At 45.3% G+C, this 263,063-nt stretch overlaps 4 protein-coding genes and 2 pseudogenes across 4 annotated transcripts; 3 read left to right on the top strand and 3 right to left on the bottom strand.

Moving 5' to 3' along the window:
• Window positions 1-10,792: 10,792 nt before the first annotated feature.
• On the bottom strand, window positions 10,793-11,649 carry LOC118025502 (nuclear transport factor 2-like). The gene has a single exon (XM_035027903.1). It carries the CDS (start codon window positions 11,585-11,587, stop codon window positions 11,204-11,206), a length of 384 nt encoding a protein of 127 aa, XP_034883794.1. The 5' UTR covers window positions 11,588-11,649; the 3' UTR covers window positions 10,793-11,203.
• A 73,261-nt stretch (window positions 11,650-84,910) lies between these two features.
• NINJ2 (ninjurin 2) lies at window positions 84,911-121,237 on the top strand. The gene is made up of 4 exons (XM_035028499.1): window positions 84,911-85,262; window positions 119,423-119,654; window positions 120,168-120,352; window positions 120,882-121,237. The coding sequence occupies exons 1-3, from the start codon at window positions 85,218-85,220 to the stop codon at window positions 120,332-120,334; spliced, it is 444 nt and encodes a 147-aa protein (XP_034884390.1). The 5' UTR covers window positions 84,911-85,217; the 3' UTR covers window positions 120,335-120,352; window positions 120,882-121,237.
• On the top strand, window positions 115,680-115,833 carry LOC118025836 (annotated as a pseudogene).
• A 2,884-nt stretch (window positions 121,238-124,121) lies between the features above and the next one.
• B4GALNT3 (beta-1,4-N-acetyl-galactosaminyltransferase 3) lies at window positions 124,122-212,661 on the bottom strand. The gene is made up of 20 exons (XM_035027855.1): window positions 212,493-212,661; window positions 147,595-147,698; window positions 146,491-146,568; window positions 139,646-139,741; window positions 139,080-139,170; window positions 138,564-138,664; window positions 137,949-138,016; window positions 136,022-136,100; window positions 135,830-135,896; window positions 134,023-134,166; window positions 132,919-133,028; window positions 131,864-131,964; window positions 131,548-131,609; window positions 130,086-130,881; window positions 128,088-128,407; window positions 127,277-127,430; window positions 126,952-127,024; window positions 126,392-126,545; window positions 125,664-125,790; window positions 124,122-124,230 (listed from the first exon to the last, which is right to left on the bottom strand). Exons 1-20 carry the CDS (start codon window positions 212,659-212,661, stop codon window positions 124,122-124,124), a joined length of 3,003 nt encoding a protein of 1,000 aa, XP_034883746.1.
• A 7,089-nt stretch (window positions 212,662-219,750) lies between these two features.
• On the top strand, window positions 219,751-220,220 carry LOC118025501 (annotated as a pseudogene).
• A 3,822-nt stretch (window positions 220,221-224,042) lies between these two features.
• Window positions 224,043-251,778, bottom strand: CCDC77 (coiled-coil domain containing 77). Its single transcript, XM_035028498.1, has 13 exons — window positions 251,695-251,778; window positions 250,338-250,392; window positions 247,418-247,471; window positions 245,151-245,394; window positions 242,182-242,324; window positions 235,752-235,848; window positions 234,781-234,856; window positions 233,744-233,835; window positions 232,170-232,318; window positions 227,320-227,539; window positions 225,494-225,619; window positions 225,241-225,393; window positions 224,043-224,457 (listed from the first exon to the last, which is right to left on the bottom strand). The coding sequence occupies exons 3-13, from the start codon at window positions 247,453-247,455 to the stop codon at window positions 224,311-224,313; spliced, it is 1,485 nt and encodes a 494-aa protein (XP_034884389.1). The 5' UTR covers window positions 247,456-247,471; window positions 250,338-250,392; window positions 251,695-251,778; the 3' UTR covers window positions 224,043-224,310.
• Between the last annotated feature and the right edge of the window lie 11,285 nt (window positions 251,779-263,063).

Here is a 263,063-nt window from a genome sequence, read left to right as displayed (position 1 = left end):
TTCTTTCTTTCTTTCTTTCTTTCTTTCTTTCTTTCTTTCTTTCTTTCCTTTCTTTTCTTTCTCCTGTGGTGTCCTTGTCTGGTTTTAGTATCAGGGTGATGTTGCCCTCATAAAATGAGTTTGGAAGCATTCCTTCTCTTCAGTTTTTTGGGAGAGTTTTTTTTTAAAAGGCTGGGTGTTAAATCTTCTTTGAATGTTTTGTAGAATTCACCAGGGAAGCCTTCTGATCCTGGACTTCTGTTTGTTGGAAGGTTTTTGATTACTGATTGAATCTCCTCACTAGTAATTGATCTATTCAGATTTTTTACATCTTTATGATTCAGTCTTGGAAGATTGTATGTTTCTAGAAATTTATCCACTTCTTCTAGGTTGTTCAGTTTATTGGCATACAATTGTTCATAGTAGTCTCTTGTGATCCTTTGTATTTCTTCGGTATCAGTTGTAATTTCTCCTCTTTTAATCTGTTTCTGGGGAGGCTTACTGAAGATGTAGGTGGCTGAAATATCTCTTAAGTAATCTTCCAGATTTTTAGGACAAACTTCTAGCTTTGTTGAGATTGGCTTTTTCTGTTGCTTGGGAAGAATGTGGCCTGAACTGCCTTTTTCCTGACAGATGGGGCAAACTTCATCAAAGCGGGAGACTGAGCAGTTTCTGGAATGTGAGAGGACTTCCTAGGCTTGGTTGCATTAAGTGGGATGACCAGACTGGCAGGTGCCTGCAATTAATCTTCCTATTCCTCAGTAAAATGCAGATGACCCAATGAGATACATAGATCTTTAAATACCCTTGGGCTAATCCAATCCTGGCCAACAAAATAGTCACTCATTATAGTGAAGGAATACCAAGAACCAATTTCACCCTCTGCTAGGAATAATTACTTCCTCTTTCTTCCAGCAGGCCTCTCACTTATCCCTCTCCTCACCAACTTTTCTTGCAAGACTAAAAGTTGCTCTTTGGAATCTTGGGAGTGGACCTTGACACCTCTGATTCACAGCCATTTAATCCTGTGGAATTTGACTAACATCTCTCTTATGGCCAGCTGTCATCCATTCATCTCTCCTTTGGCTTTGTGCCTTCTTTCAGCTTAGCTGCAAAGTGGGAAACGAGAGCAGAGCAGAAGGTAGAGCTTATATGCGTGGAGTTCTATGTACTAAGCACTATATTGGGTACTTCACATTACCTCATTAAACCTCACAGTAATGGTAGAAGATGATAGATAAATAGATAGACAGAAGATAGATAGATAGATAGATAGATAGATAGATAGATAGATAGACAGACAGATGGATCTTGTAAGCCAGTGAGTACTATCTGAAGTTTAAAATAATACCAAATAGCAGACTCCTGGTGCAAAGTCCTAGAATATAGCATTATGAGGCTGGGTGCCCATTGAGCATGATAATGTGCCTAGGAGATCAGTATAGGATAATACATATCTAACGCACAGATTCTGTTTTTCAGATGGATCCTCAAGAATCATTCTGACCCAGGCAAGACTTATTCTGCCTACATGACTTTAATCAAGACTAGTTCTGGAAAAGACTCCATATTAATGACTATCAGCCACAGTTTAAGTGTCTATCATGAGCCCTAAAATATAGGTATGGGAAAAGATTTGAAAAAATGTGTCCCTCTTTCAGAGAATTTATATAGTCTAGTTAGGAAGATAAGGTTAACATAGAATACGCTTTTATGACATTTATTGTTCTTTCTCCTGTTATAAAAGCAATACTAGTTCACAGTATAAAATATAAAAAAATTAAATAGAAGAAAATAAAAATCATCCCAAATCTCCCTACCCAAATTAACCATAGTTAAAGTTCTAGATTATAAATCTTTACACACATACATCCCCTTCCCCGGCCCTCCACAAACAGGCATACTACCTCTACTCTCGCCTCACACTTAGTCATAGGAGGAGGTTCTTATGCAAGTGGGTCAGAAATTCTGCCATTTCTTCTTTCCCTTCTAGAGATGTCTGCCTGGGAATGTGATTTGGCTTAAAGTACAGAGAGAGCTTTTTTTAAAAGCTACTTTATGTTCTCAGTGTATCCATCAATCAACTGTCAGCTCTGTAGAGGCTCCTGTTTCTTGTGCAGGTAGGCCTCTTAGGCTTATATTACCATTTAAGGTGAGGGGGAAAGGAAGTGACTGACATAGTTCTGCACCAACAACATAAAGCTATTCCCATTTGGGCAGAGAAGGTCAGTAAATACTATGTCGCATATGGGGAAATGGTTTTCTTCCATAAAGTAGCTACAAACTACATTTGAGAGTTAATATGAGTCAGGTATGCATGCATGCATGTATGTGAGGCAGAGAGAGAGAGAGATATTCTGGATGACTAAGAAGAAATCCTCATTCTGTATTTCTCAATGGTGGTGAGATCTTTAAAAAATCTCACAGCCCACTTTGGACTCATCTGCTGAAGGGAAGGCCCCCTGTGGTGGTAATCTAGGCTAGAGGGCCTAAACTAGGAGCCCCATACGGTGTTGGCTTATGCAGTGTTTAAAGTTTAAATTAGTAGTCAGTGTGAAACCACCAGAAGATATCCATAAAATGTAGGATTTCCAGCTTTTTTTGAAAGAAAGAGAAGTAAATAAATAAAAAAAGATCTGGCAATCTTGGGCTCTTTTTTTTTTTTTTTCTTTTTAATTAAGGAGATTAGCCCTTCAGGGTATCGTACTTTTTCCCCAGATTATTGTCTTTTTAATTTTTTTTTTAAAGATTTTATTTATTTCTTTGACACAGAGGGAGAAAGTACAAGCAGGGGGAGCGGCAGAGGGAGAGGGAGAACCAGGCTCCCACAGAGCAGAGAGCCCGATGTGGGGCTCGATCCCAGGACCCCGGGATCGTGACCTGAGCCGAAGGCAGATGCTTAACTGACTGAGCCACCCAGGTGCTCCTTGGGGTTTTTTTTAATTGTTGCATGTTTTTATTTCTGTGCAGAAATTTTAAGTGGTTATCTAGTCAAACTTACCAATCATTTCTTTTATGGCTTCTGAATTTCATATCTTGATGAGAAAGAATTTAGTTTCCTGTATTAATTTGCTAGGGCTGTCATAACAAAGTACCACATAGACTATGTGGCTTAACCAACAGAAATTTATTTCCTCTCAGGTCTGGAGGCCAGAAATCTAAGATCGAGGGGTCAGCACGGTTGGTTTTTTCTGAGGCCTCTCTCCTTGGCTTGTAGATGGCGGCCCCCTCCCTGTGTCTTCACATAGTCTTTCTTATCTCTGGGTCCTGACCTCCTTTCTTCTATGGACAGCACTCAGATTGGATTAGGGCCCACTACAATGACCTTATTTTAACTTCATTACCTTTATGAAGACCGTAGCCCCCCAAATAGGATCTGATTTTATTTTATTTTCTAGATAGTAACTTAATGTCCCAACTCTATTTATTAATCATATTTTCCCCCAAATTTTGAAATTCTTTCCTCTTACAGTCAATTTGCATGTATACTTGGGTCTATTTCTGGATACTATTTTATACCACCAATCTGTCTATTCCTGTGCCACTACCAAACTTTTAATTACAGTAATTTTATAATATATTTTAATTTCCTAGGGCAAATTTTACCCTGTTATTTTTCTCTTCCAGAATTTTCATCACTATTTTTGTATATTTGCTTTCAACAATTACTTTAGCATTGCTTTGCCTTATAAAAAAAAAAAATCTGACGGCATTTTTATTGTGATAGGGTCAAATATGTAGATGAATTTAGGAAACACCTTACATGTTCATATTATTGAGACTTTACATGTCTATATTATTTCTTAGCATTGTATACTTTTTTGTACTGCTTAAATTTTTAACCATGTACATGTATTCTTTTTTATAACCAGAAAAAAGTTCATTTCCATTCTAAAAAAATTTTAAAAATAAAAGACTACAACAGGGGTAAACAATAATTAGCAGAGATAAATTTATCTAGACAAGCATTTGGGAGCTCCTTAAATCCTAAACCCCACAATTATATCTTCCTTTCTGTTTATGGATGTCTTGCTTTCTCACGGTTGGCACAGAATAGATTCAGCAACACAATTGACATAGTCGGCTTGTTATACTAATGAGAAATGTGAGTTCTCCCTTCTGCTCTCATTTCTTCAAATTCAAAAGATATGCTACTCTCTTGAACGTTGTCTAGGCTGAGAGAGGCAGACTGTAAACTTGGCAGGCATCCCTAACATTCCCCAGCCAAGGCCGTCATTGTCTGACTAAACTGAAAAGGGTCAGGTTTCTAGTGACAAAGGGGCAGCTTTGGGTCCAGCTCCAGCCTCACCAGCAACCAGCTGCTTTTCTCTGGTGAGCTCAAGTGTCTTCCCCGCCCCTCCTGAACACACGCATGCCCAAGGAGAGACCTGTAGTGAGCAATCAAGCACCTTAAGTGGATCATATGCCTTTTTAATGTAGTGAGAAAGTGATTAGGTGTTACGCTTCTTTTTAAGAGATCTTTTCTAGCGTTGTTTCTTGGTTTCCAGGTTAAGTGAAGGCTTCCTAGTTCTATTTTCTTTCTTGCCCCGTTTCCTTTCATTCATTCGTTCATCATTCATTCACTCATTTCAGCACATAGGTGAGAGTAATCATTCTAAAATATAAGTCAGAACCGTGTCACAACTCTGCTCATAACCCTCCACTGATTTTGTACCTCACCCGGAGTAAAAACCGAAGTCCTTACAGTGGCCTACTTTGGGCTCTCCCGGATCTATTCACGGATTGCCAACATCTATGACCTCCTCGCCACCTTTTCTCCCTATCATTCACTCTACTCCAGTCACACTGGCCTCCTTGCTGTTCCCTTAATGCTGGAACTCTCTTATCTCAGCTGGCTACCTGGGTCACTCCCTCACCTCCAGTGCTTTATGCAAATGTTACCATATGGGTGAGGCATTGTCTGGTCACCCTACCTAAAATTGTAAGCACTGTACTCCCAGCCCCCCTCCTGGCTTAATTTTCCTTCCTTGAGCTTACCACTATCTAACATAGTATAAACTCAGTTTCTTATTTATTATCTATCTCCCCTTACTAGAATATAAGGTCCATGAGGACAGGATTTTTTGCCTGTTAGTTCTATTGTATCCCCAGAGCCTAGAACAATGCCTGCTATAAAGGCATTCACAAACATTCACAGAATGAGTGAACAACTTAGTAATCACGCTAGGTTGGGATCAGGGCATTCATCCATCTTCCAGCTGCCTTTCCCCAAAGCCACAGAGGTTTTGGGGTCTCTGGTTCTGTCTCATAGAGCAAGAGTTCAACTTTCATGGAGCCATTATATTAAGATGTGGGGATTCCCAGAGGCACCACTGACCTTAGAATTTTTTTCAGCGAAATTGCTTTATTTGCAGAGTAAATAATTAAGATCGCCTAAAAACAAAAGAAAGATAATAAACAGAATCTAACTTTGCCTACATTCGAACCTTTCTTTGGTTAATGGGAAAGAATCTCTTCTAGTAAGGATGTATTTACTTATCATGCATTCATTGTCATCTGATACACAGCACTATGAAATCAATTTGCTTCTTAGTTCCCTTAATGAGGATGTGGGGGACGGTGCTCAGAGACTCATTTATTCAACAAATATTTGAGTGTCCACTAGAGCAGAATCAGTCTACAGTGCTGGAGATAATTCTTTCCTTCATAAAATTTACAGTCTAATAGGGGAGATAGACAGTAAGCAGATTAATAAATATATAATCACAAACTGAAGAAAGCACACTGAAGGTAACAAGCAGAGTACTGTGATAAATGATAACTAGATGGACCTTCTTTGATACAGGTAGGGAAGGCTTGTCTGAGGAGATACTATTTGAGCGGCAATTTGAAGATAAGGAGCCAGCCAAGATGTACATGGAGACAGAGAGCTGATGTGTTCTCAGAACTGAAAGGGAGCCAAGGTGGCTGAAGCAAAATGAACAAAAAGAAAAAGGACCCAAGGATGTTGAAAAGATATGGCTAGATCATGCTGAGCAGCTTAGTTTTTTTTTTTTTTTTTAAGATTTTATTTCTTTCTTTGTCAGAATGAGAGAGAGAGAGAGCGCGCACAAGCAGGGTAAGCGGCAGGCAGAGCGAGAGGGAGAAGCAGACTCCCCACTGAGCAGGGAGCCCGACGGGCTCGATTCCAGGACCCTGAGATCATGACCTGAGCTGAAGGCAGACGCTTAACCAATTGAACCGCCCAGGCATCCTTGAAGAGCTTAGATTTTATTCCAAGTGCATTGTGAAGCCATTGAGGAGTTATTAAGCAGGTGATGACCTAAACCAACTTACTTTAAAAAGATCACTCTTGAGGTGCCTGGTGGCTTAGTCGGTTAAGTATCTGCCTTCTGCTCAAGTCATGGTCTCAGGGTCCTGGGATCAAGCCCCTTGTAGGCCTCCCTGCTCAGCATGGACCCTGCTTCTCCCTCTCCCTCTGCTGCTCCCCCACTTGTGCTCGCTCTTTCTCTGTCAAATAAATAAATAAAATCTAAAAAAAAAAAAAAATCACTGTGGCTCCTTGGAGTATGATAGCCACTAACCACATGTGGCTACTGAGCACTTGAATTACGGTGAGTCCAAATTGAGATGGACTATAAGTGCAGAATATACGTTATTTTGTGTACTTGAAATTTTTCACTTAAAATCACATTAAAATGTAAAATATTTCACTAATATTTATATTGATTACATGTTGATATATTTGAATATGTTTGGCTAATTGTCAAAATTAATTTCACCTGTTTCTTTTTAGTTTAATGTAGCTACTAGAAAATTTGAAATTACATATGTGGTCACATTATATTTTTATGAGACAGTGTTGCTCTGGTTATTTATGAAAAACAGGTTGGAGGGAGAGCAACAGAGGAAGCGAGAAGACCAGGGCTGAGGCTATATTGTTGGCATTTAGAACTGATGGACTAGTTGGGTTAGGGTGTTATCGTGGGAAATGGGGAGAAGCAAATACATCTGAGATATGGTGGGGGTTTCCATAGAATTTACTGATGGATCAAGGATGATTTCCACATTTCTGAATTGAGCAACAGGTTACATGATGGTGCTAAATACTGAGATGAGGAAAACGAGGGAAGGACTGGCTTTGGGGTGGTAAAGTCATGTCAAGCCCAGTTTTGGACATACTAAGTTTGAGCTACCTGTGAGCCATTCCAGTGGAGATGCCAAGCTGGCAGATAGTGATCTGGGACTGGAGCTCAAAGGAGAGGTTTGGACAGGACTAAAGAGAAAATTCTGAGTTCTCAGCACATACATGGTATGGAGGGTTAAGAAGATAGTGTCAACAGAGAAGAGAAGAGGGCCCAAGGACTGAGCCCTGTGTGGCTTACTTAGCTCATGTGCCACAGCGACTGTTGGGGGCTGAGTAGGAGAAAAGGGGCCTGCAAAGGAGAACAAAAGAAACAGAGACCTATGATCAACACGAGGGCAAGATGGTGTCATTGAACCAAGAGAGGAGCTTGAAGAAAGAATAGTTCTCTGCTATGGCAAATGTTGCTGAAAGGTCAGAGAGACAAGCACTGAGCAGTACTCACAGGTTCAAGCCACAAGGAAGCCATATACTAGGAATAAGCACGACAAAAGCCATTCATCCGTGGCAGGTGGGAAAGGAAGCAAGGTATTAAATGGAAGGTGAAGTAGCAGTGTGTGAAGACTTCACTCTTTAAAGAAATTTGGCTCTGAAGAGAGAAGAGACAAGGAAGTCACCCAGAGAGAGATGAGGAATCAAAGGGGAGACAGGAGTGTGGGAATGATAATAGATGGAGTGAGTTTAATGATGAAGGACAAGAAAGGTATAACTAGAGGAGCAAAGTCCTTGAGAGCTGAGAGGAGTTGAGAGCTGGGACAGGGGTGCAGGGAGAGAAAGATTTACCCCAGAGCTAATGAAGCTGAAGCCTCAGGGCTCCTTACTTGCATGGGCCTCTTTCAAGACCTAGTTTGTATTTGTAATTTTGTATTTTATTTTCTTAAAAAGGGGCTTCAGAACCAACCCCCCCGCAAACCTGGTTTTGCTCTGGCAAGGAAGGAGTGACTTTGGTTAGGAGGAGAGATGGCCCAGTGTTTCCCAAACTTGAGTGATGACAGTAAAGTAAAACAATGAAACAAAGTCTCAATATACCAAAAAATTTATCAGAGGAACCCCAGGAACTTGTGTTCCCAGCTTGAGAATCACTGTTCTGCTGGAGACATTCACATAGGAAAATAAGAATCTGAACTCTGTGTCTGGCTTCATCTCTGCCATGTGTGGGGCTGGCTTCTTAAGTAGGTGTTATGACAATGAATGCAAAGTTCTGTGAGTTCCTCCAATGAGGTGAATCTTTCCGTTAGGAGAACTGTCATACTTGTTTTTTTTTTTTTTTTAAAGATTTTATTTATTTATTTGACAGAGAAAGACACAGCGAGAGAGGGAACACAAATGGGGAGTGGGAGAGGGAGAAGCAGACTCCCCGCCGAGCAGGGAGCCCGATGCGGGGCTCGATCCCGGGACTCTAGGATCATGACCTGAGCCGAAGGCAGTCGCTGAACCAACTGAGCCACCCAGGCGCCCCCTGTCATACTTGTTTTGCATCCCACTACTTACCGCGCCTTGGTTTCTTGCAGCTGCAGCTGAGACTTTCTGTCTTTAACCCATACCGACAGGACTTTTTTTTCTTCCATTTCACACCAACGACGTTTTCCAAATGAGATTTAAAGACATTGATCACAGCATCCTCTTTCTGAAGCTCTCTCTGCTTGGTGGGGTTTGGATCTATCAATGATTGTTCTCTGTGGAAGGTATAAGCAGATACAAATGCAACACTTGGTTAGGCAAAGACAGTGCTTTTATCCCCATCTTACGAGGGTGCTCAAGATAGCAGATCAGCAAAATTAGTGAGAAAAGGGAAAAAAAGAGGCTGGTCTGTTTCTGACATTTGCTGGGCCCGAGGCACAAATACAGACAAGGAAACACACTATAGATTGAATATTTAAAATTTACAATTTATAGTAACAAACTTAAAAATCGTATATCCTTCTACCTTGACAAATATATTTTTATAATGTTGGCTTGGTTTAAATAGAAAATTTGGACTCCTTGGATTTCTTGCTGGAACACAACAGTGTGAGGTGAGCCAGCTGCCAGTCCTCCCCATGTTTTCTTCCTATTTCTGGCTCAGAAAGTTTTAGGGGCTGATGGAGCAGTAGCTACAGAGGGACTGGAGGTAGAGGATATAGAGAACTTCCCAATCTCACCCTTGAGCTGAGTTGAGCATGTGAGGAGATCCTAGTTTTTATTATCATTATAGGGATTCATTTCTCAGAATTGGAAAAGATGCAGGGATGCTGGGGTCAACTGAGGAAAGAGCTCAGGTTGTGTGTCCTAGCCAATGCCCTGCACACCATTGGGTTTAACCTCACCTACCACTTGAGGTCCTCTCCCACGAATGGCTGTCCAGCAGTACCAGGCCCCTTTCCATTGGGCTTGACAAGATCAAATCAAAGGTACAAGCAGAGATAAAAAGGCATGGCAAGAAGTTTTAAAGAATGGGTCCTGAGACACGGTATTTTCTAGTCATCCTACAGCATATGTCCCTTTACAAGCACAGGATTAGGTACTTGCAATCTGAACATGTGGTGCAGGTTGGGTGCACCAAGAATATCTAGAGGAAGTGGTGGTGGGGAGAAGTAGTCTAGATATCTAGACTCCGAGAGTATCTCCAGAGTTTCCATCCAGATAAGAAAATAAGCTTCAGCCTGATGTTAGGCTCCTTTGTCACCACTAGGATGGTAAATTGAATTTATCCAATCCTGGTAGCTGCCTTGCTTTCTAGTATTTATGTCAAAGAAATAATGAGAAGCAAAGGGAGCTGCCAGGGGACATGGTACTGCCGGGTAGAGAGAGTCTTTTTGAAAATAAAGTCAAAACATGGGGTGCCTGGGTAGTTCAGTCAGTTGAGTGTCTGCCTTTGACTCAGGTCGTGGTCTTGGGGTCCTGGGATGGAGTCCCACGTCAGGCTCTCTGCTCAGCAGGGAGTGTGCTTCTCCCTCGCACTCCCTCTGTGTTCTCTCTCTCTCTCTCAAATAAATAAATAAAATCTTAAAAAAAAGAAAAGAAAAGAAAGTCAAAACAGATAAAACAGAGCCAACAGACTCAGGAAGACAGTGAGCATGAGCAAACAATGTGATGACCATGGACTCAGCCTTGCCCAAAGCTTAGGAACTAACATTTACAGCTGATAAATTCCTCCTCCTTTTTTCTTTCCTTTCCTTTCCTCTTCTTTTCTTTTTCTTTTTTCTTTTTTTTTTTTTTGCATGAGTTACTTTAAGTTGGTTTTCTGTTATTCACAACTGGAAGAGTCCTGACTAACCCCCAGAGTAAGGCCCTATATTCATGAATGGAGAGTTGAGATGAGTTGATTAGTACAGGGAAAATATTTCCAAATTATTGCCAGTCCGTAAGTATGGTTTAAATTGGATACATTACTTTGAATAAGAACTGATAAACATTCTCTGGGAATCGGTATAAGCACTTGACCAGAAGGATTGGGTAAGCCATTCTCTGTAACCCCACTCCTTACATACAACAACAGTTGCCTGAATTTTTCCTGAGTGGAAAGCAAAGAAAACAAAAAAGCTAGATATATCTATAAATATCCACCAACCAGCTGACAATAAGACAGTTTTTTCTACTGACTCCCATGATAAAGGCCATATTGTCTTAATTATGTGATCACACACAAATACTTGAGTTCCTACTAGGTGCAGAGCATTAGGATCAATATGGTGGCAGATACAGGGAAGTAGAAAACATTGGTCCTTCTTTTTTTTTTTTTTTTTTTTTTGTTAAGAAAATTTTGTGGTTTTATTGTATCATGAGGCATTATTGAAACATCCGAACAAATCAATATCTGGGCGGTGAGGCAGCTGCTTTCTCCTTCACTTCTTTGGGTTACTAGAGCAACTTGTCAGTAGATTAAAAAAAAAAAGACAACCTTTTGCATTACTTAAGTCTTTCCAAGGCATGCGCTGGTACAACACAAACTTCTCCTGTCAGAAGCAACTAGTCTAGCGTCCAAACATCATGCACAATACCTCGGTAGCAGCGCACTGCGCCCGCTCCCGCCGCGGCCCTGCTCGTTTGTGTATGATATTTGGGGCATCTGGAGGAGTGTGAATAGTATCAGGAAGAGGAGGGAGGAGGAAACAGCATGAGTGCCTGGCTGGGAGGAGGTCAGCCAAAGTTGTGCAGGGCAAGCCTGAACATGTCATTGGTGCAAACCCAAGCATCGTTGATGTTCTTTAATAGGAACATCTGGTGGAACCCCATGATGGGGTCTTCATCAGCCTTGAGCTGGCCCACAACCATGCTGATGATGCAGCTATCTGGCGTGGGCTGATGGTCCTGTGCCGTGATGCTGTGCTGGATTTTCTGGAACGGAAGGCTAGACAACTTCTCCACAATGGCAGCTTTCCCCTGGAACTGCTGTCCTTCCCACGTAAGGCATGATGCGTCAATATAAATTGCGCCTAGTTGGGTTCTGTCGTTATCAAATAACTGGTAGTAATGTTGAACGAAGCTGGATCCAATATGCTCCCAAATTGGCTTGTCTCCCATTCTGGAGCGTCACCCGGCCTCGTTGAGACCCGAGGGGCTGGCACGATGGCGGCAGCGGTGGCGGCGGCCAACATTGGTCCTTCTTTCAAGGAGTTTATAAAGTTAATTGGGGGATAAAACCTAAATAGTGTACATATAAAGTTAAAAAAATATGAGTGTTTGGAAAAGAGTTTGGCAGTTTGGCAGTTCCTCAAAAAGTTAAACATGGAGTTACCATTTGATTCAGAGTTCAATTTCTAGGTATTTACCCAAGGGGAAAGAAAACGTATGTCCACACAAAAACTGTACACGAATGTTCGCCGCAGTACTATTCATAATAACCAGAGGTGGAAACAACCCAAATGTCCATCAGTAGAGGAATAGATAAACATAAGTGGTATATCCATAAACTGGAATATTATTCCGTCATAAAAAGGAATAAAGTATTATGGTACAAAAAGAAATGTAGATATGGTCTTTTTTCCAGGTTCCTGGCACAGAGCTCCTAATACCCTTGGATTTTCCTATGTGATGGGGTGATCGGAGAGTCTTTTGTTATTCATAACAAACCCCTTTCAACTAACCATACCTGAGTTCATACTAATGGGGTGACTCTTGGTGGGCCCCTAGATAGCTTCATGATGGGAGCTGGTTGCAACCAAGATCAGCCATGATTAGAGTTGGAAGTTTCTGTCCCACTCCCAACATCCAGGGAAGAGAAAGAGACAGAAGCTTGAGTTCAATCACCAATCCCTAATGGTTTAATCAATTAGTAATGAAATGTCCATAAAAGAACCCTAAACAGCGAGGTTCAGAGGGCTTCCAAGTTAGTGAACACATCAAAGTGCTGGCATGGAAATTCTGTACCTCCTCTCGCCGTACTTTCCCCATGCATCTCTTCCATTTGGCTATTCCTGAGTTGTATCCTTTATAATAAACTGGTAACAATAAGTAAAGTGCTTTTGTGAGTTGGAGTTATTCTAGTGAATTATCAAACCTAAGATGTGGGTTCATGGAAACCCCTGAATTTGTAGTTGGCTGGGCAGAAATATGGATAGCCTGGGCACCCCATTAGCAGGTGGTGTCTGAAGTGGGGTTTAGTCCCACAGGACTGACCCCTTAACCTTGTAAGGTCTGATGTTAACTCCAGGGGTTAGAGTCAGAATTGAGCTGAATTGTAGGACACCCAGCTGGTAGCAAGGAACTGGTCCATGTCAAGAAAGAACCCCAGAAGCACTGACGCATGCTACAACATGAATGAACCTTGAAAACATTATAGTAAGTAAAAGAATCCAGACAGAAAAGGCTACATACTGGGGTGCTTGGGTGGCTCAGTCATTAAGTGTCTGCCTTCTGCTCAGGTCATGATCCCAGGGTCCTGGGATCGAGCCCCGCATCGGGCTCCCTGGTCGGCAGGAAGCCTGCTTCTCCCTCTCCCACTCCCCCTGCTTGTGTTCCCTCTCTCGCTGTGTTGCTCTCTGTCAGATAAATAAAATCTTAAAAAAAAAAAAGGCCACATATTCTATAATTCCATTAATATTAAATGTCAAGAATAGACCAGTTATATAATCGGAAAGTAGATTCATGGCTGGCAGGGACTTGAAGGAAAGGGAGAACTGGAAGTGGCTGTTAATCAATATGGGCTTCTGTTTGGAATGATAAAAAATGTTTGGGAATTAGATAGTGGTGATGAGGGCATAACTTGGTGGATATACTGAAAACCACCAGATTGTATGCTTTAAAAATAAACAAATAAATAAACTTTTTGTTTAAAAGAGCAAGGGGAAGGACACGGTTATACGTGAGAACTTATCACACCAGTTCTCCCTGCATAGAGCAATGCATTGTGAAGGAAGCACTATAATGACACACAGGACAAATTATAGCCTCCAGTCAACTGACGGTGCCTTCAAATAGCTGATTCCATAATGGCTATTTTCAGGCTATTGCCTTAGCTTAGCCTGATACAGAAACCAAGAGTTTCTATCTTAATCACATAGCCAAATCTTTGCTGACTCCCAACATCTACTTTCCTCTTAGTCTTTTTTAACTGGTTATAAGAAATCATTTGTTATTTTCACCTAAAAATAGATACAAGAGATATCAAAAGACTAAGGTTGATGTATTAGCCCATGTTCCTCCTGGAAAGCAAGGATTGAGACCAAGCCTCGAGTAAAAGTATTTGGGGCTCGGGGACAGTAATCCCATAGAGGTAGGGAGAGTAAAACAGGAAAGGAGAGAAAACCAATACAAAGGTGTAATCTCAAAATGGTTGTTATAAGAAACTGCATCTCTATCTCTTTAGGGCTTTTTGAGGAGCTCTGTGGAATGGCCTCAGAATTATCCACCTTAGATCAGGAGGGGTTGGTTCTTGATCACATTGGTCAAGGTTTGCTTTGTGGGGCACAGATTCCCCTGCACTTCGAGGTGGTGTGTGCATGAGTGCTGGGTGGATTTGGTAGGAATTCCCTGACCTCAGTCTGAGTTCTGGGGCAGAACATAAGAATTACGCCGGAGAGAAGTTGGTTGCTTCTCCATGGGACTTACACCATTGGTTTTCCTGGTTTTTAGGCCTTTGGATTTGGACTGGATCTATACCACCAGCTTTCCTGGGCCCCCATCCGGCGCAGTAGATCATGAGACTTCTCAGCCTCCATAATCATATACTCCCTTTGATGACACTGTACTAGAGGACATCAAATGCATGTGACCTCATGCCTAACATGGATCCTTAACTTGAAGTTAAGAGAATAACAATAAACTGTTCAGCTACTGAGAGATCGTAGGAACCTCTTTCTTGGTCTCTTAGATTACTCCCTCTCAGGATAGCTGACTACCATATTGTGAGGATATTCAAGCAGCCCTATGGGGTAAAGAAGACCCTATGGGGAAGAGCTGATGTTTCCTGCAAACAACCAGCATCAATCTGTTAGCTATGGATAAGGTGCAGTCTAGGAAGCAGGCCCTCACTGAACACTGAAAATGCTAGCACCATGATCTTGAACTTTCCAGCCTCCAAAACTGTGAAAAATAAGTTTCTGTTGTTCATAAGCTAAAAAAAAAAAAAAAAAAATCGGGGCTAAAGTAAGAGGTGAACCAATTAATAATTTTAAAAATATTACAACACCTTAAATTTACACAATGTTAATGCCAAATATATTTCTGTAAAAGAATTGATGCAAAATTTAAAAAATATTATAGACAATGAAGGCTAAGAGATCAATAAAAGAAAGAATCTTTTCAGGCTGCTGACATATGGATTATAACAGGTGAAACTTGGATTTGTAACATGAACATAGTTCTGTATCATAGTTATCGGGTTTTATTACCATATACTTAAATATATTTTACTTATATATCGCTTACAATGTAAGTAGTTCTCACTTTCCTTACAATGCAGGGAGTCTAAAATCATGTAAACATAAAAGAAAATAAGATGGGGGAAGGAAGTCTTTTAAACAAATGGTGCTGGAAAAACGAAATATACACAAGCAAAAGAATGAAGTTGGACCTTTATCTTACACCGTATATAAAAACTGAAAAAAATGGACCAAAGACCCACATATAAGTGCTAAAACAAAAAGTGCTTAGAGGGTGCCTGGGTGGCGCAGTTGGTTAAGCGACTGCTTTCGGCTCAGGTCATGATCCTGGAGTCCCGGGATCGAGTCCCGCATCGGGCTCCCTGCTCGGCAGGGAGTCTGCTTCTCCCTCTGACCCTCCCCCCTCTCATGCTCTCTCTATCTCATTGTCTCTCTCAAATAAATAAATAAAATCTTTAAAAAAAAAAAAAGTGCTTAGAAAAGACTTTTGAGAAATTTCCATGACATTGGATTTAGCAATGCTTTCTTGCATTTGACACCAAAAGCACAGACAGCAAAAGAAAAAGCAAATAAATTGTACTTCATTAAAATTAAAACACCTATGCATCAAAGAACACAATCCAGAGAGTGAAAAGACAGCCCACAGAATGGCAGAAAATATTTGCAAATTGTTTTTTAAAAGGGTTTAGTATCCAGAATATACAAAGAACTCCTACAATTCAGCAACAACAAAAGACACTGCCCGATACAAAAATGGGCAAAAGACTTGAATAGATATTACTCCAAGACGGATAACTAGATGGCCAGTAAGCACATGAAAAAATGATCAATATCACTAGTCATTACAAAAATACAAACCATATTAAGATACCACTTCATACCCATTAGGAAAGCTACTATTTAAAAAAACCAAAACAGCTGAGAATAACAAAAGTTGGTAAGGATGTAGAGAAATTGGAACCATTGTACTTTGCTGATGTGAATGTAAAATAGTGCAGCCGCTATGAAAAACAGTTTGAAACAAAACAAAACAAAACACAGTTTGACAGTTCCTCAAAAGCTAAACATAGAATTACCGTATGATCCAGCAATTCCACTTCTGGGTATACACCCAAAGAATGGAAAGCAACAACTCAAATAGATATTTTGCATCCATGTTATAGCAGAATTATGCACAATAGCCAAAAGATAGAAAGAACCATGTGTTCAAAATATGAATGGACAAACAAAATATGATTTACCTATGATGCAATATTATTCAGCCTTATAAAGAAAGGAAGTCGGTACAAAAAGAATGAACCTTAAAGATATACTATGTGAAGACAGATATTGTATGAATTCACTTTTATGACGTACCTACAGTAGGCAAATTCGTGGAGACAGAAAATAGATAAGAGGTTACCAAGGTCTGAGGAGGGAGGTATGTGGAGTTATTGTTTAACAGGTACAGAGATTCTGTGTGGGGTCACAAAAACATTTTGGAAATAGATAACAGTAATAGTTACACAACACTGTGAATGTAATTAGTGTCACTGAATTGCACACTTTAAAATGATGAATTTTATATTACATGTACTTCGCCATAATAAAAAAGAACAAGAAAGAAGGAAGGAAGGGAGGAGGGAAGGGAGGAAGGAGGGAAGGGAGGAAGGGAAGGAGGGAGGGAGGGAGGAAAGGAAGGAAGGAAGGAAGGAAGGAAGGAAGGAAGCAAGGAAGGAAGCAAGGAAGGAGGGAAGGAAGGAAGGAGGGAAGGAAATAATACAAAAAGTTCTTCAAAGGGACTTCTTCGGTAACATCCAGGGCAAATCTGTACCATCTTAAATTAACAAGACCATTTTCAGGGGTCTCTGGGAAAGACAAGCAGATGGATTTGAGCAGGACAGGTAATTCTCACTTGCGTGTCAAATAGGGCACCTACAGCTGCAGAGCCGGATAGCGACAACGCTTTGAGAAAAATAGTTGCAGGCTGGGCAGTTGGCTAGGGTTACTCAGAAATTGAACCCCTACAAGGTTTAGCTTTCCTTTCCACCTGTTTGTTTGGCTCCTCTTTCTTTGTCATGAGCCAAGGTCATGAGCCAAGGCCAAGACCAAGTCCAGATAACCACCTGGCACCCAAGGATTCAAGGGAGACTGATGCGCTATCACAGCGTCTCCTCAGCTCCTGCCACGGGCTGCCAGAATCCTCCGTCTGATGCCCTATCTGTCCTGCACTGCCATCTTTGCTTTTAAAATGTCAGTCTTTGAATCCTTCCAGGCATTTATCCCCAGCGTTGCTGAATGGGGCTCAAGAACTGTTTTTCTGGTTCTTCCTGCTTAGCACCTGCCATTACGATTGTCCTCTGAGATTCACAACAAAAGGTTCTTCCGAGCAGTTTCCTCAGGCTGTGGTATGCGACCAGCTCCAGCTGGTTTGGAGCCATGAACCCCGGCCCTCTCTCCACTCTCTTCCTTTATTCTGCCTTCAGATCTTCTTTGTGGGACCCAACAAGTGCCTGTCCCTGCCGCCGCCACGTGTCAAAGCTTGTGGCAGGCACTCCTGTATTTGGCACCCTTTCCCCTAAGAACTTCCTGCTTGTTCTTTTCCATGATTCTTCAAGGCTTTGTCCTTCTCTGCTTGACTATACTTCCAGGGATCATTTCTATGGTTCGTCCTTCTCTGCTTGTATCCTGTGGGGAAAGATTTACCTCTCTCCCTCGAAGGCTTACGCTGGGCAGGATCTCAGATCTATGATCATTTTCAGAGAACTGTGTACACAGGAAAAGTTTGAGCAATGTTCTCTTCAATGCTGCCCTGCCAAAACTTAATTTTGACATCTTGCCACATAAAAGTTTTCTTTAACTGACATAAAATTTACCATAAAAATTACCATCTTTGGGGCGCCTGGGGGGCACAGTCAGTTAAGCGTCCAACTATTCATTTCGGCTCAGGTCATGATCTCAGGGGTGTGCGATCAAGCCCCGTAGCCGCTCCTCACTCAGCGCAGAGTCTGCTTAAGATTCTCTCTCCCTGGGCGCCTGGGTGGCTCAGTCGGTTAAGCGTCTGCCTTCGGCGGCGCGAGTCATGATCCCAGAGTCCTGGGATCGAGTCCCACATCCGGCTCCCTGCTCAATGGGGAGTCTGCTTCTCCCTCTACCCTCCCCCTCGACTCATGATATCTCTCTCTCTCACTCTCTGTCTCTCAAATAAATAAAATCTTAAAAAAAAAGAATATTCTCCCTCTCCCTCTGCCCCCCTCCTCTCTTTAAAATACATCTTTTTAAAAAAATTACCATCTCAGCCATTTTTTAGGGTACAGTTCAGTAGTGTTGAGGACATTCACATTGTTGCGCAATCTCCAGAACTCATTTCATTTTGTAAAACTGAAACTCTACCCATTAAACAGCAACTCCCCTGTGTCCTCCCCACCACCAGCCCCTGACAGCCACTGGTCTACTTGCAGTCTTTATGAATTTGACAACCCTAAGTACCTCATATAACTGGAGTCACACAATAGTTGTCTTTTTGTCATTGGCCTCTTTTGCTTAGCATAATGTTTTCAGGGTTCATCCTTTTTCTAGCATGTGTCAGAATTTCCTTCCTTTCTAAGGCTGAATAATATTCCACTGTATGCATGTATTTCATTTTGTTTATTTATTCATCCATCAGTTTTGGCTCTTGTGAATAATACCGCTATGAACATGGATGTGTAAATGCCTCTTTGAGACCCTGTTTTCACTTCTTTTGGATATATACCCAGAAGCTGGATTGCTGGATCATATGGTAATTCCATTTTTTAATTTTTTGAGGAATTGCCATATTGTTACATAAAAGTTTTAGAGGATAACAAAATCACTCAGAAATGATGAATGGAAACTGGGCTAAAGTGATGCAAGATGAGGAGCGCCTGGGTGGCTCACTCAATTAAGTGTCTGACTCTTGATTTCGGCTCAGGTCATGATCTCAGGGTTGTGGGCTCGAGCCCCACATCAGGCTCCACTCTAGGCACGGTGCCTGCCTGGGATTCTCTCTCTCCCTCTGCCCCTCCCCGCCGACTTGCATGCACATGTGCTCTCTCTCTCTCTCTCAAAAAAAAAAAAAAAAATCATGCAAGATGATAAGTCTGGAATCTTTAAAATTTATCATCAATATTTTCTTTGTTCTTAGATTTTCCATAAGTCTGCCTCTTTCCTTTCATTTCAGTCTACAGAGTGAAGATTATGCTCTTTTTTATGTGCCTGAAGCCTATGGTAATGATCTCAGTTTATTAGAGAGTGTCTTTGGGATCAACAACTGAGGAAGAAAGGGGAAGGAAGTAAAATTGAGTAGAAGGAGAAGCTGAGTTGCCATGCAGGCCTGATGACAGCCACATCCCAATCCACAGGGAAGTGTAGAACTAAGATGGCTCATCAAGTAATTCGATGTTTGACCAAAACAGCAGTCTTTATACCCTTCTTGGTCATTGGATATGGGCTGCCTGAGAAGAACATGACCTTGAGCTAGGCTCAAGAGTTAGGCTCTCTGCAGTTGAGATAATCTCTGAAACATGTAGCTGTCGGTCACATTTCCAATAGCTGGGGCCATAAATCATTCTTTGAAGGGAGGTCTGGGCAGCGTACCACCATATCCATCACAGTAGTTTTTGTGAAAGCCTGCTGAGGGAAGTTTCAGAAGCACAGAAAATCATGGGCCACAGACACCAGTAAGAATGTGGCTGTGCAGTGCTAATAGAAGCTATATCATTCACTGTAAGAGAGTCTGTGTGGTGGTGAAGAGCGTGGACTCTAGAGCCAGAATAGCTGGTTTGAATCCTTGGTCCTATACTTCCCAGAGAGGTGACCTTGGTCAGGTTACTTGTCCTCCCTGTGCTTCAGTTTCCTCCTGGGACTAGGGGTCCTACTTAGAATCTATCTCATATACGTATTATAAGAATTAAATGAGTTAATGTGTATAAAGTGCTTAGGATAATGTCATGCCCAGAACAACCGTTATTATAACATATTATAGATATACAAAGTCTTATAAAAAGCTTTGAGTGACCACAGGGTTTTAGAACCAACAGGAACAGTGGGAAAGGAAGTTGAGAGATTCAGAGGGCTGGTAAAAAGAATAACAAAAATGAGCAAGGAAGAACAAGAGGTTGAGAAATGAGATACACCAAGAAAATTAAAAAATGGGAAAAAATTGTCCAATTGAATATTAAATCAAAGGGCAAAAAAATAAACAGTTTGAGAACATGACCGGGGAGTTGGTTCTCTGAGTACTCTGAATATTTAAAGGATCTTACTTTCAGCAAAATTGCTTCTGATTCCCACTCCCTCTTTCCAATCATCCCACCATAACCTTCCTTCTAGTCACTTTTCAAGTCCCAACCCCCTCCTGACCAATTATGAGGAATAGTCATTGTAGGAATATTTCTAATGCAAACATAGTACACTCTATTAATAGAATGTGAATGTTGCCATGAAGCAGGTCAAGCAAAAGATGAGACAAGATCAACACACGAAAGATGAGTATAAGCACATCATTCCATCAAGTGGTGGCTAAAGGCAAAACACATGTACTGTAAGAGAAAATGGAATTTGAACCCATGATCATAGGGGCACCTGGCTGGCTCAGTCAGTGGAGCATGCAACACATGATCTCAGGGTTGTGAGTTTGAGCCTCATGTTGGGTGTAGAGATTACTCAAAAATAAAATCTTAATGGGTACCTAAGTGTCTGCCTTCGGCTCAGGTCATGATCCCAGGGTCCTGGGATCAAGTCCCATGTCGGGTTCCCTGCTTGGCGGAGAGTCTGCTTCTCCCTCTCCCTCTGCCCCTCATCCTGCTTGTGCTCTCTATGTCTCTCTCTCTCCCTCTCTATCTCTCAAATAAACAAAATTTAAAATAATAAAATAATAAAATAAAATCTTAAAATAAAAATAAACCCACGAGCATAATGTTAAGGAAATAGACACTCCAATCCCTTTCACACTGGGCCATCAAGTAATCCAGAGGAGAAGCTGTACCTAGTAGGAGCATAATAGAACTGCCAATAGCACACAGAATCTCTCTTGATTCTGTGACAAACCGAAGACTGATGAAGTATATAAAAACCACACATTTTTCAAGCTAGAACATATAAAAAAAGAGTATCTTGTATACTTAACTGAAAATGATCTTTAATTGTTCTGACTCAGTGATAGTCCTGTCACTGTCTCATCCATGTGGCTGGAACTCTCCTCCCCAAACATTTTGGTCCTACTATGCTTATGCAGAGGACTGTGGGATTACATAGAGCTAACCCCACCCAAACCTCTGAGAAGAGTTCTCTTTGTTAAGTATGGTCTGAGTTTTAGGCCAATTATTTGCATTTTTTTTGTGTGTATGATTCTGTGTTGTATTGGATACTAGATTTCTCTCCTGACTTCCCAGCATAACAGCACATCTTTGAAAAGTGGCTAAGCTCCTGAGAAAACTCAGAATCAAAAGACAGGAGCAGGAGCGGATCCCCAAGTTCAGAGCTCCACCTTCAGCTGCTCTGCCAACAATGGAAGTATTATTCTCATCCCTCCATCAGCAGGATCCATTGTTCCCTGGTTACAACAGGAGTGAGATAAATAGCAGCTGTGAGCCCCTGCCCTTCCTCCTCCAGCCCTGGGTACTGAATGTGAGAAGCCTGGCATTAGTGCAAAGTGTTCTGACAGTTCTCGAAAGACAGAGCTGATGAAGATGTGGGCATAAGATCCACTCTTTAAACACCATATATTATCTGCAAGGAGACAGTAGGAGAAGGCTGAGATGTTACAAAACTATCATCACTAATATTTTCCTATATGCTGCATATGAAATAACTAGAGAAACAACATAGTTTTGCCTGTAATTTCATTTACATATATTTGCATTTGCCAAGCCTTACATAGTCTTCAAGCCAATTTTCAAGCTTTTCTCCTTCTTTTCTTTTCTTGATTTTTATGGTTCCTTCCTGCACCTTACCACCTCAGATTCCTTACAATACACACTCAATACTCAGTTTTCATGGTAGTTATGTTCTATGAAGTCACTGTGAATGCTGAATTAGTGAATACTGAACCATCGCTCCCAGGGGAAATACAGGGTTCAGTTCCTACAAGTCTCTAGTCACAACATTTGCACTAACTGATCATTCATGTGTGTTTCTGTTTAAAGACATCTTATCTAATATATATTATTGATTCATTAACATTGAGCTTACAGCCAACAGCCACTATAACTCTTGCCTGAATAAAGCATATCTAACACATTTTTTCTCTGTAAGGCAAGTCATATTCTTCTTGCACTTAAAAACACTAGACAGGGCGCCTGGGTGGCTCAGTTGGTTGGGCGACAGCCTTCGGCTCAGGTCATGATCCTGGAATCCCAGGATCGAGTCCTGCATCGGGCTCCCTGCTCAGCGGGGAGTCTGCTTTTCCCTCTGACTCTCCCCCCTCTCATGTGCTCTCTCTCTCTCATTCTCTCTCTCAAATAAATAAAATCTTAAAAAATAATAATAATAAAATAAAATAAAAACACTAGACAGCACTTGAGCACTATACTTGGAGGTCTTTTAAAACAACAAAATCACCAACAAAGAGTACAGAATTGTGAAAAACATGGCACTACATGGACCTTGAATAGGACATTTATTTACAGAATGAGAGCTGAAACAAGAAGGCGGAACTTCATATCGTTTGACAGCTGGGAACACGCATGTGCTTCAGGCAGCTCACATTTTTCACAGCTCTACATATGTGTACATATGAACTCAAAAGCATTGCTAGAGGGGCACCTGGCTGGCTCAGTCAGTAGAGCATGCAACTCTTGATTGCAAGGTCATGAGTTCAAGCCCCATGTTGGGTGTGGAGCCTATTTTAAAAAAAGGCATTGCTAGATTGATTTTGGGACTACAGATCAATTTTAGCAGATAAACAAATTCACAAAGACACAATCCTGTAACTGTACACATTAGTGAATGAGAATGTTTTGTTGGTGAAATCTTGCCATGGAATCAGATATCAAGAAAACATGGTTCTATAAGCTTTCCGAATATGGAGAATTCTAAGTCCACTTTGGGATGTGTCAGCCTTCCTATAGAAGAATGACACCGGCACATTCCCTAACTCCTGTCATGAAAACATATACTGGGAGATGTTTTTCCACTATTGGACATGTATTAGCTCTAAGCCCATGATTCTCAAGTACTGCCCCGGATGGACTGGCAGCAGCAGCATCTCCTGGGAATTGGTTAGAAATGAAAATTCTTGGGCCCCACTCCAGATGTGCAAAATTGGAATCCCTGGGGGAGAGGTCTAGCAATCAGGGTTTTAAAAGTCCCTCCAGGAGACTCAGCTGCACCCTCAAGTTTGAGAGCGCTGCTCTAAGTCTTGCAGTTTATATGGTCTGCCCACCGCCCCCGACGAGCTAATGGCCCATTGTCCTTTGGTGTAGGAAGAGCCAGGGCTTGATAGTCAGAAGAACTGGGGTCAAATACCACTTCTGTCTTTTATTGTGGGGAAACCTGAAGTAACTTAAATACTCTGCCCCTCTAGTTTCCTCATCTGTAAAAATGTGGAGATTAAAAGAAACAGTAGTAGATGAAAAAGTGCTTAGCACACAAAAGGCCCTCAGTAGACAACAGCATTCTTTTATTTCACTCCCTTTATTATTCTTTCCTGAATAAGACAAGAATGGTGAAGAAAAAAAAATCCCAGAGAGACAGTTTTCTTTCTTTAGAATAGAATAGAGCTTGGGGTTTTATCTCAGAGAAAACAATGATCATTTTCACCATGCTCTGTCCTCCATCTCTCTGCCCTCCCTCCCCGCTAAAAGCTGGTACTCTGGTCTCAGTGTAGCCACAGGGGGGAAAACTCGCTAAAGTCCTTCAAAGAGAACCCAGACTATTTCACTGAGTTCCTGTACCTTGATATACATTTAAAAAGTAAGTCATCTGGACTCATTCCTATTTCACTTCTATCTTCTACTTCTACCTGGAGACTTTTTGTTCTACTCTTCCGTTAGACTAAGACACGAAGGTTTCCACTCAGTTGGCTTGGTAGGATCCCTTGAAGACTTTCTTTGAAAAACAGATGAGTATGGGCTACTGCCAACTAGCCCCCCGACTCTCCCCAGATACAGCTGAGGACCACTCGTGGTTCAACCTACCAACGCTTCATCTTGAATCATGCAGTCATTAAAATCAAAACAGAGCCCAGCAAATTGTTGTGTTCAGAGATTGTAATTCTGCATATTGGAAGAATCTTTTCTTTGAAATTGCCTGTTTCGCTTCCTCCCTAGAATTGTAGTTCATCTTTTTGGCTGCCGGCAGTGACATTATCTTCCTGTCCTTAAGGTCTACTGGGGTCATCTTGTAGACCTGCAGTTGTTGCCAATGCATAAAAGAGTTGTCCCAATCTTGATTCCTTTCCCCTGAGCAATTGGTAATGTTCAATGTGTTCATCAACATTTACGATGAGGAAGAGAGGGCACCAATCCTGGAATTTTAATGGGAAAAACCAAGGAGAATTTAATGGGAAAAACCAATTGCTCTGTTCTATGTCAGGGAAATTCCTTAATATGGGTTTCAAGACACCTCATCAGCCTTCCTCCACTCCAACCCACCTTAACTTTTTTAATACTCAACTCAGACTCTGTTTCAGCTAGACAAACGTGAATGCCATTTCCTTCCCTGTGAAATTTTCTTCTTTGAAAAACAGAGCTGGGAGAAGCTGAGACCCAGAAAAGAGAAATGATTTATCCAGATCATATTTGGTCCAGGCCTTTTTATCCAGCATTATACTTCCCATTCCTACTCCTAAGCCATTATCTTAGTCATTCCTTGTTACCATAAACCTTGCTTTTTCCTTTCTACCAAAACCTGTGTTCAAACTTTTCAACTCTTTCTGAAAATTTATCTTGTCTAAGAACCTAAATCTTTCTCGTGTTCATCTGGCTCTAGTCACACCATTTACTCCAAGAATTTTTTTCTCCTCCAGGTATAGGATTATAGACTGTAGGGCCGTAGAAATTTCTGACTTAGAGGGCCCTCCCAGTTTTTATAGATAAGGACCCAAACTAGCTCAGTCATTAGTCTGAGATTACTAAGCTAGTTAAAGAACAAAGCCAAGTCTTTGAGTCCTTAGTTCAAAAGTCTTCTTTACTACATAATAATATCTATTTGTGCTTCTTTTCTCTATCCATATTCTTATGTCTTTTCATGAGGTTCATACTTCTGATTTCTTTTGTCACCATTACTATCACCATAATCATAATCATCATCACTCAACAGGCCCCCAGAACTCCTTGCACAGTGCCAGTGGGTACTCTATACGAATTACTGATTGTCCAGCTCCTTAACTCCTTTTCCTTATATCCCAGATGATCACAGCTTTATCACCCTGTAAGTGTCCATCACCCACAAGCCTCAAGGATACCAGAGTTGGTACAATGAAAGAAACATTGCTACTGATGCAGGAAATCCACTTGTTTCTTGGAAACACCAAGTATCAAAATAGAACTAGCTGAACTAAAAGAGTAGCAAGGATGGGGACCACAGGAAATATAATTTCATGGACGTTGACCCAAGTCTTGTTTATTAGAATTCACAGGACCCAATGCCAACTAGTGCAGAGATGCTGGATTTCAGAAGAGCCCCTTATACCTTGGCAGCAATGAATACACTGGACACAGTGGACGACAATGAGTTCCTGACTCAAGCTGAGCCGACCCGATTCTCTTATGGCAATTTTTAAAAAAGATTTTATTTATTTATTTGAGAGAGAGGAAGAAAGTGAAAGAGATCACAGAGGGAGAAGGAGAAGCAGGCTCCCCACTGAGCAGAGAGTCCGATGCAGGGCTCAATTCCAGCACCCTGAGATCATGATCTGAGCCAAAGGCAGACACTTAACTGACTGAGCCACCCAGGTGCCCTTCTTGTAGCAATTTATAATTAAGACCTTGAATTACTGGTACTTGTCCTTTAGGAGCCAGAATTGTGAAGGATATAAGGCTAGAGCCCAGATGGTCATGGCTGATGATGCTCTGAAAGAGAGAGGATGCAGCAGAATCTCAGGGAAGCAGAGATGAGACCCTCAAAGAAACAGATAGCAATCTTGGGTCCTGATCATCATTCCTGCTTCCATTTCTTTGTGATCTCTAAGAAACCCAGTCAATCCACCAAACCCCTTCTGCTTATACTTCTTCCTCTTTTTCCCCTTGGCTTGAACCAGTTGAGTGGGTTTCTTTTGCAACCAAGAAGTGTTAACTAAAGGCTTCTTCATAGAGACAACTGCACATAGTTGGGAGACCTGCCAGGCACCTGCACGTAGTTGGGAGGTCAGGGAGAGGGTTGCCAAGGATTTGAAGGCATTGTTTCCTTCTCTGTAGGAGGTAGTAGTTGTCAGTGTGTGATTTTCTGTGATTCAGATCACACAATCATGGATATTTTCCTTGAACCCACCCCCACCCCCACCCAGGTAAACACAGCAACCGTCGCCATCCTTCAGCATTCATGGAACATCATTCCCTTGCTTGCACTTCCTTCTGAAGAACCTCCAGGACACTTTTGTTTGAGTGGAGACAGAAACAAGCTCAAAGCCCTGTTGCAGTGAATCCAACTGATTTTTGGCTTTTTGCCTCTAATGTCTCTGTTGGGAGGGAGAAGGGGATATTGCAGAGATTCTCCAACTTCAGTCAGTAGAACACTACCCTTATGATTTCTGACATTTCCACATACCACCTATCATTTGCTTAATATTTTAAAAAATATACTTTTTAAACTTTTTTGCTTATCCTCACCTATAATATTCATTAAAGATACCATGGGTTTGCTATGCATATTGTATTTTTCTAATATATATTAAAATGCAAAACTATTGCAATAAAAAATATCTTTTAGTACCCAAGATCATCTCATGTGTGCCACTTAAGGAGACATGAGTGGAGCATGGGCTCTGGAGTCAGACAGGCTTGTGTCAGGTCTTAGCTGGGCCGCTTAATGCGTGTATGACCTTGGACAAGTCACTTAATCTTTCTAAACTTAAATTTTATCATAATGAATATGTCATCATCAGGATTTTGGTATGGATTAAATGGGATGTTTAAGTATAGTTGGTTTCAACTGCGTAGCACAATACCTAGCACGTGGTTAAGTACTCAACAGATGTTGTTGCCGTACCCTCTATTTCTTGACTTTATCTACCCCCCTTTATTTCCCCCTTCTTCTCTTCTCCACATGTGTTTGAAACAGGCACCAGCATAAAATGGGTTTGCCTGCTGAAGTGTATGGAATTTCTATAAATCCTTTCAGAGACCAGGATGGAAAGCTAAGTGTGAAGCATCTGCTAGGTCCAGATTTGTTGTATCTAATGATCTGACTCATTATCCTATTGTGCTGATGTGGCTGAGATAATGGCATTGTTTCTATAGAACCTAGTTTCCAGGGTGTTCAAAGCCCTCATGGACATTATCTAACTTTTCCCTGTTAAATGTGGACAAGTGTTATCTTCCTCAATTTTCAGGTGGTGGACTCAAGACCCCAACAGGCCTGGCCCAGTTACTCAGCAACACTGACAGACCACACAGCAGAGGCCAAGATATTGCTTTAATGCAGCATTCCCCATCTGACATGGAAGGGGTAAGCACAGAAAGTGTTCCGTTCTCAAATAAGATTTGTACAATGAATCCAGTGTTGAACAAATCAAACCACTTTCTTTTCTGCAAGACTTGTCACCCTTTAATGCCCTAAAATGCATTATGATTCTCCACCAGAGATGCAGAGAATACTTACTTTTTCAGATCGACTACTACGTATACGTGCTTAGCAATTCTTAAGATCGTTTTCTTCGGAGGACTAGTTTGGAAACAGGGCCTTCGTTGATCCTATTGGCATAAATTCTATTCCACTAATTCCTTTCCGTTATAAAATCAAGCTGCTCTTGGAATGCTGAAAAATAACCATTTCTGAAATTATTCTGCCCCCACATCACCCTTGTCCCACCCTGGAGACTGAGATTTCATTCCTGTATCACAGGCCATTACATGCCTGAGGAACCAATTTCCTCCACAGCCTGTCTTCGATCACGTGCTTGCTCATGTGTCATATTTTAACTCTTTATTTGGTTCCTTGTTTCTTTCTGAAATGTGTATCATTTTTTAAATTTTGAGACCTTAAAATAATATAAGAAAATAATTATTTCTAATTTTTTAAAATAAGATCCCGAGAGAAAGTAAGAGTTAGAATTATACAGGAATGAAGCCAAATCCTACTGCAGCCAAGTCACACAGCAAGAGCATCGCAGTCCTAGAAATAGAAGTGAGGTACCCTGTGTCCTGACACTAGGCTGTTTTTCACTGATGTGATTCCTTTGCTTACATTGACGGGTTAGGTGTCTTACTGAGCCCTTCAAATTATCTTGATTCTGTGTTTCCCATTTGGATGTTTAGTATAAACTACTGTGTGGGAAGGAGAGGAAGAGATAGTAGTAGAAACATCTGCTTTAAAAATATGAAGTAGACCCAAAAATATCTATCTGCAGAGAGAACCCCCTTATTATACCCAAGTGGGAGATCAGAACTAATCCCAGGTGATAGACTCATCTTGGTTATACTGGGCTTTTACTTAGCATAGTAGTTGTGTAAGGATTGATGAGGAGACTTCTCCTGCAGTTGGGGTTCCCTTGCTGTGGGAGAAATAAAGCACAGTCAACAGAAAGAGCCCGAAAAGGAGGAAATCTGACAAAGAGAAGATTCGTGCTTTAATCACTTTTGTTTTCTGAAGAGGTTTGAGATAGCTTACACAAAGTATATGCATACAATAAAGTTAGTATCAGCATTGTTTAAAGTAAAAGGAAGGTTTACTTTAAAAAACCCGGAAGGCAACCATGCATACTGAGGATACATTTGTCTCTGAGCTTCCTGGCAACCATAACAAAAAGGGAAACAAGTTAAAAAGAAAGGTGGATGCCTACCAATTATCCACAATAGAAAAAGATTTTCCTGGAACCAAACTTTAAAAAATTCTTTTTCTCATATAGGACCTTATTTTAGGGGCTATTACACAATCTAATGGGTGATGTCTTGGATGGTAGCTTTATAACAAATGCAGAAAATCTTCATAGGACTATTTCGTGTAATAAGCTTGGATTGGAGTCAAGATTATTATAGCAAGACCTAATGGCTATGGCATTAGATGGGTCTTTTTTTTAAATTTCAAGTTTTTTATTTAAATTCCAGTTAACATAGAGTGTAATCTTAGTTTCAGGTATAGGATTTAGTGATTCAACACTTACAACACCCAGTGCTCATCAAAGTGCACTCCTTAATCCTCATCACCCATTTAACCCATGTCCCCCACCCCAACCCCCCAGTAACCATGAGTGTGTTCTCTATAGTTAAGTACTTCTTTCCCTTTGCACCCCCATGTTCATCCGTTTTGTTTCTTAAATTACACAAATGTGTGAAATCATATGGTATTTGTCTTTCTCTGACTGACTAATTTTGCTTAGCATAATACTCTCTAGCTCCATCCATGTCATTTCCAAATGGCAAGATTTCATTCTTTTTGATGGCTGAGTAATATTCCATTGTGTATATATGTGTATTTTCTTTATCTACTCATCAATCCATGGACATTGGGGCTCTTTCCGTAATTTGGCTATTGTTGATAACACTGTGAAGAGCAAGACACTTATTATTTCTAGGCCTCAGTTTCCCCTTCTTTAAAAGGGAGGAACAGACTTATACATCAGAGGAGAGGTTAGGGAAGCATTATCAAATTCATCTGGAGTTTTTTCTTTTCTTTTTTTTGAAGATTTTATTAATGGGGCATCCAGGTGGCTTAGTTGGTTAAGCGTCTGCTTTCAGCTCATTGTCTCAGAGTCCTGGGATGGAGCCCCCCGGCAGGCTCCCTGGTTGGCAGGGAGTCTGCTCCTCCCTCTCCCTCTGCCACACCCCTGTTTGTGCTCTCTCACTCTTTCGTGCTCTCTCTCTCAAATAGATAAATATAATATTTTAAATATTTTATTCATCCATTTGAGAGAGAGAGCACACAAGCTGCACACACTCATACTCAAAGTGAAGAGCTGTTAACATTCAGCTATATGTTCTTTAGACCTTCAAAGTAAAAAGAAGAAAGAAAACATTACAGGTAAAGATGAAGTCCCTGTATCAGTTAGGATGGGCTAAGCTACATTGCAGTAACATACAATCCCACACTTTTAGTGACTGAAAACAATGAAGCTTTATTTCTCAATTGTGCCTCATGTTCACTGTGGGTCATTCGGGAACTCTGCTATGCATTGTCCTCACTCCAGGACCCCGGCTGAGGAAGTAGCCTGAAACAGTGAAATCTGAAACATCGCTGGTCATCTTAGCAAAAGGAAAAAGAACAAAGCAAATTCTACATTTGGTTCTTAAATCTTCTGTAGTTCAGATGAAGGCTCTCATTTGAGAAAGGATGCTTGGAGTATAACCTAGAAGTAGATTGCAAGGTTTTAAAATATAGACATTTTCAACTTTTCTAGATATTGCCGAATTATTCTCCAAAACATATCTTGAAATTTCCATCAGATGTGTATGAGAGTTCTCTTTTCCTTACATCTTCACAGCACTTGCTATTGTCAAACATTTTACTTTTGGCCAATCCCGTGGGTGTGAAATAGTATCTTATTTTTGTTTCAAGTCGCATGTTCCTGATTATCAGTGAAATGGACTGTTTTTTTTTTTCATAGGTAGCAACTGACTTTTTTTTTTTTTAAGATTTTATTTATTTATTTGAGAGAGAGAGAGAGAACAAGAACAGAGGGAGAGTGACAGCAAGAAGCAGAATCCCCACTGAGCAGAAAGCCTGGCATGGGACTTGATCCCAGGACCCCTGGTATCAATACCTGAACCAAAGGCAGATGCTTAACCGACTGAGCCACCGAGGTGCCCCAGCTACTGCCTTTCTTTTCCTGTGTATCATCTATTGAAATTCTTGGTCTATATACTTTCTGGGTTGTTTGTGTTTTTCCTGTTCATTTATAGCAGTTCTTTATACGTTTTGAATCTAATGATCTGGGGCGCCTGGGTGGCTCAGTCGTTAAGCATCTGCCGTCTGCTCAGGTCATGATCCCAGGGTCCTGGGATCGAGCCCCGCATCAGGCTCCCTGCTCAGCGGGAAGCCTGCTTCTCCCTCTCCCACTCCCCCTGCTTGTATTCCCTCTCTCGCTGTGTCTCCCTCTGTCAAATAAATAAATAAAACCTTTTAAAAAAATGAATCTAATGATCTATCTGTTACATAGCCATATGTAATCCAGATAATCCTGGTATATCTTCCACCTACATATCCCTCCCACCCACCACCACCACTAATGTCTATCTCTAACATTTTATGTATCCATGTCATGACTCCACACAAATACAAATATACATCCAAGCCTAGGAAATTTTAAACCAAGCTAGGAAGAGTTCTACTAAATATATAGATGCATTTTATATAGTCTTCTACCCCTAAGTAACCTCTTCCTTGAACAAAGGACATATTCTGAATTAGCCTAAATTGCAAAGAACTTTTGCATGGTAAGATCTGGACAACGCTAGTTTTGGATAAACACAGTTACTGTTACCCAAAGATCAGCCAGTTCAAATGGTCTCCTCAGAGAGGCCTTCTTTGACCTAGTGGGCAACAGAACTGTTTAAAATAAGCTGGCCAGGGACGCCTGGGTGGCTTAGTCATTAAGCATCTGCCTTCGGCTCTGGTCATGATCCCAGGGTCCTGGGATCGAGCCCCGCATTGGGCTCCCTGCTCCGCGGGAGGCCTGCTTCTCCCTCTCCCACTCCCCCTGCTTGTGTTCCCTCTCTCGCTGTGTCTCTGTCAAATAAATAAATAAAATCTTTAAAAAAAAAAAAAACTTAAAAAATAAAATAAAATAAATAAAATAAGTTGACCAGTCCTTTAAATGAAACTGGCCTTGTGGTTACTGTCTGACAGATCAAGGCGGAGCGGTCAACGGTGCCCTGTGCTCACGAATTGGCAGTGGTGTCTTGAAAAGCGAACATTAGTTTAAAAGACATTCTTTTATTTTTTTTTAAGATTTTATTTATTTATCTGACAAAGAGAGAGACAGCGAGAGAGCGAGAGCACACACAGGGGGAGGGGCAGAGGGAGAGGGAGAAGCAGGCTTCCCGCGGAGCAGGGAGCCCAATGTGGGGCTCCATCCCAGGACCCCGGGATCATGACCTGAGCCGAAGGCAGACGCTTAACGACTGAGCCTCCCAGGCGTCCTTAAAAGACATTCTAACTGCAAAAATAGTGTAGTAATTACAGGAGTAAATGGAGAGTCAAATTTTTCCTAAAACATCATCATTTTTAAATTGCCTATGTGCAGGAGTGTGTTAAGATCGTGAAGTTATGGGGCTCCTGGGTGGCTCAGATGGTTAAGCATCTGCCTTCGGCTCAGGTCATGATCCCAGGGTCCTGGGATCGAGTCCCACATCCGGCTCCCTGCTCGGCAGAGAGCCTGCTTCTCTCTCTCCCTCTGCAACTCCCCCTGCTCATGCTCTCTCTCTCTGTATCAAATGAATAAATTAAAAAAAATCGTTAAAAAAAAAAAGATCGTGAAGTTATTTATGGTATTTTCCCCCTTCTTTCTAGTGCCTAAATATTCTATAATAGAATTATACTATATTAATAATTACAAAATCATAATGAGAACCAAAACCAAAATGTAACCACTGTGATTAGGATTCTCAGTTTCTCAAGTAGGCGTTCACCTCGAGCGGGGGGAGACATCAAAGGCAGAAAAGTTTAAGGGTCTTTCCTATCTGCAAGCTTTTCAGAGTAAATTTGAAAGTGCTAGCAAACTGCAGACTTATCTAGGATCAGGGGAGGAAGTGGCCAAATGCTTTGACTGACTAATGTAGAGAGAAATAACTGGTGATGGAGTGGGGAACAGAATGGAGTGAGGAAGTAAAATGGTGGCTCAGCCAAGTTCAGAGGGTCCCGCACATGGTCTTCCTTTTAACTACAGTTCACACGTGGGAAGAAGTGTGTACAGTGCTAGGCCTTACCCCTTCCCCAGTTCTTGATCCCGGGGACCACACACATGATTGAAGTTTCCATTGAGGAATTAAGGCCTCCAAAGAAAATTTAACTTGCAGTAACTGAAGGTTGGCTCTTGGCTTAGAAATCCCTGGCTCCGAGAAAGACCTACCTACTATGCCCTTTCTTCGTTACACTACTGAAGTAGCTCTTGAGCTCCAGGTTACAGATGTGGCTACTGAGACTTAGTGAAATTAAGTAAATTTCCCAGAATATGGAGTGGCATATAGTAAGGTTGTTAATATTAAGTTCAGAACTGGCTCTTTTTACATGTAACTCCATTGATTGTTGAGGGGGAGAGGGGGAATGCACACTCTCTGGAGTGTGTGTGTATGTGTGTGTATGAGTGTGTGTGTCTAAGAGGGAGGTTGAAATATGCAAAGAAATCTTCTTTAAGGTGGAGGACATTCAGAGCAGTGGGGGGTGAGGTGTTTATATTCCATTTATCAGATGGGGGATATGGGTTAAGTCTCTATGGCCACACGTTCCTGCTCTGGCCCATTGGTGCTTTATATTTAATATAATCTTGCAATGAAATTATTCTCAGTTCTTTGTCATCTGGAGCTTCACTATTTCTCACAAGTAGCCACTATTTTTCTTCTGTATTTAACGTCGTAGTCTATGATCTGAATGTTTGTGTCCCCCACCAAATTCATGTGTTGAAATCCTAACCCCCAAAGGTGATAGTATTAGTAGATGGGGCCTTTGTGGGGTGATCAGTCCATGATGATGGAGTCCTTATGGATGGGATTATTGCTCTTATAAAAGCACAAAGCTCCCTAGCCCCTTCTGCCATGTGAGGATACAAAGAGAACTCCGTGGCCCAGAAGAAAGGCCCTCACCCAACCCTGCTGGCACCCTGATCTCAGACTTCCTGCCTCCACAACTGTGTGCAAGAAATTTCTGTTGTTCGTAAGCTACCCCAGTCTGTGGTGTTTCCTTATAGCAACCCAAATAGACTAAGACGCAGAAGGGAAAAAGGCATTCATGATATAAAATGGAAAATAATGCAATATAAGATTTTATATATATTATAATCTCGATTTTATTAAAATTTTTTTGCTAGTTCATGTTAGTACCAGAAGCAGTGCCCTGTAGTTGGAGACAGCAAGGGCTTGCAATCAGAAAAACTAAGGTGTGAGTATGATCTCTGCTACTCACTAGCTATATAAATTCAGCAAGTTTTATCTGCAAAATGGAGGGGGGTGGGGAAAAGAATTACATTTATTTTAGGGAAGCTGAATTAAATTAGCACTAATTCAAGTAAAATACTTGACACATGGAAAGCACTCAATAAATGATTTGATTACTATTTTGAGGAGGGAGTATAACGAGCCAGCTTCATGGTTGTATGACTGTGTAGTCACGTAGGATATAAAGCAATTGCCTGCCTGGTCCTTGGAAGGGCTCTGTACCTTGCTTGAATGCTCAGCTGTTGCCACCTTAAAATTCGTAATAACTTTTGAACAAGGGGATCTACATTTTCATTTTGCAATGGGCCCTGCAAATTATGTAGCTGGCTCAGGGAAAAGGCACACACACACACACACACACACACGCGTGCACGTGCGCGCACACACACAGAAGAGATTGAAAAGCAATAAAGCAGAATGTTAATAGTGTTTATTTTGAGTGATTTTACAGGTTCTTTTTATTTCATCCTTTATTCTTCTGTATATTCTACATTTTTCATACTTTAATCAGAAAAAAAGTGAATACATGTTCCTTTAGAAACTTCTCCCCATTTTGCAGATGAGTGAAACCAGGGTAACAGATAGGAAATGAGTCACCAAAGATCACAAAGCAGTCGATGTCGCATTACGACCAGGGCTCAGGAAACTGCACTTCCAGTTCTGCACCCCACTGACGTGGGTCTGAGTTACCCAAAGTTTTTCTAACAAGAATCTCTTTGGGCGTCTGGGAACCCAACAACAAGCACACTCTGCAGAGAGGGGGCCCCCTCCGAAGCCCGGGGTCACCCACTCTGTGCTCATCTGCACGGGCTGACCTCCATGGGAGGTTCAGAAGTAGAAACCCCCATCCCTGTTCTCAAAGGGCTTATAGACTAGCTGTATAGGAAATAGTGGTATCAATACACTTGTGCGAACTCCAAATGTAAGAAGTGGTGGGGGCGGGGCAGGAACTGGCTGTCAGAGGAGAAACAGATCATTTTGCACAAAATCTTTTCAGTAGTCTATTTGTTCGCAAAGCAAACATGAGGCGTGCTGGAGTTTTGCTCCTTTTGATTTCCCCCAGTTACTCTCTGCAGGGGTTTCCAAAGGCGAACAGTGTGAGAAGAGGATCTAAATGCACAGGATAATTCGGTTCATGTGTTTCATAGTTCACGGAATTAAAGGTCTCTTTGACAAACTCCCACTGAAAAGGACTCTTCATGTCCCCTTCACAGTAGCTCAAGCGACAGCTCACCCTGCACGTTGAGCTGATTTTTCCCTTCTGCGCTTTCTCTTGCCCTTCTGCTTCTCCCAATCAGAGCCTTTTTGTTCTGCGGCCCACCTTGAGGCTTCTGTGAACATCCCTGCGTTTTATCCCCACTTCACCTATCCCTTCCTCCTCCAAGAACCAGACTTAGCATTTAAGTTCCTCTCAGCAGCACAGAACATCTTCATAGCTGAATGCCTTTTACCAACCTCTAGAACTCACCTCTGGCAGAATTATGTAGTCCCAGACTAGAGGTTCTGGGCTGAGATAAAGGAAGTCAAGAGAAAGACTCAGACGTGTCATTCAGCCAGGCTTATAATGACGATATTCATAGGAAATTTAATATTAGCTCCATTTTTTAAAAAAATTTTTCTTTTTAAGTAATCTCTCCATCCAACGTGGGGCTCAAACTCACAACTCCAAGATCAAGAGTCGCATACTATACCAACTAAGCCAGCCAGGCACCCCGATATTAGCTTCATTTAATAAGTGCTTCTTACTCTGCGCCAGACAAGCAATTTGCTTTACATCCATGATTTGATTTATTTTACTCCTCACATGATCTTTATTTATTTATTTATTTATTTTAAGATTTTATTTATTTATTTGACAGAGAGACAGACACAGCGAGAGAGGGGACACAAGCAGGGGGAGTGGGAGAGGGAGAAGCAGGCTTCCCACTGAGCAGGGAGCCCGATGCAGGGCTCGATCCCAGGACCCTGGGATCATGACCTGAGCCGAAGGCAGACGCTTGATGACTGAACCACCCAGGCGCCCTCCTCACATGATCTTTATAAATGAGATACTTAAGATCCCTGTTTTTACAGGGGGAAAGGAGGCCAAGTGACTTGCTCAAAAACACAGCTCGTCAAAAGCCATAGGGCAAATCCTAATGTACACTCTGGACTTGGGGTGATTGTGATGTATCCATGTAAGTTCCTGAATTATAACAAACGTACCATTCTGGGCCCCCACGTTGATAGTGGGGGAAACTGTGCGTGTGGAGGGGCATGGGGCATTTGGGAACTCTCTGTATTATCTCCTCAATTTTGCTGTGAACCTAAAACTCCTCTATAAAATAAAGTCTATATTATAAAACACACACAACTAGTAAATAGCAAGGCTGGGGGTAAAAACTAGATCTGTCTCCTTGGGTTGATGATGAATTTCTGTCATCAACAACCTACTCAGCCCCACGGCATAGGCAGCAATAGCAATCGGGTGCGCACATGCGTGCGTGCGTGTGACGCCTATCGTACATCCCGCTGGTGTATCTCTGTGGGTGGCAGGGTTGGGGGTGTGTGTTAAGTAGTACCATGTGGAGGAACAAGAAAGGATTGGAAAGAAGAAATCTTGAATTGAGTCTTCACTCCATCACGTGGTGGCTGAGTGATCTTGGGCAAGTCACTTTGGTTTTAGTTTCGTCAATTGTAAATTGCAACTGGGTCATTGTGAGGGATAAATGAAATCAAATACATACAGAGTTCCTTGAAATTCTAAGCCACTATTCCCATGTTAGTTGTCATTCACACACTCACACACTCACATGTACGGACCGCTGTGATTAAAAGGGTAACCAAGAAATTCAGTTTCTATTTCTCTAATTTCACCTTCACCACTAAGCTGCCTCTGTCATCGGTCAGATGAAGTGCTGGGACTGCGACCTCCATCTCAGAGGGTTTGTTCCGTCTCTGAGCTCTGATTTTCACACCACTCAGAATCCCACTGCTGTGCGCCTGAGCCTCCTGCCCCCGCCCTCTCCCCCAGTCTTCAGAGCTGTATGCCGTCCTCGTGCCCCTTCCCCCATGGCACCTTCCAGCCTTCATCCTCCCCACACACCCAAGCCAAAGTCCTTTGTGCTCTTGGGAAATGGCGCAACAGCGACTCTCACTTCGTAGAACACTGTCGGCTGAAAAGGCCCCATGGGCCAGCATCCCATCTGCTGCTGGGGTAAGTGGCCATAATTTTGACGGTGCTTGTTAAATCTTCTTCCTATTCTTTTATTTTTTTAATATGTCATTTCATGTGACTTATGAATGCCTAGCCCTAATACACCCAAAGGCCTTTAGAGGCTTATAAACTATGCCACCTGCCCAAGAATACCAGTGGTGCCCAAGAGGTCCCTTAAGGGATAACTTGAGAAATAGTGGGTGGGACAAGAGTGAATATGACTCCAGGATCTGAGCAGCTTCACTTTAACCTGCCCCCCCTTTTTTTAGGGGTGGGGAGGAGTAGAGGGAGAGAGAGAATCTTAGGCAGACTCCACACTTGATATCACAGCACTGAGATCATGACCTGAGCCGAAATTGAGAGTTGGACGCTTAAACGACTGAGCCACCTAGGCACCCCTAACTTGCTTTATATTAACTTCTGCATAAGATTTCATTTTAAAAAATGAAAAAAGGGTTCCTTGCTTTAAAAAGTTTGAAAACCATCGGTGTCTCTCTCCTGTTACTAAGCAGAGATCAGTTAATACCCTCCCTTAAGCCACCAAGAAAGTGCCAGGCACCTTTTAACTTCATCACAGAGGTGAGAGGTGGCCAGTGTTCCATATCAACACGAAGAGGCTCCGTTCTTAATCATTCATCGAAGAGTGAGTCACAGTTAAAATCCCCCTACCCTGAATGCAAAAGAACAAAGGGAAATTTTACTCACCACAACCAAGAGCATCCCCGGGGCTCGTGGGGGCATTCCCATGAGACCTGTGTGTCCTGAGTTCCTATTTATGTCAAATCAAGCTTTTGCTTAATGAGCATCTATCAAGAGATGAGTGGCCAGAATGGGAGCATTAAATATGTTATGGCCAGTGTTAAGCAATGTGTTAAATATACCATATTTTGGCCTCAAGCTCCATTGTCCAATATGGGAGCTGTTAGCTATTTAAATGTAAATCTATTAAAATTAAATGAAAGTTAAACTTTAGATCTTCAGCCACACCACCACATTTCACGTGCTCCATACCTACATATGGTTGGCGGCTTCCAGGCTGAACAGTGAAGGTGAAAATGTTCTTAACATTTGGGTCATAGCAGAAAGTTCCAGTAGGCAGGGCTAACATCACCCAATCTAATTCTGAATTACCATTTGGCCAACCTGGGCCCCTCATCAATCCCTGAACTGGTAGCTCCCCAAAAGTTTCCCTTTCCATCCATCCTGGCCCTAGGGTTTCTGGAACTGAGTCTGGAAGTGGGTGAATGACTGTGTGAATGAGCATAAAGGATTTTGTAAGCATATTCTGAAGTGTGCCTTTAGTCTCAGTTCTGTATTTTGTTTGTTCTATGTCTGCCCTGCCTGGTCTCATTAGCAGAGATAACAGATAGGGATCATTTTTCCTAATAATTTTCTTTTCTTTTTCTCCTAATAATTTTCTAATTATATAAGTACTCCATTAGTGATCTTTAACTTTTACATATCAAAATTCAGACCAGGATCTGAGATGTTACATTGTCGCACAGGAAGTGACTAATAGTGTTAATAGAAACAGACTTTTAAGAGCTAAAGGCATCTTAGGACGCATCTTTTTTGACAGCTTCACTTTTCACAGAGGAGAATATAAGACCCAGAGAAGTTGAGTGACTTACCTAAGAACACACAGTACCTCAGAGCACACAGAGGAACCTACATCACCTGGTTTTCACCCTGGGGTTTTCCTCACTGTTCACCATTGAGGATCTTCTTTTTTTTTTTTTTAAGATTTTATTTATTTATTTGAGAGAGAGAGAGAATGAGAGAGAGAGCACATGAAAGGGGGGAGGGTCAGAGGGAGAAGCAGGCTCCCTGCCAAGCAGGGAGCCCGATGCGGGACTCGATCCCGGGACTCCAGGATCATGACCTGAGCCGAAGGCAGTCGCTTAACCAACGGAGCCACCCAGGCGCCCCATTGAGGATCTTCTTATTGCTGGTGTCTTCACTACACTGCCACTCTTTGCTCCCCCTACCTAGCAAGACACCCCTAGGGTCTCACTGTAGGCCACGCATTCCATGACTACTTTCTGAGTCGCTCTGCTCTGAGTGTTTGTGCCTCTATCACTTCAAGCATATTCTAAAAAATATCCTCCCCAAGAGGCCGCTTCCCTAAAAATGTCCCCTGGGCTTCACACTGCAAAAGTCACCCTAGCAGTAAAGAACAAGAGAAACCTTTCCTATCGAGATTGGGTAACGTCCAGGTAGGGAGAGTTTCAGTACCACAGCCAAATGTCAGAGCACACTTCACAAAGGTTAACTTTCCATGCCTGTGTCTCAGAAGGGTAGGCATTTTGTGATTTTTATATCCCCATAGTTAGTGTTTAACATACTCTCCTTACAGTAGTGGCTCAGCTGTGACCTCTCAAGTGGGAATCAGGTTTAAAAGACATGGTCTGAAAGACTGGACATGGTTGTGATAATTAGACCTCCAGATTCTCTTTCTGTTTATATTCTAGAACAGAAGTCAGCAGACTGTGACCTGTGGGGCCAAATCTTGTCCACTATCTGTTTTTGTAAATAAACTTTTATTGGAACACGGCCATACTCATTTGTTTATATACTGTCTATGGCTGCTTTCATGCTACAATAGCAGAGCTGAGAAGTGGCAACAGAAACCATTTGGCCACTGAGGCTAAAAAATATTTGCTCTCTGTCCCTTTTCAGAAAAACATATTTGCTGACCCCTCCTCCAGAGTCACAGTAGATAAACCACTTTCCAAATCCAAATTTCCTTCCAAACGATGCTTATGAGGTAGGGGAAGGTCCAAATCTGGAAAGGCCTTACCAAACCAAAACCAAGCTGTTTCCTTTTAAAATCAATAGGAAATTGGGGCGTGGGGGTGGGATGGGACTATGTTCAGATGCTTTTCTGTTTGGTTTTCTTGTTCTGATTTCCTCTCTATTTAGCCAGATGCATCCCTATTATCTAAAGGATGATTGAGATTATCACAACAGGAATGCAAAGAGAAAGAAAGAGTTGGTATTTTGCTTCTGACATCCAAAATGAGGTTTTCCAGCAAGATGATATTTTGGTTGTGTTTTGTCAAGAATGAGAATTTTGTCAGGTTTTGCTGAGAATGGGGATTTTCTAAATTTCTTTATTTCCTCTTAGAATTATTACCATAACGTTCCATATAAGGCATGTCCCAACCAAACAGGAAGGGAAAGAAGACAAAGCCCGCCTTTTCTGATTCTGGATTATGGGAATTATGGGAAGAACTAAAGTAGAGAAAGAGAAAGCACGTATTCAGACATGTGTCTCAGTCTTTCTTCTCTGAGCCAAAATCCTGGATAAGAGCATGGACTCTGAATCCTAATTACCTGGGTTTGAATCTCGGTTCAACCTCAGGCAACTTAACCTCTTCGTGCTACTGTTTCCTCATCTATAAAACAGGGGTAATAATATTACCTATCTCGCAGAATTGTTATGGGAACTAAGTAAGTGATGTGTGTTAAAGTGCTTAGAATAGCATTTACCACATGCTGTAGTTTTGGGGGATGGGAGTGACGGCTATTACCCGTAGATCTTTGAAGGAATGCTGACAAGAGAGTTGGCTCCGTCTGTCACTCCTATTTTGGAGTCTAGAAAGAGATCACCTTAAAGGCTACCCTTGCACTAGCTGGAGCAGCCACATTAAAGCAAATCCTTTACCAGAAATGGGGCTGAGCTTGCCTCTCTCCAGTGTCAGTCCGCAGCTCTCTGTTCCCGTGTACCTAAGGGAGAAGAGCTGTAGCCCAGTGTCTGGTAGGAGAGTGTAGAGGGGATCGTCTTAGAGGGGTGGGCCACTGAGCTGGTACCACGGGGACGGGAACACGTATGAGTCTTAGCAGGTCTCAGGATGGTCCACATCTCGGGAGCTGAGATAGGGCCAAGTCAACAAGGGAGCCCACAGGGTCCTGATGAGCAGAGAGAGAATGGACCATGAGTTATCCTGGCCACAGACATCAGCCACCAACAGGAGTGGGAGGCCCAGGAACAGGCCCAGGAACAGTCTCTCCCCAGCAGTCACCAGCTCAGGGGGCAGCTCAGCCCCACCCAGCAGCTCCATCGCAGAAATTAGCAGAGGCTCCAGGGTACATCGAAAAGCCATCACCCCTCCACCTCCAAGTCTATATAAACCATACCCCTGTTCCACACACCCTAGATGCCTTCTTTGGGGGAGAGGAGTGGAAATTGGAAAGGCTAAGCATTCTCTCTAAACTGGACTGTTTACCGTTTAAATTAAATCCAACTGTGTTTATTAGACTAGACTGAAATGTGATCCTCATCCCGTTGACCAACCCTCCCACTCACCACATGTCTAGCAGTGCGGGGACATTACATCATTTAATAGAAACAAAGAATTGCCCCCCCCCCAAAACACACACCTTGGGCAGCACATTTAAGTGTGGTGAGAGTAAATTTGTGACTCTGCTACTCTCCTCGCTCCCTTGAAACTCTGAATTGGATTATTCCCATTTAACACTGTCCCCATCCTGCGCACTCGCAGACATACCCACGCCCACACGAACACAAGCCGGTGTCTAAAACTAACTTCAGGGACCAGCCAGAAGAGTTTTAGGCTCTAAGGTAAACAAGAGAAAGAAAACCTTTCCAAAAAAAGACTCACTCCTGGTAGCTTTATTTTAAAAGTAGGGAAGAATGCAACGACTTGCATAAACAGAATTTGAAGGTATAACTTTTTCCTACTCTCTTTCTGTTGAATCAAGGGAGAAAATGAGGACATCAAGTAACCTGTCAATAAAAGTGTATTGCTTACTCTATAGAATAAGGCTTATGCTTCAGAGCCTATTAAGTCAACTACAGTTTTTTTTGTTTTTTTTTTTTAACTTTCAGGGATAAGGGGAACAAGAGGAAGAAGTCTCTAAGCCTCGGTCTTGGGAATATGCTGTAGTCCACCCAGCCTTGGAGACTGGCAACCTCATTCAGCTCCACCAGTGTGAAGTCAGCCAGCATCCTCAGGCTGTTTTTCAATTTCCTTGATAAATCCACAGGGTTTCTATGCCATTAAGTAAAACTACTAACTCAAAGCAGGCTGAGTGACCTCGGCTGGCCCCTCTGGGGCTGGAGGGGCATTGGCGCCACTAAAGAAAACAATGCTGTCACTACAACTCAAAAGGCCACCTATCAATGTATCCCATGCCACCCCCAGGAGTGCATATGTGTGCACGCGTGCGCACACACACACGCACACGAGCACACAAGTGTATGCATGTGTACGCTTCCCGCAGGGGCTGAGGCCGGGACAGGCATCCCACATCCGATGGATGAATAGCAGGTCTGTCCCGCCCGCCGTGTGCTCTCTCCCACCCAAAGAGAGCAGTCGGGACTCAGACAGCAAAGCCGGGAGCAGCCCACGCAGTCTTTTAGCAGCACTGGTGCGTGTGAAGGCACTTGAGGGCAGCAAGATGGAATCAGAAAGAGAAATCATCGACCTCCAAGTAAGTTCTCTGTGGGAGAGAGCAAGGAGAGGGTGGAGATGGGGAGCAGCGGTAACGCTGAAGGAAGGAAGGATTAGCGTTTTGGTCACTTGATATTCTCCCCCTACCCCCCCTTTCTTTCTTTCTTACTCACCCCCTTCTCCAAATGTTCCCTAGGCTTTGTCTCTTTATTCTCTTTCCGTTTCCCTGTCTGGTTCTTTGCTTGTTTTGAAATATGTGAGAAAGGGATTGTTTAAATCCCTCTTGGCCTCTGCTTCCTCTTGTCAGTCAAAGAGCTAATTAGATTCGCGTTACCAGAAGATGATTTCACATTCGGCACAGATCTTTCCTCCAAACCCAGCACAGTAGAGACTTATTTGGGAGCTGCCGGGCCGTTCTCTGGAGACAAGGAAAGATAGGAGTTTTAGAGTTAAGAAGAGAGGCAGCTGGCCAACTTTGCGTCTTACAGGTTGGAAAAAACTGGAACCACTCCTCGGCTCTCTCCACAAAGCTCTGCTGTGTAGGACAGAGTGTCTTACTCGGCCAGGGCAAAAAAAGGGAAGCCAGTATAATCGGCTAGGAGGAAGCAGAGATGTGTGTCCCTGGCCACCTGGGACAGGCTGGGAGGGCATCAGATGTTCCGATCCATCATTGTAGGGGAAGGCAATGGGTGGTTGTGGTGTGAGGAGAGCCAGGTCCCTGGAACTGGCATTCCCTGACTCTGTCTAGTGGATGAAGTCAACCCTTCTGTGGGGATCACAGAAGTTGTATGGTAAAGTTTCATAGAGTTGGACAATTACAGAGTAGAGAAGGACTTCTGAGACCAAGGTTTTTGATCATGGCATCTGTCCTTCAGGCAAAAGCTTCAACAACACCCTGGTGTATGCTTCAGGTAGAAAAGGAGCTGCTGTGTGTGTTGGGCAGGGTGATGCGGGCCTGGCAGAGCCTCCGCCCCCAGCCCCACCACCCCTGAGACAAGACCAGGGAAGTCCTAAGATCACCCGGAGTACTGTGTCAAAACCATTGGTCCAGGACAACAGCAACACAGGGTCGTTTTCCCTGATTGTCATATAGCCCCAAACGTGGTCCCAACTCAGGGCTTGCTGATTCTGCCGCCCAGAATACTCTTTTCCTTGGCTGGCTCCTTCTAGTACATTCAGATCCCAGCTCAAATGTTACTGCCTCAGGGAGACCTTCCCTTCACCCTCTGTAGAGGAACCCTCCTTTCAATTTGTCTTTATCGTTTGCTTTGTTTCTTCCATAGCCCTGCTCACTATTTGAAGTTACATTGTTTGATTACTTATCCAATCTCATCAATCTCAGAACAGAAATGCAATTAGAGCAGGACCTCCTGTTTTTTCCATTGCTGTATCCCTAGTGCCCAGGGCGATGCTTGGTACACAGTAGTTGCTCAGACAATAAGTGTAAGTGGTTGACTTAAGGAAACCATGAGTTAGAGGGGATCCCCTGACTCAGAACCTCAACCCAGGTCTTCTGACCCTGAGGTGTATTTTTTTTTTTTTTTAAGATTTTATTTATTTATTTGAGAGAAAGAAAGTGTGTGAGCGCACAAGCAGGGTGAGGGGCTGAGGGAGAGGGAGAAGCAGATTCCCCACTGAGCGGGGAGCCTGATGCCGGCTTGGGCTTGCTCCACAATCCCAAGGTCATGACCTGGGCCGAAGTCAGACGCTTAACTGACTGAATGACCCAGGCGCCCCCCTGGGGTGTATTTTCTTTTTATTTCCTCTAGTTCTTGCCTCCACTGGATCCTTAGTAGCTAAGGAAACAGTATTGCTCATTTTCAGTCTCTGAAGAACAAGTTTCTTATGCTCTGATGAGTTAAACAATCCCGAGCTATGGGCTAAAGACTCTACATTTGAAAGAACGATTCAGAAAGAAAGAGATAGGCGGACCTAAGGAAGAGAAAATTACTGGCCAGGCCTTGATAAATGTCTCTATTTCTAGCAGGTAACTGAAGTGTTAGGGTGCCCTTCTCTTCTTTGCTAGAGTTATGCTCTCTTCTCTTATTACACTCTTTTATTATATTCTGGTATCTTATTCCCACCTTCCTTTGGTCATTTATTTCTTTGGTTGGCCAGAAAGTCATCCATGAGTTTCCACATCTTCCTGTCCAGCTCTCTGGATCCGATTAGGTCTTGGACCCTTTTCAGGAACAGTCACTGCGATCTTCTGGGAAGAAGGCAAGTGAGGATTAAGGAGAGGCGGCAGTACCTGTCCCCTGGTAGTATGATTTTACCCTCTCCTCACGTGGCAGCTACCACAGGAAATCCAGAGGAAACACATATATAAAGACCCTAGAATATTATGTACAGAGTAAGTACTAGTCCCTCTGTTTCTGAGAAATGTTTTCCAGGGATGGTAAAGATATATTGACTGTAGCTAAGCCATTTCATTAACAGATATTTACTAATCAATGACTCTCTATTTCCCTCTGTGCTTGCTAGGTATGGAAAAGTGTTCTTATTTTATGAGGTCATTATGGTGGGTTGAATTCTGCTTGAGCTAAATAGTGCTACTCTGTTTTAAAGCCCTGAGACTAATTCTTTTTTTTTTTTTTTAAGATTTTATTTATTTATTCATGAGAGACAGAGAGAGAGAGAGAGAGAGAGAGGCAGAGGGAGAACAGGCTCCCAAGGAGCAGGGAGCCCGATGTGGGACTCGATCCCAGGACCCTGGGATCATGACCTGAGCCGAAGGCAGACGCTTAACCATCTGAGCCACCCAGGCGCCCCCTGAGACTAATTCTTAAACTTGCAAATGTATTATTTACCCCAGGAAAAACAGCTAGAAAGTATGTGAATGATTTATTGTTTTCCACCCTGAACACCTCAAAACCCAAGTCCAAATAATGATGGCACAGTATTTAAACCAGGGCAACTCTCTTTACCGTATAAATATCGATCTCCCCCTTATAATCCTGATCTTGGAGACTTCATTTATGTTCAGTATATAGATTAATTCCTATTCCTCACTATCCCATTACCAAAACAAACCAAACCAAAGGGAGAACAAATATTTATTGAGCTTCAACACTATACGAAGCACCCAATAAACCGTGATACCTGACCTTTGAAAGCTTATAATTAAGTGGAAGAAATATACACAACTTTAATATAGAGAAACTGTTCAGATAAAACAGTATTTCCCAAAAATGTGGTACAATACCACCAATGGGTAGTAAAGGGACTACCACTCGCTGAGAATTTTTTATTGGAATGGCCATCTTTATAGTTTTAGTGTGTATTACAAAAAAGGTAACGAATTAATCAAACCTGTGATTTCAAAATTTTTATTGCTCAGGATGAGGCTAAAATAAGTGGCATGATAGGTTTTAAGACCTTATTCAGACCTTGTGAATGTCACGGGCACACCCTGAACATTTTAATAATTATATCTGCCTTAACTGTTCAGAAGTGTGGCTGGCCTGCATGATATGAATCCCAGGTGTGTGTGTGTGTGTGTGTGTGCGCACATTGCCTCTTTCTTTTCATTGAAAGATTGCAAACAAGGTACAACTGACATTTGGGAAACTCTAATCTAAAAAAAAATAGCAATTGAACCCTTTATAATCAGTGTTGGAGGTGTTTCCGAGGTCCAAACCTGTGTGACTGGGATGGGTTCCTCTCCTTCCTCACCCTGAGGCTGTGGCATCCAAACTTCTGCCCTCTCTCTACCCTGAGTGCCAGCCCCGCCAGGGGGCTAAGGTGGCTCCTCTTCTAGGCTCTATACTTGACTAGCTTTCCATCTTTCCCCCACTCCCAGAGTCTGGATGTATAAAGGGTGGAAGACAATTGCTTTCCTCTCCTTCAACCAGTGTTGTAAGCCCACCCCAAAGTACAGAGTTCAAGCCACTCTCCTTGCTCCTTCCCAAAATGGAGCTCTTCTTCTGCTGACAGATTTACCTAAGTGGATGCAGTCCGCTGGCCCCTTTCTTCCACCTGTGCTGGATATTGAGGGTCACATGAAGATGGTCAAAGATGGTCTCTTAGGAAGGGAACGAAGACTTGTACACACTGAATGCAAATTCAAGGTGGAAAGGGTTAAGTACAGCAAGAGACAGAATGCAATGGGAGTGGAGGTAAAAATTACTTATGAGTAGGAGGGTGATAGAAAAAGTACTCTGGAGGTATTTCCAAATGGAAATTCCAGAAAACAGTTTGGTAGTGTATATCAAGAGACTTAAAAATGACCCAGAATGGGGCACCTGTCTGGCTCAGTTGGTGGAGCATGTGACTCTTGATCTCAGGGTTGTGAGTTCAAGCCCCGCGTCAGGTGTAGAGATTACTTAAAAAAATACAATCTTTAAAAAAGAAAAATGACCCAGTAATCCCACTTCTAGAATGGGCCTAGTAATCAGACATGTGTTCAGATATATAAGGATGTTCACTGAAATATTGTTTATAGCAAAAAGGAGTATCCAACAATGAGGGAATGATTAAATAAATTTTGGTACATCTGTAAGTGGATATCATGAAATAATTTTTTCCAGTGTTTGGCAATAATATTTAAAGGAATACCAAAATGCTAATCATATGTAAATCAAAAAAGTAGGATACAGAAGTGTATAAACCTTTTATCCCAATTTCCTTTAAAAATCATATAGAGTAAATAATGTTCAGGAAAACTAGTCACAAGAAATACACCAAAATGTTAATACTGGTTATTTTGGGGTTATAAATGACTTACTTTCTTCTTTTACTTCACTTTTATTTTTACTTTTCTTTCCTTTACACATTTGCACCAATGCATATATTTAGAATAGGAAAAAAAACCTGTAGTTTAAAAAAGAAAATTAGAGAAGCAGATGTGCCTATATGCAAATGAGTAAATCTGTGAATATGAGCAGATATATACACACATATATATTTATTCCCGACTCTGATTACCATAGAAAATAAACAGCTGACTAGTCTTTTGTGTAAGTAGGCATCTCTTTGTAAGTGGCTGTCCCTCCTTTTAAAAGTTTTACATGGTATCTCCACTCTTGTTTTTTATGTCTCAGTATGCTTCAAGAACAGACTTTAGGGATGTGAAATCCAGGGACAGACCTGCAGACCACTGAGTTTCTGTGCAGCCCCTTCAGAGGGACAACATCAGATACAAGTAGGAGGGGGTGAGGTGGTTGCATCCTGATTTAAGTAGATCTTATACCTGACAACTGCAGTAACTTGTCCTTCTATCACCTAAAGAAAAATATAAAATCATTTGTATTCAGTAGAGAGACAGATACAACGGTGATAGCTAGCTAGCTAGACAGATGACAGAAGGATTTGGGATGACTTCTTTTAGTCATCACTTAAACTTTGAATAAGACTTTGACCAGTAGAAGGTATTCCGGTGGTGAGAACAGCGACAACAAAGGCTGGAAGCAGAGCATCACAGGGTGTATTTGGGGAAGAACGAGTAGTCCAATTTGTTTAGGCTCTATGGTGAATGGGGGAAAAACAGTGGGAAATATGATTATAAAGGTAGGTTGGAACCAGATCATGATGGACGGTGAAGGCCACGTTACTCTCCTCAAGGATGAGCTGACCGGTGACTCTGGTGACTGATGTTCTTTGCTCCGCCAAAGCACCTGAGCTTGCAGGTGGGGATCCTGGAAAGGGGTGGGCAAGGAAAAGGAATGAGGCTATGCCTCCCAAGACCTAAGGTCCCTCCCAGAGTTGAGTTTCTTCCTATATGGGACCTGGAGGGGCCATTAGTCTAGTAGACCAAAGGACTTGTTTTATGGAAGAAAAAACCGAGTCCGGAGTCGTGATGTTTAACTAGGTCTTAGAATCCTCACATACAATCTGCTCAAAGTCAGCCATGACATTGGGCAGAGTATCCAATGGACAACAAAATACTCAATATATACCATATTTGTTGACTAATTCATAATTCAGTTTGCCATGCACAATGAGAGGCTCTTCCAAATACATGATGGAATCTAATCCTCCTAACAACCATCCAGTGGTCCTTACTCCACCTTTAATGGAAGAGGAAATGAAGCTCAGAAAGGTCAAGTATAAGATAGCAGAGCAAGAAAGTGGCAGGGCGAGGACTCAGACCTAGTTTTTCCATTTGCTATACTCTAGCTCAGTGGTTTTCTTTTCTTTCTTTCTTTTTTTTTTTTTTGAATTCTTGAATCTTTATTTTTTTTTCAATTCAATTAGACAACATATAGTATATCATTAGTTTCAGATGTAGCGTTCAGTGATTCATCAGTTGCGTGTAACACCCAGTGCTCATCACATCACGTGCCCTCCTTCATGCCCATCACCCTCCGTGGTTTTCAAATATGGTCGCTGGAGCAGCAGTACCCCGTCACATGGGAACGGGTTAGAAATGCAGATTCTCAGTTCCCACTCCGGACCTACTAAATCAGGAACCCTGGCGACCGGGCCCCAGCAATCTGTATTTTAACCAGTCCCTTGGTAATTTTGATACACTCTGAAGTTTCAGAATCACTGCCCAGATACATTGCTGACTGGGTGTGGGGCGGTTGGGGTGGAGGCTCCAAGCCTGGGCCTCCTTCCTCCCAGGCAATCCCAGATAAGCCAGCGGGTAGCACTTGTGCTGGACCTGGAGTAAAGGCAGGGATCAGAATCAGGCAGGGTTGCCGGCAAAGCAAGAGGCCCAGGCTGGATGGGATGCCAGGCAAGAGGAGCTCCCTGTCACTTTCTGAGAGCACAAAGGATCTGAGTCCCTTGTTTCAATATGGGGGCACCGCCGCCCTGCTATATACCTGTGGGGATTTCTACCCATTCGATGAGAGATGGTGTGGGCTGACTCCAGCCTGGGGAAGAGCATGTTAGACAAGCCTCGGGAGAGGAAGCGGAATGAAGGGCCCAGGTGAAGAGGGATGTCTCTGTCCTGTCACCTGGCCTTGCCTCACACGGAGGGAGAAGAGCAACCGTGGGCAAGGGTGGGATTTGCCCATAGGGCACAGACACCCGGGGTGGAGGTGAGGGAGGACTCCCTTCCTGTAGGGGTGGAGCAAAGAGAGCACAGGAATGGGGTGGGGGGGGGGAGGAAGCCGGGCCGGGGCAGCCGCCAGGTGGGAGTGAGCTGCATCCTGCAATCTGGAGCATCCGGACGCGAAGGCTAACCCGAATCCTAAAGCCAGCCGTGAGCCTCAGTGCTGGCCGCCCCACCGCCAAGGGAACGGAAAACCCTGGGCCTCTGCAGAGGTGAACTCCGTTTCCAAAGCCCCGTGCAGGGAACCGGGACTGCTTAGCCCCAGGCGCAAGACTCTGGCCTTGGTCTTTGTGTGTGTGAGCTGGCCTTGTCTCCCAGGCACCGAGCCCAGGGACTCATCTTCTGCCTGGGCACCCATTTTCCGTCCTCATCTGTACACAGCTGGGCTGGTGTCATTCCCGCGGCCAAGATTTCCACACCCACCGCCCTTCAGCGGCAGTTTCCTAGAGATGTGACCGCCCCGTGGTAGGATTCAAACAGGGCTGCTTCCGGTCCGAGGGAGAGCAGGGCAGGGCGAGGCGGGGCGGGCAGTGTTGGGCCTTTAATGCCGAGTCCTGTCTGTGTCTCCCACTTTTCACAGCCGTCTATATCCTTTAGTGCTCATCCACATGCCTTGCGCTGAACTGCCTTCGACAGGGTTTGGGGTGGGAGTGGGGAGCAGCTATCCTGCAAGGCCTGGGACTTGTCCTGGTTGCCACAGCAGAACCTCTGGGAACCGGATCCCAGGCTGCTCCCAGCAATCGCTGCCAAGCCAGCTCCTTCCCAGCCCCGTGGAACCTTCAAGCTGCAAAGCTTGGTGCTTTCAGGCCCTCGAGGAGCAAGAATTGGACAGGAGCTCCAAATCCTCTGTCCAAGCTGAGATCGCACGCGTAGGGAAACATATCCCGCTGGTTGTGGGGGTACCTGAAGAGGAGGCAGGATGGGACGGAGGAGAACTAAGGGTGAGATGCGGTTTCCAGTGGCGTCCCAAACCCCAAGAGTTCAGTGTGGCCTGTAGGGTCCCCACGTGCTTTTCCCAAGAGTAGCCACTGAGACCTGAAGATGGAGAGAGAGAGAGAAGCAGAGAGACAGAGAGCAGCCCTGTTATTTTGTTTTCCATTCTCCACGTGATCTGCAGTACTTTTCCTCCTTCCCATTAGAAGTCGGCCTCCTCCCCTACCATCCTGATGTGACCTACTTATCTACTCCCTTTAAAGGGAGGTACTCTGGAAGGCATCCCAGTCTAGGGCGGTTCTGTCTGATTCTCAAAGAGACAAGCTGTCTCTTTAATGAGGGAAATCCAGAGGCGGTAAACTGGGGGTGGGGGCGGGGGGGCAGGGCAAGGTAGCAGGGAGGTTAGGGAAGGTTGGGGAAGAAAGGCAATGGTGGAGAGCCAGGAGAGTGGGTCCGCGGTGTGGCTTTGACATCATGATGGATTTGTGCCATGACTAAGGGAAATGGGTTCTGGACCGGCTAAAGACTGGTGGAAGCAGCAGATGTTGACGGCTGGAGAGAGTGCGCACAAAGAAGTAAAAATAAAACAAAATTCCAGCTCTTGCAGGTTTCCCACTTTCTGCTGCTAGTTCACTGAGCTATCTAATCTCTGAGCCCCAGTTTCCTTATCTGCAAAATGGGGATAATAATTTCTACCACAGAAAATGGATGAAAAGATGAAATTATTTATCCCAGCCTCTGTTCCTGCCTCAAGAAAACCCAACCAGGTCTCAGAATAATGGCACATATATAATAACAGCTGCCTCTTGTTTAAAAGTACCTATTCTGTGGGAGGCACTGTATATAAAGTTTAAATTCCAGGAGGAATGTATTATGCCCAATAAGGAATCTGAGGCTCAGAGAAGTTAAAGCACTTAACGCAAGGTCACACAGCCAGCAAGTCGCAGAGCCGAGGCAGTCTGCTTCAAGTGTGTGCTCTTAACACACCTCCCCGAGACTGTAAAAACCCCAGCCTTCTTGAGAAAGGATTTGTCCCCAGATCTTAAGTAAATCTGGAATGCTGAGTCAGATAGTGGCTGGAGGAATCAAACAATAATTGGGTTGTATAAAGCTATCATTTTATGCTAATCTTGGCACCAAGGAGAGATTGTCTTGCAGTCTGGAAGTCTATAAATGCCTATCTGGTCTCCAGCCACTGGCCCTCCAGCCTGGCCTCCCTCCAGTCCATTCTCTTCACTGTAGCCCCAGAGAACATTTTCCTGCTTCTATCAGTGGTTCCCAGCTGCCCCCAGGATTACATCCAAACCCAGTGTGGCCAGGGCTATCTTGTCCTTGGTAGGCCCTAGGCTTGGGAGGCCCTACTCCATTTTTATCAAATATATTAAAGTATACCCCTATCGTTCACTAAATATGAATTTTTTAATGTAAAAATTTTGAAAGGGTTTTTAATGATTTGAATGTTGAAATGACTCAAACGCTCAGTTTTCGCATGTAGGTGCCACTACATTTTTTTCAGTTCTCAAATAATTGGGGCCTTTGGAAAGCTCATGAGTACTACTTACACACATGGTGTCTAATAGGTGAAGCAGCCCTCGCTGCAGCCCCTTGCCACTTTCCCTGCATGCCAGGCGTTTGTAAATACTGTTTTCCTTGGCTTAGAATTGGGTTTCTTCTTCCACAACTATACCTGATCACACCATTCCCCCCTCCCTCATTGCCCTGCAGTTTATTTGACCTTAGTTCATAAGTGCTTAACCTCTCAGCTTCCTTGTCTATAAAATAGGAATGTGATACCTACTTTATAATGCCTTTAAGAGGGTAAAATCAACTAACACACCAAAGCCTTGCTATACAAAGTATGATTCCTGCACCATCACAGGGGAGCTGGTTAGAAATGCAGAATCTCAGGCCCCACCCAGATGTACTGATCAGAATTCTCCAGGTGACTGGAATGCACATTTAAGGTTGGGGAGCACTAGACTACAGCACTTAGAACAATGCCTGCTACATGATAAACAATACATACTAGCCATTGTTATTATTATTGTTGTGCTTCTTAAAGGTCAATTTTTCATAGTTGTCTCCAGTTTCCCTTCTGACCCTACTTTTAATAACCTCCAAACTCTAGTTCAGTGCTTTTCAAATGGAGCCCCTGCTCCACACTTGCATCCTGGGAGCTGGACCATGCCTGGCATTTCAGCCAAATGCTGAGGTTACAGTCAAGATCTCTTTCCTACTACATTCAGGTAGCTTCCCGCCATCTACAGAGGGAGATAGCTAAGGAAATTGCAACAGGCTGTGTCACGAGGACTACCAAAAAAGGGATACAGGGGTGCTGTCAGGGGCAGCTGACCTACACTTATCTAAGACCTAAAAGGGGAGTTGGCCAGTGGTCTCCACAGTGGACTGACTGCTCCTACGGGGTAAAAGGGCCTGAAAAAGTTATCTTTGCTCTAAGGGATATCTACGGCCCTTGCTGTTTGCTCCCCCAAACAAACAAGGGAACCCATGGGGGTTTGAGTCTAGACACTACTTGGCGTCCTGGTATGAAGCCCAGTCACGTAGAAAAAACTATGGCTTCGTTGCAAACCGGGCCTTCAGAAGTTGTACAATCTCTCTCTCAGAAACTTGGTTTCCCCGTTTCCAGAACTAGAATAATGATACCACCCCCTCTAAGGGGCGGGGGGGGGGGCGGTGGAGATTGTGAGGATTAGGCGAGAGGACAAAAGTCAAGTTGCGGGCACGTGGTAGGGGCGGGATCAAGTGTTCCTTCTCGAGGAGAAGGCGGATTTAGGCCTGAGGGCCGGAGCTTCTGAAACCGTAAACAGTCCTGATACTTGCAAATCCCCACCCTCCCTTCCCCTCCTCCAGCCCGGGCCTGGAGGCTGAGGTCCGCTGCGGGCGTGCTCGGTCTCTCGACTGCGGAGTCGGCCCGCAGCTGGAGGGGACGGGGTCAGTTAGGGTCACAGGTGGGCTGGTTTGGGACGGAAGAAAAGGCGCAGTGTTTGGGGGCAGCCCTCGGTGGATGCTCTGAAAGCTCCAGAACAGAGCCGGCAGTGTGGCCACGGCGAGCCTCGGGCAGCCGGCCTGCCCTTAGGAGGTGCGCTCACTGGCAGAGGCCGCCCTGGGAATGTGAATATTCCTTTCATGAGGAGACCGCGTCCGTGAAGGGCCCCCGGGGGAGCGCGCCGTCCCCTGCCCCAACTGGCCCGGGCGCCTGGGGGGGACGGCTGAAGAGGCCGCGGGGGAGGCTCGCGCCGCGCGGACCCCTCACACCCCCAACCCGGGCCCGCGGGGCCGCGGGGCCGCGGGGCCGAGGGGCGGGGCCGCGGGGGCGGAGGGCGGGGCCGCGGGGGCGGAGGGCGGGGCGAGCTGGCGGCGGCGACCGCAGGTCAGCTGACTCCCGCCGCGCGGGCGGAGAAGGGGGAAGCCGGCCGAAGGGCTCGCTTCCCCGTCCGGCCCCGGGGCGTGCTGTCGGGGGACTTTTGGCCTTGAGCTTTTGTTTCGCGGCTGTCCCTCTTCCTTCCCCTGCAGAAGGCCGAGGGTCGTCCTCACCCTTTGCTGAAGCAAAACACCCCCTGCCCACCCCGGCTCGGCCCAGCCTCCGGCTCCGGTCCTGACCGTCCGGCTGGCTTCGGGTCCGGGGAAGGCCGAGGGGCCCCTTCCTGCTTCTCCCCCTCCCCGAGCGCACTTGCGGATCGCGGTGGGTGGAGCCGGGTCGCGGCTATTTCGGTTCCTCCTTCGCCTGGAGTCCTCGGTTTCCTGCTGAGTTTCCCTTAGGCATCCCTTCGTTGTTAATAATAATAGCTACCATTTTCTGAGCACTTTATATCAAGCAGGCACTTCACATATTTACTTTTCTATTTCAGAGCAACTTTGTAGTTATCGTTAACCCCAATTTACAGATGAAAAAACTTGAAGTTCAGAGAAGTTAATTTGCTGAAAGTCACAGCAAGCAAAGAGTTCAACGGGGATTCACATCCTAGGCTGTCTGACTCCATCGCTGGGCACTTTCCCCCCTGTCATGCTCTCCGGGTGAGGCCTTTGCCAGGAGCATGTTGAAGACTGATGGTGGGCAGCCAAATTCTACCCTAAAGCCACATTGTCTTCAGAAACACTTTTGGGGGCTAGACTAGGAAATAACCTAGCTCTGGGGCAATATTAGAAAAGATTCCCCGAGCGCCTGTTTGTTCAGCACAGAGATCTAATCAAAACTAGTGATCTGGAACCGTGAGAGGCATCCTGGCTTAGGGCACATTCCTCCTCCCTTGCGCATACCCCTTCTTCTCCCCTTCATCCTGCCGAGAAAGAACAAGCCATTGCCTTTGTCCAAAGCCTCTCCAATTGGAACTCACCTGTAAACCAAGCATAAACAAAAACAATCTTGAGAAGGGGAAAGTGAGGCACCGGGAGCAAATCAATACAATCGCTTTCTGGTGCTCGGAGTGCTTGAGAAGGACAACAGTCTCCCAGGTCCCATCCTCCTTGTGCTCCTCAGAGTAGACACATCTCATGTCCTCAGAACAACTCCTTCTCAGTGAGAGGGTAGGACTGTTTGAGAAGCAGCTCTGAAAGCCAGAGAGCATTATGAAAGACAAGGATTTTTGTTTTGATGAGACATCAGTAAAGGCAGGGGCTGGTGTTTAGTATTTTAAGATAGAACAAGCAAATTGTCAAATAATTCCACCTCGTAAACATAATTACATAAGAGGGAAGCCTGAAACCCACCTGGAGGACCTATATCAGAAGATCCCTGGACACAGGGCATGCAAACAATTTATGATCACTTCTCACCCCCATTTCCAACCTACAGCCCTCCATTCCTCTGCTACTGAAATTAGAACAAGTCTGCAGCAGTGAAGTGGCGGCGGGGGGGATGTTTTTTTTTTTACATATGAGTAAACACAAACAGGTCATTTAAAAATAAGGAATACCATTGAAAAGGGAGGAAACGTTACTGACTAGCTGAGCACAGAAGGTTCTGGAACCATGAAAAGGGAGGTCTGAGCCAGCCAGCAGGGCTGTTTCTCTATAGTGTATTGTACTAGAAGAAATACATTTTAACTTTTCTCTGGCCAGGAGCCCTGATATTTACCCTTTCTTTAAAGCTTCAGTTTCCACATTTGGAAAATAAGGACTTTGGATGTGAGGGTTCCTAAGCTGCCCCCAAGTTTGGAAACTCCTGATTCTGCAATACCCATATTTTCATTAAGTGATGCTCAACTCCTCCATCTCAATAACATGTTAATCATCTGACTAACTGCTCAGCTTTCCGGCTTTATGAGATCATCACTGCCCGTTCCAAGTGCATTTGGCTGCCAGAGAGCAAACATTCCATGTGTGAACTGGGGATACATATTGCTGTGATAATAGCTGGCAAATTTGAAGCATGCTGATTTAATCTGAAACAGCACTAAGCTCCAACACACTATTGGGGACCTGGGCCTGGAGCAAAGCGTCCTAATTTGCTTTCAGGTAGCATCCGTCAGAATGCCTCAGGGCTTTGAGAAGGTAAAATATGCCTACCTACGATCCTCAAAAAGTTCTCTGGTCCACGCCCCACCTTCCATCAGGTAGGATTCGTTACACCTGGACCATCATCAGCCTTGCCTATGAGGCGGAGGTTCCACCTGTGATGATCCAAAGTTGGGACTACCACCGTCCTCAGGAGGCACTTGCCAAGGAAATCTATGTATATCGCATGACTAAATACAGACATGGCAAATGGTCATGATCTCTCAGTAACAGCCCACACATACTTTCCAGAAGGCATCAGTAGCTCCTTATAGGTACCTCGGAACTTCAAATCCATAGATGAGGCCATAGGTTAAGGTGGGGAACAGGATTTTTTTTTCCCTTTCCAGTTAATTCTCACACAGTGATCTGAGTGCCATCGTTGAGGCATACCAAAGATGTAGAAACACAGAGACGGTAGGAGAGGGGTGGGGAAAGAGGCCATTGATTGGACACCTTTAGCATAGTGGTTAAGAATAGAGGCTCTAGAGCTGGACTGCTTGGGTTTGAATCCTGGGTCTTCCACTTCCTTGGTGTGCTGTCTAACCTAAGGTAAATTACTTAACCTCTCTGTGCCTCACGTTCTTACAGGACTATTAATTTCCGTAGAACACTAAGAACAATGTCTGCTTCATGTCAGTGCTACATAAATATAACATTATTGCAGGAAGTCCCATGTTAACTGCCTTATTACTTAACATTAACAGCAGTTCTTTTTGAAAAGGAAATTACTGAATTCTACTCCACTAGTTATAACAATGTCTGTGGCCAGGGGAAAAAACGAGGAAGGAAATAAACAGATATATAAACCAAACCCTTGTTTCTTCTACTAGTCCCTTCTGCATAAAGGGTTTCATACTGTACCTGATAGCTTTTTCTCTTTTTGACACATTAATATGAATTGGAAGTCTCTCCATGTCGGAGAGATTCTTTTTAACTTCATTCTTTTTCACTGCTGTGTGGTAATATGGGTATAGAATAGATTATTTACACAGTCCCGTATATTTCTTGTGTATCTCATGTTTACTGTGTGCAGTACCAAATGTGGGAGGGAAGCATAGGTGGTAAAGTAGCCTAGACCATAGTTCTCCAAGAAGCTGGTGGGGAAATTCGGGACTTAGACGAAATAATCACAGACCAATACAAGAGGTTATGTAATAAAATATTAAATGGAATTCAAAACTAAGTGTCATGCTTGTGATTTAATAGGAAATAACAATACATTGTGTATCACAATGGAGCCTAGAGCCTGCCACCTGGCTGGGATAGAGAGGAAATTCACCCATTAGTTCTCATTCTTCCAGCCTCATTGAAAAATGACTCAAGACAAGAAAGACAAGTCTACACTCCCTTAACAAGCCGAAACACAGCGGAACACTGGTGTCTCAGCTAGAGGTGGAATGCGGCAGGCCTACACATTCTCTTGCAACTCGTTGGGCATGTGGGCAGTGCCTCCCTAGAGCAGTGCAGGGGTTTGTTCTCACCTCAGCCTCTGGTAGAGGCTCCTATTGTTCTCCTTGAATCCCAAGTGGTGCAGGTAAGCTCTTTAAGGCACAGCGACTCTGCTCAAGGAACCCATGTGAGAACTTTTTTTTTTTAAAGTAGGCGCCACGCCTGGTGTGGAGCCCAATGTGGGGCTTGAACTCATAACCCTGAGATCAAGACCTGAGCTGAGATAAAGGGTCAGATGCTTAACCGACTGAGCCACGCCGGTGCCCCGAGAACTCCCTTTCTTGAGATCCTCAGTCCTTTGTTTGGCTCTGCTTCCTTTGGAAGAATTCACAGGGTTGTGAGAGCAGTTGCCCCATGGGGCCTAGTTAGGGACATTCTGTGCTTAGGTATTCATAAGCTTTAGCCAAGGCTGTATTTCTTTTACCCCACCCCTAAGCACAAATCACTACCTAAACCAGTAACACCTGGTTGCCACAGAGAATTAGATTGTGTCAAAGCCTATACTTGATATTCCTTCTGCAAGGCCCTACCCGGCATCATCTCAAGACCTTGGTTGGGGTAAACCTTTTGCCTCTATCCTTGACCACCTGTACTTCCATGCTTGCCTTTCTGTCTATATTGATGGGATAGTTGATAGTCAGTTAATAGAAAAATATTTATTAGGCATTTTGGCTCTGTACAAAGCATGGGGTTGGGGATGCTGGCAGAGGGAGAGTTCTAAGAAAAGTGAGACGGGACGCCTGGGTGGCTCAGTCCATTAAGCATTCAACTCATGATCTCAGCTCAGGTCTTGATCGCAGGGTCAGGAGTTCAAGCCCTGCACCGGCTTCCACACCAGGCGTGGAGCCTGCTAGGAAAAAAAAAAAGAAAGTGAGACATGGCCCGGGCTTTGGGGGCTTAAAACACAAGAATGCCACACAGTAGATCCTGAAATGGTCAAGGAAGACAGAGCAGATGCTATGTGCTTTGGGAGGGCAGAGAAGCAAGCCCGGAAGGGAATGGGGGGCCCAGTCAAGAGTCACTGTTGTTGGGGCGCCTGGGTGGTGCAGTCAGTTAAGCATCTGCCTTTTGGCTCAGGTCATGATCCCAGGGTCCTGGGATCGAGTCCTGCATCGGGCTCCCTCACCGGTGGGGAGCCTGCTTCTCCCTCTGCCTGCCATTCCCCCTGCTTGTGCGATCTCTCTGTCAAATAAATAAATAAAATCTTTAAAAAAAAAAAAAAAAAGAGTTGCTGTTGCCAGGAGCATCTAGTCTCACCTCCCAAATACTCCATGCCAGCTTCTTCTGGCAACCCTGGGGAGTCAGTGCAGTAAAACGGAATAATCCACTGTGGCAAACAGATCAATATTTTGCTCACGGATTCACAGAAAGTCAGTGTTTCCCTGATCATTTGGGCACCAACATGACTAGACTATATTTTTCCTGTAATATTTTATTTTCCAATAAAGAAAAGTAGAAAAACTGGATCAATGAATATTTGTAAACTCTTCCCCTTCATTCAACAATTTTGCTATATTTACTTTATCTCTTTTTATAGATGAACCCTCTTCCCCATTAGGAAGGAAGTTGCAGACATCATCCCTAAATACTTTAGCACGTATCTTCCAAGAAGGGTATTCTTCCACCTAAGCCCAATGTTAACTATCACTGGAGAAATTTCACATTCATATACCGTTCATATTCACTTTTCCCAATTGCCACACAACAATGACCTCTAGAGCTCTTATACAATCAAGGATTAGTCATTGCATTGGGCGTCTTTAATCTGCACAGCACCCTACTCCCTTTTTTTGTCCTCTCATCATCTTGACATTTCTGAAGAGTGCAGCTGAGTCGTTTTGTAGAATGACCCACATTTTTTTTTCTTTTCAAATTTTTTATTTAAATTCTAGTTAGTACCCATCTTTCATCTAGCCCATCCCCCACCCACCTCCCTCCATCAACCCTCAGTTTGTTCTGTCATTAAGAGTCTCTAATGCTGGGCGCCTGGGTGGCTCAGTTGGTTAAACGACTGCCTTCGGCTCAGGTCATGATCCTGGAGTCCTGGGATCGAGTCCCGCATCGGGCTCCCTGCTCAGCAGGGAGTCTGCTTCTCCCTCTGACCCTCCCCCCTCTCATGCTCTATCTCATTCTCTCTCTCAAATAAATAAATAAAATCTTAAAAAAAAAAAGAGTCTCTAATGCTTTGTTTCCGTCTCTCCTTTTTCTTTTCTCCCCCTTCCCATATGTTCATCTGTTTTGTTTCTTAAATTCCACATATAAGTGAAATCATACAGTATTTGTCTTTCTCTGACTGACCCTATTTCATTTAGCATAATACACTAGCTTCATCATGGCGTTGCAAATGGCAAGATATCATTCATTGCCTTTCTGTCTATATTGATGGGATAGTTGATAGTCAATAGAAAAATATTTATTAGGCATTTGGCTCTGTACAAAGCATGGGGTTGGGGATGCTGGCAGAGGGAGAGTTCTAAGAAAAGTGAGACGGGACGCCTGGGTGGCTCAGTCCATTAAGCATCCAACTCATGATCTCAGCTCAGGTCTTGATCGCAGGGTCAGGAGTTCAAGCCCTGCACCGGCCTCCACACCAGGCGTGGAGCCCGCTAGGAAAAAAAAAAAGAAAGTGAGACATGGCCTGGGCTTTGGGGGCTTAAAACACAAGAATGCCACACAGTAGATCCTGAAATGGTCAAGGAAGACAGAGCAGATGCTATGTGCTTTGGGAGGGCAGAGAAGCAAGCCCGGAAGGGAATGGGGGGCCCAGTCAAGAGTCACTGTTGTTGGGGCGCCTGGGTGGTGCGGTCCGTTAAGCATCTGCCTCTTGGCTGAGTAATATTCCATTGTATATACATCACATCTTCTTTATCCATTCATCAGCTGATGGACATTTGGGCTCTTTCCATCGTTTGGCTATTGTTGATAATGTTGCTATAAACATTGGGGTGCATGTACCCCTTTGAATCTGTATTTTTGTATTCTTTGAGTAAATACCTAGTAGTGCAATTGCTGGGTCATAGGGTAGCTCTATTTTTAACTTTCTGAGGAACCTCCATACTGTCTTCCAGAGTGATTGTACCAGTTTGCATTCCCACCAACAGTGTGAGGGGTTCACCTTTCTGTCACTCTTCGTTCTTGCCAACACCTGTTGTTTCTTGTGTTGTTAATTTTAGCCATTCTGACAGGTGTGAGATGGTATCTCATGGTTTTGATTTGTATTTTTCTGACAATGAGTGATGTTGAGTATCTTTTCATGTGTAAAGATTTTTTTAAAAGTATTTTTATTTATTTTATTTTATTTTTTAAAGATTTTATTTATTTATTTGACAGAGAGACAGCGAGAGCAGGAACACAAGCAGGGGGAGTGGGAGAGGGAGAAGCAGGCTTCCCGCTGAGCAGGGAGCCCGATGCGGGGCTCGATCCCAGGACCCTGGGATCATGACCTGAGCCGAAGGCAGATGCTTAACGACTGAGCCACCCAGGCGCCCTAAAAAGTATTTTTAAATAATCTCTACACCCAACGCGGAACTTGCACTTACAACTCCAAGATCAGGAGTTGCATGTTCTACCGACTGAGCCAGCCAGGTGCTCCTGGGCTGATTATTTCCTCATGATTGGATTCAGGTGCTATTTCTTTCTTTTTAAAAATTATTGTGGTAAAATATCTGTACCACAAAAGTTATCATTTTAACCACATTTAAGCATACAATTCAGTGGCATTGAATACATTCATAATATGTACAATCATCACTACTACCTATTTCCAGAATGTTTTCATCATCCCAAACAGAAATTCCATACCCATTAAACAATAACTTCGCGTGTCCCCTACTCTCAGCTCCTGGCAACTTTCTATCATTCTACTTTCTATCTCTATGAATTTGCCTATTCGAGGTATCCCATATAGTAACATACAATACTTGTCCTTTTGTGACTGGCTTATTTCACTTAGTATACTGTCTTCAAGGTTCATCCATGTTGTAGCCTGTATCAGAATTTCCTTCATTTCTAAGGCTGATTAAGATTCCTTTGTATGTATATACCACATTTTGTTTACCCACTCATCTGTTGACAGACAAATGGGCTTCCTCTAACCTTTGGTTGTTGTGAATTTTGAATACTATGAACATTTGTGTACAATTATCTGTTTGAGTCCCTGCTTCCAATTATTTTGGGCATATACCTAGGACTGGAATTGCTGGATTATATGGTAACTCTATGTTTAACTTTTTGAAGAACCACCATACTGTTTTCCATAGCGGCTGCATCATTTTACATTTTTACCAGCTTCCAGTTCTCATGAGGTTTCCCATTTCTCCACCTCCTCACCAATATTTTTTCTTTTTTTTTTAAAATAATAGTCATCCTAATGGGTGAGAAGTGGTAGCTCAATGTGATTTTGTTTGTTTTTAAAGATTTATTCATTCATTTATTTATTTATTTTTAATTTTTTTTTTAAAAGATTTTATTTATTTATTTGACAGAGAGAGACACAGTGAGAGAGGGAACACAAGCAGGGGGAGTAGGAGAGGGAGAAGCAGGCTTCCCGTGGAGCAGGGAGCCTGATGCGGGGCTCGATCCCAGGACCTGGGATCATGACCTGAGCCAAAGGCAGACGCTTAATGGCTGAGCCACCCAGGCGCCCCTTATTCATTTATTTATTTGAGAGAGAGAGAGAAAGAGGGAGCATGAGCATGAGGAGGGGGGAGATGGAGAAGGAGAAGCAGGCTCCCCGCTGATCAGGGAGCCTCACATGGGGCTCAATCCCAGGACCCCAAGATCATGAGTCAAGCCAAAGGCAGATGCTTAACCTGCTGAGCCACTCAGGTGCCCCCAATGTGATTTTGATTTGCATTTCCCTAATGACTAATAATGTTGAGTATCTTTTTATGTGCTTCTTGGCCATTTGTGTATCTTCTTTGGAGAAATGTCTGTTCAAGTTGTTTGTCTGCATTTTAATTGTTTTTTTGTTGTTGTTATTGTTCTTTAAGTTCTAGAAGTTCTTTCATGTTTTATGTATTAATTCCATATTAGATATATGATTTGCAAATATTTTCTCCCATTCTGTGGATTCTTTTTCACTCCCTTGATAGTATCCTTTGTACAGAAGTTTTAATTTTGGTGACGTCCAAATTACGTGTTTTTCTTTTGTTGTCTGTGCTTTTGGTGTCATATCCTAAAAGTCATTGCCAAATTCAATGTCATGAAGATTTTCCCTTATGTTTTCTTCTAAGAATTAGATAGTTTTAGCTCTTTTTAGGTCTTTGATTCATTCTGCCTTAATTTTTGTATATGATGTAGATAAGGGTCCCATTTCATTCTTTTGCATGTGGGAATATCCTGTTTTTCTAGCACCATTTTTTTTTTAAAGATTTTATTTATTTATTTGACAGAGAGAGACAGCGAGAGAGGGAACACAAGCTGGCAGAGTGGGAGAGGGAGAAGCAGGCTCCCTTTTGAACAGAGAGCCTGATGCGGGGCTCGATCCCAGGACCCTGGGATCATGACTTGAGCCGAAGACAGACGCTTAACGACTGAGCCACCCAGGCGCCCCTCTAGCACCATTTGTTGAAAAGACTGCCCTTCCCCCATTGAATAGTTTTGGTACCCTTGTCAAAAATCAATTATTTCCGGCTTATTATTTCTGACTCTGTTCCATTGGTCTATATGTCTGCTCTATTCCATTTTAAGAAATATATGGTTTCTTCCAAACTCTTTCTTATCCTAGTACCCACTCCATCAAGGAGGGAATAAGGAGGAAAAGTCTTTTTTTTCTTTTAAAGATTTTGTTTATTTACAGAGAGAGACACAGTGAGAAAGAAGACAAGCAGGGGGAGTGGGAGAGGGAGAAGCAAGCTGCAGGGAGCCCGATGCGGGGCTCGATCCCAGGACCCTGGGATCATGACCTGAGCCAAAGGCAGACGCTTAATGACTGAGCCACCCAGGAGCCACCAGGAGGAAAAGTCTTAAACGCAAAAGAATTAATTAATTAATGTTATGGTGCCCTGGATTTGAATGCTAGGAAGAATGCAGCATTCTGGAGGTGCCCAATTTTCAGACTAGCATTCAAATTGTCAGTGTTGAGCAAGCATTTTATTCTATTTTGAACCCATCCCTTGCTATCTTAGGCACAACCATTCTTTACATTTTTTCCCTGTGTTACCAAACTTAGAGGACCCAAATATGCTTGCAAGTTATGCTGTCTTGAAATCCCATGTGATGGGAATGAGAGTGAGTCTGTATGTGCATTCAGCCTTTAATTCATGAAAGAAGAATTGCTATTAGTCAACAGTTATTCATTGAGCACAATTTATGTGGGACACTGTAACATAAAATTTATATCCATTGTGGCTTTCAGTGTAATTGGGGAGGCAAAGAAGGTATATATATGGGTAATTACCTAGAGATGGAAAAGCTGAAAAAGGAAATAGCTGGCAAAATCTCCAAAAGTGGGGTCTTTCCGGGATATTTAAAGAGGAAGAGTAAGTTCAGGTTCAGAGGTTGAAGGGGAAGAATACAGGGCATTAGAACGAAGGCAGGAATGAATAAGCTATCTGGGGACAGTGAGAAGGCCAGCCCAACTAGATCAGAGGGTGTGTGGGAGAGAGCACTAGTGGATAGGTGCGGTGGGGCTAAATTATGTAGGATTTTTAAATAATCAGGCAGAGGAGTGTGCACTGGATTTAGTAAGACAAGAGGATACCCTTAAAAGTTCTTAAATGACATGATTAATTTTTAAAATAAAGGATGGTGGTACTATTTTAGGTAGATTTGTCCAGGAGGGAATGTTTTTAGAGAAGAGGAATTGATTCAGTTATCATAAGACTTCCCTGGAAAGAAAAGTAGATCTTTGCCCCAAGTCCAATGTCAGATTGAGGTGTGTTTCAGAACCCTTGTTAATTGAAATCCACTGTTAGAAAATGCACTGGAGGGGGTGCCTGGGTGGCTCAGTTGTTAAGCGTCTGCCTTCGGCTCAGGTCATGATCCCAGGGTCCTGGGATCGAGCCCCGCATCGGGCTCTCTGCTCCGCGGGAAGCCTGCTTCTCTCCCACTCCCCCTGCTTGTGTTCCTGCTCTCGCTAACTCTCTCTCTGTGTCAAATAAATAAATAAAATCTTTAAAAAAAAGGAAAGAAAATGCACTGGATCTAAAATCCTGTAAGGTCTTGCTTGCCCAAGTTCAAGTAGACCCACTAATCTTTCATGTTAATGGCTTAAAATTTCCACTCTTGGTTCTGGTTTGGTTTGGCGCTCTCCCCAGATTGCCTCACTGTGGTGCCATGTTTCCAAAGCTACCAAGCTACGGGCAGGGCTGTAATTTTAGTTTCCTCGTTTTTTACAAAAGGTCAAGTTTTCTAAAGCTATTAGTGGATCAACTAGAATTTGTGTTGAAAAGGCACACAAAAACTGGGGACCACTGCGGTTGACCTTTAGAGCTTTTGCCCCACCTCCATTCCCCTAGATGCTCAGCAGGACCTAGCACTTTCTCTTCACTCAGTGCTCTCCCACAGCAGCTGAAGATTACCTGTGATGCACACAAGTGGTTCAAGCTGCTCAGTCCCAGACAGGAATGCCGAGCCTTGCCAGTTGACACATTGGGGGTCACAGGAAAAGAGAGGATAAGCAGGAAGTGTTTCATGGGCTAGAATCATGGGATATGAAAGGACACCCCGTGAACATTCCAGAGCTCAGGGCTAGACAATGGCATATGAGAAACCATTATAGGCTGATTTCCCCTGTGGTCAGAGGTTGGCTGCATTTTTATCCTCCCTTCCCTGCCTGAACACTCCCGACACTGGAATTTCTTCAGATGGCTACTGTGTGTGGTTTTCAACCAGGACAAACAAACAAACAAACAAAAGGAGAGAGAGAGAGAATTTGTTTTCCTGTCTGCTTTTGCTGAATGGAATCTCTGATTCTACTTACTGGTCATGCCTTGGATACCCTGGGGCTGGTTAGGACTTTAAACCCTGAGCACATAGAACTAGCTTTACTTACTCCTTTACCACAGCCTGAGCCTGAACACAAATTTCATCCTCCTCCTCCCCCACAGCGTCCTGTCAAACTATGGCTAATTCTGCAGCCAATTCCCGGCTAATGTTCCACCCACAAATTGCTATTTCAGCTGAACTTCCCCAACTTGAGCATCCTTACCAAATATTTTGGGCTTTCTCACAATCTAGTTACTTTCTCAACTGCACACCTTTCTGGTATAATTTTGAAGTGGTGAAAAATTTCCCCTCATTTTAAAGGGCATATAGCGGGCACCTGGGTGGCTCAGTCGGTTAAGCAGCTGCCTTCGGCTCAGGTCAGGATCTCAGGGTCCTGGGATCGAGCCCCGCATCGGGCCCCCTGCTCAGCAGGGAGTCTGCTTCTCCCTCTGCCTCTGCCGCTCCCCCTGCTTGTGCTCTCTCTCTCAAATAAATAAATAAAATATTTTAATAAATAAACAAATACATAAATAAAGGGCATATAGTAAGTTCAGCACCGTCCCCCCCACCAAGAGATGTTGCAGAAATCTGGAGTTCTACCCTCTTTATATCTAATTCCAGCCTTCCAGGAGTTTCAGTATAGGATTTCTCAAAACCTTTGTGCTTTGGTGTTTTGTTTTTCACCTTCTTTTTCCCCTAACTGAAAATGGGGTGAGGAGCAGGAGAAGGGATTGTGGATCACTGTGATTAAAAAACAAAACACAGAGAAACTCAAGGAGAGTCTTGGCACTTCCCGTTTCTAATCCCAGGGAGCAGGAGGTAGAAGCAACTCTCAGGTGAGTAAATTTGCAGATGCCCATGCATGTCCGGAACATTCCCCAAGGGTCATTAGAGACTGTCCAGCGGGGGCGTGGAGGCTAGTCTTCCGTTTTGATTTTCTTTCAGAACTTTTGTCCAGAGAGCATCCTGTTCTGTTATATACATACCCACTACTGCCCTCCAAATTGCTGGGTGGAGTACAAGACTCAAGTGCCTGGCATTGGGTTAGAAATAGAAAATGAGCTGGCAAGACCCTGGTCCCAAACCTGTGATGGGCTGTTGCTGAGTCCTCCCCGACAAGCCCTCTGTACTTCGCCTTTCCTTCTTCCCCTCCAGAGCCCCAGGGCTCAACCCCTTCCTTGCTCAACAGTTGAAGGCATTTTACAATGTTTTCAAATACACCCTTGATCCCTGCACACATTTAAGAAGCAGCTGCTTCCCCTCCAGAACATTAAGCAGAAAGCTGACCCTCTTCCTTCTCCCTGTCTTCCCCAGGAGGGGACATGCCTGAGCTGGGGCCTCTCAGAGGGGAGCCTGTGGCCCAAGATGCACACACCAGCCTTTGAGCAGGAAAAGCCAATGGGGAGTGGGGGCTGTACCCAATGGGGATTTGCATTTTGCAGGCGATATTTTATTTATTTATTTATTTACTTATTTACGTATTTATTTATTTTTAAGTGAACTCTACCCCCAACATGGGGCTCGAACTCACAACCCTTAGATCTGCAAGAGTTGCATTGCAGGCTATGCTTAGAAGCAGCTGTCCTGCTTGTAGAAAGCAGTGGCCCACTCTGGCTATACTTATCTTTTCTTCTTTCTTTCGTTTTTTCTTCAGCCACTTTCTTTCAGGAACTCGATTTTCAGGTGTTTACCATTTCCTGTAAAATGGAAAGAAAAATGTTGCCTTACAGGCATGTGGCCCCCAGTGCCTTCTCAGTGTCCTGAAGAAGGAATGGGGAGCAGTTTGGTAAAATTTCACTCGATCTTAGAGTTACCGGAGAATAGGAACTGACGTGAGGCTTTCGGGACGGCAGGGACTCAAGTTCTCGTTTTCATCACCTAGACATTGGTGGACCGATTTAGAAGACAGGATTCCTGGGTTGTGTTCCCACTTTCAGCTTATCAGACCCATGCTACTTCCATCCAGGTAACAGCATGGTGGTCAATGGAGCCAGACTGCCAATCCCACATTACTGGTTGTAGGACCTGCTTACTAGTTATGTGAACTTGGACAAGTTCCTTAATAACAGGATCTGCTTCATAGGATTTTTTTTTTTTTAAGATTTTATTTATTTATTTATTTGACAGAAAGAGAGACAGTGAGAGAGGGAACACAGCAGGGGGAGTGGGAGAGGGAGAAGCAGGCCTCCCACTGAGCAGGGGAGCCCGATGTGGGGCTCGATCCCAGGACCCTGGGATCATGACCCGAGCCGAAGGTTTTTTTTTTTTGACAGAGAGAGACATTTATTTGACAGAGAGAGACACAGCGAGAGGGAACATAAGCAGGGGGAGTGGGAGAGGGAGAAGCAGGCTCCCTGCTGAGCAGGGAGCCAGACTGGGGAGGGGGACTTGATCCCAGGACCCTGGGATCATGACCTGAGCTGAAGGCAGACGCCCAACGACTGAGCCACCCAGGCGCCCCCCGCCTCATAGGATTATCGTGAGCATTAAGTGCAAAGTGTGTAGGCTAAGGACTGGCATATATCGTGGAAGCATTCCTGTGATTATGGGCTTTCTCCTCTCCTTGGCTATAAAATGAGGAAGTGCTCAAAACTGTCGTGTCAGTCGTTCTGCAGTCAGACAGGAAGAATATCCATTGTGTGTGAACACCCACTGTAAGTACCATTCTGAGCACAGAACCATTTGGCTCCTACCCTCTGGGAGGGGAAGAGAGTCCTCAGAGAGTTTCTCAAAGAACACTCAAAAAGGGAAAAATCTGCACCCTGCTTTCCCTGTGGAAAATGTCATGACACAGAGGCCTGTCAGAGGCTCGGGGACAGTGGTCACTTCTTCTGGCAAAGCGGTTTGTCAGCTGCGCCTGGGGATCGAAGGAAGCTGTGGAGGGATCATGCAGGCCGCTACAGGCTCAGCCTCGATCCTTGGACTGCAGCTCCCTGTCTTAGTGCCTCGCCTGTCTCTGTGGACGTCTTCACACCCTGAGGCCTCGTTCTGGAACAGGATGTGAAAAAGGAGCCGGAAGGACAGACAGGACTGCGATTTTGGCAAGGATCCCTTGAGCAGCTGATGAGTTCCGCCACTAGGCCCCAAATCCACCCCCAGGGGATTCTGGCTCCCCCTCTGGGCCTAGCCCCACACTCAGAGCCCAGGTTCTAGGCACACCGATGTCCTCCCTCATGTGTGTGTGGCATGCCATGGCTATGCTCTCCCAGTCTTCCCGGCCTCTCCTGAGCCCCCAGCCCATTCTAGGCTTTTATAATCAGAGTCCTCTTCACTCTGCTCCGTCCATCCAAAGCCTACCCAATCTGTTAAGGTCCACTTCAATCTCACCTCCTCCATGACGCTTTCCCTGACCTCACTGTCCTAGGTTTCCTTGTAGTGGAAAATAGAAATGTGGTTAATTCTATTTGCCCCAAATATTTGAGCACCTGTTGGATTGCAAGGCACTGGGCGTGGATGTTGGGGGCATCTATAAAAGTAAAGGACAGGATCTTCTTTTATCAAGAAGGTTAAACTCTAGGGCGCCTGGGTGACTCAGTCGTTAAGCGTCTGCCTTCAGCTCAGGTCATGATCCCAGGGTCCTGGGATCAAGTCCCCCTCCCCAGTCTGGCTCCCTGCTCAGCAGGGAGCCTGCTTCTCCCTCTCCCACTCCCCCTGCTTATGTTCCCTCTCGCTGTGTCTCTCTCTGTCAAATAAATAAATAAAATCTTAAAAAAAAAAACAAAAAAGAAGGTTAAACTCTAAGAGAATGGCCTGGAAAATCCCCTATTGCCATGTTGCTTTTCAGGTCTGTTGTTATTATTTAACTTAATAACAATAATAATAATAAACCATTGGGGGAACAATTGTTATGTGCCAGTACTGTGCCAAGAAGTTTACATGAACTATTTGACCCTTGATAGTACTCCTGTAAGGGAAATGCTATTATTTGAACCAGGCAGCTCAACTCCACTGTTCATACTCTTAGCCACGCTGCCATGTTTTTCCCGAGGTTTACCTTTTCTGCCCAACAAGCGTGAAACTCTTTTGAAGCCAGGCGCCTTGTCCCACCCTTCCTCAGCCCCTGCAGCCCTTAGCGCGTTGCTGCCTTTGGAGGTAGGTCGCACACAGGGGTGGTGAGTCGTCAGTCAGGATTCAGGGACGCCTCGGTGAACAGGCCCTGTGGCCAAGAGAAGACATTGCCCCAGGTTTCTTAGTTCAACAGAGCCAGACAAAGAGATGAGGAATCCAGGGCACCTGGGTGGCTCCGTCGTGAAGCGTCTGCCTTCGGCTCAGGTCATGATCCCAGGGTCCTGGGATCGAGTCCCGCATGAGGCTCCTTGCTCGGCCGGAAGCCTGCTCTCCCTCTCCCACTCCCACTGCTTGTGTTCCTGCTCTCGCTATCTCTCTCTCTGTCAAATAAATAAATAAAAAATTAAAAAAAAAAAAAAAGAGATGAGGAATCCAGGGTCCACATCTGCAGTGTACGAACTCTCAGCTCACTCGCGGCCTCCAGGCCTAGACCAACATTACCCGCGAGGCAGGCAGCTAGGTACTAGGTGGGCTTTATCTGAAGACCCCTGTAGAGCATGCATGTAGGTCCATTAGGAACAGGCCCAGAGGTTAACAGTTAATGTTTACCAAGACCAGGAAGTCCCCAACATTGCCTAGAACTAAGAATGTCCTGTCTTGAGGACAAACTCATCTCATCTTCAAATCTACAAGCCTTCGGCCAACCTTACGATTTCTTACCGCATCTGCCAAGGTAGAGTGATTGTAGGTCTGAGAGCAGGGGCACTCGGAGCAAGAGAATATCTGTCCTCATTCAAGGGGACAGATTCTCTGATGTTTAATGAAAATCTCACTCCCGTTCTAGTTACTCATCTATCATGTTATCTATTTCTTTCAGAGTCATTGATGGCCTAGTTAGTACAAGAAGCTATGCAGGGGGCGCCTGGGTGGCTCAGTCGGTTAAGCAGCTGCCTTTGGCTCAGGTCATGATCCCAGGGTCCTGGGATCGGGTCCCCTTCCCCCCACCGCCCCCCCCTCCCCGGCTCCGGCTCCCTGCTCAGCGGGGAGCCTGTTCTCCTCCCTCTGCTGCTCTCTCCCTGCTGTGCTCTCTCTGTCAGATAAATGAATAAAATCTGAAAAAAAAAAGAAGCAGCAGCAGCTATGTAAGCACTGAGGGCACACACCACAAAACTGGTTTCCAGCCCTCCAGCAGCTAATAATCTCATGAAGGAGATGATTCTAGCTCTACACACACACGTATCTACAACACAAGTCATATGATAATGATTATCATATCAACCATTTATTAATTGCTTACCCTTTGCTTCTAAGCTAATAATGTTTTAGCAGATGTAATCACATTTAATCTTTATAACAAATCTAGATGTAATTATTCCCATTTTATGTATGATGGATAAAGCTCTGAGAAGTTGATTTGTAACAGAGCTATCATTCAAGCCTAGGTTTGTTGGACCCCAAAGTCGTCTTCTAACAACTCCACTGTAACGCTCCCCTTGAAAGTTCCAGACGGTGAGTACCAGTGAAAACAGAGATCAAGGTCATTTTTGGCTCAGTTAACCAGAAGTCTCCTCCTCTAAATGATACTTCCCACTGCCACTGTTCAATCCTTTTTTTCCCTTCACTTTTTCCCCTATCTAGCCTCCACAGTACTACCAAATTAACTTTTCTCTCTTTCTCTTCCTTCCTTCCTTTTTTTATTTCTTTCCTTTTTTTAGAGGGGTGGGGGCAGAGGGAGAGGGAGAGAGAGAATCTTAAGCAGACTCCACTCTCAGTGTGGACCCCGACACGGGGCTCGACGCGGGGCTCGACACGGGGCTCACAACCCTGAGATCATGACCTGAGCCAAAATCAAGAGTTGGACGCTTAACTGACTGAGCCACCCAAACACCCCCCAAATTAATCTTTCTGAGATACAGCTATGATCATCATGAACTCTTCCACTTAGAAACCTTTAGCGATGCTCCTAAAATCCCAACCTATGCTTAAGCCTGACATGCAAGGTCTTCCACTGGCCAAGTGTATCCTGGCTTTCTAGCCTTCGCTCTTTCTACTTCCGTTCCCTATATTCTTGCCAAATAGAACTATTTGCTATTCTGCATGTAGGTCCATCACTATTGCTTCCAAGTTTCTTTCCATGCCTTCTATCTAGAATGCCTTTTCCTCAGTTCGTCTCTCCAACTCTTACCCATTCTTCAATGTCCAACTTAAATGTCACTTGTTATGTGACAGTTACTAAGCTAGGGCTTAATATATATATATATATATATACACCTCCATGTATTGTGGCTTATTTTTGAGTCTTATTTCCTCTACTAGACAGCAGGTTCTTTGAAAGCAGAATCCAAATTTCCTTCTTATATTTTCCCATATGCCAGTGCCTAGTATCCTAGTACTTCTTTATGTACCTAGAACATCTTTATGGTCCCTCATAGCCTCCATATCCTAATTAAATACATTCTCCCATATCCTCCATGTCTTAACCCAACTAGAGGTCTATAACTATTTATTGGATAAATTAATTTTTAAAATCACAGGATAAAATAATTAAGTGGAAGGATTTGAATGTATAGCGCCTTCCTCTGCCAATCTTCCTTCGAAGTGGTCATACCCTTACACAAGCTGTGAGGATAGTTAGACAGCTATAGGTTTAGAGTCCTAGAAAGCCGAGATAGAATTGAACCCAACAGGGTAAGATTATAGAGAACAATGGATCATTTGCATAGTATATTTTAGAGGAAAAGGACAGGACATAGAGTTCAGGGTGGCGGGTAGAGGAAGGGCTGTAATAGCAATGAATTTCATTCTTTGAAATATTGCCCAACATCCTGGTATTTGGGGAATTTACCTCCCTTGCCTGGTGCACACTGTGGTATCCTAGCCAAGCCTGGCAGCCTGGACTCTCATTGGTGGTACCTGTTGCTTCCCCACCCCCAACCCCCACCCAGCACCCCCAGATGTATTGCCTTCTCTGTCTTCCCAGAGCAAGTGTTAGATGCAAACTAAGGTTAAGGATGGATGCTCTTGGGCTAACTGAGCTTGGGCTCAAGTTGGTTAAAAACCACTGGACTTTGAGAATCAGAATGATGTTCTACGTGGCTGGAAAAATCTTCCTCGATTTTGGCTTGTTCATTCAGGGACTCATAGGACTGAGCAGGCTGGGCAGGTGGCCTCAGCAGGAGGATGAGCCCTCAGACAAGGCGTCTGCACACAGGATGAGAAGGTGGAAGAACAGTGGATAGTGGGCAAGAGGAGTGGAAGCTGGGAGATTCTTCCCAGAGATGAGAACAGCTTTCCATTTCAAGGACTACAAGTCTGCTGGTCCAGAGTTCCTAGATAGACGCTTGTAAAAAGGGCCCTGTCAGGAGGCATTCTTGACTCTTAGGTGGCCTCTGTTCCTAAGCCCCTTTTGTGCTTCCATTCACCTTATTCCAGCTATCCAGGGGAGCTAGCGTCGAGATGAGGTCTCCGTGTGCGATGCTCTGCCTTAGAGCATGCAGCTTTTCTCTGAACCTGTCTTCCCAAGTCTAGGGAGCCTGGAATAGCAGCTGGGAAGTGGGACACTCAGAGGTCCCGTTAAAAGTTTTAGAGCTTCGATCTATAGAACACTAAGAGAAGGTAAAATCAAATTTATTGAAAACAACCCACACAAGAGCAGGATTTCCTGAAGTCTAGAAATGCCCAAGGAGGTCCGTGGTGACTTCAGGGGGTGGGCAACCTGCTGAAATAAAAATTAGATATGCCTGTGTCCGAGCGGGTACCTTTTTTTCTGGTCGAATGAGGGCCTGTCACCTTTATCACATTCTTCAAGGGTCTGTGACCTCCTGAAGTTAAACAAAACAAAACAGTGCATTTTTCTAGAGGACAAAGGTGGGGACTGGGTGTCAGGGGAATTTGGAGGACATTCCAACTCCTCCCACTTCCCACGTGCTGCAAACATGTGTGCAGTGGGAAACAGTGACAAATATAGGGAAGTGACAGGTCACTTTGGTGAAAAAGCCCTTCAAGCTGCTGGAGTCCTGAGGATTTCCCAGATTTTCTTACAAAGGTCGTCTTTCTCTTACATGACACAACTTGCTTACCCGTCCCTCTTTCTTCCATTGTCTTCACTGTTACAAGAGCTCCTGTTCTAGTGGCTGCATTTGTTCAAGGGGATTGAGGCTAGAAGGGGAGGCCTCGTTTGTCAGGCTGGAATGAAGAGCCACAGTCCAGGGAAGGTGGAGTGTCCTTCACCTGATCCAGCAGGAGCTGAACTTGTCAAGCTTGTACCTCTTCAAAACTTCTAAAACACTTTTGGATTCCTCCAAGTTAAGTGTAATTGTACTTTTAGGATCCCTGAATGAAAAACTGCATGCTAATAAAAAGCAACAGTATATGCGATACTCCTTCAAATATGTATTTTTAAGAATGACAGCAGCATCTCTGTGTGTTCGAAAAATAGCACAGCACCTACATGCGAGATGAATTATTTATTGCACCCATAGGCAATGATCGGTGAGCCTCTGGATTCAGGAACCCTATACTGTAACCGAGGACCTTCTCCTCTTCCCACAAAGTGGGAGTCACTGGTCTAATTTAAGGTCTTCACTTTATAGATGAGGAGACCAGGGGTGCCTGGGTGGCTCAGATGGTTAAGTGTCTGCCTTCGGCTCAGGTCATGATCCCAGGGTCCTGGGATCGAACCCCACATCGGGCTCCTGGCTCAGCGGGGAGCCTGCTTCTCCCTCTCCCTCTGCCTCTCTCCCTGCTCATGCTCTCTCTCTCTCTGTATCTCTGTGTCTCAAATGAATAAATAAAATCTTAAAAAAAAAAAAAAATAGGGGCACCTGGGTGGCTCAGTTGGTTAAGCGACTGCCTTCGGCTCAGGTCATGATCCTGGAGTCCCGGGATCGAGTCCCACATCGGGCTCCCTGCTCGGCAGGGAGTCTGCTTCTCCCTCTGACCCTCCTCCCTCTCATGCTCTCTGTCTCTCATTCTCTCTGTCTCAAATAAATAAATAAAATCTTAAAAAAAAAATACATATAGATGAGGAGACTGGTCTAGAAACATGAGTCTCCTAGCGAGGTGGGTGGAGCACCTTCCAGAACCCAGTGGGCTTCCTTACTGTTTCCGTGGCTCTTTGTAGGACTCCTATGCGGCTGCAGAATGCTCTCAGAGCCTCCAGTCTCCCAGTGGCCCTGGAACTTTCCTCTCCCACACCCACACCCCCCACACCTCCCCTCCACTAAGAGGGCCACCTCTCCAAAGGGCACCTGAGGGAAGAAAGGACCCTGGCCCTCTGACAGGACCGTGTTGTTGCCATCCAGCACCTGAGCAAAATCTGAAGGGGTTCGGATTACCAGACCTGGGAAACCATCAGACAAGAGAGTCAACCAAGCCACACCAGGCCTTGACAACAACTCAGAACACAATGGCTGCTATGGGCAGAGGGGCGGGCCAGGGGCTAAGCCCTGCCTCACGTGATCCTTACCACACCCCTGTATTAGTCTCATCCTCATTTTACAGATGAGGAGACTGAGGCTCGGAGAGGTTAATGGCAATGCCACACGCTTACTAAGGGCTTTAGGGATGGGCTTCAATGCCAAGCTTAAAGCCAGAGCCTACAGGGGTAACCTCCATGCAGTACTCTGTTATGCAAGGCTGACTGGGCCCAGGATTCTTAGGTCCTTATTAGGACTAAATGATTTTGCGACCCCTTTACTCAAGGAATCATTCTAAAGCCAGCCATAGTTAACCAGTAATGTGGAGGTCCTTCTCTTCCAAGAGACTGGAAACCTCTTTGCCACATCTTCCAGGGACCCAGGCGGACTCCACAAACAATGCTCATCCGTGAGGACAGAGGCACTTAATCTTTAAAATTCTGATTCTAGCTCACAGCTCATGCACAGAGAAGGTCAGAAAAGGTGAGTTCCTGTGCTCATTCCCACCTCTGCCCAGGCTGTGCTCCACCCTGAAATGCCCCCTCCCTAGTCCACTCACCAACTAAAGCTTCTAGGCTTACACAAAGATTTCCCTATTCCATGAAGCTCTTCAGAACTATATGAATCCACGCTGATTTGTCTCATTCTTTTTTTTTTTCCAAAGATTTTATTTATTCGATAGAGAGAGACACAGCAAGAGAGGAACCCAAGCAGGGGGAGTGGGAGAGGGAGAAGCAGGCTTCCCGCGGAACAGGGAGCCTGATGTGGGGCTCGATCCCAGGACCCTGGGATCACGACCTGAGCAGAAGACAGACGCTTAACGACTGAGCCACCCAGGCGCCCCTGATTTGTCTCATTCTTTCTGGAGTATTTTCTTTTTGGCCTAAACACAACTTCTGCCTTTTGTCTCTTTTGACTCATGTGAGAGGCTTTTGTCTCTTTTGACTCATGTCTCTTTTGACCCAGCAAGCTCCTTGAAAGCAGAGGCCAAATGTATTCTGGGTCCCCTGCCCCAAGCACCCAGCACATGGCAGACTGCTAGTCAGTACTTACTAAACTGAATGCAATGGTCCTGAGAACAAACTTCCTCCTTCCTGGACCATTCATGCTGGCTACTTCTCCCCTCCAAAGACATTGCTGGCCCCCCCACCCCTTACCTAATTCCCCTGAGGCTCATGACCTTTGAAAGTGCTGGGATTTGTTTTTCCTGCCTTGTCAGAAAGAAGCCTTGACCTTTCTGAGAATCTTTTGTCTGTGGGGCCCAAATGGCGGGGCCTGGAAGACGTGAGACCAGTTTTTCTGCACCTGAGCAGGGCTCTCATTGAGCTCTAAGAGGCCATTCAAGGCTTTGGCAGCTCAGACTTTTAAAACCACCTCTGTCCAGACAGTGGGTTAAAGGCAAGATTCAGAGAAAGGTGTGTGAGTTTTCTTCTCCAATCGTGTCTCTTTCTCAAGGGCTCTTCTCAACCAAGTGTGTTTGCCTTTCGCTATTCTGGGAGGCTGAGAGCCTCTTTTCCTCCGCAGACTGAGATAGAAGTTCTGGAGCAAGAAACAATGGGTCAGCCAGGACTGCTCACTGAAGCCTGCTGGGAGCCTTGAGCCAGCTATACCCCTCTCTGAACCTCAGTTTCTTTATCTGTAAAATGGGGGAGGGGGCTGGGCATTGATCACTGAATCCCTTCCTGCACTAAAACAGCATGGCCTTCTCAATGCTTTCCCCGCCTCCACCCCCACCCTGCCACTGACTTCCCATAGGATTTTGAACCACACTGTGGTCAGGGTTGCACCTTGGCCTTGCCCAGCTTGCAGTTCCTATAGGTTGGGAGAGTCCTATGGACAGAACAGGGCTCCTGCCATCCAGCGTCCTGGCAAACTGCCGAAGGGAACAGAGGGGTCTTTTATGCAGTTTGACATTAAATCAAGAAATCCTAGTCTCCCCTACTTACCTTTGCTTTGTCCCTTTCAGATTACCAGCATAACATCTTTCACTGAATAATTTAATAACAATAATAATATCTGAGATTTTTACCTGTTCTTTACAGTTTATAAAATGGTTTTACATCTATGATCTCTCTCTCTTTTTTTAAGATTTTATTTATTTATTTTTTTTTTTTGAGAGAGAGAGAGAGAGAGAGACGGAGAGCAGGAGGAGTGGCAGAGGGAGAAGGAGCAGCCAACTCCACACTGAGCACAGAGCCTGATGTGGGGCTCGATCCCAGGACCCTGAGATCATGACCTAAGCCGAAATCAAGCGTCAGATGCCCAACTGACTGAACCACCCAGGCGCCCCAACAATCGCTCTCTTTTTTTTTAAGATTTTACTTTTAAGTAGTCTATACACCTAACATGCGGCTCAAACTCACAACCCCAAGATCAAGAGTCTGCACGCTCCACTTACTGAGCCAGCCAGGCGTCCCCGTACAACCCCATGTAAAAGACAGGGATTATTATTCCCATTTTGCAGACCAGGTAAATGGAATGATCTACCTAAATTATCCAACAAGAATGATAAAGCTGAGAATGAGTGTACTGTGTCCCGCAGAGAAATCACAGGGACCTAGAAGCCAGGAGCAAATGCAGACCTGTTTAAGGATGTTTACCTTACCATGATAGGACTCAGTGTGAACATTTGAAGGAACAATCTCTGTAATATATGCAAATAATATGTAATTCTGCCCCTGGAGATTTTGAACCAAGAGCTTGCTTAGTGCTTTGCAAAGGAACACAACAGAACTCATTCGATTCCTTCCCACGAGCAAGAGCCCGAGAAACCAGAGGAGATCGTGAAGGCAGAGGATATTGGGTGATTTCCAGCCTGCTTTGTTCTTCTGATAATTTTTGTGGGGGAGACAGGGGGTGGGAAAGGAGGTAGGGAAAAGAGTAAAGAACTCCCCATGTTTGGCTCCATTCCCTTTTCATGCCACAGCTCTTGCTCAGAGCTAGGCAGGGTGAGAGAACCCTCTTGAGACCCAAGCTCCCTTCCTGCAGCTCCAGGGCCTCCCCCTTGGGAAGGGCAGTGATGAAAGCGCACAGTGGGAGGGAGACGCAGGCTGTAATCTCTCCCACACGTCCCAGCTCTCTGATTCATGTAGGTCATGCCCTGCTGCGGTCTGAGGCTCCTGGTAGAAAGTGGCAGAGTGTAATTCTTCTCTCCAGAAAGGAGAGGCTTTGAAAATGGTACCCAAGTTCAATTAGATCATCATCGCTCAACTGGGCACAGGAAAACGAGGTAATCCTTAAGAAGGTGAAGCGAGAGCTTCGTACCCACGGCATGGTCCTGTCTGGAGAGGTCAAACCGTTGCGCCTCAGACACTTCTCCTGTGGCTTTGTAGCCTGTCCCCTGGGCTCGGTCAGAAAGTGCAGCTACCCTGAAGCAGGAAAGGCACCGGGTCAGGCAGGAAAAGCCATTCGTTTGGGCTATCCAAGGAAGACTTACAGATCAGAATCCAGGGCCACTGTGGACAGTGTTTCTCAGAAAAGGACACCACTTGGTTTGCACTTACCAAAGCCGAGGCACTTTGAACAAATTCTCTCATTTGATCCTCACATCGTCTCTGTAGGGGAGGAACTATTCTGAACCTCATTTTATGTGGGATGAAGGTCAAGGTCACACAGCAAGCCAGTGGCAGGTCCAGGATTCATGCACAGGGAGGGTGACCCCAGAGTCTGCACCCCTGACCAGAGCACGACACTGTACCGGGGTGCCGGGTGTGGACAGGGGTGTATGAGACCTCTGAACGGCAATGCCCGGAGAAGGAGTGACCAGAATGCCAGGGAGGGGAAGCTCTGGAGAACAAGTGACTTCAGACCACCTTGTGAAGGAGCAGCCCTTTCCTGGGAAGCTGGGCCCTGGGCCTAGGCCCCACAGTCATTGCCTAACCTCCGTGGCTAAACAAAGAGAGCTGAGGTGAGGAAATCAGAACATCCTGGGGAAGGAGCAGAGAACAGAAAACACACTGACGCCGCGGGGCCGGGGGTGCCCAGGGACAGGGCACCCTGCGAGCCTGGCTGAGGGCTCTGGGGTGGGAGCCACCTCGCTCGGCCGGCCGTGTGAGCCTCCACCGGCAATAACCACGTCGGAGAGCTCAGGGAACCGTGAGAAAAAGCACAGGAGCCAGACAGGTCCTTTTATCCCAAGGAGCTTGAGAGCCTCACAGACACCCCTTAATTACAAGCCCAGGAAGAAAGGGAGGGAAACGGTGCTTTGGCCGGGACACTTGCCTCATCAGCTATTGTGGAGACAGGTCTGGGAGGCCGGAGGAGGTGGATGCAGAGAGGCGGGCATCCGCAAGAGTGTGTCTCAACCCAGGGCCAGAGGTTTCATCGGAGGCAAGAAGCCCGCAAAGCCTCAGCCAGACACACCGCGCTCCAGCTGCGGCATGCTCTCCCTGCCCATGTGCTCTTAGTCGGCACCGTCCTCTACTACGACGGCCTTGCTCGAGCGAGGGCAGGGGGCGCCGTCCAACAGCCTGACTACGGCCTTGTAATGAAATGCGGCCAATCTCAGCATCGCGTGTGCCAGACACTTGCAGCATTTATTCTGGAAGGTGAAGTAAGGGTTAGTAATCCTTTACCGGCACAACTGGGGACTCTTGTCTCCAGAATCAGGTCACCTAAGGGCTGCCGTATGGAAGGGTGTTCCATTTCAGACAAAGCTTAAAGGTATGAGAAAGCAGATCGCTATGCAGTTTCCTTGTACCACACAGAAGTCTGGCTTCTAATTTATGAATTGGTAGAGAGACCCGTTTCATAAGTCCCTGCTCTTGGTGTCTTGGCCTCCTGCCTATTTGGAGAGGGGGTGGGAGTGCCATTCCTGGTGAAAACCCCTAACACTGTCCTTGTCATTGTCCCTGGGACTGGAGCGATCACATGTTTCACTGTAATGACACACAGATGTTTTCTGGCCTTCCAACCCTTGAAAACCTTAGGCTGCTATGACCCTCAGCACAATGCAAACAATCTTGAGGGATAAACCATAGAGCGCTGAGTAATTTATAGGTATGCAGTCTGGTTACTCTGTGCATGTTGACAGCTAATCCCAATGACCAGGTTATTAGCATTGCCTCGTTCCCTTTCCTCCTCTACCTTCCATTCCTGGTGAGGTCCACGTCTGCTCTTGCAGCTTTTTGTCTGTAGGCCTTTGTCTTCAACCTAGGCCAGGCAACTAATCAGAATAGCAGGGTGGTCCTGATTTCCTACCCTCAGAAATTTCCAGGGGTACCTGCATGGCTCAGTCGGTTTAGTGTCTGCCCAGGGTCCTGGGATTGAGCCCCGCATTGGGCTCCCTGCTCAGCGAGGAGCCTGCTTCTCCCTCTCCCTCTGCTCCTCCCCCCTGCTTGGGCTCTCTCTCTCTCCACCTCCTTCAAATAAATAAATAAAATCTTAAAAAAAAAAAAAAAAAGGAAAGAAACTTCCTTGAACCAGTCCTTTACCCTCCCAGGACCTTCCTCTGCCCCCAACAAATTCTCACTAGTTCTTTCTAACCAATTGACCTTTAGCCCATTAAAAGTCCTCCTCTCTGAAGCCCTTCAGAGTAGATAAAAATCCCCTGTAACGTAGACCCTATCTCTCAGAGAATATTCCTCACTTTTCTCTTCCGTCCTTTCTTCCCACATGTTTCCTACACCAGCACCACCTCTCTGCCAGTTAACAGGATCTTCTCTTGCCTGTCAGTCGACCCTGAAATGGGTACAGGAAGTCATGTGAGGTGCATTTCCCGTGCTCGCAGGGGAGCACGCACCCCTGGGGTGACAGTGTCTCACATAGCCCTCGGTAATAGCCCATGGTACACACTGTACTAGTGGGATGAACCAAATGCTTTGGGAGAACTGAGAAAGAGCGATCAATTTAGCCTATGGGGCTGAGGAAGGCTTCCCAGGGCTTTAAAGAGTAAGTAGAATTTCTTCAAGCAGAGAAAAGAATGGGAAGCAGTATGTCCTTTGTATGGGCGGAGTCTGTCCTTTTAAAAAATCATGCTCCTTTGGATAAATGTAAAATGTTCCCATTGATTACTCTGGTCCCTGAGATTTGATGAAACTTCCTAGTGGGGCCTGCACTTTTCCTTTGAGAATCAGTCATTTACCGGAAGTGAGAGGTAACTATAGATTATTGTTTCTACAATCCCCAACGAACCAGAGGTTTCCCTGCACGCACCCTTGTACACATTCACATGTTGAATTCACCCTTGATTCCTCAGAGAGACCATGGAGTGCGGAATCTTTCTGGAGTCCCGGCGGGGCCTCTGTGGACGCTGTCAGGGACATGAGTTTGTGTGCTCAATGGAGGAGGTCGACACGTCAGGCTTACGTACGTCTTCCGCAGCCTCCCCAGGCCTGGCAGCTTCCTCGTCTTTGCACGACAGCTGTTTGTTTTCTAGAGGGTGCTCACAATGCTGACAGTGTATGCCACCCGGCGTGTGAAGACACAGTCCTGCCCTCAGGCCTCTGGGAGCCTGAGCTAGAGACTCGGCTCTGGGTGCAAACACAGCTTGAAAAGCAGGCAGGCTGAGCCCGAAGGTGTGAGGCCTTTGTTTCCTTCTCTGAGGAGAAAAAGAATGAGCTGGCTAGATGAATTCTCTGAAGAAGGGAGCACACAGGAGTACCCAAGACCTCCCTTTGTGGAGGGTAAGAGGGGAGGCTGGGGTCGTCTCAGTGCCCAGGCACTAAAGACTGCCTAGGGATGGAGAAGGGAAACACAAGCCTGAGGCAAGTGGGAAAGAGATGGAGGCCAGCAGTGAGGGATGACAGGCCCCAGAGGGGAAATGAGAGGCCACCCTGTGAGAGGAGTGCCATCTGCTGAGCCTCCCATGGCCCCACAGTTCTCACCCGGCACGCCGCCCCTCCCCCACTAGGGCCTGGGGCTCATGGCCCCACACCCACTGACCTAAATCAAGCCCTGCTGAGCAGGTGCCCATGGAGAAAGCTGGAAAGTAAAGGCCAAAAGGACTGCTAAAGATGGAACTTCAGGAGGCAGTGCGACATCGTGTCAAAGACACAGGGTTTCGAGCCAGACCAGCCAGGGTTCCTTCCCTAGTACCATTCCTACCAGCTGTGTGTCTTGGGCAAGTTGATTATTCCTTCTCAACTTCACTTCCCTCTCCTGGAAAACAGCTTCTTAGAGGGTTTAAATGCAATAGCAATAACGTGCCATGCACAAGTCCCTGGTACACGGTAGGCGTACACCCGTTACTCCTTCCATGGAAGAGAAGATGTTTATTCTTTAAAATCCACAGTGAGATTTAGAATTAGAAAGAATGACCCAGAAAAAAGAGAAGAGTATCATTTTGCATTTTTCCTTAGGAGCCACAGAAAGGGCAGGTCTGACACAGCTGTCCTAGGGAGTTTGCTCACAGCACGCAGGAGCTATTTCTGGTGTGTCAGAGCACCCCCCAGATCAATCAGCCTGATGGCAGGGGAGGTGGAGTAAGCCTGTGGGGTTCAGGGCCCGGCAGGGTTCCAGTCCAGGCCCTGCCATTAAACTTCCATAGCCACACTTTGCTTGATGCTTTTGGCCCCCTTCACTCCTAACTCTGTGATTCCACGAGGCCTGCTTAGAGTCCCTTGGCAGGTCCATGGATTGACCTGCTAACCTATCAACCAGGCAATCGATCTATCCATCCATTTATTTCACCTCAGATCCATCTATTATAATGATTGAAGGATCCAGTATGCCATGGAGTGGGCCGCAGAAGCGTGGGCTCCCTGGCTTGCAAGGATACACAGGTCTTTACAAGGATCCGAAGACGCTTAGACACTTTTGGTTAGAGGTAACAGAAATGAACCTAAAGTATCTAAGACCAAAAGGGAGAATTTATTATAAGATGTCAGAGTCTTTCCTAGGAACCATGGGGAAAATGATCAGGGAGGCCATACAAAGGCCTGGAACCAGAAACTAGGAAGCCAGTACTCCAACCTCGGCAACTTCTTTCACTCTGCTTTTCCAAGGATGACTGACCGTTCATTTCTGCTTCTCCTTGTGTGTCTTAGTTCATGTCATCATCAGTGGATGGATAGCAATAGTGAATCTCATTTGCAATTTTATGGGAGACAGAATCTGATGGGCCCTGCTTGGATGGGATGCCTATGCTTGGTCCCCTCAGCCAACAGCCAGATGAGCCAGGCATTCATAGATCACCATGATAAGCTCTCATAAATAGAACTCACTAGGCTGCTCCTGGCTGAGTAGAGTGGGGGAATTTCAGAGAAGGGGAGGTTGTGACTGCCCTTGTACCCCGAAGGGTGTTTGTTGTGTTAGTCAGGATACAAGTTTGGCAGCCCTGTCAAGACCCAATATGATAAGGGCTTAGACAAGATGGAAGTTTATTTCTCTCCTGTGGGTAACAGTCTGAGAGCAAACACTGCAGGGATAATATGGTGGCTCCCCAATGTTAGAAACCCAGGCTTCTTCTAACTTGTTACTATGCTCTTAGGGTATTTGTCTTATGCACATTGTTGAGGATGGCTCACTGTAATGTCCAGTCCAACTGGACTGGCCTTCCTTTTAAGTTCATGATTGTTCCTGCTCACTTCTTTTTTTAAGATTTTATTTATTTATTTATTGGGTGGGGGGCAGAGGGAGAGGGAGAGAGAATCTCAAGCAAACTCCTCGCTGAGCGCAGAGCCCAACTCGGGGCTCCATCTCATGACCCTGAGATCATGACCTGAGCTGAAATCAAGAGTCAGACGCTTAGCCAACTGAGCCACCCTGATGCCCCTCTTGAAAATTCCTGTTAGCTAGGACTTGATCACGTGGACATACCGTAAGAGAGATTACGGAAGGTTGGCTTTAGCTAGGTGTTCATGTGTCTGGTCAAAAATCCTACCACTCTGTAAGAAGGTCAAATATATATTGGGGGATGACCTCCTACAACAAGCAGTAGTGGCCTTGGTTCCTGGAAGTTCACGGAAGTTTTTGTCCCTCCTGACTCTGGCCTGGGGAGGAGGTTCTTGCCCGGGAAGAGATATGGCAGGCATGGAAGCATGGACACGGGAATGGCGAGGAGGATGCAACAGGACGAGTTTAGACCAAGCGATGTCTAAAGCCCTTTGCACTCTTACGCCACTTGGAGAAAGCATGAAGATGATGTGCCTCTTCCTCTATCCTAACTTAGGGGATAGAAACGGAAGTTCTTGGGACAGATTGCGGAAGTGAATTGTATAACATGGAGTTCTTTAAAGAACACATCTTCAGGGCTGCGGTTCTCCTGGTCATAGCTCAGCTGTGTTAACCAAGAGGGAGTTGAAATCATTTCCTTTAGGCACTAGACCCACATATTATGCTCCTGCCTAGCAACCCCATCCTGCAGCTGTGCTGGGCTGAGCAGTTCAGAAGAGCTAATCCACCAGTAACGCTGCACTGGGCACCTACTGCTTGCAGGGCACTGTGCTGGCTGCCGCAGGAGAGCCCAGGGCAGGGGAAGGTGTGTTTAACAGAAGCTTGCGCTCCCTGGCCCCTTCCTCTCAGCCACCAGACTGACCTTATCTTTAGCTGAGGACTTCCTGCGCACCGTAATTACTTGATGGGGCAAGAGGCTTCAGTTCCGAGTCAGCGGATGGGCTCATGAGTCATGATGCATATGGTAGCGGCGGCTTTGCTGACTGTGCACTCACCCTCTCAGCTCTGCGCTTTGGGCTCTGCACGAGAAACGAGGGCTGCCAGAGGGGGCTGATGGTCAGCTACTCCATAGCATTGACCTTGCGTCTTTCGGGGGTCCAGCCTTGTGTGTGGGGGCGCGCGCGCACGCACGTGTGTCTGCGCTTGTCAGGATGGGGAAGGCAGGACGGAGGTACAAAATGACTGGGGGAAGTGAGGAACTCAAAGTGGACTTTGTAGCTTTTAGTCGCAGTGATGTCAGGATGAAGTGGGAGGGTCGGGAGCAGAGAGGGCCCCGAGCTAAGAGTCACCCTGCGGTCACACTCTGTTTGGCTACAACTGAACTGAGTGTTCAAATATCATTTCCCCCATTTTAAAAAAAACAGGGTTAATGATGGCCTTGCTCAACTCCAAAGGAATTCTAAAATGAAAGACAATTGGCCCGTGAACCTTGCAAAGATAAGGTCTCTACTTCATTTGTCTGTGCCCTTCAGCACCGGGCATAGCGCTTTGTGCACCTAGTACATCTCGAGTGAGTATTGTCTAGACCAATCACTGAAGTCACCTGTTCCACCCGACGTGTAAGGAAACCGAAACCCAAGGAGGGACAGCGACACGGGGAGATCAAACATGGAAAGTGCCCAGTACCTGACCTGTGTTGAGCATTCAGTCAACGTAAGTGTCCTTCCTTTTGAAATGGCAGCTTCAGGAGTAGAATCCAGATGTTTGACCTCTGACAGCTCTGCTCTTGCCCCTCACCGTGTTGCTCTGAGTTGTCTGGCTAACATCAGATGGCTTGTTTAAGGGGGAGGAGGGCTCAGCTCGCAGGAGAGCTGATGCAGGCACCTGCGCCCGGGGTCTAAGTCCGACGCGTGGTTAATGAACAAGGGGCCCTGGAGCTGGACGGCCTTGGGTTTGAATCCCAATTCTGCCATTGACTGCGTGACCTCATTTACTCTCTTTCTGCCTCAGCTTTCTCATCTGTACAATGGGGACTGACATTGTATTTAAGCTCGCAAGGTTGTGGTGAGGATCAAATGAATTAAAATAGAGTGCTTGGAAAAGTGCCTGGCACATCGTAAGCGCGTTATTGCCGCTTCTCACCGGCAATGTTAGGCTTTTGTCACTGAGATGGTGCCTGCAAGGGCGGCGCCTACCCTCAGCCTTCACAAAGACAGCCGTCTGATGGCGGTGGAGTGTGCTATTTCTGAGTAGGGTAAGATTCCCATAGATGTTCTAAAGGACTGGACACCCTATTGCGTAATTTCTTTGAGGGCTGCGGTGCTTCTGCGGTAAGGACTCTCAAGGACTGAGTTCGGTGCCATTCAGTTGGTGGGCAGTTAGGAAGCAATGATCAGTAAGAACTCTTGGGGACGTGTGGATCTGGGGTCATCGTGCTCTAGCCACAGCACACTGATGGCTGAGTTAGGACACAGGTTTTCTACAAGCACATCTCCTTCCCTTCAAATCTTTCCAATCCCAGGCTTCATTGAGATTTGCTCAGCATTAAAAAGTCACTGGAACACACACCCCCCCCCCCCCCCCCCCGCACAGAGAAGGTGGCTGAATGCCAAAGGACTGGAGCCAGGAAAACTATGTGAGAGGCAGTCTTGCTCCTGCCAAGAATGGGATGCAATTTCCTACCCTTACCCCCGCAGTGGGCCCCCCAACCTCCTGTCATTCCCATTTCCCATCCACCCCCAGTCTATGAGCCACAGATTTCTGCCTGAAAAAGCAATTCAGCGCTGCTCACTTAGGATATTTCCTCCTGACCTACTTCCTGAGTGCTGGGGCAGAACGCTTGCCCTGCTGAGAAAGGCAACGTTAGCTCAGCATTTCCCCTGCCAAACGTCACCCAGATGATGAGTGTCTGTCACTCACTCCCAGCCAATTACCACACCTGAGAGGTGGCTTTTCTTACTGATTTCCCATGTCGACACCTGGACTGACTAACCTGACAGGTTCCCTGATCAGAGCTGAAAACTGTTTCCTGGTAGAAACGTACTTTTGCCTTTTCTGTTGTGGGCCTGTTTTTGTAATTTGGTTCAGAACCACCATTTACCATGGACCCAGGGACTGAGATTGTCATTCCTGAGTGTTTCTAGTTCCTTCTTCTTCTTCTGCCTCTCCTCCCCCTCCTCCTCCTCCCTCTTCTTCTTCTTCTTCACATTCAATACCTTACAGAGTGCCTACTACATGGTCAGGTATTTCTACATATTACCTTTAATATGCCCAGTAGAATATTCTCATAATTCTACATATTACCTCCTAATATGCCCAGTACTCAACTTTGTGAGGTAGATATATTAGGACAGTGCTTCTCAGACTTTAATGTGCGGAGAGAATCTTGTTATAATGCGATTCTGTTGAGTAGGTCTGGGAGACAGCCTGAGATTCTGCATTTCTAACAAGCTCCCATGAGATATTGATGCTGCTGGTTCTAACTCCTTGAGTATCAAAGGAATCCTTGCACACACTTCATTGCTTCATTCTCCCTCCATCCCTTCCTTCTTTCCTATCCCCTCCATCCTGTTTAGGGCCAAGGCAACTTTACCCACAGTCCTGTGGACCCTACGTCTTCTGGTTCCTTGATTTACTACCTTGGTTTGGTGGTGCATATCTTCCAGGAACTTCCTGGGAAAGTGAGCAAAGAAAGTAAAATGTTACTTACTAACATAACTGAAAATGTCTTTACACTGGATTGATAGTTTCCCCATGTATAGAATTCTAACTTCCAGAGTGGCTGTTGTAATATCCAATACCACATCAAACCTCTGTCCTTTCTATCTCACTTCTGAAGGTTTTTAGATTCTTCTCTCTGACCTCCAGTGTTCTGGAAGTTCACAATGCTGTGCCTTGGGATGGTTCCTTCTTCATTCATTATACTGGGCATTTGATGGGTCCTTTTGACCTGGAAACTTATATCCTTCTGTGGTGGGGGAAAAAAAAATTCCTTTGATTATTTCTTTAATTATTTCTTCCTCTCTCTCTCTCTCTTTTTTTTTTTTTTTTGTTCAGTCCATCTGGAGCTCCTGTTATCAAGATGTTGGATCTTCTGACCTGATCCTTTGATCTTCCTAGCTTCTGTATCTAATTTCCCATCTCTTTATCTCTGTTTTACTTTCTGGAAGATTTTCTAAACTACTTTTTCTAACTTTTCTAGTTGAATTTTAAATATTTATATTTTTAAATTCTCAGAGTTCTCTTTTGTTGTTCAGTGAATATTCCTTTTTCTTTTTTTTTTTTTAAAGATTTTATTTATTTATTTGAGAGAGAGAGAGTGAGAGAGAGAAAGAGCACAAGAGGGGGGAGCAGGAGAGGGAGAAGCAGACTCCCCGCTGAGCAGGGAGCCCGATGCGGGACTCGATCCCGGGACTCCAGGATCATGACCTGAGCCGAAGGCAGTCGCTTAACCAACTGAGCCACCCAGGCGCCCCTGAATATTCCTTTTTCTAATAGGCCACGGTTCTTTCACAGGTGTAACAGCCTCTCTTCTGTCTCCAGGGCATGATTCTTTTCCTTTTTTTGAACTTTCTTCTCTCTACATTCTTTTCTTTTCTTTTTTTTTTTTAAGATTTTCTTTATTTATTTGAGAGAGAGAGAATGAGAGAGAGCACATGAGAGAGGGGGGAGGGTCAGAGGGAGAAGCAGACTCCCCGCCAAGCAGGGAGCCTGATGTGGTATTCGATCCAGGGACTCCAGGATCATGACCTGAGCTGAAGGCAGTCGCTTAACTGACTGAGCCACCCAGGTGCCCTCTCTACATTCTTTTCTCTGCACTTCTTATTTCTTTAATTTGTTTTCTGTCTTTCATGTAGACTTTCTATTTATATTAAAGGCACTAAACAGTTTACCAGAAGGAAACGAAGAAGTAACTGACAGAAGACTCTTCATTGTACCCTTTTGAATCTTTTGAATTCTGAACCATATTAGTATAAAGCCTATTTGAAAAACAAAATAAACCTTTTAGAAGTTTATTTTAAGCTTTAGGTGCATGGGTATAGCTTATCCATTGAAGAGCTTTACTGTAGTATGGTGACTAACATAACATAATAAAATTAAATTAAATTAAAAAAAAAAAGAAGAGCTTTACTGTAGAGATATTGAGATGGGGTGTCAAGCAGCTTTTTACCTGAAGGGACTTCTAAGTGTCAGCATTTAAAAGTCTCTCTGGGCCATTAAGTCTTTTCTGATAAGAATCTTCTAGACTCCTGTCTGGGGAGAGGTGTTGGGGGAGGATATAAGCCTACTGGCCAATTTTCTTGAATGAGTGTGGGAGGAAGGCTGGATAGCCTATCGTTGAAAATGAAGCCTTTTAACCAGGACCCTCAACCGCCTCCTAACTATACATACCATGGAGTCTGTCAGCCTCCAGAGCATGCTTCTCAAGCTGTCTGTGGTGAAGGACCAGTTTTTAAAATTTCCGATCTGTCAGGGACCCACATGCAGTTCTAACGCACATGGCTAGTCCATATCTCCTATCACACATGACTCCCAATAGGAGTTCAAACATCCAAACTGGTCTATATCCTGTTCAGCAAGAAGAATCCACTGAGAACTCACTTGAATGTTGAGGCAATTTCAAATTTCTATAAAAATTCTAAACACTTATTCTTACTTTCTGTACTTATCTTATTAGGGCCAGTAACAAAGTTTGTGGGCCTAAACCAGGTCATGAACCACGATTTAAGAGCACTGCTCTAGAAAAGAGCAGATCTCTGATCTCTTGCCTTGAGGAGAAGCTGTCACCAGGCTTTGAGGGGATGTGTGGGGACTCCTGGAGTGTTGGACTTCTCTGCAAATAGACTTTTAGCTCATCCCCCATCTCCACTCTGCACTTCACTCCACATTCCTTGGTACCCTATGTTTCCAAACCCAGTGCCTTCCTGAACTTCTCATGTCCCATTATTGGTTCCTTTCTGCAGGCATCAGACCACAGCTTCTACTGCTTGGTCAAATCATTTACCCCTCCTTACTCTACTTTCTTCTCCCGTTCTCTTTGCCCTTGCAATTTATACTTTAAAAGATCCCTTTCAAGGGTGCCTGGGCGGCTCAGTTGGTTAGGTGTCTGCCTTTGGCTCAGGTCATGATCCCAGGGTCCTGGGATCGAGTCCCGAGTTGGGCTTCCTGCTCAGTGAGGAGTCTGCTTCTCCCTCTCCCCAACCCCTACACCGCTACTCATGCTCTCACTCGTTCACTCTCTCTCTCAAATAAATAAATAAAATCTTTTTTAAAAATGCTTTTCACTGGCTTTTCAGGGCACCTGGGTGGCTCAGTTGGATAAACATCAGACTCTTGATCTCAGCTCAGGTCTTGATCTCAGGGTTGTGAGTTCAAGCCCTGCATTGGGCTCCACATTGGGTGTGGAGCCTACTTAAAAGAAAAAAAAAGTCCTGCTGACTTCTTTGCAGAGTTGATCCTAAAAGTATGGGATTTCAAGGGACCCAGAATAGCCAAAACAATCTTGAAAAAGAACAAGTTTGGAGGACTTACATAGCCCAATTTTTAAACTTACGGCAAATCTATGGTAATCAAGTAATCAAGTGTGATACTGGCATAAAGATAGACTTACAGATGGATGAAATAGATTTGAGAGTCCATAAATAAACCTTCAGATTTGTTTGATCTTTGATAAGAATGCCAAGACAACTCAGTGGGGCAAAGAATAATCATTTCAGTAGGTGGTGCCAAGACACCTGGAGATCCACACACAAAAGAATGAAGCTGAACCCCTACCTCACACCACACACAAAAATTAACTCAAAATGGATCATAGACCTAAATGTAGGGAGCTAAAAATTTAAAACTCTAGAAGAAAATATAAGAGTAAATCTTCATGAGGGAAAGCTTTCTTAGGTGTAATACCAAAAACAAAAGTAACAAAGGAAAAAATAAACTGGACTCATGAAAATTAAGAACTTTTTTTTTTTAAGATTTTATTTATTTATTTGAGAGAGAGAGAATGAGAGACAGAGAGCATGAGAGAGAGGAGGGTCAGAGGGAGAAGCAGACTCCCCGCTGAGCAGGGAGCCCGATGCGGGACTCGATCCCGGGACTCCAGGATCATGACCTGAGCCGAAGGCAGTCGCTCAACCAACTGAGCCACCCAGGCGCCCCAAAATTAAGAACTTTTGTGTTCCAAATGACACCATCAAGAAAGCGAGAAGAGAACCTTCACAAGAGAAAATATTTTCAAAGCATATATCTGATAAGGGACTTGTATTCAGAATATATAAAGAACTTTTACAATTTATAATAAAAAGGCAAATAACCCAATTTTTAAATGGGCAAAGGATCCAAATAACATTTTTCCAAAGAAGATACACCAATGACCAATAAGCTACATGAAAAGATGTTCAACATCATTAGCCATCAGAGAAAGACAAATTCAAAACTACAATGAGATACCACTTGATACTCACTAGGAGGCTATTATCACAAAGACAGATAGTAACAAATGCTCTTAAGGATGTGGAGAAATTGGAACCTCACATTGTACTCATCGGAATGTAAAATGGTGCAGCCGCTTTGGCAAACAGTCTTGCAGTTCCTCAAAAAGATAAACATAGACAATAGGACCCAGCAATCCCACTCTTAGGTGTATATGTTCACACAATGAATGAATGTTCAAAGCAACATTATTCATGATAGTCAAAAAGTGGAAACAACTCAAATGGTCATCAGCTGAAGATGGATAAATAAAATGTGGTATATCCATATAGTGGAATTTTATTTAATGATAAAAAGAAATGAAGTACCGATACACACTACAACATGAATGAATTTTGAAAACATTATGCCTAGCGAAAGTCACAAAGTCACAAATGCTTCCATTTACATAAAATGTCCAGAATAGGGGAATCTACACAGAGAGAAAATAGATCAGTGGTTGCCTAAGATGGAGTCCAGGGGATGGGGAGAAAATGGGTATGGAGTTGTTTTTTTCAGGGTGATAAAAATGTTCTGAAATCGATTGTGGTAATGGCTGCACAACTCCGCGAATATACTAAAAGCCACTGAATTTTGCACTTTGGATAGGTGAATTGTATGGTATGTGAGTTACATCTCAATAAAGCTGTTACAATGGGATTTCTAGAGTCAACCCAGCATGTCTAACTGCAAGTCTCCAGCATCATCACTCTTGAATGTGGAAGTCTCCAGCTTATCTTATGCACAGTGCTCTCAATTTATCAACACATTAGATCAAATCTGAGGTGACACATTTGCTCTCAATCTGATGGTGACTTAAGGGATTGCTGTTGGCTTCATTAGGGGATGTATCAATATTGAGTCAGATAACTTAATAAACTGTGCCTAACTTGACACTCTCATTCCATAGAAAATAATTTCTTTGCTTTTTAAAAAGATATCTCCTGGGGCACCTGGGTGGCTCAGTTGGTTAAGCGTCTCCTTCGGCTTGGGTCATGATCTCAGGGTCCTGGAATCGAGCCCCGTGTCAGGCTCTCTGCTCGGCAGGGAGCCTGCTTTTCCCTATGCCTCTCGCTCCCCCTACTTGTGCTCTCTCTCTCTCACTGTCAAATAAATAAATAAATAAAATCTTAAAAATAAATAAATAATAAAAAAATTAAAATAAAAAGATATCTCCTTTTATTAACAGCAAATAATACAAAAAGCACCTCCCTACTCGCAAGCCTCAGAATGTGTTCTGAGGGGCACCTGGGTGGCTCAGCCGTTAAGCGTCTGCCTTCAGCTCAGGTCATGATCCCAGGGTCCTGGGATGGAGCCCTGCATCGGGCTCTCCCTGCTCTGCGGGAGGCCTGCTTCTCCTCCCACTCCCCCTGCTTGTGTTCCCTCTCTCACTGTGTCTCTTTTTGTCAAATAAATAAAATCTTAAAAAAAAAAAAAAAGAATGTGTTGTGAATGAGGATGCAAACCCAGTTTGTCCATTTATTCAACAAATATTTATAGAGCATTCACCATGTGCGGGCTGCTCTGGCAGGTTCTGCAAATGCAATAAATGGCGGATGAATTACAGAGAGGAGAGAGCTGAATAGGTGGCCCTAAACCAGTCTATCTTGAATCTCAAAGGACAGAGGAATTGGTGGTGGTTAACTATTGAGGGATTCAGGGAAATGTCTACAAATCTTTTTTTCTCTTGGAGAACTCAGGGTGGGGTTTTTAAAATTACATAAATATTAGAACAACACTAACAGAAATGGGGAACAAAAGAAAAGAAGTTTAATAACAGTTCTGCCCCCCACCCTTCCCCCCATTGATCTCATCTCAAACCATGTCTCTGCTCCCACCCAGTTTTGAAGATTCTAGCTTCATCTCTCCCTAACTTTGGCCACCTCCATTCCATGCCTCTCAGAGGACCTAGTTCAAAGGACCGTCCAAGACTCACTTGGAGAAAGTCAGACCTGAGGTGTTGAAGCTTGGTGGCAGCCAAGACCCCCCAGTTGCTCAGGAAGTTGGGGGAGGAAAGGAGTAGATGTGAATCCCAGTGCCAATTTGCTTCAGGACACATTTCTTGAGACTCAGAAGCCAGGCAGGGGAGGGCTGCTGAACATCAGGGCTCTGCTGGTTGGGCCGAAGGAGGGGGGACCACTGCCTCAAGTGTGTAAATCTTGGCATTGGAGGTGTCCCGTGTTCAGAGACCGGCCGTGTGAAAAGTGTCACCAGCAAGTCAGTGGGGGACATCTTAGGGAGGAATGTGAGCCCCTACTCAGGCACGCTGGGCTGCAAGTCTGACCTCGCTGAGGAGGAGAGGCAGCAGGCCAGTCACCCCCCTGGGGGGGGCACTTTTCCACACTCTAGGGGTGCTGGGGGTTCCTAGTGCCCAACCCTACTGCGGAGAGTTGGGTCCAAATGCCAGCAAAGCCGGAACATGCTGTGAGATCTTGATGTGTCTCTTCACCTCTCTGAGCCCATTTATTCATCTGTAAATGGGGATAATAATCCTCACCTCGGGGAATGTTGTGAGTGTTAGAGATGGTGAGAAGCTTAGCACAGCCTCTTCCTCTCAGTGCATGACTTGCCATTGTGTCTAGGACACATACCTATTCTTGTGGGCTACGAGCCCCCCTAAATTTCTAGGATTTAGCTTTGTTATTCTCCTCTCTCAATAAATAGAATTTTTTTAATATTAAAAGGCTTATTGTACAACATGACTACAATGTAATACATGTTTATTATAGAATCTTTGAAAATTTCAGAAAGACAACCCCAAATCAAAATAAGCCAATAATCCGACCCCTCAGAAATAACCACAGTTAACATTTTCATTTTAACACTCAGTCTTTTTTTTTTTAAAGCTTATAATTTTAATAGTGGTTCCAATGTAGTAATTACTTCACTACAAAGGTACAGCAATATAAGATATATCAATATCCGCTTATTCTTTTTTTTTTTTTTTTTAAGATTTTATTTATTTGCGAGAGAGAGAATGAGAGACAGAGAGCACGAGAGGGGGGAGGGTCAGAGGGAGAAGCAGGCTCCCCGCCGAGCAGGGAGCCCGATGTGGGACTCGATCCCGGGACTCCAGGATCATGACCTGAGCCGAAGGCAGTCGCTTAACCGACTGAGCCACCCAGGCGCCCCTGCTTATTCTTAAAATGAAGCCATCAGGGGCACCTGGGTGGCTCAGTCAGTTAAGCGTCTGCCTTCGGCTCTGGTCCTGATCCCGGGTTCTGGGATCAAGTCTGAGTCAGGCTCCCTGCTCGGCAGGGAGTCTGCTGCTCCCTCTGCCTCTGCCCCTGCTCCAACTCTCTCTCTAATAAATAAATAAAATCGACAAAAATTTTAAAAATGTTAAAAACGAAGCAAATTCAGAATTTGGACCTTTTTTTTTTTAGTTTCAGAGGTAGAATTTAGTGATTCATCAGTTGCATATAACACCCAGTGCTCATTCCATCAAGTGCCCTCCTTAATGCCCACCCCCCACCTCCCTCCCCTCCAGCAACCCTCAGTGTGCTTCCTAGAGTTCAGTGTCTCTTACGGTTTGCCTCCTTCTCAGTTTTCATCTTATTTTATTTGTCCTTCCCTTTCCCTATGTTCACCTGTTTTGTTTCTTAAATTCCACATATGAGTAATCATACGGTATTTGTCTTTCTCTCACTGACTTATTTTGCTTAGCATAAGACCCTCTAGTTCCTTCCACGTTGTTGCAAATGGCAAGATTTCATTTTCTGATGGCTGAGTAATATTCCATTGTGTGTGTGTATATATATATATATATATATATATCCCACATCTTTGTCCATTCATCTGTCGGTGGACTTCTAGGCTCTTAAGAGTCTCCCAGTCTTTTGATTTATCTAGTAGTGTCATGAAGTACACACATTTAGTTACTGATTTGTGTTCTACTCTAAGTATCTGTCATCATAATTCTCATATAATAACATTTAAAGTAATTAGCATTTAAAATACTAATACCCCATAGTATGATTATATCATAATTCTTTAGCCAACCCCCTATTGTTAGTTATGTCCTGTTCTCACTGTTTTAAATGGTACCATAGTGAGTATTCTTAAAGTAGTTCCATTTTACCTCAAACAGGAAGCACATTTTTAAGGCTTTTGAGACCCACTGACAAATTAACTAGACAGGAAAGACCTTTTAATTTTGTGTTTTATCTATTTATTTTAATATTTCTCTTTTTCTGCTTATAAAACAAATACAGTCTTGTCAAAAAAATCAAACATTGTAGAAATATATATTAAAAAGGATTTTAAATTTCCCTTAATTCTATTGTCCAGAGATCATTGCTATTAAGTTTGGTGTACATTAGGAGTACCTCGAATGACTCCAGTTAGATGCTTAGGTTCAATTGATGACCACGTTTTAATCATCTGCCTCTCTCTTCATTTCTTACAAGCCCAGGCTGAGTCATGAGTGAGCTCCTTCTTTGAAGGTGGCCTGTGGCCAGGTCTACACCATTCACACCCTTGGCACAGCCCAGTCTGGTTATCACGGGCAAGCTCAGGCAGCCACCCCAGCCTCTCTCCGGAATCCACTGTGGGTCCCCTCTCCCTCGAGAGGAAAAGCGGGAAGGGGGCACCAGAATGCGGCTGTAAACCTAGGTTCTGGCACTCACCCTCTGGATGCCCAGGGGGATGTGAGTGAAAACACCTGTGATGCAGCCAAGTCTAGAATCATCCCTGGGCATTCTAGAAACAGGTCATTGGCAAAGTACTATCTGTACATATCTACACACACAGGGAACAAACATCTATGGGCTCACACACAATTCAGTGCCTAAATTCTGTATGTCAGCAGCTGTCTCTGTACCCATGAATAAGCTCAGTTCTCTACCCAAGCCTTATCTGCAGATGTTTGTGAGATGCGTTTACATGTGAGAGATCAAGTTGTCTCTGGAGGGGACCTCCCACCTCCACAAGAGCCCAGAATTACAAAGAAAATCCTATTGGTGAGAGCAGAAAGTCCCTTATAATAGAAGGGTTCAATGGTATACTAGGGGGGTACAACAAGGCAGAGGCCTTGGGCCCTCTGGCCCTTAAGAGTGCAGCATTTCTCCCAAACTGACCACACCCCAATCCATCCACACCTTCCATTCAGATTTAGCTCTGTTCTCAGAGCTACAAGCTCCCATGACACTTCTTAAGGCTGTTAATGGTAACTCCAACCAATAATTCTCTTCTGTGGCTGCTAAGATCCTTAAAAGAAGATCCATGAAATCTTCTTGGCCAATGGCAAGAGAAGTAGGAATTTCACTTGGCCTTATTTCATCTCAAGATACATTTTTTTTTTTTTGAGACTTCAATGCATCACATGTGTATAATAACTCTTTGGCTTTATGTAATGTGAATAGTATGCATTATCTTTATTCTTTGACTTGTCAGACCTATTTTCACTTATCTGATCCTTATAACATTTAAGTCTGTTGGTGTCAGACAATGTTCTCATGCGTTACAATCCTTAATATCCTGGGTCACAGAATGGAATCTCCAAAAGCCCATCTGTAAGGAAATATATGATAATAATAGCAATACTGGGATTTATTGAATGCTGACTACGTGCCAGTCAATGTTGTAAGCTCTTTGCATGCATCAATTCATTTAGTCCTCACAACAATTCTGTCAGGAAGACACTATTGTTATTTTCATTTTACATATGAGGAACTTGAGGCACAGAGAGGTTAATGACTTGCCCAAGGTCACTCAGGTAGTAGAACCCAGACAGTACTCATAAGCTCACAGCCTGTAGCTGCCAGCATTTTGGTGTTTAGCATTCTGGTTTCTTCCCTGTGTATATAAAGGCACTTTGTTTTACTTTAGAAAACTGAGATCATGGATATACTTAACGCGCATTAAGTGTGTCTTTGTTCAGGATATAAATTTGTGGCATACCTTTAGATTTTATTGATTTATTTATTTATTGAGAGAGAGAGTGCACGAGCGCATAAGTGGAGAGACGGGCAGAGGGAGAGAGAGAATCCCAAGTGGACTCCACACTGAGCCCAGAGCCCCACTTGGGGCTCCATCCCACCACACAGAGATTACGACCTGAGCTGAAATCAAGAGTCAGATGCCCAACCGATTGAGCAACCCAGGTGCCCCATGTACCTTTTAAGAAGTTTTTCAAGTGGCAAAAGTTTAACATTTGTGATGGCTATTAATCTTTTCCTTTGTGATTTCTGTCACTTTTTAAAAGATTTTATTTATTTATTTATTTATTTATTTATTTGAGAGCGAGCGAGAGAGAGAGAGCACGCAAGCAGGGGGAGGCACAAAGGGAGATGGAGAGAGAGAACCTCAGGCAGACTCTGCACTGAGCTCGGAGCCCAACTCAGGCTCGATCTCACCACTATGTGATCATGACTTGAGCCAAAATCAAGAGTCAGATGCTTAACCAACTGAGCCACCAGGCGCCCCCACATTTTTTATGTTTGGAAAATCCTTCCCCATTACAAGATCACTATCTTGTCTTCTGGTTTTATTATTTCTTTTTTTACCTTTAATTATTATTTAAGTTATTTGAAATTTATTTGATGAATAATGTATCCCTTTCCCTTATAAGTCTGATATTTCCTTAACATTCATTACGTTCTTATTTATTCTAAGATCTGTTTCAAAGTTGACTGATCTGTTTATTTAATAGATGTTATTTTCTAGAGCAAGTCTTCCCCCTCATTCTTTTTTTATTAACAATCATGCCTTAATATTTTGCCAAATAAACAATAGAATTATTGCATCAAGCAATATTATTGGTTAACCTAACAACTTAATTTGAGAAGTTGATAAATATATTTAAGATATTCAGATTTCTAATTTTTTCCATTTTATTTATTTTTTTTAAGATTTTATTTATTTATTTATTTGAAAGACAGAGAGAAAGCACAAGCAGGGGGAGCAGCAGAGGGAGAGGGAGAAGCAGGCTCCCCACTGAGCAGGGAGCCCGATGCGGGGCTCAGTCCCAGGACGCTGGGATCATGACCTGAGCTGAAGGCAGACGCTTAACGACTGAGCCACCCAGGCGCCCCTAATGACAGCATTTACCTTTAATACAGCTTTTACTACATTCCATAATATGTTTGATTCCCAAAATTAAATATAAAATCTGTAATTGATTTTTTTAAAAACAGCTTTTTTGGAATATATATATATATCATCAAATTCACCTGCTTAAAATGTACAGTTCAATGGGTTTTAATATATTTAGAGAATTATGTAACTATCACCATCATCTGTTCCCAGAATGTTTTCATCACTTTTAAAAGAAAACCTGGGGGCACCTGGCTGGCTCAATAGAAAGAGTGTGTGATTCTTGATCTAGAGATCATGAGTTTGAGCCCCACGTTGCGTGTAGAGGTTTCTTAAATAAATGCATAAATAAATAAACTTTTTTAAAAAAAAGAAAGAGGGGCGCATGGGTGGCTCAGTCGATTAAGCATTTGACTCCTGATTTCGGCTCAGGTCGTGATCTCAGGGTCGTGAGATTGAGCCCTGCGTTGGGCTCTGCACTGGACGTGGAGCCTGCTTGAGATTCTCTCTCTCTCCCTCTGCCCCTCTTCCTCCCTGTAAAAAGAAAAAAAAAAAAAAGACAGAAAGGAAGAAAAAGAAACCCTGTACCTATCAGCATTACTTCTCATTCCTCCCTTCTCCCAGTCCCTGGCAACCACTACTCAACTTTCTACCACCAAAGATTTACCTATTCTAGACATTTCATAGAAATGGAATTCTGTAATATGTGGTCTTTTGTGTCTGGCTTTTTTCACTTAGGGTAATGTTTTCAAGGTTCATCCATGTTATCCCATGTATCAGTATTCCATTCCTTTTAATCACTGAATAACATTCCATTGTATGGATATACTACATTTGATTTGATTTTTAGACCAAATGGACTGATGGACATTTGGGTTATTTCTGCTATGGCTGTTATCAATGCAATGCTGCTATGAACTTTCATGTACAAGTTTTTGTGTGGACATATGATTTCCTTTCTCTTGGGTAGTTTCTGGGAGTGGAATTGCTAACTCATACGGTAACTCTATGTTTAACCTTTGAAGAGCTGTTTTCTAAAGTGGCTGCATCATTTTACATTCCCACCAGCAACAAGATTTCCAGTTTCTTCACATCCTCATCGACAGTTGGTATTTCAATGGTTTTTGTTGGAGCCATTCTAGTAGGTGTGAAATGGTACCTCATTTATTTACAATGATAACTAATGATGATATTATGCTGAGCACCTTCTCATGTGCATGTGGCTGTTCATGTAGCACTTTCAGAAAATGGTCATTTTTAATTGGATCATTTGTCTTCCTATTTATTGAATTGTATGAGTTCCTTATACGTTCTAGATATTAACCCCTTATGAGATACATGATTTGCAAATCATGTTCATCCATTCTGTGAGTTCTTTTTTTTCACTTTCTTGATGGTGTTATTTGAAACACATAAGTTTTTAATGTTGGTGAAGTTCAATTTATTGTTTCTTTTATTGCTTATGTTTTTGGCGTCATATCTAAAAATCCATTGCCTAACCCAAGGTCATGAAGATTTACTCCTATACTTTCTTCTAAGTGTTTTACAGTTTTTGTTTCTTAATTTAGGTCTATAATCCATTTTGGGTATTTTGTTTGTTTGTTTTAGGTTGATTGATTGGTTGATTGATTGATTGATTTTAAGTAATGTCTACACCCAATGTGGGGCTCAAACTCATGACCCCGGGATCAAGAGTCACATGCTCTACCGACTGAGCCAGCCAGGAGCCCCTCTATGATCCATACTGAGTAAATTTTTTTATATGGTGTGAGGTCAGGGTCCAACTTCATCCTTTTAGACATAAATTTACATTTGTCCCTCATTTGCTGAAAAGATCATTGAATTGTCTTGGCATCCTTGTTAAAAATCAATTAATCATAAATATGAGCATTTATTTCTAGACTTCCAATTCTTTTTTATCAACCTATATATCTATCCTTATGCAAGTACTATGCAGTCTTGACTATTGTGTATTTGAATTTTTAGTTTATTTTTGGAATATAAAAGTGTATTGAAAGCATATTTTTAAATTTTCAAGTTTTTACAATTTTTTTTAGATTTTATTTACTCATTTATTTTAGGGAGAGAGAGAGCGTGAAGGGGGGAGGAGCAGAGGGAGAGGGACAAGCAGACTCTGCTGAACACGGAGCTTGACATGGGCCTCGATCCCACAACCCCGAGATCATGACCTGGGCCAAAATCAAGAGTCAGGCACTTAACTGTCTGAGCCACCCAGGTGCCCCTAAACTTCCAAGTTTTTAGGCACTTAAGCTTTAATATTCAGTTTTATGACATGTGGTCATTTAAGCCTTAATTTACAGTTTTATTGCACTTTGATTAAAAAAAATAAAGGTAAGAATTTCATAAAGTACACAGCCCAGCGTGTAATTATTAGGCTTATGAATTATAATATTTAGAATTGCCCTGTCTAATACAGTAACCACTAGCCACACGTGACTCTTGAGCAACTCAGAATGTGACTAATGTAACTAAGGAACTGAATTTTAAAATTTTATTTGACATTTTCATCACCCTCAAAAATTTCCTCATGCCTGCTTGCAATCATTTTCCATTCCGCCCTTGTGTCAGGCAATCTGCTTTTTGTCTCAATAGATTTGTCTATTCTGGACATTTCATATAAATAGAATCATACAATATGCAGTCTTTTGTGTCTGGTTTCTTTCACTTAACACAGTATTTTTGAGGTTCATTCATGCTGTAGTATGTATCCATACTTCATCCCTTTTTATTGCTGAGTAGTGTTCCATTATATGGACATGCCACACTATATTTCTCCATTTACCAGTTGGTAGACATTTGGATTGTTTCAATTTTATGTAATTTTAATTAATTTAAAATTTAAATACTGAAGCAGGTAAAATAGCTCTCCTTCAAGCCAACTTTACTGCATTGGGAAGACTACATTTCTCTTGAACCTCTGAAAATTTAGTACCTGAATTAAGATGTGCTGTAAGTGTAAAATACACACTGAATTCTGCAGACTTAGAATTATTAATGTGCTTAAAAACATGAAGTAAAAGACTGAAAGAAGGAAGATGGGGGTGCCTGGGTGGCTCAGTTGGTTAAGAGACTGCCTTCGGCTCAGGTCATGATCCTGGAGTCCCAGGATCGAGTCCCGCCTCAGGCTCCCTGCTCAGTAGGGAGTCTGCTTCTCCCTCTGACCCTCCCCCCTTCTCATGTGCTCTCTCTCTCTCATTCTCTCTCTCAAATAAATAAAATCTTTAAAAAAATAAAATAAAAGGGCGCCTGGGTGACTCAGTTGGTTAAGCGACTGCCTTCGGCTCAGGTCATGATCCTGGAGTCCCGGGATCGAGTCCCTCATCGGGCTCCCTGCTCAGCAGGGAGTCTGCTTCTCCCCCTGACCTTCCCCACTCTCATGCTCTCTCTATCTCATTCTCTCTCTCAAATAAATAAATAAAATCTTTAAAAAAAATAAAATTAAAAAATAAAATAAAATAAAATAAAATAGAAAAAAGAAGGAAGACGGAACAGAGACTATCAAAATAAATTTGAAAGATTAACAAAAATCACAAATAGAGTTTCTAGAAATGGGGGGGCAGGGGGAAGCATTAGAAACTCACCTCTGAATACCTCCAGGGCTGAAAGTGTCCCCTTGTATTATTTATAGGCACTGCACTATTTTACATGTATTCTCTCTTTTCATCTTCCTAGTGACACAGGTGAGGTAGGGACTATCATTTGTTCCTATTTTGTGCTTGAGGAAACCAAGGCTCAGAGAACTTAGCTTGTCCAAGATCACCTGGGTAGCATGTAGGAAAGCCAGATTTGACACCATTCTGACTTCAAAGACCACATTTATATCCATTATAGATCAATGGAAAGTTCACCAAGAATGCGAACCAGATATGTGTTTGGCTCCAGCCTGGCCTTTAGTTTTCAGGAACTGTTGGCACAATGAGCAGAGCAGGAGAGGCAAGGGGATGACTTGGTAAAAATAGGGGTCTCTTTGCTCAAAAGTGACAAGTTACTTCATGTACCACATCTGCCACCCGCCAATTCAGTCTTCCAGAAGGCTCTTCTGTTACACTGAGGCTCAGGCCCTGCCCCCTCATCCCTGAGAAATTCTGGAGAAACACACTTGGCCTTCAGAGGCGGCTCCCACAAAGCCCGGCAGCGCCCCCAGCCCAGCTGCTCCATAAGATAAGACACCCAAGGGACTGGGGAAAGAAGCCAGCCCGGTGACGCCCAAGAGCTCCCTTGGTGACATCTGTCCCCAGCAGACACCATTCCTCCAGGGACTCCAGGTTCAGCTGAGAGGCCTCTGGTTTTAAGACCAGCTCTATGGAGCTCTTATAACACTGCCCTTCCAGAGCCTTCTGCAATCAAAATGGCCCCCAGCCTTCTGACCAAGCGTGCAGCCCAGTCAGCATTCAGTCCCGGGCAGGGGGTGGCGGTGGGAGGGTCCTGTCTTTCTTAGCAGTACTGAGCAAGAAAGGTTCTTGCCTCCAGAGTCAGCAGCCCCAGCCTGCTGACATGTGCGGGGCTGGGCGCTGTGAGTGCAACGGAGCTATTTTTACCCCGCAGAGCGCTGTCAGCAGGCAGGAGGTGAGGGGTGATGCTGCAGGGGTTGAGAGCTGGGCACAGTGCCACTTGAACCTTGCTGAGGGCTGGGGCCCCACCAGCCTGCAGAACCTAAAACCGCCTTCACTGTTGGTTCACAAGAACCCTGGGAAGGTGAAGGGCCCTAACGACTGACCCTGGGAGCCATCACACCATTTTGAAAAGAGGCATCAGGGGCGCCTGGGTGGCTCAGAGGGTTAAGCGTCTGCCTTTGGCTCAGGTCGTGATCTCCAGGTTCTGAGATCTCCACGTCGGGCTCCTTGCTCAGCGGGGAGCCTGCTTCTCCCTCTCCCTCTGCCTCTCCCTCTGTTTGTGCTCATGCTCTCTCTCAAATGAATAAATGAAATAAAATAAAAAAGAGGACCTCACGAGGACCTCTTTTTCTCACCACTTCGCTGTAATCTTGATCATAATGCATTATTCGCCACCTGCTTGGAAGAGGTATTGTCCTGGGTTATGCTCAGCAGTGAGCATCAGTCAGGGAGGACTTTTGGCCCGGACAGGCTTCCAAATGCCCTGCTGCAGTGGCCCGGGCAGCCTGTTGTAATGGGCACTAGGCAAATAGACCCATGCAGAAGATTACCAGTGGTGCGCTCACTTTATGCAGGAGCCAGATTCCTGGAAAGTTGCCCTCAGGTTGAATCCTACTGGGGCAAGAGTCCAGACTATGAATCCATAGGAGTTGCTGCCCTGCCAGACACACAGATGTCACCCTTTAATTAATTTTATCTTTATATCTCTAAATATTTTATCTACATTTAATTTTATATTTACTTTTGTTTTTCCTGATTATAAAAGAATGACCTTTTGGTTGTCAAAAATTCAAATTGAGGGGGCACCTGGCTGGCTCAGTTCGTAGAGCATCCAACTCTTGATCTCTGGCTGATGAGTTCGAGCCCCACCCTGGGTGTAGAGATTCCTTTAAAAATTCAAATTGGGAAAATATATAACTTAGAAAGGGAAAGTCCTTATCGTGATACAAATTCCTTCCATATTTTTTCCTATGCTTATACAAATGTATAGTAATCTAAAACAGATACTCTGAATTTTTTGTTTAATTTGTACCAATATAGGTTCATAGTCATATTCATAATGACTTTTTCCTCCATTTTATATATCCTGCCATATTTATGCATAAGAGTCTAACTCATTCTTTTTAAAGACATACATAGTATTTCCTCGTGTGGATGAAATGCACTCCGGAGAACATGTTCTATGAGAGAAACTCCCAGAAATGCACTTATTAGGTAAATGGATGAGAATATTTTAAATTTGAATAGATAATTGCCAAATTGTCCTTCAGAAAAGATTGTAGTAATCTGGGTACATCTGGTAGTAAATTACATTTACATTCCCACCAAGTGTATGAAAATGTTTGTTTATCCACATCATCACCAACATTGAATATTATCAGTCAGTTGAATCTTTGCCGCCAGTGTAATGGGGACACGCATTTTTCTGCATGGGTTTTTGTCTGTTGGGTTCACTTTAAAGACCTCTGTGTATATCAGAGAAATCAGTCCTTTGTCCCATGCGTTGCAATCTTTTTTCTCATTTGTCTTTGTCTTCTGACATTTATGGTGGCAGTGCAACACGTGGCTAGCGCACGGGCTCTGACGGCTGGCTCCAGCTTCCTCTCTAACAAGCTAGTCAAATCAACAGAATTGCGTTACTCAATCTCTGGCTCCCCGTCTGTAAACTGAGGAATCAGAACAGCACTTAGCTCATGAGATTGTTACAAGACTGACATGAGTGCAGGCATATAAAGTGCTCAGCCTAGTGCTTGCATGAAATAAGCACTATAGGGGTATATGCCATGATGATGATGATGATGATGATGCATTCAAATAGTTCTAATTTTATGCAGTCAAATTTATTGATCCTTTATGGTTTCTGATCTCCTGTCATGATTATGAAGGCTTTTCTCCATCTAAGATTAGAAAAATACTCAGGGCACCTGGGTGGCTCAGTGGGTTAAACAGTGGACTCTTGGTTTTAGCTCAGGTCATGCTCTCAGGGTGGGAGATCAGGTCCCACTTTGGGCTCATGCTCAGTGTGGAGTCTTCTTGTCCCTCTCCCTCTCCCTCTGCCCCTCTCCCCACTGTCTCTCTCAAATAAATAAATAAAATCTTTTTAAAAAAGAAAGAAAAATATTCACCAAGGGTGCTATTGAAAAGAGTCTTTCTTTTTTTTTTTTTTTTTTTAAGATTTTATTTATTTATTTGACAGAGAGAGACACAGCGAGAGAGGGAACACAAGCAGGGGGAGTGGGAGAGGGAGGAGCAGGCTTCCCGCCGAGCAGGGAGCTCGATGCGGGGCTTGATCCCAGGACTCTGGGACCATGACCTGAGCCGAAGGCAGACGCTTAACGACTGAGCCACCCAGGCGCCCCCGAAAGGAGTCTTTCAATATGAATCCCCCCTCCCCCATTTTGCTCTCTTGTAAATTAATTTGGCTGTTTGCATACCAGGATTTTTTTTCAGGAAGATAATTTAATTTTGCTTAAAATGGAGGCTAAAAGTCCAAAATCAAGGTGTCAGTGGGCCTTGCTCCCACCAAAGGCTCTAGGGAAGAATCCTTCCTTACTTCTTGTATCGTCCAGGGGATGTTAGCAATCCTTGGCATTCCTTGGCATAAGTCCAATCTCTGCCTCTGTCTTTACATGGCCATCTTCCCTCTGTGTGTCTAAGCCCCTGTTTTTTCTTCTCCCCCCACCCAGTTTTATTAAGAAATACTTGACATACATCTCTGTATAAGTTTAAGGCATACGGCATGGCATGAAGGTTTGATTTATATATATTGGGAGATGACCACCACAATAGGCTCAGCTAACATCCATCCTTCCCATGCAGTCTGTCTTGGTCTCTGTGGTGCAGGGGGGTGCTTCAGCTTTACCCCATGTCTTATTCTTGAATAGTTGTTAGCTGTTCTTCTTGTGAGAGGGAGTGAAGTCAGGAACAACCTAGATCACCATCTTGGTGACATCACTCCTCAGGAGTTTTTTAAAAGGGGAGACCTACAGCATTTAGAGTATGCGCAATGACCAGGTCGGGTTGTCATTATGGTGACTTGGTTTGGGGAATGGACTGTGCTAGCTTGCGGTTTTATGTCTAGAGAGTGGGCCTGGCAGGTCATACCACCCCTCCCTCATAAACTAAACAACTTCTACTTGTCAGAAGTGCCAGCTCCATGCCAAGGTCCCCACCCTGAAGGAGTTCACAGTCCAATGAGAGAACAGAAGAGTTATCAGAGGGAAGGTGTCATCCAAGGCCTTATGCTGAAAATAACACCCTTGATGGAAGGAAGAGCTTATTGGGTAGATAGCAAGGAGGGGGACAGAGGACATTCCAAACAGCGGGGACAAGATGTTCAGTCACTACTCTACAAATATGTACCTGCCTCCAAAGCATCAGACTCTCTTGCTACCACTGCACAAAGGCACAGAGATCGGGAGGACAACCTGCAGCATTGGAAAGAGGTGGGGGATGGAGAGTAGCTGGAGGCCAGATCACAGAGCATCAGACTCAGAATTCTTGTCCCAGTTCTAGAACTTCACTAGTCAGGCAGCCTTAAGAAAGTGGCTTCCCTCCTCTGGGGCTCATTTTGCTGGTCCTTAATGTGCAGCCTCAGCTTATGTCCTTAGGCAGCTATGGAAATTCTGTAAGATGACGCATGTGTAAACATTCTGTCCCGTGCAAAGTAAATATTTGACACCCTTAGGGCACTTTGAGACACTAATTAATAACTGGAGTGTTTCCTACCTAGGGGGCTTCGCTGTGGGTTCAGCCTGTCTGCATTCCCCGGGGGCTCCTGCACCTGCTTCCAGCTGGATCCCAACCTCCTTGTCCACAGCCCGCCCTGGTTTCCTGAGTCCTGATTCCTGCCTCTCCTAGTCTTTTTGTTGACCCAGGTCCCAACTCCAATACTCTTTGACTCTGACAAAGATACTCCACAGGAAGGTCTGAGCCTCCTCCCCTGATAGGTTGTAGCAGATTAGAATTTGCCCCCGCCCGGTACCTACTGTGTCCCTTTGGCCTGTTTTTCCCAGACATTTGTATAGGCACCTCTCCATCTCTGGCAATTCTACCATCTGCCCATGAATAAGCGTTAAAGACATGCAGGTAGGGCAGATGAGCATCTTCCAGCCAGACCTCAACTTCTCTCCACAGCACTAGAGCCCAGTGAACTGCATCCTCTTAGAGATCTGAAGACCACTGCAGAATGCAGCACCCTGCAATCTTAGTCCTGTGCAGAGAGCACTGAAAGGTACCTGGCCAGTAGGGAAAGGGCCCTTGATAGGAGTTAGGGAAACTTGTGCTCCACTTGCAGCCCTGTCTAGTTGTGGGACCTTGGACAAGTCCCTTGCCTGCTCTGGTCTTCAGTTTCCCCGTTTATACAAGGAGAGGGCTGGCCATAGGGCTGTCCTGTTACAGACAGACGTTCGCAGGGTTTGAAGTTGAATGTCTTTGGGTGGGGCTGCACTTCCCAGTGAGAAGCATTTCCCACCACTTTTACCACTGAAGGCATCTGAATTTGTGTTCTTTGCTGCTCCCCAATCCTGGCTCTTGGGAAAGGAGCCAACAGCCCCTGGCCTTTTTGGCACCATTATTTAAGAGGCAGAACACTGCACTGGCTACCAAAGGGAAGAGGTACGTACAGAACAGATCAGGCTAAGTTACCTCACCTTTTGGAGGTCAACCTTGACCCAAGATGCAAACAGTGAAGCAGTCACTGGGTTTCCCAAGGCCTGTGGTCCTCATGGCAACAAGAAATCTTTCATCCTTTTCTCCCACACTTACTAGGAGGCTGGCCTGGCTTCACAGGACCTGCTCAGAAGGACCCAGCACCACAGAGGGTCCCCACTTGGTTTAGTTCTCTGCCGACGCCATCTTGAAATTCTCAATAATTTTGAACTTGGGTCGCCACATGTCCATTCTGTACTGGGCCCAGCAAATTACTGTGGGCTACATTATACCCATTTGGCAACCTTTTATCATGTGTCTACCAGTCTCTCCCATTAGGGTACTGGTTCCTAAGACAGACTCTGTAATCACCAGAGGAAGAACATTCTGAAGGATTTTTCTTACCCTTCAAGGTCCAGCTGAGATGGCATTGAAGCCCATGAGGTCTCCTCTGATGTCCCCAGTGGATGCTCTCCTACTTTCCCACTTTGTCTTTATCTCACATGGCACCCATCCCTCTCTACAATTTATCACAAACTCCCCGTCGCAATGAGTCATCTCCACAGTATGCCCTCTGTGCTTTGACTTGCCCCCAGTAGATGCTCAGTAAGTGTTTGCTGACTGACTGGAGAGCAAACAGAGCTATCTCCTCGGTACAGAGTACGGAGCACTGCACCCAGTGGGTGCTCAGTGTTGCTGACTCATCCATGGAGCAGGCCAGGTAGTTACACCCCATGGCCAGGCCTCTGTGAGGCTACACGGTGAGGCTAGCGCCCACGAGGTCCAGAGCGGGACTGCCCAGTTACAGGGTCTCCTGGTGGGGAGGTGGGAGCAATTTATCCCCTACCCACCCCTGCTGTTCCGAAGTGCCCGCAGGCGCCATTGTATTAAGAACCCCAGACATTTGCAAAGCACTTCAGAGTTGGCCAGCTACTTTCATAGACATTATCCTCAAACCGTCCTGTAAGTCAAGACAAACACTTCAGTACCAATGATGTGGTGGTTGTTTCAACATTTTTTTCTTTTACTGTTCATTGTTCGTTTTCTTTTGCTGTTCATCTACGTTCATTGAGGAAAAATAAGAAAATGCAGAGAATGCAAAAAGGGAAAGAATACTAGAGATGACACTGTTCATATTTAGTCCATAGCTTCTTAGATTCACCTAAAAATAGGATAGCACTAACACTGTTTCACAATCACGTGATTCCCATTTTTCACAGGTGGCTAACAGAGGTCCCGGGGACCCATAGCGATTGAGGGGCAGCGCTGAAGCCTGACTCCAGGGGTCCTCAGAGGCCAGTATCCATATCCTGGAACCCAGCTGCTGTTCCAACTCCAAAGGGGCCAGAGAGATTGATTGCCCCTATTTGATGGCTGTTAGGAAAGGAACCCCAGCAACAAAGTGATTGCCCTATTGGGCTGAGGGGAAAAGACACCAAAACTGTCCCGGTGCCCCACAGTTCAGCAGGGGTGAGGCTGGGCGGGGCCCGGTGGCCCCGGAGCTCCTACCGCTGCAGAAGTGGACTTTGCCTTGCGGTAAACAGTCCCAGGGATGACCGGGGTCGGCTCTCGGGCAGGGGGCCCAGAGGAAGCAGGTGCCAAGTGGCAGGATCGAGCCCATATACGACTGACCCCAGAGAGCAACTGGATATCTGTTTGGTAGCCTTGACCAGCCCATGCTCTTTGTATCTTTAGAAAGGGAGCGAGGGACAGTGGTGACCCAGCAACCCCCTCATTGCCCTGGGGCATTGCCCCGGGCTGTTGAAAGGGTCCCTCCAGGCTGGGTCTGGGCCCACGGCTCAGGGCAGGGCTAGCCGGCTTGCCTGCCTGCCCTTCCTCCCCCCTCCTTCCTTTCTTCTTCCTTCCTTCCCCAGCACACACTACCGGTCAGATACTGTGTCCGGCACCAGAGGAAAGGCTTCCTCAGAGATCCGGCCTTCCAAAGCTAGACAAGAGGCTTACAGAACAACACAGTGGTTAAGAGTTAGAGATCTAGCCTCAGACAGACCTGGCTGTCTGTCTGGGTTCAAATTTGGACTCCGCTCTCTCTAGCTGTGTGACCCCACGCACGTTACCTAGTCCCTCCGAGCCTGCGCTTCTCCCATAAGGCTTCTATGAGAAGGGAGAAGATGCATAAAAACACTCAGAAGAGTGACTGGGACGCGGTGAGTTCTGAACAGATGCAGCTATTAAGAGAGAAGCTGTGAATCTGGAAAACTTCTGGAGTTTGGGCCGTTTAACATGTTCAGCACCCACGGTGAATCTAGTTCTAGAGCATGTTGGGGTGCTGGGTGAGAACCAGCCTGAACCCACTGGACATTTTTGCTAAGGGTTTGGCAGAGTTTGGCAGAGGTTCATTCCTTCCACATCTGTAGACTGGACCATGCTCTAGCTCCTCACAATGGGGGAGGGGGGGTCCTCTCATTCTACAAAGGAGGAAACTGAGAAAAAGGGAGGTTCCAGGACCGGCCCCAGGCCACAGAGAGAAAAAATGGCAGCCAGGCTCAGTTCCGATCCAAGCTCAAGGCCAACCATTTCCCCAGCCCCTGGTCCATGGCGTCAGAGCCCTCGCTCAGAGTGCAGGAGTTGGGACGGTGAGAATGTGGGATTTTGCACCTCCCTTCCACATTCAGATCCTGAGAACGGAAGGGAGAGCAGGTGTGAGACGCCAGGCGAGGTCTGCGGGGTCTGCAGGGCCTGATGGCAGAGCGCGGCTCCCGGGGCTCGGGCTGCAGCTCTCCCCGGCAGGCTGGCAGGCCAGAAGTGAGGCCGCCACCTCTTTGGACTGGGTGACGCCGTCAGGGGGCAGTGACGCAGGGCTGGCGGACCCCTGATGGGGGATTCCACCCTGGCTGGAGTCCCTGGGACTCTGCTCTGGGGACTCCTGTCTATCTTGATCGCATCTGCTTCTGGGGCTGCAGTGAGTGTAACAGCATCATTCCCTGCCGGCGGCCGGTCTCATCTATGCCAGGACCCAGGCACTGCGACCGCAGGGACAGCAGACACACACACACACACACACGCACGCACACACACACACGGGTGTGCACTAAAGCTGTAGGGAGGACGGAGGGGGTCAGGAGTTGACATGCCCATGTAAGGGGCTCCATAGAAGAGAGAAACCTGGGGAGCACAGCTCACCATGCTTCTGCCTCTCAAGCCCCATCTGAATGAATATGGGGTGACAAGTGCATCATTCGTTCATTCAGCCTGCCGGGCTACAGCAGTGAACAAGACAGAATCCTCGTTCCCATGAGGTTGATCTGCTGGGGTGGGATTGAAAAGGTCTTTTTCATCTCCTGGCTTCCCCCCCTTTATACACTTTATTCTCTGCTAAGCCTTGTCATTTTAGGGGATTAGGAGAAGAGGGATATGGGGAAGAAAGGGATCTCTGCTGTCTCCTAGATGCCTGGCACATGATAGGGACCGAAAACATGTTTGTTGAACTGAACTGAGTGGGAATCTTGGCAGGCTCTCCCGGCAGGCCTGGGTGGGGTGGGAAATGCACCACCTTCCCTTTTCCCACCTCGCTGACAGATAGGATCTGCTTCATGAGGTCTCCTCACCTGGACTGTCGCCAGAGATTGTGGCCTCAGCTCTTACTGCTTCTTATTCTAATTGCCTGAAATCCCAAGGAAATCATCCTCACCTTTGAGAAGCGTATCATCTAGTGGGGACAGGGGCGCCTGGGTGGCTCAGTCGTTAAGCGCCTGCCTTCGGCTCAGGTCATGATCCCAGGGTCCTGGGATGGAGCTGCACGTCAGGCTCCCTGCTCAGTGGGAAGTCTGCTTCTTCCTTTCTCTCTTTCTCCCTCTGCCCCTCCTCCTGCTGTGTGCACTCTCTCTCAAATAAATAAAATCTTTTTAAAAATGTATAATCTAGTGAGGACCTTAAAAACTCGCACACACCGTCATGTGGAATGTTGATATTTTGCTTTATGATTCATGCCAATGCTTCCAGGGACTATATGGTGTCGTGGGTAAGCACCCAGGCTCCAGAGCCTGCCTGGGTTCAAATCCCAGCTCTAATACTTAGCAGCTATGTGAGCCTGGGCAAAGTTACTGGATCGTTCCTAGTCTCGATTTTCTCCTCTGTAAGATAGGTGTTGTTAAAAGCATCCAGTCACAGAAACAATACGCAAGGGTCCAGCACCGAGCTTAGAGGACAGTAAGCACTAACTGTGGCAATTTGATAGCATGGTGTAGACCAGCGGCCCTCCAGCTTGAGCTCGTGGGAGAATCCCTTGAAAACACAGATTGCTGGGTTCTGCCCCCCACTTTCTGATTCAGTAGGTCTGGGCTGGACCCTGAGAACCTGCATGTCTCACAAGTTCCCAGGCGCTGCTGCTGATTCCCCAGGGACCACTGCGAAAGAACCACCCGTATCGAAGAGAGAACATCGGTTTAGGACTTTGACAGTTGGACCATCCCGTTGGATATGGGGGCTTTGGGCAGATGATTTCGTAGAGCCTCGATGACTTCACCTATAAAACGGGACTGTTACCACACACTTCTGGGTTGAGGGGGTCTGGCCTACAGCATTATCATTATTATTGTTCACATTTTAGCTCAATTTCTTGGCCCTTGAAAGACGAAGAGGCTTGCAGTGAGTGGAGATGGGTGGGGTAAGTCTGGGGAATGCTGTGGAGAACCCCAAAGTCAAAGTGGGGCCTAGAGCGAATGCCAGATGGGTCTGGAAGCCCCAGAGCAAAGTGCTAATTCAGAAAGTACTCTCATTGAGGGCACTGGGACAGAGAGCAGAAAAATTCTTTGGAAATTTCTATGTGGCAAAGCCATGATTAACTTTGGATCCTAACTGAGATGACAGTGTTTCCTGAAAGCCACTGACAAGGTGACCTCTTCCAGGGGAGGTGGAAAATCCTTCCTAAGAAAGAGCAAACAGGCCCCATGGGGTTCCTATCACAACCCCTATGCCTTCCTGTCCCTCCCTGCACACTCTCTTCCTTTTATATATAGCCCCCTTTTGTTAGAAAGCAACCCTGTCACCTCCTGAACTCACAGAGGGATCAAAAGCACTTGGGCTCCTGGCCCCTGGCAGGTGGAGCTAACCCCGGGCTCCCGGAGCTATTTCCTGGAGTGGGGGGCCCTGGTGGACAACAGTGGTACTGCAGACCTTCCTGCTTAGGGTAGAGGGGGCTCTGCCCACGTGGCCGGTGTTCCCGCTCTAAAGCCGGGGTTTGCAGCCTGGGCCAAGGGCTGGAGCTTCTCAGCAAGCCTGCGCCCAAGGCTTGGAGATTTCTGGGTCAGTTGGGTATTATTACCGGAAGAGCATGCAAGACACCCGACCCGAGGTGGTTTAGAGACCGTTGATTTGTAAGAGTGAAATCCACTGCTCTTGGCACGGCCAAGCCCTCAGTCAGAGCGCCTGCCCCAGACGGAGGCCACAGGGGTCTGGGCCTTCGCAGGTTTTGGCCTGAATATCAGTGGCAGCTTCCAATCTGAGTCATTCACTCCCTGAGGCTGGATACCAGCCAGGGGGAAAGGGCTATCCCTGATCGGGGGCTTTTCTTTTAAAGGCAGATTCATTGTCCAAACACTACCCCCTTCGCCCAGAAGTCCTCATGTGCAAAATCTCACCCTCAAACAGCAGTTCTTTTTACCTTTTCAGAAAAAAAGCTCTTTCAGAAAAGAAGTTCAATTTTATCATCCTTTACTGTGCTTTGAATGCGAGCAAGTCACCGAGCTAGGCACTGAGGGGACCCAGGTATACTGAAGATGAAATCCCTGCAGTAAAGTAGGTGGCTGCAGGTGCCGTCTAGAGAGGTCTCAACAAAGCCTAGGCCAGTACGGAGCCCGGCAGCCTTTGCCCAGGGTCTAGGCAGAGCGTGCCCAGGGACAGGTTCTAGAAGGGAGGGGAAGCTTGTGGGGTGGAGAGGGCTTGGGAAAGAAAGGCCTTTCGTCCTAGAGCCGAGCCGGAGCAGGCCGGGAAGGGTGGGGTGTGTTCAGGGAACAGTGAGTAATCTGGCGTGGCCCAGGGCTGCTGAGCGTCGCTGCGCCTGGCACGGGCCGAGTGAGCGATCATAAGTAAAGGTTAGCTCTCTGCCCCCTCCTGGGCTAGAGAGACGGTAGACAGAGGCCAGCTGCGAGGGCCTGCCCACTGGGTCCCAGCAGAGACCCCAGAGACCCAGCATAGGCGGGCTTGTCGGAGAATTTCCCTCCCTGACAGATGAGCCTGGGGCAGCTCGAAGGTGAGGCTCCCTGGGGTGAGGACAGAGGTTGCGGAGTGGGCAGAGAGGGGCATTTCAAAGACCCTAGAGGTTGCTGGGAAGACGAGCGATGCCTTCCTTCGAAATTTGGGCTGGGACAGGCCCTGAGTCACAACATATTATTTAAAACGCCTCTAGGCCCACAGGTGCAAGTATAATCCCGAGTGGGAGAGATTGCTCTCTCATCTCTTTGAATACTTTACAGTTTTCAAAGCCCACTCACCCACTTTATCTCATTGATCTTTTTAACAGCAGCTTTGTGCTAAACAGGGCAGACATTACTCCCATTCCACAGATGGAGAAGCTTCTACTTTGTTTTAACCATTGGTCTTGTTACAGTGAATGTTTGTTTTTGTCTCAAATTTATTATTATTATTATTATTTTTAAAGATTTTATTTATTTATTTGACAGAAAGAGAGACAGCGAGAGAGGGAACACGAGCAGGGGGAGTGGGAGAGGGAGAAGCAGGCTTCCTGCTGAGCAGGGAGCCGGATGCGGGACTCGATCCCAGGACCCTGGGATCATGACCTGAGCCGAAGACAGACGCTTAACTACTGAGCCACCCAGGCGCCCCTCAAATTTATTATTATTTGTTAGATAGTTCAAACATTTAAATGGTTCAAAATTCAAAAGGTATGGATACAAGTCTCTCTCTCAACCCTACCTTCCCCCCTGCCTGGGTCACCTCTTGCCAGTTTGAACCCAAACCTTTTGACCTTGAGGCTAGTACCCTCAGGGACACTGCAGGCTCAGGAAAGCCTAAAGGCAAGTTTTACTTGCTAAGGGTGTTTTACCTCCTCTTAGCAAGGGTGAATATGTATCCTTGGGGACAAATTGTCTTCTTTCCTTTAGAAAGATCCACATCTTTAATTTTTCCAACCTAAACTGCTTGGAGGCAGGGAGGATGCCTTCAGCTTCTGGGAGATGGTGGAGTGGGGATTAACATTATAGGGTCTGGCACATAGAAAACTGGGATACAAACTGTGCTGTGTGACCTTGCGCAAGTTGCTTGGGCTCTCTGAGCCTCCAGTTTTTCAACTACAAAGATCATGCCCTCACCCATTTCCCAGGGTTCTTGTGAGGACTCAGTAAGATGACTCATGTCCCACATTCAACCCTGTGCCAGGCGCGAGGTATGCACTCTGTCAGTGGGAGCAGGGAACTGAGTCTGTGCACAGTACGACAAACCCTAGGCACCCTTTCCCAAACTTAATTCTGACAGAGGGCTAGGGATCTTGGGAACCTAATTAAAGGCACATTGACATAGTAGGCCACCCCAATCCAAACACTTGAGCAAATCATTCTTCCTGAGCTGGGATCCACCCTTTCCCAAACCAGCCTTCCAAAGGTCTGGCTCATCCCCATCTGCTTTTCAGGAGAGGCCTGGCCTTTCTGGATAGTCAGTCATTTTGAGACCAACAGAAGGGCCAACGGGCAAGGGCTGGCTCCTCTGGGCCTCTTTTGTCTGTAGCCTTGAGTACGAGCGGATACACAGGAAGATGATACACACATACGGCTTTTCTCAGGGCTGACAGTAATGACTCACTGGAGGGTCACCAATGCCCTTGAGCTGCCTGGGGCAAAGTGACTCATTGGATCTGCCTCTGGGCCTTGCTCCACAGCTGCCTGGCCTCTGCCTCTCGCAGGGGAACGTCCTCAACCCCTGAGACTCTCAGACACGGGGCTTCCCCACTCCTACCTCACTCTGTGTTCAGAGGGACCCTCCACATCTCACAGATGAGAAAAGCAGCCCCGTGGTGGCGATCGGCTTGCTTATACCACCAGCTTGTAGCAGACCCAGGATTTGAACCCAGGGCCCGGGTGCCCTCTGTGATACCCCCCTGGCTGCCACAAGGCCCTGCCTCCCAGCCTGCTCCTTCTCCGCAGGGCACTCCCTGCCGGCCTCAGGCTCCAGGTCCTGAACACGCCATGGCTTTGGGGTGGGACCGTTACTTACCCCTTTGAAATCTTGTTTCTATGAAAGGACAGAATGATCTCTTGGAGCCTGTGGTTCCCACTGACCATGATGTCAGTTAACAATGTAAAAATGTGTTTACTTTTCTGTTAAAAGAGGCATTCCTTTCCTATCCGACTCCAGTTTTGAAAAGCAACAGAAGAGCTTTGCGCAGTGGCAGTATCGGAGCCATTGAGGTTTATCCGAGGCGCGATTATCGCTAATTGAAAAGCAACAGAAGTGTAGGTCAACAAGGATGAAGGCACACATAATTGTCTGGCCGAACAATGGAGCAATCGGTGACTTCCAGGGATGGAATCCACACCAGCCTAGGGAGCTGGGACCTGGCAAGACAAGCAGGGTGACAGGGAAGTCTGAGGGGAAACAAGAGGGAAGGACAAGGAAGCGAGAAGAAATGATCGAGCTGCGGCAGGCCCAGGAGGCAGGCAAACCGGGAAACCTACGGAGTGGATCTGGGCTGTCCCCTAAGCCCCGGCTCCATCCCTCCTCAGCAAAACCATGCCCTCTTGGTGTCCAGAACCACGCAGTGCTCCAGCATGGGACTCTGGATCCACCCCCACCTGCCCCCACGCCCACCCCTGCTCCAACTTCCTACCAACCCCAACTCTCCTGGTGTTCAGGTGTCATTGACTGGCGGGGTTTTGATGTGTCGCCTTTCCCACAGGTATCCGCATTTTAAACAGGGACTCTGGAATCTCTGGTCCCGCCTGTCCTCAGGTAGAGGAGGAGGGGTTGAGTGGGGTGGGATGGAATAAGACAGAAGATTCTGAGAGGGTCATGGAAAGACAGATCCCAGCCTGAAGGAAAACATAAGAGCTTGGAGTTCTCTTTCCTTTGGGGAGAAACAAAGACGGAATGAGTTCCGTCTCCCCATAGCCTCCCCGGCTCCAGAGATGGGATTTTCCTCTTCTGCCGTAGATGTGGAAACTGAGGCCCAAAGCGCCAAGCGCCGAGGCAGAACGGGGCTCAAAGGCTGAGAGTGCTAACCCCCAGGCCCTGCTCTGAGGAGCCAGATGAGAGGGGCCAGGAGCTGGGGCGAGGGCATGTGGGTTGGAGGGAGGGGAGGCTCGGGCAGACAGGCCTTGCGGGCTGCAGCAAGGGGCCAGGGGCCGCCCCTGGCCAAGGCCAGAGGAGGGAACAGGCAAGAGCCAGGGATTCCCAAGTCCCGAGAAATATAAATGACTCACGCTGGGTGGCTCTGCAGGCCGGCCCAGCCCAGCCCACATTCCCGGGCCTTTGTTCCCAGCCAGCCTGGGCCCGGCCTTAAAGGGACAGCTCCTAGGGCACCAGCCAGGCCACCCAGCGCCACCCCCACCCTCCTCTTTAATCCTGACCCTTCGCGGCCTTGCTCCTGGACTCCGGGCTGTGGGTAAAAAGGGTGCCATCCCGCAGGATTTAGGGGTTCATCCAGTTGAATCCTCAAGCTGTAAGGAAGGGCCGTCAGGTCATTTCATCCATTCCTCTGCTTCTGCCCCCAAACTGGCCAAGAAGGATTAAGAAAATCCTTGTCCCGCTTTGAAAAGATGTTACCACGAGGGGACCCTTTTCAAAGCAACTTCTTCCTGAGTCTCAAAGCATCTCCCCTCTAACACCATCCTCCAGGCTGCGGCGTGGGCTAGAGGCCCCTCTCCCGGGAGGAAGGAGGGGAGGGGGAGTGGGCAGCGGGTGTCTCTGTGATCGCCCCACCCCACCCCGGGCCCTGTCAGTACTGGTTTTTCCTTGAGCTCTCATTTGACGCACGTGTTTGCTGGGTTTGGGGTTGGCCCAGCCAGACTTGCGAACCCGGCTCCCCGTGCTGGGCCCCCGAGGGCTCCGGTTCCGGGCCAGTCCGGTCCTGCCCGCGGATTCCTCAGGGGGGAAACACCGTCCCGGCGCCAGCACCCCCGGGGTGCCCCCAGGAACTTCTTTGGACCTCGTACGCCACCATGTGGACACTCTGGGGATCGGGAGCCCTCTGCGGCTTCGAGGGGGCACCCTGCGGCCGTGCCCACCGCCACCCAACCAGACACTGAAAAAGCATCCTTAGCTAGAAAATAGCCCCGAATTAGCACAAGTCAAAATAAGAGCAGACCCTAGGTTAGAGAGGAAAAGATAGGCCTGTACCCTCTTCTGCTCACTTTGATTCATACATCCTCTATGAAACAAGGGCTTTCTTAGAGCCGTTTAACAACAGAAGCCTAGCAGCTCTGTTAAAACTTAGAGCAGAATTTTTTGTTAAAGCTTGGGAAGATCTTTGTGTCCCCAAGTAAACCACCCCCTCTATCCCCCAGCCCCTCACACACTTTTTGGGCAATGCTCAGAACACAACACTAGAGCTTTGGGTTTCAGGTTTGGTCCACTGTTCATAGGCAGATTTTAAAAGAAGGGGTCTCCTTTGATGCTTACGCAGTAATTTCAAAGTTTCTCAGATCTTGAACTGAGAGCCGGCTTTGGAGGGAGCAGAACGTGCAAAGCCTCTAGCTACCAGGCATAGTGGGGGGTGGGATAAGGAGAGGAGGAGTGGGTGTGGCCTATGGGAAAATCCATGGGCTGGGAAGCCTGCTCACAGTTGTTCCCCACTCAGAAGCACTTTGAACTGTGATGAGGCCTGGGGGCTGCTCCACAGACTCTGTCACTTAATAAGTGTCCTTTGTACCCAGGACAAACCTGTACCAAATGGGCTAGAACCACAGGCTGTAGCTTTGAGGTCTTTGTGGGGTACTGGCCTTCGCATCCCTGGCCCTAACCAACCAGGCCAGTGGGCTCCAGATAAACCCAGCATCCAGAAGGAGCTTCCAGAACCCTCTGGGACCTGCCCCATCCACCCAACCATCCATCCACCCCCCCACACTCAATAGATAACTTCTGTGGTCATCTGTGGGGTCAGTTTCCCTACCTCCAGGCTGTGACATCTTTCAAAACTCCCCCTTCTTCTCCTTTCTCACTTGTCCCTTGTCATCCCAACCCCAAATCAGATCATAATCTTTCAATGGGTCTCTCTGCTTCTGGGCCCTCCTGGGCCAATCCATCCTGAGTACCACTCCTAAATTAATCTCCCTACAACATACCCAAGTTCTCTTGAGTGTCTGCAGATTGCCTGCAGCATCTGGTCTGAATTTCTGCGCCCAACCCAGAGGCCCACTCCTTATGTTCTGTATCGTCACTCCGTCTTTCAGAGTTGGTGACTTCTTGAGAATACAAGCTATGTTTTATTTTTCAAAATCAAATCAAATGTAAATTACATGTCAATAAATCCTAGCCAAATAATAATTAAAAAAAAAAAAACAAATTAAATGAGGTGCTTTTCACTAGTACGCATTGCCGTATGCATCCATACACGCATCCAGACATGCATTGTGATGAGCACGGCTGTGGTCTCGGTGCCCTTGGCCACAGGGCTGAGTGGGATCCAAACACAGCTCCTGACCCATTTGCTAAGCTGTGCACCCCGCCTTGGGGCCACATCATTTTGGGAGAAGAGATGCCTTTCCCATTCCACCCAAGCCTAGAAGCTACTCCTATTGTCTTTGAGATACCTTCCTCACAGAGGAAAATCGACAGGCCTGACGCCAGGCCTGTCTCAGGCAAAATAGAGAATGAAATGAGGGTGGTACCTCTTACAAGCAGCTGAGAACTCCTCCCCACCGCCCCCTCCCCTTCTTCAGATAGATGTGGGAGACCCTAGGGAAACAAAAGACAACATACCATCATTTCAAAGTTCAAAGGTACGTAAGGGCTTTCTAGTCCAACTCTTTATTCTTTCAGGCCATAAAACTGAGCAGGGTGTTACTTGTCCTCAGCTCCCCACCCGGCTAAGGGAAAGCTCGAAAAGCTCTCTCCTCTTTCTAGTCTCGACTACTTCCCTTCGGGAGCCTCCTAGGTCAGCCTGCGCTTTCTCTATTACAGCCTGGGAACCCCAACCCCGGGAGGAGCCAGCCCATCAACCTGAACCACTATGCCACTAAGAAGAGCGTGGCAGAGAGCATGCTGGACGTGGCCCTCTTCATGTCCAACGCCACGCGGCTGAAAGCAGTGCTGGAGCAGGGACCATCCTCTCATTACTACACCACCCTCGTCACCCTCATCAGCATCTCTCTGCTCCTGCAGGTGGTCATCGGAATCCTCCTCGTGGTCATCGGTGAGGACCCTAGGCCTGGAGTGGGCCTCAGTGGCCCCTGGTGGGAAGAAAAGCCCCGACTGCTTCTCTGTGCTCCCTCTGCTTTTGCCCACGCCAACGTCTCAACCGTCTGCTAACCTAGTGGTAGCCCTCTGCACCTACAAATGCCCAGCTAACAACAACTACACAGTGAGAGCAGGCTCCCTATCCTACCTCCTGGTCTCCCACATAGTGGTCCCTCCACGATACCTGCTGAATGACTCTCTTCACTTACTTGTAGCAGAGGTCCTTATGGCCTTTTGTGTGAGCATGTATCCCCACTCTTAAGACCCAGTATAAGTGCCCAAATCCCAATTTCTTGAGGTACAGTGTGGTGCTGGTGCACTGGTCAGTGAGGGAGAATATCCCTCAGCCCAATGCCTACCACCTCGCTTGCCTTCTGCCACACGGGTCGGGTCTCCGAGGTGCACGAGGGAGGTTTCGGGCTGTGGCCTCACGCTGAGCCTTTGCCCCCTACCCCCCATTGGTCCACAGCACGGCTGAACCTCAATGAGGTGGGCAAGCAGTGGCAGCTGAACCAGCTCAACAATGCTGCCACCACCCTGGTCTTCATCACGGTCGTCATCAACGTCTTCATTACGGCCTTCGGGGCACACAAGACGGGCTTCCTGGCTGCCAGGACCTCAAAGAATCCTCTCTGAACACAGCCTGGGACCCAGGTGAGGGAGGAGGGGAGGGCCCTGGGGCCAAGGGCTCCAAGTGACCCTTCTCCCAACTCTGGGGATTTGGGGTAAGAGCAAGATCTTTGCAAGTAACAGGTGTTACTGGCACTCTGAGGCAAGGAGGGGGTCTGAGAGAAGAGCTTGGATCCGGGCCCGGAAAGGCCCCTCCTGCTGCTAACGGGGGACTTTTCCTCAGCAGTCAGGCTGGGGTTCTTTAGCCTGGGATGGGTGGGAGGCAGTGTGGTTAGTGCTTGGCTCTGCTCCTCTGGCAAGAGGAAAGATGCAGTCTGGGATGTCTCCCTGGCACTGCCCAGCAGCCCTTGCTACTCGAACTGCGGTCCGTGGACCAGCAGCAACACCAGCTGGAACGTTGCAGGCAACGTAGCATCTCCAGCCCCACTTCAGATCTCCTGAATGGGCACCTGCATTTGAAAAAGGTTGCTAGGGGAATTGTGTGCACAGTGAAGTCTGAGGACCGCTGGTCTGGCCTGCCCACCTCACCATCTCTTCTCTGCTTCCTCTACAGGTCGCAGGTCTGGAACAGCTTCCGCCTCTTTCCTCCCCGCTCTGCTAGGCTGATGGGCACTTTCCACAGCCCCTGGGAGAGCTCCGAGAAGGGCAATGGAGATGCCCTTGCTCCCTACCCAGAGCATCTGAATGAAGACGTGCTATTTTACTGGTCTAAGTGAATCCCATCTTGGTCTGAGTCCTGAGCTCAGACTGGGGTACTGCCAACCTTGCTTTCTGGTAGCATCTCCCGCACCTAAGGCATGTCTACCTAAAGCCAAGCCTGCCCGGCTTGAGGACTTCTTAGTCCACCTCATTCCTTCTCTCTGACCTATCCATTCCCTCGGCTCCAGTCCTCAGTTTTCCCTTTTTGTAAAATGGAATGATCTCTATCTATAAAGTTTTCTGCAAATCCACTATGAGTCAATGTTTATGCATCCGGGCTGCACTCTGGATGCCCTCTCCAGCTGTGTTCTGGAAAGGGCTTGACTCCCTCTTCTCTAGATCCTGCTCTGAGTCAACTTTCCTGGCTCCATATGCCTTGAGCTAGTTACCATCTGCTACATAAATGGCAGATTAGTCAATTCTGGATTGATCCATGTATATGCACAATCCTTTTTGAGAACCTGTCATAAACCTATCCTAGCTTTCAAATTAGCACCTTCCCTTGGCGTGTGCTTAAGGCATACAAACTCATTTGATCTTTGCCTTGGCCAAATAGAATGCGCAAGATAAATTTGTACCTGTAAAGCATCAACCGGGCATCCCTAGCTCAAACAGAAATGATTTTTAGATTGTCTGCTACTTTACCACTGCTCCCCAAACCATCCTAGCCGTGTCTAGCTTTCTTCCCCCAGGGCTTCCATCAACCCTTCTCTACTGGAACCACCAATCTGCACTAACCTGCTGAGCAGAAAATGCCCAGTCTACTCTCAGACGGTGAACTCCTCAGGCAGCTCCCTACAGGGCAGGCACCAAACGAATGGTAAATGGTGGAGGGTGGTGCGGGAGGGTCCTTGGCACATCCATCAGAGGCCTGACAACTGAGGGACAGAGATGCGAACCCTAGGCCCTCAGCCCACCCCTCTCCCATCTTTATGGGAGATGAGGAAAACACATGAGCCACTTTGTTTTCTAAGAAGATGCTGTATTTAATGATTTCCCTCCCCCGCCCCCCGACACATTTCCCTACAGAGTAGGGGCCGTACCAGGGCCTCCCCCTTTAAGGCAGATGGTGTGGAGGTAACAAACGAAGGAAAGGCACTGGCCAGGGTCAGAGGGGACCTTGAGCAGGGCAGGGTAGGCTGGGCTGGCTCCTGTCATTAAGAGGATAGAGGCGGCAGAGCTGTTTGGGTTGGCTCAGGCCTACCAGTGCCACGGCCAAGGGGGACAGTGGCCCCAGAAAGAAAGCCGGCACCCTAGCCAGCCAACTGTAGCTCTCACCTATTCCCTACAGCTCTTTCCCAAAGGTGGTAGGCCTGAGCAAGGGCTGCAGGAAAAGTCAGGGCCCAAGGGGCAGGTATGGAATCCAGAAGCCACAGCCCATTAACTGGAAAGTCTCTGTCCTTCCTGATTTCTTAGAGGGGGGCAAGGATTCTCCAGAAGGTTCTCAATGGGCTCCATTCTCCTAAATGCCAAGTGTGTGCTCTTGGTGAATGCAGGGCCTACTGGGTAGATGTTGGAGCTCCAAATGCTGTGACTTGGACTCTATCACAGCAGGGGGACTGGCCTCCTGGGCCCTGCCGCATCCCCGTGAGCGCTTCCTCACAGCAGGAAGCCCCGTGCTCCCCTCCTTCGCTGGATGCTCGAGTGCCAGAGCCAGCGTCCAATGCACCATTGGTCAATTCAGCAGTGGCGGAAGAAAGATTCCCCAGCCCCAAAGGCACCTGGGGATTTTTAGTGCAAGATTAAGTGAGTGATCGTCAGGTGTCAGGGCGGCCGGAGACTACAAAGGCCAAGGGCTATCTTCCCTGAAATGGCTCCACTTTCCAGTTCCTCCTGGCCCCACTCCCCTCCAATTGGGGAAGAGATCTCAGGGTGATGCCCTTACCTCTCCGAACCCGTGGCCCTGCCCCTTCCCACCCTGTTCCCTATTCCTCCGTCTTGTCCACACCCCTTCCTCTTCTTCCGGGCAGGCTATGGCTGGGGATCTCCCTGCAGGAGGCCAAGTCTGTGGGAGAGTGGGGCTGTGGGGCCTCAAGTTTCCACTTCCCTTTCCTCCCTTCCTGCTGGATGGCCACCCCGTTCCCATCTAAGCCCAAGGCTTTCTTACATCTCCATCCTCTTTCCTCTCTGCTTCATGTTCTCCCCAAGGCTTCAGCCTACAAGTGGGCCAGGCCGGGGGCTTCTCCTCCCTCCTTCTCCACTGTGCCCGTCCTGCACCACCTCTACGCCAAACACTGGGGAATGACGAGCCCACTGCCCACCAGCTGTCACCCAACCCCGCAGGGGCATCGTGAAGATGATGCCAGTCTGTGCTTCTGGTCAGGCTGGAGTTAGCACCGCCGGGAGGGGAAGGTTAATGCCCTCCTCGGTGGCCAGCTGTTCAGTGGCTCCCTGGGAGAGACACGCGTGTCTCTGGAAGGCACGGGCTGGGGATAGAGTTGAGAACAGATCCACGCGGTGCCAGCTCCTCTGGTTATAAATGAGCTGCCAGGTCAAAGACCGAGGGACACGCTGCGCTACACAGGAGTGGGTCTGAGGTATGCAAGTGGGGACATGCCCTAAATGCATGACTCCATCCTCATCCTCATGACTCTCTCACAGTCAAGGCTGGGTCTGGATAGGTACAGTTTTGGTTTTCTGTTAGAAAAATAAAAACCCCAATAAAATATGTCCAAGAGAAGAGTTTCCAGGTTGTGGTCACTACTCCCCAGGAGGAGCCTGGAGGGGATGCTGAATGCACCTCACAGACAGGTCGGTAGCGCGCAAACAGGTCTTTCCTTCCTTGACTGAAGTGTGCCACCTTTGCCAGGAGCCGGTCCATCTCTGTCAACTGAGTGAACGGCCCCTCCTGGTCCCTCTCCCAAGGTCCTCCCTTCAGCGGCCCCCAGAGTAGAGAGAGGGGCCTTGGCAGCTGTCTGCGTGAGGCGACAGCTCTGGGTGGAGTGATGCTGTTCGCTCTGAGGCCTCTCGGGGCCCAGCCATGGCTTCTCCCCCACCACCCGCCCCCTCCTCCTCAGCAGCGAGTGGGGGCACTGGGAAGCCAGTGCAAGTCAAGGAGCGGGAAGCAGTCAGTCCAGCGGGCCGCCCCTCAGGATCACCGCATCTTCATCTGACGGCGGTTCCACATGCCTCGCTTGGAATGGAAGTGATGGAAGAAATTCCTGAGGGCGAGCCGTTCCACTTCCAGGCCCGCTTGGAGGATCCTGCATGGGGGAGGGGCAGGGTGAGTAACAGAAGCACAAGAGGCAACTGGGGACTCCACCTCCCACATCTACGTCACCCCCCGTCTTCCTCTGTTTACCCCCACGGAGCAAGAGAGGAGGCCACGGTGCACAAAAGGTGGGCTTCGGAGCCAGCCAGCCTGGGTTTGAATCCCAGCCCCATACCGTGTAACGCATGTCACCTTTCAGAGCCTCAGCCTGCCAGTCTTTAGAGAGAGGAGAACGATATGCAGTCGACCCTGGTCCTTTCTTCCTTTGATGTCTCTCTCCCTTTCTCTCCTCTGCCCCCTCCCCTTCAACCCAAATCTCAAGTTACTGTCCTCTTTCCCTCCCCTTTTCTTGGCAACAAATTTCTTTTTTCTGTAACTTTTATTAAAAAAGCTCTACCCCCAATGTGGGGCTCGAACTCACGACCCCGAGATCAAGAGCTGCATGCTCTCTCAACTGAGCCAGGCAGGCGCCCCTCGTGGCAGCAAATTTTTTTAAAAAAAGCAAATTTCTTGAAAGAGGAATCTCGTACTAACAGCTTTGGCTCCCTCACCACCCTGCCGCGGGGTCCCGGCCTGCCCGCTCCTGCCTCAACACCCTCGTCTGCCGCTTGCCAAGTCTGTAGCCTATCCTGGGTTCTCCTCTCTCCTTCCCAGGGACTATTTCCTGCTCCCTGAAACTCCCTTCTCCCGGGCTTCTAGGGCCCCAGACCTCCTGGATATCTTACTGCTCTTTTTTTTTTTTTTTTTAAAGATTTTATTTATTTATTTGACAGAGAAAGAGAGAGAGAGCACAAGCAGGGGAATGGCAGGCAGAGGCAGAGGGAGAAGCAGGCTCCCGGCAGAGCAGGGGGAGCCTGATGTGGGACTCGATCCCAGGACCCTGGGATCATGACCTGAGCTGAAGGCAATCGCTTAACCAACTGAGCCACCCAGGCGCCCCTTACTGCTCTTTAATGACCCACACACTGTCTCTTTTGCTGGCCCCCAAGTCTTTCCTGACCCTTCATCTGTCTCTCTTGTCCATGCCCAAGCCTCAGCTTCCCCGCCAGGCAGCGGTGCGGGGGAGGAAGGCTCTGATCTGGGAGAACGCAGCCGTATATCGTATTCTCCATGGTGCTGGGCTTGCGCTGAGAGCATCAGCATTTACACGCGTACAGCTCACCGGCTTTTGCTTTACCCTGACAGCCCACCATGCACTCTGCTCTCCAGGCCAACCCTGAGACATAGGCGGAGGCAGGATCATCCCCCTTCTAATAGACACACAAACTGCGTTTCAGCCAGGCGAGTAATATGACCCCCTGTGAGTGGCAGGGCTTCCTCTGAGTCCAGTGGTCAGGAATCTGCTGCCCTGCGGGCCCGGCCTTGGCTGGTCTAGCCCTGCTCTCTCCCCGTAGCCCCTCTCAGACGCCCTCCTCCCCGAGTCACCTGTCCAGCAGCTCCCAGTCTTCCCCGCCCCAGCGGTCTCGGAACTCCTTGGTGTTCATGCCGCCGATTCTGTCCAGGTCCGACTTGTAGATGCCGAGCAGTCCAAACCCATTCACCTCCCAGTAGCCTGTGGCCAGACAAGAAGCCCCCATGAGATGAGCCAGGAGCCAGGAGGAAGCAATGAAGGCTGCTGGGCTGCATTCCCAGAGCCTTCTCTGAAAGACAGGGGACAGGGTGCCTAACACTGAAAACTGTCTCCTGTGAACAAGTCCCTGCCTGTTCTGGGTGGAAGCCCCCCGGCACTCAGGTCAGGGTCCAATGGAAGCTGCGGTCCTACCAGGAGGGGGCTACCGGCCCTACAACAGGATCTCACGACGGCAGCCACTGGGGACACAGCTGACCATGCTTTCCGTGTCTGCTTCCCTCTCCAGAGGCAAAGGGCCTGTCTTGCCATTTTTCTATCTGCACAGGGCACAGAATCTGGCACACAGGAAATATCTGATGACTGAATGAAGGGAAGGTGGGGAGGAAATGTTCACCGGTGCTGCTGCTGTGGCTGTGAGCACAGCCCTCAGGCACCTCTGGTGGGCTGTCGGGGGGCGGGGGGGCAGAAGGAGTAGGAGGAAGAGGGAGGCTGCCATGGTAGACACGGCTGCTTCCAGCTCTGGGGTGAGGAACCAAGGCCAGACAGGGCTTTCCTACCCGCCCTAGCCCAAGGCAGGGCTCACCCTCAGGCCACTGGGGGGTGGCCCCGCAATGCAGCCTCATCACCATGGGGGCAAAGGCCATCTTGCCCTCCACACAGTGCTTCCGGATGGTATCGATGACTCCAGCTGGGAAGTGGATGTGGAGGTCACAGAGGAAGATGATGCTGTGCGGGTCCTGAGGACACATCAAGGAGGGTCAGCAGACCCCACAGACCAGGGCTCGCGGGTCAGGCCACTCCCAAGGACAATCCTCAGGCTCCTTCCCACTCATATGATGGACAAACTTCCACAGAACAAACTGTCAGGCAGATTTCCACAGTACTGGGCACCAGAGCGCAGTAGTCAGAGTCAGAGAATGAATTCTGACACCTCTCATTCACCCTTTATGGATGGCAAGGCCTCTGGACAAATGCTCCACAGTCATTTGCTCAGCCCCACCCTGGCACCCGCCCTGCAGCAGAGGGGACCTCCGTGTCCTCATTCCTTCTTCCCTGAGGAGCTGGCCACCTCACACATCCCAGATGTCTCCACCTCTTAACCAGTCTGTAACCGTGTCTCCCAAGCCTCTCCCAGGCTATTACCTTCACCAGGTCTATGCCAGCCTGAAGCCCAGCCGAGCGCTCGAAGTTTCCACTCAGTTTCACATACTGGTAGCTGCAGGGAGAGGAGAGGAGAGAGGGGCAGAGTATGAGGGCTCGGCGGCAGTGGTCCCTGGAGGACGCCAGCGGGCCCAGAGGAAGATGATGTGTGCTCCTAGGATGTGTGCAGGTGAGTCGTCTGGAGAAAGCCAGACAGTGGGACTCAGGAAAGCCAGCTGGGACTTCGAGCTCTGCCCAGCACCCAGCAGTCCCAGGACTCTAGAAAGCGGGTGGCTCCGGCCAGACTCCGGCCGGGGAGCCTCCTCACCTCCGCAGCTTGGACCTCTTTAGGGCCATCTCGATGTCCATGTCCTCACTGCTGTAGTCAGTGATGATGATATTGAAGTGTGGGTCACCGGTGGCCTGGAATAGCTTTTCCATGTCCCTGATGAACTGCTGCACCCAGCGCGCCTGGTTCTTTACTACCGCAGTGGGCAACGGGAAGAAAGAAGTGGTAACACCGAAAAAGGCAGCCCCACTACCAGCTCCCGCACGAGTCAGGGCCCCAGCAGACCTCTGCCACTGCGGACCCACCAGCAATGCAGCGGGAGAGGGACAGCTGACCCATGAAAGGGGCCTCTGCACCCTGGCGCCCACAGAGCCTCCGGGCAGCGCCTCATGGGAAGGCCTGGGACCGGGGCTCGTCCTCAGTTCTCTCGTAGTAACCCGACTGTGCTCTCACACTCAAACCCCGTTATCTGCCCATCCTACTAGCACTCTTGCTCTCCTGTCCCAGCCCACGGTTATACACATCTGCTCCATGCTCCTCTTTCCCACTACAGAAACCAGCTAAGCCACTCTATGTCTTGTTCCCCAGAGCAGGTGCAAACCCCGGTACGACAACACGGCCACGATCGCCCCCCGCTCCGAAACCTGGCGCAACAGGGAGCACCTGGCCTACGAGTTGGCATCTTTGCCAACCACAACACTCGGCCATGTGACCTCAGGTCCTCGCCTGTCGAGTGGCCTCTCCCACAGGTTCTTGTGAGATCACATCAGTGAGCAGAGACCTGGGTGCTCATGGTGACTTTTAGGATCCCCACTCTGCTGATAATGGCCGGGATCAGCTTGAGGCTCACCAGGCACAACGAAGTGGACCACGGCTCGGTGATTCCAGGAGAAGCCCTGGGGCCAACACAGTTTGGGCTCTGGGGCCCGGACATTCAAGACATGTCTCCGGCGGTTGTGTGAGCCCCAAACCAGGCCCTGCAGGTTCCGGGCCTCGACCTCTTCCCCACCAGCTGGATCGATGCCCTGCCAGCCTCGTGTAGACACATACTCGGAGAGCCGCACTGGGCGCTGGCCTTGTTCCAGCAGCTCAAGCTCCAGGAGGTAGCGACCTCCACGTAGCTGGTCCTGGCGCTTCTCCACATTCACGATGCGCTGTAGCTGGTACTTCCTGTGGCAGAAAGGGTGGGCAGCTTGAGTAACTCCTTCCCCCACTGTGGGAGGTAACATGGTACGTAGAAGCCTGTGAGGCCAGAGGTCAGGAGACCCTGATTTTTGTCCTAGTGTTGCCATTGGCTAAGATGCTGACACAAGGGGCACCTGGCTGGCTCAGTCCGTAGAGCATGTGACTCCTGATCTCAGGGTTGTGAGTTCAAGCCCCACGTTGGGTGCAGAGCTTACTTAAAAAAAAAAAAAAATGGAAGGAAGGAAGGAAGGAAGGAAAGGAAGGAAAGGAAGGAAGGAAGATGCTTCCGCCAGATGTTTTATCTCTAGTGTTCACTGCCTCCATCTTTAAAAATGCACCTACTGACCTGCTCTAAGTCTGTTATAGCTCTAAGATCCTAAGTATATAAGGTGAATATGTTTCCTTCAGAAACTGACCCTCATTAATAAAATATTCTACTCACAATCCATAACACACGATGGGTTATTAGAGAAATGTTGATTGGTTAGAACTCCGTATCATTAATCACTAGGGAAATGCAAATCAAAACCGCCATGTGATACCATTTTGCACCCATTAGGATGGCTATTTTCAAGAAAGGAAAATAACATGCATTGACAGAGATGTCGAGAAATTGACACCACTGATGGGAATGTAGAATGATGCAGCTGATTTGGAAAAGAGATTGGCAGTTTCTCAATATGTTAAACACAGAGTTACCATATGACTCAGCAATTCTACTAGGTATATCCCCAAGAGACCTGAAAACATGTTCATGAAAAAAATTATGCACAACTGTTCATAGCAGTATTGTATTCATAATAGCCCCAAAGTGGAAGCAACTCAAATATCAATCAACAATATGCAGAATATTCACACAATGGAATATTATGCAGCAGTACAAAGGAATGAAGCACTCAATACATTCTACAACATGGAGAAGCCTTGAAAATGTTTTGCTAAGTGAAAGAAGCCAGAGACAAAAGGCCACATATTACATTTACACGAAATATAACTCCATTTGCATGAAATGATTATTATAGGTCAATCTATAGTGGGAGAAAGTCAAATAGTGGTTGCTAGGGACTCAGAGAAGGAAGAAATGGAAGTAATACTAACAGGTACGGGGGTCCTTTTAAAAGTGATGAAAATGTTCTGGAATCAGATGATGGTTGCACAACATTACGAGTATGCCTAAAACCACCAAATTGTACACTCTAAAACCGTACACTCTAAAATGGTACATTGAATGTTACGTGAATTGTATCTCAATTATAAGAATGTTGATTGGTTAAATGAATGAATGCGAAAACAAAGAAGTTAGGCCCTGCTTTCTGCCCTAGCCCTTCCAGCCCACGCTGGGGTCTTGTCTCTTTTAGTCTCAGTTTTGCCTGTTCTATCCCTTTACTACTAGCTCCTTCCCTGAGAAAGGGGACCCCATCTACCAAGCCTTCCTGGTGCTCAACACATGTCCTAGGCCAGGTACCAAGGGATGTCAGAATCTTGCCCGAGGGTGGACAAAGACCTGACAGGTAGAGCTCATTCTCAGGAACAGGGGGTCCCAGGCGGGTGATCGTCCAGGGAGCCTGCAGCAGGGGAACGGGCAACAGCCCCCAGGTTCCTGCCCCCAGGCCAGCTGGCTGCTGTGCCCCAGCCCCGGTCCCAGGAGAGCCCTTTACCTTACCCCCGGCTCCTCTGGTTGAGCTTCTTCAGGAAGACTCGTGTGACCTCGAGAGCCTCCTGCTCTGGAAGCAGCAGGTTGCCAGATGTGTTACAGTTCAGATCGATCCAGTCGGTCCGCAGGGCTTGGAAGTCAAGGTTCCGAGCACTGAAGGTCTGGTCCCAGTTTACCACTGGGTCAAACATGGGCACGTATTCGAATACCTCACTCATATCCTCTTCCTCTTCTTCTTCTTCCCCCTCTTCTTCTCCCTCCATCTGTCCTTCCTGGCCTGCAGCGACCACGATGTCTTCCTCACCGCGCCAACCCCTCCTGGGGGCTGGGGGCTCCATCCTGTCTCCCCTTCTCTGCTCTGCGATGTATGTCTCAACTTGATTCAGCCACTGGGACTGCCCTAGTGTTTTCCTGGGACTGTCACGACTGGGCCTAGGCCCCTTGACAGGAGGCACTTTCCCCGCCAGATGCCCCTGGGGCCACTTCTCAGAGCGAGGTGGATCTTGGCTGGGCTGGGGGCTGGGTCTTCGCTCCATCTTCTCTGGTTGCTGGACTGGGACATCACTGGTCCTCCCAGGGAAAGGAGCTGTGGAGTTCTGCTTGGAAAACGGTGCCAGCAGACCGTCCCGGGGCTGAGCTAGGAGCTTCCGCAGGCTCCGGAGGTGGTAGTCAGTGACATCCTGCCCAAGGGGAAAGGTAGGCACTTGTCTTCCCTCTGGCATCCTGGCATTCTGGACATTGGAGGCAAGGGTCTCCTCTGCTGCTTCTCCATACTGGGATTCTTCTAGAAGGCTTTCCTCAAAACCTGTTGTTAATAACAACAACCATTCCTCACATCAGAGTTTCCAACTTTCCCAAACAAGGTAAGACGCAGTTGATCCTATGAATGACACCCAACGAGTGTCAGGTGGGGATTGCACCTGGGCTCTGCCACTGGCTTACTGTGTGACCTTGGGCAAGTTACCAACCTCAACTAACCCCAGTTTCTTCCTCTGCATAAAGGGAATAATCATGCATCTTCCTAAGGGCTGTTGTGAAGATGGAGCGATATAAAATACCTGAAGTGCCTAGCAGGTGCCTGGCACACACAGGGCCCAACAAATGGCCCTGGCATGCCCTAATCCCTCTAGAAGAAAGGCCACAGGACAACAGGGCTTTTCTCAGAAGAACTTCCCCAGTGACGTGCCAGGGAGAGTGATCCCTCCAGCAGTCCAAGCAATCTCCTCTGGGGCTCTAACTCTCCTCCAGCTGGCCGCAGCATGCTGTTAAATACAGTGTCACTTTCCGCATGTGCCTGGGATGGAAAAGGAAGGAGTACCACTCTCTCCTCCTTTGCGTGTAGGGGGAGCGGCTGTGTGGTTCGGATTTTAAGCTCCTCAGGGGCACGGCTGGCCTGGCCTGAACTTCCTCTAGAAACAGACCATGCTCATCCCTCCCAGCCTGACCTGGAAGCCTCAGCAGTCACTGTTACCTGGCTGCTCCGGCCCCTGCTTCTCAGGCTGGTCAATCTTGATGTACTCCTGAAAGCTGAACCTGCAGGAGGACGGGAGAAGCAGACTGGCACCCAGGGCCCCACAGGCTAGCGCGTGAGGCTCTGCGGGAAGGGCCAGCAGCAGTATGGAGTCATGCCCCAGTCTGGAGGGCAGGAGTGTGTGTGTGTGTCTGTGAGTGTGCGGCATGCCTGGGAAGGGCCAAGACTCCTCGGGCTGGAAGGGCATTTGCCGCCCCTCTAGTCCTGTGGAGCCCCTCTGTAAGGCCATTCTCTTGCCCCATTCAGTGTTGCTCACCGGTCCTGGTAGTACGAGTTTTCCTGGTAGAAGCATTTATTATGAGTCTCCATGTGGCTCAGGCGGGTATAGTCATTGGGGTAAACGAAGGACAGATGCACCTGGAGGCAGAGAAAGAAGCATCAGGAATGAGAGAGTGGGATCTCGGTAAGAAATCAGCCAACCAGGGTGAAGCCTGCACCTGGCTGGGCCCACACAGGGCTCACAGTGAAGGGAGAAGGGCTGCTTTGAGCTTCGGATGAAAACATTTGTTCCGCAGACCGGGATTCCATCCACTCTTCAGGCCTCCTCTCCTGGACTCTCTGGACCAAATGCAACCCCGGGCTCAAGCTTCCCAGTGCACGCGCCCTTCACCTCCCATCCTAGCTGCTTCTCCCCAGCTGCAGCCAGCACCATTCTCTCCTCCTCCTGCCACCTCCAAACCTTCACCTGCAACCTCCCATGGCCCTGGGACAACCCCCCTTTTGTTACCCACCACTGCTTCCTGCCTCCCTTACAGCTTCAGGCAATGCCACCAACCAACTTCCCAGTTAGACCCCACCCACTCTCCACCCAGAGGATGACTCCTGGCCGCTTCTTCCTGCCTCGAGCACTCTCCTAATCGTTTCTAGATCTGGATATATAGGGTGCCTTCTGCCTCTGCAGTTTCCACCTGGGCTATAGGTTCTCTAGAGCTAACCTCCCCTCCACAGTTCACTTTCCCCAGGGCCTCATCTATGAGTTTAAGAAGTACTGCTGGCTGGTCGCCCGGTAGGACAGGGTGTGTGGCTCAAGGTGCTGAGAGTATAGGAAGGCTCAGGCCAGTCCACCTCCCATCACCATCATCACTGTGGCAGAGCTGGAGTTGGAGTTCTTCCTAAGGCCGAGCATTTATTCTCAAGGTTTATAGTCCACTGGGCTATGGGCAACGTGGAACACAAGTTCACCCAGCCCATGGACCTGTGAGGCTGTCCTGTCTACTGCTATGTGGCATGGGGAGGAGGAAGAGTCAGGCCCGGCACCCCTCTATCTCAGCCACAGGCCGCAAGCCCCCACTGCCCAGCCCCCAGACTTACAAAGCGGAGTCCCTGGTAGCGCTGCAGGGGGAGCCCATCCACCAGGTAGCTGGGTTTGTAGGGACAATCAGGCAGGATGTGGCGGAGATGAGTCTTGGGGATCAGAGGCACTGAGGACAGTAAAGGAAGAGGGATGAGGGTGGGGATGGGAGACTGGAACGGGCTGGCTTCGAGGCACAAAGGCTCTCAGCTGAGGGCGAGGGCCGAAGGCCTCTGCTCTGAGCAGGCACCGTTTTGTATTCACTCATAGCAGCCATGGGCAGTCCAAGTCCATCAGCTGAGGTTGCCAAACTAAGGCTGGCACCACTCTTCTGGGGTCGGTACATTCAAGGAGTCTTGGAGGCCAAGGATTCGGCCACAGTCCCCGGTTCATGGCATGGGGATGGCTGTAGAGGGCTAGCCTCAGTAAAGGTTTAGAAACATCCAGGAGGCCACCGAATCTCATCCTGGCTCAGGGCCAATGACTGAATTTCCACCCAGTTGTTGTGGGGGTTGGGGCTCTCTCATCTTTTAAAATGTAAATGCTCCCAAGAATGTAAGACTCTAACACCTTCGTGGGAACATATTTCTCTCACTGGATTAAGAGCTGGGATCCAGGGGCGTCTGGGTGGCTCAGTCGGTTGGGCATCTGTCTTCAGCTCAGGTCATGATCCCAGAGTCCCAGGATCAAGCCCCACATCAGGCTCCCTGCTTAGCGGGGAGTCTGTTTCTCCCTCTGCCCTTCACCCTGCTTGTGCTCTCTCTCAAATAAGTAAAAATCTTAAAAAAAAAAAAAAAAAGAGTTGGGATCCAGTAGAAAACTATGATATATGTGATTGTGGAGGGACACGTAGGGGATTTCTGGGCTCTAGTTCTACTTCCTGTCCTGGGAGGTGGTTACCCAATGTTTGCTGTGTAATGATTTGTGGAACTGTAAAACTGTACACATATATTTTTGTACTTTTCTATACGCATATTATATTTTACACTCCTAAGGGAAAAGCAAGATTCTCTGACTTTGGAATACTGTAGTAGAAGTGACAAGTCTGCGGAGTCCCCTCTACTAACACCCATGGCAGTGTATGGTCCCCAGACTGGATGAGAAGTGTGCGGCCAAGGCCTTACCTCGATAGAGGGTGTCCCGAGGGTCGGGCCGCAGCATGTCTGCGAGGGGCAGCTCCTCTCTGGGAAGAGAGTCTCGGGAGCCTGCATGGCTGGCTGCTGTCTGAGGGATATGGCCCACGTCATCCATCCTTAGGACTGTCTCATCTGGGCCCAGGGAGGAAAGAACAGAAGCAGCTGTGAGTCCTGGACAAACCCAGAACCCAGACCCCTGCCCCTCTGAGAGGCCAGGCAGAGCCAGAGCCCAGGCTTTTGTAACCACTCCCAGGGACAGTATGGGGTGTGCGTGACCCCACTCCCCTCTAGCTCTGCCCTCTCACAAGTTGTGGGCTCAGCTACTGATCTCCTTTGGACCCACTCTACCAGCCCCATGGCTACCACACACCACAACTTGGTGTAAATTGGAAAAAGACACCACTTCCTCAAATGTGTTACTGCTCTCTGCTGGAAATGTCATTTAAGTCTGCTTCATTTATCTCACACACATGTACAGAGCACTTAATAAATAACCAGCCAGGCACTGTTCTAAGCATCTTATAAATATCAAACCACTTCATCTCCATAAACACCGTATACCTTAGGTGTTTAGTGATTATTCCTACTTTACAGACTAGGAGCTTTGGCAAAGAGAATCTAAGTCATTTGCCGAAGACCACACAACTGGTCAGTGGCAAAGCTGAATCTGAACCTGGTCGGTGTAGTCTCAGCCTCCAGGTTATGCTGCGTCTCAGACAGACAAGCCAGCAAGGCGGCCCACGGCAGGGCGCCGCCTTGCCCCCTCCATCACCCCCAGACTAGTATTCTCCCTTCCAAGTGAGCCAGGCCTCCTCCTCCCCTTTTCTAACTGCCCTGGTTGCTCCCTGCTGTCTGGATTCATCTGCCTTCAGCCCCAGGTGGAGCTCTCCTTCTCTACCTGGGGCTGGTTACCTCTGGCTCATCTTACTAGTTTCTTCCCTGAAGTTTATTATGGGCCTCTTTCTTCTCATTTCACATTGCATCTATGGACTCCAGCTCCCCCTTCTTCCTCTTGCATCAACTTAGCAGCTCACGATCTGCCCCTTCTGCCTTGACCTTGTGGCCTCTAGCTTCACTCACCATCAACCTCCTCTTACCTATCCTGCCTTTGCCACACTGCCTCCCCGGCCTGTCCCCATCCTGCCCTCCTTGTCTCTCACACACTTTCCACTGCCTTCCCAGTCTCCTCCCAGCACTCAGCTTTCCCTTCCTCCCTTGGGGTTCTGGCCCTGCCTACTCTTCCTACACCCGGGCCCACGTGGCCCCACTTGCCTGCTGGTGATTTCTCAGTGGGGCCTGCGGATGCATAGGAAATCATGAGCAATACATAGTACAACTGAAGAGTTCATTTACTGCAAATCTAAAGCAGGTGAGAAAGTTTCTTCAGCTCTGGTCATGGCTTTGCAAAGAACCATGGGACCCTCAACTGTAAAATAGGAAATTGGCCTCACTCAGAGGTTTTTCATCTGGAGGGAGCCTCATGGTCTCTGGGTGCTCCTGAAATTGTACACAACATATTGTGTGTGAATGGACAAGGGCGTTCTTCTGGGGCAAGATCTCAGCAAGCTTCCAGCAGGTTCTCAAAGGGGTCACTGACCCTTGAGAGTTAAGGATCTCTGACCTTAGGCTCCCTTTAAGTTCTGTTCCTTGTTCTGGACCCCCTTTCCACCCACATTCCAAGCACCCTGAGCTTTAGCCTCCACCCCTCCCTTAACCAAATCCCCTCAGTGGACTGAACCCCACATGTTGGCCCCAGCTCACCTCTGTCTCCAGGGGAGGGGCAGAGCCTACTCACTTGTGAAAAGGGACAGGGAAGGGGAGTCAATAATGGTGAACTTGGCTCCAGGGTCATTCCGTCGCCACTGGAAGAAGAGAAAGGGTGGATGTGGAGGCTTGGAGGGAGCTGGATTTAGAAAAGAGTTCAAGGGACAAGGGGCGAGGAGCGGCTCCGAGCTGAGCTGGGGGGCAGGCACGGCAGGGCTCTCACCGCGACTTCCACATGATCCGTGCCCTCATCGTTCTGTTTGTGCAGCACCTCGAAGTAGTACCTCTGGGAGGCTGCCAGGCTAGCAGGAGAGAGCAGAGACAAAGAAGGCTATCTTCTCGGGCCCTGTGGCTGCCTGTGACCCACTCTTCCGCCATCCTACCTTGCTCCTGCCATCCGCAGCCTCCCCTTGTCTTTTTTTTTTCTCTGCTTCCAGAATCCCAGGAGCTTTGCTTTTAATGCTGGCCCTCTGAGAGGCCAGGCAGAGCCAGAGCCCAGGCTTTTGTAACTGCCCCCAGGGACAGTATGGGGTGTGCGTGACCCCACTCTCCTCTAGCTCTGCCCTCTCACAAGTTGTGGGCTCAGCTACTGATCTCCTTTGGACCCACTCTACCAGCCCCATGGCTACCACACACCACAACTTGGTGTAAATTGGAAAAAGACACCACTTCCAGGTGCCTGACACCTGGTAGTCCCCACACTACCTCTTACTCACAGTGTGACCTTAGTTTGCTCTTCTGTAAGATGGCGGTACTAACAGTACACACTTCACAGGAGAATCAGGACGATCAAAGGAAACACAGATCTTCCTCAACTTATGGGCTTACGTTCTGATAGACTCCTCTTAAGTTAAAAATATTGGAAGTCGAAATGCATTTAATACACTGAACTCCCGAACATCATAGCTTAGCCTGGCCCACCTTGAACGTGCTCAGAATACTTGCATTAGCCTACAGTTGGGCAAGATCATCTGACACAAAGCCTAGTTAAAACAAAGTACTGAATATCCCATGTAAGTTACTAAATGAAAGTGAAAAACAGCATGGTGGTATGCGCACAGAATGGCTGTTATCGGCTGTTGACCCTGTGATCATGTAGCTGACTGGGAACTGAGGCTCACGGCCACTGCCCAGCATCACAAGAGACTATTGTACCCCTTAACTGCTAGCCTGGAAAGAGATCCAAATTCAAAATTTGAAGTACAGTTTCCCTTGAATGCATATCACTTCTGCACCATCGTAAAGTTGAAACATCGTAAGTCGAACTATTGTAAGTCTGGCCATCTGTAATAGTAACCCTTACAGAGTTGTTATTATGTGCCAGACACTGTTCTAACGGTTTTATACATGCCAACTCACTTAATTCTTGGTTATAGATGAGAACCCTGAGGCACCGAAATCTTGGGTAATTTGCCCCAAAATCACTGAGGTAGTAAGTGGTGGAGCTGGGATCTGGACCCGGGCAGTCTGGCTTCTGGGTCTATGACGTTAGCTGCCATGCTGAGTTACATGTGAAGTGCTCACCACAGAGACTGGCAAAGGGCAAGCGCTCTTCGCCAGCTAAGCCGTCTTCTTGTTACCAACATCACTATTATCACCATTAAACCAGTGCATGTTCTTGCTTGTGTGGGCAGGCCACCAGGTGGCACTCTGAGGTTAGGCTAAGTTCCCCTTCCAGCATGACAAAAGCAATTCCAGCCACTACAGGCTGGGAAAGGCCTGGTCTCGCTCCAGTCTCCCAAGGGATCACAGCGATGAGGAACTTTCCACAGCACAGGCAGTGTCCAGGCTGTGGACATCTCCAGGGATGGAGCAAATGGGAAGGGCAAGGACTGGGAGAAGAAAGACCTATTTTGCTTTCCAGTCCTGAGTGTCACTAAATAGCTGTGTGACCTTCTCCCAGTCACACCCCGCTCTGAGCCTCAGTTTCCCCATCTGTAAAATGAGGAAGGATGGGCCAGATGGTTTCTAAGTCAAAGACTTCATTTAGCAGAATGCACGAGAGCCCAGGCATGCTGCATATCTGGATAAGGAAGGCTGGAGAAAAGGGAGGGTACAACTGGACTCCCTTGCCTGATTTGACCTCAGCACTTGAGGTAGGTTGGGCTTTTTCTGTCGCTCATAGGAATGTCACGAGACTCCCTACTCACCTCACTGGCTTGGAAATTTGACTCCGAAATTTCCCAAACTCTCCAGGGGCAGTCCACTCTTTTCCAGTCTAGAGGTGTGGGGAGAGCGAGAAGAGAAGGAAGGAGGAAGATGGACAATATGAAGGAAGGGAGGCGGGGAGTGAAGAGACAAAGAAGGAATGGGGAGGAGATGTGGGAGAAAAGAAGAGCAGGGAGATGGGAAAGAAAACAGGAGAGGTGAGGGGAGTGACAGGTAACCCAGGCAAGAAGGACCTCCGCCCTTCCTACAAGGGGCCCGAGCAATCAGGCTCCACGGCGTTCATCCTTGGCACCATGCTAAGGATGCTGGAACCCCAAAACGGGACGTGGCCCAGTCCCAGCCCAGAGATGAATCTTCCTGAGGTCTTTCTGTGGCCTCAGACTAACTCCTCACTCCTCCCCAATTTACACTCTGTCTATCCCTTTGTAAAACGGGGCAGGGGTGAGAGGGAGGATGCTTCTCTCTCACGCCTTCTTCCCTGGCTGTCACACCAGAGAGACTAATGGTAATGAGGGTTTCCTGATGTGGGCAGGTGCCTCTTCCATGACCTGGCTCCTGGGCCCAGTGGGAGAGTTCTGGAGCTGGGCTGACCCTACCTTGCCCACACTGGCCAGCAGCTGAAGGCCTGACACCTGGTCGTCCCGGCTGAGCCAGAACTCAGCGTTGTCATCTGCAGCAATGGCAAACTGGATCTTCCCTGGGCAGTCGGGGAGAGAGTTTGCAGATGAAAGCAAGAAGGGCATTAGTATAAAGGGCTGAAGGCCTATTTTATGTCTTAGCGATTACATTCTCTTCAGAGGGCTTGGTGCCATGACTTCCCTCTCTGTAAAGTGGGGGTTCCACATCCTAGGAGACACCATGAAGACAGGGAAGACTCCCAGGAAGAGACAAGCTAGTGCCAGACTCTGCAAATCAGGGTGTGAAGTGGCAGCTGGGGGGCACTGGATGAGACCTCACTGTGACTAAATTTCCCCCCTCTCCCCAGTGATGGACTAACAGGGTCCAGGTAGCCTAATGTGGACTTACTTCTCAACTACAGGCTTATGTTCTCTGGGTACCGTAAAGAACCTGGAGCAGGAAGCAGGAGGATGGGACTTTGGGGCTGGCCTCACCATCGGTGAAGGGGTGCAGGTAGCCAAAGATGCGGAGGCCATAGTTGGTCCATTTGGGCGACACGGCCAGCTTCCTCAGGGTTGTGCGAATCTACGCCAAGAAAGGGGAGGGAAACCATTACCCAGAAGAGGGAAGAGGAAACTGAAGAAATTGGTCCACTCAGGGCTGGTGGGAAGACCAAGGTGGGGAGGGAGACAGGAGGGACTGGGGCATGGCTTGGTGAGTGGAGTGTAGGCAGGATTTCTACTCCCACTTGCTTCTTTGTTCATGTAACCTTGTACAGTGCACAACCAGCCCAACTGTATGTGGTGGCTCTGGCTAAATTATATCATGAGGCACAATGAGAGCCTGAAGCTGAAATGATGCAGAAGATGGCAGAGAACTCAAAGGAATCCTTGGGAAGGGAGCAAGAGTAGTAACTGTGGGCAGAAGAAAAGAGGACCCAAGATATAAAGGAAAGAAAATGAACCAGAAAAGAGCCAGGACAGATGAAGAAGACAGAAGACGGGGAGATGAGACACAGGAGTGGGCCGAGGGAGGGAAAAGAGGCGCGCCAAACACTCACATGTGGGTACAGTGGGAAGTGAAGGTTCCTCCTGAGCTGCTGAATGGAACTGCCACACCAGTCCTCAAACACATGCAGGTTGGCGTGGCCCCGGAACTGTACGGGGCAGAGAAGCAAGCAGGTGAGTGTGAGCGCCCCGGCACCCGTCCGGCCCGCGGCTTGAGGAGGCCGGGTGGACAGACGACGCCCCGGCCACCGCAGCCCCAGCCCCGGTGTTCCCCTCACTACTGAAGGTCACAGTCCAATTCAGTCCCATCCCATCCTCACACCCACAGCCTCTCTCCAACCTCATCCCCACTGCCTGGCCCTAAAGCCTGGGTCTGTTTTTCTGGCTATGCTTGTGCGCGCGCGCACACAGAGTCCCGGCTCTTTCCATGCAGGAAGGGGGCTGGTTTGCATTCCCCAGGTAAGGGGCAGTAATAGCTATGACAGAAAGGCAGAGATGACAGAAAGAACTGGAAGGAGCGCCAGGCTGGAGTTGGAGCTAAAGACTTGCTCTCCTCCCCTCCCCTCCCCTTCCCCTTATGCCTAATAGTAAGCTCGAACAGCTGTCTGCTGGTGAAACCTTATCTACCCAGTAGTCTTCACGCTTCTGGCTCCCCTTGTGGGGAAGCAGCTGGGAAAGCGCTGCAGGAGGTCTTTGGGGGCCCCATCCGGCAGGACGGCCTCCGACTGCTCCCTTAGGAGCTGGAAGCCTCTCTCCTGCTCTGCGCGGGCCTCTCCTGGCATAACTACCCAGGCGCCCAGGACTTGGGCAGCCCTGGGAAGCTAGGAGCAGAGGATGTATGCTTTCTGCTCCTTGGCTGTGGCATCGGTGGGGCAGAGACTGAGCTTGGAGGCCAGCGGCAGAGGGCCCCCTTCAGAAGAGAGGGCCTTAGAGCCAGTGCTCTGAGTGGGTGGAAGTGCTGGGCGTTTGAGAGGGGAGGGGAAGCGTGGGGATCCTGTCCCAATTTGTCCTGACAAAGAGTTTCAGATTACCCCATCTCAGCAATTTTCTCCTCCCCCTACCCCCAGCTTAATCTCCAGGTTGTGGGAGGTGGGGCCTCAATTACTCTATACAAACAGGCCCTGCCCTTCCCTCCCCACTGTGGCCCATCAGATATCAAAATCTGAGCTGCCCTGAGGAAAACAGAGGAGTAAGGGACACCCAGACTGGAAGCCCGGATAAAAGGAAGTAGCACAAGATCTTCAGCAAGCGATCTGGAGGACAGATGTTTGGGAGGGGAGAAGTCCTGCGCACGAATGCCAAAGATCTGAGGTGCGGCCTCTGAGGAAACACGACCCCACAGCTGGATCCAGAAGGGACACAAGAGAGCCTGTCACTCCCCATCCCTTCAGCAGCCTGGCACTTCCTGGGCACACTGGCCTGGTCAAAGCTGAGCATGTGGGGCCTTGGGAAGCAGCCATCGCACCAGGGAATATGAGTTGGGGGCTGGGATGGGTGGGAGAGAGAATGTGGGCTGGGTAGGCAGGGGGCGGGCTGAGGCTTCTTGGAAGGAAAGAATGGGGACATTGTGCTACTTCTGGGGAAATTCCTTAAATCCAGTTTATAAGACTCAGTTGTCTCCTACAAATGACCTCTTCTAAGCCCCTCCCTGGAAGACTTTCAGGGCAGTGTGCTCAGATGCACAGCAAACTGCCGAGGGAGGGCTTGCCACCAGAGAAATCTGTTTTCTTCAGCCAGGAGGCCAGAGGCCACAGGGGGTTTGGGCAGGGGAAGGAGGGAAGAAGGAAGGAACTGGGCTGGCCGCCTCCTGCCTCCCACTCAGGGCCTTGCTTGCTACAGCAAGGGTAGCTTGAGATGCTCCGGAGAATGGAAGGCAGGGGAAATGAGCGTGTAGGAAGAGGACTAGCCCTCTCCTCTGAGGTCTAGGCCCTCACTCGGCATCACGGTAGCCTTCAAACCATGCTTCATCCACCGTCTCTGTGGGACCCGTGGGCACCATCTTCCTCCCAGGCCCAAACTGGCAACCCCCACCAGGATTTGCATCTCTCTAAGTTTTGGAGACTTTGTATCTGGCAGGGATGAGGGATTCCAGCTCGTCAGCACTGCCCTTTGCCCGCTCTCTCCATTGTCCAGCAGGGACTAAGGCCCAGGGAAGGACACTGGTTACTCCTATCACCAGATTTGGCCAATGACAGATTTGGAACTTCCAGTTGTAAGTAGTGGAGAAAATACTTGTTGGAACCCTCTCATTTTAGAGGTCAGATTATTGAGGCCCAGAAAGGTAAACTGACTCCCCCAAAACACACAGCAATTAACCCTGTGGAAGTGGGAAGGGTGTCTGGGAGTATGGATGCAGGAGGGGAAGGTCAGCCAGGTAGGTCCTCAGACAGGAATGTCCACTGTCTTCCATTCCCACAACACTGCCTCTACCAGGCCCCACTGTGCTTGCCAGGCCTGCAGGAGAGCCTCCTCACTGGAGGGAAGCTTCTCTCCCTCCACTGATTCTTCACACTGCCTGCAAGATTGTCTTTCTAAAGCACAGACCTGATCATGTCACTCTGCAGCTCAGGAGACTCCCAAAAGGCTTCAGAACAAAACCTCACCCTGGCATGAGAGGTCTTTTCGACTGACCTAACCTTCCCAGCCTCACCTCCTGCCACTCCCTGTCACACACCTACACGCCACCCACACCCATCTCCCTGTCTTTGTCACGTTCCTTCACCTCTCCATGGCTTTACAAACACTACTTGCCGGTGGCAGGGCCTTTTCCTTTCTCCCCCACCTGGCAAACCCTGGTTCATCCTTCTCTGACTTCCTCACAAGAGTTAATAGCTTCCCTCCGCTGTGTTTCCAGAACATCTTAATTATTTGAATGAACAAATGCTCGCAGAAGCTAAGCTCGGAACCGTATGTTCCTTCATTGATTCGGTAAGTGCTGAATGTCTGCTTTGGACCGGTAAGAGATGCAAGGAGATGTGGTCCTCCAAGGAGAGAGACATGTTAACAATCGGTGTCACCCGTGCCAGGGGCTATTGCAGAGGGGTCGGGGGCACATGGCATGAAGGCAGGAGCAGTCACCTCTGCCCCCAGGAGACACAGGAGCCAATCACAGAAAGTACACTCCAGAGTGGGTAAATAAAATGTGGTGCGGCCACACAATGGAACAGTACTCAACCATAAAAAGAAATGAAGTGCTGGTAGAGGCGACTGCATGGACGAGCCTTGAAAACATCATGTTAAGTGAAAGAAATCAGACACAAATGGTCACATTATCTGATTCCATGTATATGAAATGACCAGAACAGGCAAACCTAGAGAGACAAAAAGTAGACTACTGGGCACCCTGGCTGGCTCAGTCGGTAGGGCATGTGACTCTTGATCTCAGGGTTGTGAGTTTAAGCCCCATGTTGGGCATGGAGCCTAATTAAAATCATAAAAAGTACAAAAAAAAAAAAAGCATTCCTTAAAAAGAGAAAAGTAGATTATTGTTTGTGTAGGGCTTGTGGGAAGGGGGTAGTGAGGGGTGATGGCTAACAGGTATGGAGTTTCTTTCTATGGTAATGAAAGTGCTCTAAATTAACAGTCATGGGTGCATAACTCTATGAATCTAGTAAAAGCTAGTGAATTACACACCTTAAATGGATGACTTATGTGGTATTTAATTTGTATCTCAATAAAATTGTTACCAAAAAAAAAAAAAAGTAAGCCTGAGAAGAAGATTTGGGGTCTCGGCCTTCTCATCAAGAGACAGCAGCTCGCCAAAGCCAGGGAAAGGCTGACTTGTTTTGATCTTACTTGGATTTACCGAATTTCTTTCTTGTAACTCTTTGTTTTCCAGATGGAACATCCTGAGCATCAGACAGTGTTTTGGTCAATGGACATAAATGAATAAATTGGCATTGAGGTTTGTTAATCAGTGGGGTTTGTGAACTACAGTCTTATGATTTGGGGTGCCATGAATAAGTTTTTGAGGGCAGTTACCCCGTGAAGCCATTGCCAGCTTTCTTATCCTCTGTCCTTGCTCACTTTCAGGGCAGGGCTGTGTCCTAGTGATGCCACCTGGAAGAAGTGAACGAGTTAACCCCTCTCCGAGCCATTACCTGCAAAAGGGGGATAACAGTACCACCTGACAGCTCTTGACAGCTAGATGTTCAATAAATTTGACTGTCTGTCAAAAGGGCAGGAGACAGGTAAGGAGATCGCAGAGAGAGTCACCGGTGGTGGGGGCAGGGACCACCATGCAGCTCTATGGCTGCAAATGTTAAGTTATTTAGCCTTTCGAAGGGCCTTGGTTTCTCTGTTGGTGAAATAAGATGATTGGATCAGTGATTCCCTGAAGATCTATGAAGATTGTAATGAGGATTTTGTAAGGGTTTTTTTTGGTAAAAACTACTTTTTTTTTTTTTTTTAAAGATTTTATTTATTTATTTGAGACAGAGAGCACATGAGAGGGGGGAGGGTCAGAGGGAGAAGCAGGCTCCCTGCTCGGGACTCGATGCGGGACTCGATGCGGGACTCGATCCCGGGACTCGATCCCGGGACTCCAGGTTCATGACCTGAGCCGAAGGCAGTCGCTTAACCAACTGAGCCACCCAGGCGCCCCTGGTAAATACTACTTTTTTAAAGATTTTATTTATTTATTTGAGAGAAATCAAGAGAGAGCACGGGCTGGGGGAAGGGCAGAGGGAGAGGGAGAAGCAGGCTCTGCGCTGAGCAGGACCCTGGGATCTTGACCTGAGCCCTGAGCGGAAGGCAGATGCTTAACCGACTGAGCCACCCTGGCACCCTGGTAAAGCTACTTTTAATTAAAAAAAAAAAAAAAAAGTCAATGGAAATCAGGCATTTATCACCAAAAGGCCATACACACTTATTAAAACATCAACTATTTCTTTAAAAAATTAATCCTATTTTAATCACTATTTACTATTTGTTCACTGTTTTAATCTCATATATATTTCCATCCTTGATTGGCAAAAAAAAAAAGTGGGGAAATTAATGATTAATAAAGGCAGAATGGGGGCATCTGGGTGGCTCAGATGGTTAAGTGTCTGCCTTCAGCTTAGGTCATGATCCCAGGGTCCTGGGATCGAGCTCAATATGGGGGCTCCTGGCTCAGCAGGGAGCCTGCTTCTTGAACCTCTCCCTCTGCCTCTCCCCCTGCTCATGCTCTCTCTCTCTCTGTGTCTCAAATGAATAAATAAAATCTTAAAAAAAAATAAATGCAGAATGTTATACAGCCATAATCTTTAGAAAAAACGATCTGGGGCGCCTGGGTGGCTCAGTCAGTTGAGTGCTGGACTCACGATTTTGGCTCAGGTCGTGGGATCGGGTCCCACGTCTTGCTCAGCACAGAGTCTGCTTGGGATTCTCTGCCCCCCCCCGCCCCCGCTCTCTCTCTCAAATAAATAAATAAAATCTTAAAAAAAAAAAACCAAAACAGAAAGAAAGGAAAATGATCCCAACTGTCCTCAAAGGATTGAAGGCTAGATCATGGAATCAATGGTCTTTAAGGCACCCTCTTTTCAAAACACTCCAGGTGGGGTGGGGCGTAATCACCTGATGACGTCATCTATTACAGGTGTGCCAGTGTTGTAACGTGTCCTCTCTCAGGGCTTCTAACAGAGGCAGTTTCACGGCGTGAATAACCTAACATCATATTTAGCACGATGCTACCTCCTCTTCTCCTGCCCCACAGCAAATAGGTGGATTGGAAATAAAATCACGCAGGCTGAGACAGTGGGCTGGCCAATACCACCCAGCCAAAAAAAATAATACATGTCCACAGGTCTCGGGACTAAAAGGCACTGGGTTATGGGCAAGTTGTCGAATATGCAGCCCAAATTTAAAATTTTCACCCCCAAAGAACCATGCTACTATGGAGTCTCAGCATAAGCATTTACTCAAGGTAATCTTGAGCATGTTAATTAACCTCTCTGTGCCTCAGTTTATTTACCAGAAGAAAAAGAATCTTTCAGATCCTATATAAGTGAAAGGTATCATAGTAACTCTTATTCACATGTTTAACCACTTCCTATAAAAGTTTTCTAAAGCAGTGTTTCCTAGAGTGTGTTCCTCAAAACACTAGTTTCATAGAATATTAAGAGATATTTCATGGGGGAAAAAAAACAAGGCAGGAGACACATAGGTTTGGTACCTGCTGAGCTAAACCAAGTTAAACAGCTCACTACAGAACTTCTCAGAACCTTTCCTATGTGAATGTGTATTTCCAAGAAGTGGATGTAGTATATAGTTTTTATGCCTTATTTAACAACAGACTCCTTTCTTCCTGGAATACCCTATGAGACTTGCTGTCCAAGAAAGTTTGGGGAGCTTATCTTTAAGAATGATGTGGATGTGAAAGTCATGTGGCTTTCCTGAGTTCTGTTTTTCTCACTTATAAAATGAGGACAATGATACTATCTTACAAGGTCATAAAACTGATAAGGGATGATATGCAAAAACCAGCACACAATAGGCTCAGAGCAAATGGTCTCCTTCTCTAAAGGAAGAAAACTGAATGAGCCTGAAGACTTTTTTTTTTTTTTCCAAATTAGGTGAAAAAAATTCTGGGGGGGTAAGGGGGAGAGAGAGAGGGCAAGAGTGCATGCAAGTGGTAGGGGGTTGCGGAGGGGAAGATGGGCAGAGGGGGAGAGAGAATCTTAAGCAGGCTCCAGGCCCAGCGCAGAGCCCAACCTCAGGGCTCCATCTCTTGACCCTGAGATTCTGACCTGAGCCGAAATCAGGAGTCAGACGCTGAACCAAATAGCCACCCAGGTGCCCCTAGGTGAAGATTTTTAATTATAATCACTAGAAGAATATTTTCTGTGGTCTCTGGAATTATCTGTGAAAACTATGTTTTGACTGTCTCCAAGAACAGGGACAGTTACAAATCCCTTACCTCTGAGAGCCAGGGGACAGGCTTATTCCATTTCAGGTAGCTGTAGTTACCACTCTCACCTCGCTCCACGTCTTGGTCCTGGCAGAAGAGTGAAGAATGAACTGGGTGGGAATATTAGGATTGGGGGCCCCTTGAAAGTGCCAGTGGGGAGGCAGAGGGCCAGAAGACCCTGCCCCTGGGGAAGCTTATCAATATAAGGGACACTCCCATTTATGATTCACCCTGTATCCCTCAGAAGGACACCCCCTTACAGTTTCGTCAATGCATACTCTCCTAAGGTTCTTTTACTTTCCTGAATTTTCTGTCTTCCCATATGGAAAAAAAATTTTTTTCTTTCTTTTCTTATTTTTGGAAAAATAATTTCTAATAGATCAGTGTTCTGAGAACAGGAACTTGCCTCAGTCTTCATCTACATCCCCCCCAGGACTCTGCCCAGGTCTGTCACTCATTTGTCCGGACAAGTGGAAGCCCCCTGGGGACATCACAGCCCTTCCCCTACCCAATATGCACGTTCATGGGTTCAGTTTGGTTCTGCTCCAGCCTTGGAGATCCATGTCTCTTCTAGGCTCAGAGGCTCAATCTTAGGGTTCCAGACTGAATTAGAACCCAATTTCCCCAATTCCCATCCAGAGCTCCTCCTACCTCCCTAGGGACCACTGGCCCAAGAGACACTATAGAAAAAATGCTCCATTCCAAATCTGTCCCCCAGCCATGTGCAGCTACCTCATCATCTCTCTTAGCAGTGAGCATCTGGGATTATCACTAAGGCACCGGCCTAGGCCTCAGGCTGCAGAGACGCAGGATGTGATGGTTCTGCTTTAAGCCCTTTAAGATGGCCCTTTAAGATGAAGGCCACATGCCTGGAACAGTTCAATTCTGGGCCTCTTGAGCTGCCTGAGGGAGGCTTTGAGGAGGGCAGGATGGACATCTCTACCCACCCAGCTAACGAGATCCTGTGATGTCCGAGTACAATTCCAGGAATTCTCTCCTTGAGCCCTCTTACCACAGAAAAGTAGGGGATTCCCTTAAGGCTATAAGGTCACGGACATGTGAGGACCCATGTTAATGCACTAGTAGAGAAAATGGGCTGGCCCCACCACATACCTTGGAGCCCAGCCTCTGGGGATGATAAAACTGGAGATTTGGATCCACAGCTGGAATGTTCCTGTTGGCCAGAGCCTTGGCCAGTTCTCGCCAGCTGCCATATCCTATGGAAGGGACCGAAGAGAGAAAAAGGTCAACAGAACATGAAGACCTCATAGGTCTGTAAGGCTTGGGGGGAATAAAAGAGTTAAGCTTCTTCCCTTGTGAAGCTCTTCATACCACTTCCTATGGTGTGCATGAAGTGGGGGGAGGGTCGGGAGATAGTTGCAAGCTTGGCCAAGGTCAGTAGCACAGAGGGAGAGGAAAAGAGCTCCTAGCACATTAAAATTTTGCTGTCTTCCATAATCGGAGAAGGAGCCAGGCCAGGTGAAGACGAAACACGTCCATTTGTCCATGGAGTGTGTGCAGCACCATAAGCTGACTCTTCCCCAGTTGCCTTTTGAGGCTGATTTCTCCCCAAAATTGCTGTGGGGAGAAAGTTGTGAAAGGCAGTGAAACTAAGCTTGCTCCCTTTCCAGCTCCGTCCCCTTCGCACCCAGGGAGAAACTGTTGGGGTGCCAGCAAAGAGTCAAGAAGCAGAGCTCTGTGCTGAGGGTGAGGCTGCGAGAGTCAAGGTTCAGGGGTCAGCACAGCCACGCACTGAGGGGTCAGAGCCCCCCACGTGTCAAGGGGGCCACTTGGGCATGACTGTCAGACTTTGAATATGTGAAACCAAACCACTACCGGCCATGAACCCAAATCATAGACTATCAGGAGCTAGGCTAGCAGAGGCTTTCAAGATCATCTGGTCCTCATTTCAGATGACGAAAATGGGACCCCAGCCGGCCAAATGACTTTTCTCGGCTCATTCAGCAAATAGCGACAAGGCTAAGACTGGCACTCAAATGTCCAGATCCCCCACTGGGCTACTACTCTGTCTCCAACAGCTCCATCAAGATGCTCCCAGCGTGGTGGGTGCTGCACAAAAGGAGTTAGACTCATGCTCACTGACCGCTGGGAGCCAAGAGCTGACCCAGAGCAGATGTCATGAACCCCGATGTGAGCCCAGTCGAGACACAGCCAACCAGACACAGAGGAAAGAGCACAATGCACGAATGTGGGCCGACAAAAGGTGGACACCACCATTTTGTGGGAATGTTGATGTAACTGACTCCAGGAGGGGGATTGTGGTAGGTAGGGAGATGCTTTTCTTCCAGTTCTGTTTGGTGTGGCCCTTTAGTGCTTACTAAGCATCTCACAGGAATGATCTCATCTGAGTCTTGTAATACAATTCTTGTGAGAGGGGCGCCTGGGTGGCTCAGTCGGTTAAGCATCCGACTCTTGATTTCGACTCAGGTCATGATATCAGGGTCATGAGATCCAGCCCTGCATCGGATTCCACACTCAGCACAGAGTCTGCTTGAGGTTCTCTCTCTCTCTCTCCCTCTGCCCCTCCCCTGCATGTGCGTGCGTGTGCCCCCCCTCAAATAAATAAAATAAATAAATAAATAAAAGAATCTTGTGAGATAGGCCAGGTCTGATTACCCCCATTTTACAGATGGGGAAAGAGCAGCGCGGAGTTTAAAGTCACAGAGTGACTTGTTTTGAAGCCAGGATCAGAACAGAGAGCCTCCCTGTCTCATGAACCAGTGTTTTCTCATTCTGCCTACATTTTCTCCTGTGGGCACTTTTTCACACAAACTTTGAAGAGTCCCGGGGCAGAGGCCTCAGCTGGGGATCTGTGCCTCTGGGTTTCTGCACAGACATTAAACCTCTGCTCATGTTATGTTTATGGGGACTTCTGCAGGTTTATCCCTCTGCCATCAAGGTCTCTCCTGTTTCCATGGCTGGCCAGCTGGCAGGCAGGAACAGGTCAGACTAGTTCAGTGCAGGGGGATGTCCTGGGGAAGCCAGATTCTGGCGCCAGTGAAGTGAGGTGAGGATATGGGAGGGAGGAAGAGAAAGAATGCTCCCAGACCTACACCCTGCATTTCTGGATGAGCTCAGGAGAGAGCTGTTTGTTCATCTGTTAATCCCGACTCAGACACATCTTATTTAAGAGCCCCCGCCCTTCCCAAATCCAGGGAGCAGTTGGCTAGTGGTTGGGGAGCTCAGGCGCCTGGGTGATGAATGAGTCACATGGTGGGGTGGGGTGGGGAGGCTCAGCTTTGCTTCTGCCTCTGAATGATTGGGTCGTCTCTTCCTTGACTTCGCTCTTACAACTACAAGCCATCTATTTCTAGACAAAGTTGTGAGGAAATAATCATAAAAATACTACTTCCCCTATCCATGGGAGTTACAGTTTGTCTCAGATGCAATTCTTTCTCATAGACTAGTTTTAGTTCCAGAAAAATTCTTTGACTCTTGGAAGTCACACCAAAGTGAGACAACCCAAGGTCAGTGAACTATATCACTGGCATTTGCTGGAAAGTGATGAAGACTCTCTCTTTGATGAAATTTTAGACAGGCTCTTCTGAACCCTCCTTCTGAGTAGGCCTTGTCCTTGGGCCCTGTGCTTGGCTGGCCCAGCCCGGTGTTGAAGAAGAATCCTATTAAGTCTTTTTAGTAGGAATCCCCACCACTTTTGATACCTGATCAATTCTCCATCTTCCCACCCTTGTATAAGTCCTCAACCCGCCTTTGGTTTAGAATACTGTTAGGCCAGTTTACCCGGATATCTCCTCTTGGTAATTTTCCATCTCCTGGCCCCCTCACTCTGCTTGCTGGCTATAAATCCCCAGCTGTCTTTGCTGTATTCCGAACTGAGTTCAGTTCTCTCCTGAGGTCTCTTTCCTATATCATGATAGTACTGAATAAAATCTGCCTTTATCACCTTTAACTAGTGTCTGGCTCTATTTCTCTGTATAAGAAGATAAGAGATGGTTCTCTCAGTAAACAAGCACAAATCCACTGGTGGGGATTGGGCGGGGGCAGGGGGGAGGAGTGATATCAGTGAGGTTAAACCCAACCAGGCCCTGCACCTGGTCCCAGGTGTCGAGATGGCTTTGAGATACTTAGAGACTGGGGTAGTCAACAGCCCAGGCTTTAGTAAGTTCAGGAGTAGGAAATTCCCTTTGCAGACTTCAGAGTAGAGGAGCAAGACAAGCAAGGCTTTAGAGTCAGACCTAATTGTCTATCTACCACTTATAAATGGTGACTGCTTAAGCAAGTAATCTGACACACTGTAAGTACTCAGTAAGCACTCCTTCCTCAATGAGTTTGGGGTTCCAGACCTGGGAGTCAGATATGAGTTCAAGCCCCTTTACAATCTTGTAAACCGCAAACGGCCAGTAGTTCTCTTACTCTCCTCTCTCTCTGCTTACTGACTAGAGAAGTAAGCAGACTGTGGGCCAGCAGGGACTCAGCGGAAGCAGAGCAATGGATGACAAACACCTCTTGTCTGTTTCTCGGGTATTACTCTCCGTTCCTCCCCATTGCCCATCCATCCCCCCTGTGAACATTCACTGAGTGCATATCAGGCATCAGGCAGTGTGCTGGACATCTGGTAATTCCTCTTCCTGTTTCTTTGCCTCTGCATTAACCCTGCCAATGGATCCCCAGGCATTGCTCAGCCTGCTGGGGGAACCTGGAGCTAAAGAATGTGCTGATTCAACTATTGACACTTGTCACTTGCCCTCTGATAAGTGAACTCCTCCTGCTCCTGGCCAGACCTCTCCTCCCAGAGTGCCAGCTGCCAGGGCCTGTTTCTCCTGCAACAGGTGTCACATTTGTGCCAGGAGACAGACACCCCGATCTCAGGTGACAGATAAAGCACCACCATGGGCCTCACATTCTGCCCTCACAGAGCCGGGCTATCAAATTCACCATCAGCTGGAATTTTGCCAACATCTCTCTTCAGTGCATGTGAACTCTTCAAAGGCCTGAAGATGATCATGTTGGCTCTTTGCTAAAAATATGGGATACATATATCCTTTGGTGCTTTTTTCAAAGACTCTCACGTACATTATTTCACTGGATCCTTACAACCTCCCCATGGACTGCTGTCACCTCCATTTTAGAAATGAAAAAACAGAAACAGACAAGTGAAATCATCAGCCCAAGGTCACACAGTGAATAAGATAATCCACGTAAAGGACTTAGTACCTGGCACATAATCAGCAATAAGCAGGTTGCAGCTTATTTTATTATTCATCACAATGTGGCAGGTCTGAAACTTGCATTCATTTCTCCTGACCTCTGGCCTGATTCCCTTGGCAGGGTGTCATGTGGTCAACAGGGATATTTACACCAGGAGGAAAGGAAGTCCCTCGCAGTTTGGGCATCTTTTGGATAGATTTTTAAGTATAGCTGACACGCTTTGCTCATGGATTGGATAGGAGGAGAGGAATCAAGAATGATTTGAAGATTCTGACCTGGGCATTTACTTAAGCAGGGGAACCTAGTCTGGGGTGTCCCCAGGAGAGGTGGAGCTGAGAGTAATGTCAAGTAATGCAAGACGGGAAGACTGACCTGGACCCCACTCCAGGGCAGTGGGAAGGTAGGGCTGAAGGAGGAGCCTAGGAGGGCTGGTCCCACCGGCTCCATCAGATGTAAGGGACCCAAAGATCCAGGGTGAATGCAGAGGATTTGCTTAGAAGTCCAGCAGCTGTCCAGAGAAGAGGTGATGAATCCAGAGGACAAGAGTTTGCCGAGGGAATGCGAGGCTGGGCTACCCAGGACACGGTTCCACAAATGTCAGCAACCAGCACTGAGTCCTCGGACAAAAAAGCAAGACTGTGGCTCTGTGGCTCTGACCTTGGAGTGCCCTTTAGGGCCAGGCACATGTCCTCAGCAGAACAAAGCCCCTATGTCTAGAAGCCAGCAGGGCCTGGACCCCCCTCCTCTTCCCCCCACCCCCCCACCCCCGCCAGAAATCTGTGGTGACACAGCCAGTCAGGGATGAAACCTGGGACTGTCACCTGGGAGGAAGTCCCTGTGGCAAACAGAAAGCTCCAGGGGCAGAAACAGAGCTGTGTGGCTTAACCTTTCCTTCCCAGCCCATGACACCATGATGCAAGAGAACTTATTATTCACGTAACCTTACCAGTTAACATTGATGTGTGAGGCATAGATACATATATATATATATATATATATATATATATATATATATATATATATACTCATATTAAATGAGAATATTTCAGGAAAACAAGGCTTAGAGGTTAAAAATCTTGCTGAAAGTCAGAGGTCGTAAGTGAAAGAGGACCAAAGCCTGTGTCCTTAATTCTACTAGTCTCTACTGAATATACTTGAGAAGTTCTGTCCACCTCTACCATCACCATCACAATCACCTGGTGTCAGGCACTCATTTAGTCACCAAACTATCCGCTCTCTTACCTCCCCCTCACCACCCACACCTGCCAACGCCCCAACCTCTGACTATACTCTTTTCTAACTTGGCCACAAACACCTCTCCATATAAGCCAAAGAAAAGCAAGAGGGAGTGTGGAGACCCAAGTATCCCAAAACAGCTGAAAATTGGACGTGAAAGCATCTTCACACAGGCCTGCTCCCCTCTTCCTGGTTTCTGAGCATCTTCTTTCCCAACATGAGGGTAAACAATCCAGCATTGTGTCTGCCAACAGGGGTTGGCCCAGAGGAAGATTAGAAGTGGTTTCCTCAGTCTGCTCACGCTCCCTCACAGCACAGGTATGTAATGTGGGTAATGAGGACCAGGAGAGAGGTGGGGTCCAGGTGTCTCCCCAGCCCCTCCTTGACGAGCCTCTTCCCCCACTGTCCCCACCCCCACCCCCAAGCTGCTGCCACTCAGAGCGGAGCTCAGGAGCCAGAACAGCCCCCTGCTCCCCAGCTCCCTGCCAAGCTAGCACCTGAGCTGCTGTAATGGTTTTGGCTGCCGGCAGGCTGAAGCTTGCCAGCAAGACGCAAGGGACTGTCCCTACTGCCCTGTTGGGTCCCACCTAAAGGGGGCCCAAAAGAAGGCATCAGAGCTGTGCCAAGTATGTGCTTGTACATTTCAGCTCTGCTTTCAGTACTTCCTGTTCACGCAAACATCCAGACTCAAGCATAAAACTTTAAGGGGATAGTTGAGGAGAGGAGCTAGAGAGGGCAAATACTCTTTCTATGGCGCCGCCGCCACTCCGGGAATGTAGGGTCTGTCGGCACACAGCCTAGCTTGTAACTTTCCATTCCCTGAGCCATGGATTTGATCGGTAGAGGCCCCAGAAGGTTTGGCCAGGTCCCAAGGCACCTCTAGGATATCGTCATCGTCATTATTATAAACAAAAACAAAACCAAAAACCCCAACAACATGTAAGGCCCCATTTGCTAGTCAATGTCGACAGGACAATTACAGCCACAAATACAGTTCTGTCCAAGGCGAATTCTGACTGAAGACCCTTGATGCAATCAATGGGATGGGTTCAGGAAAATCTACAGGTAACAGGGTCCAGGACTTCTAAGACTGAGCCAAGCCAACTGAAGAGGTGTTTTCATCCTCTGGTGGACTTGACGAGGACCACTTAGGTAGTTTTAAGGTCCCTCAGATCATGATGGAAGCCACTAGGCTTGTCGTTTCCAGTCTTCTTTCTGGACTGGGACACAGACAAACTTCTGAACATGGAGGAAAATGGGGGACAATCCTTTCCCTCCCTGGCATCCTTTCAAAGAGGATGTTTAGTGGTGCTTAAGAGTAAGCAATTAGCAGGTTGGGAAAGAGTGAATAAATGAATCAGTGAACCAACAAATCAGCAGGCATGTATTGAGCACTTGTTGTATACTAAGAACTCTGCTAATTGCTGCAATAGATAGAAAGGTACAAATTGAGGGGCACCTGGCTGGCTCAGTGGGCGGAGCATGCGACTCTTGAGCTCAGGGTTGTGAGTTCGAGCCCCTGATGGGTGTTGAGATTACTTAAAAGTAAATCAAAAAAAGAAGAAGAAGAGAAAAAGACATGAGAACCAACACGTCTGTGGACTCGTGTGTGTGTTCTGGCACTCACACCTGTGTGCACACTCAGGGCATGTACAAGCCAGTTCTGCTTTATGCAAACAGACCCACATTAGACAGCTAGGCTATGTTGCTTGATGATTTTCCAGACTTGCAGGAACCTCAGGCAAGACGCTCTGCAAACCATTCTGGGATAAGGGAACTGGTCTTCAGGGTCCCAAAGAGTTCAGGAGAAGCAGCACAGGAATAGGAAAACCTTGGTTCTGTAAAATGGCAATGGAGTCATTTCAGCAGAAATATCCCCAGGACGCACCTGAAGGTTGACACTGCCTACTTCCGGAAGCCCTGACAGGTTGGAGCCATAGTGGAACAATAGCCCAGGAGCTAGTCAAAAGGCAGTGCTCTTTCTTCTACTTCTTTTCAGGCGGGAGGAGGGAGCAGTAGAGGCCCAAGATCCCAGAACACTTTCCCAACTGGGTGGAGGTGGCCCCACCCCCACTTGAGGGAGAGGAGTGGTTTCCATAGTTAGAGGTCTTGGGGGACCTTCAGGCACACAGAAGGTGTTCTAGAAAGAAAGAGTTGGAACCAGAAGGAAAAAAACGAAGCCTGGAAAAAAAGACTAGGAGGGGAAAAGAGCTTTGAAAAAGAGAAGAGCGAGTCCCACCCAGCCAGCTAATGAGACAAGAGGGGAGAAGTGGGAATATTTGATAATAACTATGTTAACTATGAAGATTGTGGGGTTACTACAGTGAAATGCCAAAAGAGATCTAGGAGGGGAAGAGCACTGTTGACAAAGCCCTCCTCCATGCATTAACCCACTCAACCCACTAAACAGGTTAGTACCAAGTACATTTAACAGAGAAAAACCACAACAGCTAAGATCTGTGCACTCGTTCAGGCCAGTTAGCGTGCTAATAAGCATTCATTCATTCTATCCTTCCAGGTAGATATTAATATTATCCCCATTTTACAGATGAGAAAATTGAGGCCATGGGCAGTGAGGAGGGTACATATCTGCCCAAACCTCACAGACTCTAGATGAGAGAGCTATTTTCAAACCCAAGCACCTGACTCATTAAAAAAATTTTTCTTAACAATTATCTTACACACACCCTTTTGTTTGCTGAGTAAAAAAACAATGGGATCCAAATGAAGCCGGAAGAGAGAGGAGCCAAGAAAGTTTTCTAGGGCCACACAAGGACTGGGTTTGGGGACAGAAGTCAGGAGCCACACCTTCCACCCCCCTCTCCACCTGATGTCTCCTCTTAGAACAACACACTTTTTTTAAGCATCTTGTTGAGCCCCCTTCTCTTTTCTGCACCAGGCCTGAAAATGAATCAGATGCATTATCTGATCTGATGGGCTGCCAACTGCTGGGTTTGGGAGGGCTGATGAAGATGACTTGCCAACACCAAGCTGGGGTTGTTACGACCTGTTTGGGGGAAGGAGAGGTGATAATGGGACAGGGAAGGCATGGATGACAAAAGAGAGGAATTCAGGGACTCTACTTTCCTCCTTTCCACAAAATATCCTGTAACGCAACCTCACAGGTTGGACCAGCTGATGATAGAGGCCTGGGTTCTGTGTTTGCCCCCATCCCCGCATCGCCATCCCACCACAACCAACCCAGCCCATGTTTTACATCAGAGCTCTTTCACACTCTTGGTCTCATTTTTACTTTTACCCCCATCCCGGGAGGCATTTCTGTGTGGCTGAGGGGACACAGAGACCCACAGGTAGGTTAACAGACTTGTTTAATGTCTAACAGAAGCCAGTACTAAAGCCAGGCTGGAGCCTAGCCTTTGATTCTTGGCTCAGGGCTGCGCATCATGGCACGGTGCGGATCTGCAGCTGCTGGAATTCAGTGGCACTCTTGATGGGAGTCCACACGAGGAAAGGGCTGGAAATTAGCACTGTGCTGGCGGGAGCTAGGTCTTGTTCATCATTGTATTCCCACTGTAATAAATCAGCGGAAATTAGCAGTTTTAACACATCTCTCCTTCAGAGAGGGGTTAAGCTACCTGGGCCTGATTTTATATTCCCATTGTAGAGATCAGGCACTTCACGCATACAGAATGACTGACTGACTGATGGGCTGAATGATAAGGAGGGTGACAGGAGGGGCCTGGTATGTTTATCATCGTAGAACTATTTAGGGGTCTTCTGGCCACAACTCTGGGCTAGGGCCTGAATGAACTGACACACACCGGCCCTGACTTCTGAGAAGTTAACCCGCTGAAGGCTTTCTCCATACCTGTGGGCACTCAAAATGGCACAACCCAAAACTACCTCTAAGAAAGCTCTCCTAGGGCCCTCTGTCTCTCTTTTTAAAACTTTAATTTCCAAATCGGGGGGGGGGGGGTAAAATATAATTAACATAAAATTTACCATCGTAACCATGTTTAAGTGTTTCGTGGCATTAAGTACATTCAGTTGCTATAAAACCACCACCACCACCGTCTCCAGAATTTATCATCTTCCCAGACTGAAACTCTGTCCCCATTCAACACTAACTCCCCATTCCTCTCTGCCCCAGGTCTCTGGCAACCACCATTCTACTTTCTGGCTCTATGAATTTGACTATGCTAGATACCTCATACAAGTGGAATCATGTAATATTTGGCCTTTTGTGTCTGGTTTACTTAGCATCACGTTTTCCAGGTTCATCCATGTTATGGCGTGTGTCAGAATTTCCTTCCTTTTTAAGGCTGAACCATAGTCCACTGAATGAATAGGACCACATTTTGTTTCCCCATCCATCCATCAGTGGACATTTGGGTTGTTTCCACCTTTTGGCTAATACAACTATGAACCTAGATGTACACGAATCTGCGTGAGGCCCTACTTTCCTTTCTTTCATAGGGCACTCTCTTTGAAACAACTAAAAACTTTGTTCATTCTTACAGAGATAGGCCAAGGGGTCCAGGCTGCTGTCCTCACAGCAGAGACATGGTGGCAAACTTCTTGTTCAATGGAGAATACAAGAAGTCTGGGGACAGTGAGTGGAAGGAGGAGGAGGGGTGGGTGGGTGGGATCAGGTTGGAGCAATCCCAGCCAACAAGTTAGGAGGAAAAGCAGAACTTCTGAGTGGGCGCAAGGTAGGGGTTTCCCTAGGAACCGTCCGAGTACACTAGCCTATGGAGAAATTAGCAGCTTTACACATCCTGGCTTCAGAGAGAGGTTAAGTTTCCTGGGCCCCTAGAAACTCCAGCTCAGTGCTGATGCTAGTCCTCAGTGAGATAGGTACAGAAACTAGAGTAAGCACTTAGAACCTGTTCGAACATCAACATGGGATAGTGGAGTCATCTCACCGAACATGGTATAGATCATTTTTGGATGTTCTGAATGCTGCATCCTGGCAAAATGTAGTATGACCACATCAGTCAGTGACAGACTAGGAACTAAAACCAAAAACTGGAAAAACTGGTCCTTCACTACAGTTTGTTCCAGTTAGCATCATAGACCTGCCTGTCTTCCTTCCTTCCCTCTGTTGCTTCCCAACTTAGGCCAGAGGTCTGGAAAAGACTGGATCACAGAGCCAGAGGGAATGACACAACCAGGCCCCAGAAAGGCCAAGAACCAGGGTAGGGAATCTCAGCAGCCAGCCCAAGACTCTTCTCCAAACAGCTTCTGTGTGTCTCTGCTCAGAATTCAAATTCCCAGGAAAGAGAATCTGAGTGGTTTTAGCTTGGGTCCGCTGTCCCCGCGGTGGTGGACGGATGGGGCATGTTGTGTGGAGTGAAGGTGAGACCCCTGCGGCTCTGTTAGAAGAACAGGTGGAGGGAAGGGGCAGACATAGCATGGGGATTTTCTGAATCTTCCATGTGAAAATAGCTTAGCTCTCAACAATTGACTTTTATTCCTTTTTTAAATTATTTATTTAAAGTAGGCTCCACACCCAACTTGGGGCTTGAACTCATGACCTTGAGGTCAAAGGGTCACATGCTCTGCAGACTGAGCGAACCAGGAGCCCCTGACTGTAACTCCTAAGACAAAAGTGGAATTTCGGGCGCCTGGGTGGCTCAGTCAGTTAAGTGTCTGCCTTTGGCTCAGGTCATGATCTCAGGGTCCTGGGATTGAGCCCCACATCAGGCTCCCTGCTCAGCTGGGAGTCTTCTCTCTCTTCCTCTGCTGCCCCCCCCCCCCCCAACTTGTGCGCGCGCTCTGTCTCTGAAATAAATAAATAAATCTTTAAAAAAGTGGAATTTGTCGGAGAGTCATTATATTTTTAAAGCAGGGGCACATAAAATGCAGAGATAGCTAAAAGTACAAGAGACACACACATGGAGTTAGTTCTGCAATACTTAAGAGACTTTACAGAATATGTAAAAGATGGGAGAGTTGATTGTTTAGGATGTCCTCAGGAAAAGTTCCAGACTCATACAGAGAGACAATGTTCAAAACACATTTTCTTGGAAAGAGAGGTAAAATAATCAATTTGTTGGAGGCTTTGAAAGTGACACTCCATCGAATTCATTTTAACCTCAGTTTTAAAGAAAGAGAGAGAGAGAATTAAGAGTTGTTGTCGTGTGGGGGAGCTTAGACATCACCACTTCTGGAGCCTCAACGTAGATCACCGAAAGCTTGAAGAACGGGGACCTGCCTAAGGTAGCAAAGCAAGTTAGAGGCAGAACCAGGACTGGAATCCAGGTCTCCTCTCTTCTGGATCAGGAGTCTTCCATTCAGACCAGAGAACTACTGCTAATGCGTGAGGTTGTTCCCAGGTTGTGGGCCTGCTGAACAGACACACAGCAGTATCGGGGTGCTGGATGTAGCACTTTGTCGTTTGGAATCCTAGAACTGAGCACAGCCGCTCTTGTGGAAACGGGGACGTGCTCTAAAGAGACAACCTGGGGGGGCGCCTGGGTGGCTCAGTCGTTAAGCGTCTGCCTTCGGCTCAGGTCATGATCCCAGGGTCCTGGGATCGAGTCCCACATCGGGCTCCCTGCTCTGCGGGAAGCCTGCTTCTCCCTCTCCCACTCCCCCTGCTTGTGTTCCTGCTCTCACTATGTCTCTCTCTGTCAAATAAATAAATAAAATCTTTAAAAAAAAAAAAAAAGACACAACCTGGGGAACAAGTTTCTCTGAGTTTCTGAGAGCCTGCTAGTTTGGGTCCAGACCATTCCAAATCCAGAATCTATGACTGTTTTCTTTCTTTTTTTTTTTTATTTATTTGACAGACAGACACACAGCAAGAGAAGGAACACAAGCAGGGGGAGTGGGAGAGGAAGAAGCAGGCTTTCCGCGGAGCAGGGAGCCCAATGCGGGGCTAGATCCCAGGACCCTGGGACCATGACCTGAGCCGAAGGCAGACACTTAACGACTGAGCCACCCAGGCGCCCCCAGAATCTATGACTGTTTCATAAAGGAAGGCTTTTGAGCTTTTCCGAAATAGAGGCTGTATCACGCTTAGCTTTGACCCTCCTGTAGGCACACATTTAAATATGGAAGATGTTCAATAAATAATTAATGGATTTCACTGAAATAACTTTGTTTTTATTATGTTTTGTTCTCTAATTATTTTTTTAAGTTTTTATTTATTTGAGAGAGAGAGTGCATAAGCAAGGGAGGGGCAGAGGGAGAAGGACAAGCAGACCCCTCCACTGAGCAGGGAGCCCGATGTGGGACTCGATCCCAGGACCCTGGGATCATGACCTGAGCCGAAGGCAGACGCTTAACCAACTGAGCCACCCAAGTGTCCCTGTTCTCTTATTATTAAAAAATACTTAACCTATAACTATAAGCACATTAAATACTACTTTGCCATGCTATCTATTAACACTCTACATGGAAGGAAAAAATGCTCTTTTCTCTGGGTTAACACCTACTTTTAAAATAAATGGACAAATATATCTGGGAATAGGAAAAAATTTAGACTCAATTAGAAAAAGGCTGAGTAGGGGTGCCTGGGTGGCTCAGTTGGTTAAGCGACTGCCTTCAGCTCAGGTCATGATCCTGGAGTTCTGGGATCGAGTCCCACGTCGGGCTCCTGGCTCAGCAGGGAGCCTACTTCTCCCTCTGACCCTCTCCCCTCTCATGCTGTTTCTCTCTCTCTCTCTCAAATAAATAAATAAAATCTTAAAAAAAAAAAAGGAAAAGAAAAAGGCTGAGTAGAAGCACCAATAGCTCACTTGATATTATTTGTCTTCTACCTTCACAAATAAGAATCTGCTACCTGGACTGCAGTGTCATTATTATAATATCTACTTTAGCTTAGACACTATTGGTCATAATATAATCATTCCATCAATATGATCATATGATCATTCCATCAATACCATACAATTTCTACCAGTCTACTCTTATCTTCACAAATGCAATAAAACATTGACTCTTAGGACGGCTGATTAAACTATTTAGTATATGGTTTTCATATCCCATACAATCAAAGCACCAGCTCTATGTCTACAGGGAAAAGTACAATAAGTAGAAAAATGAGTATTTGATTAAATCAACTGGTTATCTGATGTGTCAGTGACCATATTTTCTGAACCCCAAATCAGTATATGCGGTGTAACCAAGGCAACAGAATGTTTGAAACAGTTAATCTTTCCTGGAAACTCAAGCCAAACAGTCACATTGTTTATTTGACACTAAATTATCAGTTTTACAGACCTCTATTGTCCTTAGCCTCACCAAATTTGCTAAATTCACTAGTGAAATGGCCAACCATGACTGATCCATACAACTCTATCGAGCCCATTTATAGCCAGATTAACAAGAGGACTGCCTAAAGATGCACAAACGCTCAAGGGGATAAAAGGTCATTCTGAGGCCCTCCATCTCCCACCTTGCCTGCCCTTGACCCCCCACCCTCCAACAATTTCTTCCAGCACTCCCATTCCCTGAGCCAGCAGGCCAATCTACCACCATGCCTGGACACACGTGACTGGTGGCCCAAACCATACACAGAAGTGGAGAGAGCACAGAATCATGGCTAAGCCAAATATATTTTGAAATCCCCCCACACAGAGGACATATGGAGATGGGGGGAAAGCCAAAAACATGAAAGTGACCAACCTGGCAAATCAAAGAAAACTTTCAGCATTATCACGAGCACTACTGGAAGTTTAGTGAGTGGCTCAACTTACCCACTCTTTGCCAAGTAGACTGTGCTAAGAAGCCAGTCACTCAACCTGAATTTGCGTGCCTGATCTGGCTCAAAGAACCTCAGTGAAACAACCAATCAACAAGGTCTGGTGGGAATCAAAGAGGAACTCAAGGAGAGCTAAAGAGATGAGCTGATAAAAACTGCTCAGAAATCGGGCAGACTACTCTGATCCTTTACCAAAAAAGGAAAAAGTAACAGACAGAGCGCTTTGGAGAAGCCGATGCTACAAGAAAGCTCCGAAGATTAAAAAAGCAAGAGGGAGACTTATTACCCTGAGCCCCGTGCCGCTAACAGTTTAATATTTCCCACCTTTCCCATCTGTGTGACTCTCATTTTACCTGTGTGATGCCCGAATAGTTTTGGGAACATTCTTTTACTTGAGTACTTGTGAAGACAAGTGAGGCTCAGAGAACTTAAATTATTTTTTGGCCTCCTGAGCATAAACTTTGATATTTAATGACCTGTGATAGTAGTCGGTATCCCGGTAATACACAAAACCCTTGGGAATCTATTAACTGTTTAGCATTCCTGGGTCTTAGGGGAATATGCTTTCCATCTTTCAAAGAGCCTGTTGTAGGCCGTTTGTGGAGTAAGATGCAAATATTTCCTTGAGCGGGTGGAGGCAGCGAGCTAGGTCTGCCCAGAGCTCACCACCGGACAAAACAGATCCGGATTTCTCACAAAGCCGGCACAGTCCACTACTGGTTTTGAACTGGCTTCTTGGATCTGTTTATTAGAGTTATAATGGTTGCACTAAATGGCTTGTAGCGGGAAGGAAGCTTTAAAAGAGAGACCTGGGGACGGAAAGAGGCAGCTGCACGAGCAGTCCGTTAACTAGGTTTCCTGAGCATCTAGGACGGAGATGGTGCTGCCTGACCTGGCTCTGGAGGGCGGCTGACCACGTATTTGTTAAAGAACCGTGTTTGGAGTCAGAAAGACCTAGAAATGAATCCTGGCCCTGCCACCTTCTATCTGTGTCACCTATGGCAAGTCCCTTCACCTCTCAGAGCTTCAGCTGTCTCATCTCCCTGCTCCCCCCAATTCGGTTAGAAAGATTAATTCAGTCCATGAATGAATTAGGCAGCTCCTTGATTGTGGTACCAACTACTTACTGATTAACCAACCACTAACTCTGCCGGGCATTTTACATGGGTTAATTTCCAAGAGAACCCTGTAAGGTAAGTACTATTTCCCCCATTCTCCTCATAATAAAATTGATGTTTAATGAGTTTACATGATTAAGAGTTTACATGATTTGCTCAAGATCCTATAAATAGCTGAACTGGGATTCAGACTGGTTCTATTTGGTTCCAAAGTCCACAGTCTTTCCACTGCTGCCCAGTTAATCCTCACTGCCACCCTGCACAAACCAGTATTCTGGAGACCCATTTACAGTAAGGAAATGGAGCCAAATGAACCAGCCCAGGGCAGGAGTGAGAAGTCACCGCCAACAGCTCTGCCATCTCTGCTAATGTACCCCTGAGCTGGATTTTCACACCCAGGTCTGTATTACCACCACCACCCCTGCCCCACCCCGTGCTTTTTTTCCATGACATAACTGCTCTACAGATGCAGGATGGGTTTGGTAACATGACATGGTGCACAATGAATCACCAAATAAGGTTCCTGTAATGTTGAGAGGAGGACCTGGCAGTCAGGGAAGACTTCATGACAAAGCAGGTCCAGAGTGTGCTTTGGGAAGGAGGTGGAGTTGCTGGGTTTGGGAATGGAAGTCTGTCACTGCCCCAAGGAGACCTACAGATTTTACAGGGCAATCTGGATTGTTTCCATTTGCCCTCTCCAAGCCCCACCCAGTTCCCTGACTGGAACCCAGAAGCTTTTTTCTGAAATAAAAGTAGCATATGAACACCATCCTCCCCCAAGATCACAGTACAGACGTTTACGGAGCAGAAAGTGACCATCCCCTGTACTCCCCACTCTCCTCCCTCAGGGCCACCCCTCAGTCCTTTTGCTAGATGCTCCTCATTTGCCCATCTTTACCCACCATATAACTTACCTTGGGGCTTAGTCTGTGGACTACTTCTTTTTCCAATCTACACTCTGACCCTTGGGATCTCTTCTGATCTTTTTGAATACCATCAGTCTGCCATGCCTGCCTTAGTTTTAGCCCTGACCCTCCCTGAACTCCACATTTATTTATCTGATTTACTTACTCACTTCCCCACCTGGAGATCTGAGAGATATTTCAAACTTAACAGGTCTTGACTTTTCCTGCCAAACCTGCTCCTGCCCATCCTCCCCATCTTCCCCATTTTAGTGAATGGCGACTCCGGCCTTCCAGCTGCCCAGGCTGGAAATCTGTGAACCATTCTCGATTCCTCTCCCCACATCCCAATTCATCAGCAGGTCCTGTCAGCTATACCTTCAAAAACTATCCCAGATCTGCCTACTCCCGACCCCTCGCCTTCTACCGCCCCCATCAGACCCATTCTCCTCTAGTCTCTGAACGCACACCCTCATGCCTTACAGTCTAGAACAGGAGTGACTGCACTAAAATGTAAGTCGGGCCATGTCAATTCCCTGCTCAAAATCCTGCAAATGCCTTCCCAATACACTCAAATAATAATCCAAGATCCTCTGGATCACCTAGGAGTAAAGTTTGCTGGGGACGGCAGTGTTATTAACAGCCAGGACTCACTTTTCCTATCAAAAGTGTCCCAGTTTGGACAACAAATGATACAGTCACCCAGCTAAGGAGGCCCTATAGATTAGATTAAATCCTTGCCCTGGTCTCATCTCCTATATCTCTTTATCATCATTCCGCTCCAGCTGTGCATTGCTGTTTGTCCCACATGCCAGGTACACTGGACCTCAGGGTCTTTGCACTTCCTCTACCTGAAACACACTCCCTCAGGTATTTACATGGCACACTTGCTCTCCTCACTCCAGTCTCTGCTCAAATATCAGAGGCCTTCCTGATCATTCTACCTATACAACAGATGCTATCTACCCCCAGCCCATCTTTCTCCCTTACCCTGCATTATCTTTCTTAATAGCACCTACATATAGCTTGACATATTATGGCTGCATATGTATAAAATTTGTCTTCTCCCTACATGTATTTTGTTCATTATGGCTAGCACAGAGTAGACACTTAGAGAATGAATGATGTCACTGTTAACAGTGTCCATATACTTCCACACGAGGGTTAAAAGCAAGAACTCTACGGGCAGACGCGATGGTATCTAGCTATGTAAACTTAACCTCTAAACTTTGGTTTCCTTCTCTAAAACAGTGATACCAGTAGGATTTACCTTATTGGAGTTATTATGAAAAACCAAATGAGAGTAGCATATAGTAAGTGCTCAATAAATACTGAAGAGAATACTAATAGTTAATATATTTACATTGACTATGTGCCAGGCAGTGTGCTAAGCATTTTACAAATATTGTCTCACTTAATTCTCATAAAAACCCTTTGAGATAGGTACTATTATTACTTCCCTTTTATAGATGAGGAAATTGAAATTCAAAGAGGTTAAGTAACTTCCCAAGGTCACACAGCTGGTAAATGGCAGAGCCAGGATCAGAACCCAAGGTCTCTGGTTCCAACGTCTGTTCTCATCCACTATTCTGCTTTGATTACAAACTCCTTCTATTGCATAGTTCCTTGTTTCCTAAAAATTCCAAGTGTTCACCACAACAAGTGAACTCTAGGGACATATTTTTTAAAAAGTATCTCATCTCCTCTATCCCTCCCCACCATAACTAATGTTAATAGTTAAGTAAACATCCATACCTTTCTACTTGCTCACACACTAATAGAATTTATTAATAGTTTTTTTGTTTTAGAAAATAGGTTCATATTGCATACATATTACTCTGCAACTTCTTTTCTTACTCGCAATCACAGACATTTCTCTGGGTCAAAACATATATATATATATATTTTTTTTTTTTTTTGACAGAGAGAGAGAGAGAGCTAGAGAGGGAACACAAGCAGGGGGAGTGGGAGAGGGAGAAGCAATGCGGGGCTCGATCCTAGGACCCTGGGATCATGACCTGAGCCGAAGGCAGACGCTTAATGACTGAGCCACCCAGGCACCCCCATGATTCATTTTTTTAAAAACAGCTGCAAAAATATTCCATAGTATGGCTTTAGCACAATTTCGAAAACTAGTTTCCCACTGATAGAGAGACATCCAATTGTGTCCAAACAATGCTTCAAGCACGTATGGGTGCTATGGTTTCTACAGATCAAGTTCCAAAGTGAGATTGGGAGGTAAAGTGCATTTTTAAAATGTCAGTAACTGAATATTACTTTTTTTTTTTTAAGATTTATTTATTTATTTGAGAGAGAGAGAGCACAAGCAGGAGGGGCAGAGGGAGAAGGAGAGTGAATCTCAAGCAGAGATTGAGACACGGGATCTCACGACACTGAGATCGTGACCTGAGCCAAAATCAAGAGTCGGATGCTTAACCAACTGAGCCACCCAGGCGCCCCTGAATATTACTTTCTAAAAAGGTCTGAAAACAATTCACATTGTCACCAGCGTTATTTGCAAGTTTCCAGGCAACTTCATCAGCACCACATATTAATCTTAAAAATTTTTGCCAATCTGATGGGAGTGTACATTTTTAAAACATAGATGGCCTTATACTATATACATCCTATCCTGCAACTTGCTTTTTTCCCCTCAACAACAGTATCATGGACGTCTCTTTAATAGCTTAAAAATGTTGCTGTTTATATCATACAATTCACCTCTGTGACCTGGAGCATATTTCTTTCCCACCTGGAACAGTTGATCTATGACTGAAACGGGGATTACAATGTTGACCTTCCTGCATTGACCAGAGAAGGTAGAAATTATTTCAGAACAAGTACAGAAGCACTCCATACCCACTAGGATAGCTATCATCAAGACAGACCATAACAAGAGGCGAGAATGGCAAGGATATGGAAGAAACTGGGACCCTCATATAGTGCTGGTGGGGATGTAAAATCATGTGACCTCTTTGGAAAATGGTCGGGCAGTTCCTCAAAACATTCAACATAGAGTTATCATATTTCTACTCCTTGGTATATGCCCAAGAGAAAGGAAAACATCATAGCAGCATTATTTATAATAGCCCCAAAGTGGAAACAACCCCACCATCCATCAGTTGACGAATGTAGTATACTCATACTATGGAATATTATTCAACAATTTAAAAAACTGAAGTACCAATATCTGGATGAGCCTAGAAAACATTGTGCTAAGTAAAAGAAGCCAGACACAACCTATCACATATTGTGTGATCCCATTTTTATGAAATGTTCTCAATAGGCAAATCCAGAGAGATAGAAAGCAGAGTAGAGGTTGCCAGTGTGGGGGGTGAGGGAAACAGGGAATGACTGTAAAATGGGTACCGGGTTCCTTTTGGGAATAAGAGTGTTCTAGAATTAGAGGGTGATGATGGTTGCATCATCCTTGTGAATATACTAAAACCATCGAGTTTTATACTTTAATGAACAAATAACACCCCTGCGGCCTTTTATTCTCCCTTCCCACCCCCCACACCAGCATCTCCACTCCCAGTTTAATTATCTTGATCCCTAGAGAGCAGGCAATAGGTTTCTTTTCAAAGCTGCCTAGGTAGTGTTTGTGCACTGCCCCTCCCTCACAGACCCAAACCCCTCCTCTTTGTACCCAGATCGTTTACTTATTAAACCAATTAGATTAAATGACTCATGTTGCACCCTTGGACATGAGGCGGGATAAACAGCTCACAAAAGAGTCTGACTTGCACTTGAAAGGGCCTGCTCCCCTCTCCTTACCCGTCCCACCCCCTGCCCACCGACCCCCACCCAAGTTGTTTCTCAGACTGCTGGAAGAAACCTGAGGATAAGGGGGCTGTTGCTACCCCTACCTACTGTGCTCTCTCACCCCCAAGGAAGGCCACACCAACCCTTCAAAGAGCTGACACAATAGTCTTCTTTATTTCATTGCTTACAAGGCCAGCAGGCAACCAGCTCAGCATCTGGGCAAATGTTTGCAGAGTTCCCAGTTCTTCGAAGGCTGGTCATGTGCAAGATTGCCAGGAGGGTATCTAGAGCTCTCTTGCCTGCCCTTTGCTGCCACATCTTAGCCTCAAACAGCGGTATCCCACTTTGGGTGCTCCATCCCTGCCCAAACTCGCTTGAGTTGAATGCCCTGGAGATGACATGCAGCTAACTCCTGAAGTAATCTGGATGTAGGTGGAAAGTAAGGGTCACGGTCTAGATCATTTCTCCAGGCTCTAAGACTGGTGAGTTTTCAGTTCAACCAAACACAGACTAAATTCTCTAGGTCCTGGAGGGCAACAGAGGTCTGTCAAACAAAGTCTCCATCTGCAGAGAAGACTCGGTGGTCCAGAAGGATGAGAGGACTGACACATAATCATTTTGATATCATGTGGCAAGGGATGAAATAGAGCACAGAGGCTCTCCAGGAGTGTGGAAGAAAGGTTTCCCGGTGCCCTCTCCTTCCTGCTCCCACCACCCCACCCACAGTGTACTTCTCTGCCCCTGCACCCTCGGGCACTGGCAGGACACCCATTATCAAGGCTGTCAGGAGCTTCTCTAGGCCAGGGTTAGAACCACCAGCTCTGCTCTCACACTTCTTTCCAAACACCACCTCGGAGGCATCCCTCCTGACAGCCTGGAATCCAGGAGAGGTGTGATTTGAGTCAGATCCTGTCCTGGAGTAGAATCACATCCTCTTGCCACCCTCCCACCCAGGCATTTCCGCCTTTGTATATTTATAAGACTCTCTTAAAATAGGTCCCAGCAAACAGGAGCAGAGACCTGATGGGGGTCAATGAAATCAGCATTTGGGAGAGTGAAGACTCCCTCCTGAGAGTAAAGTTGCTATTTTTTCTCCTATCCCATATCCGGGTTTCAGTATCATCCAAATCCCCCAGGAAGCCTCCCCCTGCCCCCACTCAGGGTTGCTTCCTGAGTTTCTCCTGCCCTGGAAACCTCCCTCTCTCCTGTCCTCTCAGTGCAGATAAGTCTCCTAAAACAGTGACCCCAGGCCACCTTCTAATGCTCACTTATTATTATTATTATTATTGACAGAGAATGGTGTGAGGGCGAAGGGGGAGGGAGGGGCAGAGGGAGAGAGGGAGAATCCCAAGCAGGATCCACGCATGGGGCGGGGCTCAATCTCACAACCCTGAGATCATGACCTGAGCTGAAATCAAGAGTCAGTCTTAACTGACTGAGCCACCCAGGCGCCCCTAATGCTCACTTACTAAGCAATTACACTTTGCAAAGTACTTGTCGGCTGTCATCCCTTTTGCTCAACAAGCACATCCACCCACTCCTAAATGGGGTCCGAGTTCCATAAAGGAAGGGGAGAAAGGGACAGCGGAAGGTCTGTGGGTGCAGGTGTCCTGGACCTACACCATCTGCCCCAGGCAAAGTTGTCCAGCACCTCTGAAGTGTTGGAAAGCAGGCAAAGATGGGGAAAGCAGTATCACGGGAGTGTGTCCCAGATACCTGCAGAGACTGGCAGAGATTCTGTGTTGGGTGAGAAAAACCAGCTGAGTGTGTTGTGTCTACACCTTTCCCAAGTGGAGCAACTCCCTTGCAAGTCATTCGGAGCCTGGCGCCTCTGCCCAGCTCGGGTAGTCCTGTCCACCGCCCTAGGCTGCATGGCTCCTTTCTGAGAAAGGACTGATTCTATTTTGCAGTGTGGGAAGCCTGCTGGGGGGCTCTGTGGAATGAGACAAAGAGGGCTGTCTAGGTGTTTCCTTCCTCTGGCTTAAGTATTGAGTCAGAGAAGGTGTCCTGGGAGTGTGTTTTTCAGCCCAGGTCGGGGGAGGACAGCCCTGGAGCTCTGTCAGAAACGAGGGGTCTGAGGCGGAGAACAGGGGGCCTGGATGGTGGTGAATGTTTAAGTCGGAAGGTGTGAGGCAGATCAGAGGCTATGATGTTCCCAGGGACGTCTGCAGAAAACCAAACCTCAGTGAAATAGGCGAAACGTTAAAATTAAACAGTTGTTTCAAAATATGTACTAGCCCTTCTGAGGTGACAGAAACTATCTGTGAAGGATGTGTAAGCTTTGTCTTCATCAGCTCATATTAATGGGATGTCCAGCCTGCACGGCAGTGGAGTGAGAGCAGACGTTCTGCCCCCACTGGCTATGGGACCCCAGGCTACATGATTTTTTGGATCTTTCTGGTTATAATTGATAATCATCAGAAATCTCCCACACAGGTTTATACCAACCTTCTACTCAAGCACTCCTGACCGGTGGCCACCAAGCCATTGCTAGAAATAGCCAGGGACGGGGAATGTTCTGCCTGACAAGGTAGTTGCCCCACTGTTGGTTCATATCGTTAACGAAATTCTTGTGTTTTGCAGGGCCTCCCAGAACAAGCCCTTCATGGGAAGGGGCTTCAACCAGAAGCGTCAACTCTCGCACCCGCAGAGGCACGTGTGGGGTGCAGGGGGCACAGGAGACTTTCTCTGAGCTCTGTCAGTCCACTTCCACCAGAGTTCTCTGCCTCTGAGCGTGTCAGAACTCTGAGACAGCAGGAAGTGTCTGTCTAATTCACAAGCAGCACCTAGGCTCCGGGACACTGTCCAACAGGTGCTCTCTGCCAAGGCCACTGTAAAATGATGGCATAGAGCCCTGCCGTGGCGATTTTAAAGGGGGGCAAGGCCTCACTCACTAACCCTGAAGCACTTCAAAACATACGGTTATGTGAAAAAAAGGTGCCATATAATGTTACAAAAGTGAAGTGATCTAAAAAAAGTGGTTTTTTTTAAACTGTCACAGCCAAGAAGAACCTAAGGAGACCTAAGTGAATATAATGTGATGATGTGGATGAGATCCTGGAACAGCACAAGAACATTTGAAAGGGAATAAGAATAAAGTACGTACTTTAGTTAATAACAATGAATCAATATTAGTTTATTAATTGTAACGAATGTACCATACTAATGTTAAGACATTACAGAGGAAAATGGGTGTAAGGTAAATAAGAATTCCCTGGGGGGCACCTGGCTGGCTCAGTTGGTGGAACAGGGGACAACTGATCTCAGTGGTGGTGAGTTCCAGCCCCACCTTGGGTGTGCAGCCTAAAAAAAAAAAAAGAACTCCCTGTACTATCTTTGCAATATTTTGTGAATGTAAAACTATTCTAAAAGAAAAGGTTTATTCAAAAATGCACTTACGTCAGGGCGCCTGGGTGGCTCAGTTGGTTAAGCATCGGACTCTCGATTTCAGCTCAGGTCATGATCTCAGGGTCGTGGGATGGAGCCCCATGTCGGGCTCTGCACTCAGTGTGGAGTCTGCTTATCCCTCTCCCTCTTCTCCTCCCCCAGCTCATGCTTTCTCGCTCTCTATACATAAATAAATAAATAAAATCTCTTTTTAAAAAATGTACTTATGTCTACGAATACAGGGGTTTATATGTGTACATGTATCATACAAGCACAGAGGAAACTCTGGAAGGCATATTAAACTTTTTATGGTTACCTCTGGGAAGACACGGTTTCCATTATACACTTCTAAATTTTTTTTAGCATTTTTAAGGTTTTATTTATTTATTTGTGAGAGAGAGAGCGCGGGGAGGCGGAGCACCAGGCAGAGAGAGAAGCAGGCTCCCCGTTGAGCAAGGAGCCCGACGCAGGACTTGATCCCAGAACCCTGGGAGCACGACCCGAGCCAAAGGCAGACACTTAACCGATTGAGCCACCCAGGCATCCCTACACTTCTAAATTTTTATTTTTATTTTTTTTAGAGGTTTTATTTATTTATTTGACAGAGAGAGACACAGCAAGAGAGGGAACACAGCTGGGGGAGTAGGAGAGAGAGAAGCAGGCTTCCGGCTGAGGGAGCCGGATGCGGAGCTTGATCCCAGGACCCTGGGATCATGACCTGAGCCGAAGGCAGACGCTTAACGACTGAGCCACCCAGGCGCCCCCACTTCTAAATTTTTTAAAAATGTATTTGAGTAGCAGAGATAGGAATGAAAATATAGGAGAATCAAAACTGGAAGAGCACGGGGCTAGGTGTCAGGAGGCCAGGGTTTTGGTCCTTGTTCTCTCGCTAGCTTTGTGATCCCAGTGACCCTCTCAGACCGCTGGTTTTCTCACCTATAAAATGATGACATTTAGGGGCATTCCAAATGTCACCCTCTGTGATTTGATGATAAACACACACAAAGAAAAGTCTCCTGTTGCTACCAGATCCATCATCGTTTCCTTTAAATAACAAAGCCCCCCTAATGCATTCAAAGTATTTCAGCCCCTAAAAAAAAAATCTGAACCAAATAGAATTTTTCAGGGATATATCTACAGGTATGCTGTAGTTTTAGAAGTTAAAAAAAAATGAGGGAGACAAATTGGGTTACAGACTGATTTTTAAGAAGAGTATTGGCTGATGCTTAACTGGCTCGAATCTATGCAAATGAAGGAAGACAAAAAAAGATGGATGGAGTTGCAAATGGCAATGCTCCCACTTGTCACTGATCTAGGGCTCTTCATGGGAGAGGGTTGAAAGTCCTTGGCGGGTTCCACAGAGCTTTGTTTCCAGTTCCCCATTCACCTCCCCCAACTCCTATCAACTCCAGATGCAGGACAATTTGAGAGGTAGAGCTATTCAGACCCCTATCTCTCTGAAGATAGCAATCCTGGACCCGGTAATGTGAAACAAGGGTCTTCAGGGCACCATCCCCCATGACAGCAGTGTGCCAGGGAGACAATATCTCATCCACTGCAAACATTCTGATAATGGGACAAGAAAGCATGAGAAAGGCCAGGAATCACAAAAGCCAAACCTAAGGATGGGGGCAAATTTCTCCCCCAGGAAAATTTCAGCAAAAGCCAAGTCGTGATTTGGGGTTTATCCAAAGCAACTCTCCAATCCAAGAAGGATGGGGATGGAGGGGGTAGTGTAGATAGTACCCTCCTTTCCCTGGCTGAGCTCTTGGGAGTCCAAGGTTGGCAGCTGCAGTGGGCATCAACAGGGAAGAAGGCTGTTGTGAAAGCCACTGGTGCTGCTGCCATTTCTCTGGGTAAAGTCAGCATGGTGGTCACCTGTCCCTCTCTTTATTCTTTCACCTGATGTTAATTTATTCTAGGAAGACAGCCAAACCCCAGGTTGTCTCAAAGCACAGCTACCAAATAACTAGTTAACTCCCTGGCTACATAGTGTAGAATATCTGTTAAATCCTATGATGATGTCTTCATAAGACCAGAGGCATGTGTATATGCACATGGTGGGAGGGGTGTGGGGTTTGAGGGCAAAGGGTAAAGGGTAAAGAAAGAAACAGAAGGTTTCAAGGCATTCAAGGCAGACAGGACTTTGGATCTAAAAGTCAGACCCACACTTTCATCCTGGTTCTGCCACTCACCCATGCTGCCACCGTTGGTGAGTGGTGGGCCATTTTGTTTTGGCTTCATGTCATAAAAGAATAACTACTGCCCTTTCCAGGATGTTACAAGAATCAATAAAACGCCCGTGCGCGCACACACGCGCGCGCGCACACACACACACACACACCATTACATATATAATTTGTGCTCTGAGGTCCACGGAGGTAAAAAGTGCCACGATCAATTCAAACCAGGTCTGCTTATTAGTTTCCAATATGAAATAAGAGAGATTTCAAAAGCAAACCGAACAGTGGTCTGTGTGATGTAGTCCACGCTTGTGCATAGGTCATATGAACATGTTAGCAAATACAGTAAGTCTATCAATGACCCACCATTTGGCACCAAGAAGGGAAGAGACCGGCTTGGCAGGACACCAGTTCTGTCCACTGTCTCAACTAGCTTCTCCCTTATCTCAGCAGGACACCCAAAGCCTGCTCCTCTCCCCCTCCACCGCTGCCAATGATTTTACAACTGTGGCTGGGCACAGCCTTTAATTGCCTCCTTCTTCCCATAAAACCTATTGCCTTCCGGCAGCTTTTGGATTTCAAAGATACTAGAGGCCTATGGCTGTAGCAACAGCCTTCTCTGCAAATCCTTGTCTGTCTGTACCCCTGGTCTTCCTCAGCTCCCTTCTTTCCCCAGCTCATCTTCTTTAATTGTCTTTCTTCAGCCTCCCTTCTTTCCCTGGAGTGGCATAGGAGACTCCCCCAATTTCTGACTAAGGGGGTCCAAAGGAGAGAGGGAAGGGTATGAGGACAGTGCTGTGGGAAGCGGAGACATGGCTTTGTCTTGTTATCTTTAGCTGCTGTGCAACAAGTTAATCTTACTGTACCTTTTCTCCGTAACTAACTTTGCAGATTGGTGGGGGGTGGGGGGGCATTAAAATCTCATTGTCTGGGGCGCCTGGGTGGCTCAGTCAGTTAGGTGTTCAGCTCAGGTCATGATCTCGGGTTCATGAGATCAAACCCTACATAGGGCTCCACACTGAGCATGAGCACGGAGTCCGCTTAAGATTCTCTCCCTCTCCCTCTGCCCCTCCCTCCACCCCCCTTCAAAAATAAATTTAAAATCTCATTGTCTAAGGGCTGCCTGCTCAGCTTTAGGCTAGTAGTACTAGATAATATAAGGCAGGCTTAGCTGTCACCTTGGCCAAACATTTGGGGTACAAAGAAATGGGCCACATTTAATGATCCTTGATTAATGACCCAGTGACTGGCTGATAGAGCCTCCAGGCAAAGTGCCAGAGAAAGGGACATGACTCAGTGAATGGGCTTTAGAGTCATACAGACCTGCATTTGACCCTTGGCTTTGCCACTCATCAGGTATACATCCTTGGACAGAGCCTTACTCTCACTGAGCTTTGGTTTTCTTAACCAAAAATTGGAGTTAACAAGATATAGCAGAATGGAACTGAAAGAAAACAAGTGGAATCATTGAACCAGACAGTATTTTATTTTATTTTATTTATTTATTTGACAGAGAGAGACACAGCGAGAGAGGGAACACAAGCGGGGGAGTGGGAGAGGGAGAAGCAGGCCTCCCGCGGAGCAGGGAGCCCGATGTGGGGCTCGATCCCAGGACCCTGGGATCATGACCTGAGCCGAAGGCAAACGCCCAACAACTGAGCCACCCAGGCACCCCAAGACTGTATTTTTTTAATTGAAGATCACAGTGGTCCATGAAATCAATTTAGTGGGTTGCAAACAGTATCTTTAAAAAAATGAAAAATATCACAGTATCCCCCATAGTTGCAGTAAGTATTGTGTTGTTAAATTTTTGTTCCACTTAGATCTATGATGTGTTAAGTGTGTGTGTGTGTACTGGCAATGTAAAGTGTACCTCTTTGGTGGATCACGGTAACAAGTTTGAGTGTCTGACATGGAAGGATCAGCAGAGATCTGGAGAAGAGGCAGCCGGTGATGTCACAACTGCTTCCCACATGAAATAACCTGTCTGAATCTATAAAAGTTGACCTAAAATTCATTCATTCATTCTTCTTAAACTAACAACCCAGCCTGCATCCCCACACATACTCCTGGAAGCTCTCTTTCTGTGTCTTCCTCCGTGTCCCTCCCCAGACACTGGGCCTTTGGCTCAGCATCTGTACTGCAGGTCCACTGGGTGGGGCTTGGCTACATCTCCCCAGTCAAACCATAAGCTCCCCAAGAGCAGGCTGGTGAAGGGCAACTGGGTCCCTTTAGAATCGGACTCCACAAGCACTGTGCTGGTGCTATTTCTGACATCATATTTAATTTCAAAGGAAGCCCATGGGGCAGCAGGAAGGTCACGAATTATTATTCCAATTTTAAGGGTGAAGAAACAGGTCCACCCAACAAGGAAGCAGCAGAGATTCGAACACTAGTGCCATTTTCTTATTACTAACTCATTCATTCCTTCATTTATTCCTTCAACAGATATTTAATGAATGCCTACAATATGGTAGGCATTGTGCCCAACAATGAAGACATACAGATGAACAGTCACTGACCTCAATCAAATAAGAGGTAACAGACATTTAACACCTGAATATGGTAAATGCTTAGAAAGGGGGATGAAGAGAGGGGGCTGAATTGGAGACAAGCTTCATGCCATATGGGGGAGGTGAGAAGACTAGTAGTTTTTATATTTTACTTAAATTCAACTCTACAGTGTTGGATTTTCTTTTTCTTTTTCTTTTTCTTTTTTAAAACAATGAGCATGCATTACTTTTACAATCTTAAAAAGGAAGTAGGTGGTCAACAGCATCAAATGCTGCAGAGGTGAGTGGGATGAGGTTGGAGAATTGGGGTCTACCAAGGTTCACAGACCTCAGGTGACTTGCTTTGGTAATCAAGGGCTCACCAGCCTGGTAAACACCAAGAAACACCAAGAAAAAAAAGAGCAGAATTTGGTTCAGGGGTGAAGGGGAGGTGGGGTGGGGCGGGAGGAAGAAGAGTAGAAGCTGACTGTGGCATCTTTCATCTGACAAGCTCCAAGCTCCTTAAAGATGTCAATTCAGTGCTCCACACAGCAACGAGGAGTTAGCAGTGAGCCTGAGACTCATTTCACAGGTCAGAAATCTGAGACACAGACGGGAAGGATGCTTGGTACAAGAACGGGCAAAGGATTTGACACCTGATGGAAGAGAAGTCATGGCTCCCAGGAAACTCTGGAGGGAAGTGGCGGTTGGAGGGAAGAAGATGGTGTGTGAACACACTTAGAGCCCTGCCTGGTGGTGAAGAAAGCACGGTTGAGGACCTCTGAGAGAGTGGGGCGTGGTCTCTGAGTGGGTGGTGGATAGGTGTGTAGGTGAGAGAGAACAGGTAAGCAAGACCAAGGCTGTAAAGCAGGGAGGCCTTGTGGTCATGTGAGTCACTGCACGCACACCCTACAATTCCCAGGATCTCACTGCTGGGAACATCAGTCAGTGCTTGCAAACCCCAAACATCCTACCTATTGCCTCTACTGAGTCAAGGCATCTGTCTAGGGGTTCCTACTCAGGAACGTGTTTAAACAAAAAGGAAACAGTGCTCATGGATGTCACTCCTCAAATAATAGCAAGGACTTCCACACTCTGCACATATGTGCTAAGAATACCACTCACCTCTTCACTGGCTTCCCAGATTTTAACTTCTCTCCTTAGGTCTTTCTTGGCCTCTCTTCATGGGATTGTTTTCTGTCACTTCCTCTTTTTTCTGTCTCTGGTTTCTCCTTTCTTCTTCTTCCCATCTCTCTGTATCTGTCTCTCAGCCCTCTATCCCTATGCAGCTTTCCATGTCCCTATCATTTGGAACTAATGCAGCACTGGGAGCAGAACTCTCAAGGCGGTACTATAATATTCCACCACTAAGCAAGGCCCCCGAGGGTATAATTATGAGGCACTGAGTGCAGCTGCCAGGCAGAAGAGGCACTCAGCAATGACAGCTACTGCAAGTCAGAGAGTCTTGACGAGGAGAAGGCAGCAGGAGGGTGCTGGAGGCCCAGCAGGACATAGGAAGCCCTGTCAACAGGTGGCTTGAACAAGGTCAGGCAACTGGGTCCACACCCTAAGGGGATATGATGGAGAAAACACTCATAAACAAGCTAATCTGCCTAGACCGGATCTCCCCTCCTGGGATGGAAACCCGATCCTCGCCCTGTGTGTTTAGTTTATCTTGAAGCCCAACAAGATCCCTGTGCTGCTTCTCCCCTTGTCCTTTGCGATCAGCCTTAGGGGACACCCAGATCCCATTGGGGGAATGGGACAAGCTCTATGACAGAGGAAGCAATAAAGCATGGGGAAAAGGCCCCCATCCCAACTGGCTAAGGAACACTCATCTGTTCACACCGGCCCATCAGACAATCCTGTGCACTGAGCACCTGATGCAGGTAGACTGTGGCACTGGGTTCTGTGTGAAGAGGCAGAGGCACTCACCTTGATGAGAGAATACGATAGTTCCTCGATCTGGCTGCCAATCAGAATCATCTAAGAGTACCTGATAAAAATAATGATTCCTGGACCCCACCATACCTCCAGAATTAGAATTTCATGAGGGATCTACAGTTAACCACTCAGTGATTCATTAGCACCACCAACTTTGGGGACCCAATGGGTCACATCATTGTGCAGACCCCCAGCCTCTAGTCTCTGACCTCTACTTCTCCAAGCTCTGTGTAAAGATAAGGTTAGAAAGGATGCTGTTTCCTGCTTAGAATACGGAAAACAATAATAATAGGAGCCTGATCTCAGTTAATTTTCACAACAACCCTATCAATAGGGTAGTATGAGTAGTAGTATCTCCATTTTATGGATGAAGAAAGTTAAGGGGAAAGAGCTTAAGTAGTCAAGGAACACTCAGCTAAGTAAGAAGTGGAGCTAGGATTCAAACTCAGGTTTACCTAGGGGTGAGTTCCAAATACTTGACCCGCGCTATAGCACCAGCCCTGATTACTGAGAACACAGATGCCGGCCCTGGCAACGGAACACAGTCCTGGAGACTCACTAATGGCCAGGCGTCGCCTCTTTGGTTATTAGACTGAATGGAGGTTTAGAGAGTTGGGGGGGAGGGTGGGGGAGGGGAGCGGCACCCAGGGGATTCAGCGCAGCATCCATTTACTTCCCAATGCAGAAATATTTCAATATTGATGCGTATCAGCCAAACATCCATGCTCCAAATCCCTGGCTTCTTCCACTACACCATTCTGCCCAGTTCAGTTATCCTGGCCCCCTCTACCTACCATTGGAGCTTTTTTACAGGTAGAACTTGATTCACACAGGAAGACATGGTAGGAACCAAGCCACAAGCACAACTTAAGTAGTCAAAATCTTAGATTTGCCTCCTCCCATGATCTCTTTGCTCTGAGAACCTTTATTCAGCTTGATAGGCTCATCATAACATTTTGAAGAGATACTTCTCCTATAACCTTGTGCATTTGCTAGATCAAAAGCTGTAAGTTAGGAGTTGCAAACTCCTTAGAGTTCACGGTGCTTTAAATAAATTTGAGCCAATACTTAAAACTTGGGAAATTTCACATAAAACTCCAAATTTCTAGTTTCTCCTGAAAAATAGGGTAAACTGGCAGAACAGGACCCATAACCAAATGGAAATAAAGGGTTGGAGCCAAGTAGTGGCCACCCCCCCTTCATTCATTCATTTATCAAATGCATTTTTGAGTACCTGCCATAGGCAAGCACTATTCTAGGTATAAAGAGCATGCACTATTGCACTATGGTCTATCTAACTCACACAAAGGTGTGTTTGTACTTACAAACGGCCTGTCTTCATTTACTTAAGTCACCTGCTTGAACCTTAAGCTTCAGACACCCCACCCCCACACTCTGAGCTAAAGGTACAAAGGTCAGAATTGGCCAACGCCAGGTAGGCAACTCTCATGATGCTATCCCTGCACCAGCTCAAGCTTCCTGAAGGGAGACTATCAGTCCCTAGAAGCTTCTCCAGCACCCTAAAATTAGAGTCCTGTACTCAGATTTTACATTGTTGGGGTCTCTGGGCTCTGACCCAGACTCCTACCAGATTTTGGGTCTTCTCTCCACACCAAAGCTCCATTGTTGTGCCCCTAGATTCACCAACTTGCCACTGATCATTGGATTTCCCAATTCTACTATCCAGGTGACACCATCATTGAGATTCTTTTCAGGGCAGGGCAATGCACCCTTGACTGTCCACCTTGCTGGAGGAAGCCTCTTTAAGGATGGACTTGGGAATATCCAAGAAGACAAAGTTATACATGTTGCCTTATCAATATAAATCCCTCTAGTTTGCCATTCTGGGTCTTCTAACCTAGCCCCACATGTCTGCTTTCTTCAGCTCATTATTCCAATCTGAAAATTTTCTTTTTCTGTAGCTGCCATCTAGCCATACCTGCCTCTCCCACCTACCCCAAGCATGTTATCTTACACATGTACGAATCCTTGCTTCCTGAGAACTAATGGAAACTCACAACATGGGTATATATAAACACACAAGGAACGTATCAAGAACAAAGTAAAATCAGGAAGTCAACATTCAACAGGGCCACAGATATAGTTATTTAAATTCAACATGGGTCAGAGAGCATCATTCTAGTGCATGGTAGGGGGCAATGGTTTGGAGCATCCAAAGCAGCATAGTGTAGCCTAGCAATGACCTGTAGCCTGAAGTGTCTATTCCTTGGGTGGCAACTGGACCTGGATGGAAACTGTGCTATGGGAGCTGGGAAATTGAGCATCTCATTCAAAATTACCTCTGAGCAGTAATAAACATGAAAGTTGGCTTCATGATATCCAAACAGAAGCAGCATCAAATAGGAAGAGGGAAAAACAGTCTCTCTTCAGGTCAAAGGTAGGGCACTGCTAAGGTATTAATAAGCCCAGGAGAAAGCACAGAAGACTTGGCAAATGGCCAGGGCAGTGGGGGTGAGGAGGGCATGAAACTAGAAAGTAGAGGCAGGTCTGTTTATTGTTTAGCCCCTACTACACAGGAAATCTGGGGTGGGCGTGGAAGAGGAGGAGTGAGGGTGGGAAGAGCTAAGTAACCCAATGTGCACTGTCCCCAGGAGGGGACTTAAGGATCACAGTCACTGGAAACAAACTAGGAAGTGCTTAGAGTAGGAAATCAAAACACTTTGAGGATGGTTGTGCTATTGAACAAGAGGCATGACAAGAAGATGGCAAGAACAGCTTAGGAACGGTGGGTTTGGGAACGTTGGTGATGAAAACAAGAAAAATAAAATGTCTACATCCTGACTTGGAGATAAAGTGAGGTGTAGGAATGGAGAGCGCGAGGGGTGCCTGGGTGGCTTGGTGGGTTGAGCGTCCGATTCTTGGATTTGGCTCAGGTTCTGATCTCGGGGCATGAGATTGAGCCCTGCACTGGGGTCCAAGCCCAGTGGTGTGTCTGCTTGAGATTCTCTCTCCCTCTCTCTGCCCCTCCCCCAGCTCACACATGTACTTGCTCATGTGCTCTTTCTCTCTCAAATAAATAAATAAATCCTTGGGGGGGGGGGAAGGAATGGAGAGGGAGAGACCAAGCATGACAGAGAAGAAGCTACTACCTGGTTCAGTGCAACAAGAATGGATGAAGGCAGTTCCTCAGAAAATTAAACACATATTTACCATATAACCCAGCAATTCTACTCCTAGGGGTATCCCCAAGGGTTGAAAGTGGGTATTCAAAGAAATACTTGTATATCAATGTTCATAGCAGCACTACTTACAACAGCCAAGGTAGAAGCGAACCAAATGTCCATCAACAGATAAATGGATGAACAAAATGTGATATATCCTGCACAAGTGGAATATTATTCACCCATAGAAAGGAATGAAGTACTACTAAGACGCTATGATATGGATGAGTCTTGAAAACATTAGGCCAAGTGAAAGAAGTCAGACACAGAAGTCATATAGTATATGAATTCATTTATACAAAATATCCAGAATAAGTGAATCCAAAGAGACAGAAAGCAGATTAGAGGTTGCCAGCGGCTAGGGGAAAAGGAATGGAGAATGACTGCTTCATGGGTACAGAGCCTCCTTCGGGGATGGATGAAAATGTTTGGGAACTAAATGATATTGTCAATGTAAAAATTGCCACTGAATTGTACACTGTATTATTTTTTAGAGATTTTATTTATTTGTTTGTTTGTTTGACTGAGAGTGTGTGTGTGGGGGGGAAGGAGCAGAGGGAAAGGGACAAGCAGACTCTGCACTGAGCATGGAGCCTGATACGGGGCTCAATCCCACGACACTGGGATCATGACCTGAGCCGAAATCAAGAGTCGGACACAAACGACGGAGTCACCCAGGCACCCCCTGAATTATACACTTTAAAAGGTCAATATTAGGGGCGCCTGGGTGGCTCAGTTGGTTAGGCGACTGCCTTCGGCTCAGGTCATGATCCTGGAGTCCCGGCATCGAGTCTCGCATCAGGCTCCCTGCTCAGCAAGGAGTCTGCTTCTCCCTCTGACCCTCTTCCCTCTCGTGCTCTCTATCTCTCATTCTCTCTCTCTCAAATAAATAAATAAAATCTTAAAAAAAAAAGTCAATATTATATGAATTTCACCTCAATTTGAAAAAATGAATGAATGAATGAGTGAATGAATGAAGGCAGCAAGGGAGTCTAGGGAACAAGGCTTAGAGATACCAAAATAGAAAGGCAGGAACCAGAGGTGGGCAAGTGACAGAGATACTACCATCTGTTCTCTAGTTCTGGATCTCTCAATCCTTTTTCTGCCATGATCCTTGACAGGTGACAGGTCATGACATATCTATGGGCATATTTTAGAGTTTTTCACAATTCTCAAGAACCTAACAAATTCTAACCTTTTCTCTACCTCTCAAGAAAGGGTACTGGAATACACATGAGGGACAAGGATGTAAAACTGCTTTTATTATAGATACATATACAGACACAAAATATATACTATCGGAGGCACCTGGGTGGCTCAGTCGGTTAAGTGCCTGCCTTCAGCTCAGGTCATGATCTCAGGGTCCTGGGATCGAGCCCCGCATGGGGCTTCCTGCTCAGCGGGGAGCCTGCTTCTCCCTCTCTACTGTTCCCCCTGCTTGTGCTCTCTCGCTGTCTGTCAAATAAATACATAAAATCTTTAAAAAACATATATATACATATGCTATCAGTAAAATATAAAACAAACGCATACTTTTAAAATTTAAATCATTCATGGATGCCTGGGTGGCTCAGTCAGTTAAGCATCTGCCTTTGGCTCAGGTCATGATCTCAGGGTCCTGGGATCGAGTCCCGCATCGGGCTCCCTGCTCAGCGGGGAGTCTGCTTCTCCCTCTCCCTCTGCCCCTCCCTCCCCAACTCATGTGCTCTCTCCCTCGCTCTGCTCTCTCAAATAAGTAAACTCTTAAAAAAAATAAAACAGCCTTCAAAAAAAAAAAAAAGGAACTACTGATATAAGCAACAACATGGACAAATCTCAAAACCACTTCTAGTGAAAATCCCAGACAAAAGACTACATATTGTATGACTCCATTCACATGTGAAGTTCAAGAATAGGCAAAGCAAACCTACTACAGAAATCAGAAGAGTGGTTACCCTAGGGAGGAAATTATTAAAAAGGGGCTTTAGGGAATATTCTGAGGTGGCTGAAAATATTCTGTGATTTGGGTAATTGGTAGCATGGGTATATACCCTGAACTACGTGTGCAATTAAGATGCAATCTACATGCATATTACTGCATGTAAATTATTCCTCAATAAAGAAAAAAAATACAGGAATACAGAGACCAAATACAAATGGGTCTTTTAATGGGTAAAATTTTATTGGGAAAACAAGATACACAGCTTTTATGGAGGCCTTGTGGAGAAAATGAGGATGTAAGATACACATAAATCAGATCAGGGTACCATGAATCCTCAAATCACTATGGGACTGAACTCCTTGCCACTTAAACTTGTCTTGTTTTTTTCAGAAAGAGCTATCATACTTAGAGAATGGAATTTAGATGAGGTTAGTCTAAGCGTCTGAGGACACAAGTACAATGAAGCCTAGGAGACTTATAAGAGAATAGGTTAAGGAGGCTGAGGATAATGGCTGGAAAAAAATGTCAGTTAGGTCCGGTCAATAGGAGGCTTCATTTCCAGTCCGTTTACATATTTGTAAAACAAGTAGGTTTGCCCAGATTATCTTTGAGATTCTTTCTGCTCCCAAATTTTTAACCTATAAGTGGAACCCCTAGCTGTAGATAACAATCATCCAGGAAACTTTTGGAAAGTGCTAATGCCTGGGTCCTACCCAGACCAAATAAATCAAAGTACCTAGGGAATGGGGGGGATGGTAAACAGCAATTTTTTGTTTGTTTCTTTATAACTCTAGACCTAGGGGCATACACCTCACAGACCCCTCCCACAATTTTTTAAATTAATAAACCTATTTTTTAAGAGGAATTTTAGGGTCAAAGCAAAATTCAGCAAAAAGTACAGAGTTCCTATATACCCTCGTCCAAAATACCCACAAACTCCCCAACTATCAACATTCTCATCAGAACGGTACATTTGTTACAATCAATGAACCCATACTGACACATCATTATCACCCAAAGTCCATAGTTTATGACAGGGCTACTAGTGTCTCTCTTGGCTTTGTACGTATTATGGGTTTTGACAAACGTATAATGACATGCAGCCACCACAGTGGTATCATACAGAATAGTTTTACTGCCCTAAAAATCTTCCTTGCTCTGCCTATTCATGCCACCCCTCCCCCTAGCCTCTGGTAATCACTCACTTTTTTCTTAGGTAGCCACAGTTTTGCCTTTTCCAGAATGTCAACTAGTTGTAATCATACAGCATGTAGCCTTTTCAGATTGTCTGCTTTCAACTTAGTAATGTGCATTTAAGGTCCTTCCACGTCTTTATAGAGCTTGATGGCTCATTTCTTTTCAGGACATTGTCTGAATGTACCAGTTTATTGAACCATTCACCTACAGAAGGACATCTTGATTGCTTCCAAGTATTGATAATTATAAAGCTGCTACGAACATCTGTGTGCAGGTTTTTGTATGGACATAATTCTTCAACTCCTTTGGGTAAATACCAAAGAACATGATTGCTGGATTATATGGTGAGAGTATGTCTAGTTTTGAAAGAAACAGCCAAACTGCCTTCCAAAGTGACTGTACCATTTTGCATTGAATGCTCCATATACTTGCCTGCATTTGGTGTTCTCCATACTTTGGATTTGGCTATTCTTACAGTGTGTGCAGTGATCTCTCACTGCTGTTTTCACTTGTAATTCCCTAGTATCATATAATGTTGAACGTATTTTTCATATGCTTGTCATCTGGATATGTTTAGTGAGGTGTCTGTTCAGGTCCTTTGCCCATTTTTAAATCAGGCCATTCTTTTTCTTATTGTTGAATTTAAGAGTTCTGTGTATATTCTGGTAACAGTCCAGTATCAGATGTGTCTCTTTGAAATTATTTTCTCCCAGTCTGAGGCTTGTCTTCCCATTCTCTTGACATTGGTATTTGCAGAAGTTTTTAATTATAATAAAGTCCAGCTTATCAATTATTTCTTTTATGGATTGTGCCTTTGGTGTTGTATCTAAAGAGTCATTGCCACACCCAAGGTCATCTAGGTTTTCTCTTATGTTATCTTCTAGGAGTTTTATAGTTTTGCTTTTCAGATTTAGGTCTGTGATCCGATTTAGTTGATTTCTGTGAGAAGTGTAAGGTCTGTGTCTAGATTCTTTTTTTTTTGCATGTGGATATCCAGTTATTCCAGCACCATTTGTTGGAAAGACTATCTTTGCTCCATTGTATCACCTTTGCTCCTTTGCCAAAGATCAATTGACTATATGTGGGTCTCTTTCTTTTTTTCTTTCTTCTTTTCTTTCTTTTTTCTGTGGGCAGCAAAGCAAGGTTCATTGAGTGATAGCAAAGTGATAGTACAAAGGTCCCAAGGAGAGAGGGGACCCAAGACGGTTGCCCTATGTGGGTCTGTTTCTAGGATCTCTATTTTGTTTCACTGATTTGTCCATTTCTTTCTTTTTGTTTTAAAAAAGATTTTATTTGAAAGAGAGAGAGAGAGAACGAGCAATGGGGAGGGATAGAGGGAGGGAGAAAGAGAGAGAAGCAGACCCCCACTGATCAGGAAGCCTGACATGGAGCTCAATCCCAGGACCTGGAGATCATGACCTGAGCCGAAGACAGACGTTTAACCAACTGAGCCACCCACGCCCCTGATTTGACCATTTCTTTTCATCAACACCACATTGATTACTACCATAGCTTTATATTAAGTCTTGAAGTCAAGTAATGTCAGTCCTCCAACTTTGTTCTTCTCCTTCGATATTGAATTGGCTACTATAGATCTTTTGCCTCTCCATATAAATTTTAGAATCAGTTTATCAATATCCATAAAATAACTTACTAGGATTTTGATTGGGATAGCATTGAATCTATAGATCAAGTTGGGGAGAACTGACATCTTGACAATATTGAGTCTTCTTATGCATGCACATGGACTATCTTTCCACTTAGTTTTTCTATGATATCTTTCATCAGAATTTTGTAGTTTTCTTCATATAGGTCTTGTACATATTTTGTTAGATACCTGAATATTTCATTTGGGGGGCATTAATGTAAATAGCAATGTGTTTTTAATTTCAAATTCCACTTGTTCATCACTGATGTATAGCAAAGACATTGACTTTTGTATATTAATTTTGTGTCCTACAATCTCACTATAATTGTTCCAGGGGTCTTTTGTCAATTCTCTCAGATTTTCTATGTAGATGAGCTTGTTATCTGTGAACAAAGATGATTTTGTTTCTTCCTTTCCAATCTGTATACCTTTTGTTTCCCTTTCTTGTCTTATTGCATTACCTAGGACTTCTGTTGGAAAGCAGTGGTGATAGGGGACATCCTTGTCTTGTTCCTGAACTTGGCAAAAAACTTCAAGCTTCTCACCATTAAGTACAATGTTAGCTGTAGGTATTTTGTAGACATTCTTTATCAATTTGAGGAAGTTCACCTCTATTCCTAGTTTGCTGAGAGTTTTTATCACGATAAATGTTGGATTTTGTCAAATGTTTTTTCTGTATTTATACAAACACATGATTTTTCTTTCTTAGCCAGTTGATGTAATAGATTAAATTGATTTTTGAATGCTGAACCAGCCTTGCATACCTGGGATAAATCCCAATGGCTGTGATGTATAATTATTTTTATTACTTATTGGATATGACTTGCTAATATTTTGTTAGGGATTTTTGTAGCTATGTTCATGAGAGACAACGATCCGTACTTTTATTGTAATTTTTTTGTCTGGTTTTGGTATTAGGGTAATGCTGGCTTCATAGAATTAATTATAAGTATTCCCTCTGCTTCTATCCTCTGAAAGAGACTGTTGAGAATTGGTATTATGCTTTCTTTCTTAAATATTTAGTAGAATTCGCCAGTAAACCCATCTGGGTCTGGTGCTTTCTGTTTTAGAAGGTTATTAATTATTGATCCAATTTCATTAATAGATGTAGACCTATTACGACTGTTCATTTCTTCTTGTATAAGTTTTAGCAGATTGTATCTCTCAGGAAATTGGTATATTTCACCTAGATTACCAAATCTGTGGGCAGAATTATTCATGCTATTCCTTTATTATCTTCTTAATGTCCATGGAATCTGTAGTGATGTTCCCTCTTATATTTCTGATATTAGAGTAATTTGTGTCTTCTCTTTTTTTCTTAGCCTGACTAGAGACTCACCAACTTTATTGATCTTTCCAAGGATCAACCAGCTTTTTTTTTTTTTTTAAGGATTTTACTTATTTATTTGACAGAGAGAGATACAGCGAGAGAGGGAACACAAGCAGGGGAAGTGGGAGAGGGAGAAGCAGGCTTCCAGCAGAGCAGGGAGCCCGATGCGGGGCTTGATCCCAGGACCCTGGGATCATGACCTGAGCCGAAGGCAGACGCTTAACGACTGAGCCACCCAGGCGCCTGGATCAACCAGCTTTTAATTTAGAGCATTTTCTCTACTGATTTCCTATTTTCAATGTCATTGGTTTCTGATGTAATTTTTATTATTTCTTTTCTTGCTTACCTTGTATATAATTTGCTTTTTTTCTAGTATCCTAAAGTGGAAGCTTAGATTAATGATTTCTTATCTTTCTTCTTTTCTAATAAATGCACTCAATACAATAAGTTTCCCTCTAAACACTGCTTTCACTCTATCCCACAAGTTTTGGTAAGTTGTATTTTCATTTTCACTTAGTTCAAAACATTTTAGAATTTCTTTTGAAATTTCTTTGACTCATGTGTTATTTATAGGTATGTTGTTTAATCTCCAAGTATTTTGAGATTTTCTAGCTATATTTCTGTTATTAATTTGTAGTTTAATTTCACTGTGCTCTGAAAACAGACATTGTATGATTTCTATTCTTTCAAATTTGTCAAAGTGTGCTTTATGGCCCAGAATGTGCTCTATCTTGGTGAATGTTCCATATGAGCTTGAGAAGAATGTGTAATATGCTGTTGTCAGGTGAAATAGTCTATAAATGTCAATTATATCCAGGTGATTGATGGTGCTGTTAAGTTCAACTATGTCCTTACTGATTTTCTGCCTGTTAGATCTATTTGTGATAGAGGGGTGTTACAGTCTCCAACTATCATAGTGGATTCATCTATTTATCCTTGCAATTCCATCATTTTTTGCCTGATATATTTGATGCTCTGTTGTTAGTCACATACACATTAAGGATTGTTATGTTCTCTTATATTTTATCAGTACATAATGCCCCCTCCTTATCCCTGATAACTTTCTTTGGCCTGAAAGATTCACTCTGTCTGAAACTAATATAGTTACTCCTGCTTTCTTTTGATTAATGTTAGCATGGTGTATCTTTCTCCATCCCTTTATTTTTAATCTATATGTATCTTATACTGAAAGTGGGTTTTCTGTAGACAACATATAGTTGGGTCTTGTTTTTTGATCCATCTGACAATCTGTCTTCTAACTGGTGTACTTAAACACTGATATTTACAGCATACATAAGAATATGGATAGGTGGGGCGCCTGGGTGACTCAGTCGTTAAGCGTCTGCCTTCGGCTCAGGTCATGATCCCAGGTCTTGGGATCAAGTCCCACGTTGGGCTTTTCGCTTAGCGGGAAGCCTGCTTCTCCTTCTCCCACTCCCCCTGCTTGTGTTCCCTCTCCTGCTGTGTTTCTCTCTGTCAAATAAATAAATAAAATCTTAAAAAAAAAAAAAAAAGTATGGATAGGTATACATAATCAAATACATTGCTGCTGTTAAATTTTGAACTGTTATCTGTTAAATTAATGAATATGAAAAATTAAAGTTTTAATCTTACCTTCACATATTCCTTCTTTATTTTTTCTTAAAGATTTTATTTATTTATTTATTTATTTATTTATTAGAGAGCGAGAGAGAGAGAAACAGCATGAGAGGGGAGAGGGTCAGAGGGAGAAGCAGGCTCCCCACTGAGCTGGGAGCCCAATGTGGGACTCAATCCCAGGACTCCGGGATCATGACCTGAGCCGAAGGCAGTCGCTCAACCAACTGAGCCACCCAGGCGCCCACACATATTCCTTCTTTAATGCTCTTCCTTTCTTTATATAAATCTGAGCTTCTGACCTATATCATTTTTCTTCTCTATGGAGAACTTTTTCTTTTTAATTTTATTTATTGAGAGAAAGAGAGAGAGAGAGAGCAAGCACAAGCAGGGGAAACAGCAGAGGGAGAAGCAGACTCCCCCACTGAGCAGGGAGCCCAACATGGGGCTCAATCTCATGATCTGAGCCAAAGGCAGATGCTTAGCTGAGCCACCCAGGTGCTTCTGGAGAACTTCTTTTTTTTTTTAAGATTTTATTTATTTATTTGTCAGAGAACGAGCGAGCACAAGCAGTGGGGAGTGGCAGGCAGAGGGAGAGGGAGAAGCAGGCTCCCCGAGGAGCAGGGAGTCCAATGTGGGGCTCAATCCCAGGATCCTGGGATCATGACCTGAGCCAAAGGCAGTCACTTAACCAACTGAGCCACCCAGGGCCCCCTCTGGAGAGCTTTTTATTTATTTATTTACTTACTTACTTATTTTTAAAGATTTTATTTTATTTATTTGACAGAGAGACAGCGAGAGAGGGAACACAAGCAGGGGGTAGTGAGAGAGGGAGAAGCAGGCTTCCCGCTGAGCAGGGAGCCCTATGTGGGGCTCGATCCCAGGACCCCGGGATCATGACCTGAGCCGAAGGCAGACGCTTAACGACTGAGCCACCCAGGCGCCCCTGGAGAACTTTTTAAAACATTTTTTGTAAGGTAGGTCTACTGGCAATAAATTCCCTCAATTTTTGTTTGTCTGAAAAAGTACTTCTCCTTTGCTTTTGAAGGATAATTTCACAGGATGCAGAATTTTAGGGTTTTTTTCTAACACTTTAAAAACTTTACTCCCCTCTTCTTGCTTGCATGGTTTCTGAGATGACAAATATAATTCTTATCTTTGCCCCTCTATAGGTGAGGTGGGTTCCCCCCACACCCCCCACACCCCGCTCCAGCTTCTCTCAGGGATTTTTCTTTATCTTTGATTTTCTGAAATTTGAATATGATTGGGGAAGGGAAGCCTGTTTAGTGTTCTCCAAGCTTCCTGGATCTGTAGTCTGATGACTGACATTAATTTGGGGAAATTATCAGTCATTATTGCTTCAAATATCTCTTCTGCTCCTTTCTCTCCTTGTTCTCATCTGGTGAATATTGTGCATATGTTACACCTTCTATAATTGTCCCACAGTTCTTTGATAGTCTGTTCTATTTTTTTTTTCCAGTCATTTGTTTGTTTGCTTTTCAGTTTTTTAAGTTTCTATTGTCATATCCTCAAGCTCAGAGATTCTTTCTTTGGCCATGTCCAATCAACTAATGAGCCCATCAAAGGCACTCTTCAGGAGCACCTGGGTGGCTCAATTGGCTAAGCATCTGACTCTTGATATCAGCTCATGTCATGATCTCAGGGTTGTGAGATCAAGCTCTGTGTCAGGCTCCATGCTGGACATGGAGCCTGCTTAAGATTCTCTCCCCCCTCTGCCCCTCCCCCAAGTCCCTCTTTAAAAAAAAAAGGCACTCTTTGGGCGCCTGGGTGGCTCAGTCGGTTAAGCGACTGCCTTCGGCTCAGGTCATGATCCCAGGGTCCTGGGATCGAGTCCCGCATCGGGCTCCCTGCTCTGCGGGGAGCCTGCTTCTCCCTCTCCCCCTCCCCCTGCTTGTGTTCCCTCTCTCGCTGTGTCTCTCCATCAAATAAATAAATAAAACCTTTAAAAAAAAAAAAAAAGGCACTCTTCATTTCCACTACAGTGTTTCTGATCTCTGTAATTTTTCATTCTTTCTTAGAATTTCCATCTCTCTGCTTACATTATCCATCTGTTTTTGCATGTTGCCTACTTTTTCCATTAAAGCCCTTAGCATATTAATCATAGATTTTTTAAAGTCCTGATCTGATACTTCCAACATTTCCACATTATCTGACTCTGGTTCTGATGTGGGTTTAGTCTCTTCAAACTGTGTTTCTGCCTTATAGTATACCTTGTAATTTTTAATTGAAAAGTAGACACAATAATACTAGGTAAAGGGGACTGCAGTGAATAGGCCTTTAGGGACGGGACAATAAGGGGAAGTATTCTAGAGTCCTATGATTAGGTCTCAATCTTTTGGTGAACCTGTCCATCTGGACTGTGACCTTCACTAGTGCTTCTCAATTCCCACTCCCTGCCCTTAGGTGGCACAGAATGACTAGAGAGGGCTGAATTTGGGTATTTCCCTTCCCCCAGGTAAGTTAGGCTCTGGTAAAATAGTTTCTCTGTAGGGCAGGCCTTGTTAAGAAGAACAGACTGCTCTGGAGTATTTCATAGTAGTTCTTTTCTCTTCCACCTGGTGGAAGCACAAGGGTATTTTTCTCCAGTATCCACTGTGAGGACCTGGTAGAGCTCCTAGAAGTAAAACACAAAAGTGGGAGGGCTCCCCTATGAATGGGTTCCCCTGAATTTTTTGTTTGTTTGTTTTTAGAGATATAATTGGCTTACAACATTGTGTAAGTTTAAAGCACACAACGTGTTGATTTAATACATTTATATACTGCAATATGATTACCACCGTAGTGTTAGCTAACACCTCTATTGTGCCACATAATTATCATTTTTTTGTGGTGATAACAATTAAGATCTAGTCTTAGTTACTTTGAAGTTTATAACACGGTATTGTTGACTATAATCACTATGCTGTGCATTAGATCTCCCCCTGAAGTTTTTAACTCTCAGATTTGTCCACACTGAGCCTCAAGCAATTTGTCAATTACAATTTAGGTTTTCCTATGCTGGCACTGGTTCCCATGGAAGCTTCTGCTCCAGTATGTTTTGTTTTAAAATTAACTATGCTTAAGTGTAATTTGTATACAACAAAATGTACCCATTTTAAGTGAACAGTCCTGTGAGTGTTGACAAATGTATACACTTGTATAACCTTCACCCTTTTGTGTCAATTATTTTTTAAGCTTCCTGGATGACCCAGTATGTAGCCACGGTTGAGAACCACTGCTCTGCCTTTCTTCATTGCCAACCGAGGCCCTGGGACGGCCAATCCTGAGGTTATTCACTTATTTCTGGGTCATGGTTTCTTCACATCTTTTGTTCCTAGATGCAACACTTGTAAACACCATCCCACCAGAAGGGGTCTCAATTTGCTGACTGCTCATGTTATAGAATCAGGCTCAAAATGGAAATATAAAATTTATTTAAATGATCAAGTGATTCATCTATCCTTCATATATCTCTTGAGACTGTACCCATTTCCCACAGCTGGTTCCTTCCTCCCTTTCTCGCAACTTGAGCTGCCCCTGGACTGTAAGGACCTCTTTCCCCTCCCTGGCCACCCTCCCTAGGGAATGTAATAGCCTCTTCTATCAGACCAGGCTCTTCATCGTGCCCCTGGCAGATCCTTGTTTGCTCCATCTTCAAGCCCTCTGCACCATTTAAGTCCTAATTCAAATCCCACCTCCACCACAAAGGCTTCCTCCCCTAGCTAGATTTTATTTCTGTTACTTCCACTAGGCACTTGAGCACATAATCATGCTCCCAATGTCCTTACAGCTCACCTTGCTTTACTTGTTTCAAATAATCAAATTCAATAAACAAATATGGAATCCGTTGAGGGCTTTCTCTGAAGTGGGCATAATGCTAGGTTCTGGGTGATAGAGTGGTGACTAAGACACAACACAGACATGTTTCTTGCCCTTACATGACAGACTCTAAACAAGTGTAATAAGCTCTACCCAAGGTGAGAGGGTTTCTGAATGCTGGAGAGAGCATTGTCAAGGGAATGCATTATTTCTGATATATAAATCCATCTGTGCAAGAATACCATAGCTCTTGGAATACCAACTGGGTGGAGTTCACACTTCTATGTATCTCCTGCAATTCACACATACCACATGATCAAATATTTATTGGGTGAAACAACTCATGAAACAGGTACTATTAGAAAGGTATGGGGTCGGGCGCCTGGGTGGCTCAGTTGGTTAAGCGACTGCCTTCGGCTCAGGTCATGATCCTGGAGTCCCGGGATCGAGTCCCGCATCGGGCTCCCTGCTCGGCAGGGAGTCTGCTTCTCCCTCTGACCCTCCTCCCTCTCATTCTCTCTGTCTCAAATAAATAAATAAATAAAATCTTTAAAAAAAAAAAAAGAAAGAAAGGTATTGGGTCATTACAGGGGGCAATGTAGCAACCTCTAACACCAAGCATTTTTTCCCCCAATTTCTCCTCTTTCCTTTCTACTTCATTGTCTCCTTCTTTCTCTGTTACTTGTCCCATTTCCAGTCTTCACTGGCCTAATCCTGGATCAGCCTGGGGTCCAGGGCATTCTGGGTCATTGCTTAGCTATGTACTCCCTTATCTTTTCATCATCCTTTATTCCTTAGCTCATCGCATCTGGAGAGAAAGAGCAGACGTAAGTTTTTTTTTTTACCTTGGCTACCCATTAGAATCACCTGCAAAGCTGATGCTTCATTCCCCCTCTTCTCATACCTAATTGACTGACTTGAGGTGAGGTCTTGGTATGGATAGTTCTTAGAGCTCCCCAGGTGATCCAAATGTGCAGCCAGATTGAGAACCACTGGGACAGATGAAGGATTTCAAAGCCTCCACCTTGTCAGCGGAGGGTGACGGCCCCTGGGATAACCATGGAAGCTGGCATGTGGCAACAGTGGCATGGCTTGCACTTAGGGTGGGGTAAGGACAGATACTTCATATCTCTAGCATCTCAGCTCTGGAATGACTGCCACTGACAAAGTGAAGCAAGCACCCTGGGGAAGGCAGGGAGAGGAGATTTGTTAATAGAGGAATGCTGACAGCAAGGAGGCAAACTGCCCTGTAAAATAGCAGTCATGTGGTCTTGATGGGGTCAAGGGAAGATAAGAGGTAATACCCGGGGCGCCTGGGTGGCTCAGTTGGTTAATCAACTGCCTTCGGCTCAGGTCATGATCCTGGAGTCCCGGAATCGAGTCCGGCATCGGGCTCCCCGCTCAGCGGGGAGTCTGCTTCTCTCTCTGACCCTCCCCCCTCTCATGCTCTATCTTATTCTCTCTCTCAAATAAATAAATAAAATCTTAAAAAAAAAAAAAAGAGGTAATACCTGAAAAGTAGCTGGCATAGCATTCGTTCTCAATCCATGCCAGTTTTTACAGTGATATAGTACTTTTACATTCATATTCAAACTGTTTACACAAGAAGGAGCAGCAAGTAAAATGAGTTCCATTTTATAGATGGGAAACAAGTTTAGAGAGACTGCCCCGCCCCCACAGGCCAGCTCACTGTGCAAGACAACTCACTTGCATCATAGCGTGCACTGGCCAAGATGTGAGCGCTCTCACCTGACTGCAAAGATTATTCGCCACAAAACCCTGAACAAGGTAAGTAACCTCTCTGACCTTCAGTCTCCTCATCTGTAAAAAGAGGAGAGGTTCCGTGCTTTCTGGGCTTCTTTGTGGCGTAAGTCTACAAGCACCCCAGGAGATGTGTCCGGGGCTGCGACTTGGCAGTTTCCCACCTGCTGCGCCAGAGCCTTCTAATGGGCTTCAAATGGGTAACAGCTGCGCCCAGTACCAACCCCCTGGGGTCCTGGGGCAGTGGAACTCCAGGGCTGGCTGCATTCGTCCACAAATACCTTTATCGCTTTACCCTCATGTGGGACACAAATACCTTTTCCTGTCACTTTCTGTGTGTGCCAGTTAAGAAAAAGGCCGAGGCGTTGAGGGGGAGGCTGGAGTTAGTCTATAAATCCAGGACAGTTTGGGGACATGCTCTTCTTCTTATTGCCTCCAGCGCCCCTTTTCAGAAACCACCAGCCCACTGTGGAGGTGCTGTATCAATCACCTGGAAAGGGATAAAAGATAGAAATACCTTAACGCAAGAGGTCTTGGAGAAAGTGGCAGCTTCCAGGCCCCGCCCTCCGTGCAGAGGAACCCGAGTCCTAGGCTTCCCCTGCAGCAAAGGCAGAGGCAGGAATGTGCCCGAGAGCAGACCTGGAGGGCTGTGTCCATGGCTCCCTGCAAGGAGACTTAGAACTCCCCACAGGCGGCCCAGCCCAGCTGCCTGGGCCCAGCCACAGCTGCTGGCAGGGAGTCTCCAGGTCTAAAATTAGCCTCCAGCTCTCCACCCAGGCAGTTCCACCACTCACTCTGGCAGACGAGGCCCTGCGGTGAGGTAATGACTAGGAGCCTGTCTGGCCCAGGACAACAAGGGGTTAGGAGAAGGCAGCACAGAGCAAAGTCCCACTTTCCCATCATGGTCAGCCTCAGGATGGAACTGGGGAAACAGGGGAAGCAAGAACATCCATGTATGTGGGACTTGACTTTTGCTTTGCTTCTGCTTTTCCTCCGTGTCTGCACCTATGGGGTCTACCCTGTCCTATTCTTCACTCAAGGCACGCCAAGGAAAGGAAAGCAAAAGTTTAAGATGTGCCAGGTTTTCAATTTGCCACCACAACCTTGTGAGGTCAGGATCATTATTCCCATTATACTGAACACCACAAGGATGCTCATCAAATTAGTTGACCTAAGTCAGTGACCCTGTGAAGAAGAATCCAAGTATCAGTCCTCTTCTTTTGGAGGGGAAGTCTACTTCCTGGAGGGGCACCTCTAGGGAGGGCTCCCTCCCTGAGGCAGTGTCTGAGCCCATGACTCACTGACCCCCACCTCTAGGTCCCCTAGCTTCTGATGGTCTGGTCAGGAAGCCTGTGGTTGGAGCTGCTAAAATAAGCAGCAAACGCCTGGGCCAATCCCTGGGCATAAGTCCCTCCCACCCCCGGGCTGAGCTGCGGGGGCAGGGGGTCCGCAGCTCAGAAGGACACAGGAAGAGTAGGTGGGAGGGCTATGGGAAAGATGACCACGGTCACTCGGGCCCACAGAAATATCCTGCCAAGTCACTAAGCCTCTCCAACCAAAGGTTCCCAGAGACCTTAATGATCATTAGCCACTAACAATCATTCCCCTGGGCTCATACCTCAACCTCTCCTTCACTGTCCCCACTTATGGAACCTGTCCTTCCCAAGTCAGTGGAGGAGGAGAGAAGGAAGGTGGAGGTGGGCATCGGTCTCTGGGATAAGAGCTGGGCCCAGGACCCAACTCCCCGTCCTGCTTGAATGAGAAGGCAAGGTTCCATAGCAAGCGACTGGAGCCAGGATTTGAATCCAGGCATCTCTCCGAATCTCTTTTTTCCAATCTTTCTCTAGCCACTTCCAGTTCGGAATCCTCAGTGCTGGTGCAAATATCACTTTCTCTGGCAATAATATTGGAGCCAGAGGGGACCTCAAGGACCAAGTAGCCAAGGCTTCTCATTTACAAATAAGAAAATTGAGGCCCTGGGGTGGCTGGGTGGCTCAGTCGGTTAAGCATCTGCCTTCGGCTCAGGTCATGATGCCAAGGTTCTGGAATCAAGCCCCACGTCGGGCTCTCTGTTCAGTGGGAGCCTGCTTCTCCCTCTCCCTGACGCTCACCCTGCTTGTACTCTCTCTCTCTGTCGAATAAATAAAAAAAAATCTTTAAAAAAAAAAAAGAAAGAAAAGAAAATTGAGGCCCAGAGGCAGAAATGACTTGTTCAAAGTCAAAGAACCAGTTCATATCAGAGCCAAGACTGGAACCCAGGTGCCCTGACTCCCAGCCCAGGGTTCTTAGCCCTAACCATGTGTCTAAAAGTAAAAGACCTCCAAGTTCTCTTTAGACCAAATATTCTATGATTCTATAACCTGGTTTCTACTCTCCCCCTTCTGTTATGACAGATCTCAATTGACCATGCAATTCACCATTGACTCTCCCTGCTCCTTGGCCAAATATGCTGGTTTCCTCTCAGGTCTCATCCTTCTGGACCTTTCATCTGCACCTGACACTGTTGCTCACCTTTTTCCTTATCAAGACTCCTTAAGGGCACCTGGGTGGCTCAGTCAGTTAAACGTCTGCCTTCAGCTCAGGTCATGATCCTGGGGTCCGGGGATTGAGCCCTGCATCCAGCTCCCTGCCCAGTGGGGAGTCTGCTTCTCTCTGCTCCTCTGCCCGCTCATGCTCTCTCTCAAATAAATAAAATCTTAAAAAAAAAAAAAAAAAAAAAAAGACTCCTTAGAAGAATGACTCCCTCCTCCACATTTCTGTAACTGCTCATTTTGTCTCCCTCATTGGCTAGTTGCAGGCAACCAAGGGTCCCCCCTTGCCCTGCTGGTGACCAGATTCCAATGTGTGCTCTCTCTACCCCAGCTTTGACAGTCCAACGAACGTCAGCTCGCTGGTCTAGGGGAGAGTTCTGGGCAGGGCCACAGCCATGAAACAAAAGGTTAAGTTACTCAAGAGAGATTCTGGACTGCACACTGAGGCCTGCTGAGCTTCTGGGCCATCCCATAGCCCTGACCTAGAGCTGAGAGCCAGCACACTGGAGTGAACTTCCTTCCTCAGCAGGCTTACTAGGTTTGTGTGTACCTCTTGCCACCTCTTGCCTTGGTTTTCCCTCTATAAAGTAGGCAGCAGGCTGCACCTTCTGTCTTCCAAGTGACACGCTGGATGAGTGTCATTTCCCACCCACATTGCTCCATATGCATCCTTAGACCATGGCAGAGGACACCTTTGCAGACAGGTTGAAAGGAGCAATCTTTCTTCTGGGAGAAGTAGCAATCTCTGATCCTAAAATGTGGATGCAGCCTAAGTTGCTCCAAGTTCCCAGAAAAAAGTTCCTTGTGAAAACAAGGTACTATTGTTCTCCCTCGCCTTCCATTGCTTCCCTCACATGATTGGATCATGAAACCCCTGCCAGCTGGGGAAAGTGTTCACTACTCTGGAACTTTCTAAACCTTATTAGAGATAGAAAGGGGCAGGAAAATATAGAAAAACAACCCCTTCTTGAGGACTTTTTTTCTTGGTTTTAGAAGAAACAACTTTGGGGTTTTTTTTCCCCCTGCTTCTCAGGCTTTCCAATTTCTAAATATACCAAGCACAATCATTTTGAGCAAACCAAGTTATGTACGATATATGTTTATCTTGCTAAACTAACAGAAAACGACTTTAGATCTGTAAGGGGCACTAAAAAATCTCATAATTGTTTCCCTAAAAATATTACAATATATTGCCATTTCCCAGAAATTGAAACTCTCTAATTTTTGTATCAACAAGTCCCTTAGGCACTTTATTATGCTCATTTCTTTCTCTCAGAGTAAATACCAACTTCCAATTTAATACTTCTTGCTTTGATAAATGTCATCCCATGACAGACAGGTGGTATTTCCTGAGAAACATAATTAAAGCTTCACTATTGTAGAATGTCCCTTATGCAAATATTTTTCCAACCTTCATGCATCAGAACAAAGTTGAATTCTTATTCAATAGGTTAAATCAAACTTGAATACTAATTTTTCCACCTCCTCTCTATAGGCTTCCAAACGCATTCTGAACCCACTTATTATTACCTCTCTGCAATTTATCTTCAATTTGTCATCCATTTCACTTTTTACCCCTGCACAGAATTGCCGGCAGTGGACTTCCATTTGCTAACAAGGGCTAGGATTATGAAAACATCAGCCCTTATCAGCTTGTATCTTTCTCCAAAGATGAGAATAACGGAGATGACAACATCTTTTAAAAATATGTACTTTTCTACCAGAGGATCTCATGATTTATATGTTTCAACACTCTTTTGATTTACCTTATTTTTTTAAAGATTTTATTTACCTATTTGAGAGAGACAGAGAGAGAGCACGAGCAGAGAGAGGGAGAAGCAGGCTCGCTGTTGAGCAGGGAGCCCGACAAAGGGCTCTATCCCAGGACCCTGGGATCATGACCTGAGCCAAAGGCAGACGTTTAACCGACTGAGCCACCCAGGCGCCCCTGAATGGTTTTTTTTTTAAAGAAGCTCTTTACTCCTTTACTAGAAGGGGCTGTTCTGAGGATAAGAGGGTGTAGGGAACAAAGGTACCTGCTGGATGAGAAATGTCACGTCTTGGCCTGCCCTTTGCAGTATGAGAATTCAACATCAACAAGAGCCTCTTTGCAGGTTACCCTCAGCTATCAGTATCAATTCAGGGTGTCACTAGAGAAATTTCAGAAAACTCACAAGTCACCCCACAGCAGCTGAGGTGGGCCCACGATCCACCCCAACTAGGTGACAACTTCCGCTCATTCACTGGCAAGAAAAGATAAATAAACAGACTTGAGAATGGGTTATATGCCTGCTTCACACACTGTCAGACTGCTTGGATGGGTAGGAAAAAAGGACCTCATGAAACTCAGTCATGAAAAGAAAGCACTCTCAGCAAATAAAAAGGGAATAGGTAATGGCAAAATGGTGAGTGGCATGGTATGCTGTAAAGCGCACTGCTCAAGCATCAGGAATCCTGAGCCCAAAGCTGCGCTTTAGGCAGGTTGCTTAAAACTCTCTAAGCCTTAAACTCTCTATTGGTGAAATGAGGAGTTTGAGCAGATTACACTTGAAGAGGCAACTTGCCACTGCCTGATGAGATGTGTTGAGAAAGATTTTGAGACTGCATCTGGGCTTAGTAGAAGAATTACATGTTCTACTGAAGATGCCTGCCATTCGCCTGGAGTAAAAATTGCAGGTATTTTCCATCTCAGAATTTAAAAATCTCTGAGATCCATTCTGCCCCAGGATTCTCTATGATATGTGAAGGACAGTTCCCAAAAGCCAGTCAAAAGAGAAACAAAGGGGCTTTAAAGGCTGATTAAATGATTAAAAAAAAAAAAACAATAATAATGAAAAAAATAAGACAATGATAAAAACAAGCAGCTAACACTTATTAAACATTATGTATCCAGAACTGTTCTAAGTACTTTGTATGTCTTATTTCACTTGATTGCCACAACAAAAACCCAACAAGGTAGAACTATTAATATTCCCATTTCACAGATAAGTAACTGGGGCATATTGAATCTTAGTACTCTGCTCACTAAAGCACAGCGTACTGAGAGTTGGAGCTAGGATTCAAACCCAGGTAGTCCGCCTTCAGAGACTTGCTCCTGACAACTATGCTATGACAGAGGAAGAAAAGGAGTTGCGGGGGGGGCGGGTAGAGACACTGGCAGATGGCACAGAAGACACAACAGCAACCTCGAGAGTTAAGGTAGAAAGGATGGCTGTGTCTGTATGGAGGAAACGTGGGCACAATGAAGCCTGTGCCCACTCAATTCCAAGTTCACCACCCGCCTCTTCCAAGCACTTCATTGATGCTTGTGGGAGGGATGAAGCCAACTGCCATCACCAGATCCTCTGGAGCCATCTTTGGCTTCTCTAACAACCTTAGTTGGAGTACATAAGACCAACCCAGACAAAGTAGAGATAAAGAAAATATCTAAAATAACAAAAGAGGGGCACCTGGGTGGCTCAGTTGGTTAAGCGCCTGACTCTTGATTCCAGCTCAGGTCATGATCTCAAGGTCATGAGATCGAGCCCCGCACTGGACTCCATGCTGGGCGTGGAGCCTGTTCAAGATTCTCTCTCCCTGCCTCTCCCTCTGTCCCTGCCCACCTGCCTCTCTCTCTCTTTCTCTCCCTCTCTCTCTCAAGAAATAAGTAAAACAAAATAACAAAACAAAGTATCAACATTTGAGTTGCAGACAACTTAAGTGCAACAGAAGTTCCCAAAAGGGTAAGGTCAGCTGAAAGAGAAATAACTGAGGCAGGCGTCAGGGAAGAGATGGGGTTGAAAGAATGGGCAGACCTTTGAAAAGCAAGCACAAGGAACATCATATGAGACTGGACAGCAGCATTTAAGAGTCGGGGAGAAGACCAGCCCAAGAGGGAGGATACACCAACTCTGACTCTGTGGGGACAAGAAGCGACAGCAAAGCTATTGCTCTCTGGATGGTTACTTCTAGTTTGTACACGCTCTTCTCCATCACCTACAAGTGGGACTGCTTCCTGGCTCTCTCCCACGTAACATCTGTCCCCTGCAAATAGAGTAAAGGGATTTAACTGGGAGGAAGACCCCAAATCAATCAAACTCTGGGAACTTACTGTGTACCAGGTATTGGGCAAATCACTCAGGCAGAGTTCCTGACTGGAGATCCACAGATAGGAGTCAGGGGCCTGTGTACCTCCCCAAAATAGCATGCAAAACATTCGAGGGGGCAGGCAAATTTCTGCACAGATTTCCACAGTTTCTTCATCAGATTCTACAAGTGTATATGAGCCACAAAAGGTTAAAAATCTCTGCCCTAGGGAGACAAAGGGGGGAAAATGCCCAGGTCCAGCACTCTAGAAATTCACTATCCCGTGGGGGAAGACAAACACAGACATAAATAACTTTGATGGAAGGCAGACTTTGATAAGTGCACTAATGGAGATACAAAAAAAAAAAAGAAAGAAAGCAAGCTGTGAGGCAAGGAGAACAGAGGTGGATTCCAACTGCGTCTCCCCTCATCCTGGTTTTGGGATCCAAGTTCGTAATGAGGAAAAACAACCACTATGTTTTTTTTAAAGATTTTATTTATTTATTTGACAGAGAGAGACACAGTGAGAGAGGGAACACAAGCAGGGAGAGTAGGAGAGGGAGAAGCAGGCTTCCCGCTGAGCAGCGGGCCTGATGCGGGGCTCGATCCCAGGACCCTGGGATCATGACCTGAGCCGAAGGCGGACACTTAACGACTGAGCCACCCATGCGCCCCCAAAACAACCACTATCACTTCTCCTCGGGCCCAGACAGAGCCTTTGGCTAGCCCCTCTTTCTCAGGGACTCCCAGTGAAAACTGAGTCTAAGGCTGACCCTATTCCCACCAAGGAGGTGAAGGAGGCCATTGCTTTCAGGACAATGGGAGGCCTTAGCAAGAAGATGCTCTCCTCAAAAAGAGCAGTGACTCTGTTCTACATTTTTTCCCTCTTCTACCTAGTTCCCATTCTCTGAACTCCTGAGGTACTCACTTGTTTTGTGCTTAATCACGTCCTCTACCCCTAGTTATCTATTTTGGATAAGTCACTTCTCAGAGACCCCCTCACTCTCCAAGCTAGTCTTACCTCTCACCCCTCCGCCTAGAAATTTTGTGCCATTACCGTGTTTCATTTTCTTCCAAGAACTAATCACCATCTGAAATTCTTATGTTTGTTTACGTATTTATTATGGGTTTTATTGTGGGGTTTTTTTTTTTTTTTTTTTTTCATGAAATGTAAGCACCATGACAGCTTTGAATTTCTGGTTCCCTTCAATATTCTAACACCTAGAACACTGCCCGGACATAACGAGGGTGCAATGACTATTTGTTGAATAAATGAGTGTCGGGCGCCTGGGTGGCTCAGTTGGTTAAGCGACTGCCTTCGGCTCAGGTCATGATCCTGGAGTCCCTGGATCGAGTCCCGCATCGGGCTCCCTGCTCGGCAGGGAGTCTGCTTCTCCCTCTGACCCTCCCCCCTCTCATGTGCTTGCTCTCTCTCATTCTCTCTCTCTCAAGTAAATAAATAAAATCTTTTAAAAATAAATAAATAAATAAATAAATAAATAAATAAATAAATAAATAAATACATGAGTGTCTGTCTCCCGTCCCTTTGTATTGTCCTGCAGGACCAGCACAATATCTAAATCCCAAAGAGGAAGCTGTAAGGAGAAATGAAAGCACATTTTTCCTCACGAGAACATCTTTTGAGATGCTCGTTGTACAGGGTTGCCCATAATTAAACTAATCATGGCAGCATAGCCAGAGAACCGTGTGTGAAACTCACCACCCAACATGGCACCTTCTACATCAACTCTACCAGCAAATTCTGTCACTTCTTTCTTTGACAGGTCTCAGCTATTCTCTGTCACCCTTCTCAGCTAGACACTCACTGCCCACACTTTAGGTCACTGTGATAAGTAACTGAGCGGCCCCTCTCTCTCCATGCCATCCTGCAAACTTCCCACAGTATCATCTACCTACAGCCACAGTTCCTAGGACATAAAAGGTATTCAACAAATGTCTGAAGAGTCAAAGTCAAGTCAGTGGATAAAAAATAAGAAAACACTGCCTTCATCACATCAAATCCCTGCTTTAAAAAAATGTATGTTACTCTCCACTAAATCCAACCACAGCAGCCTGGCACTTGAGACACCACAATCGTGTCACAACCATTGTCCCAACCTCATCTTCAGACCATGTGAGCCTCTGTGCTACAGGATTTGCATTCCCTCAACGTTTACCTAGCTTCTACTATATTCCTCAAGTGGGGCATTCACCTGTGCTTACACACACAACTCCCAATAATCACAGGCTATAGGGGCTGGAAATGGTCTTAAGCATTCAAGCCAAAGGACTTCCTTTTGGGAAATACAGTGAAATACTAAGAAATGCTGGACAAAATATGACAAACTTCTTTTTATTTACAGAGAACACTTAAGTTCCATAAAGCAAGGGAAATCTCCAGGGGCCAAAATATAAAGAATTGAGGGGCGCCTGGCTGGTTCAGTCGGTAGAACATCCGACTCTCAATCTTGGGGTTTTGAGTTCAAGCTGCATGTTGAGTGTAGAGTTTACGTTAAAAAAAAAAAATGAACTGTCAGAGCAGCAAGCAGATACTAACACTTTGGCAGCCTCAACTTTAGACAATAGATTAGAAAAAATTAGAATAGATTATAGTAACATATTTCTGAACAGCAGAACAATATAGTTTCTAAATAGTATTTTTAGAACCAAATTTGAAATCAAACCAAATAAAACTTATAGCTTTGAAAAACAGAGTCACTGAACCAACTGAGAAAATGGGATAATATCTCTCCCTCAATTTCTCCACTTCATTGTGCTGTACGTACACGTCCCTGCCTTCTCCTGGAAGCTGTTCACCTGAGATCTGCTCCCCATCATCCTCTCCCTTTTTCCAGGCCCTCAGCTCAGCTGGAACAAAAAAGACCACCAAGAACTGAGATGCTCCATTAACACTTAGTCCCTGGTTCGTGAGGAAATCCTCAGTGTCCTCATTCCTCCTGCCAACCCTTGACTCAGAGGCGGTGGTGTGTAGTCAGGAGACCAGCTGTTTGGTGAGAGGAGGGTGTGTAAGTGCACATGCCTGCATGCATCCATTTGAACCCTGGGTTGGCAGGCAGGGTGGAAAGGAGTGGGTCAGAGGATTTGTAAGAAGATCTCAGCAGAGAGGCCTTTAATCTTTGAGGCAACGGCTTGTATGGAGACCACGTTGTCAGAAGTGACCTTGGAGACCAAGTAGCCAGAAGCACTGGGATAGCTGCCACCTCTCAGTTCAAGGCAACTGAGTCATGAAAGACCAGTGCCAGAATGGCAAAGATTGGCTGTCCCCTTGACACCTCAGTGACACCGGAGAGGTTCCAAACCTACTCCTGAAAGGGGCATCTCCTTCCAAAGACTATGAAACTGAAGCCCTCCAAAGAAAAGGCACTTGCCCAAGGACCTCAACAGGTCAGTTACAAAGCTAGGATTTAAACAAAGATAAGTGCCCAGTGTTTCTGCCTTCCAGCCCCAGAAATCCTCAAGAGTGTGCTCAGGGACACGCAGCAGAGTGCCCAGCTACCACTTCCCAATTGCAGAGCTCTTGTGCCCGGACACATCCCCAACAGATCTCCCATTTCCTTGACTTCTGACCCGCCCCTCCCACCCCCTAATGCAAGTCTTTGCCTGGGATGGGGATAGAAAGATGGAGGCGGCGGGGGAGGGGGGTGCCTGGGTGGCTCAGTCGTTAAGCGTCTGTCTTCAGCTCAGGTCATGATCCCAGGGTCCTGGGATGGAGCCCCACATGGGGCTCCCTGCTCAGCGGGGAGCCTGCTTCTCCCTATCCCTCTGCCTGCCGCTCCCCTGTTTGTGCTCTGTCAAACAAATAAAAAAACAACAACAACAAATTCTTAGAAAGATGGAGGCGGTGCTGAGTATCACAGAAGGAAAAAAGGAAGAACATGTATTTGCTGGCAGGTGCTGGACATAGATGGCCTGGGGACTGCTGAGGACCGGGCACAGCTGTGTCACGGACTGAGATGCCAAAGAGACACTGGCAAAGGGCTAGCTGAGGAATGTATCTATCCACTCCTGCCTGCCCAGCCATTTTCCAGTTCCTACCAGACTGTAAACTCTCAGGGGGCAGAGATGGGAACTAACATCCACTGAGCTCTTAATATGTGCAAGGTTTTTGTTAAATCTAATTGGGCACCTAATATGTGCTAGGCTCACTAAATCTTACTTAGTCATAAGAAAAGCTCTACAGGGAGGGCATTATAACCCAACCCGCCAACCCCCTCTTGCCCAGATGAAGCATCTGAGTCTTGAAAAGGGCTAAGTACCTTATGCAAAGTCCTGCAACTAGTGAGTAACAGAGCTTGGATTTGAGCCCTGCCTTGTCTTCAAAGTCCATAATTTTTTCCAGGAACTATCAATGCTTTTTACCCCACTAAGTCCCCCACAAAAAAGTAAATGCTCCATAAACATTTTAAGTTTGAAAATGAATCACCTCTGCAGCCACTCAAGATTTGCAAAATAAATAAAAATTGAAAAATACACATCACTCGACTTCTGGGCATTTACATACAAAATCCTTGGTCTGTTTGGAATGTCATTTCTCTATCCCCACCCCCACCTTTCTTTCTCCTTTTCCCATCCGTGGGCCCTTTTCCCAGGTCCTGATACTAGAGTAGGATGCATGCATAGCTTCTGCTAGGCGCCACAAGAATACGGTTTAAAAGAAATTAGTAGAGGAGGGAGATATCATCTCTTCCCTGGACCTGGTTTCTCATCTGTTAGTAAAGGGACTGGATCTCTAATGTTTGTAACTTTATGCATCCATAACCACAGGCTGGGCAGTGGCTACAGGTCTTCACGCTTATGGTCTCACCATTGGTCTGGCAGGGTAAGAGTCCACATGACAAACTTGAGGTTCCTGGCCTTCCTGACCAGTCCCTTCAGTTGCTTTAACAGTGGTGATGGGGCTCGCCAAGCTTTACTGAATTTTCCTTGTATTTATGTCACTGTTCTCAATGATACTGGCTTAGGCCCCAACATCTGTCAGTAAATTCTAAGCTTTTAATGATACTCATGAAGAGGTGAGAATTTATTTTTGAATGCCATTCAACTTTTCAACACCTAAATAAACTACAAAAAAAGAAGAAGACTGGGAATGTTATTGTTTGGCTTTTTTAAATCTAGAATTCTTGTTTAAGATATGCCAGAATCCAGCATCTGGTTATCACAGATTATACTTTATTTTTTTTCTTTTCAATAATCTCTAGGTCAAAGTAGTGGGATTATAGGTTATTTTTAATTTCTTCTTCATACTTTTATATACACCACAGTACTTCTTTGATTTCTTTTATGCCTTGATTTGCTCTGAAAAAGTTAAAGTGGTTTACAAGGACCATAGAATATAAGATGACATAAACTAGAAGTCATTGTGGGAGGAAAAGGAAAAATAAAGATATAAGAGGCATAAAATTAATACCAAGAGGCAGATCATAAAACCTTTTACACTTTTTTCCAGATGAACCAAAAACTGAATTATAAAGCTTTCTAGTAACCACCACAAAGGGAAAAACCTGGTAGGTATACAATTTACATGGCCAATAAAAATTTAAACAAACTGACTACTCAAAACAAGCCCAGCTATTTCTAATATCAAGACCAGAGAAACATTTTTGGATGGTTCTTACACACAGGATAAGCAATGTTTCTCAACCCCACCCTGGTAGCAGTTCTAATGAAGAATTTCACGGGGCTCTATCTCATAGCTTTTAGGTCCTAGTCTTCACTGGCCACTCCTTAAGTTATTGTATCAGTTGTAATGGGATACTACCGCACAAAAAAGTGATTTTACAGGGGTTAATGTGGTCCAGCTACAAAGCTGTCATCTGGTATAACGAACATGTACTATTTTTATAATCATAAATATCAACTTTAAAATAAAGCACGTATTTTTATACAGAAAGTATAAAAATAGGCTAAGTGAATCTGTCCTGAGGGTAATGACTGAAAGGGAATTCAAGGGGCACTGCTGGGGTGCTGGTAATGTTCCATTTCTTCATCAGGGTGCTTGTTACACAGGTATGTTCAGTTTGTGAAAATTCAAGCTGTATACTTATATGTGTGCTTTTCTGAACACATAAGATATTTCAACGAAAAGTTACAAAAAAACAAAACAAAACACACACACAGCCAGGGACCACAGGGATAATTTGTATCCTTATCTTCTAAAAAAGTTGGGTTAGTAGTTAAAAAAAAAAAATTAGCATAAAAAATAAATTACATACAAAAATATCACAAGGGTAAAAATAATATTCATTTTTGCTTGTCTCATGGATACTCGTAACACTGAAAGCAGCACTTGTTAGAACCTAAAAGTCTGCAAAATTTAAAGAGCTATCCATCATGCTTTGCTCAGAATATATAACATATTCAGCCCAACGCCCTTTATGTACACCATCCAAACTGTTCTCACCTCTTCCAGTAGTATTTTTTTTATATCGGGTAACATATAAATCTATTAATTGTGGATCACAAGGCTAAAGGGGTCTGAAAGCAAACTGTAGAGCTGGCCTGGTTTAGACCTCACCATCCTTGGATATAAGGAGAAGTATTTGTGGAAAATAAAAAGAGTAGATTTTGAGACTGGTGGAACTTGGTACAGAACTAGGCTCCAAGAACAGCCTGTAGGCCCCCTTCCAAAGCAAACTCTGCTATGGCGGCCGCTCTGCTCTGCTCCATAAAGCTCAGCACTAGAGGGCAAGACCAGCAGGCTCTGTGGCCTGGAAAATGACTGCAGTCCGAGTACCAGCAGCTCCTAAAACCAGCACAGAAGTGGCTGCTTCAAAAGACCTGGTGCTGCGAAGCAGTTATAATCATGCAGGGCGTCCGGACAACTCCCGGACAGGGAGCGGTAAGGAGCCTTGGCACCCCTGAGCAGGCACACCCTCAACTCGGACTGGGGGTCCCTGGGTGGTGTGGGCAGGATAGATGGCGAGGCGTGTTGCCGCAATTGTCCTGGCCATGTCACAAAGAGAACAGGAGAGACCAGGGAAAGGAGATGCCAAGTCTGGGTAAGGTCTCCTACTCTCCGTCACACACGGCGTTCTGGGTAACAGACGGTACTGGGTCCAAAGAAAACACTCTTATATAAAAAGGCATTGATGGCTTAATTCTCACCCTTTGCATATGTGCTGAAAGGCTATTGTTTATATGTATTACGGTACAAGGAACAAGAATTCCGAGGTTCTATTCTTGCATCGGTCACTGATAAACAAAGTATCTGCCAGTGGAAAATATCAGGTGCTTGGAAATTCAGAGCTTACCATCCATAACCAGAAGGTATTTATTCAAGTGCCTAGTGTGTGCCCAGAATGGAATACTGATTTGAAGATACACACAGCAGCCAGGTGGCCAGGGTGGCAGCATAAAGAGACGTAAACAGGACACAGGAACACGAGTCAGAGGTTCCACGGGAGCGAGGGGCAGCCCGGCCAGCGCAGCAGCAGACATGGTCCCGGGCCACGGGGAGCACAGAAGGAGTCATGTTCCCCTGCAACACTCACCTCTGCTCTGAGCGTCAGCCCTAAGCCACACCATGCCCGCTCTGCCCACACATCGGTCTCATTTGTTCCCCCTCTCTCCCTGCCTGCAGCTCAGATTACTGTTCTGCCCTGAGTTACCTCTGTTATGGAGGGTTTGTATCCTTTCCAAACCAGCGTAGCTGTGGTGACCCCAGGAGCTCAGGTGCCTGCCTGACATCTGTGGCTGTGGCTCCCTCAGCCCATTCAAAGTCCACCGGGAGTCACAGGGGCCAACCAGAGAGGTGTAAAGCCGATTCATTCCTGAGCCTGAGAACACTTTGGGGTTCAGCGGGTAAAGCTGACACTTAAAAATGGAGACACACTGGAACTGGCCTTGTGAGATCTAGAAAGAGGCTGGTGCATGCTATCATTCTGCCCTGGCTCCATGCCCAAATGCAATCTCTTGGCTCCAGCACCAAGTTGGTCCCAGCAGTAGGTCAAATATAGAGCAAAGACCCTAGAAACCATTTTAGTCCAGATCTCTGCCCTCGGGCAGGATTTAGCTAATCCAATCTGAACGAATGGGTATAACTTGTTAAAACCTGCCAGGATGGAGAGTCTTTAACCTCCACTAATAGTCTGTTCCCAGGGCTGCTTTTCAGCTGGTACACTCCAGTACAGCTGTAGCAGTTATTAAGCTACTGAAAGACTTATGAACATGGTGGCATATGGTGACTGCCCCAAGCCCTCTGAATGCCCCACTACCACCCTGACCTGACCTGTCCCCAGGAGAGCTTCATGACTCAGCAGCTAAAAGGCTCAGCAGCTAAAAGGCTCATGCCAGCCACAGCAAGGGACCCTCAGGACCCTATTCAGGCATCCTCCATACCAAAGTATCATAAAACTGCTTGACCCTGGCTGGCTCCATTCTACAAGGCTACCTACCCTATTCTTTTTTTTTTTTAAGATCTTATTTATTTATTTGACCGAGAGAGAGAGAGAGAAATAGAGAGTGCACACACAAGCAGGGGGAGGGAGAGAGGGAGAGGGAGAAGCAGGATCTCCACTGAGCAGGTAGCCCCATGTGGGGCTCTATCCCAGGACCCCGGGCTCACGACCAGAGCCGAAGGCAGATGCTTAACTGACTGAGCCACCCATGTGCCCCTATCTACCCTATTCTAAAACTGCCTTCTCTTATCTACAGAATAAATGCCAGTCTTTAAGGTTGTTTTCTAAGTCTTTCATAATATAGCACCATCCTATATTCTCCCCTCCTACTCTCTGCTTCATCAAACCCAGATGCTCGACATTCCCAAACTCTAACTTTTCCCTGGTCTTTGTTTATACTGCTTTCTGTCTGGAATAGCCTTCTCTTTCTATATCCATTAAAATCTTACCAGCTCCTCAAGATCTCCTGAAATGTCACCACTTGCATGAAATATTAGTTGAAAGAGCCCCATCCCATTTCCGGGAAGTGTCACAGCAACATCTAGTTTCCCCAGCTGTAAAACTTAATGATTATTCCATAGTACAATTATTTTTATATATGCACCTGAACTCCCCTCTTAGAGAGAAAGCTGCTGAGAGGGCTAGAAACCATATCTACTCATCATTATATCTAAGTGATCTAGCACAATGCCTTGCTTGAGGTATGTGCTAAATAAATATTTGGTTAAATGAGTGAGTGAACAGCTCTAATTCTTTTGTCCAAGGGACTCGTTTTCTATCTGTTAAAGATTTGGGTTTTTTTTTCTCTGAAGTTACTCCAATTGTGGTTGTATCTCTTTCTATATATGGAGCCCAAATTGCACATCGTCCATATCTTAAACTACTGGGTTATTCCATGAAGATGAAGCAGGAAGCATGCTCCCCTGTCATTACTTTCCCACCCTGGAGTTTGTGACTGCCATTTCTCCATACACTTCTTCCAGGGTCAGATCAATGTACCTGTCACACAGGGACAGGCAAATGAAAGGTTTTTGGTAAAGGAGGCCGGCCTTACAGATGATAGGAAGGCTGCTGGTAGAGTGAGTTGGCAGGGATTGCTAGAGAGAGGAGGCAGGGTGGCTTGTTGGGAAGCAGAGCCAAGCTGGGACTCTGGTTGCTGTGGTAAAGGCCACGGGTGCAGTCCTGGGAGGGGAAGTTCTACTGGTTGCTGTTGGTATGCCAGGGTGTAAAGGAGGGAATGCAAGCAAGCCTTTCTGTACTTCTATTCTTTAATTCCTCCTCTCCTGCTCTCCCCCCAGAGGAATAGCTCTGAGCTGGGAATAAGACCTATAAGACAAGAGAGGACTTTGATGAAAGACGTCTGGGCTTCTTAAAAACAAAGGATGGGAGACAAGGAGCCAGAAACCACAGCCACTGTCTAAACCTCATTCCAAAAGGAAATCCAGGCAAGAGGAGAATACAATGAGACAGCCCAGCATGAAAAGTCACCCTGCAGAGCAGATGGGTTTCAGGGTTCTAGGAGGCTGAGATGAGGAAGCAATGAGCCATCAGTGCCTGGGCTTGGGCTCTCGTTAAAAATGATGGTTAGACAAACAAAGATGTTGCTGGAATTGGAAGCTGGGAACATCTTTCTGGAGAAGGGTCAGTTTGGAAAAGGAAACAAAGAATAAGGAAACCCAGAGCTAAGATTCATCTAGAAGGGAAACCAAACAGATCCACGAATTGATAGCTGAGGATGAGACAGCCAACAGGAGTCAGAGGGTAGGAGACAGCGTGAGATTATGATGGTGGCAAACTGGTTCTGGTCTCTGTGGAGAAAGCACACCTGAGGTAAAGGGAAAGTGTATTGGGGTGGGGGTGGAGGGTGGGAGGAAGACACTAATTTCAGCATCACAAAGCAACTGCTTTCCTCCGTTTTTAATCTGTGCAGAGGATCCCACTGGCTACCACATTAACAAAATGGTGGCCACGTTGAGAAGGGGTGTCCCAAGGAGGAGAGAAGGGAGATCCCTTCCCAGGGCCTCCCACCTGCACACACTCCAACCGGGCTCACCCACTTGGGACTGAGCGGCCACAGTATGGAAGAGCACTGTCTTTCAGAGAGAAGAGCAAGAACTAGCTATGGGAAGGCAAATTTTGGTCATCAGAAGGAAGAACTCTCCTATTTAGAGCTGGGGAGCTGTGGCTAAGCAGAGCTGTCCTCACGATGCGCTCAGCCCTCTGACCCTGGAAAAGCTCAAGCAGGGGCGATCACACAATCTAAGCATCCAGACTCAAAGGGACCTTGGAGGTCATTTAGTCCAACTTCCTCCTCCTACCTGAGAAGCTGTCATTTTCCCTTTGATCCCCCAACTCATTAGTGGCAGAACCAGGACTGGAAGCCCAGTCTCCCTACTCACAGCCAGAATTACTTCAACAGAGAGGTTCTGCCATAAATATATGTCTCTACCCTGAACCAGCTCAATTACTGACCCTAGTGATTCCCTCTCTTTGGCCACAGGAGGAGGCAAAGCACCACGCCCAACTCTGGGCAGAGCAGTTGACACAAGGACATGTCGAAGCATCTTCTCACCAGCAATTTCATCACCACACAGACCTTCAGAATTTCCTCAATGGGGGAAGTGAATGCATGGGAGACAATGTGCTCCAACTACGAGCCTCCACTCCTCAGGCTTGGGCAGGGAGGCTCCTCTCTGGGAGTTTCTCCACTTTTTCCTGCTGTTACACTGACCTTTTACAGTCGCTGACACTTTCGGAATTTTACTTGGTTAGCTCCATCAATAGTAAACTGAAAATGACGTCGGATAGCCATGCGTGTCGAAGGAAAACGAGAAAGAGACCGTTCCCACACATTTTCCTAAGAGGAAACTGAGGCACAGAAAAATTAAGTGGCTTTGGCTACGTTAAAAAGAGAAGTAGGAATCTAGCCCCTGCCTGGTCCACTGTGCGGTCCACTGTCTCCATGACCAGGACGTTCTGAAGGGTTCCAAAGAGAGCTTCAGAAAACTAGCTGGAGGGGTGGCCAGGACTAGGAGTGGAGGCCGGCTCAGTGAGGAAGCGGAAGGGGGGCGAGTGGCGTAGGGGAAGGGGGAGGTGAGGGGGCTCTCGGAGGTATGGTTAAAATAAAGAACCCCAGAAAGCGCAGCGGGAGAGGAAACGTAGCGAGCCACAGAGCAGGCGGCAAGCAAAGTTTGGGCCGCGCTAACCGGAGCGCGCCTCCTCGGGGGACTCACGGCCGACGGCACCCCGGGCACAAACCCCGAGCCCACGACCCGACCGCGCGTTTCTCTCGCTGGGGGCGGCTGCAAGCCTAGCGCGCGCGAGGTGCCCCGCGTCTCGGCCCGCACTTCCGCGGGGCAGGCGGGAGCCTCTCTCCCCGCAGTCCTCCGAGGGCAGCAGCGAGCAGCCCCGAGGATGCCCCGGCCCCACACGGCCCGGCGGGCAGGCCCGGTCTCGGAACTCAGCGACCGGCCCCCACGCCCCCCTTCTCTCCCCGAGTAGGCAGCGGGGCGGCGCCGGGCACCTGGAGACGAAAATGAGCTGGAAATCGGGTCTGAGGATGAGAGGCGGGTCTCCCCAACCCGGGAGCCACCGGCCCGGCCTCCTCCCACCTCCGCGCCCCCGTCCCCCCTCCCCCGTCCCCCGGCGCTACTTACTTCGGTTCAGAGGGTTCCCGCCGACCTGGGCCGACGCCACCAGTTCCAGATAAAGAGTCCAGAGCCCCACGAACACCAGGGCGAGCGCCAGCAGCAGCCGGAAGCGCCTCCGCAGCAGCTTGACCGGGCACAGGAGCAGCAGGAGCAGCGCGGCCCGAGGGCTCCCCATGGCGCGGCGCCCGGGCGGCCGCCGCCAGCGCGGGCCGCTCCGCACCCCGCCCCCGCCCCCCTGCCGGGCCCAGCGCCCTGGGCGCACGGTGGCCCAGCCCCAGCCCAGCGTCTCAGGACTGCGCCGAGGCCGTCTCCCCCGGCCGCTCTCCAGCCGGGCGCCGGCTCAGGCTCCGCGCGCCAGCGGTCCCTCGGGCGCCTCGCGCCGCCTCTCAGGTCTCTCTCCGCGAGCACAGCCGGCGCCTCCTCCCCCGAATGTCCTCCGCGCCCGGCTCTCCTCTCCACGCCTCTCCTCGTCGCAGCCTCGCCGCCTCCTGCCCGCCTCCTCGCCCGCCTCCTCGCCCGCTCGCCCGCTCTCACTGCCCACAGGAAGGCTTCCCTAGGTGCGCGTCTGCCAGCCTTTCGCCGCCGCCTCCCGCTCCGGCTCTTCCTCCCAGCCCAGGGCGCGACCGCACACCCACCTGTCCCGCCCCCGCCCAGGCCCCGCCCCCGGGCACAGGTGGGCTCCGCCCCTGAGGAGCCCCGCGGAGAGGGGAGAGCTCTCGTTGGCCTCCTTGGGGCAGCGAGAGAGGCGGCCAGAGATCGTCTGGCGCCTCCCCGACTCGAGACCGTTGGGGTGTTGGAGGGGGCGAGTTCTGATCCGAAGTCTGTGTGACCGAGGGAAACTGAGGTACCGCCCAGGCACTTAGTGGTGTTGCGCCCCAAGCAGAAGTGAAGTAGAAGCCGGGTAGAAGGTGGGGCGCGGAGTGGGGGGGAGTGGGGGGAGCGGTCACTCTGGGGACGAGCTGGGGGGGGGGTGACGCCGAGGTTTGGCTTCAGGGCCTCTCGGGGCCAGTGACGACCCTACTTCCTACTTTAAGTAATAAGAGTAGACATGGTATTAGTTGGGAGGCAGTGGGCCACTTAAATCAGCCAGTTTCTTCGTCCGGGCTGGATTTGAAGACCCTTCCATCCCAGCCTCAACCACCTCAACAAGAAACTCTGGCGAAGTTACACGCACCCGGGACTGAATCCCAAGTGGTTTTTCCCAGACTGGGATGAAATAGCTACTGGGGGAGAGCAGATGTTGGAGAGTTCTGAAGAATTAAAAATCAAAAAGAGGGGGGCCTGGCTGGCGCAGTTGAAAGAGCAAGCTACTCTTGATCTCCCTGTCGTGAATTGGAGTCCCACGTTGGGTGCAGAGATCAAATAAGTAAATATCAAAAAAAAAAAAAAAAGTAAACAAGAAAGGCACTCAAAGAGTTGAAAAGATCATCAAGATATTCTGTATTCCAGTGCTCTGCCTTCCGGCAGGTAAAATTATTATCTGATTTAAATGAGATAATCAAGGTCCAGTGGAGCAGAGAGTTGCCTAAGGACAATCATAGTGCAGTTTTCTTTCCACTCTCCTGCGGAAAGTGGTCAGGAGACGACGAAGAAAGCAAGAATCAGAGAAGCATTCCTAGAGATTTTTAACTCAAACAACATGCAAGTAGTGTTCCAAGACAGACGTTCACAGAATTCAGTGCTGTGTTTCCCATTCTCTCCTACCACCTTAGTTGGATGCTCAATAGTCCAATAATCTCTAGGGACTGTTTAACTTTTCCCAACTAGCACCCCACCCCCACCATCCTCTCCTGTACCACCAGATAGTCTATACAATTCTTTGACACATTCATACACATGCTCAAAAACATTTAATGGCTTCCTAGTGCTTACTAATTAAAATGCAAACTGTAAATCTGGAATTCAAGGCTTTCCAAAATCTTTTCCAACTTTATGTGACCATATGAAATCTGCTTGAGTTAAAATGAAGTCACTTACTGCCCCCCTCCCCCCAATATATATATATTTTTTGGTCAGATTTGACCCTTGCTTCAAGGTCTATTTCAGGCTCTCTGAAGTTTTCTTGGACCAACCCAGTCTTGAGCAACCCTATCCTGCTTGGAATTTTAGTAGAACTGACAGCCTGCCCCACAGATATGTACAGACTCCCCAACCTCACTGCAAGGCTTCAAAAGTGGGAGCTTCTTTGCCTCCTCAATAGGTACACAATGTCCATTTTAGTAATGTTTGAGGATGAAGATAGCGCTTGGAGCAAACATCCGCCGTGTAGTTCTTTAACAAAAGGTAGATCTAAGGAACAATCCTCTAATGGCCCCAAGGAAATGTCTCTGCAAAGTTCCAAACCAGAGACGTGTACACTTGCCATTTTCTTCTTTCTCTCCAAAAGGCTGAGAGGCAAGAACAGCCTGCATGGACAAGCTTGGCTGAGGCAGGTGCGAGGTGATCAGGGTCTCTAGAAATAGAGTCTCTCTCTCTCTCTCTCTCTCTCTCATTGGGAGCAACCAGACTGACTGGCTGTTAGGCTGAGTCACTTTCAGGTGCTTTGTCATGGAAACAGGTGGCAGCCCCTTCTATAATCCTCTCCTCAAGATGGTTCCTCCTGGGCGCCTGGGTGGCTCAGTTGGTTAAGCGACTGCCTTCGGCTCGGGTCATGGTCCCGGAGTCCGGGGATCGAGTCCCACATCGGGCTCCCGGCTCAGCGGGGAGCCTGCTTCTCCCTCTGATCCTCTCCCCTCTCATGCTGTTTCTCTCTCTCTCTCAAAGAAATAAATAAATAAAATCTTTAAAAAAAAAAAAAAGATTGTTCCTCCTGAGAAAACACATGTAACCACTTCCATCAACCAAACCCTTGAAGTATCTGCTATGTGGTAACGGGGAGAAATAAAAAACAGAGAGCTTGCCATTTAATTGAGGAGAAAAGATATTCCACAGAAAAAGAGATCTGACAATATAAAGGCTAAGTTTCTGGTCCAAATAGTAAATTCCAAAGAAATTCAGAAGAGGAAAGAGATCACTCCATACATCTCATTTCTTTGCCTTCGTCTTCCCACTCTATGTTCTTATACCTTAAACAGCTCATTTCTGGGATGCCAGGCTGGCTCAGTTGGAAGAACATGTGACTCTTGATTTTGGGGCTGTGAGTTCAAGCCCCATGTTGGATGTAGAGATTACTTTAAAAAGTAAATATATAAAAAAATTTTTTTAAATCATTTTTTCTCTACTTATGGTGAGAGAGTGCAGGGGTGGGCAGGGAGAAGGAGGCCAGGAAACCCTTGTGGCTCTCCCTCTTCTGTCTCCTCAGCACTGAGATTTCCCTCACACCCAGACGCTGCTTTCAGACAACTTGCTCCAAATCCCCTGTTGACTCCTAATATCACAGCAAGGCAGCATCCAAACTTTGAGACCCAAATTCTTTTTTCAATCATTTGAGCTGGCTGTCATTCTCCCTCAGGTCCAGAGTTAAGTATATAGGTTGAGGTATAATTTTAGTGGCACAATATTGCCACCAATGTCTGTTCATTGTCATGTCAACTTATCTGGATCCTCACTGATTCTTCTGATGACTTTCACTGTCCTTTCAGTCTCCCACTTCGGTGCTGGCCCCTGTCCAGAATGGCCCAGCGTCACATTGCACAAATCACACCTGAAAGGAAAGAGCATTTCCATCATGTAACCTGTAATATGGATGGGGTGGGTTCTGGTCTTTGGCTTGGCTAGGATGTCAGCATCAGGTCAAACCACAAAGTCTCTTCTCCCAAATTGCAGAGGCTTTGTGAGAGAGGTCAGTTGAAGCTTTCTAAAATGGGCCAAGGCTAGCACAGGGCCAGAAAATCCTGGTTTGTAGAGAATTCAAAAGGGAAACGTGTACAGTGACCAGTAGGTGTGGTAGCAGAACTCTTGTGTCCAGAGCACTTTATTCTAGTCATAGGGATGGCAGCTTATACTAAGTAACTCCCATGATCCCAGGGCCCCCTGCCCATTTCCTCAAACCTGACACCAATTTTATAATGTGGCACCTTGAGCTTACAGAGCATTTTTACATCTTTATCATATGTGTTTTCTTTCTCACAACCACATGAGAATAGTAGGAAAGGTATTCTCCTCTATTGACAGATGAACTGTGCAAACCTCAGTTTCTTCAAGGTGATCTGCACCAAGTTCACATGACCAGTGCAGTGGTGGAATCAGAACTAGAACCAGATCTTTAGCCTCTGGTTCTCTTTCCATTGGACCCAGAGAACTCCTTCTCTGAGCCGACATTCCATATTGCCTTCTGCCCATACAGACCCTCGCTCTTGTCTTTTACTTCAGGAGCTTCTCTGCTATTTAGAAGTATTTTATGGAGATATCTTAGTTAGCGGGAATTCTGATGATAATTCAGTGAGGGTTTCTGGGCCATTGCTAAGTCAATGTCTTAGACTGTGACAATGGGGAGAATTCCATTCTCATACTTTGAGAGAATTCCTAAGAGAGAAAAGGACAGTGCTGAAGCTATCTCTCAGTGCCATGCCCATCTTGGCAAGCATTTATTTATCTCTTTCAGCTCATGTAAGACATCATGCCTATAGATTTCACTAGTTCCATTTTACAGATAAGCGATGTTAAGTAACTGGTTCAAGGTGATGTAGGTGACTTGTATCTTAGATGGCGCTCAAACTCAGGCTTTCTAACTTCAGATCCAATCAATGCCTTTTTTTTTTTTTTCCTTTGCACATATTTCCCTGGAAGTTTCCCTGGAGCAATATATTCACCCTGGAAACTCTGAGCTCACTCTCAGCACATCCATAACTCACCAAGCCACATGATAATTCTTCTCCTCCTCCTCCCCACCCTCTTCAGTGCTGCTTGCTCTGCTCTTTACAGAAGAGGTCCCCTTTTCCTCTCTCTTCCTTCCACAAGTCCATCTTCTACAGGTCTTTTTGCAGAGTTTGCTACTGCGAAGGCGAGTCCCAAGGTGGAAACGCTCACTGAAGGCTTCTTACTGGCTACTTCTCTTGATTGCCAGTGTAGTTGGGCCCTTCTCTCTGGATGGTGGAAAGAATTGTATGAACTCTGGCCAAGCCCCAAGCCTTAGTTTCCCTTCGTTTGTGGTCCTAAATAATTTTGCATACTGGATGGGGAAACAGATGAATATTTACCATCTTTATAGAAGAATGTGTACAAGATTGCATCATAGAGAGCCAAAGGAACCAGATGAAAAGAGTCAAAGGAAAGACAGAGGACAGAGATGTTTTGTGTCAGAACAAAGCTCTTTAGCTTTTAGGAAAGGATCCCAGGCAGTTCACATACTGAGAGCTTATGGTTTCCTCTCCCTCCCAAGCAAATGAGTTGTGGATTCGATCTTCAGTCTCAGCACATCCATAACAATGGATGCAAGGCATGATCCAGACTGGAACTATATGCTTCAAAGCTTAAATTTGGCATCTATTGCTAGGTCTTGCTTCTCTTTCCAGTCTGCAGTGTGAATGCCTCCAAATTACTACAACCTTTCTTCCTGCCTTCCTCCCCCAAGGAAAGGGATTCTCTAGCAAGTCAACAGACAATTATCTAAGTCAAAAAATTAACTTTGACTTGTTCGGGCTTTTCAACTGAGTAATAGCAATTATTCCCCTGCACTCAGATTTGCTTTGTTGCTGGGAAACCCACAAGAAGAAAGGGTGAACAGCACTCTGTTGCTCATTAGTTGGTGCTGAAACAGAGGCTAAATGAGCCTTCCCTGGAGCTCCACCTCCCGTCTCTCTGACCACTAAACCTCACTAGAAAGACATTCTCTCACCCTTCTGTGGAAAGACATTCTCTCCTGTCTGCAGTCTGCAGTCTGCTACTGCAGAAAATGGTGAGGGGCTTTGTAGCTGAAGCTAAAGCATAGCGACCCCCAGCTCTGAGTAGCTTCTTCCCCACTCCCACGTCCTGGTAATGTTTGATGTCTGAGAGCTATGTGGCTTGCCATGGCTTGAAACCTCTGACCCACATACCTCTGAGTGAACTCCTGGTGCTTTCTTCTCTTCTCCCGAGACACATCCCACAGGCTTGGTCCCCACGAGTACAAATACAGGTGTACACACGCTTCCCTTTATGGGGGCTGTACAGATGGTAGACTCGGAGGCAGCTTTCTTGCCTGACTTAGCTCTCTGGCACCACCTTCTGCAGCACTGAGGGTGTTCTCAGCATTTTCAGAATAAACTATGGGTCTCTAAGCCTCTGAGGGAAGCTGGATTTCCGACCCCTGTTCTTTCATCCTGAAGAAACTCTTCCATATATATCTACCACTCCAGACTTCACAGCTTCCCAAATCCCTAATGGGGCTTGTCAATGACCACAACCTGTACTCCTTCTATAGCATCCAGCCCGGAAGTCATTCTGTAAATACTCTGTAATAATGGAAAGTGTTCTTATTCTCCATCCTAGGAGGCTCTGCCTTCTCTTCAGCCCACTCATTTAAGGATGTCTTCCTCTATTAAAGCAAAAGTGGGGATATGGATGTTCCTTCTCTTGCTTCAAATACAGTCAAATCCACTCACCTGCTGGGAAAGCTGCAGGCAACCCAGGCAAGTGGACAGCAGGCTGGATTAACCTACCGTATGGCTTTGCTAGGGAAGAACAATGATCCTAATGGCCAGTACATGTGCAGAGTGCCACAAAACAGCTCCAGTGCTCAAGCCCCAGACAGACTTTCTGAAAACCTTCTTTGTCTAAGTTCATAGGTCCAGGCTATAAACTCTGGTGAGAGCCCCAGCCATGCCACTTAACACTCAATCACTGTGGCATCTCAGCAGCATGTCTCGGTTTCCAGACGGTGATGCTGGGCACTGATGAGAGTCAGAGCTGTTGGTTTCAGGTTTCTCAGCTGTGTTATCTAAGGACCGGCTGCTTGGGATTTGATCAGGGCTGGTTTGGGAGAGAGGCAGACGCCGTCTTTTCCCCAGAACAGACTACCCTTTGAGCTCTGCCGCCACCCGGACTGGGGATGGAAGAGAGAAAACAAAAATCCTCACTGTATGTGGTTCTCCGGAATTTAACTTGGCTCTGGAAAGGGGAAGTTGAAGAGCAACATTGCTCATCCACTCTCAACGCCCTCTGCAGGTGGCAAGCCCCGTGAACGCTGAGGCTTGTCAGGAGCGGGAAGGGGTTAGAGTGAGGACAAGGATTTCTGCCCCTCTTGGTGGTGGGGGAAGCTCCCACCTCCTTCTATGGTCAACACTAAGATGTTGAGGAGGGGAGTCTGATTTAAAGTCAGTTTACAAGAACCAGCCCCTTCACGAAGATGGCACCGAAGGCGAAGGAGGAAGCCCCTGCCCCTCCCAAAGCCAAAGCCAAAGCCAGGCCACGATAGGGGTGCCAAAAGGTGTCCATAGTCACAGAAAAAAGATCTGCACGTCACTTGCTTTTGATGGCCCAGGACACTGCGTCTCTGAATGCAGCCCAAATATCCAAATTGAAAGAGCACCCCCAGGAGAAGCGAGCTTGACCACTATGCCATCATCAAATTCTCCCTGACCCATCGACTGAGTCAGCCATGAAGAAAATAGAAGACAACAGCACATTTGTCTTCATTGCGGATGTCAAGGCCAACAAGCACCAGATCAAACAGGCTGGGAAGAAGCTCTATGACATTGTCATGGCCAAGGTCAACACCCTGATCAGGCCCAATAGAGAGAAGAAGGCGTATGTTCGATTTAACTGACTCCTGACTATGATGCTTTGGATGTTGCCAACAAAACTGGGATCATCTAAACTGAGTCCAGCTGGCTAAATCTAAATATAAATTTTTCACCATAAAAAAATAATAAAGTCAGTTTCCAAGAACCAACTGAAACAGAACATTCTCATTGGGCTAAGCTATGAAGAGAAGAGATAAACGCAGTCTAGTGATTTGGGACAAGGACAGCGCAACTAGTCACGTGTTGAGGTTTTTTGTTTTGTTTTCCCGGCCCTTCATACATTCACCACATTCACACTGTGTGTGTATGGTGGTAGTGGAGGGTGGTCAGGGTGGGTGTTGGGTATAAGGAGGCACTTTTGGAAAATGTGAAGTGCTGAGTCTTCCTAAACTTTTATATTCCCTAGAGCTTCTAAAAAAATTCTTCTGCCTTGACAAAGATTCTGCTCTTCAACCTGACATCATCTTACCCTCAAAAGTGGGCCGTCAGTGCTGGTCAGCGAGAGATCTGCATAGAAAAACCTTGCATTCCATCATCCTAGATCTTTTTAGGGGACATTTCATGCTCTCAGTTTTCCTTCAGATTGTTAGAAAGTGAACTCGGGGACTTTAAATCAGTCTCTGATTTATTTTTCTCACCTGGGTTCAGTCACTCTTTGCTATACATTTTCCCAACCCAGTGCTACCTTGGCTTACTACGTGGAAAATTTTGCTTTCAGCTACGTTTTCCATACTGTTCTCGGGGTGCCTGGCTGGCTCAGTGGGTAGAGCATGCAACTCTTGATGTCGGGATTGTGAGTTCAAGCTCCATGTTGGGTGTAGAGATACTTTAAAAAATAAATAAATAAAATAAAAAGATAGTAAGTTTCTCAAAAAAAAAATTCCACACTGTTCTCAAGGAAGATTACTACTGCTTTTTGAGACCTCTAGGAAAGAAATCCCACAACATTCTCATCATTATTTGTTGGCATGATGGAAAAGCATGAGATCACCTAGGGAGGATCATGTGGGTGACACAGTCCTGGGATAAGCAGAAGAGAGTCACACAAGGAGTGAGCAAACCCAGCAGACAGAGGAATCAGGACAGAGGTCTACAAAGCAGGGAGAACAGGTGAGGACAGGGTGGCACCCTGAGATGCCAGTGCTCAGGAGGTGAAGCTGGGAGGCCAGGTGTGACACACAAGGAGAGGGGGCAGGATGAATTCAAGAGGGTTATGGTCAGACTGAGTAGAGGCAAAATACAGAATCCCAAAGATGTTATAGAGGATTTGAGCAGAGAACATACAGAGAAAGAAGAGTTTTATAAGGTCGTTTTTTGGGGGAAGGAACTCATTGCTGACACAAAACAAGAAAGAGAACATAGCTTTTGGCACATAGAGAACATAACTATTTTCTGCAGAAGCTTATCAGGTGCTGGCCTGGTGTAGAGTGATACAAGAGCTGTAGGGCTGGAGTGGAGAATCACTCTAGTTTAAGTAAAAGAACTCCAGACAGACCAGTTTAATCTTATACCTGATTATGGAGCTTGGGGCCAAATGAAATCTTATAGAAATCTGCATGACAATACTATGGTACTACATTACTCAGATTTTAGATCCCTCTATTTAATGTTTCATTATCCCTTTCTAAACATCAAGGCAAAGAACAGTCAACAATAACAATATCAAGATTGTATGAATTTAAAATTAGCACTGATATGGTTAAATACTAAGATGCTTAGTGGGTAGGACAGTTGTAAGCCAAAAGGGGGGAAAAAGTCACAAAACCAACACAAGGCCCATCAGAAACACTGTGGTCCTGTTTGGAGTTTGTTGGGATGCAAAAACTGTAGACTAGCCATGTCAAAATGGAGTGCTGGGGGAAACTGGACAAAAAGGATCACTCTGTATGATTTCTTATAACCACATGTGAATCTGCAACTATCTAAGAAGATAGATTGACATAGGTATCAATAGATAGAGGTAAATGAGCTAACTTTTCAAGCATAGGATTTTATAATAAATATTTAACTAGAACAAATATCTATTTAGCACACCAACTTGACTCTATTATAATAACCTAAATTCCAATATTTAATTGGGCCTATTTCTCCACTTCATATTCTGTGCCATTGGTTGGTCTGTTCATGTGTCAATATAACACATTTAATTAAAAAAAAAAAAAAAAAGGCATGGCTGGCTCCGTTTTCAAAAAGAAGCCACGCAGTCCAAGAAGCAAAGAGGAAGAGATATCAAAAAGATCTGCAAACAAAAGCAGTAATCGCTGCCATTTGACGGGCAAACTCCCAGAAAGCTGCTATGGCAAAGGGCAGTGGGTTTCTTAGTAACAGCTTACTCCATACACTTATGTTCCACTTAAGATGTGAATATTATCATCTGGTAGTTCAGAAATAAATTACGTCATTTCCAAACTGAGAACTACCCCGTACAGGATAACATGGGTAGATTGTGATGCCACCTTAGACAACGAAGTAATCAAGAAAGTGCTCCAGAGGTCCAGGTTGTGTTCACACTTGCTTTTTGTAGGACTAACTAGAAACTAAGCTACCAGTCAGTCTAGGAGTGGACTACTTCACAGCTTAGAGCCATAAAGCAATGTAGAGGCTTAAACAAAACAAAACAAAACAAAACAAAAAACAAACCTTTTGGAGGCTGGTTCAGTTGGTAGAACATGTGACTTTTTTTTTTTTTTTTAAGATTTTATTGATTTATTTAAGAGAGAGAGAGAAAGCAAAAGCAGGAGGAGTGGCAGAGGGAGAAGCAGACACCCCGCTGAGCAGGGAGCCCAATGCGGGGCTCGATCCCAGGACCCTGGGATCATGACCTGAGCCGAAGGCAGACGCTTAACGACTGAGCCACCCAGGTGCCCCCCTCTATATCCTTTCTTAAGCAAATTGCTGTGCATCTGGGGCAAAATAATTGCATATGTCCCTGGACAGCCTCTGGAAAGTCAGGGGATCTTAGCTTAGTATATATAGCATCATTCTGATTCACCCAGGACAAAAGAAAGAACTCAGGTTTTCACATTTGTGTTAAAGGAAAATGATGATTGAACTGCCAGTAGGAGATGCTTTTTTTTTTTTTTTAAGCCTATGATAACAGATCACGTTTTTTTTTTTCACTAATAAATCCAACCAAAAATTCCCAGAGGTATCAGTCTTGGGCTTCAGAGGGACAAATAAAATGGATGGTTCTTCCTTTTGTTCCAACACTTAAGGAACTGACGTTTTATTACAGTTGCTGTTTTGATGCTAGGCATCAAACAAAAAGGTTATTAAATCATAAAATTTCAGAGTAAAACTTTAATACTTGTACAAAACTGCACAGACCATGGAACAAGTAAGTCAACCAAGTCATTAACAAAGTTATAAATGTGGTTTTTAGCAAGAAATTACAGGAAACTAGAATCTTTTCCCAATTACATTTTTATTGAAAAATAGTTGATTTAAAATATATACATTGTTTTTTTAAAAGCATGTTATTGGTAAAATAATGATCTTTCATATGAGGATCACTGAAGTTTCACTCACTCTTACCAAAGTGGCACCTTTATTTTCCTAGATGAACATTTTGCTTAAAAATAGGGTCTCTTAAAAAAAAGAAATGAAAAAAGAAAGAAAAAAAAAAGACTAGGGTCTCTAGTGCCCTCTGGTGAAGCTTCCTGAGACTGGGTATCCAAAAAAGTAATTCAGCTCATGACGGAAGAAAGTTAAATAACAGAATTACTACCTGTTCACATGTGACAAATTGTGATTTGCTGCCTTGGGCAACCTCAGAGGATGTCCTGATCTCAGGCAGAGTTCAACTACTGACACTCAGTCAATATTTTCTTCCGGAATTTTCTTCATCACTGCCTTCTTAAAAAAACAAAAACTGTCATTATATTATAAATGGGAGAAATAATGTGGGAAAGTCTCTAAGTAATTCAGGCTATAATCCAGACCAAAAACACAAAAAAGGTTAACAGGACAGCAAAAATGATAGCTAAAGCTTAGCATGCAAGAAGGGCTCTTTTAGTGGTCCCTAATTCTTAGCCCTGTCTTCTTAATAACAGATATCATGATTCTAGCCAACTCTGTGCATAGTTTCTGGGAGAAGAGGACCTTTTCCTCAGATTTCAGGAAGCAGACCTATTCCAGATGAGGGCCATGTCTAAACGTAAACATCAACAGAGTCTAAGTTCATTCTCCAGACCAAAGACTTTGGACTTAAGGTTCTTTAGTTCTCCTTGTAGCTTATGTGCCCGTCTATTGCTGTCACGCACCTCACACAGAATGGCAAGGTCCTGGTTTGCCCGGGCATTAAGTGTTGCCTAGAGATTTGGAAAAAAAAAAAAAAAAAAAAGAAGAAGAAATGATTATGGCACATGCCAGGGAAAAGAAATCATAAAGACTAGGCTATGCTGGCTCCTTTTGGGGAGACTTTTAGCACATAAGATAAATTCAATCCTTAGCTTGCTTAATGACTGACTAAAAGAAAGAAAATGTAGAGTAGAATTAAAGCAGAAAAGGCATGGGACTCTGCTCTCCTATACGATAGTAAAGAAGCCATAGGATAGAAATCAATAGACAACAATGAGTAAAAAAAAGAGATCTATATAAACATTACTGGTAGATTTACCAAAGAATGAAAAAAAAGCGTCTCTTCTATAACTAACCTTGTTTGGCACATAGCAATCATTTAGGATATGTGGATGACTGGTTAAATCTCTTTAAGAAGGATTCTGAGGCAACCTGAATTCTAAATAAAGCTGTGTTTGACAGGGAGAAATTACTTCATTACTTACTCACTCACTCTCCCCATTGGTAAAACAGACACAGTTCTTTTCATCTACTTCTTGATCTGGGAAGGATGAAGCTTTCTGATAAGTTTAACTCAGATCAAAGTACGATGGTGCAGGCTAGCAATGATTTCAGTCTACTGTGTCCTCCCTCTGGTGTGTACTTAAGCTAATTTTAATGAGACTTAAAGGATGGTGATCCGCTAGGGTCTACCATCAGGGAAACAGCCCATCTTTCTTCTGAGGAGCCCTCACGACCATGTTTCCTTACCTGCACCCCTTTTCCCCCCTCGGTAATTCAGAGTCAGCAATTACCTTATAGAGGATTTGCTCCAAGTCTTTCAGCTTCTGCCGGAGAATCTTAATATCCGTCTTAAAGCCTTCTACTTCCAAGATACGCCGATTCTCCAAGGCTTCATAGCGTCTTGTCATCACCTGTAAACGCTTCCCCATCTTGTTAGTACGATCCTAAATATAGGGACATGGCAAGGCATTTGTGAAGATGAGGGAAGCATTCCCAGAGCATCTGCGCTTCCCACTCAGTCAGAAGTGGAAGAGAATTTTGTACCTTGAAGATCTCTCTCCTCACTCCCTCTTCCTCACGAATTCGGGCAAGTTCCTCTTCTAGGGAAATGCACTGCTCTTGATACATGTTGGATAATTTTTTCTCTTGTATTAACTTATCCTTTAGGGACTGCAGGTCAGAAGGAAAATAAAATTACAATTTTGGTAATTCAAGTAGCACTTAGGCAATGAAAGAAAGGAAATAAATGATTTCCATTAAGTCTAAAACGAGTTAAGGAACAAGATGGCAAGGAACTTTGGAGAACATCTGAAAGCCTCCTATTTCTAGATGATTCTCTTAACCTTTTTCTAAAGTGTCCATACTAGAAATTCTTTAAAATAAAACAAATACTTTTGGCTCTGAGAAGGGTCAGATAATGGAGCTCAGAACTGTACCAAATAGGACATGACAATATATGTTTTGGGACACATTTCTGAAGCTCTTCTTTAAAATAGAAACAAGAGGGGCGCCTGAGTGGCTCAGTCGGTTAAGCGGCTGCCTTCAGCTTGGGTCATGATCCCAGGGTCCTGGGATCGAGCCCCACATCAGGCTCCCTGCTCGGTGGAAAGCCTGCTTCTCCTTCTCCCTCTGTCTGCCGCTCTGCCTACTTGTGCTCTCTCTCTATTTCTGTTAAATAAACAAATAAATAAAAATCTTTAAATAGAAACAAGAACATATAATACACATGTTCCATTGAGCAGCGGGAATGATCGGTAAAAACCTTAATCAGATCACGTTTCTTCCTTACACACAATCCTTCAAAGACACACAATGTTTAGAGCTAAATATTCTTACCAGGAAAGTAAAGGCCCTGTAAGGCCCTCCATGACTGGCTGCTGCCCACCCTCCAACCTCTTTGCTTACCACTTCCTTCTTGCTTATTCCTCTATGACCACACTGATATTCCCTCTCTTCCCTGAACATTTTTTTTTAAAGATTTTATTTATTTATTTGAGAGAGAGAGAATGAGAGAGAGAGAGCATGAGGGGGGGAGGGTCAGAGGGAGAAGCAGACTCCCCGCCGAGCAGGGAGCCCGATGTGGGACTCGATCCCAGGACTCCAGGATCATGACCCAAGCTGAAGGCAGTCGCTTAACCAACTGGGCCACCCAGGCGCCCTCTTCCCTGAACATATTTTAGACTTGCTTTTCCCTCTGCCTGGAATGCTCTTCCCCTAGGTCTTTATGACAAGCTCAGTACCATTTTATAGGTCTCAGCAACAATATTAGACTTTACAGAGGGTCCCTGTGCTTCCCTACAAAAGCAGACTTTCAGCAACTATATATAATCTTCATGTAATCTTTTTAATTTCTTAATACCACTTTCTAATAAGCTATCATTTTCTGTTTTGTTTCTGTACCTTCTCACCCATTAAAGTTTCTATTTATGTATTTATTTATTTATTTAAATAATCTCTACACCCCATGTGGGGCTTGAACTCATGATACTGAGACAAAGAGGCGCATGCTCTCGCCACTGAGCCAGCGAGGTGTGCCCCCCCCATTTTCACCCATTAAAATGTAAATGCCATGAAGGCAGACCTGGTCTAATTTATCTACTGCTATAGCCCCGGAGCCTAGCCCATAGTAGGAGTGCAATAAGTATTTGCTGAAAGAATAAATGAATCAATCAATAGTTTACTTTTCTAAATCCCCAAACACTATAATGGTAAGCTACTCTTTGAAACCTGTCTCTTGAGGGTGCTGCTACAACAGCTTCCTGGGCTGAATGGATCTTGTATGACAATTCTTAGGTTCTCTGGAATTCTCTGAGTTCTTTTTCAACTTTTCTAGAGAAATTAACAATTTCTGTAAGACATAAGAAAACTACCTTAATATATTGATTTTGGTTATGATGAGTCTCATGAATGACTGGCCAAACTTTTCCAATTTTATCTTCTTTCTTCTTATGCTGCATGCTGTATTGCTTAATCTTTGACATCAAATGATCCTTTTCAAGCATCCATGACTTCTCTTTATTTTGGTTTTCAAATCTGAGTTGCAAAAAGTCTTTCGTGCTCTCATAGAGAAGTTCTTGGGTATGATGGAGACTATGAAAGAAAGTACAAATGTGGACACCAAGATGCTTACTGGTACATATGATGCATAGTTACTCAAACAAAGGGAAGATACAGGTTCTTTAAAAATGGTGCAATATAGGGCGCCTGGGTGGCTCAGATGGTTAAGCGTCTGCCTTCGGCTCAGGTCATGATCCCAGAGTCCTGGGATCGAGCCCCACATCGGGCTACCTGCTCCACGGGAAGCCTGCTTCTCCCTCTGCCTCTCTCTCTCTCTCTCATGAATGAATAAATAAAATCTTAAAAAAAAAAAAATGGTGCAATATATAAATTCTATAAAATATCATTAGCAGTATTTAAAACAATCTGATCACTGGCAAACTTACATATTTTACTGGACAAAGTGTAATATACCTACCCATGTGCACTAGTTCACAGACTGGTCTTTTTATTTTTTTAAAAGATTTATTTATTGGGCACCTGGGGGGCTCAGTTGGTTAAGCCTCTGCCTTCAGCTCAGGTTATGATCCCAGGGTCCTGGGATCAAGTCCTGCATCGGGCTCCCTTGTCAGCGGAGAGTCTGCTTCTCCCTCTACTGCTACCCCCTACTCATGATCTCTCTCTCTCAAATAAAAAAATTAAATATTTTTTAAAAAGAGAGAGAACATGGGATGCCTGGGTGGCTCAGTTGGTTAAACATCTGCCTTCGGCTCGGGTCATGATCCCGGGGTCCTAGGACTGAGTCCCACATCTGGCTCCTTGCTCAGCAGGGCTCTCCCTCTGCCTGCTGCTTCCCCTGTTTGTGCTCTCTCTCTCTCTCTGTGACAAATAAATAAATAAAAATCTTAAAAAAAAAAAAAGAGAGAGAGAGAACATGCACGCATGCAATTGAGCATGAGGAGGGGCAGAGGGAGAGAAAGAATCTCCAGCAGACCCTCCACTGAGTGTGGAGAACAATGCAGGGCTTCATCTCACGACCCTGAGATCATGACCTGAGCTGAAATCAAGTTAACTTGCTTAACTGACAGTGCCACCCAGGTGCCCAAATAGACTGGTCTTTATAGATATTTTCCCAATGCTAATTCCAGGTTATATAATGAAAAGACATAGCCTGCATTAAGTATGGACTATTCCCTGACTGAGGGTGAACACAAGTTCTAAAATGTCAAAAATGGTTTTGATTTTCTTTATGCTGTGCTCCACATGTAAACTGCCTGATATCAAATCTTGTCCTTTTCTCAAGATCAGTTTCCTCCGTGGAGAGATCATGACAACCTTAGCCCATTTCGTTTCTCCATTTTCTGAAATTCTTTATCAGTTTAAATCTCTACCCCTGTGTTATAATTTGACACTTGCTCATACACTGTGTCATGTTTTATTTATTTATTTTTAAGATTTTATTTGAGAGAGTGAGCGAGAGAGAGAGAAAGCACAAGCAGGGGCAGGGAGAGGGAGAGGGAGAAGCAGACCTCCGACTGAGCAGGAAGCCTGACTCCGGGCCCGATCCTAGGACCCCAGGACCACAACCCAAGCCGAAGGCAGATGCCTAACCAACTGAGCCACCCAGGCGCCCCTGTCATGTTTTAACTGTCAAAGGCATAGTTTCCTTTTTTTTTTTTTTTTTTAAGATTTTATTTTTAAGTAATCTCTACCCCCTACGTGGGGCTCGAACTTACAACCCCAAGATCAAGAGTCACATGCCCTACTGATTGAGCCAACCAGGCACCCCAACATGCATATTTTTTAACCTGAGTGAAAGCATATCCCTTATTTATCGTTTACTTTTGCCCTGCTACCACCAGATTGTCAAGAACAGTACCAACTACTAAACACACAGAGTACTGAACAGATTCCTGCTGACTACTGAGATTTAGGAATAGGCAAATGATGTTTCTATCTTCAAAAAAGGATATCCCTAGAAGTTAGCAACTCATCAGTTTAACATCAACACTTTCTAGAAAAATACTGTATCAAATGATCAAACTGCTTGCAAGGAATATTAAATACCATGAGGCAATCACTGTAATTTTCCACTGACTAAATAATGTCAGAAAAACTCAGTTCTTTCCATGAGTAACAGGATACATAGATAAGGGAAACATGATAGCATAATGCAGGCACAAAGCAGGGTAACTGTCACCGAACGAATGTATATACACTCAGGTATACATGTATGTGTATAAAGAGAGATTGATTCAGTTACCACAAGATCTCTCTTGCTTTCAGTGAGTTATTTTATTCTATTTTACATTATGTTCTCAATTACAAACTGGGCAAGTAATAGTCTTGTTAATGTATAAATGGTTTGAAAGTGAGACCCAAAGGACAGTCATTAAAGGCCTTGGATTTCATGCCATTCAATATCCTTAGGATGATCTATCTAATGTAAGGGACTGATTATATGCTCAGATGTACAGATAATACCACACCAGGATGGCTATTAATATTCTAGAAGACAAATACAAAATTACAAATTACTCTGACAATTTAAAAACACTGTTTCCTTAAAAACAATTAAAATCCAATGAAAAGTGAACATGCTATGTGTAAGCACAAAATATCAAAAATAAAAATAAAGATGGAGATGTGCTGGCCACATGCAAACATATTACACTGTGTTAAAAGAAACAGAGCCTGCAAGAGCCAGAAGGCATTTTCTATCCTGTATTGGTCAGAGATCTTAATTTAAGAATCACATCCAATTTTAATCATCACACTTTTTTTTTTTTTTTTTTAAGTAGACTCCACGCTGGGCCTGAAGCCCAACATGGGGCTTGAACTCATGACCTTGAGATCAAGACCTGAGCTGAGATCAAGAGTCGGATGCTTAACTGACTGAGCCAACCCAGGTGTTCCAATCACCGTACCGCTAAGTGGAGGAAGAGGCACTAGAGAAGTTTAAGATGACAGTAAAAGAAGATAAAAGGACGTTGGACGTTAAAAATGCAACATGAAAAAAAATTTTAAACATAGAATGTTTAATGCAAAAAGAAGTAAGATGGAACTTGATAAGGATCACCAAGTGTTGGACAAATGTTTATTGTGTGCCTGTTATGCATACAGGGCAGGGCAGAGGCCACAGCAAGCCCCTGGGGAACAGATGTGACTCTAATAGGTGGCTCTAAGTGCCACCGGGGGCAGGCGAGTCATCATAGAATGTGGAGGAGGAAAAACTGAATTCTGCCTGGGGAAGTGTTCAGAGAAGAGGTGAACATGCACAGCAAAGTGCCTGCCACACAGCAAGGATCCCACAAGCAACAGACATTAGTAGTCAGACTGAAGGACAGGGTAAAACACAGCAGTAGAGGAAGAGCTGAGACTGAAAAGGTTAATTTGGTGCGAGATGACGAAGATTCTAGTAATTCATGCTGAGGTAGCAGGACTTTATCATAAGTAAATGGGGAGCTATCGCATGTTTTTGAGCTGTTGGTAACTCCTAATGGAGGCGCTAACTCATAACAGTGAGGAAGACGGTAGAAGGCAGTGGGATCAGTGAGAGGAGGAACAGTTAGATTACTGCAGCAATGTAAACAAGAATAGAGCTGGGGGACGCCTGACTGGCTCAGGAGGGGCAGCACACGACTCTCTGATCTCAGGGTCACGAATTCGAGCCCCATGTTGGGGGTAGAGATAACTCAGAAAAATATAAATCTTAATAATAATAATAATAAAAGAATAGCTTGAACCAATGTGAGAAGAATGAGAGGGAGAGAACGGACTGGAGAGCCTTCCCAGGCTCATACTCAATAGGGCTTCAGATTCAGGAATAAGAGAGTGCGGAGTTGAAGATAACTCTAAGGCTGGGAAGCCTAGGAAACGGGATGGATACCATTAAACTAAATGGGAAAAAGAATGAAGTAGTAGGTTTGAGATGGGACAAGGGGGTGTTTCTTGGGAAAGAAAAACAGTCTGTTTCAGTCACCGTAAGTTGGAGGTGTTCGAACATATTCAACTGAAGAGATCTGTACAGCACAGTCTAGCCACTGGAACCAGACAAAAAGCCGAGGAGGGTCAGACAGGTAGAAGAATCAAGACAGGTGTTGCAGAAATCAAAGGGAACTAATTTCAAAGAAAGGGTGGTTAGAGGTACCAAATATGCAGAACGATACTAGTTACAATGAGGACTGGAAAGAGATAACTGGCCATGGGAATTAGGAAGTCAGTGATGACCTTAGAAAGGACATGCTTAGTAAAACGGTGCAGATGAAACCAGACTGCAGAAAGGTGAGGAAAGGCAGGCAGGTGAGGAAATAAAAGCAGTGAAGACAGAGAGTTTGTGGTTTTTGCACAGGTACGTAGTCATTTTTCCCACATTCGTGAAAGACCAAACAAAAGAAAAGGTCCCTACCATACTGGGCTGAGTCGGATAACCTGTCAATGGGTAAGAGAACATTTCTTAACCACTAAGATCAAGCTAAAACTCTAAAGTGGGTTAAATGGAGCATGTGGGATACTTGCCAACGCTTCAAGAAAAGAATCAACAGCACTCCTAGAGAAGCCTGGACACCCACCTACAGAGAGGCAGGGGTGTCTAACAAAGACAGATTTTTCAAGGTCTCTTTCAGTTCCACAGTCCTATGCTGCTAAAGGACAGGATTGTTTACTTTTACGCCACTCAGAAAAGTTTACAAATCTGTCAGGTACAGCTGTCTTGAACACTCACTTTTTGGTAAGCTCTTTGATTTTGTCCTGATTTCTCTGATGATGAACTTGTATTTCCTCAATGCGAATCCGTCTATCCTCCATGAGCCCTTCAACTTGCTCTCTAGAAAGCTTGGTCTGCTCTTCCAGCTGAGCCTGCAGTGATTCCACCTAGACAGGCCAAAAGGGGTGAGGTATCCACTCCTGTCTTGCTTCCATTTATTTCTTACCTCGAAAAGCGAGTCTTTCTCCAGAAAACTTTAAAAAACAAAACAAAAAATCCACAAACAAAAGCACAGCAACAAAACAAATAGAAGAAAAATCTTAAGTGTACTCCTTTTTATGTAATGTCTTATAAATGGGGTTAGGCTACACAAGAGCAAGCTCTGTCCACACTAAACAAAGCATCTGCATCACACACAAAAAGCTAGAAAATCCAGTTTCCTCTATACCCTAACAGTCTCAGCTTTTCACTATCTCCCCTTTGGGATTCTTAGGACTATCTCCCTTCTAAGACTCCCTGGTTGCATAGAAATAGAATGACTCTTTTCTTCATTTTTTAATTTAAAAAGTAGAGCAAAATCAGTATCATGTAATTTCCTTCTCTGGTTCTGGCTGTCACTCCAAGCAGAGATACTGGCCACAGGTAGAAACTATCATTTAAGGCAACAGACTCCTCTTGCACCCCTGTAAGGACAGGAACTTGAGTGCACCTAGAAAAAAAATCACGGTTGCAAAAAATACACAATTACTAGGTGGTAAAAGGATGATTGAGGACTTCGGAACACATGCACTAAATAAACGGATATACCCCTACAGGTTAATCTATCAGCAGAGACAATTTTAACTCTGCGTGTCTCCCCTAAGGCCAACCACAAAGGGAATTCTTACTGTATGACAGTTTTGTTGGGTAGGGCTAAGCATATAAGCTGAACGAACAGAAGGTTCAGAATAGCACTTCTAGAATGGCTGAACAAAGAATAATGGTTTTAAAACATAAAGTCTTAGAAATTAGGAACAACCTAAATTTTCTTAATCACTTGATGCCTAGATATAATATGTGTGCAAGGCCATCAAAAAAAATGAAATCTTGCCATTTGCAATGATGTGGATGGAACTAGAGGATATTATGCTAAGCAAAATAAGTCAATCAGAGAAAGACAATTATATGATCTCACTGATATGTGGAATTTAAGAAACAAGGCAGAGGATCATAGGGGAAGAGAGGAAAAAATAAAACAAGATGAAATCAGAGAGGGAGACAAAATAAGAGACTCTTAATCTTAGGAAACAAACTGATGGTTGCTGGAAGGGAGGGGGGTGGGGATGGGGTAACTGCGTGATGGACATTGGGGAGGGTGTGTGTTGTAATGAGCATTGGGTATTATATAAGACCGATGAATCACAGACCTGTACCCCTGAAACAAATAATATAGTATATGTTAATAAAAAAAAAGAAATGAAAACATGTCCACACACACACAAAAAAAAAAAAAGAAAGAAAAAAATATGTGTGCAAGGAGATACTTCTATGATAACAAAGATATGTTACACAAAGCTAAACTTGTGGACAGAAACTGTCCTGGTCTGCTTTACCTGTAGGATAAGTGTTTGTATGTCTCTTTGGTATTGCTCAGAAGTTTCTTCCTTCTCTCTCATTGCTGGTTTTCTTTTGTTTACTTTAGAATCTAAGATAGAAAACAAAAATTAATCAAGACCTTTATTCAGTTTTTCTTTTGGCTATTTGAGCATCAGCAGACCTCTGCAGAAGAGGTTTCATTTACCTAGAAGAGAAGGAAAGGAAAAAAAAAGGAAAGCATACAATGACTATAGTAATACTTTTTTTCAAATGGGAATCTCTCTAAAGGAACTCTGCGAGGAGGTCTCCTGGATAATAATATTCATCTTTCTAAAGAATTTTCCTTTGGAGTTGTATCTTCATAATTTTTTATGAATTTTTAATGTATTTTTCTTCATAAAATCTTATTTAATCAGAAAAGGTAAGGAATAAGGAAAAGTAAGTCTAAACATTCGGTTATGATGGATCACCCAATTTTCAAAAAACAAGATTTTAAAAATAAGCAACACTAAAATTATACTGAACAAAATTCCTAGGATGATTCAAGAGGCTTATGCTAAGAGAATAGATCTTAAAAGTTCTCATCATAAGAAAAACAAATCTGTAACCATGTGTGGTGATGAATGTTATCTAGATTTATTGTGATGATCATTTCATAATATATACAATTATTGAATCCTTACATTGTATACTTAAATGTAATGTTATATGTCAATTGTATCTCAATTTTCTAAAAAAAGGCAAAGAAATAAAATTGGGATTTCCATTTAAAAAAGAGAGAGAGGAGACTGAGGCTTAAAAGCTAATTAACATTCTGTGATCCCAGAAGTTACCCAAATCTGTTTTATCATCTGTAAGCATGTTTATTATGTATTTTTTATTCTCCTTTATTAAAACATCATGGGAAGGTTAAAGGAACAAAAGCTCAGTGAGATCTTAAACCAGCAGAGACATCATTATGAACATTTATTATTATTACATAGTGGAAACGAAATCTAATTATTTGCACCATGTTTTTGAATTCTGCATCGAGAATTTATAATATGGCTGGTACCTGCTCTGAAAGCTGAGGAAGATTCATTCTGTTCACATATACCTACAGCCTGGATAGTCTTTGAGTGAATGCTGACCTGAAGAAGCAAAAAAACCAAAAAGTACAGAATTAGCTTTCCTATAAATGTCATATTTCACTTTTTAGCTTTACTTCTGTAGATCAAAACACTATTATAAATCCAATTGGTCAAAACTGCCATAATCATATAAGGATGTCATGCATGGGAGACACCAAAGTGGACAAAGTAACAAAGTGGATAAAACTCAATGCTAGTGATATAAACTAAAAAATTAAACTTCAGAGTTATTTCATAATATCTGCTAAAAGAAAGGGGCAGGGGATCTTTGGCAAGGGCCTTTAGGAAAATAATGGGAACACAAAAGCATGCATATGTAGATATGCATAAAGATGCTCACTGATCGCTTCTCGGCCTTTTGGCTAAGATCAAGTGAAGATGCTCACTGAGGCAGTTTATAGAAGAGTAAAAATGGAAAAACTATATATACACATAAATATTTCTATATGAATGGAAAAAGAGCTTTATCTCTGGGATAAAAGAGACTGCCACTTTTATATGACAGATTTCTGAAATCTGTTTTTAATAAAGACCATCATTACTTTTGTCATCAGCATAAACTAAGATTAAAAAAGAAACCTGAGTATTGCAAACTTGCTCCCATACTAAGTCAGCTCTTGCTTTCCTCTCTAATCTCACCCAAAACATCCACTCTTCTGTGCTTTAAGGTTTCCAAACAGTGAAATGGGGTAAATGATGGTTTTTTGGGGAAAAAAAGAGTAAGTAAAAGCACAAAGCTCTTTGTAATTACAGAAAATGCTTTGAAGACTTAGAGACTATGACAGCTAATTCTCTTCTATCTTCTTCAGCAAGTACCAAAATTGCTCTTATTTTGGACCCCAGCCTGCATTTTATAAAAAATCATGCTTACCATGCCATACCAAATATTACTTACTTTGTTTGGAGGCTCCTTATAAAAATAGGTCACTTCTCCAGTGTCTGTGCCCACAAGAGCCAAGAGATTCTGAATCTTTTTCTTGTCTTCTAGCTCCCTGCAATTCTCATAGAGAGTAAGCACACATTGTGTTCAGAGGAAGTAAAATTTTCTATTTAAAGGATCTCCTTTCTGATTTATTTTTAAGACAATGGCAACATCAAATTAAAATTGAATAAGATTTATTGAGACCTTAGCTCTAATTTTTAAAACATCAGATATTTATATTCAGGAATTCAGAGAGAAGGGACCAGAAAGTAATTTCTTAGTTGGTTCTAGAAGAGAATTATAGTGGATGCTGGGGTACACTGCTCAGATTCTCCTCTTTAGCACTGATGGGTTCATTCCTCCAACTGTCAGCAATGTTGCAAACTGTGGCTCACGGGTGAATCTCTCTCCAGAATTGTCCTCAGTTAAGAGGGACTTGCTTAACCAACTGTATATCCAATGGACAGACTACACCCAATGCCTGGCTAATGAGAGGGCAGAAAAGTCCAATCCCCTTGCCTTAATTCAGGATATCTCTGAAGGGCCATCCCAGCTTCAGTGCACCCTGTGGCATTGGCTGAGGTCTTTTGAAATTAATTAAATAGTTCAACTGCTGCCCAATCAGACTTTCCTTATTCCTTCATAGGTGGTTATTCCTGAGGGCACTCTCCAATAAATCTCCTGCAAGCAAATCTCCACTGCAGAGTCTGTTTTCTTGGGAACCCAACCTAAGACCATTGATATCAGAAATGGACCAAGGAAGCAAACTCTAAAACGAGATTTCAGAGCCTGTGATATGGAGATGGTTAATAGAATATAGTGTTCTTGGGGCGCCTGGGCGGCTCAACTGGTTGAGCATCTGACTCTTGATTTGGGCTCAGGTCGTGATTTCGGGGTCATGGGATCCAGCCCTGCATTGGGTTCTGTGCTCAGCAGAGAGTCTGCTGGAGATTCTCTCTCTCCCTCTATCCCACCCCCCACTTGTGCTCATTCTCTAAATAAATAAAATCTTAAAAAAAAACCAAACATAGTGTTCTTAGGAGCAAGACAGATGGGTGGTTAACAGGGTACAGCTTAAAAAATTAAAATAAATCAAAGATGGGCGCCTGGGTGGCTCAGTTGGTTAAGCATCCAACTTTTAACCTCAGCTCAGGTCTTAATATCAGGGTCATGAGTTCAAGCTTCACACTGGGCTTCATGCTTGATGTGGAGCTTAATTAAAATAAATAAATGAATAAATAAAATAAAATAAAATAAAATAAAATAAAATAAAATAAATCAAAGATGGAGGGAGGCTAAGGGCAGCACCCTATACAAAATCACAATCTCTGACCCATCTTCCACACCTCAGCCAGTTTTAAGACTATTACTTGACAAAGAAGCTGGGTCCCCAGGAGGTAAGACTTGGTAAGACAGCAAGTGTACATGATACTGAGTCCCCTAGTCTCCCCAAAAGACCCATGGCCATTTATTTAAGTAATTATACACTGGAGGAAAGGAATTACCCAGGTAATTCAAGGACTGATGGATCCAGGGTCTGAATTGACATTGATACCTGCATTATCATGGCACTGGAGTATATAGGAACCATGTAATCAACAGAATTTTGTTCCAGGTCCAGCTCACAGTGGATCCACTGGGTCCAGACCCAATCAACGGTCAGTTTCCCCATCTCCAAATGTATAACTGCAATGGACATATTTGGTAGTTGGCAAAACCTTCAACAAACTTCTTGGCTTTTGGGTTAAGGTAAGAGGAAGACTCTGAAACTGCCCCTCCCTACCCCTGCCAAGATGGTAAATAAAGACTTAAAGGATGTAGGGGTCAAGGTCACCATCAAATCCCCATTTAATTCACAGTATGACCTATGCAAAACCAGAAGGATAACAGTGGACTACTACCAAGTAGGTCCCAATTTCGGTCACTATGCTAGATGTAGTGTTTTTGCTAGAGCAGATTAACTTGGTTTTAGGTACATGGTATACGGATACTGATTAAGCAAATGTACTCCTTTCCATTCCTAACAGGACCGGAAATAGTTCCCATTTGTGTGGGGGGTGAACACAGTATACTTTTACAGTCTTTCCATAAAACCAGGTTAACTCTTCCGTGTGCTCTCAAGTAAGCCTAAAGAGACCTGGATCTGGCCATACCACAGATCTCATTAGTTCACTACTAATGATATCAGATTAAATTAGACTGTATAGGCAAAAAATGGCAGATGCGTTAGAACCCTTGGTAAGATACATGTGCTTCAGAGAGTTGGAGGTAAACCTTACAAAGCACATCAGTGAAGTTTTAGGGGTCTGATCTAGGCATGACAGGACATTCCCTTCAAAGTAAAGGACAAATTATTGTACCTTACTCTTACCAGGAAGAAAAAAAGACTCTTCAGGTCTCTCCAGAGAACAGAGTCCATACTCTGGAATACTGCTCTGACCCATATATCAAGTGACATGAAAGGTGAGCTTTCAGTGTGGCCCAGAGTTGAAAGGAAGTTCTGTATTAGGTCAAGGCTAAAATTATTAAGAAGATTGAGTTGGTAATCAAAAACCTCCTGACAAAGAAAAACTCTGGACCTGATGTCTTCACTCAAACCAAGTATTTAAAGGACAAACACCAATAATTCTCAAACTTTTTTTTTTTTTTTAAAGATTTTATTTATTTATTTGAGAGAGAGAGAATGAAAGACAGAGAGCACGAGAGGGAGGAGGGTCAGAGGGAGAAGCAGACTCCCTGCCGAGCAGGGAGCCCGATGCGGGACTCGATCCGGGGACTCCAAGATCATGACCTGAGCCGAAGGCAGTGGCTTAACCAACTGAGCCACCCAGGCGCCCTTCTCAAACTTTTCTAAAAATTGAAGATGAGGGCGCCTGGGTGGCTCAGATGGTTAAGCGTCTGCCTTCGGCTCAGGTCATGATCCCAGGGTTCTGGGATCAAGTCCCACATTGGGCTCCCTGCTTAGCGGGAAGCCTGCTTCTCCCTCTGCTTCTCTCCCTCTCTCTCTGTGTCTCTCATGAATAAATAAATAAAATCTTTAAAAAAATAAAAAAAAATAAAAATTGAAGATGAGGCAACACTAACTCATTCTATGAGGCCAGCATTGCCCTGATACCAAAGCCAGACAGACATTACAAGGAAACTACTCTATACCAATATCCCTCATGAACACTGATGTAAAAATCCTCAACAAAATACAAGCAAACCAAATTCAGGAGCATATTAAAGAATTATACATCATGATTAAGTGGAATTTATTTCTGGACCAAGCATAGTTCAGCATATGAAAATTGATCAATGTAATACACCACATTAACAGAATAAAGGAAAAAAACCACAATCATCAATTGATAAAGAAATCTCATGTAACAACATTCAAAACCCTTTTATGATAAAAACACTCAACAAACGAGGTAAAGAAGAAAACAACCTCTACCTAATAAGAGCCATGTATGGAAAACGCATAGCTAACATCATACTTAATGGTGAAAGACCAAAAGTTTTCCTCTATGATCAAGAACAAGACAAGGATGCTCACTTTCACAACTTCCATTTAACACAGTACTGGAAATTCTAGCCAGGGGAAGTAGGCAAGAAAAAAGGAAAAGACATCCAAAGTGGAAAGAGAGAAGTAAAATTATCTTTGTTCAAAGATGACATGATCTTCTATGTAGAAAACCTAAGGGTTCCACAAAAACAACAAAACCAAACCAAACAAACCAAGGAAATCCTATTAGAACTGATACAAGAGAATTCAGCAAAGTAGCAAAATACAAATTCTTCATGCAAAAATCAGTTGCATTTCTATACACTAATGGTGAACAATCTGAAAAGGAAATTAAGATAATAATTTGCTTTACAACAACATCAAAAAGAATAAAATACTTAGGAATTAACCAAGGAAGTAAAAGACTTGTATACTAAAAACACTGCTGAAAGAAATTAAAGAACACATAAATAAATGGATTGGAAGACCTGATATTATGATGTCAATATTACCCAAAGCAATCTACAGATTCAGGGCAACTCCCATCAAATCTCGATGATATTTTTTGCAGAAATAGAAAAATCCATCCTAAAATTCATATGGAATCTCAGGGAACTCAAAATAGTTAAGACAATCTAGAAAAAGAACACAGTTGGAAGACCCACACGTCTTGATTTCAAAACTTACTACAAAGTTACAGTAATCAAAACAGTGTGGTACTGACAATAATGACAGACCTATAGACCAGCGGAATCAAATAGACAGCTCAGAAATAAGTCCCACATGTATGGTCAAATGATTTTCAACTTTCAATGGAGAAAAGACAGTCTTTTCAACAAATGGTACTGGGAAAACTGGATATCCAACACACAAGAATGAAGGTGGACCCTTACCTAACACAATATACAAAAATTACCTTAAAATGGATCAAAAACCTACCTGTAAGAGCTAAAACTATAAGACACACTGGGGGTGCCTGGGTGGCTCAGTCGGTTGAGCGTCCAACCCCTGATTTCGGCTCAGGTCATGATCTCAGGGTTGTGAGATGGAGCCCTGTGTTGGGCTCTGCACTTGGTGTGGAGCCTGCTTAAGATTCTCTCTCTCCCTCTCCCTCTGCCCCTTCCCCACGTCCACTCATGAGCGCTCTCTCTTAAAAACAAACAAAAAAAACAACTATAGTGATATTGGATTTGGCAATGATTTTTTGAATATGACACCAAAAGCAGATGCAACAAAGGGAAAAGTATACCAATTGGACCTTACGAAAATAAAAAGTTTTTTTGCATCAAAAGGATTATCAACAGAGTAAAATGGCAACACTCAGAATGGGAGAAAATATTTACAAATCACTTATCTATTGGATTAAAGTGGATTAAATCCAGAATATATAAAGAACTCTTAAAAACTAAACAACAGTAAAAATCAAAGAACCCAATTCAAAAATGGGCAAAGGGCTTGAACAGACGTTTCTCTAGAGAAGACACAAACTGGCCAAAAAGCATGTGAGAAAAGGCTCAATATCACTCATCGTTGGGGCAGTGCAAATCAAAACAATGAGATACTATTTTTACACCCATTACGATAGCTATTATTAAAAAAAAAACAGAAAACAAATGTTGGTATGAATAAGAAACTGAAACTCTTGTGTACTTCTGATGGGAATGTAAAATGGTGCAGTCACTATCAAAACCAGCATGGTAGTTCCTCAAAAATATAGAATTAGCATTTGATTCAGCATTCCACTTCTGGGTATATACACAAAAGAACTGAAAGCAGGGACTTGAATAGGTATTTGTACACCAATGTTCATAGCAGTATTATTCACAATAGCTAGAAGGTGGAAACAATTCAAATGTCCATCAGTGGATGAATGGATAAACAAAATGTGGTAAGTACATACAGTGGGATATTATTTGGCCTTAAAAAGGAATGAAATTTTGATACATGCTACAACATGGATGAACCTTGAAAACATTATGCTAAGTGAAATAAGCCAGACACAAAGGGACAAATACTGTATGATTCTACTTCTGTGAGGTCAAATACATATATGGAAAGTAGAACAGTGGTTACTAAGGGCTGGGGGGGGTGATGAGTTATTGTTTAATGGGTACAGAGTTTCTATAAGGGACAGTGGAAAAGTTCTAGAGCTGGATAGTGGTATGGCTGCATGATAACATAAATATACTTAATGCCACTGCACCATACACTTGAAAATGACTAAAATGGTAAATTTTATGTTAAGTATATTTTATCACAATTAAAAAAAATTTAGTAGTGGATGCTGTGGAACACTGCTCAGATGCCACCTTCAGGACCAAGACACCCATCACACAAGAGCTGAGTCCTTCTCCAGGAACTGCCCTAGGCTGAAGGAGGCTGCCTCTCTCAGGTTTACATCCCCTCCCTGGTGACAGCCGACATCCAATGAGTATAAAAGGTCAACTCGTTTGCCTCTGAATGGCTGTCCTGGCCTCAGAGCTCCCCTTGTGGTTGGCTGAAGCCTCTGCTACCACGGAATCACAGTTCAAATTCTCCCTCTGCCCAAATCTGCTCATAGATGTTATTCCTCAGAGTCCCCCCTACTAACCATCCTCACATCCCTCTCAGAATCTGCTTCCTGGGGAACACAACCTAAGAGGACCATAGAGAAATGTATCTTGTTTAGTGTAATTTATTTATTTATTTTCTAAGATTTTATTGATTTATTTTACAGAGAGAGACACAGCGAGAGAGGGAGCACAAGCAGGGGGAGTGGGAGAGGGAGAAGCAGGCTTCCAATGGGACTCGATCCCAGAACCCTGGGATCATGACCTGAGCCGAAGGCAGATGCTTAATGACTGAGCCACCCAGATGCCCCTCGTCTAGTGTAATTTAGAAATAGAACCCCAATATTTCCCTTCTCCCACTTGGTACCTGATTCTCAGTCGGTCGTTTTCTGAGTAGAGGCGTAAAACATGCTCCCGTTCCTGGAAGAGGCAGACCTGTATATCACTTAGAGCTTTCTGCAATTCAGCAATCTCTTCCTCCCTCTGCTGCAAATCCCCTTCTAGTTTATGCTGGGGGGAGGAAAAAAAGGTAGTTGAAAAGATATTGCACTTCACAGGAGTATCTCTGATTGGATATGGTGGATCAGTTCATGCAGAAATATTACAAAGTGAATGGTTTCACCAACACGGAATTCAAATGACAACAACAGGTTGTGTACAGACTTGAGTTTAAAAGCTGAAGGGTAGGGCGCCTGGGTGGCTCAGTTGGTTAAGCGACTGCCTTCGGCTCAGGTCATGATCCTGGAGTCCCTGGATCGAGTCCCGCATCGGGCTCCCTGCTCGGCAGGGAGCCTGCTTCTGCCCCTGACCCTCCCCCCCTCTCATGTGCTCTCTCTCTCTCATTCTCTCTGTCTCAAATAAATAAATAAAATAAAATAAAATAAAAATCTTTAAAAGCTGAAGGGTAAAAAAAAAAAAGCTACAGGGTGAGTGTGATGTTTGCCTATAACATCAAAGCTCTCCTATCTTTCTTTTACAGACTACAGAACCCTATAATGCCGTATGATTTACCTGTTCTAGTCACACTTTTTTTTTAATGCTTTCTATGTAATAAGAATTATATAATTTTGGAAAAACAAAGATAAAAAGGTATGATTCTTGCCTACAGAGTTGGAAGAATTTTGTGGGGGGAGAGATGTTTAATGTGTAAACATTAAAATGAAATAGTTATTTCATGAAAGAGTGTGCATCGTAAAATGGAATAAAACCTCTGCAGGTATTGGGAAGTCAGAGAACACAACCAAAGTTGGAACTTGAAAGATGAAAACTGCTAGAGACGAGCAGAGGGCGGGTACTCTTGGGGAAGAGCGAGAAAGAACCATCAGAGCCTTACGTGTCTGGGCAACCCCAAGTATTTCAGTGCTGCTGGAGTGGACAGTCAGACGCAGAGTGGGAAAGTATGAGGCCACAGGCTGGATACTGGTAAGGAGGACACTGTAATAGTTTGGGGGAGACATAATGAAAGTTGGAACTAGTGTTGAGGAAACAGTGACTAAGTTGTTGGAATGGGTGAAGTGATATTTAGGAAGCAGAATGAAGAGGACTTACCAAGTGAGGGAAGTAGGGGCTGGGGAGAATTGCAGGCAACGATACCATTTACTGGACATGGAATTAAGAAAAAGTGAAGAGATAAGGAATGGAGGGAGGGGAAATGTTCGTGGTACAGATTATGTGTGGGTAGGTAGGAAAGAGGAGAGTAGTTCAGACATGGACAGGTTAATGTGGAACTCAGGAGAAAAGTGTGTTAGTTATTTGGTGTCATCATCTCATATATAGTAGTAGAACACATGAATACGACAAGACCATATATGGTGGAATCTAGAACTTTGATATTTAAGACTAAGGAAGGGGGGCTGTTGATGGAGACTGAGAAGAACTGGTCAGAGAGGTAAGACAAAAACTAGGAAAGGAAAATGACACGGAAATCAAGAAAGGACAAGTCTGCAGAAAGGAGAGATCAATAGTGACAAATACTGCAAAGGCCACAAAGAGATCATTTTGACTAGCAGGTTCCAGAGACCATAGGAGGTGCACCTTTAGTGGAGCAATGGGGACAGAGACCAAACTGCAGTCAAGAGGTCACTGAGTAGGTGACAAACTCAAACTATTCTACAGGTGTGGTTGAGAAAAGAGCCATCTACATATGAGAGTAGTTAGAGGGAAGCACAAGTACAGAAGAAAGACTTGAGTAGGTTTATATACTGAGGACAAAAAGCCAACGTCAGGCAAGAAGTTAAAAATAGAGATGATGAAGCAGGGTTTCTGAGGAGGAGAAAGGAATGGGGGCTAGGGGGACTGTTGGATCAGTGCAGCTTGAACAGGCAGAGATAGCTTGTCCCTGAAGCAGTAAAAAGAAGAGAGATGGATATAGACATAGATGACCTGTGTGGATGGGCAAGAAGAGAGCGCATGTGTGATAGCCAGTGTCTCCTCCGTGAACTAGGAAACAAGATGGCCTGAGAGAAGAGGGCTAAGAAGGGGTTGCAGGCTGGTGGAGGGTGAAGGTATGGCACAGATATGCACAGGCAAAAAAACTGCTGTATAGTGACTAAGGATACAGATGGACAAGTTTACCATGAATTTATTCTGTAATGATAGGTAACTGTTCTAGGACAATGGTTCTCAACTGGGGGCGATTTTTGCCTATGCCCCCAGGAGGAATTGGGCAACGTCCACAGGCATTTTTGATGGTCATGACTGGAGGTCGGGGGGATGGGGGAAGAGGTGTGCTACTGATATCTAGTGAGTGGAGGCCAAGGATGCTACTAAACATCCTGCAATGCACACAACAGTCTTCACGACAAACAAGTACCAAGCCCCAAATGTCAATAATGCTAAGGTTGAGAAATCCTGCTCCAAGAGAAGAGGTGGTGGAGAACTGGATGAAATTATAGCTAGCGTTTGTGCTATGCAAGCAGGGCCAGAAGAATAAGCATGGGGTCCCATGCAGGCAGTACAGTTACTGAAGTGAAGCACAGTGGAATTTGGGTTAGGAAGGAAGGATGTGAGGTCAGAAGCTGGCAGGCAACACTGAGAAAATTGAACTATCAAGGAGTTACAGAGCTAACAATGAAGTTAAATGAAGTCAGGTGTAAGGGGGTGAAAGAACTAGAAGTATAAAAGAGACCTCTAAGGTTTTAGAGGTCTAGCAGTTGGCGGAGATTATAATCTAGTGAGGGACCCAAAGGGTGGATAGGTAGCTAGGCTGTGGTAGAAAGGAATAAAAAAAGAATTTTTAAAAGAAAATATCTGCTTATAATATGAGCTGGCACTTCTCTCAGGAATGAATAGACTCAACCGGAGTCCTAAAAGGGTATAACGCATCATCCCTTTCACCTGTGCATCACAAGCTGCTTTGTAGAGTTCCAGTTTCTTTAACAGGTCTTCATTTTCTTCCTCACACTCGGCCGTCTTCTTTTGGTAATATTCCAGAAGCTCCTGAGAAGGGCAGAGGACAGCCAGACGATCTTCCGTGGAAAGCAAGGGAGTTGACTCCATCGAATCCAAGAAAGACATTCCCTTCCACTTGGTGGGACCACTGAAGTCACAGGGAACATCATGTTTGGAGACAGTTGTTGGCCTGTGAGAAATCAGAAAGGACATATTCATTAAACTATTTGAACACTTATGAGACATTATAATTTCTTTTTTTTTTTTTTTTTAAAGATTTTATTTATTTGACAGAGAGAGACACAGCGAGAGAGGGAACACAAGCAGGGGGAGTGGGAGAGGGAGAAGCAGGCTGCCCTCTGAGCAGGGAGCCTGATGCGGGGCTCGATCCCAGGACCCTGGGATCATGACCTGAGCCGAAGGTAGATGCTTAATGACTGAACCACCTAGGCGCCCCGAGACATCATAATTTCTTTTTTTTTTTTTAAGATTTTATTTATTTATTCATGAGAGACAGAGAGAGAGAGGCAGAGGGAGAAGCAGGCTCCCAAGGAGCAGAGAGCCCGATGCGGGACTCGATCCCAGGACCCTGGGATCATGACCTGAGCCGTAGGCAGACGCTTAACCATCTGAGCCACCCAGGCGCCTGAGACATCATAATTTCTTAAATAAAAAAGGAGTTTATGTTCTTGAAGTGCTATAATTAAGGTGCTCATAAACCTTCAAAGTTTGATGTTCTGGGTTAGTGACTAATTTTATGAACTGGTTTCCAAGTATTAAAGACTTAAAGCTAGATTCAAAATATATGTTAAAAAAGTAAAAAGATCATTAAAAAAATGAAATATTACCCAAGTAAGACCAGGTAATAACAGAAAATTTAATACTATTAAGATACATAGCAAAAGAACACTATACACTTGACACTACAGAGAGTAATTTGGCAGAATCTAGTAAAACTGCTATTCCTCTTGTCCTAGAGAAATTCATGCATATGTGTACAAGGTGACACATATGAAAATGTTCATAGCAACATTATTGTAATAACAAAAATGGTAAACCTTCCAGACATCCACTCAGTAGGGTAATGGATAAATTGTGGTATATTTATATAAATGGAACATTACTCAAAGTCATTAGAAACTATGGATTAGAGATATCCAAATATGAATGAATCCTCCAAGCAACATTAAATGGGGAAATGTGCATAGATGCCTATGTAGAAGATATTACCATTTATTTAAGAATGGAACTTGCCAAATGAAACTGTTTTTAGGAACAGGTACATATAAGTGGCAAAATTATTAAGAAAGGGAATGATAAATATAAGATTCAGGATTAGAAAACATAGCCTTAGTTAGTAACCACATAATCACATCAGCATCAGAGACATTTGAATTACACAGACCAAGACTAGACAAGATCAAAGGTTAATGAAAGGCTGGGCAAGAAGTTCTCTTTGCTTTTAGCAAACAAGAGCGTTCGTCTAAAACAATGCAAGTCAGAAAACAAATGGTGTGGAAGTGGAGAAACCCCGTGAAAATTAATCCACTTTGGCTTACTCCCTGCAATTTACAACATAACAAAATAGACAGTGTGGAGAAACTTTATACTGGATGCCAGAGCTGTAGTTAACAAAGGAGATGGTCAGCACCTTTAATAAGTAGGCACGTATAGAAGAGATATTAAAATTTACTTTCAGCTAGCATGAAGGAAAAACCCCTAGCATTTTCTCAATCACTAAAAGCTCGTGACAGAAATGTTCTTTTACTTAATGTTTCATGTCTTCAAAGGGAGTTGCATTATAACTACTCTGGGAAATAGATCAGTAGATGAACTAAGAGGTACTGCTGAGATTTTGCAGTTGAGAGTTGTGGCAATGAGGATGAGGATGTCTGTCATGTGGAAAGTTGATGGCATAATCAGAATTAAAAGTCCCCTGTTTGCATGCTGGTTGGTTGTTTCCTCTGTAATCCAGGATCCACGGGCACTATACCAGGCCCATTCAAACTGCCTGGATTCAGGTATTAACACTTAATATGTCCTAGTTTTAAATCCAAATTGCACATAATAAGAATAGAGAAATAAGGCCTAATATAGTTCAAATCCAGAGTTTGGAAACACTTCTAAAACCTTTCTAGTTCCTAAGCTAACTTGCACTTACGGCTACAGAAGGCTTGATTCTTTAACAACTTGAAAATAAGCAAATGTCTTACTTTCTGCAGATGGGGGTATGCACTGGGGTAAAGTTCATGTTGTCCTTTTCACACCTGTAAAATACATGAAAATTCAGAATGAAGGGTCAGGAACAGACCAAAAAAAAAAAAAAAACAGTACAGGATACACAGACATGTTCCCTTTCCACCATCACCAGATGTACCTGCTGGCGAGAATGTGATGCTCTAAAATGTAGGATTCTTTATAGTAGTTCCAAATCCTGAAAATCTATGACTTTTGAATTTTCATAAGGCATTCGTCATTACTATTTTTAAATAAAATCAGAATGGCATCTAATGTTTGGGTGGATAAGCACACACAAAAGAAAAGCCTCCTTAACAACAATGCAAAACGAATTTACAATCCTTTTGCTGAAATAGGAGGGAGATGCAGAAAAGTTTCTAACAAGTAAGGGACGGTAAATGGAATTAAGGTAGAGGGCCAATTACACTAAATTTAAAATAAATACAAAGCCACTGACATCTGGTGAGCTTTACCTATTGTTTCATCTTAGAGAAAGAAAAAATTACAAGCTTTATAAGGTCCATTTACAATCTCCATTCCAATTGCTAACATGGAGCTTGGGTTCCTCTATTTGAATAATCTTATCACAGAAATTTTTATGAAGATAACCTCACAAGCAGGGAGGGAACAGGAGAGAAGGGAAGAAGGGGGAGAGAAGAGGAGAAGAAAGGGAGAAGAGGGAGGAGCGGAGAAGGAGGGAAGGGCAGAGTTTATTTTATTAGCTTAGGGAAAGCTGGCTTATCAAGGATGCTTTATCAACCCATTCTGATTTTGAGCACAATGATGTAATATTCTGTTCTTGTACTCTTTTAATTGGTATGTATCTGTTCATAATCTTCAGTCCTTTGGAGAAGAATTTTGTGAACAAGAGTGAAAAGAGATAATCACTCTTGTTAATTCTATATACCATTTTCCTGCTCGGAACCCCAGAACGCCCCTGCTCCTCCTCCCTGAAACCTTTCTTCATTTGACTTCTAGGACACCAGAGGTTCCTGGTTTTCTTTCTTCCTCACTGGTCATTAATTTTCAGTCACTGCTAGTTCTTCTTCCTCTTTATCTATATTTATTGCCTCAATGACTGCATGAAGTGTCAGTTTTAGGGGCAACTGGGTGGCTCAGCCAGTTAAGCAGCTGCCTTCGGCTCAGGTCATGATCCCAGGGTCCTGGGATCGAGCCCCACATTGGGTTCCCTGCTCAGCGGGAGCCTGCTTCTCACTCTCCCTCTGCCCTGTCACCACGCCCCAAACTCGGGCACTCTCTCTCAAATGAATAAATAAAAAATCTTTAAAAAAAAAAAGTGTCATTCTTAAATACTACGTACACACTAATAGTTTTCAAATTCCTACCTCCAGTGCTGACTCTGCCCTCCACTCCACTCATCCTATCTCACTGCCCTATTCCCTATCTCCACTTGGATGTCTTACAGGTCTCTCAAGCTTCACAAGTCCAAAACCAAGTTCCTGATAAACACCTACCACCAAAACCTGCTCTTCTCTCAGAATTCTACATTCCAGGGGTGCCTGGGTGGCTCAGTCGGTTAAGCGGCTTCCTTCGGCTCAGGTCATGATCACAGGGTCCTGGGATAGAGCCCCGCATCGGGCTCCCTGCTCAGCAGGGAGCCTGCTTCTCCCTCTCCCTCTGCCTCTGCCTGCCCCTCTGCCTACCTGTTCTCTCTATCTCTCTGTCAAATAAATAAATAAAATCTTTAGAAAAAAAAAAAAATTCTACCTTCTAGTAATTACTACCTCGATCTTGCCAGTTGCTTATGACCAAAAACCTTGGTTGAAGCAATTTTACTCCTCTTGTCTTACATGCTATACTCAATCCATGAGCAAATCCTATTGACTCTACCATCAAAATATCAAGAATCTGACAATTGCTCATGCCAATACTTCCCTGGTCCAACCCACTAGTCTCTTGCTAGGATGACTACAAGAGCCTCTTTAACTGGTCTCTTTGCTTCCACTCTCAAATCCAGCCCCTGCAGTCTATTCTAACACAGTAGTTAGAGTGATTATTTAAAATGTAAGTCAAGGGACGCCTGGGTGGCTCAGTCGTTAAGCATCTGCCTTCGGCTCAGGTCATGATCCCAGGGTCCTGGGATTGAGTCCCGCACTGGGCTCCCTGCTCCTCAGGGAGCCTGCTTCTCCTTCTCCCTCTGTCTGCTGCTCCCTGCTTGTGCTCTCTCTCTGACAAATAAATAAATAAAATCTTAAAAAAAAAAAACCAACCACCATGAGATACCAGTATACACTCTCTAGTGTAACTAATATTAAAAAGAAATAAAAAGAAAGATAATATCAAGTGCCAACAAGGATGTAGAGCAACTAGAACACACACTGCTAGTGCAAGTGTAAAATGTTACACCTATTGTGATGGTTAATTAAAAAAAAATAAAATGTAAGTCAAAACACTAAACTCCTCTGCTCAAAAGCCTCCTAAGACTTAGTTTTAGTCAGAGAACCAAGGTCTTTAAAATGGCTTCCAAGGTCCTACATGATCCGCCTACCCCAGGACTTCTGTGACCCCTACAACTCTCCCCCTGCTCACTGCACCAACAATGGTCTCTGCTATTCTTCAAACACGCCAGACAAACTTTTACTTCAGACTTCAAACTTCTACTTCATTTATGATGTTCTTTTCCCATTTATCTATATATGGCTTGCTCCCTCTCCTTGAGGGTTCTAATGTCACCTTCTTGGTGAAGTCTTCCCTGATCATCTGGCATTCCCTTACCCACCTTCTCTGTTTTACTTTATCACTATCTGACATAGCTAGAAAAGCAGTTTCTGCTTCTCTCTTCCATTAGCTTTCTTCTGCCAAACAACCCTTCGAGTACAGCATCTTTTTCTCACTCTCTCCTTTAAAATGACTACTCTCCTCCTTTAAACTCACCTCCTTCCACAAAACTTCTTCAAATTGGGTGAATTTGTCTCTTGTAAAAAACAACCTAGAAAATAAAAACGGTAACTGGGTTGGTATGGTAGGATTATGGGTGACATTTTTAGCAGCTTTATTGAGATATAATTATATAATTCACATTCCATACAACTCAAAGTGTACAATTCAATGATTTTAGTATATTCAGTATATGTGCAACTCTCACAATTACATAACATTTTTATCACTTCAAGAAATCCTATATCCTTGGGTGCCTGGGTGGCTCAATTGGTTAAGTGACTGTCTTCGGCTCAGGTCACGATCCTGGGATCCCGGGATCAAGTCCCGCATTGGGCTCCCCGCTCAGCAGGGAGTCTGCTTCTCCCTCTGACCCTACCCCCTCTCATGCTCTCTCTCAAATAAATAAATAAAATCTTAAAAAAAAAAAAAGAAATCCTATATCCTTTAGCCATCACCCCTGTGCTCCACCTCCCCCCCCAAGCCCTAAGCAACTACTAATCTACTTTCTATTTCTATAGATCTCACTACTTTGGACTCCCATATGAATGAGATCATATAGTATGTGGTCTTTTGTGATTGGCTATGATGGGTTTCTTCTCTCATGATGGGTATGTTCCTTGCAGAAAAGAAAATGGGCTTTACTCATTATTGTATCTCCCAAAAGAACAATGTCTTTGTTTATAGATAAGGGTTTCAGGTAGCTTCTATTCCTCTATCTCCTGTGGTATCTTCCTTTAGGGTTGTTGTTGTTTTTTAATATAGCTTTATCCCTCCTTACAATTAAATCTTTTTTTTTTTAAGATTTTATTTATTTATTTGACAGAAAGAGAGCAAGCACAAGAAGGGGGAGCAGCAGGCAGAGGGAAAGGGAGAAGCAGGCTCCCTGCAGAGCAGGGAGCACGATGAGGGGCTCAATCCCAGGACCCCAGGATCATGACCTGAGCCGAAGGCAGTCGCTTAACCAACTGAGCCACCCAGGCGCCCCACAATTAAATGTTGATTAGCATTTTGACATTTACTTTGATTACCCCCACAATAACTGTCAAGTATTTTTATTATTCCTTACTTCTACAAATGAGGAAATTTAGGGCTTAGACTATCTTGGGATGAGGGAATATTGGAACGCATTTCCAGGACCTCCAAATTCTATACTCCTTTTTACATTTCATCCCGTTGTCGACTCCTTCATTGCTATGGCTCCCCAATCCTCCAACACCCCCGAAACCTTTCACTTTGCACGTTCTAACTTCCCTCTTCCGGTCCCCGCACTTACTTCTCCCTCACCAGGTTTTTTTAGCCCAAGGCCCCATTCCCTAATCCCAGCATCCTAAACCCAAATCTCTGTACTCACGCCAAACTAAGCCTCCGAGTCAGAGACCCCAACCGAAAAACAAAACTTAAATCCGGTAGCGCCGCGGCGCCAGTGAGCGTGCACGAATCCTTCCAATCGCCCACGAGTTTACACGGCCCTTTGGATTGAGCACCAATAGGAAGGCTATTCACATAGAGACACGCCCCCCCCTTTCCCCGCCCTTCCTCGCTACGCGTCTAACCGCGCAGAGATCGCCGGGAAGTGTAGTCTTACTTGTGTACATGGCTTCCCCGGGTGGAGCATGTAAACCAATTGCAACTCAGCCCATCCCAGTACTGGCAGTGTGATGTTTGGGGTCAGAACGCACTAGCTCTGGGTACACCCAGTTTAAGTTTGTTCAACTAGTTTGTTTTCACGAAAAATTACTCAGGAACGCGATGCATAATTATGGAATGGATCACAGGATTATTATGTGTTGCAATTTACAAGCTTATATCAAGGTGAAGATTCTAAGAAGATAGTTTCTCCTTCAATGACCTGGTGGCCTAGAGCCAAGATAGGACCTGTGGTTCAATTTCTACAGTCAGAGGATTATGTATATAAATGCTACTATTTTTTTTAAGATTTTTAAATTTTTATTTATTTGACAGAGACACAGTGAGAGAGGGAACACAAGCAGGGGGAGTAGGAGAGGGAGAAGCAGGCCTCCCGAGGAGCAGAGAGCCCGATGCGGGGCTCGATCCCAAGACCCTGGGATCATGACCTGAGCCAAGGCAGACACTTAACTGACTGAGCCACCCAGGTGCCCTGCTACTATTTTTGTCAGATAGCAGACATTACTTCCTTTTCCTGAAATTTGTGAACGACTGACTTTAATCATATTAAGCTAGTTCAAAACTCAATTGTAGTCTCATCCGTCCAGAAGAGCAAGGTATAGGGGTAGCGGAAAGGCACTTCAGTCTCAGAGTTACAGCTACTGCTATGGAAAAGCTGGGACTTCTCGCCGGTGTCCCTTGACATCTCCTAAATTTACTTTTTTCTATCTTGTGATTTTTCTCTGTTAGTTACATCAAGATCTTCCCAGACATTAAAAAAAAAAAAAATAGATCTTCCCAGACATATGAACTCAGTATTTTTGTCTCTCTTTCTGTCCTTACATTTAAAAAACAAAAAAACAAAATCATGGTGATCTTATCTTCATACTGGCTCTCAAATATTATATCTTCTATAAGACATTCTTCCTATTTATTTCTACTCTCTGTCTCATTACCTTTCACTTGGGCTACTACAATAAGTTTCTAACTGATGTTTTTTTCCTTCTCCAATCCATTCTGTAAAAGGTGATTATTTTTTTTAAAGCATATTTCTGGACATGTCACACTCTTGCTCATAAACTTTTGGTGACTCCTGAAGAGTAGAGGGTAAGTACAGATAGTAATATGGCATTCAAATACTGAAACAATCTGGCCCCTACTTATCCCTATTATATAATAATTAACTGGTTATTTTCTGACTGTAGCATGGACTTTCTAGCTTTGGCTCATACCCTTCCTTTTATCTTGATTGACCATTTCCATGAAACTTTACCCATAAAATCCCTACCAAGCCCAACACAAATGTCATCTCCTTTACTGGAAGTAATCCTTTCTGTTTTGATACTCAATTAGCAATTTGTCATTTTAATTTACAACATAGCTTCTGTTCAAATGTCATCAATCTTAAGCCCTTCTCTGACTACCCTATCCCCCCTTACCACCCTTCCACTCGCTGCCTTCTCTACTTTTATGAGATCTTATGAGCACCTAAAATCATATTTATTGCCTTGTACTTATTATTTTGAATCCCCTCACCACTAGAAAGTAAGCTCTATGTCTTTTTGTTGTTGCTTACATCATATATCCAGCATCTGGAAGAGTGCCTGGCACATAGCAGGTGTTCAAGAGTTGTCGCCAAATGAATAAATGCTTATGTAACATTCCTCCCTACACATGTATTGCCTCTCCTGTTAGATTGCTCTTCTTCCATTCTATGTCAAGGTTAAAATGGGTCATCATTCATTCAAATGCCAAAGGGTTATCTTCAACCCCTCCCTCTCTCACAACCACCTAACATCAGATTTATTTTTTTTAAAGATTTTTTTAAAGATTTTATTTATTTATTTGACAGAGAGATAGAGAGCACAATAGACAGAGTGGCAGGCAGAGGGAGAGGGAGAAGCAGGCTCCCGGCTGAGCAGGGAGCTGGACGCGGGGCTCGATCCCAGTACCCTGGGATCATGACCTGAGCCGAAGGCAGCCGCTTAACCATCTGAGCCACCCAGGCGCCCCTGATTTTTTTTTTTTTTAAACACTCTGGTGGCAGAAGATCAATTAAGAACAACACTTGAAGGTTTGGGAGGCTGCAATGATAATTCATGTGAAGGAAAATGCCTAACTAAACAAAGGAGGCAATGATGGAAATATGAAGAAGAAAATGGGAGATGTTTAAAAGTTCCAATTGACTGGATCCAGGACAGGGAGACTAGCTGGAGTAGCTGACATTAATCAGAATGGGAAATACAAGGAGCACCTGGCTAGCTTGGTCAGTGGAGTGTACAACTCTTGATCTCGGGGTTGTAAGTTTGCGCCCCACGTTGGGTGGAGGGATCACTTAGAAATAAAATCTAAAAAAAAAGAGAGAGAGAGAGAGAGAGAATGAGAAATACAAGAGGAAGAGCAGACTGGCAAACTCTTACTTGGTATATTCTCCTGCCCTGGGGCTTTACTTTCCTATTCAGCTTAGTTCTGTGGTGTGTAACATTGACTATTCTTTCCAGTAATCTCACCTTGGTTTTTTTTTTTTTAATAAAGATTATTTATTTATTTATTTGACAGAGAGAGAGACAGAGCACAAGCAGGGGGAGCGGCACGCAGAGGGAGAGGGAGAAGCAGGCCTGCCACTGAGCAGGGAGCCCGACGCGGGGCTCGATCCCAGGACCCCAAGATCACGACCTGAGCCGAAGGCAGACGCTTAACGATTAAGCCACCCAAGTGCCCCTTGTCTTTCTGTTCTAACAGTGCTGATAACCCCTACACTTCAGATTATTCTTACTTGCCTTCTATATGTGCTGCTGGAGAACAGCACATTTACAGATGATATCATCATAAATTTATGGTCTCTAGGGGTGCCTGGATAGCGCAGTTGGTTAAGGGTCTGACTCTTGGTTTTGGCTCAGGTCATGATCTCAGGGTCATGAGATCAAGCCCTTATCAGGGTCTGCACTCAGTGGGAAGTCTGCTTGAGACTCTCCCTCCCTCTCCCTCTGCCCCTCCCCCTGAGCTCATGTGTATGCGCTTGAGCTCGCTCTCTCTCTCTCATAAAATAAATAAATCTTTTAAAATATTGTATGGTCTCTAACCTTAGTTAAGCCCTCAGAAGGGAAGAACAACACTTCTCAGGAAACATTTGCTCCTTCTCCTACTTCCCAAAGTAGCCATTTTGGGCATTCACAATTTGCTTTAAGCCCTTAAGGGAGCTCTCCTGGTACTTTCTCTTTGTTTCCCAAAGTCACCAACTGCCTTAACTTCTTGCCTTCTCATTCACTTAACGTCACTGTACTTGTACTTGCTTCCTTCCCCCCTGCTTTAGAGGAAGGAGTGTCTCTGTTCCCATAATGTGCTACTTTCTTTCATCTCTTCAGGGACTTTGATTTTTCTCTTACTATCTTCAACCTTCCGTTCTCCATTAGTTCTTCCTTCTCAGTACTGAGACCCACTCATCTGTACTAGTTTCTGAAGACTTTCTTTCGTTCTCCTTTAGTAACTTCCATCTTCATGTACCCAACCTTTCCTCCACAGCCAAGAACCTTGAGTCTATGCTTGGCTTCTTTTCTTCACCTCCCATTCGCTTCCCAACTTACTAGAAACTGCATTTTGACTCCGTAGCTTTGTTGAAATTGCTCTATGATCTACTAATTGTTAGACTGAATGATCATTTCTTAACTTGTCTTATCCCATTCTTTCTGTCATTTTATACTGTTGCCAATTTTCATCATTTCTCCAAGTTTTACTCACTTGACAACCATGAAAGCACTCTCGAATCACTCTCTGCATTCATTCTTAGCACCATGTGCTGGTTTTTCTTCTTAAGGTGAAAGAACTAGGGGTGCCTGTGTGGCTCAGTCGGTTAAGCATTTGCCTTCAGCTCAGGTCATGATCTCAGGGTCCTGGAATTGAGCCCCACATTGGGCTCCCTGCTCAGCAGGGAGTCTGCTTCTCCCTCAGCCTCTGCCTCTGCTCCTCTCCCACTTGTGTTCTCTCTCTCAAATAAATAAATAAATAAATAAATAAATAAATAAATAAATAAACATGGGTACTAGCTATTTCTTTGTTCTCCTAGTGTAAGCTCCCTGGACAGGGACATACTTTTTTGAGTACTCATATTTCCTTTAATGTGCTTGTATGTACATTGTCTGTTTTTCTGTGATCTCTCAGAGGGCAAGAGCTATTATTGTTTTTAAGATTTATTTATTTATTTATTTATTTATTTATTTGAGAGAGAGAGAGAGCTAGAGAGCGTGAGCACAAGTCGGGGAGTGGTAGGCAGAGGGAGAAGCAGGCTCCCCGCTGAGCAGGGAGCCCGATTCAGGACTCGATCCCAGGACCGATAAATAAATAAATAAATAAATAAATAAATAAATAAATAAATAATAAATAAAATCTTAAAATAAAAGGTGAAAGAACTATTACCTTCCTGGAAAAACTCACTTTTAATTAGCTCAACACAAATAACTCAAGAGTAAACTTCCGGTTTCTCTTACTTGTGCAGGAGGAACCATAGGCTTCTATCAAAGTAAGAATAAATATAACTGAAGAAATATGTATCTGGTATGCTTCCTATCCTCACTTAATGCTAAATTTAAGAAATAATAGCTCTTGGGGTGCCTGGGTGGTTCAGTTGGTTAAGCATATGCCTTCGGCTCAGGTCATGATCTCAGGGTCCTGGGATCGAGTCCTGAATCGGGCTCCCTGCTCAGCGGGGAGCCTGCTTCTCCCTCTGCCTACCACTCCCCGACTTGTGCTCACGCTCTCTAGCTCTCTCTCTCTCTCAAATAAATAAATAAATAAATAAATCTTAAAAACAATAATAGCTCTTGCCCTCTGAGAGATCACAGAAAAACAGACAATGTACATACAAGCACATTAAAGGAAATATGAGTACTCAAAAAAGTATGTCCCTGTCCAGGGAGCTTACACTAGGAGAACAAAGAAATAGCTAGTACCCATGTTTTATTTATTTTTATTTATTTATTTTTTATTTTTTTTAAAGATTTTGTTTATTTATTTGACAGAGAAAGACACAGCGAGAGAGGGAACACAAACGGGGAGTGGGAAAGGGAGAAGCAGACTCCCTGCCGAGCAGGGAGCCCGATGCGGGACTCGATCCCGGGACTCCAGGATCATGACCTGAGCCGAAGGCAGTCGCTTAACCAACTGAGCCACCCAGGCGCCCACCCATGTTTTATTTTTGAAAAATCACAGGGCAGAGAGAACATAGAAGACTGACATTGACCATTTCCTTTCCATTACTATCATTTGTATTCTTATTTTTTTAAAGATTTTATTTATTTATTTGACAGAGAGAGACACAGAGAGAGGGAACACAAGCAGGGGTAGTGGGAGAAGGAGAAGCAGGCTTCCTGCTGAGCAGGGAGCCCGATGCGGGGCTCGAACCCAGGACCCTGGGATCATGACCTGAGCCGAAGGCAGACACTTAATGACTGAGCCACCCAGGGGCCCCCATTTGTATTCTTACTGTCATGTGTAGGTTGGTACATATAGTGAATTAGGTCTGTGTTATCTGTTCTCTATGAAGGCATCTGTGATAAAGAAAATTACTGATAAAGTCTTTGAAATAAATTTGAGCTAATCCAAACCAAATGTGAGAGAATACTTCACCCAGGTTTGTTTTTTTGTTTTTTGTTTTTTGTTTTTTTATTCTTTTTCTTTTTTTTTTTAAGATTTTATTTATTTATTTGATAGAGTGAGAGAGCACAAGCAGGGGGAACAGTAGAGGGAGAAGGAGAAGCAGGCTCCCTGCCAAGCAGGGAGCCTGATGTGGAGCTTGATCCCAGGACCCTGGGATCATGATCTGAGCCGAAGGCAGGCGCTTAACCATCTGAGCCACCCAGGCACCCCATGTTTTTTGTTTTTTTAAATATGGCATTTGACTTTATTCTTGAATTCACCCAGTTTTTGAGGGTAGAAGCTCTTGGTACATTACTTCACAAATTATGCAACTATCTCGGTAAACATAGATTTAGAGATTCAAATGACATTTTTTTTTAAGATTTTATTTATTTGACAGAGAGAGCACAAGCAGAGGGAGAGGGAGAAGCAGGCTCCCCACTGAGCAGGGAGCCTGATGCGGGACTCGATCCCAGGACCCTGAGATTATGACCTGAGCCAAAGGCAGATGCTTAACTGACTGAGCCACCCAGGCATCCCTCAAATGACATGTTTTGCCTGGCTAAATTATTTTTTACAGTACATTTTGAAAGTTCCACTAATTATTCTAGGAAATAAATGTAATTTTTCACTTACTACCTTTTGGAAAAGAGGATATCAAATTAAATTCCAGAATTAAATCATAACCCAGGAAAGACAGCAAAGGACCTTATAAACTGAAAAATACATTATATTATTAAATTTTTTTTAATATAACCTCTACCCCCAGTGTGGGGCCCAAACTCACAACCCCAAGATCAAGAGCTGCATGCTCTTCCAACTGAGCCAGCCAGGCACCCCACATTATATTATTTTAGAAGTGATTACAAGATGTTCTCAGAAGGATATTCATGGTTTTACTACTGAACAGAACAATTTACAATGCACCTAAATTTATTGATAATCTTGTGCCTTGCCTTACAACAATCCTTTATCTGCTAAGTACAAAAGAATAGATGATTTAAATCCATTAAAGGTCATATGAGTATAAGTCATATTCAAATAAATAATACAAATATCTTGGGCAAAACAAGCTGTGGGAACTTTGAGGGAATGTAGACATAGACTAAATAGGAGTGTTCAAATAATCTGATTGGAAAGTAGTTGTTGATACTTTAAATAAGGGAGGACAATAGAGAGTGATAATTTATAAGTAGTTTCTTCTTAAAGCAGGTCTCTTTCAGCTCTTCCATTGTTTATGTTAATTCAAATGATAGGATAAACCAGCAGTCCCCAAAGTGTGGTCAACAGATCTTGTTTGTCCCCAGGCCCATGTTGGTCCCTGAGATACTTTCTGAAGGTCTTGAAGTCAAATTATTTTCATATTAATACTAAGATGCTATTTGCTTTTTTTACCAGTGACATTGGCACTGACAGGGCAAAAGCAATGGTGGGTAAAACTACTGGTTCTTTAGTGACGCTAAACTGTACTTGCAACTATTGTCTTCATTACACACACTGATGGTTTAAAAAAAAAAAGCCAGTTTCATTCAAGAATGTCCATGATGAGGCAGTAAAAATGATTAGTTTTAATAAACTGTGACTCTTTTTTTTTAAGATTTCATTTATTTATTTAACAGAGAGAGAGAGTGCACAAGCAAGGGGAGCAGCAGGCTCCCCGCTGAACAGGAGCTCCATCCCAGGACCCTGGGATCATGACCTGAGCCGAAGGCAGACCGTTAATCGTCTGAACCACCTAGGCATCCCAATAAACTGTGATTCTTGAACTTGTCTTTTTAATAGTCTGTATGCTGAAATAGGAAGTACAAATAAAGCAGTTCTACTGCGTAGAGAAGCAGGAGGGTTTCCTCAGGGAGAAGGACTTACAAGCTAAACGAGCCACTTTTTTCATGGAATGCCAGAGGGTCTAACAGATAAACTACGGCTATTTCGATCTAGGTATTTGACAGACATTTTTTTGAAAATGAACAATGTGAGCCCATTTATTCAAGGGAAACAACTGATGGTATTTGTTGACAATGAAATTTTGAGCTTTAAGTGAAAATTATTTTTTGGAAAACTTGTTTCTGTTACTCTAAGTTTGACAGCCTCGCAATTTTCTGAGAACATCAATGGTGATATTGTTATGATTTTTAAATAGTATATAACTATGTGCATAAACATTGGGAATACCTGTATAACTCATTATAATATTGAACTAATATTTTCGAAATGATCAATGCATGATGTCACTAAATCATGATTGAATAAAAAATCCATTCAAGGACAATGTTGATTGCCAATTTTAATGTAACAGAGTCAAAAAGTTCATTGATAAAGTTTTAGATTCCACATAGCTAGCTTTTCAGAAATTACAATTATCTGAAAAGGCTGAATATTGAAAAAATACTATTCCTTTTCCAATTACATATCTATGTGATGTTGCATTTTTTCGTATATGTCAACCCAAACAACGTATCACAGAAGATTGAGTGCAGAAACAGATAAGAATTCAGCTTGATCCCACAAGCCAAACATTAAAAAGTTTTTCAAAAAATGTAAACCAAACCCACTGTCACTAAATTCCTTTTGGAAAATATTGTTATTATATATAAAATATATTTATATTAACATGTGTGATGGTTTTTGGATAAGATTAATGTTTAATCTGTGAACTTGGAGTAAAGCAGATTGCTCTTCATGATGTGAGTGGACCTCATCTAATCGGCTGAAGGCTTGAATAGAACAAAAATCCAGCCTCACCAAGCAAGACGGAATTCTCCTGCAGAGTGCCATCAGAATTCATCTTTACGATAATCAGCTTTCCTGGGACTCCACCCTGCCAGCCCACACTGCAGATTTTGGACTTGCTAGCCTCCATAACTGTGTGAGCTAATTCCTCATACTAAATTTCTCTCCATACATACACATCCTAATGGTCATGTTTCTCTGGAGAAAGCTGACCAATACAACATGTAATGAGTTTATTATTTTTATTTTTAAATGAGTAAATATTTTAAACATTTCTTAATTTTAATTTCTAATATAGTAAATATCCATATATAATCCATATAAATAAGAAGTTTTGGGGGTTCTCAATAATTCTTAATAAAAGTGGTCCTGAGACCAAAAGTTGGACCAAAAAGTTTGAGAACCACTGGTAAAAACTATATTTAAAACAAAATAGCTTTTCCTTAAAAATTCAGTAATTTTGACTGTTGGCTCTCTGACACTAGCCTTCCCTCAATTACTCTGAATTTATGAACTCTTGTTATGTTTTTAAAAAAAATTCGGAGATCACAGCCTAGCTAAATGATTATCAGAGTTGGGTATTCATTTTATCCTATTCTTACACTAAGAACAGCAAATTTTGGATAAAACCTAATACTTTAATATTATTTAATTTTTTTCTCAAAAGTTTTTAGGAACTGCTTAAATAATGCAAACAGCACTTTTAAACTCCAGCTAAACCTAACTGTTCTGTCCAGAGACCCAAATACTACTGATGGTCAATTTAACAGCCTGTTTGCAGAAAGCCCTCATAGGAGCTGATTAAACACAAGTTTTGGATCTTTACAATAGTGATGTTCAAAGGGATGGGCATGAAGGGTGAGAGTGGCTTCACCTATCCTTCCTGAGGGAGCATCAGAATGTCATGTGGGTGAAACTGGAGAACTTTTTTCCATCCCAGCGGAGATATTCACTGCCCTTCTCTTACAGACTCACTGCTTAAGTGACTGCTACAGATTTCTTGGGCATATCAAAGCAAAGACATGCTTGGGGATAATTACTCTGTGATTTTATATTCTAGGGAGACAGTTTAAAATAAAGTACTTGGTAAGTATAACTCGAAAGACTAAAAGGAAATAAACAGAAACACAGCTTTTAGGAATTTGTGCTTATTCTGAGGGTCAATCAGGGCTTTGCTGCTCTATTAATAATATGAAAGCAAAACCATTATACTTTAATTAATTACATATTTAATGATTATTTCAATGTTACTTGCTTTACTTAGAATTTCATTATCTCTCTTTTTTGTGAATAATATGGATTTTCAGATTTAAATAGTACAAAATCTCACTTTGTTGTGAATCATTATGATTGTATGTAATGAATTACACTTTTCTTTCTCTCTGCCCCTTTGCAATGTGATATTATTGTTCTTCCCTTCAAGATATGTAGTCTGTTTCACCACCCTTTTGAATCTGGGCTAGCCTTATGACTTGCTTTGACCAACAGAATGCGACAGAAGTGATCTTGTATATTTTGGAGCCTAGGCCTAAGTCCACTCTCATACTTAGAATGTTTCACCATCCTATGAAAAAGCACCGTCTATCCTACCAAGGATGAGAAGTCATGTGGAGAACTGAGGTTTCCCAGTCAACAGCCAACACCAACTGCCAGACAGGTGATGAGGCCATATGGGATCCTCCAACTCCAGTTAAGCTGGCAGATGTCTGTAGCTGCATGAGTGATCCCAGGGGAAACCACGAGAACACCAGATTACCAACTCACAGAATTGCATTAATAGTTTTCATTTTTAGCCACTAAGCTTTTTTAGTCATTAAGTTTTGAAGTGGTTTGTTACGTGACAAAGACTAACTGAAACAAGTGTTTGTGTGGGGTGCCTGGGTGGCTCAGTCGGTTAAGTGTCTGCCTTCTGCTTGAGTCATGATCCCAGGATCCTGGGACCGAGCCCCACATCGGGCTCCCGGTTCAGCAGGGAGTCTGCTTCTCCCTCTCCCTCTGCCCCTCACCCCTGATCATGCTCTCTCTCTCTCAAATAAATAAAATCTTAAAAAAAAAAAAAAGGAGTAGGTCAGAAAGGGGATATATGAAACTCTGGGGTGGGATCAGGAGAGTAAAACATGTTCCAGACAGAGGAAACATTATCTGTGAAGCCTCAGAGACCAGAGAAAGTATGGTGCATCAAAGCCATCACAAAACTCTGGGTGTGGTATATACAGAAGCGTAACAGATGAGGCTTGGGAGTAAGATGGATTTTAGACAAAGCAATCTGACAACGGAGTAGAATGGGATTTGAGAGGGGGTAAGAACTGAGCTATCATAGTTCAGGTGGGAGAGAACTGAAATTAGGATAGTGATAATAAGAATGAAGAGGCATGGGTGAATTTAAAATTTTTAGGGGACACAATCTCTAGACTTGACATTTGATTATACATAGTAAGGGAGGAGGCCAAGGATTTCTGGTTCAGGCTGAGTAGGTGGATGAAGTCATTCGTGGAAACTGGAAACACTGAAAAAACAGAGGGTACTTGAATTAACCAAGTGGGAGATCCAGTAGGTAGCTAGATGTACTGGTAACTCGAAAGAAAAATCTTGGCTGGAAATGCAGTTTTGGGGAATCATCATCCATAGTTGGCCATTTAGGTCCTGGGGTAGCTGAGGTTGCACAGGGAGTCCTTGGAAAGGAAGTCTTCCTTCCAATAAATATTTAATACTGGAACTACATTTTCATGGTTT

The sequence above is a fragment of the Mirounga leonina genome, unplaced genomic scaffold (assembly GCF_011800145.1).
Source record: "Mirounga leonina isolate KUSES-001 unplaced genomic scaffold, KU_Mleo_1.0 Mir_201, whole genome shotgun sequence".
Classification (NCBI taxonomy): domain Eukaryota; kingdom Metazoa; phylum Chordata; class Mammalia; order Carnivora; family Phocidae; genus Mirounga; species Mirounga leonina.
This window is presented reverse-complemented; position numbering and strand designations above follow the sequence as displayed.

Coding starts and splice junctions, on each gene's coding strand:
- CCDC77 (XM_035028498.1), bottom strand. CDS start 247,455: ATGAACTTTACCCCAGTGCATACCCCCATCTGCAGAAA. Junction 225,620..227,319: donor ACCAAAATCAATATATTAAG/GTAGTTTTCTTA, acceptor TCTGACCTGCAG/TCCCTAAAGGATAAGTTAAT. Junction 225,394..225,493: donor TGAGGAGAGAGATCTTCAAG/GTACAAAATTCT, acceptor CCCTATATTTAG/GATCGTACTAACAAGATGGG.
- NINJ2 (XM_035028499.1), top strand. CDS start 85,218: ATGGAAAGTGCCCAGTACCTGACCTGTGTTGAGCATTCAGTCAAC. Junction 85,263..119,422: donor GTGTTGAGCATTCAGTCAAC/GTAAGTGTCCTT, acceptor TCTCTATTACAG/CCTGGGAACCCCAACCCCGG. Junction 119,655..120,167: donor AATCCTCCTCGTGGTCATCG/GTGAGGACCCTA, acceptor ATTGGTCCACAG/CACGGCTGAACCTCAATGAG.
- LOC118025502 (XM_035027903.1), bottom strand. CDS start 11,587: ATGGGAGACAAGCCAATTTGGGAGCATATTGGATCCAGCTTCGTTCAA.
- B4GALNT3 (XM_035027855.1), bottom strand. CDS start 212,661: ATGGGGAGCCCTCGGGCCGCGCTGCTCCTGCTGCTCCTGTGCCCGGTC. Junction 135,897..136,021: donor CGGATCATGTGGAAGTCGCG/GTGAGAGCCCTG, acceptor CTCTTCTTCCAG/TGGCGACGGAATGACCCTGG. Junction 126,546..126,951: donor CTGGCATAGACCTGGTGAAG/GTAATAGCCTGG, acceptor ATGTGTCCTCAG/GACCCGCACAGCATCATCTT.